Source organism: Platichthys flesus, chromosome 4, assembly GCF_949316205.1.
Source record: "Platichthys flesus chromosome 4, fPlaFle2.1, whole genome shotgun sequence".
In the NCBI taxonomy this organism is placed as follows: Eukaryota; Metazoa; Chordata; class Actinopteri; order Pleuronectiformes; family Pleuronectidae; genus Platichthys; species Platichthys flesus.
The window spans coordinates 12,490,499-12,772,441 of record NC_084948.1 but is presented as its reverse complement, the minus strand read 5'-3'; the positions used below and the strand labels follow the sequence as shown (position 1 = coordinate 12,772,441).

The window sequence follows — 281,943 nt, the reverse complement described above, 5'->3', positions numbered from 1 at the left end:
TTACTAAATTCCACAGTGATTTATCCAGCCATCTCAAGATGTCATGACAGGGTGTTACATGCTGTATTTGCAGCGAACGCCTCTTGCTTCTGTTTCTGATTCTGACCACAGAGAGTCCCCTCAGGGCTCATTCATATCCTCACAGGTTCATTCAGGACAGAAACTCCTGTTTTTTGGTCACTCACTCACTGTCAGCAGCTTGTCCTTCCCTTTCCTTCCTTGGCATCCTGCGTCCACTCACGCCGCCGCTCGTTCGAGAATTATTTCGACTTTATGGGACGAACTCGCCAACTTGAGGTTTCCGCTGACAGAGCGCAAAGCCGTCTCATCAGCTCGCAATTGGCTAATGAGCAATCCAGCACCTTTAAAACATAGAAGCACTCAGGGAATGATATAGGTTGTTAATAGGGAGTGGAGATTAATTAAAATTATAAGCTATTAGACTTCCCCCCTATGAGTTTCAAAGGCATATGCGCCCAGGGGAATGATTTCGTAAGAACACTTAGAGGTTGCTGGCAGGCACACATGTATCATACACCATGCATGCTTATGCACACACACACAAATGACACACTCACACACAGATACCTTTGAATCTCCTTTTACTGAAAGTGTAACTTGCCAAGTCTTTGATAAAAGTGAAATGTGGAAATATCTGCACCGCAACCCGGACAACAATTTCACACATGAACAGACTGAATCATATCAGTGGTAAAAACATCCATTGTTTTGTAGATACAACTTCACAACTCATTATACAGAGTAAGAGCATCATTGCAGTCCAATGTATTGCAATGCTGTGCCAGTAGCAGACATACTTGTAATCTTTCTCTAACTATATCTTCCATCCCTGCCCTATGTGTGTGTGTGTGTGTGTGTGTGTGTGTGTGTGTGTGTGTGTGTGTGTGTGAGTGTGTGTGTGTGTCTGTGTGTGTGTGTGTGTGTGTGTGTCTGAATGATCTGGCATTTGTCTTTTCATCCCTGAAGCGACATCTCAGTGCATAGATGTACTCTCGAGCAAACTTAATATCTAATACGTGTGTGGATAGGGGGGCAGAAGGCTTGCCTTGAGGCGGGAACTCTTACTACTAAATATAAAAGACCTGGTGTACATGGCCACTGTATAGGATTTAGTGGCATCTAGAGGTGAGGTTGCATATGGCGACTGGCTGAGTAACCATCCCCCGTTGCTTCCTTTCCAAGCGTTTTGGGGACCACCCGGTGGCCTTCAGGTAATGTAAAAACACCCAAAGGTCCTCTCTAGAGTAAGTGTGTTCGGTTTGTTTGCTCTGGGCTACTGTAGAAACATGGTGGTGTATTATATGGTGGGGTCTGTGGGAGAGGAAGTGCTCCACCTGTATGTGAGCTGCTCATTCTAAGGCATTGAAAACAGTGAATTTGGGAAACATCACCACTGAAAACATAATTATGAGTATTACGTTGATTCTAAAGGGAACCCCCTAAATCCTATGAAATGGTCCATTCATTCCCATCAGCGATAGACGTGTTGAAATTTCTGCCATGCCCTTGAGCAAAGCAGTTCCATAGCTGGCACGAAGACACTTTCAAATCAAAGAATGCTTAAGTACCATCGTCGTCGAGCTCAAGCCTTGATTTGGCATGAGATATTGATGTCTAGTTATATTAATACTTTAACGTGTGTTAACATGTATGCTCACCTGCTTACACGTGATTCACGTGTATATATTATCAGTAGCAGTTCGTGCCAAGATGCCGAACCTGGATGAGTCTGACTAGGACTCAGACTCTGGTAATAGGGACTCGGATCTGGTTCTTCATGGGTAACTTCATATAAACTGATCATTATGACCTAATAAACCTGTGATGTAGTTATAAGATGCAATGTCACTCAGATTGACAATCCGATTCATTTACCTGGCTTTTACTCCAGTTGTCCAGAAAATGTGCACAGATTTCATCGTTGATTCACCAGACTGACATGGCTGCCCACAGGCAGATCAATACATTCAACATAATCTAGTGCTAGCATGGCCCCAAGGCAGGAGTTGGACCGGAGATGCTAAGATGTGATGGACTGGAACGATAAAGAGGTGATTGAGTTTCACAACCACAGTCATTCACCAGTTGCCAGTTGTGGTGGAACTTGGGGGTTATTTTAAAATATTAAATAATGTGTTTTTGTTTTTGCTCTAGAAATTAAATTCCTTAAATAAACAATTTCTCATCTTGGCCTTTCACCACTCCAGAGAGTTCTGTGATGACTCTGCAGATGTTGGATGTATCGATGGGGAGGATGTGTCTACCAGAGGGTAGTGCACAGCTTAGTGGACTGATGTGACTTTGTGGACTGCACCTCAACACCAGCACCAGTTGACTTCTGAAGATTAGGATGTCCTGCTTCTTTGCATTTCATTCGGGGGAGAGGTTCCAGGAGTACAAACACAGGGACGTCCCTTTGGCTCTCCTGATTGGCTTCCTTTGGAAACATGGGGCCGACCTGAGGAACCGTGCTGCAGCTGTTCTATGAGCATTTGGTGACCAGAGTCCTTTTCCACACAGGACTGGTTCTTCTCACCAAGGTGAAGTGGTTCAGTTATGGGGCTGGACTCTGTGGATGTAGTCATGGAGAAGAGGCGGTTGTCTATACAGTGTTCTGCTGAGCCAAAGGGTTCAGTAACAAACTCCAGAGGTGTTCCAGTTGACACCATAGAGGGGGTTCATTCTTCCCTCGGCCATCAAGTACAGGTACATCAGTGCTCTGACGTTCAACCACTATTAAATTGCACTTTTCTCTCAGGTGCACTTTGTGTTAGTTTCTGGGTAAATTCTGATTCTGAACATTACCGCTTTTGTCCTATTGTTGATTCTGTAATTCCACCTCACACAATTTTGTTCACGTTTGCATTTGTCAATTCCTCAATTCACTCACTTGTGTATTTATTTTTGTTATTACAAATGATTTTACAAATACATTTACTTCTCTCTTTCCGGAATGTTAAACAGTTGTAGCAAAGCAATTTCCCTGCAGGGATCGCTAACGTTTTTCTGATTCTGATTATATTCAGGGTTTAATCTACATTTCTAATTCCTGGTCCACCTGCACAGAGCGAAGCACTGAATGATCTCATTATTGAAGGCATTTGTGGGCAGAGCTTAAAAGCCAATGAGGCAGCAGGGTGTTCTTGCTCTCTGCTCGTTTGCAAACAGCACCTCTTCCATGTTTTGTGCAGATTGTTGTGGAGGAGACACTAACAAGCTTGATAGATATCACAATTATATGAATGCCTCTATTGTAATGGTTAAAGGACTGTGTTAGCAAAATAACAACACTATTTACCCCCTGTGCTATCTAGGGAGATGCTTTTGGTTAATATCTGCCAGCTTTTGAGACAACCATCTTGGAAATGTTTGACACATCCCCACTAGAATGAAAGTGACGCTGGTTACGGTGAGTGGAATTGTTTTTGGAGTATATTAAAAAGATTGTATCAAAAAGATAATCAACAGTGGATACCTGTTTTTGCACAATTTGTGTGCTTGTCTCTTTTGTATTTTGGTGGAGCTGACCCTTTATAGTTTTTTTCTGAACAAAGGAATGAATGAAGATACTGATTGGAGCTACTGTGTCCCTGATTACCCATTGAGTTATCTTTCAATACTAAAAGTTATCCAATTTATGTATCATTGCTGTAATGTGTTATCAAAGACTTTGGATAAAACAAGGCTCATTGCAGAGACATGGGTTATACCCACTCCTCTCTCTCATACACACACACCCACTTGCACACTTGTTGTTTAATAGATTTTCTGGTTTGGATCCAACCGGGCTGATTTCCCAGAAATAGTGCGGTGCTATCCATAACTTTGTGTGTGTGTGTTTGTGTGTGCATTTCTATTTGTTTGTGTGTGCGTAACTGATAAAAGCCATACTTATTATATCAATAACAGATTTCTTCGGCTGGTTGGGCAAAATGAGAGATGGCGAGAAAGAGCAGAAAGAAAGAAAAGTGATAAAAGGAGAACGAGGAGGAGAAAGACAAAGAGTTAGAGTCATCTTGGGGAATGTAATACCAATTCTGGATGTAACATGAGGGCAAACAGAAATTGTGAAGAAAGAGGGATTTAAGACTTGATTTAGAGAAACAGATGGTGAAGTCAATCAGTCAGCCGTCATTTGATACATTTTATTCCACATGGAATCTCCGGGTCTGACGCTCTATTATACTCATGAAGACTGGGATGTTATAGACCCAGGAAACAGTGTCTGCATGTTGTCTGCTATTGCTTGTCCTTGCACACTTCTATTTGTGCGTGCCTGTGTTGGACACAGCATAAGCAGGTGGATGCTTGCATACATTGTGCAACTTTGGTTTTATTTCTGGTGAAAAATGAGTCACACGATCAGCTCACACACAAAGGTAATGAAAATTACCTCTGCACTGTATTTGATTAAAACTTAGGATTGTTTTTTAATTAAAAAATAAAACTTTATCTTGCTTTTAAAATGTAGAAACGGCTTGGTTCGAAATACCAATGCAGATGTTTGGCAGCAGGTTTAAGAGCCTAAAGTCAAAGGTGAACATGGGAAAGAGCTTGTGTCGCTTTTCTTCTTTTCTTTGCTCTATTCACATCTTCTTTTGTCCTCCCCGTCTCATTTCCTTCGCACCTCTTCATCCTTCGATCCTTTGGCTTAGTGTCAGATGAGAGAGGATTAGCTTTGGTAGAGGGAAGACATGACCATTGTTTTAGTGCGGGTGTGTGTGCTGTGGTATGTGTGCACTCGCTAACCTGGGAGCTATGACACAAATGCTGCGGTCACCTTTATTTCTTAAATCAACCAGTAAAGGTTTGAAATGAGTTTTAAAATGGACAGACAGTAGCTAATGAAGTTTTGTAGTTGCTATATTCTTACTTGATTTCGTATCTGTTTTAAAGGCCTCAGACACCTTTAGACACCTTTCTGGATGTAGTTTGAGGTACTAGTACCCCTAAGATGATAAATCAGTGGTTTAAAGTAAAAAAACAAAATTGCTGTAATGTGTATTTCCATGCCCTCTCTTCTGTCTCTCTCTGGAGCTGCAGACAGAACAGGCTGTTTTCGCCTGCCTCCTGAGCCCCTCCTCTGATTGGCTTACTGCACTTTGAGTGACATACGACCAGGCCTATCACCAGTCTCATTCTGGCGCATTTGACGATCTCTCAGGTAAACACAGCTGAAAGTCACATTATGTTTGTATAACGCTATAGAACACCAGCCACATATTCACAGTCAGTTACAACAGGATGTTTCTGAATGGTAGGTTACACAGTCCTCAAGTTTGTTCAAGTTTGAACAGGACAGTTGGTCAATGTAGGAGTAACGTCCCGAGTTACAGTACGGAGCTTCAGTCCCGAGTAACGAGTTACGTCGGCGTTACTCCGTACAGAGCCCAGTGACGCGGAACGTCAGAAGAAATAAAGCAGTAACGTTCTTAGGAGGAATGTGCACGGACACATTCTCTTCCTTACATCCGTCCACGCTGCAGTGTTTCTTCAGTGTTGTCAAGAAGGTTGCCGGTTCAAACCCCACTCTCTCCCATCTGCATGCCGAAGTAAGTCGCTTTGGATAAAAGCCAAATGACATGTAATGTTTGTTGTGGTTAGCCTGTGGTAGCTAACAAGCTGCTAGCTCAGCAACATGTCTGCTTGGTGTCGCGTTCGGTGTTTGGAGGGTTGAGGTGGAAGTGAAAGAGAGCAGGTGTGGTGGGTTTGGAGGCTGGACTGGTACCGGCTGGGTGGGGCTGAGAGACGAGTGGGACCCCATATGACTCCTACGGGGGAGGAAGTACGAAACAAGACATTTTAATAACATATTTCTTAGAATGGACTGAGTAAAAAAGTCTGTGGAGTGACTGGTTTCATACTTTGAGGTCCCTGCTGACCCCCTCCAAGTCACTGTGGATAGTAAAATCCCAGAAAATGTATTTCACACATTATTGTCCCTTTACCTTTGTATGTGGAGCAAAGCAGGTCTCGTTTCCACACAGTTTGGATTGGTGTCAGTAATGCCGTACTGACTTTACCCCCTAGTGTTCAGTATTGCATTTTTCTATGTGCAGCCAATGCTCCTTGACCAATATTTGGACAAAACCAGTTGCTCAAAGATTGCTGGTTAAGCATTGTTCACGTCAATTCGATTTGCATCAATATATCTATTAAAATGGATGTAAAAATTGAACTCTCCAACATATATATGACCACAAGTAATCTGAATGAAACAGCAACTTGGCTAATCAGTTTTATGCTAACTTCCATAGAGGACACGGTCTGTTTGTAATCCATTGCAGCTGGTGGACCAGCCGTAGATCTACAGGTGGAGTCCTGCTTGCTGTTCCTAAGTCAAGGTTGAAAACAAAAGGTGACCGTGCCATTTCCATCAGGGCCCCTCGGCTTTGGAATGGCCTACCTGAGGAGATAAAGATTACAGAGCCAGTTACTTCTTTAAAATCCCTTTTATAGACTTGCTGTCATGTGATACTGTGATTTTATCGTTTTCTTTTCACCTATGCATATTGTGCATGTAAATCCAATGCACTTTATGTATCTAAACTGTGTGTGTAACACATTGTGCAGGCAGATGGTCCGTTGTTGTTTTGATCGTTATTTTCTGCTGTGAATACTCTTTACTGTTACAGAACCGAAGTGACAAAAATCCAAGTTGACCATAGCAGCAGCTCTTCTCTTTGATGGAAGAAACAGCCACTTTCAAGCCTGCAGGGGGTGAATCACTCTTTGAGAGTAAATGCACACACTTTTGTGTGGAGTATATCTTTAAACTCTTCAAGCTGTTTCAGCTCCCAATTGAGCGATTGAGTTAACTGTCCTAAAACTGGCCATTTTTCCCACTAAATTGTCTCAATGCTTTTTTGATTTTCACTGTACTCTTGTGTTTGTATAACAGCAAGTTATAGTGCATGTCTGTTTGGTGGTTAAAATAACATAAATGTCACGCCTTCTTATATTTCCTGTATGTCTTCAATGTGTCGGTTCAGGAGAGTAACGGATTCCTCCAGGTTCCCACAGTAGTCTGCTGTTCTTGGTTACCCTCTGGGAATCTCTTAATGAGCTCAAAATGTGTGTGTTCCTACCCATGAGCATGTGTATGTGTGTGTGTGTGTGTGTGTGTGTCTGTCACAGGATGAACATCGAGGCATGTAGTTTATGTAAAGGATGTGCTTGCATTGTATGGAAGATGGAGAGTTGATTGTGTGGCAGTGGAGCATGTAGGTATGTATGTGGAGGTGTGTGACAGAATGTGTGTCTGTGTGTGTGTGTTCTGACATGCTCCAATCGGCCGTGTTGAGTAATTAGAGCTAGTGTAAGTCAAGGCTGAATTATGGAATCCTGTACTCCCAGCAGTTGCCTCGCTATCATCATGTGTGATTTATATTCATGGCTATAGTCACACATTACACAAACACATAGAAATACATTTTAATTTTATCAAAACTTGTTCGATGTGGTGGTGTCTGCCACTAAATTAATACCTGAAAGTTAACCTTTGTAATCAAAATCTCCAATTTATTTAAATTAAAATTAAAATACCATTGGGTTTGAGGAACATCTCATGAACAGACTTTAAAGTGTAAAAGTGCGAGTTCACCAAAGTGCGAGTTCACCAAAGTCACTCAGTGATCTTCAGCAAAATGGAGATTGTAGTTATATGAGTTATATGGACTCTTGGGGACACAATTTTAAAGTGGAAATAATCATTTTGATCTCGATAAACTTTTTTCCACTCTCCGTCCATGTTTAGTGAAGTACTGTATTTAGTCAAAACATTGCCAAATATTGAGATTGTAAGTAAACACAGATAATCTGTGGGTGGATGCATGCCCTCAAATACAAGCACATAAACATTGAAGAACCCCTTTCGTTTTGGTGTAAATGCAGATTCAAGATTTATTTCTATCACTTTCTTGAACAGAAATGAACCATTTAGACCACTTTCTTTTTTCCTTTGTATTTTCACATTCATTGATTGACCTTGGCAGGTTCATGTGTATGTACATAGACTCAGTCGTTATTTATTAATTAGACAATACACACACACACACACACACACACACAGCAATCATAGGCTCTGCAACATAAAAACAGACAACAGCAATGAACATGAAGCCATAACAAGCCCTCTAGACATTAATGAGCATGTGTACTAAAAATATCCACTCGACATATAAGGATAGACACACACACACACACACACCGACATTGACGACATTGTTGTGTTTGAATTAAGTACATGCACACTCAGCTTACATCAGAGCAGATAATGCTGTGCTCTCTCTCTCTCTCTCTCTCTCTCTTTCTTTCTCTCTCTCATTCTCTCACACACACACACACACACACACACACACACAGACACACACATACCATATACATGAAAAAACAAAATACGAAGCATACAGAATGGGCAGCGCTCCCCAACAGAGCTGATAAGACTTAATTGCCTTAGCTCCTTATTATCAAGCACACAGCAGAGTCGTAAAATGTGAAATTTAATCCTTTACAGCCATTACAAGAATATAAAACACTTTATTTAGTGTCTGAACATTAAAATAGTAGAATTAAGCACAGTCACAGTAGGATCAAACACACACACACACACACGCACACACACACAAACACACACTAACACCACACACACAAACACACACACATACACAAACACAACACCAGGATCTAAATACGATTTGTTGATACATTGAAAAGCGGTTTTTCCACTCATTTTGTTTAGCCTAAATGCTGTCCAGGGCTTCTGTTTGTTTTATAAACCTCAATCAATTATATTGTAATTGGACTATTTACTTCACCATCTCCACCAAGTGGTGTTATTTAAAAAAAAAACCCACAGAAATAGCTTGGATGCTGTAGTATGATAACACCACTTTGGTTTATGCAGGAAATACATGGAGATGGTGAAGTAAAAAAAAGTTCACTGAGTAAAAACTAACAAAGCATCTATACATCTGAATTATTTTGGTCCACTCATTGACAACAAGCAGGCAAGAATTGTAATGGTGTCAATATATCAAGCATAAATCAAGAACATTATACTTTCATATTCATACTCAAAGGCCATGATAGTACATAATGAACGGATGTCAATCAGTGCGTGAGTCTGACGTTTCTGTTAACAGATGTCAGCCCAATGTCATTTCAAATCGTGGTCTGTATATAGACGAAGCGTCTCCACTTCCTCCTACTATCCACAAATGAAGCTAGAATGTTCGTCATCAGAGATTGTGCAGAAGCAATCAGGGGATGGAGCCACGGCAACGACAAGGTCATGTCAATATGCTTGACTAATCGTGAGTCAGTCTCAACTGTCAATCATGATCATAGATGTTGAATGCACAAATTCTTAGTCACTTTGGATAAAAGCGACAGCTTTGTAATGTCATGATGCTTAAACCTGCAATGGAAACCAAAATGAATGTGTTGGGTTGGTACATCTACATCCATCAACATGGAGAAGGCAGGTGGCTATCGCTTTTGAGAAGCTGGAATGTCGTCCATCTTTATATACAGTCTATGATAAAACCAAATCGAGTTCAGCTAAGTTAAGAACCCGATGATATTTGGCCATATTGTTGTTTATTTATATGGACAGCGGCATACAGCATGGCCATCATTACTTATAATCAGTTGGCATCAGGTGGTTGTGGAGAAGCTGGTAGAGTTGGCGTTAGCAGCACGAGGGGCAGGCAGCGCTCACAGGTGCTGGTGTAATTGGGTTTATGAACAGCATGCTGACTAATGAATGGTCTCACTGCGGCAAAGAGACATGGTTGGTTGTTTTACATATGAACCAGGAGGTTAAAGACTTTTTTAATTATGAACACGAGTGAGCCAAAAAATAAATAAAATGAAATGATTTGAGGCAGCAGGCGGCATTTTGATGACAAAATGAATCATTTAGGAGTAAATTCAGAGTTGGAGGCCGAGTGCAGCAGCTGGATGCTTCAGTGAAAATCAGACAAGGATTTGGTTTGAAGATATCTCAGCCTGTAGTGTTTGGAAAGTGCTTCTGCAACATTTAAGGCATAACAATATCTGAAATTATTGCTATTACAGCGGAGATGGTGGAAAACATACAAAATAGGTTTTGAAAGCAGCACAGTGAGTTCTAATATTTGGCAAAACCAAACACTAAATCAGCCTTTTCTTTCCACATCCATTTAAATTTCATAAATTCCCGGAATAGTGCCTGGCCATTTGCACTGATTCATGGGGCACCAGAGGCTGTGGCACTGGAAACGTTCTTTTAGCACATTGAACACCCAGAGCTGCGGCCAAAAATGAAAAGAATTCAATGCGACCTGACAAAAAAAGTGCCTTCACTTGTTTCAGCTGCAGCGAAGACAATGTGGCCTCTCTGCCTCCTTCTGACAGACAATGTGATATTCAGACGTAAGGACACATTATTATAATTATATGTACCCTTTTGTGTTTTAAGGCACTTGATATCGCTGCTACATTAGAGAGTTATATCAAAGATAACTGGCCAGTTTACATGTCCGGCAGTATTAAGCTGAAGGAGGTATATATCCGTGACCCTTGAGGTTTTGTTCCATTACAAGTTTAAATTGTCTGTGCCAGTGTATCATCGTAAATAATATTTTCACACTTTGCATTAATCCGCTAAATAGCAAGAGGGTCTAACTCATATTGAAGTTGTAATGGATAGTCCAGCCAACTTCTACAACATATTAATGAATGGGACCATAGGTGTGTTAATGTAGGTGACTGGTGGGGCGGTGACTGCTCGGGTCAATCCATCAGAGTTTATATTTACAAATGAGTTTGTCTGTGCGTATCCCTGTGCAAGTATTTAGTAATTAGCCTGTACCGTATGTGTGTATGGTGTGTGTGTGTGTGTTTGGGTGCGTGCATGTGTGTATTTATTTATTTTTAGGGGGGGGGGGGGGGGGGGGGGGGGGCGTCCATTCCTGCACAAGAAATGGGCTTCAGAAATGTCAAGTAGCCTCAAACGGCCCATTAATCCCTGTGCTTCAGGGGTGCTGGTCTGCAGAGATATTCAGCATGTTACGTGACAGGATAGCCTGATGGACTCTCCCTCTCACACACGCACACACTGAGCTTGCTAAGACAAGGACATATATTCAGACAATGACTCTATCCTCTCTCTCTATATGGTCTCTCTGGTTCCACATAAAGCTGTATACAGTTTTGTTTATTCTTAATGTTTCTGGGGAGTCAGGATTATATGACGTGTGGTTCCCTGATGTATGAAACTCCAAAATCTTTCCAAGCCTGAAGGGCATTCAGTTCAGTCTAAACCTGTAGCTTTATACTTGACGGAAATGCGGCACTAAATGTCGAAACAGATTTGAATTCTTCATTTCGTCCTCGAACAATGTCAAACATTTCAAATGGAGGGAATATATGTGCTGCCATCATGACAAGGAGCTGTAATGACAGCGATTTTCTTCATATCCGTCCACAACTGCTTGAGCCATGAATGAGTATTGACATAATACAGTAGAAGTGCTGAGTTCCCTTTATTCATTTTTTCGCAGACAAAATCGATAAGTGATGAAGTGATGTTGAAGTTCCAGAGCAACAAAGAAAAAAAATAGCATAAAACTACAAGTGAGCCATTATTCTTATTGTATCTATTAAATGAAAAGTCTCAATAAATGTTGCAAAAGGTTAGGGATCGGATTACATTTTATTCATTGTGTGGAGAAAGAAATATTTGGCAGAGAGTGAGTGTACAGTGAGAACCCTTGATGTTAATCACCAGCCCCTGACAGCAGTGTGATTTTCTGTGCACCTTTTAAATCATTTTGCAGAGAGCAATGCAGTTTCTGTTGACTGCAATATTTCAGCTACATAAACTCAGTGGGAGCAGCTGAAATGTTTTTTTCATGTGGACCCAAACTAACTCCATCACCCACAGTGTGATTGCTTATTCAGTTCATTGTGCTTCATCGGCATTAAAGACCATATACACAAAGCACAACGCAATTATCAGCCCAGAAGACCGCCTTCGATGAAAGTTTTTGTTTTTGACCTTATTAACTCTCCATATGTTGTTTTTTTACATGGAAAGATATGAGCAAAATAAGAAGTTGCACAATGTCAACATATTTCCTTGAACCTACTATGCTCCAATGACAGTGTGAAAAACAGAAAACAGATCCAAAATCTCCCTGTTTCATGCATCACTTATCAAAGGAACCAAATTGTTTAGTCTGGCAAAAGACACCTGATACGAAATCTGCTACATATTTTGTGTCGACTTTCAGACCATTTTCATTTGGATGGCATTTTGCTTTCCCCCACACAATGTTGGCAGAACATTTGCATAAGGGCAACACAAACAAACACTAGGACTCACTATTAAGAGCTACTTCCGTGGCATAGATGGGGTGTTGGGTATAAGAAGTCTGATATCGAGGCCGGATCTCGACAACGGATTCAAACGCCACTAACCTCTTTCACCACCCACACAAGAATCACGTCAAACAGACAGAAAGAGTCGACAGCTGAGAGCCACAAAAGCACAGTTGAGTGCTCAAAACAATCGCCAGAGGCATTTGCCTGCAGCACACCATATGGCTGAGAGTCATGAAGATTGAAGGAGAGAACGGCTGATGTTGCAGCTTACATCTGCAAAGACGTGGCCCCAATTTGCATGCTGACACTGTGTCAACCGCTAAACCAACGAACATTAACAAATATAACATCGTATATGCACTTACCATTCTGATACACCCATTTTGGAACATAGCAGACTCCTCATCTGAGACTCAAACACGCGTGGATGGATCTACATTAGACGTCTTGATACGCGAAGCACGGCCATGAGTCAACCTTAACGAATATTAATCACATATTTACTTGTAAAAACCTTCACAGGAGAAGACTAACATGCATAACCCCTTCTTTCAGTCTTCATTATTCTGAAAAACCGATTCTTAAATAATATTTCAATCTTATGGAGCTCAGTGGAAACAGGTCAGTGACCTATTTTGCTTTTAGCCTTTTTCTTCAAACTCTATTCATCATGGGAAATTCTTCCCGCTGTGCCCAACTTCACATTCATGAACTTAGACTTTGAATTTTCACAGCAGGGAACTCCTCATGACCAATGATTCGCTATAATGACACAGTTTGTACCATGTTTTTGTCTGTGCTTGTTTTTTTTGCCAACTCAGGGGATCAAACCAATGATCCTCTTCTTACAGGCTTTCTTCTTCTTCTCCCACATTTAGGTCACACTGAATTTCATAGCAAAGATTATGCATAGTGGAGGGGTAGGTCAGCTTTTTCTTATACATCATCAACAACCTTGAGGTAAACAAACTTGCAGATGCAGGAGAATGTTCACCCTGGAAATATCTGGGATTCACTATCGCTTGAAAATGTTTTAAATTCAGGTTGAGCATGTCAGCTCCTCTCAGAGTGTGACGCTGTTCTGTGACACTCATCACACAGTCCTATGATGTGATTGTCATCAGCATTAAAACTGGTTTAACCTACATGAAGTAAACCATAGCACACCTGATGATATCATGAATGATGTGATATACTACAATACATATGTTGATGTTTGTTGGACCATCAATGCAGGGATACGTTGTTCAAATGTATTTGTACATTCAAAAAGGTTTTTTTTAAATGTAAATGTACTCAACATATCTCTGATTCTAACACAGAGTAAAAAAAAAATACACCACATTGAGCTATGGACAGATCCTAAGGCTATGACTGTTTGATCTCATCTTAAAACCTAAAGCTTCACGATAGTGCAGTACTGAGTTAAACAGAGACGGATCAAGGACTGACACTTTTGCTTTTATCTTTATGTTAATATACATGTCACAATTAGTCGCTTGTTATGCTTCCATGTCAGCAACTACCAGTAGGCATAGGCATTAGATGTTTGGGTCGTCCAAATGTCTGCCTGTCACATTCTTGTGAACACAATATCTCAAGAACACCTTTAGAAGATTTTAGCAAACTAGGTAAAAACGTCAAATTGTTCTCAAAGAACAACTGATTCGATTTTGGTTGTTGAGAGTCAAACGTCACTGTGGCCTTATAAACATGTTTTGGTTATCATGAACGCAACATCTCAAGAGCCCCTTGGGGGAATTTCTTCAAATTTGTAACAAACATTAATTTGGACTCAAGAATGAACTGATTTAATTTTAGTGGTTAAAGGTCAAGGGCACTGTGACCTCACACAACAATTGTTGTTATAGACTGACAGATTAATTTATTATAATTGTGGTAATCCTTGGCCTCTTGATCATGATACCTCAACTCTGCTTTTGGGGAACTTCATACATTTTTTACCATTTGTCACTTGGACTCAGAGATTAACATTTTAGATTTTAAGTGATAAGAAGTTAAATATCAAATTTATTTAATATGAATCTGGCAAAGAAATTAAATAGATGGACACTGCACTTGTTGTCAGAGGCGTATACAACTGCAGGGTGGTAATTCCAGTTATTCACTTTATTTTCATGATTTGTGCTATGGAAATTAAGCGTATCATTATTTAACCTTTATTGTTGTTTGATACTACTAGACAATTTAAAGTCCTCTTTCCATATGACCTGCTCCACACATTTCTAGAATGAGGAAACAGTCACAAATAGATGGAGAAAATTTTCGAGGAATAGTTCTGTCTCTCTGCGACCCCTACACTTAAAAAAAAACTGTACAACCCAAAAACCTTGTGCTTGAGGATTGACTCTCTTACTATATGTCATAGAGGAAAGTGTATCTTTCATTTCTGCTGAGGAAAGAGAGACAGCCATTATCAGCCGATTATTTCAATTTTATTAGTTCAATTAAAGTTCAAAGCAAGTGTAACTGCTTTATGGATAATTAAAGCTTGTTCTTTTTTTGCTTTTAGATTCAGCTATATTTTGTGCGCATTAATGTAAAAGAAACAAAAGTAGCTTTACCTTAAAGGGGATTTTGTGAGTTTAATGGAAACATTTAAAACAACAGGATTAATTGTTTTTTCTTTGGTTCAAGTTCAATTTCTGACCTGTGTCCTGCTTGGATTATTTACAAGCAAATTGTTTCATTTTATTCAATATGAGGGGCATTAAATAAATACTTTGTGATATCCTTTGTGCAAGCCGTCACACTCACAAAAGATGTATTGCTTTTCCAGTCCAAACTCAGACTGTTACAGCTATTTCACTCACTGCACCTTCAGGCGCTCAGAATGAAAGCACCCTTTTACATTCACTTAGTGCGTATTACATTTTACACTGTATTTTTCTTATTCTCACATTGAAAGCCTCAGGGTGCAGGATTTTTTCTACAAATTTTTCCTAAGAGGAGAATAAGTAGTCCTATCTCGCTGGTTTTCATTGTGCAGAGAAGATTGATATTTGTTACTGCCAGAGAGAAAGACAGAAAGTGAGTGGCAGGCATAGAGACACAGAACCAGGAGCGGGAAAACGACGAGTTATGTCTGAGTGAGCGGGAGAAGGAGGGAGTTATGCATATTTGAATGAAGTACAAACTCCGAGTATGAGCACCGGGTATATCTACATTGAGCTAAAGCGCACTGCTGACTCAGCTGCTATGATCAAACACTCTTCTCTTGCCTTGCATACACAGTTTCTCCATCTTGATCTCTTCTGTCTTTTCATCTGGCTCTCTCTCCCCCTCCACCCCTCTCTCGTTGGCTCCCTCTCCCTCCTTCCTATCCTCTCTATCCCTGTTTGTTTATGGATGCAGAGCTTACTATAGGACATGGGACTGCCTCCTCCAGAATTAAGATTTGTGTGCCGCAGGGCAGAAGTATTATGCTCCAACTCTAAAGGCCTCATGCACATATTTTGTGTGTTTTGATCCAATCAGAATTCAAGCACATCTATCAGCTAACAGTTGACTGTTTGGTAAGTGAAATATAATAAATGGAAGATTTAAAGCCCCTTGTTTTACTTTTACTTGACCTCAGTCTTTTCTCAGCCCTAAACAAAACTTTTTTCATCTTATCATCCAAAGTCAGTGGGTCCACCACTTTAATATACAGATTGAACTGTATTAATAACTCTTAAAATTATTGCAACGCCACTTTGCAGGTAGAACCCGTATGTCTTGGAAAGTTGCCATGTTAAAGAAAACGTTTCAACCAATAACATGGTTTCTCAATAATGATTTAAAGTAATGTCAAATCATGATCTGATTTGAATTGACTTGTTTAGCTGTGTTTAAGGATGTTTAGCCCCTGACTTTTGTTCACTTATTCCTTCTGTGCCACGCGATCACATCCTTATTCGAATGCACTTCATCGTGTACAACAGTGAGTGAATGCATCACCGTTAACACATCTCAACATTCACTGAGGATTCTGACAGTTCTCAGCACAGAACAATCTGTTGCCTGCTCAAGCTGTTTAGGTCATCCCTGTATAAACCCCGGACTGTGTTGTACAAGCAATGTTAATGGTTATTAGATCAACAACCATTTATCTGTGTGTTAATAATTCCTGTGAATCGCAGCTGAGCTCATAGATTCATCATTCATCTTCATCAGATCACTTTGAAGAATCTGTGTTGTGCTCTGGTCATCAACAGCCTTTGAATCTTGTGTCCATTAGTTAATGTTAGCATGCTACTATACGCTAAACCAAATACAGTCATTTCGGGCAGTTATAAGCACACTGATCTGGTAATACTGAATTTGAGAAGTTATTTCAAGGTATAAAATTGGGGTAAATTATCACCAATGACAACTGTGACTGACTCGCAATGGGTCTAGTGCATTATATTAGTGGGACCTCAATACCATAACTCCACATCATAATCACTGCCGCAAAACTAAGGTGAAGATGACATTTATATGCTTATGTTCCAAGGCAGAGCTTCTTGAATGACCATAGACTCTAAGTGGTGTCATGGCTCCTGAATGTCTCTTTCTGACTTTTCTATCTTTTTTTTACCTTTTCCATATTCCCACACAACATTTTAAACACAATATTTTCCTCTCCACAGCTTCCCTCTATTCTTCTTTACCTCCTCTGTCGACCTTTCTTTCCCCACATGTTGTTTCCTTCTGCCTTTTCCTATCTGCTTATATTCCTTCTTTCTCACAATCTACATCTCACCATCCTCCCCCCATTTCTCTACCTCCTCTCCCATTTTTACCCTCCATCCTTAGTGCCTTTCATGCTTCATCCCTCCATCGCTCTGTGCTCTGCCATCTCCCTCTTTCCTCTAATCATCTCAGTTTTTTTTTAAATGTCCCCGGCAGACAGCTCCTGTGCGGGTCCATTTAGTCACAGGCTTTTAATTAGGTGAAAGCAGATTAGGAAGGCCAGTCTCTATCCTGCTAATAGTGTGTGCACACACAGTCACAGTTACACACACACACACACGCACATGGCCACCTATCGACTGCACAAGCACATATTGTTTGTATTATTTATTCAGAAATGCAGTTTTATGTTTGTCTTGTTTTATGTGTACACACACATTTGTGAACATACATGAATGTGCTGGCCTGGCACCCAAGTACATTAGTGTGTTCGAAATGTGATTGCATTGTTTTCAAATATTTATTACAAACACAAACACACACACACACACAAACACACACACAAACAAATACTCACACACTCACACACTTGCATTTGTCAAACATGGGCCCCGGGGAACTCAGCATGTAGCTATTCTTATGGGAAACATTGTTAGCCAGAGTAATGTCAAGTAATTAATATTTAAGCCGCCTGCACATCCCTGTTAGTGTTGTGTTGTTGATGTTATGTTTGCTGGTGGTAGTGGCGTGTGTGTGTGCCGTGATGGTGCATATCAAAAACACTTTCAATGAGGTTGTCACTGAGTTTTTTTTAACGTGTTTGATTTAAGTGTCAATAAATGTTCCCTGTATATATAATATAAACTGCATAATCAATGCAAATACAGATGTTTTTTGTATCTTAGTGAGTGGTGGGTTGGATTCAGACTAACACCAGGCCAAACCCATCGAATCCCCAGACACATCTATTGAGTCACTGAGGAGCCTAAGAGGATTTATAACAAATTCTAAAGGATGGCGGTAAATCGGTGGGATAACTTATTCAGGACCACATTGTCCAGCAGGATAACAACAACAATTATTCCCATCTGGGTGTCATTCTCATGAGAAGGTTTATAGCAATCCTACTTGATCTGGTAAAAGGCCTGAAGTGAACAGAGTCATGACTCATAGTAAATGGTCTTTAATTAGTGTGTGGGAGGAACAAGGCCATTCACCGCTGCCTCCAGATCTGAATTGAATGATTTCTAACGCATGGCTCAAGTGTGAATTGGGTGCAAAACGTGCAATTACTTGTGATATTTGCAGTTCAGTTAAAAAAGAAAGGGAAGGCGATAAAATACCTTTCTTCCGGGCGCCAGAGTCTCTGCATGCCATGTAGAAAAGAATATGAATACAAATGCATTATTAGATGTATACTTTCCAGCAGATATGGTTGATCAAATCCACAGGCCCACTGTGCAGTTACCAAAACTGGAAATACATTTAATCCAACTTCTACCTGAAGGAGATTATCAGAGCTGACAAGGAAGTTCATTCTCCATCCAATCTACTACAGCATTTCAGTTACTGCAGATTAGAGATTAAACCTTATTTAGATTAGAGGAATTGTGTATTCCTTATGTGCGGCACCTGACAGAATATAAACATAGGTCTGCAGGGGGGAGATGTTTGTGTACGTGTGGTTGTGTGTGTGTGTGTGTGTGTGTGTGAGCTTTTTTAACAACCCTAGTTGATCATCAAACTCTTGTTATCGCCCAGTTTTCCAGCAGAGTTCATGTTATTGTTTGCACGGTCCAAATTAGAATGCAGGGAGCATATCGTGTCCTCTCTCTCTCTCTGAGTATATGTATTCAGTGCACACACACACACATTAAGTCCTTGCGCATTACTTGTATGTGTTATTCCTTCTAATGGCGATGTGAATAAACATGAATTTGTCTTCTGCTGTTTCCTGCCCAGCAGGCAGCTTCTGCGGTACGCGACGTCAACAGCTGTTCTTTCTGCTACACAACAACAAAGCCAGGCCCGTTCGTGACATGCACTTTTTGGGGGACGTTTTAGTTTTCCGCTCCGGATAAAATCATGTCGTGACTTTTTTCGGTTTTACAGACAATTACAAACTTCTTTTGAAAAGGTGGAGAATGTAATGCGAAGCAGGGCATGGCAGCGCGCCAGGAAAATCAGCGGATAATCTCAGTTTGAGTTGTTTTCAGGGTTTAACCTCCTCTCCCTTATCTCCACTAACCAGTTGTCTACAGCACTTACTTTTACCCAAGTTTACTTGAGTTGCACTTTACACATCTCCTATATAAATCAGCTTCTCTAACCTTTCCTTCTGTTGCGTGAAAACACCCCCACCCCCACACACACACACAAACGCACGCACACACACTTATCTCCAAGTGCGACATCAGAGCTGCTGTTTAACATAACAGAGGCTGTGAATCACACTGAGTGAGTGGATGGCATTTTAACAATACAGAGGTAACATCAGTTTTGCAGTTTGCTCATAGCGTGACGACCTTGTGATGCCAATAACAGCAGAAAAATGTGTCTCCTCTTTCAGCACTGAGCTGGACATGATTCGTGTTCCTCCATGTGATGTGTACTTAATATGGAGTCTAACACCTCACTTACATCAGACAGAAAAAACAGGATTGTTTGATTCTCTTCCACGTAAAATCGTTGGTAATCGTTAGTAATTGCAGTTTTTCTTTAATGTGTCATTGTCTTTACCTTGTTTATAGTTGTTAATAACATACTCTCTGTCCTTCTCTGCAGCAGCACATCAAACTCACCTGTCTCTCTCTGATGAAGTGGTTCCTCAGTGTCCGGCAGTGATGTGAAGGTAGTGTTAATTAGAGTCAGAGAGAAAGGGTCCCCGTTTGGTTGTAGGTTAGATTATCTGCTCTTTATTGAGTCCTGCACTTTTTGTCCAACATTCTGTGATTCCTAACACTGTCTGGCTTCTGGCTTGCAAGCGGCCTTGCTCCATGAGAGTGGGTGCAACTGCGTGGTGTTCCAGCAGCACTGGTCCTGGTCAATCTAAAGTATTTTTTTCTTTACTTGCACTTTGGCCACAGCCTTGAAGCCTTGCACAGTATCATGGCGTAGGAGGCCATTTGATGTATTTGTGTTTTGCACTTATTGAAATTCTGTGTGTTATTTTTGTTGCGCTGTATGACTCAACCTACTCTGCTTTTTCAGTTAAACTGGCTGAAAAATATGTATCAGCATGTTTGAAACACATGAAGAGAATCACATGCAGCACATGTGAAAAGCTTTTACCAAAATTCCAAAGCATTTTTTTCAATATCTGCCACCACTGATGCAATGGAGTCTGATGAAGAATTGTTGTTATTGTTACTTTTTCTTTTGTAAGTAGCTTGGTGGATCATTGCAGGCATTTGGAAATTTACAGAGGAGTCACTAAGCAATGACGAGTGACAGCCCAGAAAGTGGAGCTGACATACGACCGGCTGTGTAAAGGTTTCTGAGTGATGAAGAGAGCTGTCAGGCATCTGTTGTTCAACATTTAAATCAGTCTTAAATTCATCCTTGACATCAGTCTAGAGGTAGCATCTGCTGAGAATTTTTAATTTCCTTTTCCTTGTCTACTGAATGGAGTCATAAACCTAAAATTATTTTTACCTAACCAAAAGTTTTGGTCTGTTTTTTTTTTTTGCGTGGTCATTGTTGATGTGTGTGGTTAAGTAAGAGAAAAGCAGGTTATGGAGAAGCAACAGCAAATTATGTCTGTCAAAGAAACTCGTTAGGCAACGGTATTTTTCTAAGCTCAAGACACTTGGGCACCATTTTAACCATCTAAGAAAATTGCATTTTGTCCAAATCCACTTTTACCAGTTTAACCTGTTGAGATGTAAATAAAATAACACTCTAAAACCTAAGGTCTGTTTTAAAACAACCACTTGAAACTTAAAGGTTTTCTGAAGAGCTGACAGAATTGCCAACATTGCCAACAACTTGGATTTCTCTGAAGCAGATATAAACTAAATCTAATCCTGAAGCAGATATAAATTTAGCTTTAATTGTAAACTGTTCATTTCCCCTAAACATTGCCAGCATCTTAAAAAAAACAATAAAGCTGGTAAGCTCTTGTTCCTCCAAATCTTTTACCGTCTGAGTCTTGCAAAGAGCACTAATAAGCTAGTATATTGCCCAAGATGCATTTCACCTTTCCTCTAGAATCTCTGCAGATCACGATGGATTTTGTCACATCTTGAAAACGATGACTGAATGAGACGCACACCTCCTATCCAGCTCTACAGAGAGAAGCACCCAATCTTAAAGGAATCTACACACATACTGTCTAAATATGGATCTAAATTAGTTGATGAATTATTGGTGCGCTCTGAATTTAACATATAAATATAAATAAACACAATAAATAAGAGGGCCATCTCTTATTCCCTTTTAAAAGCCAGGTGAGCTCGCACCTTGTCAGATGGCTGAGGTTTATTAGGAGCGGATTTTGCTGAAAGAATTCGTCTTTGCAGAGAAACCAGTTTCACTTCACCCATGAGCGGACCATCTTTGCATGTGACGATCACGGTGTGTTGTACACCATTCTATGTTAGAGCACATTACTCTTTTGATTTTGCGCTGCTGAAATAAGCCGCTGGTTGCTCTGATGAGTGCGAATCCATTTGCTATTCAAACTACGAGAGCGCTGGTCAGGAAAATAACAACTGCATTGTTCTGAAAGCAGCAAAGACTCTTGTGTGTTGCGGCGGGTGAGAGATACGGCCCTTCATCTCTATCTCTTCATCAGCCATGACATTGCCTTCATCAGGCGTTTACCTTCAGCCTCAGTCAGCTGCTCTGTCGCTTTCAACAACCACACTCAGCTCATCACAACAAATATTGAAATGTTAGACTCTCAAGTTTCCACCTTGAGATCTGCTTTGCATTTGAAACTAATGCTGGAACCACCCCCCCCAAAAAAATATGAAAATACAAATGTCTCCAATAGTATCAGAAAATATTAAGGTGCATGTTTGCACAGGCAGTGTGTAGCTTCTCTTGGCAAAAAAACTGGAATTTGTTGTGAATAAAAGAGAAAGTGAGGATTGCCATCCTGTCTGTGAATGTCCGTCTTCTTGCCTTCCATTCCTCAAGAAGGTCGGCGTTGCTTTTGGAACAAGACGCCAGTCAAGGCCTTTTCGCTTAAGCTTTCTCAGACACCGCGGATCACCACAGACACATTCTCGTGCAGCTACACAAGTGTAAAGATCTCTGGAGGAGAGTCAGGGTGAAAGACACAGTTTGTGTGTCTGCTGAATCTCGTCTTGTGAATCTGTGATGACAGTCAGTTTGTGTGCGTGTGTGTGTCTCTGTTTGTGACAGACCGTGGGGTGTTCTGCTGCTATGCGTGTTAGCAGGCTCCGCTTTTTAACTGCGACTGACAAGCCTCCACCTTACACATGTTTATCTCTTCTGCATGTTTGTGTGTGCCACTCATCACAGTGACAGCCCCTGTGGATCAATACTCTACTTGCCAATCAAAGCCACACACACACACACACACACACACACACACACACACACAAGCTTTGCCTTGACTTTTATCTCTGGTGGCCGAGCTCTCAGCTGCTGATGTGGCTAATGCTAATAAGCGGCTACATTAGAAATAAGTCAGTCAAGGATAATGTGTCTATTGTCATTATTCAAGCCCAATAGGCCACATTAAGCAGTAGGGTAGTTTATTGCTTGCAGGATGCCCCATGTCTTCAACAAAATGAAACATTTATTTTTAACTTGTATATATATATAATTTAATTATATTTCTAAAGATAAATAATCAATTAATTTCACAATACAAACCTAACAATAATACAGCTTTTTAAAATGGAAAAATAGACAAATACCTAATTGCATGATGCTTTAACCTGATCAGGACCATTCTTTAATGATAATCCAATTAGATTGATGTATGTATGGTAATAGTTTTGACTAAGTGTTATATCTATCCTGTGTTTATTGTAGGCTCCCTCTTATTAATGAGAATGTCCATGTGTTTAAGCAGGTAAGTGGCAGGTGTGTGTACAGTGGAGAAACGATAGGAAATACAATTACCTTTGCTCATTGAGTGCAAGTTTGTGTGTGTGTGTGTTTGCTAATTAGTGTTTATAGTGTTGCTCCCCAGCCAATAAAACTAGAGCAGCAGTAAAACAACCTAATTGCCCTCGCAGACCCTTGAGATAGAGGGACAGAGGGTAAGAGGGGATGGAGAGAATGAACGAGGGATGGAGGAAAGAATGTATGTAACTGGGGCAGGTAGGACCTATGGAGAGATGCCTAGTACAAACCATTTTTTAACAAAAAAATAGATTAGAAACAACGTGCATTTTCTTTATTTGTTTTAATTTTGTATATATTTTTTTTTTTTTACTAAATGATGACATCACACATTTCGCTGTGATTTTCCTGCCTGATTCTATAGAGATTTAGGCTGAAGAGGTTAGAGTCTTCATCTTCCATCTGTCCTACACTGTTTACAGTCCAGCTAGTTTCTTATATAACAAGGGTCTAAGGTTACATTTTTTTTCACTTTTTATTGCTTTACGTCCAAGATACGTTTTGGCCAATCTCTTATAACATCTATCTACACGTGAATGCAGATAAATGAGAAAGCAGATAGCAGATGCTTTTCAGTCAATGTGCTCTGCATCTTCGTATATGAAACAGAATTAGTGACACGAAGCGAAACGGTGTGGAAATGAGGCGTTAGTTTAAGCATCATTGTTGGAGACTCTATCGACTCACCTATTTCTCTTTATATATTAATTGTGTGCGGCTTTTTGTAATTATCACCTTTCTTAAACCTCCGCATCATTCTCTTAGAGATTGCTGTTGAAATATTACATAGATTTCCTGCCTCTTTTGTGTATTCATGCATCACAGAATTACATCATTAATAGTCCAGGCACAGACGCTTTCACTGACTTAATTTAGCCTCGTTAACAACAACTGCAAGAAAAACACTTGCATGAGTGTGCATTTGTGTGAGAAAAGCATATATTAATATATATATATGTATGTTGGTTACACTGTGCAAAAATACCCCAAAAGTATGTTGATGCAAAAAAGAAAAAGATATGTGGCCATTCATGTGCGTGTATACATCTAGGCACAAATCCTATCTCATCTTGTATTTGAGTGTGTGTCAGGGAATGTACCCAGGCCTCCAAGGTTCCCCTTGTCATGCATTCTGAAATTTGCCCTGCAGCTGTTTCACTGAACAGCTGCTCTCTCCTCAAAGGCTGTCTCTCGTCTTCTGCTCCCATTCCTCCAAGACCCATCCCTCTGTTTCTGTCTGTTTCTCTTTTCTCCCTCCACATCTCTCTCAGTGTCGTTCGTTGCGTTTCATGCTCACGCACTTTCATCTTTCCCATACAATAATCTACATGGACTTGCACCTGGCCTCACCCCTCAGCCCTCATTACACCAGACAAACCTTAACGCACACTACACACCACAAGCTCCAGACTCCAGCTACTCGTCTATTCCCACAGAGATTTTGGCGTTTGTTCCCAAATAGTGTTTATTATTAACCAACTCCTTTTTTTTTTTAAACCTTCAGGTCCTGTTTAAAACCCACAGACGTGTGGGTGAAAATTGTATGAATGCTGAACAGCTTAGACTAAAGTCACAGATCTGATGCCTTTTGACACGACTTGAGAGAAAGACTTGAACACAAAGAACTTAAGTTGAGGACTTCTGAGAGTTATTTCAAATTTAAAATATCTCTAGATGACTTCATAAGCTGTACTTGACTAACATAAGCTACTGTAATTCTGTGGCTAAAATGATGAACGTTGTTGCAGGAACCTCCTGAAATCAGTTATTCGAGGACGTGATGTCTGCCATGCAAACCATGTGTGCCATAAATCACTCAATCAGTTTGTTTTTGCCTCCAGCAAAGACGGTGTGTTTTCACCCGTGTCTGTTGGTGTGTTTGTTTTTCATCAGCAGGATTATTCAGTGGATTTTCACGAAACTTAGTGGGAGGAAGGGATATGGGCCTAAAAAAAGAACCTATTCAAAGCGTGCGTTGGTAATCCTGGAGAAGCAAAAGGAGACTTGAAATCGATACAACCCAACATCTCCCATGCATCAGCCCAATCAAAGGCAATATGATGGCTATCGGCAAGTGAATTGGATTTCAACCAAAAAGATTATATATATATATATATATATATTGCCAACCCTGGTTTAAACTTTCATCTTTCACAACTTTCATCATTTCTGATTATTGCATGGATCTTGTGAAAAAAATCTGGCATATATAGGGAACCAATTTCTATGAGTGTATGCAATTTGGTGCAGCTTGATTGAATTGAAAGGCTGTTACATGTCCTCTTCTAGGCGAAGTGTAGTGCTACATTTCTCCTCTGGAATGAATTGCATTCTATAGATTAAAAAATTACCACTCTGCCGCTTTCCAGCTGCCAGTGATGACACAAAATAATGATCATCAATAAATACATCTGCTCACTGTTAGGAGACAATGAATGAGTTTTCCCACGGGGGGGATTTGAATTTGAGCAGATCTTAGGGCTCATGAGCCTAGTTACAGTTGCTAAGATGTGATAATTGAGCACAGCCATCTTTAAGTCTTAAGTTCATGTTGCATCCCTTAAAAGTTATTTATAAGTGTGATTATCTTTAATTCATAAGTTTAAAATCATCCAACTGTGGATTGGTCCTTCATCTCAATCGTTATTCCTCTCTTTCACCTCTTGTCTTTTTTCCCCCCACACCTCCACTACTCCTCCCGCCACTTTTCAATTAGAGCAGGAATAGGAGTGGAACACGACAATGAGGCCTTTTTCTCGGTGTCCTGGCCGAACAGGAGCGGGCTATTGAATACTGGATGAGAGCAGAGAGAAAAGAGAAAAGAGAAAAACTGGTGACCGACATATGATGGAAGGGAAAGTCTCGTCTCTCCTGTGCGGAGCAGAAACACTCCTATTGCTCATTCTCCACTCTTCCCTACATTTTTCATTTCATCTAACACTACATTCTGTCTCTCATCATTGCTGCCGACCTCTTAAATCTGCTTTACCTGTGAGTCTCTGATCTCACCACCCCCCACCCCCCCCCCCCCCCCTCCCCCCCGCCGGATGGGCTCTTTAGATTTAATGAGCCTATATTTAGCCTCGCTGGAAAAGGGGGAATGTTTCTGAGGCATTTCTCCTGTCACCTTGGACATTTTTACCCATCTTCCGTGCTCAACCTTCTCATCTTTATCTTGTATCACTCCTTCTATCGGCTTTTTCTTTCTTTCCAAGGGATTCATAATGACATATTAGATGCATTAGCAGAGGGAATGAGGGCCAAATGTGCCTGTATCAAAATAATAACCTGTTTTTTCCATTAAGGAACCTCTCCTCCTGCTCTCATATTTCTTGTTTCAACAATGTCGAGTGTGTGTCTCTGTGTGTTTGTGTGTGTGTGTGTGTGTGTGTGTGTGTGTGTGTGTGTGTGCGTGAATATTATCTGCTGCATGTGTAAAGTGCCAACATCCATATTTTAAATGTCCAGCAGAGATTTCACCAACCCTTAAAAAGGGAAAACCAGAGTGCATTGTGAGTAGAACTATTCTTCTTCAGGAAAGCATAAAAACTTGAAATTTCCTTAATTGAAGTGTCTGTGGGCAAAACTTTCTGGCAGCGGTCTGACTTCATTGCTCCCATCATATACCAAGTTCCTTTGGGCCGTTTATCTTTACGTTCTGCTGCAAAAGAAATCTACCTACTGGTACAAAAAAAGTAACCTAACCTAACGATTTCAAGCAGTACATGCACTCTCTGTTTATTACTTCAAATCTTAGTAGAAGGATGCAGTATGTGCAGGACAGAAGCCGTTCAAATTTGGTGCACATCTAAATAAATAGGTGGATCCAGGAAATTGAATTTGATTTTCTCTGCAGCATTTCCCTTATAATTCATGCAATATATGGCAGTAGGGGGGGTTGTACATGCACGTGCATGAACACAACTCTCATGGACAACAGATTTTGAATGACAGGTATGTATGGGTAAGTGCACAACTGCAGCTGCAACAATGAGGCCTGACTGTCTGCGTGGCTGGTAAAAACTTTATGGAGAAAATAGCTTGAGGGCATGAGAGCACATGACAAATGAGGCCGCACACAGCTTTTCAATGCATTAACTGAGCAAAACACCAAGTTAGAGATCTGGTACATTTACGTTAATTTTTGACGGGGTTCAATATGAAACTGTGGTGACAAATTAGAATATGTGGGGCCACCACAGTTAAAACAATTTATGGGAAACACTGCTTTGACATTGAGAGATAGGACATTAGGCCTGGAGGAGACCTATGCTGTTAGAGCCCCCTTATAGTTCTGTATGTGACAGATAACAGACTGATTTCTAAACTGAACGGGAACTCTGATTTCTTTAGTCTTCCCTGGAAGTGACTGCTGGTTAACACTTGATTAATGTAAGCAGTCATGTAGATGCTGATATTGGGTGTTTTCATTTTTTTCCTACTTGGCACATTGTGTAGATTGAGTGCTGGAAAATATTTTCAAGACAACTGTGCTCATACAAGGCACAAACAAAAGCCGTTTAGAACAAAGCCTGCAGTCACCCATGACAGAAAGTCACAACCCCATCATTTAAACTGTTGGCACTTAAGGTGGGCAGGTTCTGGCACAAACACGCAAATTTGTGCTGGGTGGAAACTGAAGTAAAATACAATAGCAGGAAACACACACACACAAACACGTGGACACGCACACACGCTCCTCTAGAACTGTGGAAAAAGAATGGTTTATGATGCATTAATGTTCAAGGAAGAACAAATGTGCTGAGGCAGGAAAAGACACAAATGACATACTGACACACAGACACAGAGACACACACACACACGCACAGAGCTTTTCACAGCCGTTATCCAGTGTTGGTGGGGGATCAGTTCTGTGCCATTAAACTTTAAGGAGAGGTTGCTGTCAGGGAACGGTTCTTTTATCACCTTTTTATACAACATGAACCTGTCCGCTTCACATCTGACTGTGTTCTCTCTCCTTCACAGCTTTTCTTCCCCACTCTTTCACTTTTGTCAGCTGTTTTACTTCTCCTGTCATCTGGAGTTCACCTCTGTCTCCCTCACCTCCTTAAGATATCTGGTCCTGACAACAAGAGGGCTGGCCTGTGAGATGACGTCTGTATGTTTAACCATTTCAGACATGCTCTCATATTTCTTTTTTCTCCAATGTCAAGTGTATGTCTCTGTGTGTTTGTGTGTGTATGCGTGTGTTTGTGTGTGTGTGTGTGAACATGATCACAGGTGATCAGGAAACAGGGAACTCCAGGAAATTCCTCGGGCATGGGCAGCCAGAGGAATGTGCACATATAACAAACACATTGACACGAACGGAAACCTTCACACATGCACACTGAAACATGTTTGCTGATTCACAGCCGGTTGACTTTCAGTAGGAACCGTTTATTTAATACAACACATTGCAGCATTTCTTTGTTTCCATCTTTTACCCAGAGTGTAGGAACATCCAAGCTCAAAGCCAAGTTAATCATGAAAGGAAAAAGAAAGGAAAGGTCTTTTTGAAAACAATTTATCGAAACCTTGTTATCATTGATTTCTAGTATGACAGAGTACAGCAGTGTTTTCAGTTTCAATGCATTTTTTGGTTTAACTAGGATTTTTCTCAAAGCTGCAAAAACTCTTGACCCAACATCCATAAAGAAATGAATGAACAATTGAACCCTACTCATTCTCATTATTTTCTCGTTATAAACTCTTTTAAATTTTGACTCTTATTGTCAAGAATGTTGTAGCAGTTTTGTTTCCCTCTCACCAATTTATCAACAACAAATCGATAAAGGAAACTTTGAATCATCAGAGAGTCAGACTGATGAACGGTAGTGAAAGATCAATCACTAAAATAATTCCAATGCCCATCTAACTGGACACAAGGCTAAAAGCCACTATCACAAATAACAATGCAACAATGAATCAGCCGCTCCATGACCTTGATTTGAATGACAAAGTCTTCATGTTCTGCGGTCAAAGGCTTTGCAGCGGTGCTGTGATCTCATGAAGATGAAATGACTGCGCTGACAGGTGTAACAAGAACCCTGCTGCAGTAACGGACACGAGGGGAAATGATGCATCGGGATAGTGAAGTGTGACGGTGGACTGGAGGGGAGGGGGCGGGCTGCTGAATTTACCTGCTGACTCCAAGAGAGGTAGAATATGGATGAGGCTGAAAAGAACAAATGGAGTGTGAGCAGGAGAGAGGGGGAGAGAGAGATACAGGGTGCTAGGAGCAGATGACAAGAAAGCAGGGGGAGGTAATGTACAGTAGGTGGCAAAAGGGAGATATATGGTCTGAGGAAGTTAATAACAGGCGTCGTGGTGCCACAACTCTGAGTGGGGGGGATCGCAGAATAGAGCAAGGAGGGGTGAAGAGGACAATGGCTTTTTAGAGTGACCTCCCATAAAACACGACCCCAAAGGTCGTCTGTGCAGGCAGCTTATTTCGTTTTATTGTTAAGTGATCTCGATTGGTCATGCGAGACGGCATCAGTCTTTTTCAGAAAATACTACATTTAAATGAAAGAGCCCTCTTGTGGCTGTGGTAATGACACAAATTTAGAGTATGAGGCTGGGGTCAACAAAATCCAAGACTCTAACACATGAGACTGATGTTTGTGTCTCGTTTCAAACAAGTAAATGTTGCTTCTCTTCACCATGACTGCTATTGTGCTGTAACCATGACAACAAAGTCTTCTAAACTTGAAAAGAAGAACTTAAATTATACCTAAGCAGTGATCTTTTCCTGAATCTAAAGCATCTGTATCAGAGGGTAGGGTAAGATATACCGTCATTGATCATTTTGATTTGTGTACTTGTATCTTTTCCCAGATTTATTCAAGAGTGCTAACACACCCACAAAAAGAGCAGGGACAATTTGATTTGTCAACAAAACACCTGCATTCTATTGGTTGGGGAATTTTCACATAGAAAATCCACGTTTAAAAGTAAAAATCCAAGTGCAGAGCAGAAAACCGAAAGCAAATCTTTCACACGCACAGAGAAGCAACGTGACTGCACGGAAAATGAAGCTGGAGCGCAGGGAATCCATCCAAGCAACAATAAATCTGAGTGCAAACGCACAGCTTGAACACAAGGAGAACAAATCTAAGCACAAGCAGGGGCAAGCGAAGGGTTTTGAGCAAACGCATTTCTCAACCGTAACATCAATAGGGTTATTGGTTTTAATCCCAGTTTGAGTTTGTAAGGTTTCCTTGCTCCCCCTATGTCTGTGTGGGTTTTCTGCACTCTGGCTTCCTCCCAGTCAGTAGATGGGGTTGGTTTAAATGGAGAATCTAAATTGACTATAGGTAAGTCTCTGTACGTTGGCAACCTGTTCAGAGTTTCCCCTGCCTCTTGCCCAATGTCAGCTGGGATTGGCTCCATGCAGCCCAGCATGGCCCTTTAAGGGTATTAAGCGGGATGGTTAATTGATTTAATTATTGGACTAATTTATCTTTTGCAGCCATATCTGGAAAAATGATTGGTGCAGTAGTATACATTTATCCAGTGTGTACAGTCAAGGCACGGAAGAGAACAAATATATACAGTGTAAATGAAAACCGGCAAATAAAAGCAACCAAAACCGGTCAAAATGGTAAATTGAACAAACTTCATCCTCCTCTTCTCAACTCCACAAAATATAAGCTCGAACACGACATACTCTCTTTTGACAAAGGCCTTTTGATTACATAAATGTTGCTGCTATTAATGATTATGAGTCGCTCGTTGGTAAGTAAATGGTGTGTGCCAAAGAGCAATGGGTGGGATCCGTATCCCAGGTACTGTGGGAGAAAACATGGCAGTGGTCCTGTGTGTTTAGGAGACGACGGTAATCACCAACAAATATGTAAATGGTGGTTTAAAAAAATCACTGCAGAGCTCAACAAATTGCTCAGAATACACGTTGGGTTTGGGAAGAGAGTGCCGGTAAGCAAGAGATGACAGAGGGAGGGAGTGAAGTGAGTGTAAGTGCGTGATGATTGGGGCCAAGAGTAGTTAGGGAGCAGCGTGGAGAAGATGAAAACGATATTCCCAAACCTACCCCTGCTGTCGCAGACTCTTGACAGCAAGAGTGAGGAGTGGGTGAGCAAAGAGTAGATTAGAGCATGGGGAGCATGAGAAGACAGTCGCAGGCACGTTCAAACAGAGTGTGAGGCATACAACATGTGACGGCACACATACTGTACGTTAGCTCACGTCAACCTCCGAGTGAGAGAGGGAAGAAAAAGGTGGCTAAGTGGAAAGGGAGATGCTGGCACCGAGGGAGGCAATTAGAGAGAGAAAATAAATATGGGACTGAAGCATCGAAAGTGACACAGTTGTAAAGAAGACAATCTGGAAATGAGGGGGGGCGGGTGATTTTTTGAGAGAACAAATAAAGTAGGTAGGTCATTGATCAGACAGCAAACAAGAGAATGAGTAAAAAATACCAGAAAATGGACTCCACTAAAAACAACAGCATAGACGATCTCGCTTTCACTCGGCACAAATTTATGTAACAAATCTTTGTTAAAATGTCTAAAACTGACCATTCCCGTCTTATATATTTTGTATATATATATATTTTTAATAGTGTTCAAATCCAGAGAAATCACCAACTTCTTTCAATGTAATGGGACGTCTCATTTTGATCTTTTTAAAATTGCATCATATACGATTAACCTGCTGTAACAAATGACATAGGCTGAACGATTGATTGCATCAAGTAGATTTGCTTGGACAATGTTGGTAGAGAATAACTGCATTGATTCCATGCTGCTTTAGGACATCATCAAACTACGTCTTTTGTTATCGTTCTTTATTGAAAGACCCCTACTTGCCTATTGGCTGACGTTACATACTTTATGTTCCACAAAATTAGAATAGAGATTTGTCCACGCTCTTATTGAGAGACATATTAAATCTGCGGGTTGAGGCACTGCCTCATTGGGACAGCAGCTCTACCAGGTGAGCTATACACTGCCCTGTGTGCTTGGCTGTTTTATACAGCAGGGGTTATATTCAAGTCGCAGCTGATTGGACAACACCTCTGACACACCCACCAAATGAGAGAATACGTACCACAATGCCTTTTGCACACTGGGACACGCTGTTATGAGCATTACCTCGAAACTGTAGCAAAATGTTCCAGTACATTCTGCAATTTGACTTCACTCACCCACACTTGGACAATATTTTACTCAGGGTTGTTAGATGGTGTACACCAGGGGGACAGATAGACTATTCCAAGGATGAGAGACTGACTGACATTTAGAGAAGAAGAACTGTACACACAAATACAACCCCTAGTGTACCCCATCTAACAACCCTGAGTAAAATATTGTCCAAGTGTGGGTGAGTGAAGTGCAATACTCGGTATTTGTATATATTTTACTCAGTTGCAATGAGCCATGATTAGTGCTAATTTTAAAGTATGGTTAGATGGTTCCTAGATCAAATCAACCTTGTCTTGAGTGGTTTTCTCCACCACTATGATTTATTGGAGAGATGTTGAAGCACATTAGATGCCTCTGATAAAGTGGCAGCACAGTGTGTGCTGTTAAAATGATGCAGCTTTGTGAGATGAAGAATTGTTTAGTTATGATGAAGGTTTGTTCTCCACAGTGCATCCTGGTTGCTTGTCATACTGCATGTGTCTCTCCAGTTTGATCTAACACCCTGCACTATAATGTGCATTTGTGTTTTTGTGTGTGTGGATCTGTGTGTTTATGTGCATAAGTGCTCCTCATTTCCCCATTATACACAGGTACAAGTGTTTGTGTTACTTTGTGTGTGTACATGCTCTGAGACCCGGCTGTGCATGCATGCATGTGTGTGTATGAAACTGTGTGTGTGTATCCTTCAGCCTGCTATATGGCCATCTCGCCTTAATCCTTGAGCCCCTCAGGGTTAAAGTCTTAGCGAGTGAGGGAAGAGAATGATGGAATGCCATAGAAGAAGGCTTTAGAAAGAGCTGCTGCAATAGAAAGAGTAAAAGAAGGGACATGACAGATAGACTATTCCAAGGATGAGAGACTGACTGACATTTAAAGAAGAAGAGTGAGGTGAGATGAACTGTACACACAAATAAATATAAAGCACCAAAAACATCACAAGGCATCAAGAATAGTTTCTCTGAATGTTTGTTTTCTTTGATTTAACACAGAATCAATTAAAGCCAGAAAGCAAATAAAAATGAAGAAGACTGGAATAGCACCTTCTGTAAATGTTCCTATATTCACAAAGACATGAGCAAAATGCGATGAAAAAAGACAAACCAAAGTGGGGTAAGACTTAACGCGAGGACAACAATGCCAAAGGCAAAACAAGGATAAATGAAAATTTTATTTTCAATAGGAAGAGATGGAATTGGGCACTGACAAAAGGAGGATGAGACAAGAGGCATCAAATAGAGTGGGTGCCAAAACTGTGAAGATCCCGTGAAAATAAAAAAGTGTATAAAGCACAAGAGGGAGATAAAAAGAAAATGAGAAAGATGAAAAGTAATTTACTGGTCATGCTTCTCGATGTTGATGCGTACACCCAGCAACCCGCAGAGTCAGAGGTGTAGGGAAATGATCAGGGGCCTGCAACAGGGTGTGTAAATGAACGGTAGCACAATTGGTTGAGCTGTGGGTATTTTGAGTTTCAAATGAAGCTCCCCTGAAAGATTATTTATTTTAACATGCAGGTCAAGTCAAAGGATTCATTTATCTTGTGCTCTCGGTTTCATTCATGCTCTGATTATCATCAATGAATATTCCAGGAACAAGAATGTTTGCAGCACATTGTTTATGCTCTTTGGCCTCGCTAATGAATAGCGAATGTGCGGCTGAAAACAGAGTGGACTGAATTCAGTTGTTTTACTCATAAAGTCACTGGCTAAGGTTAAGCATAACAAAGGCATTATTATGCACATTACAGCTAAAGTTAATACGTTTGACATAGGGTAATGCCATGTTAAACAGGAGATCAAGTTACAAAGACGGGGTTGATTTGGCTGAAGAGATTAGGTCTATTCTGTAAATTATAACACGGATGCTACATATGGTAATTTTTGTTTATGCACTAATGTTAGTTTAATTTAATTATTTTATTAAAAGGAACGCGATCACCGAGAACAGCTGCAGCAGAGAGCCTTCTGTCCTCGCATTAAATAGTGTCGGATTAGACTGAATGATTAGTAAAGACAAGTTGTTGTGGCTAAAAAGAAAGAAAGAACAGGAAATCACCAACACAGTTTGAATGAGAATGGAGCCAAGGGGAGATGGGTAAAAGGAGACATCCTCCTCTGAAAGCCAATTTTGAGATATTTAGATGTAGCTTTGAAAAATCTTCCATTTTTGTTACAGGTTAAAGATTTAGTATTTTCCTGCTGTGGCCATACATGCACAGCAGCACACAACTGTAACCTTATGTCATCTATTGCACTTCTCTTCACAGAGTTGTATTTGAATGGTGAAGTTTCATTTTATAAACAAAAAGCGTGATATGATTCTGTAATTTTGGTGTTTAAGTGATGGGACAACAATGGCAAGAGAAATGTTTTTCTCAGCATCCTGCAATTGCCTGCGCTGCTATTTGACAAAATGTTCCATACATGTTGTCCAACCGGATAATAGGGCTCCTCTTAAAGCCACTGTGTAAGTAATTCAAGCACTCATTGACAACATTGAAGACACAGGTAGTCCCAAACGAATGGAAAGTGTGAAGGTGCTTACACAGAGTCAAAGAAATGGAGAGATGAAGGAACGATGGGCTATGGAACATGGTGAGCAAGTTAATGGAAAATGCGTGAGTTCAAGGTGGTTGGAGAATAAAATCAAATGTTTCATCACAGGAGAAAGAAATATGGACGAATACATTTTGGAAGTTAAACCTTTAAAGAAGAGATCAAATTAAACTTTTCAGATGATACATAGAGAGGTAAGACTGATCATACAACTGCAAAGAAAAACAGTCAAGTTTGTTAGTTAACTGACAGATTGTTCTCTGTAACTGATCAGACTGACTGGTGTTATAGTCATTGTTCAAAATAAAGTCATCAGCAGCAGTGGAGGGGAAAAAAAGCACTTTGATTCAATTGCCACTCTACAGCTGAGGCACATCAAAATGTCCGCCGTGTATTTTCCCCGAGGCTAACAATACATTTGATTGCAGCGGTTGTGAAACCATCTGTAGTGTTGCATTGTAAACTACCTGATTCTCCTCCACAAAGCCAAAGCAGGCTTAATCCAAAGGTTCCAATAACATTGCAATTTTTTTTTTTTTTGCCAGTTGCCACAAGACTGTGAAAATAAAAGTTTAAATTTCATTTCACGCCTGCAGTGTGGCGACCGTGATTAATCTGGTCCTAACAGAGTGTTTAACACACAGAGTCCAAACACTCGCTGTTGCTGAATAATCAGTCACCGATGAGAAAGATGATGTTCTGCATGTTCCTCAGGAGGCTGCTCAAACATCTGCTCCGCCAACACGTTTATTAATTTGTCCTTCTAACACAATTAGAAATCTGTGTGGGAATGTGCCCACTGGATCAGCCAAATCTGATACCCGCTCTCATTCTCCCTCTAATATCTGAATCAGATTTGTCTTATCAGCCACTTTACATGAACTCACAAAAACAGGATCATTATTCATTACTCCACCGTTGCGCTGTGCTGATCTGCATCATCTGAGTCATCTGCATGTGGTGACCAATGTGGACAGTGACCAACAGTAATCCGGATTAGCTAAACTTCACTTTGGATACATGGCACCTACACAACGTTTATGTGTTAGCATTAAATTCAACTCTGCTAATCTGCCTTACGTTAAAACTGGGATAATAAAAACGATAAATGTTTTGTTAGATTTTCTCGAGGGGCTGTATGTGAGAACGCAAATGTTTAAGCCAGTTGCTTTTGAAATTGTCATGAATTTTTCCTGCCAGCCTCCTTGTAAAATGCCCTGAAAATGTCAGAGTGAGCCCATTTTGAGAATCTGCATTTCTAATAGAAACAAAACTGTAAAACACAAAAAGAATCCAAACAGGTCAAGATGAAAATTAGGTGCTCGATGAGATTCGAGAGAGCCTTTGACGTTAAGGGCCAACACCTTTGTCGATGTGCTGTAAATAAAAACATGTGATTTCTGCAGCACAATTTGTACGTCATGTCCAGCCTCCTGCCTTGTCTACCCAAGCGCCACCGCTCCTGATAATGCTCTGGACATTTTCTTGTTGTTGTGATTGTGTCTGACCCAAGTTCTTCTTATGAGACGGACAACAGAAAATATCTGGACATCATTTTATGGGCCTTTTCTGGCTGAGAAAAGGACAATAATGTAGTGGTATATGTAAAAGGCAAATGCATGAATGCAGCACCAGAGAACAATTAATATTAATCTCTTTGTTACTGGGAATAAAACAGTGTGAGCTCAGGTTGCGTGTGTGGCGGTGTGGATGTGTGTTGTGTGTGCGTGTGTGTGCATGCGTGCAGTGCCAGGCTGCTTGGGAAATAATTTCACCCGGGGGCTGTCTCTTCTGTGCAGTGAAGAGCTCTGAAAGCTCAATGACATTTCTGCCATGTTAACTGCATACAGCTATACACTGAGGGCTCCAGCGGGGGATACTCCTGACCACCTCATTGTAGATACAGAGCTTGGGGGTCTGCAGTAACGTCTCTTACACACACACACACACACACACACACACACACACACACACACACACACACACACACACACACACACACACACACACACACACACACACACACACACACACACAGTCCGACACACATCACTTACAGGACATACACCACTGTCGACACTTTTAAAGGCACACGGGAGAATGCCTCATTGTAAGCACAAACACCCAAAGCTCTAAACACACGTACACACAGGAAAGACGTAAACTAGCACACACGCACGGGACATACAAACAGACACAGTCGCTCTGCTGCCTCGTTTGGTGCTGCCACCGTAATTGAAGTCTTCCTCCTTTCAGTGGGTGGGAGCTGGTTTCCCCAGCACTGAATGCTGCTGCAGTCTGTTTGAACACCAGGCTGAAGTCAGCTTAATAGTTTCTCTGCTCCCATCTTCCTCTCCATCTTAGGCAGCGATCACCCTGACAAGCTGAACTGAGGGTAGTTCTGCCACTGCAACATTTTCCAAACTGTTTTTCCGGTGGTTGGAGAACTTAAACAGTGTCGGGAGTGCTACAGTCTGCAATGCAGCTTTTTGAAGGTTAACCCATTTCCTATAGACTTTCATGTTGTACAGCATAACGATCATTTGTAGGCAGGTGAATTCTTTTAACTGGAATTTACTGCTCACTTAGACATTTCAGACGGCTTCTTGCTTCTAACTCGTCTTGTGTTCCACTCTTCCTCTCACTCCCCACTCCTCTGCCTCTTGTCCTCATGAGTCTCCCTCTGTGCTGCGAGGTGAAATCTGAATGAGAGGGAATAAGCCCAGAGGAAATCCCATCAGAGATACTAAGGTCTTCGCTTTTATTAATTAGGTGAGATATTTATATTGGCATAAGCTGCGGGGAGGGAAAACATGGACAACTCTGTGTGTAGCTATGAGTATATACAATAACACAGACTGTCCACAACAAGCGCATAGAAATCTACAAAGTGTAGAGAACCAGAGAAAATGAAGTGGATAGAGGGAAAGAAAGAAAATACAGATAAAGAGGAAAAGGGCTTATGTGGCTTCAATTTAGATCTTGTCCTTGAGTATCTTGGGAAAAAGTTTGAAGCCTCTTCGTAGAGGACAACAACTGTCAGCTTGGTCTTGAGGCAGTTGCAATAATTCTGCATGGTGACCTTGAAGCTTTACATTGAAACTTCTCAAACCAATGCTACAGCACTGCTACAAATAAAAAATTGAGAAACAGGAAAATAAACTAGTTCAGTTCATGGATCATGCAAGGACTCACATAAAGGAAGAAGAATTCTTCATTTGTCCATGGAGATTTCACAGGAAATTAGATCTCTTAACAGTCTGTGTCTAGTGAACACAACAGTGTAAGTCTATCTTAGTGACGACAATCATACACCTAACCTTAACCTGACCCTAGAAGCAAGTCCTAACCCCAAAGCAGTCTACTGAGGATTAGGACCGTTCAACAGGTCCACACTTTGCGTAGGTCTGTGTCAGGACAAACCACAATGTCTTCACTCTCCCAGCTCATCCAAATCACTTATCTTAAACTTAACCATCCCTAAATGGGATCACTTAAGTATATTTAAAGACCGACCAAAATGTCCTCACTTTAGGATCAACTAAAACGTCCTGACTTTTCCGAAAATATCGGTCTATGCCAGGTCTATGTAAAGACAGACCAAAATGTCCACACTCCTTGAGATCCATGTAAGGACCAACTAAAATTTCCTGCCTTGCCCAAATGTCCATACTACATATTATCTAAGCTCAAGTACACACACACACACACACACACATCCATACCCACCAGGGGCAGTGGGCTGCCAAGTTGTAGCTCCTGGGGAGCAGATAGATTGTCAGTAATTGCGCTGCAGCCATGGACATTGAGGGAGGCAACCCAAGTGTGGTTCTCTAACCTCCAGGTCAAGCTTTTTCCAGTTTACAATTGGCAGTTATTGAGAATAAGTGAGACTAATCTATGATCATGAGTACACTACCCTACTCCAACCAGCTGTGCAAAGCTAAGAGGTTGGATCTTTCGTCATCTTCTTTTACAAGATTGTAAAAGAAGAATATTTGCCAGTGGGATAACAAATTTACTCATCACAGAGCGATACAATATTAAATGAGAGAGGTGTTCGTGGAGTCACATACAGGATCAAAGCAGATGGAAACATGTTGGTTGTGTTGGTTGAACAAGAAAAACCACAACTCAAATGAAAACAGAGGATGCACTGACTTGTAACAGGGGACTGAGGTTCAGAGCAGGACTCATCCACATGCTTTTACTTTCCACTGAACGCTGCCGCTCACACATACACACCAACACACTTACACGTCATGCCGGGTCGATTTGCGTTTTGGATGAATAGTCATTGGTGTGAAGCAGCTGTATCGACTGGCAGAAAAGCTTTTATTGATAAGACCATAAAAGACGCGGCATCTTAGTATTAATAACTCACCACAAAGCTCTCCTACGTATATAACACAGATATCATTAACTGTGGCACTGCTGTCACACTGGTAATGGCTATAATCAAGCTCCCTGCAGCAGTTAAAAGTTTGTTTGTGTGTGTGTGTGTGTGTGTGTGTGTGTGTGTGTGTACTCAGTTGGCTGATGAAGGAGTGTAGCGCAGCCCTTTGAGCCGTGTTTTGACAGAGAATGGATAAAGCAGGGATGCATGCATGAAAGGAAAGGCTAATTTCGCCTGATATGACAGCGGCTGACTTGAGTATAATTCTACATTACAGCCTGTAAGGTCTCATTATATCGGTTTTAACTACATGGCCAAACAGACAGGGTTATTTATGCTTGTCTGTATATGTAACTATACATATACTTGTGATAATAGGTCAAGGTTCATTTCTTTATAAGAAAAAATATACAAATTCCAATCATACTAGCTATATGATTTAATCATACACCTGTATGTGCTTTCAACCATATTGAGGTCATAAGCACATTTGTGTATTTCTTGCAGGCGGTTGTATACCTGTACACAGCTTCCAAGTGAAAACAAATGGACAAAGACAATTAATGAATCCAAGCTACCTGAAACAGTATCACATATGTCTGCCGTTGCAAAAATTTATAAGGGGCACATACTGCCTTCAAATGCTATTGTAAAGTACAATATGTATATTCAAAATATTAAACAAGACAAAGGACCCTATCTGATGAGCACTCCCTGCTCTTTTCCCGACTGGGAGCATTTTTATGGCTATTGAAACAATGTCAACCAGACACACACTTTATCCCATTCTTTGTCACTCGCTCAAATTTATTCTCTAACATGTAAATGTGCTCAGGAGTTTGCGACTGAAGATGGATTTTCGGTGGAAGCGCTTTTATGTGACCGCAGTTGTAGGATTAAATATGTAGGAATTACCTTCAAATACAAAGAACATTGTTAATGCATTAGTGCGCGCGTGTTTGAAATATATGACAATCTCTATGTTTAGCAGTGCAGACAGGGTGGCTCTGTATTTGCTGAGAGGTTCTCACGACAGTCTCACTGTGTTTCTGACTCTACACGGAACAGCCTGACTCTAACTGCGTCTTTCAAATTACAGAGAAGTACCAGATATGTGAGTGAGATAATGATAACTATATGTTTAAATCACGCTCAATAAAGGTTGAATCTGAAAATCTACATCCACTGTCCAGCATTATAACAAGTGAAGTATTATTATTATTATTACAAAGAGACAGATTCAGTGGGTGTGGATAGTGATGGTTTCTGGAGTGGATGATGTAGAAAAGTGTAATATTCTGAATATCTGAATTCGCCTTACTGTCACAATTTGAGCCATGAAGTTGAATTGAAAATTAACTAATATTGAAGTGTGAGTCCAAAGGTAAACAGCGATGCAGTAAAATCCAATACAATTAAGTAAATGGTGACCACTTCTTCAAACGTAAAGAAACAACATAAAAAATGCCTCCATTCTGCTCCTGTGGTGTCATCCAGTTGATCTCATCCTTTGGAGCCACGTTCACGTTCACACACTGCACACAAGCTTCCTTCCAAGGGTGAAGCGTGGGTTGTGTGTTAGCATCGTTACTTCCAGTAGTGGACATTTAGGCTAAAAACACCCACCCCTCCATCCTCATAGTAGTGAATAGATAAAGAGTGCATTTTCATTTTGCGGTGGACTATCCCTTTTACGTGTAAACTAATTTGAGCTGCCGATAAGCCTGGAAAGGAGCCATATAAATGTAGTCCATTCACCACTACTGAGATGCATTGTGTGAATGCTTTGGTGCTGAATCCTGCCTGCTACCTTGAAGTGTTCTTTCCTATTCTTTTGTTGGCGCATTGCATCAAATCTTGGCATGTCATTGCCACCTGCAGCCCAGTGGAATAGTGCAACACCATTGGCAGGACTGTCTATTGATCCAACTTGGAAAGTCACCAACATTCATTATCAAGAACATTTATTAAAGATGGTGATTCATTCACTCTCCCCCTCAATGCCAGGGAGGCAGCACAGCTCATGTACATTAACTACAGCAGTGGAGTTTCCCTCCGTGTTGACCCAGGTTAAGGACACACATCCCTGCATGGACTGCAGCACTGTTTTTGAATTTCAAACAAAACACAAGAGAGAAACTTGAAATTTTTTAAGCATATTTTTGAATATAGCTTCACTTCATATTTCAGCTCATACACGAATAGTTAGCAAGTCGTCCTTTTAGGCGTTTTGTCCTCTGAATGCTCTTTTAAGTCCAGTTAAGCTGGAAACAAAAACATGAAAACTAACCCTTGTCGTCATAAATAATAAACAAGCTTATCCCTTATCCACACAACTGTAAACACAAGGCACTGTTCTTCAAACTTACCATGCAGTTTTGGCCTGTGCATGAGTGTGGGTGCCTGCTAATATATGAGTAGTGGTGTGTGTACTGCTTGCTGCTGTGTGTTGTTTTACAAAGTAGCAGATGGGAGAGAAAAATAAATGTTTTATTACACTGACCTGCATATACTTCATGCAAATGCAAACATGGCCTCACGGTATAGAATACATGTATCTGTGTGTGACACATGAATTTGTATAAATCTGCCTCATAGAGCACATATACAAGGAATATATTTTTGTCTACTAAAAATGCATTAATGCCTCAATTTAGGTCCCGAAAAAGAGCACAAAATAAAGGAAAGAAAAAGTTTGAGAAAACTACTTTCTTTTTTTTTGTTTGAGAGATGGGTAATTTTTACCAGTCCATTGTAGTGGGGGAAATGGTTGCAGCTGGAGTAGGTGGTGAGGATTCTCTAGATTGGGTGAAATCTCTGTGGACTGTGGGGCTGAGGTGAAGATCCAAACAGGAAGTGAGGTGCAGGACATGTCAGATTACAGAGGCAAACTGGCTCATTCACTTGAAGCCCTGTGGACAAGAAGCATATAAAACTTAGAATTGATGTTTGTCAGCCGACTGAATGGTATGAGGTGGTCAGGAAGGGTCAGGGTTGAAACACTGCAGCAGGTTAAGACACAGACACATTGGGTATGAGAAGGACAGTGGTTGGTTGAGTGGTTCTTCAAATCAAAGCCTGTTTTTTTCCTCGACCGATTGCTTTGAGTTACCTGACAGCATATCCATAAAATCTGAATTAAAACTAGAAGTAGAGTGCATACCTTTCCCAAGGCCTGACGGTCTTAAATCCAGTCAAGCTGCACCAAAGTGCCCATACTCACAGATATCAGTCACTTAAATGTGCCAGTTTTTTTTCTTTTTATCAAGAGCCATGAATTATTCCCTGGGACATTGGTGAAAATGTTTTTTTAAAAAGCTTCATCACTCAATGTTAAAGGTAATGAAAGAAATCCCTGGATCTGCACCAAAATGTAATGGGGTTCTGCTTTAACCCATACTGCATCCTTCCTGTTGTTTTGTGTGATCTTAGCTCACAATCAAACATACAAACTATTCAAATAATGGAAATTAGCTGATCATGAGTCAGTGCAGAACTTCCTACCAAACCTGATTCTCTCATTTAGGTTTGAGAGCTTTATTATAATTATTGTCTCAGATTACTTTAAAATACTCTCCAAATTGCTCCACTTGTTTGAAACAAATCAATGTCTTCGTCAATAATTCAACACATTCGATGAGGGGAAACAGTTTTTGTACGAGGAGGTAAATTACAAACGTTTGATTAGTTTGAGATTCTGGTATCCACACACAACTACTGCATCTATACTGCTTCACTGGAGCTATAGCGTTTGCTGTTTGCGCCGGCTTAGCTGTTTCTTATCTAATCAACAGGAGGCAAAGGTCTGCTGACAAACAAAGCATATTCATTAAAAAAGGTTGATTTTGCAGGGGTGATGATACCCATCGGTTAACAGTTCACTGGTCTGCTTTTGTTTCTCTGACTCTCTCAAGTCACACCGCAGAACAATGACTGCGGAGAACAGATAGTGACAGAGATATGCATGTTGTACATAATGGAGGGTTACGCTTGTTATGAATGCATGTGTGTTGAAGTGCACATACAATACACAGTAACAACAGAGCAGAAGAACTGAGACCTGCGGGATATTAGATAAAAAAAAAAAAGCTCAATGTTTCAACTTATCTGGAGACATATTTAAATTGTGTGCGTGTGTGTGCGTGCATGTGTGCGTGTTCATGAATGATTGTGAAATGACAGTTTAGATATAAATAAAGTGGAAGTCACGCAGGTTAAGGCGGAACTAGACCAGGGGTCATTTATTATGCATGACACAACTGGACCACCTATGGAGAGAGAAGCCATAACACCACACATGAGATATTTCAAATGAGAAATATGGCAAACCAGTCGCAGATCAACGAAAAGGGACAGAAAAAGTCGAGTAAAACGTGATTAGTTGACGATTAAGAGATGATTCATGATAGTTCAGCCCTCCGATCTGTTGAAGAGCAGGTGGAGGTGGAAGAGCAGAGTGTGGAATTAAGACAACACATTTGTTCCATGGAACAACAGAGGATCCTTTCTCCCTCATGAGAGGATGTCAGGACACATTGTTATGTAATATCTTCTTTGTCAAAACCAAATTAATAAATTTTTCATCTGACAGGGGCTTACTGAGGAAACTGTTTTTCATAGCCAACACAAACTGGCATTCGCAAGCTGTTTGGTTTTGTTATCATGGTCCGGGCCTTGTGAACAGAAACTCCTCATTACGTGCCTTGGCTGCCGTCAAAGCAGCGGGCCACTAAATGCAAAACACAAACAAGGCTCAGCAGACAATTTCACTGGATGGCCACAGTGCAGCCATCAGAAGGAGGCTTTAATGACACAAGTGAGATAGCATCTGTCACTTCGCAGGGGAAGTAAACACTTGATTCTTTACAGAAGCAACTTTCTTTTTTGCGAAAGAGCAAGATATCCTCACACAAGCCCTGGGAAAGTGTCGGCCCTCAGCACAGTTAATGATGCATAATGCCCTGAATCACATCAATAATCAGTGATATACTCTTTCCATTAAAGTAACCTGAGTCTATCCTCTTTATCTCCCGAAAATGGACTGGTACCCGAGCCAAAATCCATCTCTGACATTAAGGGGAGGAACGGTGTCAGACGAGATGAGATTTGAGCAATTATAACGACACTTAGGCCACATTGATACGGGTTTGGAATGGTTTAGTGGTTTGTGTGATGGCAGAATAAATGAAGGCCCAATGTCAGCAGGCGATGTGTGTGTGTGGGAGAGCGATCTCACATCATTTGGGTTTGTTTACACACCATAACATGACAGCCCCTAATTGGATATGTGGACAATAGGCTGACAGCTGATAATAGGTGTTTGTTGCTGCAGATGCGTTAAGCTTTCTGACTTGGGCAATTATCTACCCCCACTCTGTCTCTCTGCTGTGTTACGCTGCCACACGGATGAATATGTCAGCATACGTGCAGTTCATCCACTGGGTTTCTTTGTACTCCAGGAGAACCATCCTTGTGCGCAGCCGAGTGAGAGTGTGATCATTGCAGATAACTCCGGCTTCTACGGAATGTAACATTTTTCGAGGTCAAATAAACTGTTCTTGATGAGAAACACAAGCATACTCACATGAGGTGTTATTTCTATCTGCAGCATCTGGGCTATCCAGAGGAGAGGAGGGGTCCCACGCACTGTGGGGTAATAATTTATTCATACCAGAGAAAGAGCATAAGAGCAAGTCTGAAATTATTACACTTAATGAATACAGTTTGCAGAAAAACAAGGAAATAAAGCCACACAATTTAAGCAATACATTTTTTGTTTTTCTGGGACAAAATGAGCTTCTTAAGCCCCTGGAGTTAAAAATAATGTGGCAAGAAAATTATGTGTTTCTTATTATATGAGTCAAAGTTCTATTTCAATTTGCTTTTATATTTACGTGATAGCTGCTTTTTAAATATAATATATATATGATATGTTTTGTTTGTCTTTTTAAAGTCAGTTTTTTTTTGTTTTTTTTTTATTGGCAAGATGCATTGATAAGTTATATCAGGGAAACTTCCAATTAATGTCATAGTGTTTCTGAGAAGCCCCACTTGAGCTCTGCAGCTACATTCACTCTCTTCTACAGATTTCAACAAACAACATGGAACTTCTATTTCACTCTCACGAATTCAGTGACAAAATTGTAACAAACTAATAAAAAAGTGACCCACGTTTTAGATGAACATGGCCCACATTTGTTTTAGGATATTTGATAAATATATTGCAATGACTTTGGCGATCCCCTTTTTATGTAATTTCATAATCAGGTCAAAATATTTTGTTTATAACTAAATTCCTAACTTGAAATCATATTTATTTCCCATTAGCCTTTAAAGAGATTAGTGCTAATAATATACAGATTTTATGCTATTACACAATGCAAAAAATTGTTAAAAATGATATTTGTTATCATCTGCATGTTAGCATTGTTACTATGAGCATGTTAGCATCTCGAAGGCATTTAGCGCAAAGCATCGCAAAAACAGAGGAGCAAGTGTGACTGTTGGTGCCAGTTTGTATAATAATGAAAATGTTTCCTCAAATTTTGTCAAGTAAATTACATGACAATATTCCTTTGCTGGTTTCACATGTCATGAAATAACCTTTTAATCAAGAATACAAACATAGAGGTCAGCTGTCCTTGGAATCAGGGTTTGATAATTTTAGTCAGCGTAATCCTCTGTCAGCTATTTAATGACAATCTACATTTTGATTAAATCTCTGTGTTTTATTTGGTCACAGACAAACATTCCTTAATTTGTGAATCTGTCATAGGAGAAATATTAAATTAAGATTCTAAAAGAATTTACCCTTTACCCACACCCCCTCCCCCCCACACACACACACACAGTGCACAAGACAACCATCTCAGTCTTAATTGAAAGATGTAATCTTGCAAATGGAAGCCATGAAACATTCAGTATGTGTGCATGTGTGTTTGTGTGTGTGTGTGTGTGTGTGTGTGTGTGTATGTATGTATGTATACTGTACATGTTAAAGCCTCAGGAGATTCACCCAGAGACAAAAAAAAAGAACATTGGTGCCCTCTCCTTATCCCCTCTCATCTTCTCCCTTCCCTTTACATGTTGGCTGTCTTCATTCTCTTCGTCTTTTCCCCTGTTTCTTGCTTCCCTTATCTGCCTCCTTATATCCGTCTTCACCTATCCTTCCCCAAATGTCTCAGCCCTCCATCCTGTCATATCCTACGACTGTCCCTTATAAATCCCCCATCCCTCCTGTCTCCTCTAACTCCAGCTCACTTCTTCCTCGTCTCTTAAAATCTTGTTTCTCATCTTTGTCCCCATCCTTCACATCCCTTGAACCCCTCTCATTCCACACAGTTGTCTACTCAATGACTATAATTTCTGCTCCTCCCATTCATTATTACCCTTAATTGGTACTGCGACTCTTAGTCCCAGCTCATGTTTATTTTAATGTCTGTTGGTATTCTTTTTTGTTATGCTAATTCCCCCACCTCGTATCATCTGACACTATCAACAATGTTTTGCAGGACAATATTAATTGTCTGACTGTGTGTGTTGCTCTTCAAAGGTGCATTATGTCTAAATAGTGATTTCCCCCTTTTCACCCATACAAAACTAATTATATCCTTCTGTGGCATGTGTTTTTTCAATGTTACTGTTTGTTCAAGTGAAATCCACTTGTAGCAGTACTGATTGCCTCTTCCGTAGTATGTCAATATGGCCATTGTGTTGGATTCTTTGTTGCTGTAACAATTCATATTTTATGTAAAATACATCTGTAAATGCAACACATGTATGATTTGATGTTTTAAAGTTGTATGTGTCTAAAACGCGTTATTGCTTAGAAGGTGCAAAATGATAGTAACAGGTCGTCAGGAACATTGAATGTCACCATGAGACACAAAGTCTGATCTTGTCAATTCTCCACCTTTATGGCCTTGTTGTGTTTAAACTCGAACTCTACAAAACTATGACTCACTTTCTCAGGGGAAAGGCTTTTGCAAAAGAGATAAGTGCATCTTAGAAACTTAGTGGTAGTTACCAAAGGCTGTTTATAAAGATGGAAATGCTTCTCCACTTCCTCCATCCATCCAGAAATATACGCAGTCTGCGCAGCAGTGATCAGCAGATGGAGCCACTGGTATTGATGTCCCGTAAAAAGGCAACATCAAACATCAAATAACTCATTAACATATCGTGAAATGAACACTTGAAAATACCTCAGTGTGAGGGAAGAACTTCCTAAAATGATGGAAACAATCTTTGATTTCTTTCTTTGGTTTGGTCCATGTCCCATCCAGTAATACTGAGGAGGCGGGGTCTTTCTAAAGAAAAGGTCATTCATGTGACTTGGGTAACTTTATATCTATGTATATCTTTGATATTGCTTCCACCACAGTACAGTTGTAAAATTTCAATTTTTCTACATTTTAGATTGACTTTCAAGAGGCAGCATACATTTAGTCTATTGTAGTGAATTCGTCTATGAACACTGGGTTGTATTTATTTTTTGTGACTGACTCTATGGAGGCTCATTTTGGAGGAGAAGTTGGAGCCTAAACCTCCGGTGTAAACGATTCCTACCTGTGTTCTAGTTCAGCCTTGAGAGTGAGGTGATGAGAAGAAAGAGCAGCAGGTGGCCTGATAGAAAAAGAGGAGGGCGAGTTTAAATGATAAACAGAGAAACACTGTTTCATTTATTCTAAAGACTAAAGCTTTGGTCCTCCACCTTCAGACCTCAGCCAATACTGTAGAGGCAATATAAAGTAATAGGTTTATTTGCACCACCTGCAGGCAACGAGTTTTGCAACAGCATTTTTTATTTGTATGTCTTTTGTTCTGTTCATCTTCTGTGTGTGTCTACTTTATTAAACTGCAAAAAAACAGTGAAGCATATTTTCTGCTGACTATTAGGAGGAGTTAATACTGTACGAATAGGGACAATTATTAATGGGATGAATACAAATATTATCTGGTGTCAGACAATATTACCAGCATTATGTCTCACTCGTCTGTTGGTAAGAAATCATAGTCACAAGCTGTGTTTCTCTAATTTAAAATTTCACGTTCAAAGTTACTGTGACATAATATCCAATTTTTATTGGTAAAACCATAAAGGGACACACAAGGAATACTTCACTGACAACAAAGTAACACAATGACACCATTATTGATGGTTGAAATGTTCAAATAATGAATGCAAACTGCAGTGAATATGTGAAACTGTCAAATGATTATTTAAAAACAACATTTCTGGCAGATGTATTCAAAAGGGTGTAAGGAATACAATTAAGCTTGAACTCACGCAATGTATCTATACAGTACATAGTGCTAACAAACACACAATCACATATTAAATCCTTGAACTCACACATATACACAAAGCAGTGCAGGGGTTTATACAGCGGGGTCTGTTCTGACCTACGTGGCCAAGACTGAATCCCTCCTTTGTGAGTTGTTCAATGACCCATGTGAGGGTGAATGAAGATGGTGGAAGAGGTTGAGGCTGTGATGGTATATTTGACTGAGAGTGTGTGTGGCCGTGGAGATGGTTGGTTGAAGAGTGTGCTCAAGTATAAATTACGTAGTGCGGGGCAGCTGACTCTGAAAAGGCGATGTACAGGGAACAGCAAAGAACATCAGTGAGCACACACAAGCACACATTATTCATCCATCCATCCATTATCTACACTGCTTATCTGCTGAGGGTTGCGAGGAGAACTGGGGCCACTGCACATGGACTCATGGATATTTTTGTTATGAAAGTTTAGGATCCAATGACTCTCAGGGCCTTTAAAAGTGTTTTTTGACCAACACTCAAACATTGAATGTGTTATAGACTATGACAGAAAGTACGGAAATCCTAAACCTTCTGGGAAAATTTGCTGTGCGTGTCCAGCACATTTTCTGTTTGACTGCTGGAGGTGAAAATTCCCTGTCTGATTGGAAACCCTGACTCTCGCCACTTTTCCAGTTGAAACATCAGTCAGCAAAGATAAATGTCCTGTCAGGCTCCGCTGCGCTCACTCCTGCTGACATCGGCTCCAAAGCTGGTCTCCAAGACTCACCCACAGGTACTGGCACCACCAAAAAAAGAAGACCTATCATTAATCCCCCTCGTTGTCTGTTCCACATCGTGAAACATGAGGGATGACTCAAATGAGGTGCAAGACACACCTTAACTGACCAGAGGGAAAGTAATGAAGATTCATGGGCTCAAGAGCTGAGGAGCAGATACAGTAGCGGACTCGCTTTGTGCCTAAAGGTGATTTAAGGTGCAGGATAAGGGCTAGATGACAACGCTGCAGCCACAGACACGTAAAGACGAAGCTTACCAAATGAAACATGGGAGCTCACAGAAACGTGTTCTAGAAGCAGACATCAGAGCCTTGTTCAGAGAGAGAGAGCCACTACCCAAAAGGTTACAAATTCACCTGAGGATGGCAGAAAACGGTATACCTCGGTAGGGGGCACTTCTATCCACACTTGGACTTCAATCCTGGTTATTATTTAAAATACAGCACGGCTGAGTGGACCACTGTCGAGCAGGACCCCCCCCAATTAGGCCTTAAAGGACCTGTGAGTAAGGCCACACTTATCAGTCAGTTCTTTGCCTGTTAGAGGGCAAACACAAGATGCTTTCACTCATGCACTTAATTCCACATCATCTCCTGATATGATCTGTAGGGGTTGTATGTGAGAACACAAATGTCCGAGGCAACCCTTTCTCATGCCAGCCCCCTGTTAAAAACACTGGATAGTGTCCAAATGAGCTCGTGTGAGAATGCCGATCATCCAGGCGATTCATCAACACAATTCAAAAGCTTTGGATCGATACGGGCAGAAGCTGGTGTCCATGTGCTAAAGACAAAAACACATGATCACTGCAACGAAATGTGTCTGTCACGTCCTTTTCTCCTGCATGTTGCACCAACTCTAGCTTGAGTCCGAACCCCATTCAGCAGATAATCTGGAGTTCATGTCTGAAAACAGGTTTAGTGTTAAAAGGTAGTTCTTTGATTGGCTTATTTAAATGAGATGTTCGTAAAAGGAATGTGACAGAATAAGACAGTTGAAACAAATGAGAGATGATGAGAGATGAGAGAAGAGCACGTATTACAGAGTCCATAGAAGACTGGGCGCATTGAGAGGGATGGGGAGGGAAGAGATAAACGAATTGAAGAAGCAGCTAAAATGTCACTTGAGAAATGTAATGTTGGTCCATGAAAAAAAAAAGTGTGACAGGGAATTTAAGGGCGAGATTCCTCTGAGGGGATGACGAAGAAAAACAATCTGATCGAGGGAGTAGAGAGAGCAAATGAAAAAAATAGCAGAGGAGCTATTAAGTAATGGCTAGATAGTAAGAGACTGGGAGGAGACAGTTGAGAGGATGGTCCAGACACACATAGAGAGAGAGAGAGAGAGAGAGAGAGAGAGAGAGAGAGAGAGAGAGAGAGAGAGAGAGAGAGAGAGAGAGAGAGAGAGAGAATAAAGGGAGTAAAAGTGTGTCCAGAAAGCGATGGGGAAGGGGCAGCGGGGGGGCAGTGGAGACAACCTCAGAGAGGGGTGCTCGTCTTCCGCTCAGCTGTGTGTCTTGGCCGGCTGTGAAAAGCCACTCTCTTCCTGTCAGCACAGGAAGCCCACAGGGCGCCATTGTGCCAGGCTCGCAGGGAGAGACGGGGACAGAGAGAGCGACGGGCAGAGGTTTGAATAATTTAGTGGAATTATTGAGTTTCTGAAGATTAGTTGCTGTTCAAATCACACGGGGTTTGCCTCGTACCACTTTATATTGCTGTGGTATATTTGCATGGAAAATATCAAGAACACTGGATTTATTCACAATGAAAATCGCAACAACCTCCCCTCAGGCATGGCAGTTGCTCCTAATCAAGCCGAGGCCTAAAACCTATAGCCCCCCCCCCCATTCCTATATTTACCAATAAATTGAATTAGGGTGCAATTCTCCGTTCCACAGACATTCTATTGTCTTCTCTCTGGTCACAATTGGCTCTAATGCCAGTCAGAGATTAGTTGTCTGCAGTGGTGATTGGTTCTCCTCCGGGGACAAGGCTTTTTTTAAGCTCTTTTAGTGAAATGAGAAAATCTTTCTGTTCATTTCACTTGTTTTTGTCAGTAATTGAGCGAATCACAGAAGAATTGGCTCAAATGGCAGTGCCCAGCTGTGTGTGTGTGTGTGTGTGTGTGCTGATAGAAAACCGTGAATCATCTCTCCTTGCTCATTCAAACGTTCACATGAATTAGTCCAAACTGCACATCAAACTGTTACAGTACATGACAGCTTATCTTGTGCCTCTTTATTGTTTTTTCTCTGCTCACTATTGTGCCCTCTTTACTCTTTCATTTATTTGTCCAGTAATAGGTTGCCATACTTCAATTTTAAATTGTTCCAGTCTGCAGGGAGGCTAGAGGGTTAATGATATAGGTTTGTTTTTTTTCAAGCAGTGAAAACAACAGTTCCATTATTCCAGCTTGTCCTGAGAGTGGCTGCTTCTGAGATCAGTTTCATACATTCTGGAGGCTCCGGTTGAGTATTTCCACTGTAAAGAGCCACGCTGCAGTGACCCCATTCAACTAACTGTCAGTGCACTCACACATACAGCGATGTGTCATCACACATGCATCGGTTTTGTTTGTTTGGAAAGAGAATAGGAGACAGACCGAGCAATAGAAAGATATAGTGTACTTTCACATCTGTTTATTTGTTGATATGTTTATGCATGTCCAGGGCTGTGTTTACATAACTGCACTCAAAAGGCTATTTATCAGCACTATAGCGCTTCTGGCCTGCTCCATTTTTATCTCACACGCCTTATCGTCCATATGAGGGGTATAGTTTGATATATGTTGCAGCAGTGACTGAAATTAGAGTAATTGGTAGGAATGTGTGAGATGGTGAAGGGGGAAGAGAAAAATAACAAGGATAAGAGAGTTAAAAAAAAGAGGGGAAGATGCCGAAAGGATATGTTTAAGAGAAAAATGTTTGCAAGAGAAATAAGCCACAGTCGCTGTTTCTGGACGCAACTCTTGAAAAAAGGAAGATGATAAGCAAGGAAGGAGAAAAGGGCTGAGATACAGGAAGAGAAGCAACGGATGAATTAAATATGTTTCTGCAAAGAACACTCATCAGAAATGGGGCACGGAGATCCAGGGATATCCCTGTGTCTTTTTCCAGCTCTCCCTTGCTTCTTCACTTTGTCCGGCTACAATGTATTGTACCATACCACTGGTTGACCTTTTAGTTAACATTGAATTCAGTCCTTCCACGATTTTGCCCTTAGATTCTGCAATTTCTTTCTCTTGTCCAAAATTTCTAGGAATTACTACCGTGGCATCACTGCAAATGCGGATGGGATCATTTTCACTCCACAGACCTACAACCAATCAGAGCGATGAAACATGTGAGGATGCACACAGCAAAAGACACCGTTCAAAAAAATACTGTGCAGTGCAGAAATTATTTGTTCAACAGCTCTTTCTCCTTTGCAGATATAATACATAGATTTGTTTTGTGTTGGCATCAGTAGTGAAATGTAGTCAATTAACGTAATTTGGAGCTTGCCGGAATTGTCCCATATCAGCGTTATTGCCCTAATTCATTTTTCCTGCTTCACACATCTTTCCTTTTCTCTTCTCCCCCCCCCCCCCCCCTCTTTCATCTTCTCCATTCTTGTTTCTCTCCTCGTTCCTCTCAACGTCTCAGCTCCCTGGTTTACTTTTCTCTCCATTATTATTGCTCCCTTTTTTTCCCACTCTGTTTTTCCCTCTTTTTCTCCCTCTTTGTCCTCAACTCTCTTCTTCCCCCTTTTAAGCCATCCTATTCTTTCATCTAATCGTTCTGTATTCCCCCTCTTACCGGCTCGTATTTTGTCTTCTCTGACCCATTCCAATTTCTCCTTCTACTTTCGTCTTTCATTTTTTGCCCTTTATCCCTTTACACATCCTAAACGCTTCCTCCATTTCCCATTTGCTCCGTTCATTACTCTGCCCATTTTTGACTTCGTCTTTCATCTTGTCTCCTTTCCTCACCTTTTATGAGCCCCTGCTACTACAACTCCACCCCCGACAGATGTCAGCATGGATCAATGATAAGGTAGCCATACTCTAACCCATTCAGCCTGATGCATTTATTTTACGGTAATGTTTTGCCATACGAATCACAACGTGTCTTTTTTACACATGGATGCTTATGTTGGAGCAAAACGCCTCAGGCACACTCCCTTAAACACCAAGTCTAACTATAGCTGCCTGCTACTTAAGGCTCAGGGCCCAATGTGTAGTGCATTAAGTAATGGACAGAGGGAGAAACGATGTTGTGGCATAGATTTTCAGTGCCGGGATTTTCCTGTCACTTGGTGTGATGGCGCCGATCTGTAGCCATTTATTCACAACAGAGTGTTATACCAAGCTGAACTACACAACATGTGTGAGAGTTTCCATCCTGAAACAAAGCATCTTGATGTCACGATAATTGAACAAATCTATGTTGTTACGTTGGAGATTATCTTAGAAATCAAAGCCAGCCGATGTTTCGGTCAGCTTGATGCTCCGTTGTCACCATTGTCTTTACAAATATGGAGTAGAGCATTACTGTGAACCAGCTTTGTATGAAATGTTGTGACCTAACTCCTTCATTAGTGTTTATGCATGTAGTAGAAGAAAGACATTGAATCGCTCAAGGTTGTTTACCAATTCCTTGTGAAAATTCCATGTGTTAACTGGAGGGGATGGCTATGGCTAAGAGGGTTGAGATGGTGGTCCACTAATCAGATGGTCGCTGGTTTGATCACCAGCCTCATGCAGTCGACATGAAGAAGGGTCCTAAGACAAGACTTTGAACCTCAAATAGCTCTGGACAGCTATGATTGAGAAGCTCAACATATATGTTGTACTGTTAGATAGTGTGTGTGTGTGTGTGTGTGTGAGAATGGGTGAATATTACTGAGTGGAATGCACTTGAGTGGTCATTAAATCTGGAAAAGTGTTATATAATTTGATCAATATGCAGGAAGCCTAACTAAGTAGGAAGCTGTGAGCGTTATGATAGATGGTTGTTATGGCTAAAATATTAAAATACATTTTTAATAAAGCGAGTTCAGGTTTAAACTGGTATATTGCATGCTGTTACATCTGCATACTCCATTTGCGTTATTTTTCTTTCACAAAATGATAAATGTGTTACAACAGACAGCTTTGCTTGTGCTTGCAGCACAAAACCAAAGATAATTAAAAAAACATCTCGTTGACCCTGTAAAAAATTATGTACAAACAGCTTTAACTTGTTACTGTAAAGTTGGATTTCTCCTCTGCATCCCTATTAATTCACTACCTCACATATTAAATCCATATAAAATCCACCCTGAGTTACCGCGGCGATGCTCCTCGATGTGTTTGAGTGGTGTTGACAGCCACACATACATGCCCTCCAACATACGATGTGTACACACCGACCACTCCATGTCACACCCCATTATCATCATGATCATTTATTAAATGTGGCTTCCACCAGAACAAGTGAGTAGAGGAGTGAGGGAACTCAGGGGAAGGAGGGATTGCTTTCTTAATTAAACGAGAGGGAAAAAAAAGAAAGAGAGGGAGCCCGGCGCCACAGGCCGGGCTCCTTTGAAGAAAAAAACATTTATCTCATTCACTACATTCCCCTGCTCCTTGTTTCTCCCTCTCCGAGCTGGCTTAGTTACTCTGTAGCAGGAGAACAGCAAACGCGTGCACGTACACACACACACACACACACCTGACACACACACACAGAGTAGTGCTCTGCAGCTCATTTTCTTGGTAGAGGTGTAACATAAGTGCTGTTTCTTTCCAGGTCACATTAACCGTTCTAAATTATATAACATTAAACATTCTTGTGCACCTGCCAATTTGGCTACATGGCAGTCTCTCTCTCTCTCTCTTTCTCACACACACACAGCCACACACACACCTTAATTATTTACCCGTTTAGGGGCAACACCGTAACTATTGTTTCAGGATGCAGTAGTGATGAATTAACTACTAATATCTCCAATGCATATATTCAAAATCCACCTTCAGCTTAACCTCCTGGAAGTTAACATTTTTGAGAGGTAGTGGGTCACCAAATGGCTAACCAAGAAACGGATGCAGCGACAGACTGGAAAGCTTTGGCTTCATCAAAGGCTGATAAATGGTGGTAAAGTAGAAGATCAATAAGACTGTATCACTAACTCTTATTCATTGAGCCCAAACTACAGAAACTAAGATCAAGGAATAGACATGATACATGTCTCAAATATGGATGTATACAGTGTTTGCTAGGTAGCATGTGCCACATGGTAGATGTTAAATGGAATGTATATATATGTAAAGTTTTTCTAATCTTATCGACCACTCAAACCATTTTACAGTACATTCAAGCATTCAAACACATATTCATATCACACAGTGCCGACACTGCCATCAGGGACAATTTGGACACTTAGGAACATCGGGACACTTTGCGGACTGGAGGAGCAGTGGATCTGGTCTCTACCTCCTGAGCTGAAGCTGCCCCCCATAAAATATTTTGCTCGTAGGAAGGGCCACACTTTAAACAATATGATAAGCTGTTGCATGATTTCAAAAAAGCCGCTCTTCTCAAACTGATAATTGTCTCGGGTGGGGTGATAGTAAACTGGTCTATAAATAACTCACCTGTTTGGAAACCGTGACCTTCTGCTCAAACGGAACTCAGGAGCGTTTTCAGCACCAATGGACTAAAACGCAGACTGTGTCCTCCGCCACACTGCCTGCAGGAAGCGGGTAAAGCGAGCGTCAGTGAACACAACCCTTCTGCAAAACCTAAAATGACAAAACGAAATAGATGACTCATGTTGTCCACTTAATAGTAGAATGTGGCAAGCCCCTGTCCAGGAGAGGTTGGAGTAAAACAATATTTAACTAACTGGACAGGCCATGGCACATAGCCCATCGATGTAAATACTGAGGCAGAAATGGGTGACAGAGCAAGTTCCCAAGGAAAACAACCCTAAACTCAACAGACTGATTCATTCAGATCTCAAACCAGTTGCCTCTGGCTGTCATCTCGCTAATGCTCCTTTCATGTGAGTAACACATTTCGCAGAACTCAGGGATTGACCAGCCGGACAGCATCATTGGCTGAGTCATTCCTGTCATGAGAACTTTCGTGTGTGTTCTCGTCAACCGACTCTGGCTACCTGATCTAAAAAAAGCACTTTTTCTTTTACCTGCAATGGTTGATTTTTATATCCTGCCTCCTGCCTCCTGCCTCCTGCCTCCTGCATGCTCTTGTTGAGAAAACCTCTGACCCAGACAGTCTCCTGCTGTGTTCTTCATATGTGAAAGCCAGGGAAATATCCAGGATTGTTCATGTCTGAAAATGGCCTGAGTAAGGATAAAAAAAAATTAATACAACTTTAAACACTTAAAGGTTACGGCATGGTTATGCAAAAGAAAAAAAAGAAAAAGAGGACAGTCAGATTTTAAAAGGTCAGGAAAGACCTGAGAAACTGATTTAGGAAATTGTAATGGTTCTTATATTTGAACTTTGGTGTCAAATTCGTGCAATGTCTCATCACCCATCAGCGCTGAAAATTAAACTTATCCGACTCAGTCATGGCACCGATCCGAGCCAGAGGCTGTTCAAACGGTCAGCCTCAGGTAGTGCTGGAAACTACAGTCATCCAGACAAAGCTCCTGGAGGAGCAGGTAAAAACTCCTGGAGCTGTGTGCTCTTCCGGATGGGCACACTCTGGCGCAGCAGTTGTAGCTGCTTCAGCCAGTACTTATCTTCTCCTCTCCCCCTGGCTTCCTCCGGTGTTCCCACAACATGTACAACGCAGAAACTTGAACACTTCAGCCAGTAGTCCTCCTCTCTTCCTGAGGAGAAGCGGCGGAGTGTTGGTGTGACCACAACATAAACCTAAACAGTAATGCCATCTTCGTTTGGTTCAGTTCTTAGGGATTCTTCTTAACTCGTAATATACTCTACTGTGTTTGGAATTTGCACATGTCCCTGAGAATTTTATAAAATGAAAATTGTATGAACTATTCAATCCTTTTAATAGTTACCATTATTTATTCATGGGTATAAATATCTTTACACACAGATTGAAAGAGCTCATTGCTCTGCGGATAAAGGTCGTGAAAGGTTAGCGACTTCTCCCACTGCTCACAGCCAGTACTCAGTCAGAGAGGGCAAGAGGTGGCTGCTGTGAGCTGGAGGAAATGAGGGACTAGAACGGAGGTAGAGATGGGGGTCGGGCTACTGTAATAAAAAGTATGGGATGGTCGGTGTGAGAAAGAAAAGAGGGTGAAACATGTAAACGTGAGGTCGTATTGGAGAAAAGGAAAAAGGGAGGTTAAATGGAAGTACAAATGGAGAGCAAGAGAGGGGGACCTGGGAAATGGAGAGACAGACATAACTAGAAAGAGGAAAAAAATGAAGAGAGAGTAGAGATGGGGGAGGTTAAGAGAGAGAGCGGATTTTACACAGTAGACCACTGACGGATGGTTGGCATTTAGCTTCCCACTACCTCCGGAAATAACTAATTAAGCATGGGCTGCTGTGCTTGTGTGTGTGTGTGTGTGTGTGTGTGTGTGTGTGTGTGTGTGTGTGTGTGAGGAGGCAGACGTGTTGGAGCAGGAGGACAGGGCTATGAACTGTGAAGGGAGAATATGTGATTTCATTTGAATCGCAAATGTGTCAAGCTTGTAATTCTATTAAATAATGTAATTTATTGGGTGAAACCACAGTTTTAGAATGCAGCTTGTGCTGTAGCTGTGCGCCTGTGTATTTTTGTTCAAATTTGAATTAATACCTGTAATATCTGTTTGTATTATAGCGTCTATTCCCCTGAAAATGTCAGCATTTGTTTCACTGAGAACATGAGAAGTGGCGAAGGTTCAAAGGGGGATGAATTAGGGCCAATTCGCTTGTGGAGAAAAACCATGCCGAATGTGCATTTTCCAAATGCTATACAATTCGTTGTTCACCTCTGTCCTGTCCGGTCGGGAGCACTCTCTTGGTTTATTTCCAAAGAAAAGAAGAAAAGACAAAGAACAAGTGCGCTTGCTTTGAAGAGAGATTGAGTAAGGTACACAATTTTGTACAACCTGTTTTTGAAGATACACAAATGGAGGCAAACTGTTGGAGAGAAATTCACAAATGTACTTGCCAAACAATAAGTGGCAACTCTTTGAGTTGGCATTTTTATCATTTTATCAACCTCCTGCTGGTCATCTGTGGTACTCAGAGCCTCAGGCTAGGTCCACTCTTTATATACAGTCAGCGTTGACAACAGAAGCCAAAGTAAAGGCGGTTTGGCGGTTGACAAACATCCTTATTGTGCATCACTGCCACCTACTGGAATGGAGTGTGGGATCAGGTATGTATGGGTGGAACGCCAGAGTTACTCGGACATTCATTTTAATATGAATTGAATTGTGGGCATGTACTGGATGTGTGACTGGAGCGAGTATGCAACTCTCAGTTGACACAGATTGTGGGAAGCATAGTCAACCCTTTAGGCTTGCACAGTGAAAACAAAGTAGATTTGGTTATTCGTTAATACATACTGTGCTTTATTTTACTATAGAGTGTGAATGAGGCTGTCAGTTTACAGTTTAATACACTAGGATTTTAGATAAAATCTGACAAGTTCAGCAATTGATGCCTGAAAGACTAGGGTATGATCAAAACCTGCACATACAGCAGTCAGCTTGAGCAGCCACACCTCATGTTAGCGCTCATCCCAAATTTTGGATGATTTCAAAATAGACACACACAGCGGTGGGTTTAACATTTGCTAAATGCTACTAGCTCCTGACACGAAAGCTTTAGTTTGATTACTTTTTCAATCCATTCTACATTTTATATTGTCAAACTATCCCTCTTCTGGAATAACTTTCCATGTGTTTCTTTGCGTCTTTACATTCAACCCACACATTTTCTCTAATGCCACGGAGTCTGAGAGCTGTGGGATTGCTTTCGTGGAAGTATTCCAACTCAGGTACAGCGGGCCAGAGGTACACTCCTGATCAAAATCTTAAGACCAGTTAAAAAATTGCATGAATTTGCATTTTGCACTGTTGAATCTTAGGAAGGTTCTAAGTAGAGTTTCAAAATGCAAAAAGAAGAAATGGGAACAAGAGCCCAAAAGTTGTGACCAGGCAATTTATTGAAAACAACAATTTAACTCAAATAGGCTGTTCATAAGCTGATCAAAAGTTTAAGACCCCAGCCTTTTTGATCAGGAGTGTATATAGCAATCCTTGCAAGTCACAAGATTATTTTTGAAGGGTATTTTAACATTTCCAGCTCTTTTCCCTCTGACATCCAAGCCAGACTCCGGCATTTCTTCTCATCTGACAGTAGCTCCAAGGATCAAGGCTTGTAGTTCAAACTAATGTGGGAATATTGCACTTTGGAATATTATTTATTCTTTTGATATCAATGCTGTGCATCACAATGCGATAGTGTGAGCCACAGCTGTACACAGCTATAAAAATGCAGCAACCAAGCAAAAGACCAAGTTAGAGATTTTTGTTTATCGGTATTGGTATGCATTGGTTCATTATGAAACTGTGGAGAACAAATCAGTATATGATGGGCTGCCACCGTCTAGATAATTAATGTGAAACACTGCAGTTAGAGTATAGCTTTCAGCAATATAGTGACAATACTTAAGATCACACTTTGTGCGGTCTGCACTGCAGCACTGTTTATTAGTTATATTCTAGAACACCTGCATCTGTTCTTCTTCCTTCCCTTCATTTGATGCATATCCATATTCCAGTCATTCGATAAAAAAAAGCAAAGAACTTATCAACACACCAGATTGTATATTAAGAAATGCCCTGTTGTTTTCTCAACAAATACATGAACTAAAGTGGTTGCTGTGTCAAAAGAGGCTTTCTGAGGCTCCGTGTCATAGACAGGAACAGCCCCTTGGCTAGATTAATACAGAACAGCTTATTGTTGCAAGTATTTGCATTGAACGTCATGTTTGTCAAGTTTGTAGAGTTTAACCACACGCTTTCCTCTGACATATATTTCTCCTCATCCATCTGGCATGTTCTTCTGTTTATCCTGTTGATCATATAGAGGTTTGCCAGTGAGTCGTCCCCAGACAAACTTGGTTAACAGATCCGACAGTGTTTTTTAATAATCTGGCAGTAATTGAACAGACTATCACCTTTTTCATTTCAACTTGAATAATGATGATGCAGTTGAGTTCCATCAGAAATATTGCCTGATTATTAGGTTGACCTTCAATCTGCCTCAAAAAAGGCAGATTATCCAAAATTTCGACAATGTTCAAACCCAGAGAAATCGTATTCAAAGTAACAGGAAGTTTCATTCTGGTTGTTCTTTCAATTTCTCATGTCCTCTTTACCCGTGGCTTTGCCTGTCACTGTTACAACCTCGGGGAAAATTACTCAAGATGAAGGAATAACATACTGCTTGCCAGTCAGCCAGTTGACTGTTTTTTTAGTGGCAGTATAGCTATTCGTAATGAATTACTATTATTCATTGCCATTTGCTCTGACTTCTCTCGTCAAACCTCTCCAGTAAAGCGCAAACAGTGATGGAGGTGAAAACAACAACTCCCATGATCTTGCACTGCTTTTATTATTGTTTCGAAAGGGAAACAATTATTTATAACCACGACTCCATGAAAATGAGAGAAAAGTATCTCAATGTCTCTGTTTCCATAAATTACTTTTCATAAACACAGTCTAGATGCTGAACATTGTTGTTGATGCATTTTGCACAGTTTATACCCACTTTGAAATGATTTATGTGTTTAAAAACACACCTTGCAGAATATTGTCTCCCAACAGAATGAAGAAAGTCATCCATACGTCCAGATCCAAGTACTGCAGTGAGTGTGGAAACTGCTTTATTTCATGAAACCTAGAGTTGCTGCTCTTCCTCAGCTCCTGCACAGTATTGTCCTGAAAGCTTGTTGCACGAAGATGTGGAGCCGAGTGGCCACGGACAAATATCGGCCAGCTCCTCTGTGCTGTCGATACTTCACATTTAGATGCTGTGCAGGTAAACCACAAACCAGCTTGAGTCCTTGGATCTTTCAGTAATGTAAAGGCCATTATCTTTACACAGTATTCTAGTGTTCTAGACGTCCACTTATAGCTGAAATTAGACACTGGAACAGAACATTTAGGAAAGAGAGATGGACATGGAGACAATAGAAGAGATTGAAATGAAGAGATGAAACGTTACACAGAACATAACACTTTTATACCAAATGGCAAAGTGACAAAGTGCTCTTGAGACAGAGAGAAAAAAACTGTCAGACACAAAGAAAAGAGGAGACAGGCTTTGCTACTAAACCCCACAAAGTGCTCCTCTAGTAGCTTGAGCTACTGGCAAATACTTCTCTAACATATTCACACACACACACACACATGCTGTAATCCTAAAAATAAGGCTGCAGCACCTCAAATACAGTCATAAAAACAGTCAATTTAGTTTTCTTGGAGATTAAACACATGTTTTAGACCTTTACTATACTATATATACTGCATATGTGTGTGTGTGTGTGTGTGTGTGTGTGATTGAGCGTCAAAACAGAACTCACCCCCGACAATTATATAATTTTCTGAAACAAACAAATGGTGGCAAACTGATGTAGCACAAATGGTTGTGTAACATTTTTTCTTGTTTATATTTGATACATTTTCACAAAATAAATCATCATTTATTTACGCTGTGACAATGTCATGAACAAATCGTTGCCATGCCAGACTTGGCACACACAAACACACACACTTACATGCTCTCTGCATCTCACTCACACACACAAACAAACACGCTCACTGTACATGTGGAGATGTGTGTGTAGGGCAGACATCATTTTCTGCTGAAAACAAAGCAAGTGTTTCATTATTCATGTTGATTAAGGAAACAGCTCTGTTTCTGTGTTCCACTAACAAGCCAAAACAAGAGGACAGGAAGAGAGGGAAAACGGCATTTGTCTTCATTCCCATCAGCGCGTTCGTAGACACAAGCACACACGCACTGTAGTGTTTGAGACGCACACAGCCACACTTAGCTAACTGCTTTCTATCCATGAATGACAAACTGTGGTTCATATTCAACAACGTTGCACCGAATTGCTTTGACTGTTCTTTTATCTTCATTATACAGTTTTTTTTTCAGCAAAACTGACTCATCAGAACGGAAGTCACCACACAAGTGGTCTCCACTGAGCCAGTTATGCGATTTTTAGAACCAAGTGGCTGCAACAGTGATGAATTAGATGTGTCACATTAAATTGGGTGAAAAAGGGCTACTCATACAAGTACAAATATGCCATTTGTTTTGTATTTCATATCAACTTGATGGAATAACTTTGTATTGGTATGTTTGACTTGGATATGAAATGTTTTTTCTGATGTTAGTATCTAAAAACTTACTTTAAATAACCACTGTTTCACTTCAAATCATGTTGTGGAACAATAACAGAAATCCTACTTTGTTTGAATGCGTTAATCTAAAAGCAAGTGCATTATCATTATTCCATATACAAAAACTTTATAAAAATGCAAATATTTTCTACTTGTGTACTGCATAGACTTAATAACAAACTAATGTGAGAATATGATACAGTATTATTGATAATTATTGTGGATGTGGAAGACAAAAACAAAAGGCGAAGATAAATTTATGTTTTGTGTATTTCTTACTGAATAAGTCTTCAGATGGTATTTTTAAGTAGCATATTGGTGAGAAAAAGGGTTTTTGAGAAAACCTTGTTGTTTGATCCAGTCACAATATGTAAATCATATTAGCAAGAAGCAGAACAGGGCATCGTTACAGATCATGGGAGCTTATAACTGACTGTCAAAGCACAATTCATTCATTTCCTGGACAATAAGAGACAAAAATAACCTTGAGATATCGGTGCGACTGCAACATCGCTGGCACGAAGGGAACGTGCAGCTTCCTGCCGTCTTACAGGCTGTTTTTGAACAGTTCCTCAATTGTGTTTCCCATGGTTAACTTGACCGCACATTTTAATGAGAGACACAACGCCAGCAGAAAGGAAGGGGTCCTTGGGTTCTTAACTGCAGTCGGGATTCTCCTGAAACATTGATCTGAGAAAAAGACATGCGCCCTCTCTCACCCAGCTGTACACATGAATATACATTCTGCATACTAACAGAACCCTATATATATATATATATATATATATATACAGCTCTACCCACACACATCCACGCACACAGATGATGCTTGTTAGGTTGAAAAAAAGACATTGGGACCACTTCCCTTCTTTTGAATATTCATGAGCACCTGCTTTCCACAAAACACTCATGAGATCAGCAACACAGCATTACCACAGGCATGTACCTCAGTTAAACTTCATACGTTCATCTGTATGTGTGTGTGGGCATCAGTTTTTCTAAGTTTTGTTCAAATAGAGACAATCATTTGAACCTGAAGCGAGGTAACACCCACCTGAAGAAAAGTGTTGTGGAGAGACTTATTTTTGTCATAGTCATGATATCCATATCCAGAGCCGTTTACTAGACCAGTTCTGTTTAAGCTACTTAAATGTCCAACCAGAGTGGAAGGAAAAAGTTGTGTTGACAAACTGCTATTTTATCTTGGGCATAGCCTTCAGCAGGTACATTTTTGCTCAAACCCAATTACACCACCAGTAAAGTGAAGGAGACAAGTCAAGGTTAACACTTTGTGTCTTCACTGGTATTGTCCAGACCTGTTCAGGGTGTACCCCACCTGTTGTCCAATGGGATGGGATTTCAACTGCAGGCTCTGCCTCATTATATAATAAGAAACCTCAATACTGAATTATAAATTAAAATTTTTTAACCTTTATTTAAGAAAACATACAAGTGTTGATACATTGTTTGCCAATATTGCAAACAACATGGCTGCCAAGTGAGCAATGCCCTCATGCGGTTTTAGCTTTTAGTGACATTATCGCTTCCGATGTTTACACTCCTGGTCATACTCATCAAGTTGTGGATGTTTTGCCCCAACAGTCATGAATTTCCAAATGCAGTTTATCTGTGTTCAGCAGCAGCAGCTCTGCCAGTGTCAGTTATCAGACCTCAGCTGCCATTTGGCCCATTTTAAGCTGCCGTTTGCTTACGAGGCATGTTTTCAGAAATCCCAAATTATTGGAAACGTCACTTGAAGGGGCCATTGCACATATTCGTTATTTTGCGTTCTTTTAGAAGGGGCTGTGTGTTAACCTTTACCTACAATGAAGATACCCTGTGATGCGAGATTAGGGCTTTCATCAAATATACAGAGGTGCACAACACAGGCATCCACTGACACTGGTGCCAACAAGTGACCAGCAGCCATGTGGTGAGGACATAACATGTGATCGGCGCACACACAGAACACTGATCATATCCAGCTGACACAAAAGCCTTGATGCGGACCCTCTCCCCCCCCCCCCCTTCAAATCCAATAATTTCTGTAAGGCCAATTCTCTGCAGGCGGATTCTCCTCACAGAAAAATCTCCCCTCTGTCTTGCTGTCACAACAAACACACAATCACACACAGACACACACACAATCACAAACACACATAGCTGCCTCGGGTTATTATTAAAGAGAGTTGTGTGTGTGTGTGAGTGTGGGTTTGTGTACAAGTGTGGGTTTATTTGTTGGTGTACGTGTGTTTGTGTATATTTTTGAGGTTGCTGTTTATGTGTGGGTTTGTCTGTGTGTTCTATCAATGTGAGAAGGAAGAGATTTTGATTTAAAATCAGGTCTTTTATTTTAATGGCTGCAGAGAAGGTCAGGCTAAATTAAAGGAAGCTGGAACCGTGAGGATTGAAAAGACGATTTAAGCGTTCAGTTTAATGTTAAAAAAGAAATAGAGGGGAAAAACCTTTGTGATATATTCATTAATTCTAATTCATACATTAGAACTGTACATCTAATTAGTCACGAATCATAGCAATCTTTAAATTATCAGAGAACTGTCATAAAATGAACGACACCTTCCTGGTTGAATAACAGCTCATGATTCAATTTACATTTGAAATTAGATTCTTGCATGAGTTCAATTTTAATGATCAGATACGGATTTCAGAAAAAACAATCTTTCAATAATCCTCACATGCTGAATCTACTTGTTCTCCTCGTGCCTGCGTGGGTCTCCAGCTTCCTCCCCAGGCCCAAAGACAAGCAGAGGAGATGGAGGCTGATTGGAGGTAGGGTTCTGCAATCTTTTTTACTCTGGGAGATAGTTCAACAAAAAAAGAGCTACTCATTTGTTATAATATTTGTAACATTTAGTCGCATGGCTCATTTCCATCCAAACCAGCTGAATACGCTTCTTTTGTTTGACAAAGAGATTACATATTTGTATCCAACATCAAGGAGAGGCGGTGATCTAGTGGCAGAAACTTGGACTATGGGCAGAAAAGGTCTCTGGTTCGTCTCTGAAGACAAAAAGACGAACCTGGGTTGATCTGTCCAAAAATCCAAGATGATTCTCCCTGCCCTTTCTAGTGCCCCTGAGCAAGGCACCTTACTCCCCCAACATCTGCTCCCCGGGTGCCGTACATGGTCGCTCACTGCTCTGTGTGTCCTGCACCAGATGGATTAAAAGTAGAGATTACATTTCCCTACAATTGCATGAGTGTGCCTGTGCATGTGTTTGGGATAAATCAATGTATCTTAATAGATTCAACGGGATGAACATGTATTTTTCTGTATGCATTTCCTTACATTTAAGTATGAAGCCCACACTAATGAATTAATTTCTTCTGATTTAGTTATTTTACTTTATTTCCATCTGTCCACATATCACTGTATCCCACCGTGTCCCGTCATCATCTGTAGTTCACATGCATGTGGTTTGTACTGTCCTTTCCCCAGTTAGTGACCAGATTGGCACTGCATGGAGTCAACAAGGGATCTGCAGGAGTGTATCCACTCTTGTTCACGCTTCTGGTCTCATTCAAATGTCATCTGCCTGTCTTGTTCTAAACTTAGATTTAATGACATTCATGTCAGAAAATGCTGCTTCACAAAGGTATGTACACCCGAACCAAGCAGATACTTTCAGAGCTGCTTGATGAAGGAGCTTAAAGTTTTCTGGCTCTACTAAGATCCAGAAAGGCTGTGGATGCTGTTGAGATTTGAGCTGGATATCATTTTGGAGGCGAATAACCTCCATCTCCACCGAATTGACACAGAACAGTTCAACCATTCGTCCTGAAATCTCCCTTATGTCCACATTCATGAAAGTGTCAACAATAGATGTCACACAGGGCTCATGTATCTGTCTGCAAAATCCTGCCTGAACTTGGACAGTAGGTCTCGATACTTGAGTTTGTTTAAAACGTTGGCTGCCCTTGCATGGTTTTCCAACATCTTTGATACTGAGGGTATGTGCAGAAACCTTCTGTTTTTCACTTGCCGAATGAGAAATGACAGTTCTGCTTTGAACGCCTTGACAGCCCTGATCAATCACATATGTTTTCATCTTTACCTTTTAACTGTAGGTTCAAGTGATTCAGTTTCTCAGTCACATCTCTCAGGGACTCAAGATCAAGCAGCATTACAGCATCAGACGACAGGGTGATATCCTGATCACATGATTCCACGAAAGCCTTGGTTGCACCGAGCAAGGAAAGAATGCAATATAGTATCTTGCCCCTGCTTAGCCACCTGATTTCAGTTTTTCCTTTCTCAGCAGAAGATTCCTCCAGGAACAACTTGAAGCCCCTGTGTCGACTGGAATTGATCATCTTAACAACAGGTATCATGACATATGGCAAATCCCATCACCTTTGCGCACTTAGCCTGTGAATGATAAAGAATTTCTGAAAATCCTGGTGCTGTTTGCAGTGGGCGACAAATCCTGAGTGACGTCCTGTCAGAGCTGGTGCTTTGTCAGTTGTTACAGACACCAGCTTTTCCACGAGGTAGTCCTCCTCTACATTATAAATATCAATACCTCTGGGTGTAGTTTTCAGTGGAAGGAAGGTTAAAAACTCTTCTTTACTGGAAAAGTCAACCAACACCATCCGAACAAAGACTGCTGGCTGCTTGTTCGCTGCAGTCAACCGACTTGTCACTGGATTGAAAACCATTTTCACCTGTCAATGACCTGTTCTAGCTGTTTTACTTTATTCCCCGGACAATGCTGACACTCTCCTTGCCACAGTGGCAGATAATCATTTTGTGTCAGAGGAGCGAGGGATGTGTGTGAGTTTGTTTGGATACAAATATAAACTGGTTTACCCAGTGACTTTGTGTTATCAAATTCATGAGCTATCCTTCGAACCTTTGGCAAAATACTCAGAGACGCTCCAAGATCTACTGGAAGTTTGCGAGCAATATGTTGGAGACCCCCCCCTCGAAAGAAGTTGGGAGGGGTTGTTTGTGTCTGTATGTTGGTCCTAGATTGAGAGGGTTAGGGTTATGGTGATGGCCTTTTTATCCATAAAGGATAATTGGTATGGATGGAATGATGGATGGATGGATCAGATGCTCAAATAGACCCACATTTTTTCCAGCATTTATAAATGTATACTGACACTCTTGAATGACATTTACTGAACAGTGGCAAAAAGGCATCCAGTTTCAAAACAATTTTAGTTATACTTGGATCCGGTTCCTTCAGAAATATTACAGCCATTACTAACTTTAACTTTCCTCAGTTGTTTCAATAATTGTTTCAAATATTTGATTATTTTCATATCTGAGATATCAACTGATTACATATCTTGCAAGTTTTCTTCATCAGGCAGTAGTCTGTTTCTATTCGTTTCAGTGTATCTGATTCAAAAACAGGTAGGAGCAACTTATGCTTAATATAACCACAGTTACTTTAAGGCTTGAATCTATATCTTATCTACAATTTGATGGTGTCAACAGTAAAAAAGCTAGCATATCCACAGCGCCTGTCTTACATCTGTGGTGCATGAACCCTAACCCTACGCAACTAGCCAAATGTCCTTGTCCAATGGTTGTTTTCCATTATTGCTGAAGTGGTTAAAACAAAATAATGAACGCACTAGTCAGCATATATTCATGAATGCAACTTCCAGTGAAGATAGTTTAAATAAGCATCAGCTTGCATCTTCATTTAGAAAAGATTGATAAATGCACATCAGTTCTACATTAAAGTGCCAATTTTAACCTCTGTCAATAGTCAATTATGAAACTGTAAAAAAATGTTATTGATTAACTGATACTAAAGGTAAAAAGAGAAGAGATTTAATCCGAGAGGGGGAGAGAAAAGCCAGAGATGGGTGGATCCTCACACGAGAGGGGAGGAAAAGAGATCGCGAGATCAAGGCAGAGGTTTGTGACCGCTGCATTAGCCTCTGTGCTCGTCTCCTTCCAGTGCCATTAGCATATCATTAGAAAGCATCTGAACTCACAGATGTTGGACTCTTAGCCTGGCAGGCTTGCTGAGAAGCCGACACACACGCACACAGGCTCGCCGCAATTCTAGCACGCTCTCAGTGTGCGCATGCAAACACACACAGACACTCGCTGTGTGAATTCCCAGATGTTTTATTTTGGCCCATGGCAGGATCAGAGGAGAGGAGAATGGAGCTGGCACAGATCTGAATAAGAGAACTGGCTGAGAGATGCACAGAGAGATTCTGCATCAAGCATGTTAAAGTGCAATTTATTAAAAGATGCGTCTGCAACCGCCACACATGCCAAAGTCTGTCCACTTATATTTTCCTGTTTGCATAAATCCAAGCGCTCGTGTTTAGATCTGTGTTCAAGTGCATTGGTAGGCCTACATTGGCATCAGCGCACATTTGAGTGTCAGTGTGCATATGTGAAACACGTTCATATTATCGAGCCAGTCTACAGCCATCTGCCAGCCTGTGGGGTCGTTGCTGTCTATGATCTGTCAAACAGTTTGCATTTAGTCTGCAGTGCCAGAACCTGGGCAGACCATTTAGACGAGGTGTGTGGAGACGCAGGGCCGGCGCACAAGAGGCTAATCATTACCTGACAGGAACCCGGGGATGGCGTTTTTAATGGTTTGGCAAGAGGCCCGGCTAAGTCATCTGCCTGTCGGCATCTCCACGGGGTTTATCAAAGACAAAGCAATAAGAACAAAATTGTTGACACAGATTGTGTAAAGTCATAAGAAAATACTTGTCCTCTTCATAAAGTACGTTGACAAAAAAATGCCAGAGTAACTTACTTATTAATACAAGAGTGAAAGCAGTGAATTCTCGGATTTGTTGTAGAAGTTTTGAAATTTCATCTGTGAACAGAAGAATGTTGGAAATGAGACGTGCTCTGGGCAAAATGTAAAGGTCATTTCCTAACACAGTTTTATTTATGGATAAAATATACTCAAAAGTGATTTTGGTAGATTGATTGGACAGTGCTACCACATAAACCTATATTTTTAATATTATACAGACAACGTAGTGATTGGCAGTAAAGACCTCTCACTAGCATTAGAAGTTGAGTGCAGGTTGCTGAATGTGTACTGCTGTACTTTGAAATTGTTCATCGTCATTGACTGAGCTCGTTGTACAAACATATGTCATAAGCGATTGTACAGATACAATCGATGCATATTTACAGCAAACAACACGCTTTTACGATGAAGGGCATTGGGAGCATTCAGTGGGATTCAACAAAAAAAGATATCTCTATGCCTTTACTTGAAAAAGAAAAAAGTTGGCTACAAAATCTACTCCTCATCCACTATATCAATTCCTATAAACTGATAAATGTTTCCATTCCATACAATTTAATATGCATTTTCAAATCCTATGTGATTTTACAGTTTGTTAGGTAATATAATCCTATGAAATTTTACAGAAAACAACACTAAGCATTGTATTCATTGTCAGCTTGGTCGCCTAAATGACTACATCGTATATTACCCCCCCAACACCTCGGTTTAGTGTAGAGATTTAGATCAGGGTTAAAACAAAAAGGTCAGAACAATTGTAATCCGTCAGGAGAATCCACTCGACCAGAGTGGGAACTGAATGTTTAAATACTATTTAAGCATCTTTAGTAAGAACATAGTTTTTATTTAATACAAGACACAATGACAGTCTTAATGAAATTTAAAGCGTATTTTCAAAACAACAATGAGCACAACCTCACTGGCTTAAATTGTGAATTACTATCTACCTCGCAAAAGCGGCTTCTCAGCCTGACGTTAATTCTCGCCACTAGTCATATGGATGCAGCACACTGTCACTGTGTCACTGAATCAAAACCATAATACCATTTATTAACAAGTCACTGTTTATCGGCACTGTGGGCTGTGGTGTGACAGGTGCGGGAGACTGAGTGGAGCCTGTGAGCGTTACGCGCACACTCATTCAGTCAATCATCCCTGCGTTCTATGAAGACCTTCAAAGATCGTCGAAGGTTTGAGGAACTGAATTTATATTGCTCCAGCCTCGCACTGCTAAGAACCAGCAGCAAAGAATATTCAATGACACTTGGTCACCCTTTTATTTGAGCTGAAATGTTTAATGGTCAGACACACAGGGGCCATCAACGTCCACGAAAGTTGCAGAATAATTCAAATTGTTTGCAACAAGGAGAGACATGGATTTGTATAACAATGAGAAGAACAACACCCATGACTCTGTTGCATGCCCACTGCCTTCTGTTCATTACTGCTGGAATATTCCGTCCGTCCTTTCAGCGACAAAATCAAACTGGAGCAGCTGAACGGTTCCTGGCGCATGATACAAATGCACTGTTCACCATTGACCTGCATTGATCCTCAGTTTACTTAGAGTAATGCGATGAGTCCCCAGTTGCAACCTCACAACGTAAAACCATCAATTGATTTGTATCTGCTAATGTTCTTTTTGTCTGTTTCCAATAAGATACAAGATGGCTGCTGGGGTTATGGGGAAGGAGAGGGAAAGATAGGATTGGCTGTTGAGGGTATGGCAAAAAAAAGAGATGTACTTTGAAGATACAAGGAGAAATGCAATGTTGCCTGATGCAGTGGGCTAAGTTGGACGGAAATAATGACTGGGGGGGCAGGAAAGACATGGACTGGTGGATACTGATACTGTGCTAATGACACGCAGAAGGAAACGCAGGAGGGTTGAAGAAAGGATGCTAAGTGGAGGGGGGGTACAGTTAGGAGCAGCAATCCTAGAGCGCACGGCTGAGGTGGAGGATTGAGCTGTATAGGAGGAGGAGGAGGAGGAGAATGGGGAAGGAGGAGGTGATGGCGAGAAGGACATTTAGATTGATGAGTCATCACACGCAGGGGATGGATAAAGAAAAAGAGAAGAATGGATGGATGAATACCGAGAGATGAAAGTGGAGGGGGAGGAGGGCTTCTCTTGTAACCTTTCAGGCAGGAGTGATGACTCTAGTTGCCAGGATGAGAACTGGCATCGACACAACAACACATCTGCAGCGCAATCTGTAATGACTTGTAAGACATGGGATGGATAGATGGATGGATGGATGGTTAGATAGATAGACAGACAGACAGACAGACAGACAGACAGACAGACAGACAGACAGACAGACAGACAGACAGACAGACATTGAAACAGACAGACAGACAGACAGACAGACAGATAGATGGGCGGACGGAGGGGTGATAGATATATGGATGGATGCATGAAAGGATAAGTGGATGGATCGATGGATGGCTGGGTAGATTGTTTATTTTCTTTGTCTTTTTACCCCTCTGCGTCTTTTTACATATTCTTATATACTTATATATTTATTTATTTTTTTGTTTTTTATTTATATATATTTTTGTACTATCCACTCCAGCAGCACAAGAACACTTTCCTACTGGACACTGACACAATCATTGCATTCTGTACCATAGGGTCAGACCCATTCCTGTATCTGTAATATGTTCTCCCTATGTATTTTTATAATTTGTGTATGTATGTCGGTGAGGTGTATAAGTGTATAAGCTACTGGATGACCTAACCTTCCTCGGGATTAATAAAGTATCCATCTATCAATCTGTCTATCTTTTTTTGAAAATCACTTGACCCTTTATCTCATCTCCACGGTCTCAGGCTGTTGATGAAAGATTCAGGCAGTAACAGTGATGTTAGATTGAATAACAGTGCTGACTGTAAGAGTGAAGTTGATGTATTGTTGGTCACAGCACAATGCAACAACACACATTCATAATGCCATGGATAGATTCACAGGCACAAAATGTGTGATCTCCAATTCCTTGAAATCTGATTCTTAAGTCTTAAAATGTAAAGAAAATTTTACAAAAAGTACAAATAAACTAAAGCTCTCTTTGGGTTTATTGGGTTATATCTTACCACTTGTTGACTCAAAATAAGTTAACTTATTGGGTAACAGAGTCTCAACCATGCTCATATTCATTATCTTGGATTATGTTAGCATGTTAATTGCTAATTAGCATGTGATTAGTGGGTTGTCTGGTAATGGCAGGGCTTGCAGTTCAATAGAAAGTAAATGCTAGAGTATCAATTGGAAAATTCGAGCCTCAAATGCTCTTGTTTGTGTGTGTGTGTGTGTGTGTGTGTGTGTGTGTGTGTGTGTGTTTGTGTGTGTGTGCGAGAGATAAAGAGAGAGAGTGAGAGAGAGTGAATGAGTGAATGTAGTGTAAACGCAGTTTATTTTCCCAGCACAAGCAATGACAAAACAAACACAAAGTAAGAGGATGGATGATTAGAAAAATTATTTATTTGCATGTATGTAGTCACAAAAACAGTGTTAACAGATTAAACATTTGACCTGATGGGGCCAAGTCGAAAAAGTCTGAGGTTCACAATTCCTCTTGAGTGAAACATGAACGTCTGTAGAACATATCATGACAATCCAAGTTACTGACAGCCTGATCAATATCAGCATTGGATTACCTTCCATCAGAGCTTGTGAGTTTGGTCTGGAGTCATACGAAAATCATTTCTGGTTCGAGGCATCAATAACCAAGATTTGTTTCCAATTCCTGACTGAGGTGAAACATGCTGGAGCTGTTTGAGTCATGATCTGACCAGTTTTGGCCAAGTCTTAAAGGCAGTCTAGATGCAGGCAATGGGCAAAATAGACCCATGTCATGTTTCAATTCTGACCAGAGGAGATTTGGCTTTAGTGCGTTCCTGCTGCAGTGCCATCTGGACTATAATCTTCTTCTGATTAGAGACATTTTGCACCATGTAATTGTTCAACAGAGATAATTGGACAGTTTGTTGGTATCATCAAGAAAGATCCAAAAGAGAGGGGGAGATTTCCTCTTTAATATCACTTCTTTTCACTCAATATGGTTTGAGTGAGAGTAGAAAACATCAGACTGTCAATGACCACATTCCTTTAGGACTCTGCCGATGGGTCTTTATTGCCAGGGTGGTATATTGAATGTGAACCAAGTAATTGACTTTGGTCGATTCAGCAGACAAAGAGAATGCCGGGAACAATGGCTATATGGATACATTGATTAACATATATTGAATATAGATCTATTGATCAAAGTTGCTGTGAGATATTGGAAGACAAACAATATTTCTTTATGGTAGCATTATCCATGCGCAATCAGCAGAACGAAAAGGATTGTGTGTTTGTGTGTGTGTGTGTGTGTGTGTGTTGGTTGTTACTTGCACAATTTCCTGGATCTATCATTTCCTTCCTCACAATCCTTAACTTTGGAAAAATCCTTGCAAGGACAAATATGGATTCAATTTGTACTTTTTTTTTTCAAAAGACATCCTGTGATGGATTATCCTCAATATACACTCAAGGTTGGTTCATTCCATCAGCTGGGCTTCACAAACTAATAATCTGGTAGTTTTATAATTTTCAATTGAACTGATTAGTTTGCTGTGATGGTTTCGTCTACAGCTGGGTTTACTCTGGAGCTGCATTATGGAAACATAAAAAGGTGGAAGATCCTATTACAAACCTGGTGGAAGGTCGAGGATAAGTTCCACTATCATGATCATCTTCCTTTGAGGTCTACTAAAATACTATATATTAATTTTCTTCGTTCTTATAAGGTGCCTGTAGCTCAAGAGGGTTGTCTGATAGCCAGAAAGCCGTCGGTTTAAACCCTGTCTTCCTCATTCTGAATACCAAAGTGTCCTTGGGCAAGATCCTGAACCCAAAGATTCCCCAGATGGCTGCTCGGGTAGTGTGAGTGAAGTAGGATCATTTTAACTGAACAATTTTGAAAATTGACCCTCTAAACCAGTGGTTCTCAACCTTTTTTCAGTGACGTACCCCCTTCGAAGAAAAAATTCTAAAGAGTACCCCCTAACCAGCGCAAAGCCTTTTTGGTTGAAAGAAAGATGTAATGTGATTTATTAAGCCTTGTAACTAGACACATTCAAATTTAAAACTCCATCAATGTCCATAACATTGCTCATTTGTAGTGGTCTCTCTTGAACTATTTCGAAATAAAAAGATATAAAAATAACTAAAGACTTTTATTATTATCTCAATATAAATAAAGATTTGTGCACCTCAATATAATTATCAACTTAAAGTGACCTCTTTTGGAAACATAATAAAGATATGTTCTCAAACTGAACTCATGAACTTAAATATAGTTTTAAATAAAAGATTAGCTCAAAACATATTTTTTTAATATTTATCATCTTAAAATATCTTCTTTAACGATCGAAAAGAATACTGACAGGTAGCTTGTTTCTGTTTGCTTCGGGGAGGCTTTTTGCATTGTGTCTTGAGATGACCTGAATTCAGAGAGTTTCCTCTTAAAAAACTCATGTTGGCTTACCAACATGACTTTCATGCTTTGTCTGGAGATACCGCTGAAGATGTGGTGGCTTAATGCCACTGTTGGCTAATCTCTCCCCACAGAAAAAAACAAAAAGTGTAAATAACCCAATCTAACCCTAACCCTAATATTGTTGAAGCGTCTTTCTGTTATTTTATTGTGAAATATTTGCTCGCTTTAAAGTCATACAATTTCATTCCGCTTTTGTATTACATGCTTTTATTTTGAAAGGGTACCGGTAGAGACGCGGACTTATTGTTATGAATCATTAACTTCACAACGGAAAACTTTTCCATTTTAGCGCCCCTCCGAAGAGGCACTAGCTCTCACGATGTTGTTTAGGGAAGGCTCTCTGCTCTGGTTTCGCCTTCTTTGGTACTTGTCCCTCTGTGTTTCAGCAGCATTGTTGCTGCACTTCAACTCGACTGTTGAAGTTTTCAAGGCAGGTGATGACAGGTAATGACAGGTGGCTTGTGCCAGGTTGGGTCAAACCATCGGTATGGGGGAGACTCAGATTTTTTAGGATAACTAAATTGAAAAGCCTACTGAATATAAAATTTAGTTCATGAACTTACACTTATATTTTATTGAATATTTGTTAAATAACTATTTTTCAAGGATTTTTTAATGGATGCTAATTTTAAATATATTAAAAAAAAATCTCAAGTACCCCCTGGAGTACCTTCAAGTACCCCCAGGGGTACGCGTACCCCCATTTGAGAATCACTGCTCTAAACATTTGGTCTCGAAGGACTACGATGGGATATAGCATATATTCACTTGGGTAAACATTGTTTAAATATTGTGATGCTTGCTATTGGATAATTGATTAGATTAGATTAGAAAACTTTATTTATCCCAACATGGGCAATTTCGTTCACAGTTTCCAGTCTCACATAATAGATTACTTAATAAATACAATAAATAGCAATAGGAGGTAGACAAAAACATATATCAAAGGCAGTCCAACACACACATTTAATTGTTTCATGATTATGTATATATACTGCTGATGCAGGACAATTCTGGGTGAGATATACTGTATCCCTTTAAAGATGCCCTTGGACACCTAACAAGTTGAGTTGAGGAAACTCATCCCGTGGGGAGATCTCAGAAAAAGTGCTGTGTGAGTTCCATCATGGAGGCAGAGCAATAATGAATTAACATAACTGTTGTGTACAAGTAATTGCTTTTAATTAAGTTCATTCTGAACTCCCTGTAATGCTGTTTAAATCTTATTTTGTAATTTCGATTATTTTTTGGCTGAGTGGCATGAGACTAAGTTTAAATACACTGACCTGCCAGTCACGGTTAGTGGTTTTATTGCTCTGGCTGATCTGTATATACCTATCTACTGTTTGTTGCGCGTACTAATTAAGCTTGTGTAGTTCTCTTGAGAATGAAAAGTGTAACTGTACAACCCACAGCACCATGATAAAACCCACTCAGTAAAAACCTCAGGTCCCAAGTTGGGCTGTATGAGACAGAAAACCTCAGAGCCAACACACAGTACAAAGTAATTTTCACATTCAGCGACTGTTCATTAATAAGTAAGAGAGCAGAGTCAATGAACTCCCCTTATGAGACATTTTGTTTCAAAAATCTGCATTTGCAGTAATTGTGAGCCAGAAATAAACTGCAATGAATCAGCATTAACAGAACAAACACTCAAACAATTGATGGTGATGATGGGTTACCTGGTCTGCTCTGACAAATTCAGGAAAATGACTGTAGATGAGCTGGCTGTTTTTTTTAAGCTCTAACCAGCGGAACCTCTCATCAAGTTCCTACTGTGAGTTATGGTGTATAATTAATCAGGGATGAGGCTTTTAAACATGCGTATGTGACAAGACCGGAATAACTCAGGCTGTGTTGCTGCTGGTTTAGTCTTTTATCATTTCTTTCTCCTGTTTGCAACATCATGAGTATAAAGAATCACAGTTCTACCATGCATTAAATAGTGAGGAAGCCTGGGCTCTGTAATAACAGCACGATGGCATAGGGACGACCATACTTTATTTCCTTGATAATCAGAAGCTGTCCCACTTTTCAATTCAGCCAATCAAGGTTGTAAAGTGTGTACCCATGGTTCAGTCTATAGGAGGCGTTAGTGCTTCACATGATTACGCCCCTGCCAAGGAGGTTGTGTTTTTCGTCTATGTTTGTTCCCCCGTTAGCAAAGTTACGCAAAAAACAATTTCCATGAAATTTTGTGGAGTGGGGGGGCGTGACCCATAGAAGAACCCTATACATTTTAGATTCAGAATGTTTTTTTTCCCCCTTCCTTTAACATTGTGAGCATTTTTCAACACTTTCCTTCATTCTCAGTGAGTAATGGATCTTGATGAAAATCAGGCATGTTTAGGGGACTGATATTTGGGAGCACATCACAATAATAAAATCTAGAAGTCGTAAATTTAAATTCCCAAGGGGCCTAAGTTGAGGAATACATTCTAATGTGTGACATTCTAGTTATTCATATGCGGATAATTATTAACCCAAAGAAATATCTTTAAAACTATTGACTTGCCTAAATTAGTATTTTAAAAGTAAAATCTCAGAAACTAAAAACCACAATATGCACTGTAAGCTTTTGATATTCCTGCACACATATTATTCTCCCATGGTGGCTGGTTAGACGCCACCATCTGCAAAGAGGATTTTGCCAATTAGCACATGTTCAAACTAGAGGCAAGTTCGGAATCAGTGAGATCTCCTGGTGTGGTGTTTGTTTGGAGCTGTACCTGCAGATTGCGCTCACTCTGTGTAACACGGCAAGAGAACAGGGAGGACATGTTCCCCTCTTCCTCCTGCAGCCTGCATGGAACAGTGGGATTTCAGCACCATGGACAGAGCCCGTCAGTCTGCAGACAGCAAGGAGTTGAAAGGTGCTGCGTTGGATTGGTGCATTTAAAGTTCAACTGAAAAAGGCTGCAAAGATTAATAAATTAGTAACTGATTATTAAATTAATTGCTTGCTTATTAAATGTTAATATTTTCTGGTTGTGATGGGAACATCTTTGGTTCCTGGACAACACAGGACATTTGAGGACATTTTGGGGGTTTGAGAAACACATTTGATTACAGAATTTTCTGACACTCTATCGACCAATCAATAACTTGATTAATCCAGAAAATAATCAACAAATGAATCGATAATTAAACATATTAATTGATTGCAGCCCTAATTTCAACACAGCCTTTAAGTATCCCCTTTAAGTACCATGGTCTATTTAACCAACATGTTCACGCTGATCAATTCAACCAAGCCCATGAAAGCGGATCTATCTATAGCCACGGGGCATCAATAACTATAAGACACGCTCTTTGGTTGGCTGTATTATCTGCTTGGTTCATAAACAGAACTTCAACATGGAATTGGAGGCCATCCCTGGGTGTGATGTGATCTCCTTCTAAGTGGTTTAATGAACACCCAGTCTGTATAGCAAACAAAATGCTGTGTGAAATGTAAGAAACGTTGAACTCGCCTCCAGCCTTATTTGATTTATGCTCTGCAGTCGACCGGGAAAACCCCTCAGAGATGGACAGAGCGCATCTTTCACTGGGACAACCGTGAAGCATCCCTTTCGTTTTGCCATCTGGAGAAATGAGACTGTGCTCTGCACCGTGTAACTGCTCGATCCCAGACCGTCTGTCAGTTTTATACCGACCTGCTACCGGGCAGGATAAGATAAAAATCCCCTGCGACCGGGATACAACATAATGAACTCTAGTCCAGTCCATTTTCACAATTTTATGCTCCCGTTTAAAACCGTTAATTCCTGGCTTTGTGCTGTGCAGTTATGGCACTGTACTTGTGCTATCTGTTGTTTTTTTCCCCGTGGCCAGACGTTTGTGCTCACGAGGTCGTGACGTTGGAATAACGACGGTTTTAGCGGTTCCCCAGGGCGCCATCAGCGTCCTGCAGCTGTACACGGCTCGAGGTTGTACCCTCTGTGTCAGCTGGCCTGCATGATGCTGCTGCGGCTGCTGCTGCTGCTGTGGTGGGACAGTCAGAGTCAGGTTTGGCTGCACAGTGGACCCAGGCGTCAGAGTGGATCATGTTTATAATGCAATCAGCTGGGATCGCAGGCAGGACATCTCTCTTTCTCACTTAACTCTGCCTCAGCATTCAAGACACAACCCACCTGGAGTCCCTGAAACACTCTCACGTCCCTGCTGTCTCTCTGCCCTGTGCGCAGACACGTGGATTTATGTTGCGATGTGGGGGTGTGGGCAGGAACACGGTTTGGTTCCAAGTGCCTCGCGGAGACCAGCACTGAGTAGCGCGCAAAGACGCACGCACACTCGCTCAGACTCCCCCCTTTTAAAAAATGTTTTTACGCACAAGTCGATCAAGCCATATCGATAAGGCTACAGCTATGCATTTAGTATTAGAGCAAGTTGAAGACGGCAGAGAGGGAGGGGAGATCGAGAGGAGAGACAGTACGGACCATCTCGTAGAGGGATGGAGAGAGAGAGCGAGCGAGAGAGGGATGGTGTATGTATGAGAAAGAGAGAGTAAGAGAGAGAGAGAGAGAGAGAGAGAGAGAGAGACGGGTGCGCGCATGTCCAGTTCCTGCATGCAGACTCTTCTCCCAGCTCGCCAATCATTCTAGCGAGTGTCCCCCCCTCTCCTCGTCTCTACATGTGCAGCGGGCGCGCAGCTCTCCTCTCCTGAGCGGACACTGCAGGGGGAACAGAAAACGAACGAACCCCACTATGGAATAGGAATACTTCCGGACAACACGAGGGGGAAGACAACCTCTCTGTCACCTTTCTTCTTTATTCCCTTTTCCCCCCGTCTGACACATTTTTCCCTCCGTCTCTCTCTCTTTCGCACCCTCTCCCGCTTCGTCTCCCTCGATGTCTCTCAACAGTTTCTGAAAGGGATTGGAGGAAAGAAAGAAAGAAAAGAAACATGTGGATTACATTTTTTGCTTGGCACTTTCTCGGGGTGTTTTCCGCCCTATGGGGGCTGGCGACGGGGGCTTTCCCCAGCTCAGTGCAGATAGGTGAGTTGGGAGGTTTTGCTGGTTTTTACGCACGGAGACTCACATCTGACACACTGCGCCTTTTATTAGTGGGGTTTAGTTGCTGTGGGAAGGGGGGAGTGCACCGGGACCCTTTAGTAACCAAAACACAAAAAAATGCCACTGTCAAGAAATGCATGCAGGTTTTATGTGACATAAAACACGGGATTATAGACCATTGCTCCCCTCGCTCCATCCTCATACCCTGTCTTTAGCCATCTGGTTCTGTGTCTCAGATGTGTTGCACCTCTGCTGTGACTCATAACGATTATAAATGCACTCAAACTCTTTTACTCCATCCATTCTGTATTACATAGATGCCTTTATTTTAAAGGTTGTTGCGTTCATGAATGTTTAAGCAAGCTTTGTTCCCCTTCTAGTCTTCTTTTCTTCACTGTTTAGACACTGCAGTACTCTTGCTCTCTCCCTCTCTCCCCCTCCGTCTAACTCATTTCCTCCGTCACTCCCTCTCTTTCTGTATCGCTCTCTCTCTCCCTCTCTCCCCCTTTCTATCTCTCTCCCTCATGTCAGTGCAGAAAAATCCTGTTGTTTGTGGTTCATAAAGTTAGAACAATTCAAAATCAGCATCATCAGTGGTTTGCTCAGTGCATACAGACCACACATGAATGGGATCTCTCTCTCTCTCTCTCTCTCTCCCTCTCTCTTCCTCTGTCTCTCTCTTTCTATATATATATGTCTCTTTCTCTCTGTCTAATGTACACACACACATACACTCCTGCAAGCATGTGTGAGTGTGTGTGTGATAATGAATGCACTGCATCACTCTGTGCGGGGGGCAGCTAGGAGGTCCTATAATGAGATTCAGCTCCTTGACTCTGTCTCCCTACAGCTGCCAATAAACTTAATACGCTAAATATTTTCTGCTTGGCACACACACACACACAAACACACACTACACATGCTCAGTGTTTCCGAAGCATGCATGTGTGCATGAAGAGTGTGCAAATGCATTCAAATAAAAATCCACACATATTTGCTATGCATACAGCTGCAAATATGCCTCTACGTGCACGTACACCATGTGACTACACACTATTACATTTAAGCATGCCTACATATGTGCACGCGGGGAACATGTATGCATGCACATACATAATGTACTGTATGTGGTCACGCAGAAGAAAACATCCATCCACGCTTCCCGTCTTGCCAACTGACCGACCCCCATATAACGCTTAAATGTACTTGATCACTCACTTGGCTCCACAGCAGTTCACTTGAGGAGTCATTTGCATATCTCTGCATTGCACACAAGTCTAATATCAGTGGAGGCACAAGCAGTTGCCTTTTTGTCTATGTGTGCGCGTAGGAGAAAGAGAGTAATAGAGGCAGACACTGACACAGACGACGTTGTTTGGGAAATTTATTTGAACGACTGGTGCAATACCGAGTCATGATGGGACACAGGCATGGCCGTGAATGTGTGTGCGCGCTAATGTGAAAATCCAACCCTAAAACAAAAACATGTTTTACTGCAATCCAGGTTCGTACCTGTAAACATGAGAATTTGCTTTTAACTAATCAGTAAGTGCAAGACATGCTCTGCACATCACCCACACATATGCAACATATGTCTGTGTGTACATGTGCGTGTGCTCAGTGTCTGCCCTCTGTGAGGTGCATAGAGATGTTTCAGAGAGACACACATTAAGCAAGGAGGAACTCTGCATGAATGAGACACCTGCAGACAGACAGGTGAGTGTAGGTATTGACGAATGCTTCAGTCAATATGTCCTGCCCCCTAACCCTAGCCCGGTTGTCTTTTGTCCCCTCCCTCACTTTCGCCTCTCTCTTGACGCAACGCCAAGACTTCCCAGTCTGCAGGGGGATCCAGCAGAGTCTGATTCACTTCAACTTAAGTCACATCAGACATCCTTTCACTTCCGTCCTAAGTACTACAGGGAGTAATGTGGAAGTGGGTTGTTAGCGTTACAAACAAACATTGTTCTTTTTCACATACATCGCTTTTTCACTCCAAAGTTCCTTTCAGTTAATGAAAGAGCTTTTCTAGTGGTGATGACCACTCAAAGATCTTTTCAGTAGAGTTTTGCCCATTCACACACACATTCATACAGAGCATCTATCATACATCAAACTGCTGAGACAATATGTAGTTCAGTATCTTGCCAAAAGACTATTCTGCTCGCAGGATGGAATTGAACTGCCAACCCTCTGGTTCCCCACCTGAGCCACAGACAACTATGCCAATTGCCTCAATTCATTCAGCATGTTCTTTTTCTATTTGGCATTTTCTGCTACTGATGTCAGCTCCAACAACATTGAAATCCTTGATCAGGCCTGAGATGATTCCAAAATGTGTGAAAGCGTTTCTCAAACTGTGGCAGTGATCTGACATTCTTTACCAAGGACACCAGATCTCTCTCCTTTTCTTTCAGGTTTAACCTCTCCTAACCTCATCCTCTTAAAACCTCTAACTTCACCTTCACAATGTCTTATCATCTCTTTTCACCCCTCTCATTCTTATTCTGTCAGATGGACCATATTGATGTATGTTCTCATTTTTAAAGGCCAACTGACACTTAGCACTCACCTCCCTCTCCCTTTCTTTTTTTTTACGGCCCAGCTTTACTCCTTTATTTAGCTGACACTTTGTGATCTGGCCTTCCTCCTCTGATTTCTTTTATATTCTCCCCTACTCATTATCTCTTTGAGTGCCTTCCTGTCGGCTTAGTTGTTTCTCTTCTCTTCTCTCTCTCTCTCCATCTCTGTCTTTTTCTTCAGTTTCATCAGTGAAATGCACAGTGTGGGTATCTGCAAATGTGTCTCCTATCATGTTTATATGCGTGTGTGTGTGTGTGAGTGTGTGAGTGTGTGTGTGTGTGTGTGTGTGTGTGTGTGTGTGTGTGTGTGTGTGAGTGAGAGTGAGGATGTGCTGAAAGACAAATTACCTTTTGTGACAAAGCTAATGAAGATCTTGGCATTCTTCTCTCCCTCCCCCTCCTCTGTTTTCCTCTGCCCTCCCTCCCAATCTGTCTTTCTCTCCCCGCATTACTCTTCTTCCCTTCTGTCCGTCTCTCCATCTCTCGCCACGCTCCCACCCCACCCCTCTCTGCCCTACAATAACTCACTTCCTCTCCTCTCCTCTCCGTCATGCTCCTCTCCTCCTTGCCCCCTCTCTCTTTGTCCCTCTCACCAGGCGGGTTGTTCATTAGGAATACTGATCAGGAGTATACAGCGTTCCGACTTGCTATCTTCCTTCACAACACCAGCCCGAACGCTACGGAAGCGCCCTTTAACCTGGTCCCGCATGTCGACAACATAGAGACCGCCAACAGCTTCGCCGTCACCAACGCATGTAAGTTTTCGAAGTGAGAATTAAACGAATGTGTACCTCTTTCTTTCTCTCTACCTCTGTGGGACTACCTCTCCATATTTGTTTCTTGGTCTCTATCTGTCCTACTCTCACAACGCCGCTGGATAAGGATTGGTCTAATGAGGAATCCAAGTTATTTAAGTGATAAGATTACAATTTCATTATCTCTGTCACGCACATTGCAGCAGCTGAGTTTTCTGTGGTGGACTGTCATGTCGCTGTAATGTGCAGGCGATGTCACTGATTAAGTTTGCCAACAATTATGGCCCCACATTGTTTTTTATTCATACTTTTTGCCCGTCCATATGTTATTCTCATTTATTTCCACATAGCGCCATCCATCCCATCTGCAAAAAAAGATAATGTGGCCCATCACGAAATGCTGCAGCTTATTACAACTATAAAATTAGTCTCGGAAACTGTTGCAGGCGGCGATGAAAATGAGTCCTTTGTGTTCAGAGTGGAGGGGAACAGTTGGTACTGATTGATCTTTACAAACTGTTGATCTTTTGAAGGATGTCTGTCCCCGCCTGCTGTCTGGGGCTCGAGATCCAATCCTTCACATGCCCTCTCGATCCGGAGGCCTGCGTCAGGGACTGTTTGTACTAGCAAGTCAGTGTTTACAAGGCTGCTGTGGGAAGCCAAGAGATTAAGTGTGTTAAGTTTGAAAAATATCAGAATAAACGAAAAAATTATATTATGAGATAATAATCCATCCATGCGTCATCTTTACCACTTAACCTTTCAAGGGTTGCGGGGAGAGCTGGAGCCAATCCCAGCTGCCATTGGGTGAGAGGACTGGACAGGTCGCCAGTGTATCACAGGTCCAACATACAAATAACCATTCCCACTCACACGGTCAATACAGAGTCCCCAACATAACTATTACCAGCCTGCATATCTTTGGACAGTGGAAGGAAGTTAGAGCACCTGGAGAAAACCCACACAGACACAAGGAGAACATGCAATTTCACAGAAGGACCGCGGTAGAACCAAGATTAGATACGGGAACCCTCTTAGGGCGACAGTGCTGAAAAACGCACCACCCTTCCGCCTGAGATGATAATATTTATCACATTATATATGAATTCCTGTTAAATAATGAATGTTAGTGATGTCATAGAAAACCGCATCGGGTTACTCATGATGCCTCAAAAACATTTTACGGACTAGAATGGCACATACAAGAGAGTATTGGTCTGCCATGGCCCAACAGTCCTCTTAAATCGAATCCAGCCGCACCAAATTGCACACACTCATGAATATCAATTCCCTTAATATGCCTGATACTGTCATCACGATTCATGAATTATTCCCTGCCCTGGGAAATCATTGAGATTGTAAAACAAAGGTCCATCTCGCTGTGACAAAACATCAGTCCCCATTGTTCATGCTCCAAGTTTCAAGTTTTTTTCGTGCATCCGGCTTAGAGACAAACAGCAATAACAACAACATGTCCTTGGTGGAGGTCAACTAGTTGGAGGAGTTGAACTAGTTGAGAAGTTTTTGGCCCATTCTGACATTTTCAATTTGAATACTTAGTTTTAACTTGCTTTGAAACATTGTAAAACAGATATTGTTCTGTTTTGTGTTAGAATATTTATGAATGAAAGAATAACAACTAACAACCATGACAGGCCGGAAATGTTATGCTTATTTAATATTCTTTCTCAGGGCTCTGTGCTTTCAACTCATCTCACAATGTTTTCCATAGTAACACACATGGCTGGTGGAAGCAGGCTACGCTAACTCTATTCTAACAGTCTGGGGGTTTGTGTGCCACTTGGGGGCCACTTGCAGCATCACTCGTTGAAAGCTGCAAACTTTACTGAAAATGATCATCTGATCATATTGTGTAATCACAAACAAGATAATCCATTATTCTTTTATCTTCCAGGACTGTTGCATGTTCAGTTTCTTGCCTTTTAATCCCAGTCCAACAGTTATTTGTAACTGTCTGTGTCTTCACGTGACAGAAGAGAATTGATTATTTGTTTTCTGACATCCCCTGAGTGACACTGGTGAAAGCCACTATAATCTGAATGCCTTAAAAGTGCTTAGCTGTGTGTGTGTGTGTGTGTGTGTGTGTGTGTGTGTGTGATGTGTGTGTGTGTGGGGGTGTGCTCCTGAGTGTTTTCCCCATTTTGTTTATGTATGTGGTTGGCAACAATCTCTGCAGGAAGCCCTGTGCGTAACTCTCTTGCTCATCTGCTTCCTGGTGAGAGAAGTGCTGCATGAGGGGAGATGATTGATCGCTGTGTGGTGGCAGAGACAACAGGTGCTCGTCTGCCAGACAGCGATGCCATTCTGTGGAAAACTGACTTTAGTGAGAAGTATTGTTTCCTTTAAACTGGCACAAAGAGCTTTAAACTGAAAATTAAATAATGGCAATGTCAAAAGGATAATTACAAAGATTTAATTGCTTTATTTTATGGGTTAGGCTTATCTGGAAATCATGTTAATTACAGCCCTACCCTCAAGTTTAAAAAAGGTTATAGACTGTCAAACACATATACACCTCAGAAACAATTGTATTTGCCTATTTTCGATGTAATGCATGGTGACTGAAAACAGTTCTGTGGCCACTGATGTATCTATTTGGTTACATTCATAGATTTGTCAGAGATATACAGTTAAGTGTGTGTACAGACTTGATTAGTTTGATCCAGATAAAAGCAGCTGTAGACGTTCACAAACTGGGCAACACAAGTGAAAGAGACCTCTCCTTCCTGTGTGTGCACTACCCATGGGAGGGAGATCAAGGTCATATCTGTGAGGGGGTTATGTTGATTACAGAAAATGGCGTGAGAACATGAAAATCTGTTTGTCCTTTGCTTGAACAAAATGCCAAGTTGTTCAGTGGTTCCCATTATTGTAGGGTGTGTGTGTGCCAAAGGGCTTTTTGTTCTGCACTGACAAGCTGAATATCAGTTTGTATTGTATCGCATCATTTTGTGTTATCGTGTCCTTCAGACCATACGAGGGCACCGCACCTCCTCTTCGGCACTGTCATATGGTTGGTCTTACTTTCTCCTATCTTGCTTCTGTGAAAGTGATTATACTCTGAGGTTTTACCTCCATATCCCATCAAACTTTAACAGCTCAATGTCAATGTCAAGTACAGAGCGGGTACAGGATCAATACAGTATATCACAACGGTGCAGTCCTTCTCCTCATGGTATAGTATCGGCGTGTTAGACAGGATACTTCAATTTCCTCCAAGTTGTAAAGGAAAGCGGACACAAGTCGCTCTACTGTCAAACAAGGCTACTGAAAAGAACAGGAAACGGTTCCCCTCAAAGGGCCTCGAAGTCCACAAGACTTTAAAAAAATCACTTGGCTGTTGATTTGTGTTGTTTACGTATCATTCAAATGAATTTAGGAATCTTACATCCCTGGCAGGCCAGGTTAGAGGGTTTTAATGCAGCCAAATGCAAGTCACAAACAATCATAACTCAAATCAAACAGCGTAGTGATATTTCCGTGTTTGTTGGCTCCCACCCACTGCACTGTCGGGGCCACATGACTGAACCTTCAATGGTTGGAGTTAATAGTTCGTCCGCCTCCTCCCACTCAAAAAGAAACCGTCCGTGCTGCATCTATGTCTGTTTCCCGTTGATCGGTGTGAGGGAAGGTTTTACGTCAGGTGGCTTTTTTATAACATCAGGGGACGGGGATGGATTTTCCCTGGCGATGAGGGAGGGGCTGTGCCGAGGGGAAAAGATGAGACACAATCATTTCTGTGGGTAAAAAACAATCCAGCAGGTGTTTTATAATCATGCGCCCACACCTTTGGCTGAATGATATATGTTACGATGGGCGACAGAAACTTTGCCCTCTCTTTCTTCTCTCAGCCTTATTTCTATTACAGCCTATCCACTTCAACCGCAGGGACCTGTCAGGGGTTTAGTTGGAAATGAATCATGCTTTACCATGTGCAAGATATCTTAATTTTTTTTACGGTGCAGCCATAAAAACACTTGGCAGGTCTTGGATTTTAAGATTTAGGCACATGTTGCAGAATTAGGATGTGACACTGTGTGTGAGGAATATATTTTCTTAATCTACTGGGAAGGAAAGATGCAGAAAGGACACGGTCAGCAATCATTTGTGAGTGTCAGCAAATCACATTAAAGGCAAACTTCAACATTGACTGTGTTTACGTGCCTACCAGTATCCCAGTTATGAGGCTTATCCTGGTTTTATCCTCTTAACATCATTTATTTTAACTGTGTGCCGATTCTTGTAAATACTCAAGAATCAATGCACCGAATGTGGATGAAATATAAAGACAATTTATCCCTGTTGGAGTAAAGTTTGCTCAAAGCCAAAGTGACTTGTATGTTTGAGGAAATTAGATATCCTGTTTTAAATTGTATTCATGACCCAGTGTTAAAGATTTATGTCTTCAATTGAAACACATGAGGGCTCAGAGCCAAAGGTGAGTGACGTCAGAGAGCACTGAGAGACTAATAGGTTGTTGGCTCACGTTGAAATCAGTCCAAACTACTGTAAATTATCTAAGTGAAGTCATAGCTACGCACACACACACACACACACACACACACACACACACACACACACACACACACACACACACACACACACACACACACACACACACACAGAGTTACCGGACCACATGAGAGGTATTGTGAAAATGAAGCTCTTCCATGTGAACCTCCTGCTCTCTCTCTGCAGGAGACTATATCTTTCTCCAATTCTCGGTCTTTCACACGCTCCCGTGTCGCCCTCATCTCCACGGACTCTGCCTCCATCCTCTGCTCTCCTCTCCTTTGTCATATTTTACTGTCCGTCTTCTCCTCACACGCGTGGTGAATGGATCTCTAAATTAATCCCTGATTCTTGCTCCGGGCGCTGAGCAACGCTCCGAATTAGAATAGGGAATTCTGCCTCTGACCTTGGCCAGTTCCTCTCTATTCTAGTATTCAGGAAGCGTGAACAGATCATAAAAATCCCTGGTCCCATTTGCTTTTTCCTATTCACTGAGGAATACAACCTTTTTCTCTCCCAGGGTCACACATCCATAAATCCGCTGCCACTGTCTTTCTTCCTTTGTTGCTTCCTGTGTGCACGTGGATACCCCTGTGTCTTTATGTTTTGTGGTATATAGATATCTGCGTGCTGTAGCTGTGTGTATGTCTGTGTATGTGTGTGTGACTGTTTGATGTACCTCTGCCAGAGAAGCACAGTATTCCATTGGGCTCACGACTGTTACTCTATTCAGCGGCTCATAGAAAATAAGGCACATGAATCCGCACCATCAAAAGATGCAGTGAATGTGTGTGCGCGTTTGTGCGTCTGTTTGTGCGTGTGTGCATGTGCAGTGACATTTATGTCCATGCATGTGTCACTGAGGTGCATGGGTGATGAGTGTGATGAAGAAAGTGATATGGGGAATAAGGGACAGAGAATAAAGAAATGGAGAGAAAAGCCATTCAAACAAAGAGGTGGTTTGTGGTGCCAGAACTGAGAGACAGGAGGAGGAGGAAGAGGAGGAGGAGGAGGAGGAGGAGAAGAAGGAGGAGGATGTGCTATGGCTGAGGATGAAATATTCATTTACTTTTTAAAACCTCACTAAAAAGAGAAAAATGTTTGATAACCTTAAAATACTTCAATTGGCAACACACACATTTTTCAATTGTGTAAAAAAAGGTTTTAGTTGGGTAAACCTATTTACTTTTTGTTATTTAGTTATTTTTGAGATTTGATTATTTGTTCAGTGTAAAACAAATGATAAATTCTATTCTATTGTGGACTGTACTGCACAGCCGTGCCTGTAATAATGATGATGTGTGGTGTGGTAGTTTAGAAGCTTGATTATTGCAGTGATGCATAACCTCACTTGTCATCTAGAGGTAGAATAGATTGTGCCTATAGTGAATCATTCACAAATCTATACCGTTTATGTATTATTGACTGGCACAGATTGCATCTAGATGGAGGCTGCACCTGATTATCTGACTGAGTGAAGCTGTTGGAGTTTAATCCTCTGGAGCTTTCAGTCTTTTCTTGTCCTTCTGTAGTTTGGAGTTAAGGGCGATAAATCAACTTGGAGATGTTTTGGAGATTAAGATTCTGAATACATTTTTGACCCAGTTGTGGACGACCCAACCGTCAGGTATTAGAGAATGTTATTACACATTTCCCCTTTGAGAAGTTTCCACATAGCTCTGTGTTGGTTTGCGGGTCAACTGAACGTGTATCTATTTCCCGTGGTCACCTCCCTGATCTCTGACATGTTACTCCCTTCTTGTTTATTTTGGTTCCGACTTTGGCTCCATTTGTGGATTTGGACACTTTGAAGTACAGGAAGACAGGAAGTTTGCCTAATAAGTCTTTAGCGAGGCGGCTTTTTTATTTAATTCAGTTGTTCATAGTCAAACTGTTTTTCTCACAGAGATTTAACCAATGTGAGAGAATTTATTATTACATCCATTCACATTCATTCATGTGATAATATAATCGACATTAACAATTTGCTTTAACTAACCGATATTGCTCAAGGTGCATATTCCACAAAACTGGGTGGCGTCTCTGTCCATCTGTAAAATAACTGCATTCTGTGCGTTGAACACAAGGGGGCAGAGTCCTTGTGTGAAACAGAACTACGGGAAACACAAAAAAAGACGTGTGTCGTAGTGAAGCCTTAGACTCTCAGATGAATTGTCGTACAATTACTTCCAGTTGCATCACAGTTCTTGCACCAATAGATCAACTGGTCATTTACACACTGAACCATAAAAAATTTGAGTTTGTCGACATTATCGTTTACTACAGCTCTGTTGTCTTGTTTGTGTTGTGTTGTCTTTTCAGGGGATTCTTCATCTTTTGAAGTCTCTTATCACTTTGCTGCGTGCTAAAGATGCCAAGTAGAAAACTCACAACTCTTTATTTCTGCGTCGACAAGTAAATGGAGGCCACTGTGGTGATTTAGTTGTTAATTAAAAAAGGTGTTAATGACTCTAAAGACACTCAAACATGAACGCACACACACAGACACAAACACATTTTCACATCCTCCCTACATGTCCACTCTTTGAGCTTTGATCAAATAGATTGGTTTTACACCCTGCTACAAATCTGTAGTACCCACCCACCCACACACAAACACATATACAATTAATTTGACATCCCTCCCTCTCTCTCTCTCTGTACATTAATTTGCCAACCTGTCCGTATATATTTCCGACTTCCCCTCCGTGCAGCATTCCTCTGTACCTATTCCGAGGCCACTACTTTCATTAAGCTCAGTCATCTTGTAGATGGTTTGAGACGCTCGATAATATCACTGTACCGCCATCTTTATCGCTGACGTTTTGCGTGGTCATATTTCTTTTTAATGGCCACACTGGGGGAAACAGAATGAAATGACATCTGAAACCGTGGCAAAGGAACGGAGATTTGCATCGCGGCGAGCCCTCGTTTCTTCATGTTACCTTCCTGCTGAAAGTGCTGGGTGACACCCCTTGGCCCTCGAGGCATTTCTTGCAATCAAGACGCAATGGGGGTTTATTTTCAGAGGAATAGAGAGTTCATACTGGATTGATTTCAAACTCTTCCTGTTCACAGATACCTTCACTGGAGCCTTGTTTTCTGTCACCAGGTAGTGATAACACTGCGTTTTGATCGCTTTATTATATGTTAAAATTCAGTGGTGAATTTTTTTCACCTGAAACACATGTGGTAAAGAGCAACAGTACACACAGAGAAGCACTGCAGCGCGGTAGATAGATCTCTATGCACACCGCATCTCACATCGTGTCGTGTATCCTGCGCCCGCAATCTGCAGAGATGGCAGCTCCACTGATGAAGAGGTTCAAAGCGGCCTCTTGAATTAAACGGCTCTTATTTCACCCAGTCAATTTAACCACTTCAACACTAGCAGTTTTACAAAGTATCTGGACTCGACTTCGCAGCAGTGTCGTTGTTTCACTTGTGGGAGTTCGTCTGACGTCCTAGTTGTCAGAGCTGCACAGACAGGACGAACAATACGCAGCAGTGTTCATTTTGGCAGCTATTTTTGATTTAGTCTTAGTTTTAGTCTTTTGACGAAAAATGCATTTTAGTTTTAGTCACATTTAATAGCCACATTAAACTCCTTTTCTATAAAAACATATAGCTGCAACCTAATAGCTCAAAAATATATATTTAGTTTTAAATGTGAAAACAAAAAGGGAGAGCAGGTCAGACTGGAGCCGGACACAGAAACTGAACATCGGTACAAACCAACTGCAGCTTCTGCTCTGATCAAGAAGCTGCAGCGCTGATCTCTGAGCAGCTGAGACCAGAGAAACTCTGTGTTTTCACTGTTTCCATAGTTAAGAAGCAGTCAGTCACTGAGAGGCTGCTCCACGAGAACGCGCTCTGCTTTCACTGTGTCTCTCTGAGCGAGTGCGCAGGGCGGGGGGTGGAGCTACGGACCGGGGCACTATCTGGGGCGCGCACACACACAGACACACACACACACACTCACTCGCCCGCTCCTTATATTTCATGACGGCCTGATACGATGATGTTTTAAAAATGATTGTGACTTAGTCAACCACCAACATTTTCGTCTCGTCTCGTCTCGTTAACGAAAATTAAAATAGATTTCGTCATAGTTTTATTTTCAAAGATTCGTTTTCGTTACGTCTTCGTCTCGTCTTCGTCATGGAAAAAAGGTCGTTAACGAATATATTTCGTCATCGTCTTCGTCAACGAAATTAACGCTGATACGCAGAGGATGAACGGAAAATGCTGTAAGTTAGGAAGTTAGCTTCATCAGTTAGTCCGACTTTCTCAAATGCACACACACACACACACACACACACACACACACACACACACACACACACACACACACTTTTAAAGCTTGAGGACTGTAAATGAATGTGTTGGCTTCACTACAGCCACCGCACCTCTAGTTTCCCAAGAATGTTTTTTTTCCTCCTAAACGTCCTTTAAACATCTTAGAATTGAATTGTAAAGACTGATAAAGCTTTTGCTTTCAGATCGTTCTCATAATCAGTTGAATGCATTGTGTGGTAGTACTGTGGCAGAGTAAAGCTGTAGTAGGGAAACCCATCTGTATTGGCAGTGAAGGATTTGTTTCTGCAGAGAGATATCTGGACGTTGTCATGAAATATTCAAGTTACTCACGGATTGTGTTTCAGCAGTACTGAAACCCTTCACCTGAAGGCCAAGTGTTCACAAACGCAACCCGCAACTACTAGGACCAATGAAAAAACCCAGGACTCTATTTAACTATAGCAAACATGCTTACCATACAACACAGAGGTGGTGTGTTGATTTTCTTTACTAGCTTCAGTTCAGGAATAATCTCTATAAACAGATTCTGCCTGTGAATATCTAGATTGACCAATCACTTTTGAGCAGGCTTCGGTTTCCCTGCTTTTCTGGTTGGAGAGGAAAAAGGGCAGAACACATTTAGTGAAATGCATCAGCTTTCACCTTTTTAATTCACCTCTATTCGTAGGCAATCAGCTTTTAATATAGATAAGCCAAAATGTCTGTGTAAGGCGAACGGAAGACTTGACCTGGCTACCGGCTGTCGACACCGGAAGCCCCAAAACATTGTCTGTTCCAAAGATTGAGTCTTAATTAACGCTAATTGAACTTTAGCTTAATATGTGGCCTTAGTGGTTGAGTGTCTCACCACAGTATTCGTTTCCCCCTCTTGTTTTTATTTTCCTTTAATCACGAGCGACGAGCGACTTGCTGTATCCAGAGCGTGAACGTGTGTATTACTGCTCGTGTGGAGTCCTGTAAACGCTCCCTGAAGAATCGCTCTGTTGGGTCGTTTCATTCTAGCCTCAGCGGTAATGACCACACATCAAGCAATACTGTTAGACCATGTCCAAATGAATAGGTTCGCTCCAGGTAATCTGACTTAATTTAGTGGTGTGATAAAACCGACTGATTCTCAGTGCGTCTCGCTTCTTTCATTAAAATCTCCACTGCCGCCAGGGAGTTAAACTGACATCACTGCACTAGTGATGGTGAGAGTTTTTTTTTTGTAATGACAGGAAGTCATTTTTGCGTTCACAGCTAATGCAGATGGCTGCGATGCTTTGGCAGGATTAGACTATTGTATTTAATAATATTTGTCGACAGCATTTTTGTTTTTTATTAATGATTGTGTGACCTTTTTCAACAATATGTGAGACCGAGTCGTTGCTGAGCGTACACAGCATGTTTTATTCTTTAAACATGGTGCTATACTTACAGTGGGATACTCCACACTTAAATGTGCTTTTTGAACTGTGAACTAATTGTAAAAAAATAACATATTTTGACGAAATATATTAATGTTGGTTTTAGTATCACATTGAATACCACATTTATTAAAATATAAATCTACATCTACATACAATAAAACAATTTCGTTACATTAATATGAATTTAACATCCCAAATATGTTTCTACTGCAGATATCAGCTAGCAATATTTGTTCATAAACCTTCAATGCACAAAAACCATCACTTGTTACAGTGACTCCAATGAAGCCATTCAGAGACTCATGCTGATACTAAAACTGCACTGAACGTCATTCATTTATTCTTTTTTATGATTCTGCAGTTCCTTGAGGCGAGAGGAGACAGAGTCTTTTCACAGGTTTTATAGACGACCTACGCCTGAAGCAGAGTTAAATCCTCCCACAGCCTGCTGGGGTGCTTTGTCTGGTTCAAAGAGAAAATGCTCTTATTAACCGGCTGTGGTCAAACAGGACGATTTTTTTTCAATCTACATATGAATCTCAGGTCAGGCTGCCTCCGCTACATCTATTTGTTCAAGCCTCAATACTAATGAAGAGTGAATGATATCATTAGTGCTACATCTCAGTGAATACCACTGTTCCCTCAAGGTAATGCAACTTCACTTGGATAAAAAGGCAGACTGTGTGTCTTTAACACACCAACTGACCCACACCTACACACTTGTACGCACACAAACCCCCGCACATAAGAGGCTCTGTCTGTCTAATGTGTTTCATTAAGAACTCGATTTCCCCACTGGGTATGATCGCTGCGCCGTAAACAGAAGAAGAAGAAAAAAAAAAGGTCTGTTTCCTCCGTGTTTGTTTTTCACGCTCTGGAGTTTGGGAGATGAAAAGCATGAGAAGAGATGACAGTGGATTTTAAGTGTTACGCATCGCCGTGGCAAAACACAGGGATGCTTCTAGTGAATGGGGCGCTGTTCGCAGTAATTGTCTGCGGCGTCTTTTTGTTGTTCCTCACTGTCTCGGCTTAGCTACCGTTGTGTTCATGTCCTGATCAAAGCGTTTTCCACTTGCTCGACTTTTTTCTCTTTCATTCCCCCGCTCTTTGCTTTTTTTACACCCAGAAGCACATGCATGCACTTGCACATAATCACAAACACAATATTGCGCTTTGCTGTTGTCTCACTTGTCTGCCCAGCGCTTTCTGAATTATATATGTGAAAAAAGCAGTTTTCTGCTTTGTACTTGACATTTCTTCTTAGGGTTAGTTTTTTTTTATAATGTGACCAATTATAATGGTCACCACGCTCTCTGTCTCTCTCCCTCCCTCTCTCTCTCCCTCCCTCTCTCCCTCTCTCTCTCTCTGTCTTTCACTATAATATGGAGACACACACACACACACAAAATCTCATCCCTATATCCTCGTATGTGTACGTATCCATGGATTTATGATGTGGATGAAAGGAAGGGCATTAGTTAATATTGATGAGTGCTGCCACTCAGTCTTTCTCACAGAGGCTCACTTAGAGATGAGAGGTGTGACCTTTACACACACACAAACACAAACACCATCACATACACACACTCAAACACACAAACACACAAACACAACCAAACTGACAATTGCAAACAAAAATACACCAAAACCACCCACGCAGGTTCAGGTCATCCGTTGCTGAATTATTATCACAATAATTAATCTATTCCCACTTCCCACTTCTGTATGTGTGTGTGTCTTTCAAACCTTAAAGCCTGTGTTGGCCTTGCACCAATTCAATTTTCATGGCCCATTGGTATTCATTGTGTTGGATTCCTATGTAACAAAGAAGTAATTCATCACACTTACAAATGGGAAGAGACAGAGCAGGAAGTAAAGCAGCTACTAAACAGATCGCGGCTGTAAGAGGCCTCATATGACAAGAGAGAAACACTCATTAAGAAGAAGGAAGGTATTCATGAATGTATTCTTACCTGTGTCTATGTCTGTGTGTGTGCGCGCATGTACGTGTGTGTGTCTGTGTATGTGTGTGTGTGAATGAGAGAGTGAGAGAGAGAGAGAGTGTGTTTCTGTGTTTCGAAAGTCCCATCACGGTTTGCCCACTCACATTCTGGCTCATCTTGCTGAGGTAGTGGAGTGCATCAAATAACACACACGTACACAAAGACACACACACATGCACATACACACACGCACCTAAATCGATCTGGCTCTTCAGACAGACAGTGATGGATGGGCAATCCCTTGCTTCTATTTTTACCTCTGACACTCTGTGTGTGCGTGTGTGTGTGTGTGTGTGTGTCTGCCTTTTCATCTTCACAAGTATAGAGACCTGAAGAAAATCCCTTTATGACGTCTGTGCCAGGGGGATATTTGCAATAGTCTGTGTTCCATGACTAGTGTGTGTTTTACACACCCAGCAGGCTTTTCCTGGCTGAGCCACGTCTCTCTTGTTCGGCCTCATGACTCTCGTACATCTGAGACAGCAGTGAGACACGGCACCGCTCGCTGCCTCACGAGGAGGTTCCTGAGTGTCTTACTCTTTTTTTCTCTAAACTCCCGTGATCAAACAGGAACACGTCGAAGCCCAACACTGTGACGGGTGACAGAAGGCTGGGTCCTGCTTCAGAAGCGTGTGGCTCTTGGTGCTTGGATATGCAGAGTTAACGTTCCACAGTGTGTCTCGTTGGGATTTCTCTTCAACATAAGAGCGTCGGCAAGGCATGTACGTTTTCCTGAGGGTTGCCTGAAACATGAACACAAAACCATTGGTTGTGAAGGGGCCTAACAATTTCACATACTTACTGAATATACTGTATGGTCGCTTTGTAAAATATCAAGCATTATTTTTGATTTAAACTTAAACAATGGACAACATTAAATCTACTTTAATACTTCGATGCATCAGTTGTTTTAAAACAATAAGGTATAAAGAATGTATCACTAAGAGTGCACTCTCATGGATAAAAGATCATTTTTATAATCATTTTGCTTATTTTCATTTGTGGGATTTTATACTGTGTTTTTACTACTTGTGGTATTAGTGTTATGGAGATTCAGTGCAACGTGATATAGACTGTTGATATATGCAAGAAAACTAAATTAACAAAACTTATTGTCCCATAAAGAATATCTGATCCTCATCTACAGCTACGTTCAGGAGCCAGTAGCTGCACAGCTGATGTGTGAGTTCAGCGAAGTTGAGAATGAGGTTGAATTTTGTTTTGGTGTCCTGTGTATAAGGACTTCAGTGATGTTCTGGTTTAAGTAAAATTTCCTCCAAGTGTGCTGATGTTTGGGGCGAATGATTTTGAAAGACTTGATTTGTGCTTCAAGAAGGGAAGTTTAGTTTTTTTTGCAGATTTTATTTGCGAGGCTCCGGCAAAAAAGGCTGAATATATTACTGAAGACCGATCTGTAAAATAATTGATGGACTGCTGCAACTTTATGGTTGTTTTTCGTTTAAACCCCTGAGGATTGGGCTCTGTGTGCAAGTCAAAAAAAAGTAAAGTTAAGGGAAGTTGCTGAAAACTTCTTCCACCAGTATGGTCACCCTGCTCATGATGCTTACATCTTAAATTCTCCAGCTCCTTCTTTTAATGCTGAGAATTGTAATTCCGAAACTTACCATAAGCCAGTCACAGTGAATAAAGTTTCTCTACAACGGGATTGAGGACAATAATATAAAATAAACTGAAGTGTCATGCACTCACACTCAATTAAGAACAGGAGAATAACCCTTATGATATTGAAAGTAGTTTGGTCAAGCTGTGTGTGTCGAGCACGGTTGGTCTGTGCGATAACCCCAGTGACACTGGGGAAATGTAAACTAGCTGAGCAGCCACATTACCTCTTGGCAGTGCAGACTGAGTTCAGAACAAGGTCAAAATCTTCCCATCTGGGGTCTTTTTAGTTGGAGGAGTCACCCAAGGGGGCGTGCTAAATGGGATCACCAACTGCCCGCAGGACTCAACTGCTGTTGTTTGTTTTTTCCCTTCTCCCTCTGAATTCCTCAAGGTAGAGGGCACTGCTCACTGGCCGCTCCACATTAATCTGCTGCCTCTCTGATTATCTAAAATATAACAAGGAGAGGAATTTGTATGTCTAGGATTCTGTCTCTGTTTGTAGCCTGATTCTGTTTATAGCCTGTGTCCATCCATCCATCTGTCTGCTGTCCATTAAATTGGTTTTAATTCAAGAAGCTGAGCACCATTCATTAACAGCTATTATTGTCTGTGTCGATTGGGCAGCTTGAGGGAGACACACTGCCCCCAAGCAGTGAAACTGTGATAGTTTCACTCACGTTGTTTGGGAAAATTGTGATTAAACATATGCTCCACAATCTTTCCTTTAACACATCTTCTTTCTTGAAATATTCTGACTTTGTTCCCGACATATTCTGAATTTATTCTTGTAAAATTATTATTATTTTTACTCATAATTATGTATTCATGGGTTTTATTTATGATTTTCTGTTTTGTCATGCATTGATGGCTGGCTGTACAATTTGCCCCTCGGGTATAATAAAGATTTCCTGACCAGTTAACATGGCTGACATTTCAACTTTCTTTCCCCATATGTAAAAACTTTTCTCGTAACAAAATCTCTTTTTTTCTGGAAATATTATTTTTAAGTTTGTTTGTTTGTTGCTTTCTTTCTTTCTTTCCCTTGGATAAATCTAGATGATTATCATCCCAGACAGCTTCTTTTGGTGTTTGTAAGGCAGTAGGTGAGGGTAGACGGCAGAAGATTTGGGTCAGGGATGTGTTTGGTCTCTGCTTGAGAGGGAGGGAGGGTTGTGATACAGAGAGAAAGAAGAAAAGAAAGATAACAGCTCATGGCGCTGTGTGTGTGTGTGTGTCAGTGTGTGTGTGTGTGTGTGTGTATAGTTGTATCTATCTTCTCAGTGAAAAGCAGACAATGTTTACCTGCTGTGTGATGTAACACACGGTTTTGTGCATGCTTCTCAGCAGTATATGTATATGCATGATATGATAATTGTGTTTGTGAGTCATGAAAAGGAGCATTAACCACACCTCTCAGCTCTGAGTTGGTATAGTACACTGTGTTTTATCATGGCAGTGATACAGACTTTGAATTACTGGGACTCATGCACATACACGTTAACTCTCACTCATTCATATAAGTATAGACACACACACAGACACACACACACATAGCTATCTTTGCTCTTTCCCCCACAGGCTCTAGTCCTCACACACATACTCAAACAAAGACACAAAGACACACACACACACACACAAACACACACAATCACACACATGGTCATACGCTCAAGGGGATGATGGGTGACAGTACAGATGGCATACTGGAGTAATATTCTCCATATGGGAAGGTAATTTCATCAGAGCAGTCTTGTGGGGAGAAGGAGAGAGGGAGATTAGATCTGCAGAGGGAGAGAGAGAGGCTTCATTTCTGCAGTACATGGCCACAGGATCATTCAGGACTTAATTTAGTAATTTAAGATAACTGCTCTTTATTTTATAGCAAGAAAATGGTAGTAAATTAAGTTATAAAAATAAAGCTAACACAGCTCTAGGTATCCATTTAGCAATGTTTAATCTGTATGATATTCATATCTTGCTGCATAATGACATGTAGCAAATATCTTTTAAATAACAGACGCAGAAACATGTTTTGAAGTTGTTCATCAAGGTCAAAGCCTTAAACAAGAAACAAGAAACAAGAAAATAATATGAATTCTATACATACAGTGCTCTCAAAGTCAAACAATGACTTTCATAGGGATTAGTTGACTGTTGTTGAGAGAGCACAAGAGATGAAACAATGCACATTTAAGCTTTGTCTCCACTGCTGCAGATATTTCTTGGAACAGTTGGTTTCCCCTCTGTTTAAAAAAAATCACTGTCCACACGACCTTCATTGGACAAAATATCTCTTTCCAGACAAGAACCCAAATACGACTAAAAAGGCTCTAGCAAGAATGCCGGGCCAGTAGGTGGCGTCTACATCATTGAGTCTCAAGTACCAGAGAGGTGGCGCAACGATGCTAAATATAGCTGCAAACTTCTAATCAGACCTAGCAGTGCCAGAACATAGAGAAACCGGAATAAAGCTGCCATTGTTTTTGGCTGTTCCTGGCACGTGCTTAAGCATTAGTGGGCATGTGTAAAGTTAGGTGTGACACCATCGTTTCCCATATGCTCCCTTTTATATAATCTACACTTTGGATGGCGTTTGTAAAAATCTCTGTTTTGGGGATTTAAATTGCCGTTAGCGTGTGGATGAGAGGCCTAAACGCAAAATACCTGCATTAGTCTGGACAGGGCGTTAAATGCACACATACAAATAATACACAAATAAAAAGCCTATTCAGAGAGCTACGGTGTGATCATGGCTTGGAGGTGAGAAGGCGCTGCTCCTTCCTCTAGCCTGTAGACCAGCTGCAGAGTCTTGAGCTGGAGGGGAGCTGCAGCCGGGAGAACGTTAACAATCTACGACTGATGACCTCAGACAGGGTGGTGGCTCACGGGTTACACACAGTCACAAATACCTGCGAGAACACAGGTGCCTTCCTGAGCATGTGCCTCTTTAAGGTTGATTTCAGAGTCAGCACCATGGAGAGCTCCTCCACTGGACCGTTCTATTCGGTCAGGCTCACAGGAACTCCGCTAAAGCAACTGAGCCAACGATAGACTGTGTTGTCCCAGTGGAAGGTTTGCTTCAGATATCACAGTGTCTGCACTAATAAAAACAAACAAATACATTCATCAAACTTTCATCTACACAGATAAAATGTAAAAATAGTGAATAGTGCAATACAAAGCAATGATGGATGGAATTGTAAACATATTTCAGCTAAGGTGGTATTTGGGGCTTTGATAGACAGCCGGCAAAGGAGTGTTTCTAACCTTGGTGCCTGCGGGGGGGGGGGGGGGGGGGGGGTGCAACCCTGGTCTGTCTTTCTGACGGGAGGAGCATGACACGACAAAGGTCTTCTATTCTATTCTGTTTCTAAGGAGGGGTATTATCAAATTTAACATCTTCCCAAGGTTTTGGTTCACAGGTTTTGTTATAAGGTATTATTATATGGCAGTGTCTCCACATATTTTCTGTGCGACAAAAACAATTTTATTTTGAGAACTGTCGGGTTATACCTCCTCTTTGAGCTTACCAGATAAAGATTATTTTGTGATATTTTTTATTATGTGGCTGTTGGATATATTGTAATTACTTTGAGGATCTTTTACTGAAAGCCGAGCCACTCTGCTGCTTCTCCCACTAAATATATCAGGAAATATCTCTCTGTAGTTCTGTGTGTCCCTCGATTTTCTCAAACAACCGCTCTGCTGATTAACTTTAGACTTGGCGTCTGGATCACTAACGACCCATGAAAGCGCAGCATCATCTGTGAAGGACTCAAATCACCGTTATTTTGCCTCTTATTTTCACAACATAAATTGGTGTTCTTGATTGGCTGCATGGTGTTTCAGTTTGGAAATGAAAACATTTGTGTGTTTGACTGGTATGTTTCTTTTAAAACCACTGAACTTAGATTTTCACCTCAATATCAGCGCGAATAAATTTGCTGAAGAAAGCAAGACATTTCGTCAATCATCTTAAATGCATTTGTTGTTTGTTACAAATCTATCTTGCAGTGTGTGTACTCACTCGACACATAGCTTTATAGTCTCCTTTTTAAAAAGGCATAAAACATTCGATAAGGAATGTGCAAACCCTCTTCTACATGTCAGATAGTAATAGAGACACTGAGTGTCATTACTCTGCATACTCGTCCAAATCACTTCCACTTTTGTAGAAACAACTCAAAAAGACTGGAGGCTATAGATTGTCGGATCTTTTTATAGAGCAAATCTATTTTTCATGAGAAGACTTCCGCATTTCGAGCTCCAAAGACCTTTTGAGTGTTTGCCTGCTGTGGATGTTACATACAGAACAATACTGCCAACTGAGAGGCAATGAGGGGGCGCAGTCACTGAATACACACATGACACTAACTGCACATTAAGCTGGGACACATGTCCTTCGTTTTTTAGTGTAACATGATGGGATTTTTTTCCCCTCTCGGGCAGATTATAGGCGGCAAACTCCCGCAATAACCGAACCTCCTTTGTTTTAGCTCATCCGACCGTCCATCTAGACGCGTGTCATGTCCTGCACACGTCTTTGTACATTTTTCTCCATATTTCATGTTGTGTGTTCAATTATGTGCCCTCTTTGTTTGAGGCTATCTGCATACAAACAGCTTAGCCTGAAGAAAGCGAGAGACTAAGTCATTATCGAACACGGCTTCTGCAAGCCTGATGTGCAGATTAGGCTCTGAATGTGTGTCCGCACATGTGTGATGATGTGTGTATATTGTCGAAGCCCAGTGGTGTGTGTAAATAGCATGGTTTCGGCTATAGGCGAATTACTGAGTCTGACCTATCTCAGTGCATGAATGTTTCATGGAAACACTTTGTATCTGCTAGAAATTAACAATTAATTATTTGAGCACTGCAATTGAGACGCAGAAAGATATGAGCACTTTATTACAAAATGGGGAAAAATCGTTGTTGATGCTGGTTTGTTTGTTTATCTGTTAATATGTTATGCATAACAGACATGTTACTTGTTGCTGTGTAATTAGGACAAAGCCCTTGTTTCCAGACTAAAACAATCTTTATGTCATACATAAACGCCAGAGTTTCAAAATGCCTTACCTGAAATACCAAGATAGTTTTTCCTTCAATCGGGGGGGGGGGGGTTGGAAGCGGATGTTTTGATGAGACCAGGAGGTTCTGTTGCCAGTAAAAGGTCATAGGAATAAATACACACCGGGAGGTGCAGCAAAAGAGATAGTTCCAGACTAGCTCATCCACACGGCTCCAATACACATTTCTTTGTTCAATTATTGCTTCCTATGAGTAAAGTCTGGTGGATGTCAGAATAATGGTGTCCATGTAAACAAGTCTATGGTCTTGACTTTAGAAACTGTGAGTATATCTACTTTTTGGTTTGTGTAGCCCTTGTAAAAATGCAGAGCCGCAGCACTTAGGACAAGTGTCTTTGTTCTCTCAACTCACTTTAAGTTTATGAACACTGAAGAGGCTGCTCCGATCGATATCTGCATTACTGTCATTCACTGTGAATTTCATCATTGTCTGTGTCTTTGTTCATATCCATTATGTCAGGAGCTCATAGAATGTATCCTTTTTTGTTATCATGACTAAAGCTAGCTTTTTCAAACATTATATAGCCTTTTTTCAGTACTTTTTATGTAGACTTGTAACATTTCTCATCGCTGTGATGCCATTTTCTGTCCATTCTATCCTACTTTATTTTAAAGGTTTCAGCCATGATCAGTTGAAAACACATTTTTTACTTAGAACTTTTGCGTTCACTCCTAACATGTTTTGCATTATCTTGTAATACTTTTGTGTGACCTCACTATGAAACTATGATAACATAGTTGAAACACTTTTTCAGGCTTGATCATTACCAAACTCAATCAGCACTTAAAGAAACACACAATTGAAAAAGACATAGCAGGGGAACAGATGCTTAAAAAAGTGAACTTCAGCAGCTCTTTAGTGCGATTCTCAGTGAAGAAGTGAATTGTTGCACATTAATGTAGAGATCTTATATACTGGAAGTAAAAATATACACACATTTTTTTCTCTACAAGAATTAAGCCAGGAATTCCCTTATCTTTAATCATGTAGCTGCACTACTTAATCCATTGGAGACCGCACTGCACAACCTCTTCTACATTTAATCTTCATCCAGTAAACAGCTTCAATGGAGCACTGCAGATCGAGTCAGTGCCTTGTTCAGGGGCACCTCAGCAGTATCGATGTGGAGAGAATTAAAAACACCATCTATTTCTTTTGCCTACAGCCACACTCGCACCAGTCATCCTCCGTGCTGGGTTTAGTTTGACATTCAAACATGTTTTGCATGGTTAATTCTCTTGAGCTGCTGCAGCCTTTTAAATGACTGTTCTGTAATAACATCCTCGGGTTGGCAGTGTGTTGTGGTGGGGAAGGTTTGACCGTCGCGCCGCAACTCGGCTTGTTGAATTCTCTGGATGAGAGGCCTCGGTAAAAAGTGGTCTAAAATATGAATTGTGATATTTTGTAAATGAAAAGAGAACTGAAGAGCGTGCAGCAACCTTTAGAGACATTGGGAGCCAATTCATTATTCCTTCACCGAGAAAGGGCAAGATAAAAATTGCACACACAAAACCAAAGACAACTTACAAAATAGATTGGAATCTCAGTCGTGGTTTAGAGGTCAGTTTAAATACTTATGTGGGATGTTAAAGTTTTGTAAATATTTCTGCAGAAAGCTGAAGATCAAAGTTTGTCCTTTATGTGCAGTCCTGTCCAGTACAAGGCTGAGACGCACCATAACCCTTAGAACCATGACCACCACATGCCTCCAGACCCCATAGAGCTTGAGTGTTTCATTATGACATTTGTTGTTGTGTTTGCAGTGTTCCACTGATGCTGTGAATTATTAGTAGGTGCATCTGAGGTTGTGAGGGTCTGTTGCAGTGGAAGAAGGGAAACTAACAGGCACAAATCAATGGTGATTTAGATATTAATGATAATGATAATAGGAGCGTGTGTGTGGTCCAGGTATTATTGACATTGTGGGGACCTTAATCTGTCTTCATAGTGTGGACAAAAACCAAGTCCCTATAACGCCAATCATTACTTTTTAAGGTGAACTTATATTTAAAGGTTAGGTTAAGTTTAGTTGTTGGCAAGTAGTAATTCTGTTTAAGGTTAGAACAAGCCTCCAGGAAATCAATGTAAGTTCATGTTAAGGCCTTTTAAGTCCTGAAGACACGACTGTGTGTATGTGTGTGTGTGTGTTCCTGCATGTGTGTGTTTAACTTTCATCTGCAGAGGTTGACTGTGCTTGAGGACACGGACTGCTCACTGTGCTGCTTCCCCACAGTCTCTGTGTGTATGTGTGTGTGTGTGTGTGTGTGTGTGTGTGTGTGTACCCAGGGGGATGAAGTGTACTTACACTCAGAGGAAAAAGAGGGGGAAAGGTTCTGTTCTCTAACACAGTCCCATGTCTCGTCACTGCTTCCTGTCTCATTTAACTTTTTTTGAATTCAGGTGCTTTAATCCCTGTGAGCCAAAATGGTTTCTAAACATTCCAGGGATATGAATCGAGCAGAAGACATATCTGGCAGTGTTGCCTTTGATAATTTGATTCTGGTTTATTGCTGATTACATCATGCTAATCACTCAGTGTGTCTAGTTTATAAAGTGCAAACCAATTAAAAATCAGGGCAATCACAATGTTTGGCAAATAGACAAGTGCCCTGTAAAATACCAATACTAAACAATATTGAAACCAATGATCTTTGGTTTTTCCCTCATGCCTTCTCACAGCTCACTGCAGTATGAGCATGTATTCATTAAAGGTAAAAAGAAAAGCTGTATATTATAATAATAGATAAACATGTTCCATTTGAATTAGTTACAAGTGAGCAATGGTAATTCAGGGCCTGTAGAAGAGTAATCCCCATACGTGATGATCATGGCACATTACTTCGCGAAATCTAAGTCTCTCTCCAGCAGGGATGTGGCAGACTGACACAAATAAAAACACCAAATAAATACTTATTACTTTCCAGATAACGGCCCCATTATCCCAACCAGGCCTAGGTTGCCTGGTTGACCTTCTGAAACATGAGGTTCTATTTATACAATGTAAGCTCATGATATAAAGCACAAGTGCAATTAATCGCCAAATCCATGTTTGCTAGTTTGACAGCGGGAAAAAAAGGTCGCTGCAGGCTTTTACCTTGTCTCATGATGGTTAATTAAGAAAATGTGTTCTCTTAATTAATCATTTTGGGAATAACATTAAATAAACCAATTGATTGATATGATGAGGGTTGAGCTGCCTGGTAGTCAGAGGAAAGGTTTTCCTGCAGAGGACACACACCATCTGCGTATACGTTAGGTAGGTCTGTATCAAAAGCTTCACAGTGATCCATAAAATAACAGGCTTTTGTTGAGCAATGGTTTTACTCAGAATAGCAATGCACTAACATACAACTGAGCACAACTCGTTTTAAGACGCTGAGATGGGTGTAAGTGCGTTTCACCAGGTGTAAGATAGAACCCAAGTTGTTTCAACATAGATCTGACCCAAAAATGATAATGGTGACGTGCACTCCTCTAGTTCCTAAAATGTTTTTTGAGATAGAAAGTGTCTGACCGTCGCTCTCCTCTAAACAAGAAAGTATCACTAGTGTGTTCTCTATCATTTCGTGGGAGAAAACTTTGCTGTTCCACTTAACTGGTACATTCATTCATCTCATGTTTACCAGACTCGTCAACCTGAAATATGATCAAGCAGGCTAATTGCTGAACATCAACTCTCCACCCTATAATTCAACACATTACCCAACATTATTCAGCGATAACTTTTTAATTAGCGTCATCTGTTGTGCTATGCAACATTTTTAAACCACTTTCCCAAATTGTTCTCTGGAGTTCACTTGAGTCCCGCACAGCTTCATTAGCATTGTCATAACCAGACGAGTTTTGTTCACTCGTTGTCTTTAATGATTAATGTTGTGTTTGTGGATTCCCAAACCTTCTGTCTAAGACAAGCTGTGTTTACCCAGACTGGGAGCACACACACTAACACTAGCCAGAGTCAGATGATGTAATGAGTTTGTCAGTGGATACATACAAACCTGTGCACATAATTTCAGCCTATCCCTAATGGTGCTATATATTTGTATGTCTTATTATATCTCATTGTAACTGTGAATGTACCTGCTATTTAGCTTTGTTTGCTATAGAGCAGAGGTTTCCGACCTTTTAGCCCTCGACTCCCGTATAACTGTGCCGGGGACATACGACCCCATTATTCCAAAGGATATTGGTTTGAATGAGTTTGCAAGCAATCATCTAACTGCAACCTTTACTGTGGAGCTGTAAAAATAAAAGTCTTTAGAAGACTGATGATTATTTGCATGACTTTATTTTCAGTCTAACTAGTCTGTTATGTTAAATATGATAATGATTATAGTTTTTTGAATAATTTGTTATCTCTTTATTATGTCTCCCAACCCCCCATGGGGAACCCAATACCTCGTTTGGAAACCACTCCTATAGAGCAGTTGGTGAAAGTGTTAAGATGGTGCCAACTCTGTACAGTATAAACTGCACATGTACATTATTATGTTCATACTATATCTCCCATTTCGTCATTTCGCTTGTAAAGTAAAAACATTCATGTGAAACTTGTGTCTACGTAAAGGACTATATTTTTCTCTCATACATTTGAGTAAGAAAACATGAATGAGAACAAGTGGAATTGATCCAGATTCATAGAAAGACAGTGATGTTAAACTGAAGGTTAGAGAAGCAGAGTCAGCTGAGGAGCAACAGTCCAGAGTCAGTGTGTGGGAGCAGGAGGCTCATCATTGAATAAATACAAACAAATAAGATTTGGTTCTTTTAATTAAATAGCTGCCTATGAGACTCTCAGGGCCTGTGTCCACCAAGCACCTTTTCTTTTTTTAATGCCAGCAGCAACACTCAAGATGCTCGGGGTAAGTGCGAGTCACGGCTCCTACTGTTGCTATGCGACGATGTGAGACTTCTGGAAGCACAGACCTCTTTGGGTTAAAATTGTTTTTTTTTTAACTTTAATCACACTTGCACATTGGGAAAAAAAATATGCTCAGCTCTTAGCACTTTGAGAAGCATCTTTTTTTTTCATTGCAAACAAGGAGGAAATGAGGCCAGTGAGGACGGATTCAAAAGATGGGCTGAATTGTGAAGCAAACCTCACACATCAAGAAATTACATTTTCTAAAAATATGGCGTAGATGTTTGGACAGTGAAGCCGTTTATACTGCACCTTTTACATTTCATAAAGACCAGATGCAGTATAGCATTATGCGGTAATAGAAACATTTATGTTACTCGAGCATCAGAGACTATGCAAATCTATGTACAAGTCTGATACCTGGACTTTCAAGTAGATTTGTCTCAAACAGATTATACTGCAATTGTCTTTTCCAGGAAATCCCTTCTGCACTGTGATGTAAAGCCACTACTTGGTACTCTTTTTTTTGAGTGGCGAGGAAGAAGTGATCTCCGGTAGTGTAGCATTAGCCAGAGCTAACTAAAAGATCAGCAATCTGTCAATATTTCACGCTGGCAGTAAAACTGTGACATGCACCATATGGGAAACTTCTGTTTCAAGCTAGTTAAAGGAAGTAATTGTTGTGCATTCATTTATTTATTTGTGCTCTTTTTCAGATATGACTGTCAAACTATGTAATAAAAGGCTTTCATGTTTTCAAAGGGTTTAACCTGTGCCAGGTAGAACAACAATGATCGCAATCATCACTTCTATAAAGGGTTATCAACATACAGCTGTTGAAATGGTATAAAAATCGGTATCAGGGAGAGGAAACTGGTATCGGAACATCTCTTTTTTTGATTTTCTGGTGGCCTGAAAATTGGAAACGCACTTTTCTACCAGATAAAGTGTTAAACAGTTTGTCTCTCAGTCCTCTGCAGATGGCAGTAAAGTTGCGGTGTAATACCTGACAATCAGAAACAATCTGTGGTTCAGTGACTTCAGCTAAATGACACTTCGACACAAGGACACCAGGAGGTCAAATCACCAATCACAGTATGTTTTATTGTATTGTTTCTGTGGTCTGAGAAATCAGTTGAAATTTAATTGAGCTGAAAAAAACAAACAAGTAGAATTTAAAAAGAGATGCACTAATTAGCAGATAGAGGAAAAAGGAAGGATGGAGAAGACAGAGGAGACAAGCGGGAGAGTGAGATGGATGGACTGAAAGAAGGATGAGGAACAGCGAGGTGAGGAGTGAGACAGCAGGAGAAATGGGTGGTGGGGTGTCATTTCCTCTGTTAAATTACTGCTCTGTTTATCTTGGGAGCACATTCAATCACTGCAGAGCTGCTGAGCTGGAAGGGAACACACACACACACACAACCACAAACACACACTAGGACAGGAACCATATTTATTACTTTTTAGGACATTCCATCTTGTAATATTCTTTCCTTCATCGTAGATGTGAGGATGGAAAGGGATACACGTACACACACAGTCGCCCAGACTTGAAGGACTAAGTTTTTGCTCCGATGTTTGAACGACGAGGACATATGTCTCTCTCTCTCTCTCTCTCTCCCTCTCTTTCGCTCTCTATCTTTCTATTTCTCCCTTCTCTACCTTTTCTCTGACCATACAATATTTTATAATCAAAGAGACAAGGTCAGAAATAAAACGAAAAAGAGAGTGACAGAGCCATTTAGTGGTTTCACTGTAGGAGAAGGTTAAACAGAATTTTCTCAGACAGATTTGACTTTCTGTTGTACTGTCTGCATCATTATGAATCAGTCGGTAGCCAAACTTTGCTCAGAAGTACTGCAAAAAGTACAAAATAAATCAAGGTTGGAGAGACAACTGTGCGATCCAACAATTCCTGTGCCGACAATGAAAATCAGACAGAAAACCTTCATTGTTTCTGAGTTACTTCTCTTACTTGCTGCTTCCTGAGCTCTACAACTGAGCTATTGTTTTCTCCGGGGAAAACACCAGATGCAACACTACCTCTGACATGGGACACTATTCCAAATCCTCACTGCTGCATTCAATGTTCTAAATTAGTAGGAATTTGGCCCAAATTGCAGCTAATGTTTCCAGACAGCTGCACCAGTTGAAACAGTAAATGCTCATAAATGAACTTTTTTCCTGTTCAGGTGACTAACACACCTCTAGCTGCTGCAGGAATTAGAACTGATGTCCATCTTGAGGAATAACACACAAGGTCCCGACAGACATAAACTTTTAAAATGATATTCAGGTTCAGGACTTGCTTTTTCAGGTTAGTTGGGCTATCTACTGGATGTTTATGATGCATGTGACTGTAATCAGGGAGAGCATCGTGCTTGGGTCAGATTCGGACACAAAACAGAATGCCTAACTGGTTCAAGTAAATCTTCTCCTTCTTTTTAAGGTCTTGGTTCATCAAATACGTATTGTCCATTCTAAATTATCCTCATTTTGTATCAATCAGGTTTAAACACTGACTCTGAATCTTTTGTCTGTCACTAAAGTTTTTGGAACAGGTTGTTTGGAACAGTGTTCCTTGTAGCATATTCAAACTGAACCTCTGACATCCTGTAGTAGATCCTACGGACTAAGAAGCAATCAGACCACTTCCAGAACTCCTTGATGAGAAGATTCAATTCTCTCTGCTCCTGATGGCTTCTCGGGTTTTGATGGACCCAATGTTTTTCTTTTTCTTTTTGAAGGAACCACAAAATCATCCTCCCTGCTTGACTCCAATATATCTCCCACAACAAATTTCAGAGCGGATTTTTATTCATATTTTTATTGAATGACAGATTTAAAAAATATATATGGACTTGATGTGCTTAAGATATTTATATCATCTGGTGCTGAGTAACATCTTTATGCTCCCAGCCCTCCTGCTACATGCCTGTGTTTGTCTGATGTTTCTGACATGGCCTACAGTTAGTAATCTGTGGAATCCTAGTACAGAGCACTTACCATGTTTAGGTGCAGCAATCTCAGAGGCATCCGTTTCAAAAAGGCCTGTGCGCAAAGCAAACCATGTCGAGCAAAATGGCTCTATGCACCTGGGGCTGTCGGGCCCGAGTGTGGAATTGACAAGTGGGGAATATTTGAAGGGTTATGCACGGCTACAAAACTGCAATGAAAATAAAAGGCACATCACAAGAGAGGAATGCATGCCAAGTGTGCCCTACCAGAGGAAAAGTAGGGTTCTCTGTTTGAAGGCAGATGAAAGCACGGTACTTACATACAGTATGAGTCAAGTATAGTGAGCGAATTTCTCCTCCTCTCCTCGCCTTCTTCTCTTCTCCTCCTTCCCCCCCTGTCTGGTGTGATGAATGGTTCTGATATTGGCCGTGTGTGCCTTTCTTTTCTTGCTCTGTGTGTGTATGTGTGTGTGTGAGGGTGTGAGTGTGGGTGTGTGTGTGATGAATGACTGTGTTCCTACCGGACAGGCCCGCAGGGCTTAGCTACTGTTAGTAGTGCTTAAAGATGACTGGAGTAAAAAGGCTCTCTGTCACATCTTTCTCTTTTTCTCGCTCTCTCCCCTTCTCTCTCTTTCTGCCTCTCGCTCTCTCTCACACACACGCATGCTCACACACACACACAGATTAGCCCTGTTTAAAGGGCTGTGTCCTGGGGGTATGCAGCAGAGCACTATGACAGGTGACATGTAGTTTCCCTCTATCGCTCTTATCTATTCCCTCCCTCTCTTCCTCCATCTATCTTTTATCTCTGTGGCTGCAGACCTCATTTGAGAGGCAATGCAGCACATTGTCGATATAATATATGCTGCTTCCAACGTGTGTGTGTGTGTGTGTTTGTGTGTGTGTGTATGTTTGAGTGCATGTTTAACTGGTATATCATGTTGTGAGCAGATATACTTTGAGCCACATATTTGCCGCGAGCCTTTTTGTGCCAGGTTCAGAATTACAAGATTTATAAGACGCCTCAGTGAACACAGGTCCTCAGGACATTTTTAATAATGTTGCGATGATAACAAGCCTTGTTTTATTCCTAGAAAGGCCATGAGAGTTAGAACGTTGGGATGTTTATAGTAACTGCAGCTTGAGTGTTTTTCTTCCATGATGATGACACATTGATTTACTGGAACAGGCCTAACAGACCTAAATGAATATTTACATAACAATGCCATTGAAAACCTCTGTCAGCAAACTTATAATTCAAGGATCCAGATCAGGGACACTCCATCCATTCGGATTTAAGTGAGTTGTAGATACAGCAGAAAACACTGCTGTTTAATAGTCTGTAGCTTTTTTGGTGCATTGTGTTGAAAATATCAAGGAACAAAAGGGACTTAGTATTTGTATTCCTTCGTAATCTGACAGACATGCAGTCTGTCTATTGGAGGTGCTGTATTAGAGCTGTAGTCAAAGGCGTTTCTTCTTGTGGTTAATTAGTTGAGATCATCTGAAAATCTTATCAAGGCTGTTTGTGCTTAGTATGCAATAGATTGATTTAGCCCTTCACTCAGATCAAGGCTTATGGGACCACCACTGGTTATAGTCATTCATATACTGAAATCAGTGGCATTCATACGGCCCCTTTCTAAAAATAAAATATCCCATGTATTTACTGTCGCTGACTGTAGAGAGATAACGTTACATTCGGAGAGTTATTCTCTCTTATGGGGAAATGGTAGTTATTCTGGGACTTTTTACATAGGTCCTCAATTTAACTGGTTAAAACGTGCAAGCATTTTTATACATATGTCTTTCACACATCCCATTCACAATGGGGCAGTGTCTTGCCCAATTGGTGGACAGAAATTAAAACATCAGCAATCAACCTGCCAATAAGCGGATGACCTGCAGGACTTCTTGTGCTGCCCACACATTCACTACAAATCCAGGAAATCCAGAGAAAGTCTTGACTTCAGCAGTTTTGTGGTTAGTAACTTTTTTTGCCTCTTTGTAAAAGCAGTGACTGAGCCCAACTCTTGTGACCGTGTGCGATTGTCTGTGGAGGATGAGCCTGATGTTCCAACTAATGTGCTGAGCTAAGAGATATGAACTACATACGCTAATGAGACGTCACCGCGCTGTGTTCATTTTCCCAATATCTTTACAGAAAAGAGAATTGCTGATTGGCCGTGTGCATGGCTCATTGGACTGAGAGGATGCTAGCTACAACCAACGTCAATGTTCAATCGCTTTTCCATGTAATTCGCTCTCCCCCCATCTTCTCGTCATACTCCATTTTGACTGTTGATTAATGCAGAGACATGCCACAAACTTAATAATCGGACGTGATATTTGAAGCTTGAGATTTCCCTAATGTGCAGGCCTTCACACCACATCACAACAGGTTATTCAAATTATATAGAGAAATCCCAAAGTGCCTATTTAGGAAATGTCAGTTTCACAGTCTTGCCACCAATTTGGTATTTACAAAGCAATGGGCTTTTTTCCTTTTTTCAAAAACATGACTTTCACTTAAATGATATTAGGCAGAAGTCATGAATGTTTTAAATTATCAGTCTCACTGCTCATACAAGCAGAAAATAAAAGCCAATGGATTCTACATCCATTCCTTTATGAACATACAAACAATGTGCCTAAGCACAAATGGAAGTGGTTATTTCATGTGAGATGCAAGTCTTTGGACTGCAAGAAAACAAGTTTCCATTCCACTTATACATTGTCTAAGAAGTAAGGAATTGTTGCTCCTGTGGAAATATGTCTTTGACCGGGAGAAGTGCTTCTTTATAGTTGTCAGGGTGAACAGTGGGAGAATTGAACACAACACTCTGAAAGCAGAGAATGGGGTTTAAATCATGTAAAGTCATGCTGGCAAATACAGCCCTTTGTGTAAGGTTATAAAAATATCAGCAAAATTTGTTTCATGATAATCTCAATCTTGCACCTTTTCCAGATTCGTGTGCAGCATTGCATATAATTGAAAGAGAGATTTGTTTTTGTTGCTTTATAGTGTATAAACACATCGACAAGACAGATTGGAAAGCACATTTTATCAATTTTATATGACTGTAGGAAAATATTTAAATATAAATTTAATAAAATATGGAAGTCATAATGGGTTCATCAATCACTACAGGAGAATCACTCAAAGGAAAGAAGTAGATTAGCTGTCAAAGAATATTGCAATGCCATTAGTTATCGTTGAAATTCCTTGTTTATTTCACCGTGTATCTGTTACTAAAGGCCGATTCATGCTTCTAGCCTACGCCTACGCACAGGGCCACGCTGTTGGGAGCATTCATAGTTTTGCGTAGGTTGGTGCGGTGCCAAAATTCGAGGGGTCCTAGAGTTTCTATGCTACTGTGTTGAGTATCTTACGGTTTCTGCTCCACTTATTTAGAAGTTCTCTGGCATTTCTGTTTACTTCAGAATGGCGAGTGTTATCGTGTTGGAGTTGGAGCTGATAGATGTTGAACAGCAAGTATTTTTTCTTAAAGAATTGCTATGAAGAAAAGAGAGACAGCGGAAAAGATGGTCTGTATGACCATTAAACCAAGTGAGGATAAGTAGGAGATTCAACAAATACTGTCTGCAGGAAATGCAGTGCTACCAAGTGAACCAATCACAGCTTGAACGCGTAGTTACATTTTGGGGGGCGTTAACGTCAGGGTACGCCGTAGGGTTCTTTGTAGGGTACATATATATGCATCAGCGTGAATTAAAACTATTGGAATTGGTAGAGTAGATCGCAGTCGCGGCTATAATGCAATCATATAGGGCAACTGCGACAGTTCACCAACAAAAGGGATAAATTGTAATTGTAGGTGTTTGCTAAGAGTCAGTTAACAATAGACGTCTCGCTCAACACCTCCTCTGCTTATTACCTCATTCTCTCTCCATGTTAGAGCTTCAATTGGTAAGAGCTTGCTGTACGTATACTCCTGCTTTAACAGGTAGAGATGGCTATCACAGTGAAATGCTTCATCGTCCACATCAGAAATATATTCCAACATAGTAGTTACTTTCAGTCAAAATCTCCTCTTCAACTCTTTATTTCTTCCTCACATTTCCATCCCCTTCGTCCTGCAAGAAATCTCACGAGACTTGAGAGTTAAACATCTCGTTGAGCGAGACATGTTACGTTTCCAGACTCTTAGCAAAGATCCAGAATAACAATTTGAGCCTTTTATTGGTGAAAAAATATATATTTTATGGGCATTTAATTGACTGTCGCAGTTGCCCTGTAAGATTAAACTGTTGCTCCTGCCTCCATGTCATGCATGGCTGCCAGCGGAGGTTATCTACTAAATGGATTCCATAAGTTATTGTACACCAATTTTTATCAAAATAGGGCCCAAGTAAAAATTAGAGATTACATTTTTCATTTATATAATTTTAAACTGTAAAAATAAATTTGTTAAAATCATCCTCAAATGGGAAATACGTTGTAGTCGATTGCCAGTGAGGTTTTACTTGCTTGACTGGAGTTCAGAAGATAGGAAGCCTTATTAGCATATTCACTAACTGCAACCCCCACCCACCTCTTGGGCACCTGCCCTCATTTTACCCAATCACTTTTTCTTAGACGCTCTATTCATTCAGCCTGAGGGACAGGGCCTGGAGGAGCAGAGAAGAAGAACAGGTGCAGAGTAGTGGAAAGATGTAATCAAAGAGAATAAACAAGTGACCGTGGAATGTGGCAGTCTCACCCAGGAGCCTTTCCTCCTTCCGTCCCTCACCTTTGACCTCATATTCAGCCCTATATTCCCCACCAAAAAAAGATATATATCCTGGATGGCCTTTAAGACAGATCTGTGCAGTTCGATACTAAATAAGTGTATTTGCTGTTTTCATCTCCAGACACATACAAACACACACACATACACACACACACACACACATAGAGATGTTAGAGCATTTGTGGACTAATTTCCAGCCTTTGATGACTTGCTGGGTGGAAATTCCCAACCTTCTCATTCTGCTTCTTTGTGAAGATCTACTTCCAGTAACTGATTGCTCCTGCCCGTGGTCTCTGCATTGTCTTGCTGGCAGAAGTGAGCTCTCCCTCTCGTCAATGTCAGAGCCCCCTGGTGGGTTTTGGAACCGTTCTCATCCTTTCTTGCTCTTTCTCTCGCTGTCCTGGTCATTTTTTCTCTCTTCCTTCCCGCAGAACAACCTAGGCTCCCCGTCTCTCTGCAGGAGCCGGTTTTGTGAAAGAATAGAACACAGCAAAGCGCACAATACCTGACCACTCTCGATAATCGGTGGCCTGTTGATGACGCTATTGCGGCTCAGTTACCTTGTTAACCTCGAGCTAGTGGAGAGGATCAGATATGAAATCCATAAGGTGGCTGAACTCCCTTGCCAGACTATCGATTGTTAAGCTGTATCTTTTATCTTGTCCTCATAATGCTGCTGATGAGCACACTTGAGGGCTGGTGCCAGCAGTAACACCTCACCAATTAAACACTGCATGCTGGCATTTTAGATATTTTAAATGCATCCCATTAAACCGGAAGGAAGCCAATTACAACACCCATTGGTGTTTATATAACAAGTATATTTCTTTTGGAAAGAAACAGTGTAATTCTCCAAATGTCATTTATGGATGTTGTTTTGGCTGAAAACAGCTCAAACAGCTCCAGTGTATTCTTCTTATTCCGGCTCATATTCTTGTGAAACAGCAACCATGCTCTTTGAATGAATATTGATCTCGAGGCTTATAGCTTGTCACCGTAAAATTGTCTCTGAAGATGGATGACGAGTTATTATCTGGGTTAAAAATAATTGTATTTATTTATCTGGGAATGGCTGTATTGTAGGGGCATGTGTACAAGTGTTTCAGATCGTAGTTGATAATATTTCTTCTCTTCCCTTTGAGTTGCCGGTGATATTTTCTTGCTTTCAAGTTGCCCCATTGTTCCTTAATCCATGTTATGGCGTAGGGGAACAAATATGAAATCCATACTGTGACTGTTGTCTCTGCCAAATACAATTGATCTCCTGACTTTGTATTGTCCTTATAATGCTCCTGTGTACTTGTACAAAGGTGCTATTGTCAGTGTAAAACTATTGTTTCCCACTTTAACAAAAGGACACTCATATTGATGTGTTTTTTCTGTAAAACACAGTCACAGTTTCAACCAGAAATGTAGCGACAGGCTCCTCACACATTGTTATAAATGATTCAAGCCAGAACAGGAAACTGCATTTGCTGTATTTTTGGGGAGCTGCTCATATGTGTCCTTAAATTGCATTTGTTCTAAGATAATCTACAAAACAAAAGACTTTCAATCATTTTCTTTGGCTTGTTGTCAGTCTTTAGCTAGTACTTCACCTTGGATAGGAGTGTTCTCTTTGCTTTTCACAATGAAGTCTAGACATGATCTTTTGTTTCTACTATGCCTCTGGTCTGGAGAGCTGAGAGCGGCTATCAGACACTAGAGAGAATAGGTAGTACTCAGCGATCAAGTGCCATCCACCTATAGTGAGAGCTATGCCTCTGAAATGACTGCACAAAGAGAGCTCCCCATTCTTCTCCAATGAATGTTCAACTTACTAACGCTGCCCAGAAACCCAGTGGCATTCAGAGACATTTTAAGGGCAGTGGCTCCATTAACCCCCCCCCCCCCCCTTCTCCCACACCAAAACTTTAAGGAAAGATCCTAATCATTGTTTTGTTTGGTTAACTCGCTCACAACTTCTCTCTGCCTTTGTCAACTCCTTGCGGAGGACAGTGTGGGTGTGAACAATTTGCAACACCTCTGTGGCTAAATGCTTCCGCTAATCAAAGTAGGCAATTATCTGTCTAAGTGCATTCTGGCAGCAATTAAACTTGCAAAGAATTATCAGCTGACTCTAGAGCTCTTCATTGCCTTTTGGAAAAACTGTCTGTTAGCTTGAATCAATGTAGTGTTTACTGCTATATTTTTGTTAAGTAGCCAAAGTAGCGTTGCAGTTTTCTTCGAAATTTGTGTACTAAAGTGCCCCCCTCCTAGTCCTTCTGTAGCAGTAGTATTTGTGCAGGAGGTTTTCAATATATCCCCTTTTGCTGTTGCGTGAGACACTTGTATTTAGTTTTGTTAAATTTTAGACATAAAACAAATAGCTGTTGTGTTTTTTGCAATCTAAGCCTCATATTTTGCCTATCACTAGCTAGCTTAGCTATGAATGGTTTCCAATTTTTATTGATGTTTCCGAGTTGGGCTTTTACTATTGTTGTCAATCATGTCTGAAATACACCATAAAAGTTGTGTTGTGTTAAGTTGAGGACTTAACGATGTGTGCTAGCATGCTCCAGTGCCTTCGTCACTCCAGGGAGCCTCATTGGAATCCATCTGTTGCTGTTGTTTGGTTGGCTCGCATGTGTTTGCTTTGTACAAGAGCAAATGGCTTCTCCTGCTTTCTTGAGATCAGGAAAATCTGTTTTTCTATAGACATTGGTCAAACTTTAAAGAGAATGGGACATGTACTCTGGAGTTATGTATGTCACACTCAAAACAAAATATTGTCAATGGAGATATGATGAAAATTCACCCGGCGCTGTCACTTTTGTTCTCATTTCTTTAAGAGTGGATTTGGAAGAGCATTTTAGGAGGGGTGGGATAACACTTCTCTAAGAACTGAGTTACTCTTTATGAGATTCACAGCTAGAGAGAATATACTTCTGTGAGAAAATAAACCTGAGGATCTTTATTTTGTATTTATTATTTTGAATAACTTTGCTTTTCTGTAAGCATGCTGTAATGTTTGTGTTTGATTCTGTTCAAATAGCCTAACAACGTTATCGCCTGCTTTTCACACTCTTGATCTGTGTCAAAAATACTTTGAGAATGTTAGAATTGGCCAAAATATGTATTATTTTTCAGCCAAATGGCGATGGAGTGCAAAATGATCAACATTCAGCACTGTGTATTTTGTGTCTGTTTGCTTCCTATACACTGTGGTATAAAGCTAAGCATCCCACGCATTAGGAATAGTACATTCTGGGAGACTCATATAAATCTAAGAATATACAGCTTACACTTATTATTTCTGTAGTTGGTTTTCAAGAAGCCCTGAAAGAGTCCCTACTCAGAACCAGTCTAAACCAATCAAATATAGTCAATATTCCACCCCCACCATTTTATCTGATATTTATCATTACATTTATTTTGACAAATACAATTATTTTACCTGTAAGCCTTATAGAAGGTTAGCATATTAAGAAGCAAAACACATCGCCATAACAGTACCCCAAACCGGAATATAGAGATGGTCTTGGAAAATAAACACATTTGATTTAAGAGTCCATTCTGCAGTGAGCTGAAGAATAAACTGAAGGGGAGCCAACAAGCCTATATTATTTTAATATATATGGTCCATGTTTACATGAATTTTATTATGAAATAGCCATCTGACTAAAATGCCTAATAATGTCGATCATAAAGCATATTAATGGCTTTTACCCTCCTTCAATCTTGGCCTGTGCTACACTGTAGGTCACCCTGAGCAATAACAGGAAAAATATACAGAAAGTCTGAACATTGGTGTGTGTGTGGGTGTGTCTGTAGGTTGTTAATTGTGCTTGTTTTGTGTGTTCGGAATGTGTGACAACATCTGTATCTGTAAATATGCAACCTTTTATGTTGTGCTGCTGTTTTGTACAATGAAATCAGGAGCAAGTTTATCGCTGAGCATCTGTTCTTGCTGTCAAATGAAAACAACACCAGAGAAGCAATTAAACAACTAAGAAATGAGTCTGTAAAGTAAAGCATTGTGTTACTACCCCATTATGCAAGTTTGACATAAATCTCAATTTGAAAATAAAGGGGGGTCGGGGATGTGTAAGAGGGCTTTCCAGAGGAATATGAAGTGAATCAGCGAGCGGCAGGGGCTGCTGCAGAGGGAGATGCATTAAGGATGCAGACTGGACATGCTGTGTGGAGTAATGCAGATAAAGACGGGCTGTCTGAGAAAGATTTATGACGAAGTCTGTGCAAAGACAGAGCAGCTTGACAGACAGGGCGACCAATTAACAGCCCGGAAAAAAAGACACAAACCTGTACACAAAACAATCAAACATATGGAGATGCTGAGAGAACAAGCGAGAGGAGGTCGTTGAAGGGTAGAGGATGTCCCTGGAGATCTATTGTGTCCGATGCTTTCACTGTGGCGTTTCTGCACCATGCCGCCGGTCCACTCCTCTCATTAAAGCTTTATGAAGCAAGCTTAGCGCACGTTTATTACAATGACGCCACTGCCTGGCAAATTCCAGCCTTGCGGCGGTGAAGGCGGCGGAGGGTGTTGGGAAGAAACAAGCCCGTCGAGAGGTGCATCAGACAGAGAAACAAGGGAGATGAACAAGCAAGAGAGGCAAATGCAGGATCATAAGGCAGAGATAGAAAATAAGGGAATTAGGGAGTGAAGAGGCGGGGGACAGGGGGAGGCAGCGCAGAAAGAACCAGCGGATAAATGAAGAACAAGTCGTACATCGAGATTTTTGTTATGTGCTCTGGGCCCGTGTACTGCTGCAGATGGCTGTTTAAAAATAGAATGGTTGGGGATTAAGGCTGTCAATATTTCCTTTAGTTGTGATGGAGGCCCAGGAGGTGGGTGAGAAATACAATTTGCAGACAGTGATGTCACAAACTGCATCTAGGCCAGAAGTTTTTGTTTAAAAAGTTAAAAGAATACGTCAAAGTCAAAAGTTGGCATTGGAGCAGCACATTAGACTGTTCTCCGGAATGTCAGTTCACATGTGTAATGCTTTTTGCTTCATTCTATTTCCGCTCTGTTCCCCAGAACAGCTGATCCTGCAAACACAACTTAATTTAAATCAAGTGAATTGCATTTTCCATGACACTGTTGTCAAAGAAATTCAATTGTATGTTGATTTTCTTTTTGTCCTTAGACTGTTTAATGACATAATTTCTCTCCGCCAAGAGGCTTCTTTTCTTCTGCAGTAAGCTGCCATCGTGAATAAATGCCAAGTATAATTATCCCTGCGTGCTCCCCTGTTTGCTATAAGTGTCGTCATTTCCCTGTTATTTTGATTTCAGATAAACGTTCGCCTCTCACCTTCTAAATTATAATGTCAGCTCCAATGATGCAGTGTAAACCTCTCTGTGCATGCTGGAGTTTTCTGGTGTCTCAGTTGAATATAGCACCTGTCATTAAGTAGTTTATCACACGCAGTCTCATCTTAATAACCATCTCTCCATCTTGTTGTGCTGGTTTATTCTCTGAAGTGTCCAATAAAAGCGGGAAAAGCCATAAAAAAAAAGTATCTCTGAGGACACTAAGTACGTTGACTTTGAGGACACCGTGACTCAGCTCCTTCTGAATGACGCATGCTAAGTGCATAGTATGCTAGTACTCTGAATTGAAGACATTTAGCTCCTGTCATAATCAGAGACTAAATCCCTGCCTTATCGCTTCCTGGGTGCAGAGGCCTCGACTTTGTTTAATTGCCACAAGCCGAACCGTCAAAAGCTGCATCTCCCTCAGTGTTTAGACCCGCGGAGGCTTATAGCTGACAATGGAATTACTCCGAGTCCCAGGAGGACGGAGAGAGGGAGGATTGAGGAAAAGGAGGCAGTCGTAGCGGAGGAGACGCAGAAATGTTGGGATGCTGGGAGCAGAGAGAGTCAGGATGGATGCAGAGTCTTCCCCTGAAAACGAGAAGCAAAAGAGAGAAAATGGCCTGAAATGACGTGATTCACAAGAGAGAGGGAGAAAGAGAGAAAAGTGTAAGCTGTGATTCCCAGGCTGTTGCCCAAAGCAATGTCGGTCTTGACGGTTACGCCAGTGTGAGATATAACATGTGGGCCGGACGGTGAACTATGACGCAGGAGAGGAATCACGCTCAAAACATGCCTGGCGGAAAGAATCTCGCTGAAAGGATGAATGGAAGGGTGGGAATAAAAGGATGAAAGAGCATGGAGGCTTACAAAGAGATGCTGTGAAAAGGAAAATGTCCTTTGCTTAAGTCTTGGAAAGTTTTGTGCACATTTTGGTTGATTTACCAGTTTGTTTCCCCCTTTTACTTGTGTTCAGACACATTTTGGGTGGACCAGTGCAGATAAATGTCAAACCAGAGCAGCCGACAATTTTTTGTAGAAGCAGGATAGTGCAGGACGTCAGTGCCTCTCTGTCATGGATGAAAGCTTCAGGGTGTTTGAAGACTGAGGTGCAATGTTGCTGTGGAAAATGACCGGAGCTCGCAACTCAGTCAAGGGTTTTTTATCTTTTTGTGTGTGTGGGTGCGTGCGTGTGTATGTGTGTGTGTCCATGCATAGACAAATCTTAAGGATGTTAAACTTTAAGCAGATGGGGATATTTGACTGTAATTTCCTTCACAGCTGTATAAGCAGCCGTGCCAGTTTTGGCCAGTGGGAATGATTTTATGCTACTAAGAAAAATTTGAATTGCTTGCCGTGGGCTTGTAGTATAGTTCTCCCGTAGACTGTGTATAAAGATGGACGACACGTCTGCACTTCCTCCCACTATCTAGAAAAGCTGAAATGTTGCAGTTTGAAACGCTGCCTTCTTGCAGCCTGAGTCTCACTGTGGTGATCTGGAGATGGAGCCGCAGTATCCTGATACACTCTTTTGACCAATCGCGAGTCTGTCTCGGCTGTCAATCTTGGCTTTACACCCGGTTATTGTATCCTTGTATAACTATTTAAAACCACCTGTACTGAACAAAATTGCATTGAACAAACATCAGTGTGATTAAAGCTACATAAAATGACAGACGCCATTTAAATTAGTGACGTGTATTTTGGATTTATTCTGGTCCATTTCCCTTCCACTAACATGGAGGAGGAGGCTTCAAGACCTATAATGCAGCCTACCACCAGGTGGCGATTGAGACACTTTGGCTTCACTTTTGTGGTGCTGTCCTGTCATCATGTCATGCATGCAAATGTGTGGGCTCATGCTTCATAGCTACATATGAGTTGGTGGCGAAAGTCATTTATCATATTGTTTCGGACAAAATATTAGTTTTTCATTATAATTGATAATGTTAAAGCTGTGACATGGCGGAGCTGTGATTCATTTCAAGTGGTTGATATGTTTAATCAGATTCCACAGATAAGAGGAGTCACTTACCAATACAATGCAAAGCTTTGAAAAACATTAGATGTCTGTTTCTGATTGCCTTCAATTTAATCTCTTTTTTTTTCCCTTCTTCCATCCTGATCCCTCTATCCCCAACACCATCTCTCCTCTTCCCCACATCAGTCTGTTCCCAGTATTCAAGGGGGGTGTTTGCCATCTTCGGCCTTTACGACAAGCGCTCGGTGAACACTCTGACGTCGTTCTGTGGGGCCCTGCACATCAGCCTGGTGACACCCAGCTTCCCCACCGAAGGAGAGGCCCAGTTCACCCTGCAGCTCCGGCCGTCCATCAGAGGGGCTTTGCTCTCACTGCTGGACCACTACGACTGGAACCGCTTTGTCTTCCTCTACGACACAGACAGAGGTAAATTCATATTTTATCAAAGAGCTGCGGGTACAGAATGAAATGCCGAAGAATTTGACTGCTTTGCACCCAAGGCTAGGCTTATAAAGATCCAGTGAATCCAACTGGGGCTGGTTGGTCCTTATTATGATGTAAAAGTTCAAAATTAAAAAAATATGTTATGCTGCCTTTCCGCATGAGAAGAGATACGTCCATTTAAAACGATGAAGCTGTCACGGCCCATAAACTTTGCAGCATCGTTAATGATTGCGTATATGCAAGCAATACATCAACTGGAGGTCAGCATTGAGTCAAGAGTGTCAAACAACAACATACATGAACATAGGAAAGGAGGACGCGATAAATTGTTATATGATGTGTTATATGAGACAATATATGATGGTTCTGCTCCTTTTTGTCTGTTCCATCCATATCCATTAGCTTTCGGAAGCCGGAGCAAATACAGACAAAATAAACGCAGAACACAAGGCTCTGTTCATTTTCCATATACTTATCTAATGTTGAGCCTAAATGAGCCTTTAATCTGTGAGTTCTGTGACAGAGGGTAAGAAATGCATGAGCGGAAAAGTTTAACTAACTAACTAAGACCTGGCCTTCAATTATCTGTTTCCTACCCCATTTCTCTTCCTTGTTGGCTGTTATTTAGGGTATTGCAGTCGACTGTCATTGTTATCGAACTGTTAAATAGAGTAAAAGTGCAGCAGCATTGTGTTGTGATGGCGCTGCCAGAGATTCAAGAGCTCTGCTGTGATAACAAGAGCTAACTGGGTAGATCTGCTGTCTTCAATCCCTGGGCCTAAATTCAAAACTTTATTAGATGATTAAAATAGATTTCCCAATTAGTCTGGTTCAAAACACTTTCTTTGCATGAAGAGTTAATTTGGGCTCGTTGAGAAAGGGCACGTGGAGAAAAATATTAGAATATCATCGAGTTGTGATCATCTTGTTAAAAGTCGGTTTCCCAGGGATTGTTTTAGCCTTGATTTATCTCCCAAATGAAGCCTTGCTTTCCCACGTATTAAAACACAAAGGCAAGAGCTGCACGAGTTCCTGGTGGAAAGATACGGCTGCAAAAACAAAGGTGTAATTTTGAACTTTTTTGTAAGAATCTTGGGCTCGGCCTCAACTCATATAGTTTTAACCTGCCTTTCATTTAACCATCCCACGTACCATGTGAGGCAGGCACAGCTGACAGTCTCAGCCTCTAACTGCTGTCATGGAATTCTTGGCACGTTTTCTCTCTCTCTTAGTTTCTCCATCCCTCCAGCCCGCCCCATCCCTCTCTCTCTGTATCTCTCTCTGCCACGCACATATGCAGACACACAAACAGAGTCTAATTCCCAGCCACAGGGAGAGACACACAGGTCAAACATGACGCAGCGTCCCCAGACCACAGAATAGTGGCGTGTCCGGGAATCTGTGAGCAGCACAGTGTGTGTGTGTGTTTGTGTGTGTGTGTGTGTGTTTGTGTGTGTATTTCAGTGTGCTTTGTCTGTGCCTCTGCCAGCCTCCCTCTGGTCCAGGTTGTCTGGGTTAGTACCCAGGGGGGAGATGAGGGAGCAGGAGAAGGAGAGAGGGGGAGCAAGGGAGACAGGTTAGGTGAGCAGAGCTGGTGGAACTGCCAAAAGGAGAGGAAGTAAAGACAGCATGTGAAACGAAGGGAGGAGGAGACAAGCAAGGTGGAGGGGGGATGAGACGAGAAAAGGAGATCGGAAAGGTTGATGGGAGGCAGTGAAGGGGGAGAAAGGGGGAAATTACAGAAAGGAGGAGAAAGAGGACAGAGAGGATCACAAACCTCTAGGGATATACAGTCGTGTATAGCAGAGAGAGGAAGAAGATTGAGAAAAAAGGAGGGAAAAGAAAAAGGAGAAGGCAAATGGAGCGAAGGATGGATGCATAGAGTTTGGGCTGTGCTCACCCGTGACTTGGCCGAGGCAGGGCCCTTCATTATAGGCTCCCATCAGGCCCCGCTGCCGGTAATGTGGTGGAAAATGGGCAGAAACGTTGTGATCTGTTTTATGCTCTCTGCTCTGCTGTGCTCCACACACACACACACACACACAAACACACACACATATACGTATCCAGATGTGCATAAATTCACATCCAGTAGATAAATGTATGTGCGTGCCTGAATGAATGTAAGCACAGATGTTACAAACAAATCACATAAACAGCTCCCTGGCAAGTTCAACGGTTGACACAAATACAGTCATTTAAACTTGTGTGTTTTATCACTGGTAAGACTGGGAAGGTAAAAACACAATCACACAACACAAAGAATAACAGGCTCCAATTTTTTACTACGTCAAGACTCAATAAAACACACATATACTTCCACACCATGATTGCTGAGGCTTCAGATGTGCTCTTTGCTTCAACTCAACCAGTAAAAAACTCCCACACAAAAATAGAAAACACAGGGTAACATTTTGTAGTGTGTGTAGTGTGTGTGAGAGAGAGATATTGTGTTGTTGTACACGTGTGTCACTGTGTTCTATGCAGACGTTTGCTCTGTTGATCTGTCAGTTTCTCTTCACGTGGATGGGACTTTGGGTGAATTGTGACATTTAAAGTCGTTTTTATCCAATTCGCATACTATCTCATGGCGTATGTTTCGGATTACCATCGTTATTGAGATTAAAAAAATACACTGTGTGCCAATACTATGAATTAATAATGCTGTAATATTGAGATATGTTTCATTGTCATATCTTCTCCCGTGATTTGACCTATAAATCCTCACTGGCCCAATATAGCCTTCACCTAGTACAGCTAACTCTTTCTTTCTCTTTTTTTCTTCCTTTCTTCTCTGTTGTCTAGGTTATGCAATACTGCAGGCAATTATGGAGAGAGCAGGGCAGAACGGATGGCAGGTCAGGACACACACAAACACGTGCATTTTTGGTAACAGACCAAACAAACACAAAAAATCGCTCAGAATCTCCTGCAGCATACATATGCAATTGACCCAAACCACACACGCTGCATACACAATATTCCATTTTGTTTTTTGTGGTTGCCTTGCTCGCTTGTCCGTATTCCTAAATGCTGTTTGCATGTATATATACATGCAATAAATATACATATATTCATACATGTATTTTCACTCAGGTGAGCGCAATCTGCGTGGAGAGTTTCAATGAGGCAGCGTATCGCCGGCTCCTCGAGGACCTGGATCGACGTCAAGAGAGAAAATACGTCATCGATCTGGAGCCTGAGAGACTCCAGAACATCCTAGAACAGGTAATGGTTTAAAAATATTAACCAAACTGGGTTAGCACACAACGATAACCACACAACTGCAATTCCAATTTCCATGTCACAACATTTTTGGATCTGTTATACTTTCACTTAAGGAGCATTTTACAATGTTGTAGTGGTACTTCCACCACTTATATCAACAATGCTGATCAATCAAACAAATAAAAGACAACATTGAAATTAATTAAAAGCAAAACCATAAGAATATGTAATATAATCAGAGTTTTTTCTAAATCTTTGGTGCATAAAAACACCTCAATCAAAATGAAGATGCTCAAACTGATTGACATTTAAATCAGGTACAGATGATTAGTCTCATTAACTGATCAGAGCCGGAAACGTCAAGCTTCCTCCACGAGGTTGTAGCAAAAAAAACCTCCCCACTTCTTCTTATTGATACGAAAATGTTAGTGTTTCTTATTCTTATTAAATAATAAATAAAAAAATGGAATATCAATATTTTCCCATAGTATTTTAACCATAACTTCATGAATGTTCAAAAGGAATCAGCTGGGAGTTGTAGCTCCTCAAAAGATTCACAAAAAGGCAGCGTTGCATGAAAGCGTTCAGAGACTGTCTGTACTGTTCACTCAAAAAGACCCAGAGAAGAAGGTGTGGCGCACTGGAGGCGAGCCTGCAGCAGGAGCTGGGAGCAGGAGGAAGAGATTCAAAAGCAACTGGAGGAGATCAAGAATTTACCGAAACGCATCGGCTATCATCAGCTTCTGAATGGGTCCGCATTCATAGTGGCCAAAATGACCTAAAACAATAAAAGGAGTTGCTGTTTGGGCTCGGACTGTAAACAGTGCACAGTGAATGGAAGGTGGAGACTTGGTCCAGATATCTGTTGTCTGCATCTAAAGCCTCAAAATATTGGCTGTTAATTCTTTGTCCAACGATCGCCAGTGGGCTGCAACCACACAGTTACACATCATTACCACCTTAGACCACAGTCCGCAGAACAGGCTGTGGCTAGTAATGAACATGAGAGAACATTTTGTAGCATTTAGAGTCAGCATTATATCACTAATTGTTGTAGTAGAGCATTGGTTTGTATTTTCCACTATGTTACTGGTGCGTGTCTGCCTGCTGTCGGCTCCGGTCAGCGAGCTGCAACACAAGTCCTGATGCTTTCTGACATCTGGAAAGAAAACAACATTTGAGATTTCCCCTGCAGTTGTGCAATGAAAAAAAATGTGGCTTCCCCAGCAGCCACATCAGTGTGTTATTGCAGTAAACACACCATACTGTCCACTTCAGATTTTGAGCCCGTATGAACACACACACGCAAACACACACACACACAGCATATGCACACACTCTGACAATCTATGCTTGTCTAAGTTCATTAGATTATCTGTCTTTTTTTTATGGTTACGCCTCAAGCTCTGACAGGTGCTGCAGATGTGTGTGTATGTGTGTGTGTGTGCCCTTTGACTCAGGTTTCAGAGTGACATCCCATTGGTTCTGCCACCTGTCATAACATCTGATCCTGTGTGCACATCGGACAAACTCAATGTCACATACATTTACACAGATGCAAGAAAATACGTACACACACACATGTCCAAGCTTCTTCATCGTGAGGACGTTCATTGATTTGATTAATCCCTAAGGATCTCACACTCACCTCAACGATCACAACTTCTTAACCCAACTTTGAACCTACTTCGTAACATAACAGCGGTTTGAATTTGGGGACTGGTCAAAACATCCTCAGTGTCCCAATGTCTAAAACTCAATCTGGTCCTCACAATGCTGGCACATACAAGCACACGCACACTATGTACCCTGACCTTTACACTGTGTTTTTCTCTTATTGGACAAAACGTCATAACTTTCACCTTAAGTCTGAAAATTAAGCGTAACCTGATAGACATGCAGACAAACACTCACAAAAACATGCTAAACATGCAATCATAAAACCCTAATACCACTCATACACATATTAGTACATGCTACAAGCTAGAGACAAACAAGCAGGACACTCACACAAACACAGAAGATTCTGCAGTACATTCACATTCAGCTACACAATCCCACATCAGCAGCAGCATCCTAGACACAGACTGACAGACTGTTTTTTAATTGGCTTCCGTGGTGACTGAACAGACAGACGGACACACACGCACATCCACGCACACACACACACACACACAAGTGTATACTGAGAGGCGTACAGGCACAAACACACACTCCCATCACAGTGGCCTCTGCTGTGCTGGCATTGGCTAGTGTTCCTGCTCTGAGACAGACAGTGCTCTGTTTGTCTCGCCCTGCCAGCTGCGATCTGAGCGCATTGGTGTGTGCGTGCATCTGTCTGTATCGGTAGAAAGCTGTTGATATGTGTGGGTGGAGGAAAGAAAAATCCAACGTGAGGAAGTTATTGATTCGGTTTATGCACCACGTTAATACTCGCCATATTTCACTCTATCCCAACTGTGCGGATAAAATGATGAAACCAATAACATCACACGTTTCAGTTTGACTTCACACAAGACCGATAGGCCGTAATAATTGTGCTTTACAGGGAGCAATGTATTGACAGTGCATGAAGTGGAACAGAAAAGGTGTTAAGGTCAATTCAGTGTTAAGTGACTTCGCGGACTCTTTTATCTTTAAGTTATATGAGATTCACCACATACTCATAAGGCTTTAGTGGCAAGGGTTAAAGGGAAACATGAAAATTTATTTTTCTATTACCTACAATAATTGCTAATACAAAAGTGTAGATATTATAATTCTCAATTTGTATCAGACATTGATTGGTTTGTAGCCTGGCATCTGACATTGGAATGTTGTCAGTTTGCCAACTTTACCGATCAAAGAGAAAATATTAACTGATTCATTTCATTTTATTTTGTCGCCACTGGTAAATAAATCTATTGTGACTCCCAGCTAAATTAGCATGCTCTTCATTCAAACATATCAATAGTAGGTGAAGACTTCCAGCATCCCTCTGAGCCGTTTTCCATCTTTCTCTTCTTCTATTGTTTAACGCTGTATCAACTTCCGGCAATTGGTCTGAAAGTGAAGCACTTTAGATACACCAAGACACAAATGCTTATGAGTCAGAATGGTCCCAACAACCGATGAGGTCACTGCAGGCTCATCTCTACCTCTTCTTTTAATCATAATAACCACATTCACAAAAGCAAGGGAGCCACAGATCGATGCAAATCTCCTTCTGCCCTTGGCATCTCCTACCTTGGACCCTAAAAACTTTAAAAAGCCAATTAATTGATCATGAATCCTGAATCTCCCTGGTTTGTTAAACTACACGCTTGTCGTTGAACTGAACACCATATATCTCTCCCTGTGTTTCTTCCAGGCTGTCAGCGTGGGGAAACATGTGAAAGGTTACCATTACATCGTAGCAAACCTGGTAAGAACCCTAAATGCCGTTGCTGTCAGCTGATATTTTGTGATGTGTTTGTGACTGTGCTTTAACATGAATTCCGACAGCAATTGTTTGAATCTACAACAGGCTGGTAAACATTATAAATGTGAAGCTTTAAACCAGCTAGAATCTGCCATGATACAAAGTCAAGACCCTACTTACCCCTGCTTCAACAGTGGATTTGTCCTAAAGCTGTAAATTGTTCTTAAGCTCTTAGCAGAACAAACAAGCCATCTTGGCAAGCTCCATGTTTTTAATATTCCCACCAAATTGCAACTTTCCCATTGACGTCAAAATGTGCATATTACCATTAGTCTCTTATTGACAGATTCTCAGCTGTAGGACACCATGAAGCCATGTCAGTAGATGAAGTATTGCTACAACCTTAATCCCTGAAATCTGTTGAACAGCAGGTCGCTCAGGGACTGTGAAAAAAGGGACCACCGCGCTCAGGCCAATCTACGCAGGCTCTCAGAGCTTTTAGCAATTAGCATCCATCAACCCAGGATAACCCTCACATGTCTTTACTCCCTGCCTGCCTCTGTCTCTGGCCATTTCCCAAATGGATCCCACTTCCCGACTACTTCACTGTGAAGTGTTGCACTGCATGGAGTCACACTCACAGCTGTGCAAGTCACTCCATATTAAGTAGGGTTATAAATAATCAGGTAAACTGTAACAATATGTGGAGTATGATAACGTCAGCAAAGGGGCACAAGCTCACACATTTCCACTTTTCACCGTCAGATGTTGAAGGATTTTACTTTGTATTTTCTTTCTTTCTTCCTTTCTTTCTTTGTGTGTCTCTCTCTCTTTCCTTCTTTCTCAGGGCTTTAAGGACATATCTCTGGAGAGGTTCATGCATGGCGGGGCGAACGTGACTGGTTTCCAGCTGGTGGACTTTGGCAGGCCTATGGTCATTAAATTGATGCAGCGCTGGAACAAACTGGATCAGAGGGAGTACCCTGGATCTGACAGCCCACCTAAGGTGAGAACGCATCCTTACAATTAGCGATTGTCATTTGGAATAGCAGTGGTTGCAATATGGACAAGGGTGCACACACATACACTCATATTTAGTTTTGGTGACAGGTCTTCTACTCTATATTCCCTCTTCTTTTACCAAATTCAGTGTTTTCTTTCGTTCTCCGTGTCTCTTCCTCTGTCACTATTGTGTGCTTCTATTTACCCTCTTTGACTCTGACCTTCTTCTCTGTATCCGTATTTGTCCCTCGTTCCTCCCTCAGCGCACCTCTATTGACTGGCTGCTGATCTGCAGCCAAGCGCAGTTGATTTGGGAATGTATTACATGGAAATATGTCCAGTCCAACGTCCGATTAAAAATGCATCACAATGCAGCTTTTTGTCCCTTGCTCTCTTGACTCATGCCCACGTGCATGCAGATATTTTCAGGAGATACACACGACATGGCCAACTAAAAATGATAAGGTCATATTCCATCATTACAGGTGTGACATTTGTCACCCAGGGACCTGTGTTAATGGACCAATCATTATCGTCGGATTCACCTGATGAATTCTCATTAGCAGATGTCAATTGTCCTGTAACATTTACACAATGCTCTTAAATGATGTCGCATTTTGAGAGTGGACACCCAGTGGACACATTTAGATACACATCTCAAGTCAAACACCTGTGAGTATTTACTTCTTTCACAACAGTAAATATATTTGATAAACTGTATTCAAACATTATTTCCTTATTGCAACCCCACAAGGTTGAGCTTTCCCTTGTGCTTTTGCAAACAAGGAAACAATGGTGAATGATTTAACACAATGACGGGAAACCAGATACCACCAGTGACAACAGCTGCCTCCAAACTGCTGTAGGCTAATTGGTGCTGTGTAAAAACTGAGCTCAGTTAGCCCTGGGCCATCTCATAGCCTGAGGCCAAGTAGAACTAATAATGTGGATCGTGAAAAGAATGGACTTGTCCCTCTTTGCATCGGAGACTGGATTTTGAGCTGTAGCTGCTTTTAGCCATCAATCAAAACTTCTTCAACCAGTGATTCTAGACTGTTGTGGATTGAAATGAGCTCTTGTGTGCCTGGAGAAATAGTTTTATGTAATGAAAATGATCAGTGACCTGGCAAAGTAGTATGTGAACTTCATCGAAATTCAATCTCGATGCTGGTGATCACAAAGATCTTCTCCAAGTGACAGCAGGTTTTTTCAACTATATCCATTTCACTTTCTACACATTCCCTCTGATTCAATTGGTTGATGTTTTTTTTAGCATACTTAATACATAATCGGGCATCTGTAATCACTAATTGCCCATGTAAAAATAATTTAATGGTTGCCAGTCAACATTGCAAAGCTCATTTTATAAGTTAGAAATCCATGTCCAGATAAGCCTTAAGCTACTGTCTTAATATTTAGTTTCAATTTCTCGCCTTATTTGTCATGAAAAATAAGGAAATAACTTTTTGGGTATGTCATTACTCTGCCTCAGCTATGTTCCATGACACAGTGTATTGTGAGATTATTTATACAGCACTGCAAAAATCATTTTGAACTTCACATATGTATATAGCACTTGACCATACCCCTCTTTTGACTTCCTTTCATTTTCCTAGTGTCATATGAATAACAAAAAGTCCATATTGTCATAATGCAGAATTCCTACATGATTTGAAATTACACAAGTCTAAAGACGTGCTAACCGCAATGTGAGGCAGTTCTTAGGTACAGTGATCCTTTGAGCTTACATCCCCATGCTAACATGCTCAAATGACAGCGCGACCATGCTCAAATGACAGCTCTAACATACTAACGTTTAGTTGAAATAAGTGCAACTGAGGCTCTTGGGAATGTAATTCAATTTGCAGGTTAGGTTTTGTTCATAATTACATTTTAGGGCCAATTCAAACATTGATCTGATAATGATAATAGAAGAAAAGTCAGGAGAAAATCTTCTCATGATGATTCATCCGATAAAAGTGATCATGCCTACAGTGTGAAGTATGAAAAGAGGAAATCTGTTTAGACTTGGTGTATTTGAGTTGATCTTGGAGATTTGAGCTGATCCTAGAAATGTTTTCAAATCCAACACTTTTTTCTATGAGTTCCAAAGTGTTCCTGTCTCCCCCCAGACGGAGACAGAAAACTGTGTGATGGTTGGCTCCGTATTCCTGTTGTTTTCTCCTCGATTTGAATTCAATAGATATCATCTGTCAGTCGCTCGCCTAAAGGCTTCTTTAGTTTCAAAAGGGAGAGATGAGAGGAGGATGACATGGTTGCGCAGCCATCCAAAACACGCCTTGTGGGATATAAATCAGGGGGTGTGAGTGTGAGAGGGAACTACCTGCGGAGGCATGGAGAGTATCAGCAGAGTTTCTCAGCTGACTTCCCTCTTTCTTTCCATTTTAATCTCGCCACTTGTTTCTGCGGCGATGTGAAGGCGGCCCGCTGTGTGTTTGACTGCCTCTGTCTGTGTGGGGCTGTGTGTGGGGGATGGGTGGGGGTGCTGCTGCTGAGTGTCTGGTGGTGCTCCCCGCTGTGCCGTGTCTTCCCGATAATGAATTTGTCAAACAATCCGTCAGGTTCAACACCACTTTCAAGGGTTTAATTAAGGATCAAGGACTGATGGTCTCATAGCCTTTTCTTTTATTGATCCTCAGTCTGTCTGTCACATTTCAAATTCTTAATTTTTTGTGATTTACTCAGAATCACTTCTGATGTGCTGCATTCATAAACCCGTCTTTGAGATAATGGGTCCCTGGGCGCAGACATGTTAGAAGCCACTACAGCCACAAAGAAACTCTGTCCATGGTCGTTCCTTTATTTGTTGTCATTTTGCAGTTTCAAACAGAGGCACTGCCCATTGTCTGGCAGGCTTGTGCAGCCATTGTGGCAAATGAGGTAGAGTGGGTTGTCCACTCGCCAGAGGGTTTGGTGTTCGATCACTGTCTTTTGCCAATGTGTCCTTGGGCAAGACACTGAACTCCATATTGCCCCTGACAGCTGTTGTATCAGTGTCTGATTGATGTGTGATAGACTGATGATAGATAGAACTGCGTATCGATGCTTATATGAATGTGTGTGCGAATGGGCGACTGTGCCTTGTAGAGTCAAGCTGGTAAAAATTTCAAAAGATGGAGAACAACTCCCCTCGAATTAAAAAAGAAAATCTTCTTAGAAATTATACATAGATCTTGTAAAAAAGAAAAAAATAATACAGATCAAAATACCAGTAATATACAAACATTCAGCAGTAGAATGTGAATATGAAATAAAATGTAACACTCAAGGCCGTAAATTGAATAATTATGTAACAAAAATATAATTTTTTATTTTTGAAGATCACAACTTTAAATTTATTTAATGACAGTAATTTCCTGTATTTTTATTTTATCTATTTTTTGGCATATCATTCAATAAACAAAAACTGTTTGTCAGGATAAGACCAAATGTAATCATGCTTATAAATCCTGTAATGACTCCTAATGTTATCATATGTGGGAACTCTCTGATGAAGTGGAGTTTTTCAACAATATTTTACCATTTTAATGGATGTCGGACTTTGCCCACAGACTGGATTTAAAAGAAATAACCTGTCTAAAAGTGACACATTTACTGGGATGTTACATTTTCACAAGCTGCCTGCTCCACCTTCACCGGTGTTAACTGTGGAAGTCAAATAAAAGACAGAGCGGTGACTGATTAGGGCTCAGGTCAGCATGGCTAATGTGGAGTTAGGGTGGTCTGACAGCTGCTGCGGTAGTAGAGCTATTTTAACTGGTTCTTCCATAGGTTCACAGTATAGCTGGTGAATCAGCATCTTTATCAAACATTGTATCTAAGCTGATGAAGCCCTGTAGCTACCTACATTGAGCACATCAGTTGGACGATTTTTTTTAAATGACACTGACCACAAACACATCATACTTCACAATGTCTTTTGGATTCCAAGACTGTTAAAAATTCCTTCTATTAATGTAATCATTTCTGATCATTCTGACTAAAAGCTTATTTTCAGTGTATAATTTAAAGGTTTATGTTTGTAAACCTCAGCTCGGGAATATTCCTGTGCAAAGTTTGGATCCCATAAAATTTTCACAGGACAATTTTTAATGCTTCTCTCACATTTTAAATATTTTGCACAACCTGAGAACTACCAGTTTGAGGGGATTCATTTCTGATAAACCATGGACTTGGATTTACAAAGGATTTATTTATTTGCCCGTCACCAATGTTTCAAAAAATCGTCAAAATGGTAAAATGTTCTCTTCCCTCTCTCTGTCTTCTCTTCTGTTCTTCAGTATACCTCGTCTCTAACGTACGATGGCGTTCTTGTGATGGCCGAGGCCTTCCGCACCCTGCGCCGTCAGAAAATTGATATCAGTCGCCGTGGCAATGCCGGTGACTGCCTGGCCAATCCAGCTGCTCCATGGAACCAAGGAATAGATATGGAGCGAGCTCTCAAACAGGTTGGCTTGAGTGTGTTGTGTTAAAGTTTAGCATGGATGGCTTGGAAGTTACACACACACAAACACACACACACTGCAGTGTAGCAAGGTGAGCAGTTTGTGTCTCAAAGCACGAAATCAACCACTGCAGTAAAGTGGTTCTTGCTTTAGATTCCTTATGATTTTTAATCATCAATTTGAATTTAAGCTACATGATTTCCTTGGACATCTTAACATCTTATTTCAGAGAGAGAAACCCACATGATGTTTAACCAGTGATGTGTTAGTAAGAATTACAGCAGGTTACAGGAACCGGTTGGAAAAAACAGAAGCCTGACATGAATGTAAAAAAATAAATATGCCACAACATGTGAATGAGAGGTCAGAATATATTTAACACCGATCACTGTATCAAGCACATTTATATTGTTATGATGAGTTATGAGGTCTCACTGGGACAATGCTTATATACTAAAGAGGTTAAAGTTCACCTTGTTCACTATCTTGGTTTATCATGTTAGCATGCCAACATTTGCTAATTACTGCAGCCGAGGCCAATGGAAATGTCATCAGATTTGTTGTATTAGGTTAAGTTAAAAAAATTGTACGTTCATAATATATATAATATGTGAGCTGATGATGGAGCTTGATGAAAATGTGAAGTTTATGGTGCTCCCACACACTACATGTATACTTGTGGGGACATTGCATTGACGTGGAATCTTTTGGACTTGGACTTGGAACAATAACAATTACCAATAAGCTCTGCAGCTACACTGCAAAGACCAAACCAAATTGAGACGGCCTACTCTACTGAGGATTGTCTTTGCGCCACCAGCTTGTCACAATGCAATGATGAGGGTCACATTTTATAATAGTCTCTTTTTGAAAAGTAGCTTGTCGCCAGCACCCAATGAATCGTGGGATAAGATGGCCTGAGAAGAATCCTCCCATTGGATCCTTCATGGTAGGACGCGTTTCTTGGCTGCATTTGGAGGAGCCGTTGAAATTGGACAAACTGGTCGCGCCACTGTGACGCCATCGGTCCTCAAATGCAGCCTCTGAAAGATGCAACCCCTGACCTGGGAGACTAACTCTAACTTTAACTTAGTTATGAATGTAAGACTCTTGTTTTGTCCCCTTGTGGAGAAGAGAATAATTTTTTCCTGACTAATGACTTTTATTATTAGAACTACTACAGCTGACATTCTCACAGGACTATCCATATTCATATCCTTGATGCTACTTCAAGTAAAAGATTAGAACATTTGTTGATACTTTCTGCAGTAGCCATTTATTGTGTATTTCTGCACCCCTTACTATGACTGTTGTTATAAATCTAGGTGCGCATTCAGGGCCTGACAGGGAACATTCAGTTCGATCACTATGGCCGGAGGGTGAACTACACCATGGACGTGTTTGAATTAAAGAGCAACGGACCTCGCAAGGTGAGCACTCCGCATGGATAGGAATCCATATTAATGATCCTTTGAATTTGTGAGTCTAACGCCATCAAAAAAATATATGACTGTCAGCCTATGTAAGACAATTTTGTGATTTACTTTTAACCTCCTCTGACAGAACATACTCGAGACTGACTGTTACTGTGAAATGATGATTTCTGCAATTTTGTGTGTTCGGTTGGTTTATCCCTCATGATGGTTATTTAATTTTTTTAAATGGATGCATTTACTGCCCAATTATCCCCATAATTTCCAACAAATAGCTGTGTTAGTGACGCATAAATATCGGTCAATAACACCAATTGAGCCGTCGCAGCGTATGTTTTAGTAGCTCTTTGAGGAAGACTGGTGCAACATAAAATACTGCAGTGACGTCAATAAGAAAAGTTTCAACATCATCCCTCTTCATAATTGGAAAAAGTATGGAGCTAAATCTCTTGTTTAAAGTGCTCATAATCTGTCTTTACTGGGAAAAAAGTATACATGTAGCACCTATAATGAAGACATAACATCATGTTCCAGCTTCTCAAGTGTTCCTTTGACAGCAATGTGCGCTTATTGAAAGTTCTTGGCTTACACTCAATATCACTCAATATCCTCTACAGTTCCAATGGGAAATTTGCTGGAGTGAGCGAGTTCTGTTGAAACTTTTTTTAATGTTTCTATTCCTTTCTTTCCATCTGACTCAGGTTATTTTTTCTTATATCTCTTTTATTAGTTTTGTATCCTCTTGATATTGATTTATTGTCAGAGTCCCAGGGTCATGTGAAGATGATTACATCGAGGAGATTCAAAGTATAATGATGAAATATTAACAGAATAAGTCCTAATTGAGAAAAAATGCATGATCGAAATCAATTAGAGTTGAACAAGGAAAATAATTATAAATCGAGAATAGAGATTAAATTTGTAATTTAATTAGAAAAATCTCATAGATTTACAAGACTAAAGAAATAAAACAAATTCTTGGGTACAACCAGGAAGGAGGATGATTGTGTAATTATTGTAATATTGTGACTTTATTCCTGTAATTTTACAACTTTTCATGATATTACAACTTTATTCTTTTTAAATTATGACGTTTTTTTTATAATGGCCTGAATACTCTGTTCTACTGTAAAGTCTGATTGATTGAATTTTATTTTTTCTTATCACTCTTATTAACATGCTTCACTTCCTTTTCCCCTCTTGTTTCTCTCAGATCGGCTACTGGAACGACATAGACAAACTTGTGTTGGTCCAGAGTGAAAACACCTTGTCCAATGACAGCTCAGCGATGGTGAACCGCACCCTGGTCGTTTCCACAATCATGGTAAAGTACCTTCTGACTGCTTTTGTCTCTGTTTGGTTGTTACTGTTAAAGAGACGTTTCACCCAAATCTCTGTTTCTCCATTTAATTCCAATAAATCACTCTGATGAAAATCTAGGGTTAATTTGCCTCGAAGGCCTCACAGGATATATATTCAGTGTCAGAAATTATAGGAGTGTAAAAAAGGCAGTCTGAATTTGAAAAATCAGGTTGGTACTTGATGAGCTGTACAAGTTGAAGGGAGCTCTCAGAGCACACCCAGGAGGGAGTGGCGCTTATCCAGCTGGAAGATTGCACTAATGTCTCATTAGAAGGCAAAACTAAAACTGACCTCAGATCACCATTTAGAAGTGACCTCAGTGCAGTCCCCTCTAATGGCTTCCCCATAGACACCGGTCTGCGGCCCAGTAATTATTCCTCCTTCCTCAAATAAGGATACAAGAAGGCTAATCGCTGGATTTGTGCACATCCTCTGCTTACATTTTATTTCACGCCACCCATCTGCAGCCTTTTTATGGCGGCCTTCCTGTAAATGTGATCAGTCTAATTCAATTGGGCATGCAAAGTGATGCAAGTGAAAGCAACTCAAAAGACTAATTTGAGCCCAGAGATAAAAAAAAAAAAAAAAGCCACAGATGCTTGAGCTTCAGCAGCTCAGCATTTTGTTTCGAGGCACATTGATTCATCCAGCAAACACATAAGTGCGACCAAAATATCTAGTGGTGCTCCCTTCGGTGACGAGACATGAACAAATATCTGAAAGATTGTTCAAAGACTTTGCTGTGGTCATAAATCAATATACTTGAGCGCCCCTAGTGGCTAGACATGGTCAGGTCAGCACAGGGAGGAAGCATCGAGCCAGACCCAAGACAGGCAAATAAAAACAATGTCTTTTAAATTTATTATTTTGTGACAAAAACCTCTTTTGAATAGATGGACATTGAGTCAATATACAATACCTTTTAGAACAAACGTATTTGCGGCTATTTTTTGTGTTATATTAATTTTGTGCGAAACAATCTGACTTCGCTGTTGAAATATTTCGAAGTTTGTTCCTTCCCTGTTGCTCCCCTCCCATGTCCGTACGTCTGTCATCTGACTTTTTTCCAACGCTGCTATGCTGTCTCTCTCTCTCTTTGTCTCTCTCTCTCTTTGTCTCTCACCATGTCTTGCTGTCTGTCTTTAATTCCACCCATCTCTTCAATCCCCTGCCCGCTCATCTCCCTGTTTCCCCCCTCCACCTGCACATTTCTCTGTGGATGGTGACCTCAGCAGGCCTTGGCTAATGTTAGCTCAGCCGCCTCCTCCTCTTTGCAGCCTCTGATGATGAGGAAGCCTCTGCTGCGACACTGACGCCGGGGTCTGCAGACAGAGCAGAGCAACAGACTGAAAGGCAGACTCACCTGAGTCGTAAACCCTCGGGAAAGACAGAGGACAGACAGTGATAGGCTGATTGTCTCTCAAGCGCAGAACAAGGACACTCTGTGCTCTGTGTCTGTTTTCTTTTTCTTTCTCTCATAACTGCATTTCGTTTTTTCTTGATGTATATTTTATTCTGTTTAGAAGTGGTTTGCCATGTATTAAAACAGAATGACACTGGCACTGGGATGCCTTCCTCTCTGCGCTCATGTCTTCAGCTCATAACTAAAGCACAGCTGGACGAGAGCTCTGCGTGGGATGCTGTGGCAAAATCACCGGACCACTGGACGTCCCTGTTCATTCTTATTTTACTCTTTCTGAGGACACCGCAATCACCACACTAGTCTCTGTTACTGTTCAGAACACCTACAGGAGAAATGACCTCACCAACATTTATTTTCTGTCTTCTGGTCACTCCTGCAGCCCTCACTTTACTGCTCTCCCCTCCATCTTTATCTTTCTGCTCTGTCACCCTGTAAATTTGCTCCATCCAGTCTACTCGGTCAACATTTTCTCTACACTGTGTTTCAGCTTCTCTAAGAGGTTTTCTAAATGCAAACATCTGGATGGAAGGGTGTAATTGAAGAAGTTATTTTCATTTGTTAAACATTAGTGCCATCACTCATAAACATAATGACAGCCTGCATCAGGAGGATTTGAATTTTGACAATAAAATGACACAATTTAACACTGACATTGTCATTTTATTTTATAAACATTAAAGGTATCAAAGTAAAGTTACGTTCCAAAACCCTCCTGACATACACATGGATGTGACAGTTTTACCCAAATGTAGGTTGTTCATGCAGGCAGGCCCTTAAGCCTTCATTCAATAAGTCACTTACACATGTACAGCACATTACACACACATGCACACTCACACAAGTGAAGCCAGTTTGAGCAAAGTGCATCGACAGGAATTTGTTGTTAAGCCCTTGGACATTTACATTTACTAACGTACACTTGCTGGTCTTGTTAACGCTCAACAAAGCCCCCCCGAGGATTTCACAATCTTTTGTTTATTTTACTCTGGTCTTAGTTTGCTGCCTCTTAAAAATGCTCCTTTATTATTGTGTTTAATTGGCTTAGGTAATATTAAATTAAACCTATAGGCCTTAGTTCAATCAGTTGGATTAGTCTTTAAACTTGCCCCCCTGGTGTGTTTATAAACGAAAGGTCAATGTTTATCCTCCTCAAAGCTCTTCACGAGGATCAGGACAAAAGGTTCAGATGTGATACAGGAATGTGAGAATTTAGTCGATCCAGACTTGATACCAACATCCGTCCTGAGAGATCTGATCAAAACTGATCAGCTGAGTAGACCCTTCTTCACAATGATCGTAAACTACAGGCCTGACATATGAATGTAGGAACAAAGATATGACACAAATGTGAATGAAAGATCAGAATATTATTAACAGTATATCAAGTGTGAATTACTGTAACAAAAAAAACGAAGAAAATATGAAGAGCAATTAAATCATAAGAATAAAACTGTTAGTGAAGCTCTTTCAAGTGATATGAGATATTGTGGCCTTAGATGCATTTGTATTTAAACATCAAAAAGAAAGAGGCCACATGTTTCCACCAGACAACCTTCAAATGTTGGTGTGTGATTGACACTTCAACTTCCTGTGGCCAATAACGGAGTAGCTGTACACACTTCAGAGTGTAAATATCTTATCTTATTGTCCAAATTGCACAATCCTTTTATTGAGCTTACAAAATATTGCACAATCTCTTTTTTAGTGTTAATAATATTTTGTTGAATTTTTTTTTATTTCTGCTTGCAGAAAACCTACCACAGTAAATTCTTTGTATGTGTAAACCTATTTGGCCAAAAACCCTGATTTTTATTTAACACAGATTATTGTAGATGCTGGTTTACTGGTTGATCAATTGAGCGGGTGCTGACTCTGTCAAATCATTGGCTAAACTGGCAACCAGGTGCGATTTTGGTCCGCTGGTTCGTTACCTGGTTTGCTGACTTGCTCAGCTGCTAACTGGCCTCTTACAGGCTTTGTGTCTGTGTAGCTGGATGTAATTGGCAGGTTGACTCAGTGACTAGCAGACTGTGCAGTGAACTGCCTGACTGACTTGTTGTCTGACTGACCTTTATGGCTGAGTAGGCCACGCGTGTGACTGGATGGAATGACGTACTGTAATTTGCAGTAATTAGCGAATGAATGAAGTGATTGACCGACTAAAACATGGCCGTGACTAACCGACTGCCTGGCGGGCCTCTGCGGCCATCTCGAAGAATGCCTGTAGGCTGATTAAATGTCTTGGTGGCTGGGGAACTCGTCCTGTGATGGTCTGGCTTTTTAAACGCTAGACCGATTGAGTGATGGCAGCCTGAACCAATGACTGGACAGTGAGGTGACTGCCCAGTTGGAGGCCTGTCCTTTTTTCACTTGCTCCCTTATTGGCTTACATAGCAAGTCCTGTCTGCCTCTTTGGCTCCAGTGTGAAGTGTTTCATGTCTTATCAGCTCCAACCATTTGCTTCTACAAAGCGGTTTTCCCTCTTCCACCCACCCATTTCCCCTCTTTTCAGCCCCTCTCTCCCTTTCTCTCCATTTTAAGTTCTCTCCTTCCCTTTATCTCTCCTTCTCACCCTCCCTTTTTACTGTTTCTATCTACTTTTCAGCCTGGAGCTATCTCTTACTGTATTCTGAACTGCTCCTTCAGTGTTCTTCCATAGTTTCACACTGCCAAACCGCCATGCATCCATCTTGTCAGTCGATTTTCCAGCTTTTGTCTTTACCTTTCCTTACCTTTCTTTTCCTGTCAACTGCCTGATCTTTGCTCCTATTTTCTCTCCCCTGTTCACCTTCCATTTGTCTGCAATGCCCAGACTCATGATTCATGATTCTCATGATGCTTTCTTTACCAGCAGTAGCAACAGGCACTATCATCCAGTTCACACAGACACACACCCACACACACAGACACACACACACACAAACACACACACATGCACATAAGCACTATATTGGCATTACTACCACCACACTGAGACAAATGTGTCTGGGGCAAACTGATAACACACCTTAAGGAGCTCTAAGGGGAAACCGTGCCACTGTTGGCTGAGTTCCCATTGGTATGTGTGTGTTTGTGTGTGTGTGTTTATTTGCTTACATAATACTAAATTAACTCAACAAAGCAGGCGGCTCGGATTTCAAACACTTGACCTTATAAGACGATAAACCAGAGGGTAATTTAATGGAAGAGGAGGAGGGAGTGGAGTTGGCTAGATTGTCCTTGTTAAAAGAAATTAAGGAAATTATTCCCCGTGAGAATTAGTGCTTCAAGATGAAAAATTAAGTTACAAAAAACGCACTTACAATTTTTAATGGCATAGTCCCTGATATGACAACCTCCCACTGTAGGATTCTATCAAGTAGTCAGAAGGTGTGGAGGTAAATAATCAATACACAACAGCTGTTTGTGCTTCTGAGCAGGAGCTTGACAAAATGTCATCATCGGGGTTCATGAGTGATCATCTAAAGGAATCATTCAGCAGTTTAGTTATTCACATTCTTGCCAAGGGTTTAATGAGCAGATCAATACCAATGTCACATCTGCCTATTTAGTAAGAGGCCATCAGTTGGTAAGCTTAGCTCTGCCAGAAGACTGGAAACAGGCGGGCTCCGACCAAAGGCAAACAAATATCTTTTATTTTGTATTATTGTATAAGCTAAATATACAGCAAACCTATCTTAATATGAATAAGGGATATCATGCAGACTTATTGCACATCCTCACAATGGTGAAAAGATGCTCCATACAAAAGTTTAGATTAATCATCTATGAAACCAAATCAGAGAAACGCCCAAATCAGATAGTTAGGAGCTCAGGGCTGTCTCTCGTATAAGATAGAAGCAAAGACTTTAGATGCTTGTCTGTTTAGACTGATTCATGCTGCCTTCATGTACAAAAAGAGATGTGTCCTTTTCAATCGATGTGATTGACACTACCATACCTCTATGAGTCCTTTACGTTGGCATGGTTGTTGAGCAAAACATCCAGTAGAGGGCAGTGCAGAGTTTCTGACATCAACAAACATCGCGACAGTGAAAGAGGTTGTGATTAATGAACCTCTGAAATAAATGGTAAAAGCGATCCAACTCACTTGCGAAGTATCCCTTCTGGACATTCAGCCACTGTGGAGATATCTTCCCTGTGTCCTGCGATCGTGTTGCTTGAACGGTTGGATACACTGCCCCCCCATGATTTCCAGTGGTACTGCTCCATTTTGTCCGACTGTATGGACACAGAGCGCCGTGTGTTTGCGAATACGTATCAAACATTGAGCATAAATGACCCCTTAGTCTCAAGGTGACAGGACTCCAGTCTTTGAGTGATACACTAAGATAAACATCTCAGAGACAAATCTCAGAGAAATATTGATGCACCCTATATTATGTATTGTGTATTTTAAAAGGTAAAGTATTTTTTGAATTCATTTACAGTGAATGAGATGCTTGACTAAAGTGCTGACTTCTCTATCAATCTTATGGGTTGGTAAAAATGTCTGTACAAAGTTGGATTAAAGTCTTTGTTTAAAATGGCACCAGATTCCGGAATTTCTATTTCATTGGATCCAAAACCCGCCTGCACTGTATTTGAATCAGTTTCAGTAATTGTAATATTGTTCATTTGGTTACAGTGCTTTCTTTTTGTAATCTAAGAGTTTTAATTAACTTTTATTTTGTGGCAGGTTTCTGTATAACCTTCGATTGTGTCTAAATGGAGTTTTTTGCATATAAGCATGCACCAGATATTACAGGCAGCTTGGTGTTATTCATCTGAAGCAATGCACCAAATGATCTCTGCCATAAATTAAGCCTTCAGGCATGTTTCCACACACAATGTAATGTCACATTTCTATCAATAATACGTGTTGTGTCCCTCAGCAGCTCATTCCACACCGGGTTGGGAACTACCAAGTTTATGATGGCAAAAAATAACACATGATGATTTAAAAAACGAAAGAGGTGTATATGTACAAGTTTGAGGTTACAACTCATTCCATCTGTATTGTACTTTAAGGCTATTATTATTAAAATCTGAATGTCTTTAGTGTGTATCTCTGCTACAGAGAAGTCTTGGCGGCTTTGTTAACAGAGTGAATTAACTTGAAACTGTTTTGCTGTTCATTAACACTATGATTCATGTTGAGTCAATGTAACGAGCCCCCAGGGACCTGCTAATGTCTCTGATAATGACATTTTAGAGGAAATGCTCTAAAGTAAAAACATTCTTTTTTTTTTGCATTTGGTGACGATAATGATGATGATTGTTCTGTGCAGCATAAATTAAGTTACCAGTATTTGTTTGTTTATTTTGTTGTATTTTTTTTTAACACAACTTATGATGACTGAATAATGTGCACATTTGCATGCTTTTTTTGTTTTGAAATGTGTTTCTTTCACATGTAAATGTATGATTTTGTCTGCACTTAACAAATACATGTTTTACCACTGCTGGGATTGCGTACTAACAATTACAAATGTTTGACTATAGCTAATAAACCATTTAAATGAGGAAAAGTACATTTATTGAAAAATATATGTATATCATATCATATATCACCATGTACATCAGGTATAATGTTTACCATGCTCACGTCTTAGCTCGTCAGAATGCTGAAAGATGAGCTTTTTTTTAATCATGAAAGTAAAAGTACTTTAGTAGCAGCTTCTTGTAGTAAAAGAACATCTATGTGATTAAATCATCTTACATCTCGGTACATGTAAATCTGTCGAATAATCATGTAGATGTTGAATAAAACTCTCCTCATTTATTTGATAGTCATACACGAGTAGGAAGGAAATTGTTTTACTTGAAGATCTTTGTTTACTACGGAAAATAGATAAATTCCTAAATCCAGCTTCCCTCTGTAGGTCTTGTTTGTATTGATCACATTCCATTGTATGGCTTTTTAGTCCGTCTGCCTGTCTCTGCCAATCGACACATGCTTTCAGTGTTATTCACTTTGGTGGAGTGTTACCGTGACCCCTGTGAGAGCAACGTTAATACTCACCTGACACCTTTTGAGCCTTGAAAAAATCCTCTTTGTTTCCACTGTCCACTTTCAAATGTGAAGCAATTTCCCTGCATGAAGAATTCAATACAAAATATGTTATCGCTTTTATTGTGTTTCATGATCTTCATAAACAGTTTCATAGCTGGGGAGGGTTTGATGATATAAATAAAGCCTGCTTGATTAATTAGATGAGATTAGTCTTTGATTAAAAAGGGTTTGAAAGCATCTTAATGGGCTCGGTTTCAGTTGGATTACAGGGTGAGCAGCCTCAGGCATAATACCATAACTCACTGCGGCGGATGGATACGCTGTCACTCAAATCCCTTTCTCCTTTTCTTCCTGCTGCTTTAATGTGTGGGCATGATTCTCTGTCATCACGAACATGCTTGTGTCTTTGTGTGTCATCATTTATACACTCACCATTTCACTCGACGGCAGTAATGCCTTTCTTTGCTTTCATCCCACGCACAGATATCGTTCCAAATCATTCCACCTCTTGCCACACGTTACCATAGCAGTCGTCCTCCTTACATTTTCTCTCATGCTTTTCCCTCTCTCTCTTGTGCATCTTTCTCTTTTCAGCATTAGTGGTGAGTCAGGTGAAGGTCCCAGTGGAGCCTTCACCAGTCAGACAAAGGCATTGGCCCTGGAAGTCAGAAATACAGGATATCAAACTAAATCTACCCGATTTTATAAACTGTCCAACTGTTTCTATCAAGTTTAGGTGTTTTTTGTGTTTCCTTGACAAGATAATTCACCTGAAAGACACCTATCTCCTCTAACAGCTTAAAACATTTGAAACGTAATGCATAATGTGTGACTTTTAAATTATCCCCTGATAATGTACATGTGTATTTTGGAGTTTTTATATTTATTGTTTCATTTCCCCTTATTTTCTCTTGAATTCCATCTGCAAGGAACTGAGCTCCTCTCGGTATAATAAAAAAAAAGAAATATAAGTTTCTTTTGAAAATGTATACACTTATATTTTTTCATTGCAAGTTGTTTTCTTTGAATAATTGCGGTCATGTTCCTCCAAACAGAAATGTCTCTCTCCCCTTATGCTGCTTTTGTAGGAGGGTCCCTACGTGATGCTGAAGAAGAACTGGGAGCTTTACGAAGGCAACGACCAGTTCGAGGGATACTGCGTGGACTTGGCTTCTGAGATCGCCAAACACATCGGAATCAAATACAAGATCCAGATCGTACCAGACGGGAAATACGGAGCCAGAGATCCGGAGACGAAGATATGGAACGGCATGGTTGGGGAGCTTGTGTATGGGGTAAGTTTGGGTGGAAAACATTTGGACTTATATTGTATATACTATTCTATAAATGTGTCTCTCACTCAAATGTCACTCTTTCATTATTCATATAATGCCAGACTACTTATATTAGTTATATCAGGAGCTCTCAGATCCCAATAAGATGCCTTCAAATTCCTTATTAATTTATTTGAATTCAACTCAGCCTCAGTTTATTTATAGTGCACATCAACCAAAGAGTCCCTGGCAGACTTTACAGAATAATGTTCATTACAAACACTGTACACAACTTACGAACCCCTCATGTCTCAGTTCACACGCAGACAGAATTCCAAACCCATGGTTAAGAATGTCACTGGACACCAATATTCCAACATTAACCTGATAACGACAATAGTCTGAATAAGACTCTTATACAGAATTTCCTGATTACCTTAACCTGAATAAGATCATACTTGGAATAATGTATTCTGACCTTAGTCGCATTATGCAGACATATACGATTACTCACAATATGCCTTTGGTTTGCTCTTGTAACATAAAACATTTAGATTGATTTTACAAATTAAAACAACAATAACTGAATGTATGTTATAAGTTGTCATTGAGCATTAATTAGTTGAATGTTCTTCAGCTCAATTAGATTATTTTTCTTCTATTAAGTCTTATTTACGTCCTTGATTTGTTAAACCCATTTGTTTGTAAATGTTGTTACCACCACACCTGCAAATGGATCAAATATGTAGTTAAATGAGCAGGCCTACTATATGGGCAGTTGTGGACCAACGGGTTGAGAGGGTTGTCCACTAAACAAAACATCAGCAGTTTGATTCTCAGTTCCTGGGCTAACAGTGAATGAATGATGTGTGCCTGAAAAAGCACTGCGTATAGAACAGTTGTATGAATATGTGCAAATAGTTGAATGTGCCATGTGCTTAAAGCCCTTTGAGTGGCCGATAAGACTGAAAAAGCTCAGTACATATAATTTAATGTAGTGTAAGAGAGGGTAATTGCTTCAAATGACAAATCACTGTTATGCTCTGCTTTACACACACGTCACACATTTCTGGACAAAATTATCAGATAGACTCAAAATATTGCACTTAGACCATAAACCTATCTGGAGCTCTGCGTCTCCTTAGCTCCTACGGCAATCTCCTTCTGAGTGGCTCTGTCTAGACGCCTACTCTTTATTTCTTTAGAATTTGGCGAGCTGGCTAATTATGCCGCCGTTGACGCACCATGCACAGATTTTACATCACTGTCTCGATGAAAACTCTATCAACGTGCAGAGGACAGTGTCAGTCGGCGTTTAGCGGGAAGCTGAAAACGGAGACGCTGCTGCAGAACAGACCGAAGCGACAGAATCAATTAGCCACCAGAATGTGTGTAGTGGAAGGTGACACAGCAGAACCGCTGCATTGACTAATCAGGTTGGATTTGTTCCAAACACCCGCAGCCCTTTGCAGCGACTCCTCTGCCACAGTCAGGAGATCTCTGCATGTTATCCTCTGCATCTCTTCACAGTCGCTTTTATGTATTTGCCCCTTTCTCTCTGCTTATCTTTGTGGCTTTCTTGTCCCTCGCCTTCAAGTTGAGAAACATTCGCCTCTCGCTTTGCAACTCAAATTTATTTCATCCATGTCTCTCGTGCATTGTGGATTATTTTCCCATATATTCCTCTGCCCTCTCCGTCCCTTTTTCTTTTCCATATCTCTACTGATTTCCTTGTCATTGTTATGTAGTTTATCCTCCTTGCATCTTCACTTGTACTGGAGGATGTTATTTTATATGCTGTTTGTGCCCTTCTCTTTAACCGATAACACTGCAGACGCTGTTTAGACACAATTAGCTACTCAGAAACAGATACTCAGTCTGCTGGATGAATAATGCTTTGGACTTGCAGATTTTTGCTGGTGTGTGCGCACACATGCAAATGCTGACTGATTGATATTCAGGCCGTGTACTATTACGTATGAACTACTTCCCTGTCATTCTACTGGTTTTCACTGTTGCTTTGCTCTCTCTTTCAACAAGTCCAAATATCAATAATCCCCCCCTTGTTCTCTCACCCCCATGCACCAATCCGCTTTCTTTGCCTCCCGTCTTTCTTCCCCTCTGTCGCTCCCGCTTTAAACTCCACTCATCCCATGGTGATCCTGTCTACTATAGCTGCCCTTTTGTGTTTCAATTTCCTCCTCCATCCTTTATCTTTCTACCCAGACTCTCACCTTGTTCAGAAAAGATAGAGTTCACAGACAGTTCCCGCTCACCTGTTTTACATGAAGTTGCTGCAAATTTACTGCACTTAAAATAATGTGCATACTTTCCTCCCTTTTTGTTTTTTGCAGAAAGCAGAAATCGCTGTGGCCCCGCTGACCATCACTCTGGTGAGAGAAGAAGTGATTGATTTCTCGAAGCCTTTCATGTCTCTGGGTATATCCATCATGATCAAGAAGCCCCAAAAGTCCAAACCGGGTGTTTTCTCCTTCCTGGACCCGCTGGCCTACGAGATCTGGATGTGCATAGTGTTCGCATACATTGGAGTCAGTGTTGTGCTGTTTTTGGTGAGTGATCATTCAAACCTAAAGTCCGAGGTGGAGCTGGGTTGTGGGATTGTGACATGTGGAAGAAGTTTGTTATTGAAAGCTTGTCTTTCCCTGGAATTCCAAAAGTGTTTTTCAAATGCGGTGCTGGGAGGCGGAGCTAAGACAGTCCTTAACCCCCTAATGCGCCCATATATATTGTGAAATTAAAATATCCCAAACGGTTGACTCTTTGTAAGCATTGTCCCTGCAAGGTCCAAGACGGTTTGAAACACTAGATGGCATTATTAGCAATATTCAACCCATAAATGTAAATGTATTTATAGATTTAGTTATAAATATGATTTAAAACCAGGAACTTATATATTTCCTCAAGTAGAAGACATATAATATAGGTCAGTGATTTTCAACCAGTGTGCCGCGGCACACTAGTGTGCCGTGAGAGATCGTCAGGAGTGCCGTGGGAAATTATCTAATATCTAGTGTTGCACCGAAGTATCGGCCGAACATCGGTAGCGGCCGATATTCGCCTCGTTTACCGACATCTGCACATCGGTAATAAACTTGACTTTTACCAATATCATTGGTATTTGTGGTTAAACCGTTGGGCAAGTGCCGTGGCTGGGGGAGCAGTCGCCCCGTCGCCCTCCTCTCCACTCCGCCGGAGGCTCGGCGTGCGGCACGCCTCAACGTTTTTTGGGCGGGGGAGGTCCTCTTCCGCGGTGCCTCACGGCGTCAGTGGTTGGAGGGGACCGGGTACGGCGGCGGCGACTCTGGACGCGTGTCGGGCCCTTCTCGCGGATCACCTCAGCTACGGCGCCCGCTGGGGGAACCTTCCGTTCGGGCGGGGTGCCTCGGCTGGCGCCTAGCAGCTGAATCCGACTGTTTAATTAAAACAAAGCATCGCGAAGGCCCACGTTGGGTATTGACGCAATGTGATTTCTGCCCAGTGCTCTGAATGTCAAAGTCGGCGGGAGTAACTATTGGCACTCAAAACAGGTCAATCTGTTTTAGACAGGGTTAAAAGGTCTGTCTTAAATGATCCTTGTGGTATTTTGACAAAAATATGTTACAGACATTTCATTAAGACCCCAAGGAACCATATCAACTGTGATAAACTGGGTATAATATGTCTCCGTTAAATACGGTTTAGTTAAATCAAAGATTGTTTCATAAATCTGATTCAATTTGTGCTCATTAAAAGATAAGAGTAATAAAGGGCTGAAATAATTTTAAATAGTGCTTTTTTATACATTTTGAAACTATATTACTAACTATATGTATTATATGTACTGTGTTAGGCCATAGAGTGTCATTTTGTGTATTTTTGGTTGGTGGTTAGCCCCAGCATTCTGTAAATGTAAAAAATGTGCCGCGGCTCAAAAAAGGTTGAAAATCACTGATATAGGTTACAACTCAGAAAACACATTTAAATGTACAGTTTCACTTTAACGTCCAGGGTAAACAATAATGCAGAGCCACGGAACTACATCATGAGAACATTTCTGAGACTCTTCTGGTGCTATAATAACATAGTGGTGATAAATCTTGATCTGATAAAACACTGCCTGTATGTTGGAAATAGTAAAATCCTCCAATTAGGCATTTAAAGCAGTTAACATCTTTCAAGCATGGTTGCATTGTCTTGCTTCTCCCCATCCAACAGGGAGTGTCGGTATATTCAAGATTCAAACATTACTTATCTACAGCAGTAACAGGAAATTTACCCTCTGTGGGTTTCTTTGCATTATTAAACCTTCACGATTATTGCTGCGATAATGTCTCCCAGTGTTCATATATATATACATATTTCAATCAGCTTTCTATACACCTGCAGACTGCAGCTTTTTTACTCTTATAGACTTCTAAATGGTCCGAATCATTTTATTTAAATGTTCTTTTCCATCCCAGGTGAGTCGCTTCAGTCCGTACGAATGGCATGCAGAGGAACCAGAGGAGGGTGCCACCGAGCAGGGCCCCACGGACCAGCCTCCCAACGAGTTCGGCATCTTCAACTCCCTGTGGTTCTCACTGGGAGCGTTCATGCAACAGGGCTGCGACATCTCACCACGGTGAGGGGAGGGAAATGGAGTGTGTGAGACGAACAGAGAGCATTTGTGAATGTGTGTCCGACAGACAGAATGAAAGTGTGTGAGTCAGTCGGCAGGATGTGTTCATAAGAGTGTGTGGGCTGGGAATAGCCTGTGTGTGTGTGCGTGTCCCACTGTCTGCAGTGCTGTAGTATGAGGCTTTTGTGATTCAGACCGTTAACAATGTGAATCACCTCTTTTAGCACTTTGATAGTTTTCACTGAACTGGACTGATACTCCAACACACTGTGTTACAGAACATTAAGATGTCATGGAGATGCACACGCACACAAAAACAAAAGTGATGGTGCACACCATTCAGCAGTCATGTCCGTATGGATGTGCAATGCTGGGAGACTTAGCAGTTTTCTAGGTGTATATGAATTTTTAAAGCACCACAGAAGAGGCAGAGTCCAGCTGTATTTTTAGAATATTTAAAGAAATATGGCATTTTATTATTGATAAGCCGAGAATGCAGTTTAGTGAAATATTCATGGACATCATCCTCAAGACCTTTAGGGAGCAAATCTAAGGAGAGAAGGAGCAGTGAGGGAGAGCGTCAGACCAGACCACAGGAGAGATGGAGTGATAGATGATGAGCTGAAAGAAGGAAGGGTGAAGTGTCAGGTTGCAGCTGAATACCCCTCATCTCACCCTCCCCTTCCAAACATGAAAAATAACCTGTGGTGGCCTTCAGCTGTCATAAAAACTCAAAAGGTGTCTAGTTTGTCCAGTCTGGGCTACTGTAAAAAAGATGGTGGCCTCCGTAGAGAGGACCCGCTCCATGTAAATATAAAGTAATTGAATATAAAAGGTCTATTCAAGCTAAGAGAAAACACTTCATACAATTTAGATTAAACACACTCGTGAAAAGATCACTAGGATCATTTATATTCAATTTCTGCCAGTAGAGCCCTTTCATCTAAATCGTACACACTGGACCTTTAAGGGAATGTCTCCAGAGTTGGTAAAAAAGGTCAGTTCGACTCAAGGATGAACCGTTTACTTTTTATTGGTCAAGGTCATGACCTGACAAAAACACGTAGTTGACCTTGTGAATGCAACATTTTAGGAACACCAAGATGAAATCTCTTCAAATATGGCACAAACATTCAGTTGGACTCACGGATACAATTTTTACAAGGTGGGGGTCAAAGGTCAAGGTCAGTCTGACCTTGCAAAACCCTTTTTCTGCCTCTGGAAAGTAGTGTAAGAACACCTCAAGTGATTCCTTTCAACTTCGGGTTTTTATGTAGGATTTTGGTGAGCAGCAATATAGTGCACAGTCATGTGATCATTTGCCTTTACATCATGCTTCAACGTGTAATGAAAATGATCTCAGTGTAAACAGAAGCTTCAGACACCAAGAAAAGAACGCTCAAGAGAAGAACTCAACTTGTGCATCACCTGCCCAAGCTTGACTTTGTTCCTCCCCCTGTTTCGCTCCTCTGCCTCTCTCTTTCGCTCTTTCGCTCCTTCGCTCTTTCACTCTCTCTCGTCCTCTCTCCTCCCAACACCTGTCGTCTCTCACTCCTCCCCACTTTAGTGTGACTGACAGGCCAATTCTAGCCCCAACTCACAGAATGGGAGAACACGCTCACCAGCTGCACACAGCCGCACTCACGCCAACACACAGGACGAGCAACATAAAAACACTGACACTGCTCACACACACAAACACACACACACACACACGCACACACACACACACACACGTAAACAGACAACAATGCAACACCCACATGCAGGCCCTGTTACAGATGTGTGCGCATAAGCTACAGCTGTCACAGAGATAATGTGATACTTAACATGAAGCCGGTGTTCGTCATATAAATCACCATACCCTGTCGCTTCCACTACAGCACAACTCCTCCACAGGCCAGGATTACTACAGTCATAAACACCAGATTATATTCTTACAACGGGAAATCTGTCACTTATAGACTCTGCTTGTTCATCCTGTTTTGTTTGCTGGAGCTCTCACACAAGAGAAGCAGTTTCAGCGTAAACTTGAGTCTGAGATATTGTCCCAGAGGCAGCTCAAAAAAAAGTGATAAAAACAACACAGTAATAACTTATCATGTAGATTTAAAGACTGGTGTATTTAGTGGTGCTGCTTTGTGGACGGTATGACCAGGGAGTGAATAAATGGAGACAATTTTTTTGAAACAAGGAATTAAAAGCACTGGTGTGTGCGGAACAGAAAAAAAGATAAAACTTAGTCATTGACTCGAGGACACAAATTAAATCCAGAACATTGCAATCCAATTTCTTTTAAATAAAAGTGTTGTGAGGAGTCGGTAAACACGTCTTATTTTTACACTCATGTGTGAAAATGATTGACAATTTCTTGCTAATGCAGTTTAGGCCATAACAAGCAGCAGAGCACGGGACAGTAAAAGGTTTAGTTGGCTTGAAACAAACTTATTTTAGGCAGCTATGGTAGAGTGGGTCGTTGGAAGGTCAGTGGTTCGATTTCCGCCTCATCTGGTCCACAAGTTGAATTGTCCTTGAGCAAGACAGTGAACCCTAAAAGTATACCTGACAGCTGTGTGAGTGAAGGACAATTCTCTAGGTTTTATATGTATGTGTGTGTGTGTGTGTATGTGTATATGAATGAAAGTATATGTGAATGCTTGACATGATCTGGTATGTAAAGCACTTTGAGTAGTTGTGACGACTAGAAATACATGCAGTCCATTCTATTTAAAGCAATTAGCATTTCGGTCTGACTTTGACTTTAAACATCTGGATGCTCTATGCAGGATGCTTTAAACAATGAGATTGTCAGATTATAGTTCATATTCATCAAATACCAAGTTATTCATCATTGTCCTAGCTCCACTTTCTGAAACAAATGTAAAAAAACACATTAGTGTTACACACGCTGCTCTTTGCACCACTATTTAATCTGTCACACTCTGATCACGATATAACCCCTCACTGCTGGTGTCGCTGCATCATCGCTGCATCATCATCATGCTGCTGAGGTTTGTATCTCACCTCACCTCCACTCCAGCCCTGACCTGCAGCCACTGATTGTAAAGAAAGGAGGTTTAATGTGTGATTGCCCCTCTCTGTGTGCTGCAGGGAATGATGACGCTCATCTGACTTGCCCAGACATCAAACATTCACTGTAACTTGTACTCACACAAAACCCCTTCAAAACTGGTTGAGGGCGATACCTAAGTAGTGATGCAAGCCATGATTATGTAAAAGGGAGAGGTGTGAAACTAAAAATAGGTAATGATCAAAGAGTTAACTAGCTCATTAAATCCATTGATGAAGAAATGAAATAAGCCTGCAGACCAGAGTTTCTGCCGTGACAAATCAGGTGATGGATGAGCCTCCGCTGTTCGGCCATGTTCTGCAGTAACACTATCACGTCCTTGGGGAAAAGGACACGTGTCATGCATATCATCACGTCCGATCGCCTTCCCTTCACTAGAGATCACATTTCCTTTGATAAACTGCTCTTTTGTTCACCTTAGCAAGGAGGCAAAGTCATGATGCTAATGCAAACCATTGGAAATATATTCAACTATACATTTTATATATTCAATAACACAACTTATCAAATCACAAGTCTCGATCCCGCTGCCCATGCATCCCCTTCAAGTTTCCTCCGATCAGAATTATTCATATTTACATGAAAAAAATACACAATAACCTGTTCACTCATTCACTTTCTCAGTCTAGCCTCTTTGTAGTAGCTGCACACCAACATCTACAAACAACACACTGAACTAATTACTCATAAAGGAGAATAGATAATAGAACGGGAGAACATTTCTTTCTAGTGTCTCTACTTGCCCAGAGATTCACTTTAGTCCGTTGGGTCCCAATTACCGAGCAGAACTCTCCTCTGTTCAGTGTGCCGATGTAGGAAAGTAAAGGCATGTGCTCTTTTACATGGAAATCAGAGTCTTTTATTTATGTTTTATCACATTAGACCTGTGATAGACTGGGGACGTTAATTCATATCTACAATTCTACAACTCGTCAACCTGTGTTGAGGTTGACTTTGTACTGTGAAAGTAGGAATATAAAGAAGGAGCCAGTCTTCACCAGAAGAGATTTTCTTCTACCCTTTCCGACTATGGATTATGTTTATTTCAAAATGTGTCTGTGTGCGTATGGTTTGCTGTCAGCATTGTTGGCTTTTCCAAAATCTCCTCTTTCATTATCTGTCATCTCAGTCTGTCTTTCACATGCATGAGCAGCAGACGTCCTGTCCAAGTGTCAACACTTGTTTGACTTCATACACTAAATGTGCGTGTCTGTGTGAGAGTGTGAGTTTGAGAGAGACTGTGTTTCTTATGTATTGTGTATTGAGCTGGGATAGTAGGTCCATTGGTATTCAGTGTGGGTTCCTCTCTCCCTGCTGCAGTCATCTCTGCAGTCTGAGAGACACAGTGTACCACACACTCCTCCTCAACTCTCTAACGCATCTATCTATCTATCTATCTATCTATCTATCTATCTATCTATCTATCTATCTATCTATCTATCTCTCTATCTATCTATCTATCTATCTATCTATCTATCTATCTATCTATCTATCTATCTATCTATCTATCTATCTATCTATCTATCTATCTGTCTGTCTCTCTATCTGTCCTCCTATCTATCTGTCTGTCTTTTTCTAGTTCCTTTATTTTCAACATGATGTCATTTCCCGCTACTTTGCAGTGTAAAAGAATGGACATTTCCACAAGCAGCAGTTACAGTGTACATCTTGCCCATTCCACACGTACATTTTCTTTCCCCAAGACACACACAGTACATGCACTGTCTCGTGCAAACCCCCCGCCACGTGTTTCCGTCACCTTTTCAGTCAAGCAGAAGGTAATGGCAGAGAGCAAACACATTCATACACACACACATGGATTGTCAGTGACCTTGGAGTGGCACTTTGCACCACCCACCTGTCATCTTTTCATCCCAACCATTTGGCTTTCTAAGATCGCCGATTGACCTGGTCACCGCCCAGAGGGAGGGCGGGGACATAAAGTGACGGACACTTGGGGCGACAGGGCTTGAATTTTTATATAACTGTCTGTGAATAGGTGGCAGAGACAAGTGACAGTGTGTGCGGGGAGAAAAGTCCAAGAGCAATCAGGAGAGATAGAGAGAGAGAGGTAAACCTGATCACCAGAGAACATCCCAGGGGGGGTTGGATCCGTCTCTGTCAATAAGCATCTGAAATTTCAGCTCTCTGCTCTTTTCTCATCCACTTTCTCGCTCTGTTGTGTGTGTGTGTGTGTGTGTGTGTGTGTGTGTGTGTGTGTGTGTGTGTGTGTGTGTGTGTGTGTGTGTGTGTGTGTCTGTGTGTGTGTGTGTTGTGAGTGTCATGTGTAAGTATTGAGTAAAGGGCCGTGGGTGTGTTTAATAGTTAATGGCAGCCACAGATCCAGCTAATGGCATGACCAACTAACACTGAAGCTCCCTGACTAATTAATGATTACTGCCAAGGTCACTTATTAGAACCCAGTGAATCCTGTTTTTATGAACTTTACAAGTTATATGTTTTCTCGTATATATAAATCCCTTGACCAACCTTCTCTCTGTTCCCCTCTCTCTTGATGTCTTGTAGCTTTTCTGCACGACTCTTTTTGATTACACCTTTCATTATCCGCCCGCTGCACCTAATCTTTAACCTGATTCCCCCTCATGTGTGTCCGTTTGCCTTCACCCCCTTTGTTCCGCCTCCGTTTACTGTAGAGCCCCTCTGACGGTTTCAATCAATCACTCGATTCACTTTATTTCTCACCTTTGGTGCGTGAAAGAGAGCGAGGAAGATAAAAGCATTTTCGCCGCCCTTCATTGTGTCCCAATCAAACATTCATGTCTAACTTTCACCAAACATCAGAAACTAGCCGACAATCTCTACGTCTGTTAACATGTCCGTCACCAGCACTTGTCAGAACACATCTTGCTCCCTGATCAGAAAGCAATGCAGCAAAGTGTTGCATTTCCCTGTTGGCATGTCATAGCCAACAGGGAAATGAGTTTTTAACATGCCCCTGATTTACATAATCAACTGCAGAGCATGACATCCTCCATGTCTGGTGTGTTCGAAGTCGTTTGAAAACAGAATTACATTATTTCTCATGGATAACAGAAAACTTGATGGACGACAAGATAGGTTGACTTTCTTCTCCGTTTACAGTTATCGCTACTTGTACATAGAACTGCTTTAGAATTTCTGGGATTATTTCCAAACCGAATGAAACAGCCTTGTCATTCACTCACAGTGACGTGTTGAACCCAATGCTATAGCTTACATGGTAACACTATGGCATTCTACCACAGGGATATTCAATTACAATTCAGAGAGGTCCGCATACAGAAAGGTTTAAGTAAAAGTAAAAGTTAAGGACATTATAATGTCTAACTAGAGTTATGATTCAGTGAAATATGTATTGAAATATGAAACCTAGAAAAATCTGTGTGTGATCAATAACTGACTGTCAAACCAAAGAAAGTACAGTGCAATGATGCATTAACAATATTTATTGTTTTCACATTCAACTTGAGGGATTGTTAATAAGTACTATAGTAAAATCTTAAAATAAAGTGCTTGATTTTAGAGAACATTTTCAAATAAAGTTGCCCATTATTTGTATTTCAAATTTTCGTTGAACAATCTTAAACAGTTTTCGGACAAGTTCAACATTTGTTATCTCAATAATTAACAGATTTAACACCTGCTTTATTTTCCTCTTATAACCCCCCTTTCCTTAATTGTCATGAAAAAGAGAAAAAGAGAACACAAAAGTGTCAAGACATGTGAAAGGAGTCACATGTAAAAATCTAGACGCATTCTTTAGCTCAGAGCTGTGTGTGCGTGTGGGCGTGTGCATGTGTGTGTGTAGTTTGTGCTTGTGACACTAGGAAAGAGGAACAGCATGCCATTAATCTTTCACACAGAGGATTGCAAAGGCAATCTGTTGGCTATCATAGATGATACATGACCTGCTATAGAAGGACTCTCCTGTTGCATACCAACACACACACACACACACACACACACACACACACACACCCCATACAACTACAAGCACAGGCTGCACTGCCTCAAACACACATGCACACTCCCACAGGCATTAAAATCAAGGACGTCACTTCAGAAACTCATCCACGCACACCAAATAGCATGTGTGATGTGAGATGTGCAACAGCAAAATATATGTGCACATACGCACACAATCATGCACATGCATGCCTCCATGCTGCTCTCACGCATGGGCTCGCTTGAATCAAACATGCTCCATCGGCCTCGGTTAACATGTTCCCTGACTTCGCTGCAAGGCCAAACACCTACGTCTCATATTTTCATTCACACACACACACACACTCACACAGACACACACAAATGAAGGACTGCACATTCAGAAGTAGACATGCTGTCATCATGTTGTCCTCAACAAATCCATCTTCCTGCTCTATAGTCGTCTTTCATGCGTCTGACACGCACAGGAGCTTTTTAACTGCTCAGTCTTAGATAAAAAGCTCCAATCAGCCACATACAATATGATCTCCCCTAATGAGCACATCAGCTTTTATTCACACCACGATTTATTCAGTCAGGATTCGTTTCTGCTCTGAAATCCTTACGTGAACTCAGATTGAAACATGTAGTTTTGTGTCTTTTTACTCTACATTCATGTTGCAAGCATTTTGAGGTACAAGTTATGTTGTCCTAATTGTTTTGTTTTTAAAATGCACTGTGTCCCTTAAGCTGCTATAGGTATATGACCTAATCAGTCATGCGTCACGCTAGAAACATACATAAACTGTGTTTGCTTTTCATATGAAGTATTTTATTGTGTTCATCCTTTGCACTTAATCAGGTTCGTTCAATGAACTCCAAATTCTGACTCATCTCTACTAATTCAGGGGCCACTACTATTACATTCAACAGTTAGAAAATTCAGTGAGATCCACTCCCACAGAGTGCTTCCTCTCATTGCATCAATCCAAACGGGAAATCCAAAAACAAAAATGACTGTTCCATGCTGTGGTCATCCTTCTGGTGCCTCCCACACCTTAAGACTTGCATTATAAATAGTTGTATTCAGCTATAAGGGCATTTTAAAATATGTATTGCTGTACAATATTTACCGGTGATCAATGAAGGTTTGTTTAATATAACTACAACTATAATCAATCAATCATTTATCTAATTTTATTTGTAGATATTCACATATATTCACAAATCACAGTTTCACACAATTTATGCAAAGTGTGAAATCCTCTGTTCTTAACCCTGGAGAAGGGTGAGGGGAAATCTGCCAATACTGTACTGTACTGTACAATACTTTTAACAGTGGAGAAAAACTTGGAAACCTCAGGCAGAGTCACAGTCCCAGGACAGGCAGGAGTGAAACTGAGACATATATGACTGTTCTTTACCATACTATTCCCGCTTAACTGTGTTTATTAGCTAGTAAATAAATTGTTGTTTTATATTGTTTATGACTACGGAAAAAAGAGGCGTTAAAGTGTTTCAACTCTCATCACTGAACTAAGAAACAGGGATGGTCCCCAGACTCTGCACTGTAGCTGCCTAATGCTCCTATAGGGTTTTAAAGGGTCAAATACACAAGACAGATTCAGACAGACAGACAGACTCACTTCAGTGATCAATAAGCTGATCAACATGTTACAGACATTTTAAGTGACACTCCTTCACTGTAATGTACACAAATAACTGCATCTGCTCAGCAGTTTGGTCCACTGCTCTCGTCTCTCCATCTCTTTCTTAATCTTCCTCTGTTCTGTCCACTCACATCCCACTCTCACTCCATCAGGTCAGATTAAAATGCTGCCACAACCTGTTTACCAACTAACCAATCAGCACACCCCTCTAGAACCTGTGAAAAAGAGTTTCGCAATATGACGATCTTTAAATTCTTCCTCCTCTAATTCCTCTTCTTCCTTGTCCCCCATTGTAATTAGAACCTTAACAAATCTATAATTAAATGAATGGTTTTAATCCATCAATCCATCACAAACTTTCAAACGGTGGAAAACAATGTATTGCACTGTCTCCTAATAAGTATAAAACTTCACCTCTGCATCCATCACAGTATATGGCCAGTTTCATTAGTTCAGGTAAACAGATCAATACAAGGACAAACGCTATCAATTCATATTTAGGTGTGTGTGTTTGTGTGTGTGTCTGTGTCGGTGTGTGAGAGAGAGGGAGGATTAAGAGGTGTTACTGGCTTTTGAAGAGCAACAGAATGAGGAGTTGCTCCAAAGGGCAACAATTTATGCGGAGTCAGGCATCGCTGCACCTCTCTCTCTCTCTCTCTCTCTCTCTCTCTCTCTCTCTCTCTCTCTCTCTCTCTCTCTCTCTCTCTCTCAAGTTACTCACGTATCACTTCTTTCACAGCCAAGTGGACATATCACCGAACCAGCTTCCTGTCCGAAAAACATTTATGCCTGATTTTTTTCTGAATGAAAGGAGTCACATGTAGAGACTAAAATGTCACTCAGTAGCATCCTTTCTACCTCCATCAAGGCCAAACAGTCCCCGGATGAGACCACATTTAAATTCACTAGATCCAGAACCCCACCCAAAATTGAATGGGTTCTCTCCTGACCAATAGTCCATCATTTTACCAAGTTTCATGGTAATCCATCTTTTACAAAAAATCCAACAAACAAATGGACAGGCCTGAAACGAAAAGGTCCTTAGCTACCAATTGATACTTATCACATGGTTCTCCAGTTTACTTGTCTGAGCATCTTTTAGCTTATCATTTTCTCTGTCTCGCACTGTTACTGTCTTGGTTCAATCTCATAGCCCTCACAGCATCAACAATCACCATGGAATCCCCCGTTACACCACCACCAGCCCAACAGCCCCATTTAGTGGCTAAATAGACTGATATTTGCCTCAGGCCCTGGTGGAGGCAAAAAATCAAAATAAAAGACAAGAAATGAGAAAGTGAATTTCAGAGTAAAGTTTGCCAGGTAGCCAGAAACTAAATACAGATTATTTTTGTAAGACTGTAGAAGATAGAAAGAGCAGGCTTTACTGCAAAAACATGCATCCAACCCTCTCCCATCAGCCCTTGTGTCTTCTTCTTATTCTTCTTCTTCAACTTATTGTTTTAATTTTAACACCCTACTTTTTATTATCATGTCTTTATTATTTTCATATTTCTCTACCTGCCTTTGATATTTCTCAGCTCCTGTTAATATTGTCTTGCTCTCTATGTGGATGGGGGTGAGTGAATGGGTGGGGGAATTGTTTGTATTGCTTTTTTATGTAAAGCCCTTTGTGTTACATTCTTTTTAAGAGAAATGTTTTACAACTATAGTAAATACTAAACCTTGAAGATGACAAAATGTCAGTGTTGTTTTTCCAGCTCGTGTCTGTTTCTCTCAAGTAGCCACAGAATGTATTAATCTTTGACTTTTGGCACCTAGAGTGGAAAATTAAGTAAAATGAAATATTTCCAAAAAGAAGATTTTTATGAGGAACATGACCAACACATATTTATTTATATAGACTCTTTTACATTTTAATACTACTAAAGTCAAAGGAGGAGCTGTTAGCTTATGTTTGGCCCGATATCCCTCTTCGCAGTCTTTCTCCTCTTCTAAAACCTGGTTGTTTTATGTCGCTCTTTGTGTCCATTAGAATTTCATGGCCTTTTATTGACTGCGGCACTTAGGAAAAGAAAACTTAACATTTTGCCACCTTCTCCAATCATCCACTCCTTTTCCTCTAATGTGCTCAATGTTGCTCGCTCTTTTCCCTTTTACTCAGTGAAAACAAGTTCATGTAAACAGAAAGAATTGCCACTTACTCTGCTGCTACGGCTCACAATTGGTAGATAAAGAGAGTAAACACTTCGAAAAAAGGGAAAGAGAGATTGAGGTTGGAGGAGCGTCCTGATTACAATCTGTTTCATGCTATTGTGGGGGCTGAATTGGTTGTTGAAAGACAATTGCTATGGCAGAGCTGTCGTTTTCACAGTCATACACACAGTGGTGTGGACAATGCTTTGTGAAACTACAGTGTATTGTGCTGCATATCTCTGATTCAGGAACTAACCGCAATTGTATTTTCTCCCCTCTGTTTTTTCCCCCTGCTGTGTTTCCTCGATTTTCTTTTCATCCCCGTAATCTTCACTCTCATCTTTGCCTTCATTCTCTACTGCTAATTTCTCCTCTGCATTTCCTTCCCTCCTAAATCTTGTCATCTCCACCTCTGACTCCCCTCTTCGCTCTGTCTTCTCTCCAGGTCTCTGTCTGGACGGATCGTTGGAGGCGTGTGGTGGTTCTTCACCCTCATCATCATCTCCTCCTACACAGCCAACCTGGCAGCCTTCCTCACCGTGGAGAGGATGGTCTCACCCATAGAAAGTGCAGAGGATTTGGCCAAACAGACAGAGATAGCCTACGGGACACTGGACTCAGGCTCCACCAAGGAGTTCTTCAGGGTATGGACCCATCATATTCTGCTCATTTACCTGATTCCTCTCGAGATTAAAGGCTTTCACTAAGTCAAGTGAATTTGCTCAGGCTGAAAAAGCAGAAAGTCTCCAAACCTGTTGGTGTCTTTGGCTGTTTTCAAACATATAAATGTCATGGTGCATAATGATTTTGCCAGAGAATGCTTCTTCCGTGTCTTCACCTTTTTCATAATTGCATTATTATCCATGCATTGAATAATATTAGTAAATAAATTGTTGTTGCCATTAAGATGAAGCAGATATAAAGGGAGATGCTGTCTCCTCTATTCAAGCCAGTAAAAAGGCATTCAGCTCAGACTCTGGGTGAGACTTTGTCCAGGTGGGAGGTGAGGATTGAATGAATGACAGGACATTTGAAAATAATGCAAAGTTTAAAAGTCTGCCGTTGACTTCTTTTGATGACTCTATGAGAGTTTACAATAAGATAATATTGAGCAGTATACCGATTTGTAGGGAGGACCCTTCTGGGATTGTATTGCTTTTGATGCCAATTCTCCATACTAGATCAACAGTTGTTTACCATAAACCATTTAGTCTCACTACGGCCCTGCAAATAATAATAACTATAACAATAATGCTAACCTATATTGCACACTTAAAAAACTTTTACAAGGTGCTTTACAAGTATCACATTATTTTATAGTCAAATAGTAGGAAAAAATGAAAAATCTTATTGAAGTTAACACAGCAATACAGCAAAGAAACAAAAAATAAAAAGCCTTTCAGTTGTGAAAAATTAGTCAAAACTAGATATAATAAAACATCATAAAAATAATAAAATAGAGTATATGCTCAGAACTAATAACAAATAAAGAGGAGTTTGCCTGATGGATCTCCTTGCAGAGATTGTGCCCTAAAGTGGGAGCCCTGACAGTAAAGGACCACTTGCCTCTGGTCACATAAGGTTTCAAAAGGTCTGAAATGAACTCAGGTGCAATTCCAGGACTGTCTGTGAAAGTCGGCAATAAAATCTTAAAATCAATTCAATGATTTACTGGAGGTTAAATAAAGCAATCATGATCATGACAGAAAGTGTAGAGCAGTGAAGTAGTGGTGGTCTACAGAGATGCAGCAGAACACAGCCACTACAGGGGGATGTCAACAATTAAGTGTCGAGCAGGAAATTATGGTAGAGTGGATGAAAGTGGTCCAGCGGAGACCTGGAATGACTTCACCCAGTGACCTCTTCACCCATGTGGATTGCAATTACATAAGTTACCAATAACAAACAGACACACACACACACACACACACACACACACACACACACACAGGAAAGCACAGTGCTGATGAAGACAGAATTTTCTGCAGACACCGGCAAAACACCAGTATCATTACTTGCCCGCCGACAAATCTGCTCCGCCACATAGTCATGCTTTGAAGGAATATTCAGAATCAATTGTTTGCCCATGCATCCTGTGTGTATATTTACCAATTTACAGTTATGCTTTGTGAACACGGGCGCGCTTCTGTGTGCGTATCCTGGGACGTGTGTGTGGGGGGGGGGGGGGGTGCAGAGGGGAGAGGAGGGAGGTTATAGCAGACAGTTTGTGCTTCTGTGAGCGGCTCTGGCATCATCAACATAGCGAGCGGGCTGAAATCTGCGGAGGGTGAAAAAGCAATTTACTCTCCCTCAGCTGAGAGGGCTTCGCCACCGCCATTAATTATCTTTGTGTGTATGTGAGGATGCAAGCATTTATGTATGCACATTTAGCCACGTATGCAACGTGTGTTTGCCTTTGCGCATGTGAGTGTCTTCAGCTCACACAAGTTCATGATGTGGAAGGTGACTTGCAGCATCCGTTTCCTCCTTCACAGCCTCACTCATTTCTAAAGAATCTGGAGATTGTCACACATCCGTCCCTACGAGGCCAGATGCTGCTTGATGTGCTTTATGTTCGCACAGCCGTGGTCATCTATCTCACTCTCACGCAGGCACACATACACAGGAGGATACATACACAGAATGCACAAAGCAACACTCAAACAAGCATGCATATTTTGAAGGATGTACAAAAAAAGAAGAAAATATGAGGTGATGGATGGATGGATGGATTCGATCAATGAGAATGTTGTTGAGGTTGCGATTGAAGAAGAGGATGGGTGAGGAGGGTTTTGATGACGGACAGAAATGGAAAACGAGAAAGAAAGGACAGAGTGAGATGGGCCTGATGGTCCTCTTAGATATGAGTTACAATTTTATGGGATAGGTGTCCGTCACGCTCGAGCGACACACATGCACACACACCCCGTCCCTGGGTGCTGGTATCAGTCGCTGAGGCCATGGCTTGTCGCTCGCAGAGAGACAGAATAACACTTTATCACCAGGAGAGAAGGGGAAACAGGACGCTTGTGGAGGATGACATTTTTGACTCCTCCACTTGTTATTTTCACTCTTGAGTACACACACACACATACACAAACACACACAGACACACATACGCACATTGTCGCTCATCACTTTCAGGGACATTACATACTTGCATCCGTTTTGGAGATTTACCTGAACCAAACTAACCTTTACAGCCGACAACAACAACATGTATGTGTCCCCAATTGGACAATCCATCCCCAATTAAAGATAGGGTAAGCAATTCTGGGGAATGGCCGTTGGTATTTAAAAAAAAAAAAATATATATATATATATATATAAAACAGCCCTGTCTTCACTGCTCCTTCAAAGGCTCACCCCCCACATCTCAGAAAGTTGGAATTAGTCGCCACATATATTAGCAAATGGGATGACACAATACTGACCAAATGTCAACAACAGAAAATGAAGGTTAACGTTTCCATTAGCAAAGAGTAGCCATGACATTGGTAAACAGCTGTGGTGGTGTTTGTTATCTGAGGCCACTTATTCATGTCGTCGTCAGGCAGAGGAATCATCACATTATCTCATTTGAGATGTTACAGGTGATGTTTCCACATGTTTTATTCATAAATCCCTCCAGAAAGAGGATTAGTTTACCATCAGTGTATACCGTTAAGGTCTGTTCCCATAGAAATGGCTGTTTCTGGTTCAGAGACCTCCCTTTAGCTCCCACTGCCCCTTCACCCTAAACGTGCTGCTGGCGCACCGTGAGAGGATTTGATCCGATTTTGACCAAAAGTCTATTGGATTAAAATTGCTTACCCCAGCTTTAACTCAAGGGGACACGAACACGCACAAACACCTCAGTTCACTCACTCACATGTAAACAAAATGTATTACTGACGATGTATTTCAGTTACATATTAAATATCCATGTAACTTTATTACATAAGTTCCATGTATAGGGTTGCATTAATGAAGTGTTTTCTCTCATGTTGAGTTAGTGTATAAATCATATAACTTGACTGATTTCCCTTAATATATTCTGTGTTTAATTTGTATGTTTATTTAACATTATTTAATCAAATCATTCTCAAGTAATTGTTATTGAAATACATAAAGTCACCGCTTTAGGCACATTTCTTTTTTTGAGTGCGCACATAGTGACACATTTCGTGGTATCCACACAATATAACACAATCTACATGCAAAACAGATTGTCCTCTGGAGAACAGGTGACCAAATTAACAACTGCACACACATTGTTCCAGTCATTGGCAAATTTAAAGTGAAGGCAAACTTAGTGCTGCATTTTAAATGTGGTTATAAATGCCAGTATATGCCTGAGGATCAAAATGGAGGATGGACGACAGAACCCCTCCATCAGCGCTGTAATTTTAAAAAGCCTCAGCAGTTTGCTCTTCATCATGAAGATCCGGTACTGGTCTGTTGATTCTATCCACAGAAAGAAAACAAGTGTCTAATCAGTAAGCAGCCTTAAGTGCCATTGTCATTGTGTCAACATAATGAATAGGCCGCTTTGTTTTCATCTCCTCCTATTTGTCTCAGCAGAGATGATTTGAATAATCAAATCTGTGGTTAGAGAAGCTGCTGTGGGAACCAGTGAGGTGCGAATGTCCATCCATAATTCTATAAACAGAATGGATGCGTCAACAATAACAGGCCAGACCTAGTTGTGTATTATTCCTAGGGTCAGCAAATCCCATCAAAAAAGCCCCAAATGCCCTAGCTTATTTCTTAACATTTTAAAATGCCCCTTCCCTGTCTTTGGCCTTCAGCCCTGCAAGCTAATTTCTTCAAAATGAAGACACCAAGCAGGCAACATATATAAATGTCTGGCTTCTAAGCTCTGTACTTAAACAGCTGGAGTTTTAATTTATTCACTCATGAATAGATACTTGATTTGGCTGGACTTGTCAGTAGCGGATTGATCCATGTTTAGATCTTGCGCATTCACAGCAGCAGGATGGTGCAGGGAACCCAGGGGCACAGTGGATGTGTTCAGGGAAATGAGTTGATAAAAGAATGCTCCTGTCACAGATGAATAATATAATTGGCTAGATATAGAGATAGTTGATTATCATGCTATATGATTAGTGTGATTGTTTCTAACACACTCACATATGTTATATTGTTATAACATAATTTTTCATTCATATAAAATTGTAATATGAATTTATACCTGTACGTATTTATAACATTTATACTATATTAAGTGCAAAATTACAGCCAATTATTAATTTGCATACTCATAATCATTGTGTATTGTGTAGTCATTGTAAATTGTGTTCCATACCTTGTTATTCCAAATATTCCCACCTGCAGTGAAGGTGTATATTGGGAACATATTATACTTATTTTTATAAAATTTTCTTTTAAATTGTCATTATGTATCAGCGATTCTTTATCTTATCTTGTATGCGAGCAAATGAGGCCAATTCATTCCAAATTAACGCCCCCCCTCTCTCCTCTCCACCCTCTGCCACCCCAGAGGTCCAAAATAGCCGTATACGAGAAGATGTGGTCGTACATGAAATCCGCCGAGCCGACCGTCTTCACCAAGACCACGGCAGAGGGCGTGGCGAGGGTCCGCAAATCCAAGGGGAAGTACGCCTTCCTCCTGGAGTCCACCATGAACGAGTACACGGAGCAGCGCAAGCCCTGCGACACCATGAAAGTCGGGGGCAACCTGGACTCCAAAGGATATGGCATTGCCACACCGAAAGGCTCACAGTTAAGGTGGGTGGAATAGTGTAACAATAGGCGACAGTAACAAAGCTGATGCTGTTGCCGCTATTGCTGCGATATTCCACCTACCCTGCTGTGCCTTTAATACTGCACCTAGATTAACCTGTCACTGCTGTCAGGTGAAAACATCTCGTGTTCAATTTGAGAATTTGAGAATTTGGGTTTTGATATTTGACAACAATTAAGCGCTTGAGGCTAAACTAAACTGATTAAATGAGAAAATACAATTTGTTTTAATTCGTCGGATGATTTCACCCTTCAGCAGCGACTTCCAGAGACAAATGTGTTTAGTAGTTGATGTAGATTATGTTTTACATCATGTCATCTTCCCCTTTTATTTCATTAGCTTTCTCTTTCTGGCTCTCTTTTCCTTTCCGACTCCATCTTTTCTCCTGTTAATTTAGGGCCAGTTAGCTCCATCCCTGTGTCCTTGTCAGTGTCATGTGTCCACCCCTACGTGCTCGTACCCATCCTCTCTCCCCTGTAGCTCTATCAATCACTCTCTCTCTCTCCACAGGACCAACCCACAGGTAACTCTGTCCATTTGCCTGTTGTCTCGTCCCTTTGTTCCTCTCATCCTCAGAAATGTTAGTCATGATGGTGATAATGATGATGATGATACTGATTAGTGTGATGATGATGATAATAGTGATGATAGTGATGATGACTATTATAGGGGAGATTTATTAAATGAATACGGCTGCAAGGAGGGGCAGAACCTCAGACTGCTGCCACTACATCCAAGGCCACGAGGAGGAATTTATAAACGGAGCAGGAAACTAAAAGTAAGAGATGGGAAGAATAGGGGCCTGGACGATGGGGGGACTAGGAAGTAATCAGATTACAGGATCCCAAACCAAAAATACTCACAAATGAAAAAGGATCATGCTACATTTTTTGTTACATTTGTTGGTAATTGAGTAAAACCAAATTAAAACCCAAATCAAGGAATAAAAGTACACACAGTGCGCGTGTGTCTTAAGAAAGAGAGTGGAAGGTGGAGGAAACAAACGAGAAAGTAAATAATGGCACTAAAGTTGGTCCTTATATTTATATTTTCTTTCAGCAGACACTTGTTTATCTGCCTTGTTAACAGTAACAGTGCCTATAGGTTGCACAAAGGTATATTAAGTGAAAATAATTAATTTATCAAGTGCCTGTGACAACGGCGCTCGAGACTTTGTCTTCTCAGTGGGACAGGTGCCTGCCGAGCTATAAGAATTGGGTAAATTCGGTAAAGCCGGACCACTTGCTCTCTCTTCCCTGCCCCCACCTCTCGCTGCCTCATGAAAGGCAAAACAAACCAAAAAAGCAAATCAGCATCACATCCTGTTCCTATAACTTCCCCCTGTGTGTGGTGCAAACACGCCCCTCGCAACCACAGTCACCTTAGTGTATCCCTTGTTCCTTACTTTCAAAAAAGAAAAGGGGGTTTTCCGTTCAAGGGGGAAAAGTGACAGACAGCGGGTGGATAGGTCCCTTTTAAGCCCCTCGCCCCCCAGAACACATTTCTTGGACTATCCACGGTTGTCTCTGGCTTCTCTCAATCAGTGGAAACCTGGTCTCTACCACGCGTGTGGCTGGAAGTGTGCACGTCAGGTGAGCCTGCCTCTCCTATCACCGCTCTAATCATGATGCTAATTTACCTTTGTGATGTTGATGAGAAGGATGAATACCCTGAGGATTGAAATGAGCGTTAGGAATGTATTGTTTTGACCTTTATGATGACTCGAAGATATGTTTGAACTGCTTTCATGCATACACCTCTTATGTTGATGAGATTAGTCATGGCCTGTAGCTTAGATCACCCCAGAGAACACTCTTTCTCTCTCTCTCTCTCTAAATCTCTTGATGAGCTTTACTCAGAGAGCTAAACCTGCAGTGTGCCTTTTAATTTATTGTTTTACCTTCCTAATTTCCTAAAAAGAATCCTGACCTGATGACCTTTCTGTGACGAGCGTGTCTTACATGCAAGCACATCACACAGGACTTCCAAATACACCTGGCATGGCACAGACAAAGGTGCAGATTAACAAACAAGCAGGCAGCGACAGCAGTGACCTTTTCGTAGAGATTAGCCGGCCTGATTACACTATCTCACACACAAAAGAGTTGTCAGCAGAGGGTGGGAGCAGAATAATAATAAAAAACGATAGTCACTGGTAGCTGTAAAAACAAGCAGAGATGTGGCAAGAGAAAGAGGCATGGGACAAAATGAATTTATTTAGGACATCCTTGGAATATAATGAAAAATTCATTCAGCTCCTGCAGCCACGTTTTGTGGAAGTTCTCGATGGATTATAGTAAAGGAGCGGGCTACTTATCGAGGCATTCAGGAGACACATGCAGGAGATGTGCAGTGGTGAAAAAAGTGGCAGATTTACAGTGAACATCAAAGCGGTTGGTGAATATCACATCACCAAAATATATTGCTGGCAAGCACAGAGTTTGATTCTAAATGGCACAAGGAACAGCATGAGGACAGCTTCCTTTGAGTTGAATTTAACCAGAAAAATGCATCTAAATATCCATATTTTAACCGCACATAGAAATATATGAAAAAGTTTAAGTGGGATTTAAATATTTGCAAGTAAGTTATTTTAATAATTTCCTTAAAATAACGAAATAATGTTACATGTACACAAGCGGCAGTATTGCCCCAAAATTGGCCCTGTGTCCTGCGTCCTGTTTTGGAGGTCAATCCCCCTCAGGGGTGTGAGCAGGACGGCTGTAGGGAACTAGAGCTTCACGATCTCACTGAAACCCCCCCCCCACACACACACACACACACAGACATGTACAGAGAGCAGGAAGGGGCCAGAGCACCAACAGCAGGCTGCAGAGACCTGGTTAACACAATTCATAGCAGCAATCTGACAGTCGCTGTGAGCATCCTCTGCTCGTTCCACCCGGCAAAGACAGGGCAGAGGTAGATAGAGAAAACCAACGTGAGATGAACAGAAGTAGATGTGAAAACAAAAAAGTATCTGAAGTAGAGAGTCAAAAGAGAAAGAGTAAAAGATAATGTTGTCTGGGGTGCATCCTTCCCCACTTACCCACCTTTGTCCATTCGACCCCTCTGATTTCTCCTCCCTCTGCTCCCCCACCCCCTCCCTCCTTCCTCCTGGCTGTGGTCCCCACATCCATCTTGTCTGTCCCTCCATCCTCCACTCTGACCAAACTATTTTCCCTCCTTTTTTACTTAAAGAAATGCGGTCAACCTGGCCGTGCTAAAGCTCAACGAGCAGGGCCTGTTGGACAAATTGAAAAACAAGTGGTGGTATGACAAAGGAGAATGTGGCAGCGGGGGAGGGGATTCCAAGGTTAGCCCTCTCTGTCTGCCAACCCCACCACTCGGGGGACGGGGGCCGTCGCGGGCTGCCCAGCCGGTGAACGGCCTCCGTGGGAGAGTAGCGCACGCATCTGCCCTGGCAAAGAGTCAGGAAGTGACACCCTAAAATCTCCTAAGACACCCTGCGGCTCCAGGAATAGGCACAGTGTTGCATATGTTGTCAGGGGTGTATGCCTTTTTTACATAAGAGGTTCAGACTCAGTGACAAAGGTACAACACTGTGCTTTTTGAGACACAGAATAAGTGAATATTATTTCCAGGTAAAGAAAAGTTTTAAAACATACAACAATGTTCTGCTGGCTGTGTCGTTTACAGACCCAAAGTTAAACCAAACCACCTTTAAAAACAAAATCTATTTACACCCTTAATAAAATTTTATATTGAATTAGCAGAGAAATGTAACATGTCCTCTGTGCAGAAGAGGGTCTGCCAAGATAAATCAATCACTCTTCATAATAATCATTTTCAATTGTGTTTGGCGAAGATCTGGTAGCGTCCCTCTGAGAAGACAGAGTGCCAGGTAATGGGGCAACAGTTCAGTGATGGATTCGTGTCAAAAGGAAACAGAGCAGTTACTGCCAAAACTGGAATATTTGCCCCCTAGTGGCAGCTCTGGGGAGAGAAGAGAGAAGATGCGAGTCTGGAGTAAAATAGCTGAATGAAAGAAAGACTTCACATTGATCCTCATCGTTTCTTCAGGAGAAACTCATCTGCTCGAGTAGATGGCTTAAAAAACAAAAACAGGTTATAAAACGTTTAATGGAGAATGAGACCAAAGTGAAATCATTGCTCTAAGACTTTTGTAGACTCTTTGATGAATAATTGATTGAGGCAGAAAGATGTTACGAGGTTAAGTTTGCTACATCTACTGTTCATTTGTAGAGTTGCAACGGTTCCTTTCAGGGTTTTTTCTTCTGTTCACTTTCCTTTGTTGTATTTAAAGAATCAAAGATTCACTCTGCTCCTTTTAAGATTAGGTCCTGAGTATATTCGTATTAACACATGTGTGTTTTTGGCAAAGCTGTAATTCAACTTGTTCAAAATCTATATCCCACTTATTTTATTTTATTTTGATTTCTCAATACATCCAGCAATCTACAACCATGCTAACAGCTGCGTGAAGATCATCGCAAGCGAACATGCTGATGTTTGGCAGACCATTTATGCTAATTTCACCTAGCATGTCCTATTTAGCACAAAACAGAAGATTGAAATTGTTTTGGACGTATTGGACAAATTTGAATTCTGACCAGTTGTTGCCGTTAAAGGAAAAGTTTGGGTTTGTCTGTTTGCATCTTTAGGTTGACTTTGTATATAATGTAAGCGAAAGATTTGCTTTGCATTTAGTGCGAACGCACCATAAGATAGGAACTCTCTCTCCCAGTTGTAGCACGGAGCTAGCCTGATGCCAATAGTCCTGGTTAAGCAGTACTTGGCTCTGTTCAGTGCAGGACCAGCTGGGGCAGTATGGGTGTGTTACCTGACGTGACAAAGGTGGGTCCCACTCATATGTCTGTAGCTCGCCTTAGCTCCTCGCTCCCCCCAGCCCCTCCTCAACGAGCCTACACACATGTACTCAGTGGGATCCATGCTAGGTCACTTGATTTGAGCAAAAAATGTTTTAATGTGACTGAGCTGTGCAATGCAAATGTGAATTACCCTAATAACATAAAATAACATGACCTATGATGTTATTTATGTTATTTTTACACGCGAAGAACCCCGGTAAACCTTGCAGTATTGAAACTGAGCGAAGCAGGCGTCTTAGACAAACTGAAAAACAAATGGTGGTATGACAAGGGAGAGTGTGGACCCAAGGACTCTGGAAGTAAGGTCAGTCTCACGCTGCTGCGGCCCACAGATCGCTAGTCTGAAACTCTCATCCTGAATACGCTCCAGATTACTGCAACTACTGTCTTAGTACTGGCTTAGCCTGAAACACATGTGCTCCAAAGTAGACTTTTTTCTATTTTAATGGTGGACCACATTTATCGAAATTTGCATCAGAATAAAACCAGTTTCTTGTTCAGTCTCTGTAGCAATCTGTGGCAATCCCATCCCCATTACAGTCAGTCCTCATTAGGACTCTTAAGGCAATTTTCACTCACATGTTTTTGTTTTGATTACGCTAGCTCATTTTTGGTCGACTGTAACTCATCCACCAGACGAGAATACCATTGTGTCTGTAGTCATTTGTTGGCAATATTGACTATTACCAATATATCTTGTTTGAAATTACACAGGATTACGTTATATTAATTTATTTCCATAACTTAAAGTATTGCTTTATTTTACGGGTAAATATTTATTTCACAAAATCCAATGTTATTTTGTGCAAGAAACCTATTATTTGATACTAATTATCGCTCAAATATTACATATGTGCACTTGCTCTTAAATATTTAGGCCAGTTTAAATTAATCACCAGTGTATGAAGACCTGAGTGCACATGAGGTCGACTTAACATTCAAGAAAACTGGACTTTTGTCCACAGGTTAGGAAACAATTTAACGAAGTTGAGCCGGTTAGCTGCATATAAGCTCGACACAACTTCCTCACTTATAAGTTCAATAACTGACTCTAGTTTCCCTGTGATTAGAACCAAATGATAACGTTCTTGTCAGTTTCTTACAAAAATATTTGGAAATGACAGACCTCTGAAATAAAGCATTACCATATTTTATATTGGCTTTTCTGCTAATACATACACTTCTCATTTCAATAGAAGACAGGAAGATTTTACAATGTAGAACATGGGAGTTGCAGTTTAGAGCTGGCGACCGGAGCCTTTAAATCTCATTTAAACCACAGAGAAATGTCATCACCGCTCAAATTAAAGCCTGCTCTGTCATATAATCAAAGTGATTGACACAATTTTTTTACTTAATTGTTAAATTATTGCTGAATAAAGCTGTTGTTGTGTTGCAGTAGAAATGTAGATTGTTCGTAGTAATGATTGTGCCAGATTTGTAATATATGTGTGTAGTAGTTGTGGTGCTGACAATAGTAAAGTTGTAGAAGTAGAATATAATAATATTTAGTCATATTTCATAATAACATAATAATGTAAAGTAATACATTTAGAATAGTACTGCAGTGACAATTTAATACTGGAATTTGTGTCTGATTATTTTAATTTCTCTGACAATTTCTATTTCTTTGTCTCTTTCTGCTTTTTCCTGGCTCTTTACTCATGGCCCCCTCCCTTCTCTTACATTTTACATCTTTCATTCTCATTCTTCGCTGTCATTCTTCTACCTTTATTCAATTTTTCAAAATTTTTACTCCACCTCTTCTCCTTGGCCCCACTAACCCGTTTCTCATCGGAACTAACCCCACCTCTTGCCTTCACCCGACACTCGCTCGTCAACTCCACCATTACTCGGCCTGAACTTGACCCTCCCCTCCTCCCCCGATACGACACCCACTTCCTCCCGCACTACGACTCCCTCTCTCCAGGACAAGTCGTCCCAGGCTCTCAGCCTGTCCAACGTGGCCGGGGTCTTCTACATCCTTGTGGGCGGCCTTGGCCTGGCCATGCTGGTGGCCCTGGTCGAGTTCTGCTACAAGTCTCGGGCTGAAGCCAAGCGCATGAAGGTGGACCTTAGCCCCCCCCACTGCCCCAGCCCCTCCCCCAGCACCCAGAATCTAGCCACTTATAGGGAGGGGTACAACGTGTACGGCTCCGAGGGGGTCAAGATATAGGGGTAGGATTTAGCGGCTCCCATATATAGGTGGGGTTATGGTGGTGTTGATCATGGTGGTGGTGTTGTAGATTATTGTATTGTCCATGTGGAGGCTGTCGCAGCAGCTCCAGTGTCGTTCTTCATGTGGTGATGAGACGGGGTCAAGCATTGTGGAACCAATTTAGCTTTTTATTTTTTATTTTGCTTCTTTTGTTTCATATATTGGCCAAATATTTTCTCTTATCATTTGTTATGTTTCATTCTTTAGCAGCTCGCCCCGAGCAAGAATGGGGTTAGATGTGTGTGACTACAGTTTTGGTTCCATCGTCTTTGGCTGCAGATCATGATGAGGATGATGAGGATGATGCTCTTTGCAGGGGACTTGCTTAGACACCTGCATTGTAATTTAGCTATCAACAAACTCTTGATCAAGCAGGGATGTACAACTCCAGCCTCAGTATTTTTTTATATGTATGTGTACAGGGCTTCAAATTAGAATTCCTATCTAAATAATTTTTTATAATCAATAAATCAGAATTTTCTCTCCTTATTAGGTCACGAAATATCATAAAATAGTGACAATGCCCATTGTTGTCTTCAGAAGCTTGAAAGGAAAGTTTTGCGTAACTAGTTTTATCTGGCTGACAGTGTTAAAACCTCTAAATACCCCATTAGCAATTATAAAAGTAGGAACAAGATCATGTGCTCATTCACGTGCTTGGTCATTTGCTGGAAATAGTTTGTATTGATGGCAACAACTTTATAATGGGCTGGTATGGATAACAGCGCTAAATTAAAAACAGCATTCACTTTAACAAATGTGTTCATCCTAATACCTCAAAACTGTAAGTCTAAATTTTCATGAATTCTAATGCTTCAGTATTTTCTTGGCTCAACTATTATAATTTTTTTAGAGTCTTCTCACCCTGCTCTCATAAAGGTTTGTTAGCGTGGAGTTCCTCATTAAAATCTATGACTGCTTCCAGCTACAAATTAATTAGCTAACACATGGACACCAGTCATTGTGGATTTGGGTCTGGCCAAGTTATTTTTTGCCCATAATGTGATAGATATCTCAGGAAGAAAAACACTTCAAGACATTTTATACGATGTCTAGACTTTCAACGCAATTTCCAAAAACTAGACAGAACTTGTGAGGTGAAGAAAATACCCTGTGTGTTCAGGTTGAGACTGGATTATTGTCAGCTCAAGTTTCTGCTGCACAACAGTTTCTTGAAATACTGGTTTAATCTTGACTATTCAGGTGACATTTGCCCCATAGCAGTTTTTTATTCCTTTTTATTGTTGTCTGTAGATAATAGTCGATCTTCAATCCCATATTGGGATAGTGTACTAATCTATAATTCATCACACCAGCTTATCAAAATGTGTGGTGGTTTAATTTGGAATACCCGAGATGTTTGCATTTACAAGCTTTTTATTTTTTTATTTCAAAAGTAACATTTTCGACTTGAAAGGAGGACGAGAAGAAAGGTGGAGAGAAAAGAGAGAGAGATCACACATATTTGTTTTATTGTCTTATTTAAGCTCAGTCTGAATGGTTGCTATAATGAAAATGATAAAACTTACACTTATAGATGTGTTATTAATGGTAGCACCTCAGTCGTCATTAACAACAACACAAATTATAATAATGATTTACTATATAAATGTGAGTTTAATGTTCAACAGTGAAAATACATAAAACATGAATTGCTGCTGAGACGACCTGTCCGAGGCCTGGTGGCTTGTTTCCTGTATTCGTCATCCATACAGTTGGAGTTGTGCACCCCTGCTCTAGAGCCTCCAAACAGGCCTTTTGACTCACTCCAGCCCCGACATCTTCAAAACAGCCCAGTTCCTTAGTGTTAACGCAGAGGAATAATTGATGAAACACTTCATATAGAATGGCTACTTAGTGATTTCGTTGTAAAAAAACATGAGACACGTTTATCGATGTACATGGGCCGTTAACCCCCCCCAAAAAAAAGGAACAGTGGATTTCATTTGGATGATCTGCTGAGCAAACCGCTCCAAGGCCTTATACAGTCCTCTTTGATTATCACCTTGAGATAATTAGCCGGATCAATACGGGGGAGTAAAAATAAGGACAGCTAAATGTGGTGCACTAACTATCGGCAATTACCAGTTTGAAGGTAACGGTACCCAATTTAAAATAACTAACTAATAAACCACTGTGGGAGTGGAAGCGTTTTGGACTGAAATAAGAAGCAATAACACGGACCTCTATCCTCAGGAACCGAATTTAATTCTGACTTGCTTCATCTCAAGATACAATAATATCGTCCGAACATCTAAAACAATAAAGGTTCCAGAAGAAATGGTCTGAGATGTTTCTTACATTTTTCTATTTAGTTTGGAACCGAGCTGTACATCAAAATGACAGTACTCAGTGAAAGCGGAGGGGAAACTCGTGTTTCAGTTTCTGGCAGCGAGTCACCTGTTCAAATTGCTGAAAAACAGTCAAACATGAAAATTCTTTAGACATTTTTTTGATTTTTTTCCCCCCAAAAAAAACAGTTTAAAAAAAAAAAAATTATAAATCAAAGATGAAAGCAAAAAATGTCTTCTTTTACAAAGTCTGTAGATGCTAACGTTGATTGTGTAAAACCCTGTAAAGTTCTGACAGGTGATTTTTCATTTGAATTTGTGCACACAAGATAATTACCCGCGTGCACAAGATATTCATTTGTGCACGCTAAATATTGTCTCGTTCAAGTTAATATCAATGAATTAACTTGAGCGCACAAGATATTGACCTTTGCATTAATCAACATCTTGTGCGCACAAGTTATGTAACTGAAAAGGAATATAGGCCTCAAACAACTTCAGATGCACAGTGATGCAGAGAAATCAGCCAATCAAGTTTTATTTTCACCTTGCAATGTCATATAACAGGAGACATGCACTCGTCATCAGCAGGAATCACCTGCTGCAGATATACATAAACTTGATCCCAGAAGGTAGTTATCTTGTGCGAACACGATAAAAAAAGTGACATCTGTCGGGACTTTAGGGGTTTCATAAAAACTTGAGAGACTTTTAAAGTAGTGTCCGTGGTGTGAGGGTCTCGTCCAACAGCAGCGACTGAACAGCCATCACAGTAGCCCGTCTGTGTGAAGTGTCACCCTACTCTGAGCAGTATAGTCCGTCACTCCCTCTCTATAAATCGGACACCTGGAAAGCAAACTCACCCCTTCCTGTTTTCCTCTTTCCAAAGTCCTCACCTTCCAAAATCCCAACCTTTCAAATCCTCACCTCAATCTGTGATCACTCAAACCCAGAACCCAGTGATGCATGGCCACCTATGAAATGCAGATGTCTACAACCTGAGCCCGCTTGTCCACGTTGTCCATGTTTGTTGATTGTTGCCTGCTTTTGCATTTACCTTTCTGTAGGACTGTGCTAATGTTTTGACAGTGTGTTAGCCTTGGTAATATTTGAATGTTTATATGTTTGGGGATGCATTCACGCCATGCACTCCCCTAATCAACAGTAGGTGCTAGTAAAGCAGTAACAGATGCAGTATTGCACCGACAAAAAAGACTTCCAGCCGGTAAACATAAGTGTGTCTCAATCCAGGGGCAGCATCATTTGGTGGACACGCTCCATGGTCGTGTCTGAGTCTGAGTGTTCAATGATCGACATCAGAGCTTGTGGGAATTTTCAGCTCCATCCTGTTGCAATGGAGCTGAAAATTGGACACATCGAGAAAGTAGAAACGTGTACCTGTAGCTGTTTAAAGAGATGACATCTAGTTGCATTGCACAGCCATTACCTTTTAAAAAAAAAACTGTTTGTCACCCAAGGCCAATGCATTCTGGGATAGGTCGGGCCGGAAAGGGTCCACCGTTAGGAGACTTTGATTCTCCGGGATGAAAGGACGAACTCGAAGGTGCATTTGAAAGAGCCTTCGAAATGGGCTGTCCCATTTCGAAGGCTCTTTCCCATGTGACACAATTGATTTTCATATGCAGCCTCTGAAGGATGAAGCTCCTGAATTGAGACTCCGCTTCCATAGAAAATACATTCAACACATTACATGAGAATCACTGCACGGAAATAACAAGAAAACTCCACTACAACCCACATGACCTTTAGTTACAAAACATCTTTGCATATTCTAATACTCAATTTGTTAGTTATTAACAGTTGAATGGGGAAAATCGAACTTTTCAAAGAACCGTCTTAACTGGCTGAATGCACCCTCAGACTTTTCTAGTTGTTGAGGTAATTGTGTGTTTGTAACGGCACATGCATGTAGAAGTGTTTTTGTTGCATGTGCAGAGGACTCCGTTTTTACACGAGTTGAATTCACTGCCCAATTACTGCCAACGGCATGTTTTTTTTTTTAAACGAGCTCTCCACTCTGCCATCTCCATCCCTCCTCCGTCCTCTCCTCCTTTCTCCCTCATGTAGCTGTCATTTTCCGAAGCCATGCGGAACAAGGCCCGTCTATCCATCACAGGAAGTGTGGGGGAGAATGGCCGCGTCCTGACGCCAGACTGCCCCAAAGCCGTGCATGCTGGCCACGCCTCCTTCCGACACCACGGCCTTGCAGTGGTCTCCTCCGGACTGCCCTGAAAACCAAAAACACCTGTTGTGCCTTAACGACACACACACACACAAACACACACACAGTGACTTCGACAAGGACACACACGGGCATACAGTACAATCTCTCACATCCTAACATATCACATATAACACACACACACATAAAGCTACCGAAGCTCAAATACACAGAACACACAGCTTTACACACTTGAATACACAAACACACATTGCTCATCATCATCACACTTTCCTGTTGCCATTGACTTATTTTACAAGAGACAAGTGAAATACTACTGTGTATTGAACAGCGGAGGAAAAAAGAAGAAAACAAAGGACAAGTGACTATCCCACTTGCCTGCAGCGTTCATTCTTTTTTTCCTTTGTGTTTGGGAGGATACCATCCTGATATCAACGAATCAGCAGGAGAGCCAGCAAAGACATAATATAGATACAAATATGAGCTGTGAACATGACGACCGAACTGATCATGATGATGATCGTGGTAAAGATGATGACGGTGACGAGAACAAAAGACAACCAAACAACTCTGCTCCTGCTCCGTCTTCATTGGACACCGCTGGCCTATTAGGCCACACCCCTTGAAAACGCCTTACTGAGACTACAAACCTTGTTTTCATCGTCGTCGTCGCCATCATGGTCGCCAATCATCTTATCTTGCCTGCAAAGACTGAGTGCCAGGTATTATCACCCTTAGAAGACCAGAAAACTGTAAAGCTTGAACGTTCGGACTGTGCAAACCCCACTTTGCCATGGACTGTTCCAACTGAATGAAAATGCTTTCTTACCACACATCTACCATGATTCTCTCGTCCCAAAGCAGCGAGATAATCAGCCGACATAGAACAGAAGTAACCTCGACACGCGTACGTTTGGCTGAATCTCGGCCAATCAATTCACAGGGGTTTGTAAAAGAAGAAAAAAATGAAGAAATAAACATTAGTAATTAATGAAGTCATCAACCGCATTATCATGACAGTAGAAATGATAAATAGTGATGATGAGGTTCAAGCTGTATATTCAGTGGTGGAAAGGAGAAATGTGGGAGGATCTAAAATGGCCACCTAACAAATTGCGTCTCAACAGAAGCACTGGGCGCTTGTAGAAGTCTGAACGATTGGGGGGAAATGGAATGATGTTTAAAACATGTGGAATAAAAACATTCAAGTTCAGCCTCCGTGAAAAATTCATCCAAATAGAAAAAGAAAAAAGGCAAATCAGCTCATTGCTCTGTGCACGCTCGCCAACAGAGCGTTGTCCCAACCAGGATGACTGGTCTTCGCTGGTGCACCTCATTTAAACTGAACTATATGGATCCATAGGTACAAATTCCTATTTCTCTAAAAGTACAGACACTGATGAACAGTTTGGTTGCCATTTAAGATCCTCCGTGTTTTCCAGTGGCCGGGGGGGGGGAAGGTTCTGTATCAGAGAGCTTGCTTTTTAAAACTGTTGTAAATAACTGCGTAGCAAAACAGAACTCACATGTCTTTTTTAAATCATCTTAGATAACAATTCATTGCAATAATGAATATAAGAAGAAAATGCCACTACTTGTAATTAAGATACAAATCTTTTTTTATAAATCTACATATTATATATAATACAAATACATATATATATCTATAGAGAGCTATAGAAAACATTGATCACTGATTGTCAGAGGCTGTGGCCTACATTCTGTTATATGGCTCTTTTTTCTTTTTTTTTTGATAACCTGAGAATATGAATATGCCACAGTGTGTGTGTCCTACTCAACATTGAATGTCCATCTGGTACTCACACGGACACACACACACCCACTAACACGTAGAAACGCACGCACACCGCTGCATACACAGGGTCAACTCCGAGTGATCACTACAGCACCATGAGGGGGTTGGATGATTTTGTTTTTGCCTGTTTGTCTGTTCGGTTATTCACTTCTTTTTCATTGTCTAACAGTGTTTTTTATCCCTGAATATCTTTGTTGGATGATACAGTTTGTACTCACCAGTATTCAACACTGAAGTCCGTACAAAGAGACACAGGCCTCACGAGAGGATGGGCCTCTGTCGATTTCTGCACTGTAGGTAAAAAAGGCTGTCTGACACTTTAAAAGCGTAGCATTTGCGTTGCATTGCATTACACCTGAGTGCTTTTTGTTGTTTGTCTTCTCGCCAAATGTGAGTCAGGTCCAGTTTGAAAGCCAGGGTTCAGGAGGTTTGCACTTTGTTGATTCATCGTGCCAGACATGAGCAATCAATCGAATATACATTTTTACAACCTGTAAGGCAGCCTTCAAATCTACTTACTGTCGACCTTAGGAATAAGAACATTTACATGATGCCTGCGTAGGAACTGTGTCTCTTGTCCGTGGGGAGGAAACATTACGTTTTCTGTCCGGTCCTTGTTTTTCCTTTTCCTTAGGTCCCAACTTTCAAATATTACTTATTTAGTGTCCTGTTCCTCTCTCCCTCGGCTTTCATCTCCCTTCCTGTCCCACCGCGAGAAATAACCCTTTGTGCAAATGATTTATGCCCGGATACAAATTATAATAATGGGCTAGAAATGAACAGTACAACTCAAGAGACTAGTTGACAATCTGAGTTTCATTGCATAACACATGCGTCGTGCATCAAATGTACTCAAGTCAGACTAAGCAGATAAAAGCATAAATAATAATAAGGTTATAAGTATTTCAAACGGCATATTCAATCTTTATGTCTGAAGCAAACATGATGGACAGTTTCCACACTTTCACCTGTTCTCAGCGCAGAGTATAAGTGCAGCAACACTGCAGCACATCCAGCTTGAGAGAAATAGTGGGTTTCTGTAATTGGAACATTTGTGAGAGACAGCGAACCCTGATCACTAGACCAGACACACAGGCAGTTTAACAGTACATGACACGGTTGTGTTTTTTTTTTCTTTGCCACCTCCAGCACATAAGATTTCATTCATTGACAGCAAGAAGCTGACTGCTGGCTTTAACACTGTTCATTTCTTCCTTTATTTCTCTCTTTCCATTTTGTTTCTTTTTCTAGTAAAACATCGATGCTTAACCTGTGTGTGAATCTGTGTGGTCATTTATGAGTCCAGTGCTGCCTCCGGGCTGTGTGCCGTGTTTACAGACAAATTCCTGAAAGGTTTTCCGGGGGTTTTGTTTTATTTATTACCACAATGTGTGCATAAAAGGGCAAGATGTCTGGCACCCGTTGATGGCGCTGGACAAACATTATATGAAATAGTGTCAACCTCATGATGGCGCTAGAGGACTCTGAGGATGATCAACATCAACAGCTCACATCCTCTGGGGACGATGAACATCCAATCCCTTCATTATTTCATAATTCGTCAGGGCCAAGGTGATGAACTGACATTGTAATCCCCAGAGCTTCTCCACCAACATGGCCAGAAAATATTTCAGTAATCAATAATCTCTTGTTTTCACAATATTTGCACCCATCATGGTTTTAAAAAAAAATAAAATCATTACAACACAGCCCCTGTGGAGGATTGATCAGGAGAATCAATTCAAACCACAGCCACAATGGGAATCGATTACTTCTTGGCTTTGAAATATCTTCAAGGACAGTCGACTTCTTCAGCTTCTCCAGAGTTTCTTATCGGCAGCTCTGTGTCTGTGAGGAATCTCTGCTCTCCTGTAGATCAGCAGCAGCAGGGTTAAAGATTCCCTGCTGTGTTTTTACTTTTTGGGATCCTTTTTTCAATCCATGGAGACCTAACACTCCTAATGCAGAGCCATCACTGACAAGCATTTCCCATTATTCCCCATCTCACTCCCACTCCCACCCACTTACATCCCATGCTGGGCTATTACTGACAAGTATTTCCCATTTACCCAAAGATGAAGCAAAATAACAATTTTGAGGCGGTTTTGCCCCTTATGACCTTACACCTTCGCTTGCAAATGCACATGTACACACACACACACACACACACACACACACATACACTTTCAATCTGTCTCTGTTATTGTCACTGCAAATTGTGATAACGGCCTTTCCAGCTTTTTATTTTGTTGGCTCATTTCCTCTCTTCTCACTCGTTCTCTGTATTTCCTTCTCTTAGCACTGATCTTTTCTGCCTCTCCTCATTCCCCCTCCCTTCTCACTCTCTACCAGTCTCATCATCCTCCCTCGTCCCATCTCTCTGCATCCCTCTCTCATGGGAATCAATCTCAGACCCGGATTTCTCATTGACCATCTTCCTGTTCTGTCTTTTATGATCCCAGAGAAAACAACACTCACGTCACACAAGCAGCTCATCTCATATGCTGTTTTGTTGTGTTGTTGCTTCTGGTACAGTTCTCAATGTAATACAAAAAAACACAGCTGAGAATTGCGGTACACAATTAATCTTTTCATTTCAGATTGAAGAGTGAATCAAATGGAACTAATAACCAGTTGTTAAAAACCAGGATAGATTTCAGAATGATTAATGTCAATATTTTCTTTCACAGTGAAAAATGGTTACTGCTTCTCCACTGACCCTCAGGCTCAGGTCAAGTACGTGTCACCTTCACGTTCCTGAGAAAAATCAAGAGAGGAAGAAATATTTTAGCACTTTCTTAAATGCACATTGAGTAAGTCTTCTGAAGCAGGGTGTAAAAAGCAGCGTATCCCCAGTGTGTCTCTAAAAAATGTCCGTCAAACAGTTTTAATCCATTAGTGCATTGATGTTTTTGTGCCACTCAGATGACATACAACTAAATGTGCAACATATGCTTATGTTAACAAGGTACATTTAATAATCACCACTGATGATCCTGATGAATGCAGACCTATCACATCTGAACATGCATGAACAAAACAAAACAATTTTTTTTTTTTTATAATTGTGTTGTTTGCTTTTGTTGTTGCACTTTTGCCTTTGGATCTGATGACAAGGATTGTAGTCTCTGTACAAATATAAACCATTTTATATTTTGTATTGATATAATAATAATTATAATAACACATAATAGTGCTTTCAACAATGCTCATAGTCACTTTAAATAGTATCAAAAAGAAGAAAACCTGTGGTAAAATTTTAATTGTTCAGAATTCTGCAGCTCGTCTGCTCAGAACGACCTGTGGGATTCATTAACTGCTTTCAGAGCTCAGACAGGTGGGTCTACTGGATATCAGGGATATTAGACACCTTGGATCCTTGGGCACAGACCATTAAACTACCAGCAGTCAGATCTTCGAGTAATGGGCAACCAGATTGTAGCTTTTATCATCACCCCCTGTGGAACAGTCTGCCAGAGGACCTGAAGGCCTCTCAGTCTGTGGACAGAGTTTTAGCCCGGTATATTCTATCCCTCCTCTGATGGGTTCAAGTTATATCATATACTGCATTACTGTAATAGAAAGGATGTGGATTTGAATATAATAACTCATGCAGTATTATATATGTTCTATTTGACACACATGTATAGTGAGTCCATGTTCCCACAACAATTTAATGGATTTTATTGGCATATCTAAATCCAGGTTGAAAAAAAGACACGTTTTTACATGTGGTTCTATAGAGGCAGACAGAAAAAGTAACCATCAGATGGAAAAGTAGACTCCTCTTCCTGACTCTGTATTTGTGTGGAAGCTCAGGTGATTTCATATTTTGAAAAGGTCTCACTTGTCTTTAGATGTCTCTATGTCAGCTCAAACACGCTGGCTTCAGTTTCTTGTATTTGAGAGTTTGTGGCCCCAGTTTGACAGTTTTTAAATTTAAAAAGTCAGATCAGATTTGCAGAAATCCCCAAAGGTCGACTCTTTGTGCAGTTTATCAGTGTTACAATCTAAGAGTGATTTTTTACATTTTTCTCTTTCTCCTTATATGTTCTTGATTTGATGGTCTGGCAAATCATATCGGTTTCCTGCAGACCATCAATACAGCAGAGAGAACATGAACTGAAATCTTATTCGTAATCTCTTTTGCCATCATTCTTCAGATACAATGCGGAGAACAGAAAGGCAAGACAGGGACCACGGAAGCAGCACTTTAGGGCTTGAATGTGAAATTCAGATTTTATTCTCCTCTGATCATCACAAAGATTATCTGGAAGTCACATTTATTTGACTTTAGAAAGATCATTTATAAACTCAGTAACATGGGAGAAAAAAAGTTGTATAAATACATATACATGCTGATCAGGGATGGAACCATGTAGTAAATTGAATGAAAAGAAAATAATAAAATTGGTATGCCACTCAGGTCACGAGTTCTTTAAAAAGACTAACTGGGACAACGTGTAAAAAGAATATTTTGTCACGACATAAACAACAGAATACAGTTTGTATTAGCCAGTAAAAGTACAATATATGTTTATGACACAACAAAACTTTTAAGTAAGCAATTCTCATCTTTAATGTCCCACCATGCAAAGTAAACATCCTGCAGCTGCTCACCACAGCTCTTCAGGCTCTTTTCCAAGTCCGTATATACTCATGTCAAAAGCATCAAACCTCAATATGCCTTTTTCCCAGAAGAGATTTCCAAACATGTTACATACAGTAAGTAGGAAAAGCACCGGTGTAAATAATACAATTATTAACTGTCACAAAGTCTTAAAACTGGCGGACAAAGTAAACTGTTCCCAAGTAAATGATCCTTCAAAACAAGAACTTGACAGAAATACATAAAAAGCAATAAAGTACTCAGTGTACAAGTAAACAGTGCTGGGATCTAATTTATATGGTCGACTCGGGCACCAATACAGTAGATACATTTAACATCCAGATCCCTTTCTTTCATATAATAAATACCATTTAAAACATTCCTACACTAGAAATGTTGTACTGCAAATCTATAACCAGCATTTCATGTTTTACACAGTACATTCTGTGCATCAGTGTATCTGGATGGGCCACTGAACATCTGCTCAAACTTGGTTGAGATGCTGATCTAATAAGCAGCTGCGTGTGCCAGACAAATCCATCTTTCCTGTCCCGTCGCCCCTTTAATGAAGACATCATAAGGCACTGCTTCATTGTGATGGTCATAAATAAACCAGCCCTGCATCTCGGTCTTCTCCTCGGCCAAACTCTAAACGGCACTAATCATTAAAGTGGCGCACACCATCTTTAAGGATATATGTGTGTAGGGCTCATTAAGGAGCAGTCGCTGATGCAACTGCTGCGTTATTGTCAGTATTGTTCAGTTTCATCCTCCACTTTCTCTCCCATCAGTCTTTTCATCAGTGGCTCTGATGATCTTTGTGCAGCTGCATTCTTTCTTTCTCCACCTGGAGGCGTTCTCTCTCTATCTGCAGTCTGCCCGCCTCGAATTTGAAGAACTGCAGTCTCTCTTTCTCCAGTTGCAGTCTCTCCTTCTCCAGTTTGAGCCTCTCCACGTCCAGATCCACCACTGTCCTCCACACTTTGCCTTCCCGCTCTCTCTCCCTCTGTCCTTCATGAGCGCAGGATAAGGAAGGCGTGGAGGAGGAGGGCGGGCCTTGCTGTGGCGGCAGGTTAAAAGAGGAGTCGGCGGGCTCTGACCTGCTGAGGAGCAAAAGCCTCAGCCGCTCCCTCTCCACCTGCAGCCTCTCTCTCTCCAGCTGCACTCGTTCCCGGTCCACATCCGTCTGACGAAGTCGCTCCTTCTCCACCGCCAGCCGCTCTTTCTCCACACCCAGGCGTTCCATTTCCACGGCCAGCCGTTGCTTCTCCAGCTCCAGCCGCTGCTTCTCAACAGCCGCCATGAACCCTGCACCCATGTTTTCATGACTGGTGAGACCTCCCAGTGCATGAGGTGGCATCCCCATGAGGGCGGCGGCCAGGGGCAGGTCCCTGTTGGTGGTGGAGATCGGGACCTTGGAAGAGCTGAGTGTGCCTAGGACGTTGTGGGAATAGGCATCGCCGACTTGCCCTTCGCCACGTGACTCAATGTCGCTGAGGAGGGAGGGAATGTCATCTTCATCTAATTCTCCTTCTCCATCTCCCACATCACCATCACCATCCAGCTAGAGAAGGAGAGAGGGACACCATTAAAGGGACAGCTAATTTTATATGTTGAGTTTAACTCATGAGTCAAGTGTTGAAAAAATCATCTTGGAGGCACAGGTGTTTAATCCTGTGATAGAAAAAAAGAGGTGATCACATTATGGGAAATGTAGGCATGACCCACACAAGCAATTGTTATCATACTATATTGTTTCAGACCCCAAAACAATGCGAAACGGACTGATCTGGCAATATCAGCCTGTTGTCCTGACCATAGACTGTTCATTAAGATGGATGACGCATCTCCACTTCCTCCCTCTTTACAAATACAAAGATAAAATATCCAGAATTCGGGGGCTGCCTTTGACATAACTTGGTGTATGCACGATAGTGATTGTGGATAGAGCCGTGGTATCGAGGTCCTGCTGATACACACGCTCGACCAATCACCAGTCAGTCTCATTTGTCGATGATGATGTTTCACATTGCTCCTATTGCATCAAACAAAGAGTTAAAAACCCATTTATCCAAATAATTATCCTTTAGTTTGATATTTGTCCGTCCTCTAACATGGACGAGGCGAGGTTTACAAGCTATACTCTAGCCACCCACCAGGAAGCGATAGAGATGAATTGGCTTGACCCTCGGGGAGCTGTGTGCCATCCATGTTTATAAACAGTCTCAAGCTTTGACAAACAAAAATACCTCTAATACTACTGAGCATTGTCCGTCTGAGGATATGAATCATTTTAATAGGTTATAATAGAAAAGATTGTAAATCGAAAGTGAGAAAATAAAAGGACAAAAGGACAAATCAAGAGCCACTTGAGCGACATGTGTTGCATAATCACTGTGATATATTAAACATAACTACCTCTGCTGATGAGGACATTCATTAAGCTAATTAACACATTAGCAAAGACTTGCATGTAGATACCGGCTACTTAGCTCTTCACTAAAGGAGAGGCTTTAACAAGAGCTCCGTATCTAAAAAGGCATGAAGGTGTTTGAGAAAAATCATTTTGTCCTCATTTACATGGAAATCGATTTAGTGCACTCTAATCAGAATAAATAAGATACAGAAGGATCTGTGGTGTAAGGCCAAACCTTCTGTTTTGTGTTGCTACAGTAAATACACACACACACACACACACACACACACAGGCATTATGATGCTGCAGTCATGTTTCTTACTCTGTATTCACTGACATCATCCTCCATCTTCATGTCCGGCGGTGCCATCATGGCCTGACCGCTCGGCTCGCTGAGACCCACCAGCTCCGGCCAGTCGCAGTGGCAGTCCTTTGGAAAGCCAGAAAGGTCCAGCAGCTGGTCGCACCCCGACCCCAGAGAGGCGGCCTCATGCTCGGGGGAGGACTGATCGTACTCTGTCTTCAGGGCCAGAGACGAGGAGGAGGAGGAGGAGAGACAGAGCTCTGCCTGAAGCTGCTTCCTCTTCATCAGGGCGCGGCAATCCAGGTAACGTCGCTTCACCTGCAATGCGAGGTGTGGGAGTAAAAGAACCGAAAGTCAAGAGATAAGAAAGGAGGAGTAAGTATCTAAAGATGGGATTTGAACACAGAAAGAAACACACCTCAGCAGCAGTTCGCAGCTCCCCCTCCCCAAGTGAATTGACTCCTCGAGCCACTTCCTCCCATGCCTGTCTCTTCAGCTCATTAATGGCTGTGTTCTGTTCAAACAGAGAGAAGAGAAACAAGAATGTAATGATGGTGGTGAAGTGTGGTGATGAAGGATTAAGTTGCTGTGGGACTGTAGTGTAGAGTGAGAAACACTGGCTCCTTAAAAAATAATGAAAAAGACAAATGTGCTTAATGTAAAACACGGGGCATTTTATATTTGAAAAGGGAACTGCATTATGTTGGATATGCTACTTCCTAATTTTATTTAGGTATTTAGGTTGTACTGCAGCTTTACTTATCGGCCAATGTATGCGTTGATATCTGTTAATATTGACCAATATATGGACCTGGTCTAGCTTTACTCTTATATATGTATACTATTATATTATATTATGTTCCTTTTCGGATTGGACTTCAGCTTACTGTATCAAAACCCCCTCAGACATATATCGTGACTGCTGTTCATATTATACCTCTGCAGTTTTTGTTTCAGTAGCTAGTTCAAATACTTGCTACTGGAATAGGACAGGAACTAATTTGGCTATGAGGAAACACATCCCAGAAAATCCACACCTGCTGTCTGGAGAACAGCACTTCCCTCCTCTTGTGGATCTCCCTGATGAGAGTCTGTGTTTCTCTCACACTGTAGTTGCTCTTCCTCTTCCTCTTCAGATGTTTCACCTGCAGGAAATCCAGCTTGGCAGCAGGGAAGGGGACAGACACCCCTGGAAATGTAGGGAGGAGAACAGAGAGACGATGAGGGCTAACTGGGTTAGAGAAAATAGAGATAGAGTGGAGAGGAAGTGTATCAGAAGAGGGAGGGGGGAAATGGGCCACAAAGAGAGATAGGTCAGAGGTCAGAGTAAATGAGGGATCACTCTCAGATGGAGAGAATCTGCCATTTCTGTTGTAAAGGTGTGTCCATGTTTAACAGTGACACGTCCTTTCAAAAGCACATTGTTGATCAGGGTTAATTACCCTGTGGCTCCATCAGTCCCTGTTTCTTTGGGATAACAATCCCAGCTGTGACATTAGAGGTCGACTCTCTGTATCGACATGTTAAACTAGGAGCCTTGGAAATACAAAGCTGCAGATGCCTCCCCAAAGTAAAAAGTGACAATCCTCTCCGTTTTTCGAGGGGGGGCAGAAACTACCTTTGCAGTCCTGCTGGGAGTTAGTGTACTCATACAGAGAATTAAAAACGTGAGAAATAAGGATAAAACCACAGATGAACGATATCCTGATCCTGGCAAAACATCCATCCATTAGGAGCAGAAGTAGTCTAATTACAACATAGATAAACATACCTGTACAAAGTAAATAAGTGGAAAAGTGTTGACATACGATTTGTTTCAGTTATAGTGGAAACTTAATTTGAGATGGATCACTGATGCCACAGAGATGAGGAATATGTTTTAATAATGTAATAATGTATTCATCTCAATAGTATAAACACAAATGCAGATCTGAAGGTTGTATGTAAATATGATAAATTAGCAGGTGTTGCAGCAAAGAGATATTACTGATGTACCATTTTTCTCTGCATCACATTATAGCAACACAGTTGTTACATTTCCAGTACAACAGCCAAAGATTTAACAATGTCTTATATAATATAGACTATTTCATAGAACACACTGTGTTATATTACATTCAGTGTACACCGATACATTAATTGCCAGTATATTTGGATAATTGATCCACGTTTTTAATTCATTTACATGCAGACTCAATAACTGCATATGCAATCTGGGCTTCTAGGTTGTGTCCAAATGTATCTTCCTAATATCTCTGATTAAACGTGTTTTTTACGACTGGTGTTGCACTGTGAGATTGTTGTTTCTCAGCGGACGAACACAACACGTTTTCTACTCCAGGATCAGAAATGAAACCTGTGGTGTGTTGTCTATCCTCCCACCACCTGCAATGAAGCCATAGCTTTGATTTACAGAGAAAACAACTCACCTTGAGCACACAGATGAACCGAAATCAAAACAAAACCGGAGAATAGCAATTTTCATGCTGCTTTCACGGACACAACAAAACAAATCGAAATTCCCATCGCTCTAGTTGTACAAGCGGTAAAACGCAACTTCAATAAAGACTTAAGCTGCTTGACTCCTGCATTCTAAAGTTTCATTTTTCTATTTAATTCAGTCTATTACTACCTTTGAATATTGATTCCCATAGGAAGGTTGGGTATGAAAAGTCACTGGGGAATGCAAGTTGCTAACTTTATAGTAGCCCTACTGGGGTATGAAAAGTTTAACGTTTTCGGATAACAAAATAAATGATTTAAACAACTATCAAATGTCTCAGTTGTGTTTTCAGTGCAGTGTATCTTCAGAAATCCTCACTACTTTAACGCGAATTTGTTTTTTTCCCAATATTCCTGAGCGCGTATGAAGGCATCGTCAGTCAACTGCTCCTATTGGCCAATCCTCCACCGCGCCCACTTATGACGTCATTGGATCTCGTTGGGCACTTCCTTGTTTGTGTTCTGTCACTTTTTTTTATGAACAGTCTTTGTTTGTCACATGTAAAAAAGGAGTTTAGACTTAATGAATGGTGACTCGTCTCTTCTCCGCCGCTTAGTCGCCTCCAGGTGAAACCCTGAATCATTCACAGGCTTTTAAAAACTCCTAGATGCTAATGCACGATGCTAACGCTAGCCGCCGGTGAAGTCGGAGCGGAGTCCTGAGGCGATGGGGTCTGTCCGCTGGGCTTTCCGCTGCGGGTCGTGGACTCCGAGCCGGGGCGAGTGGCTGCTGGCGGCCCGCTGCGTCCAGAGAGAGGAGAAGGACAGGATCGGACAGTTCGTATTCACCAAGGATGCGAAGTCAGCCATGGTGAGTCCCATTGTGAACTTCATCTGTAAACTTTCTGTCTCCACTGATTCTTGCCTTTCCCATTTTTGATGTAAATTTTACTAAAATAAATATATTATTAGTAGTGTTATTTACAGGTGCAGTGTGTACGATTTAGGTTAAAGGGATCTATTTGCAGACATTTAATATAAAATAACCCTAGTTATGTTTTTACTGGTGTGTAATGATGTAAATTGAACAGATTGTTGTTTTCAGTACACTTGTTAAAGTTAAAGTAGCTTTATTGTCAATTTCTTAACATGCTCAGAACATCCAAGGAATCGATACGTTTCCCACTCTCCCACAGTGAGACATATAAAGTGCACAGGCACAACAGATAACACAAGACATTTCCTAATACTAAGTAAACATACAGCATTTTTTAAGTACAGCAGCATAAGGTTCTCTAAAAGTGTAAACGTAGTGATTAAAGTGATAAAGTGCAAACAGTACAAGAGACAGTTTGTTGCAGAAGTAAACATATTGAATTTTTTAAGTACAGCAGCATAAGGTTCCCTAAAATGTAAACGTAGTGATTTAAGTGATAAAGTGCATCAGTACAAGAGACAGTTTGCACTTTATCACTTAAATCACTACGTTAACACTTTTAGAGAATTTGAATAGGCCCTTTATAATTGAAATACTTTATATTTACAGGGAGTGGGTCCTCTCTACCGAGGCTGCCATGTTTTTTACAGTAGCCCAGACTGGACAAACTAAACACCATTGGACTTTTTATGACAACCGAAGGCTACCATCATGTTTGGAAGGGGAGGGAGAGCTGAGGGGGTTCAGCTTGAACTTCACCACTAGATGTCACTAAATTCTACACACTGAACCTTTAATTTGACTTATTTCAGGCCCTTATTATTATTATTACCATTATTGTTCTGTTCAGTTTTCCATATAATATTGAAACTAATTTGTATGCAGGATCAAGCCATCCCTTTACTTTTCATTTATCTCTAGGTTTCTTCCGCTTTATATCTCCGGTTACAGTGTGTTAATATATGATGCAAATAAATATTTAGTTTGTTCGCGTGGATTTGTGTTTGTGCTCTGTTCTTTCATGGTTTCGTGTTTATTTGTGTTTAATGTCGCGATCTTGCTTATGTCATGTATGATGTCTGTTTGTTACTAACTCTGTCTCCGCTTCCCCTCACCACATTATGAAATCTGTGACTCATTCTCCCTCTGTGTGTGTGGTTGTCTGTTGTCAGGCTGGCAGGTTGTTGCTCCGGAGGTTTGTCTGTGAGAGGATGGGGGTCCCCTGGTCACAGATCAGACTGGAGAGATCTCCCAGAGGGAAGCCTTACCTGGCAGCACCGCTGAAGGTTCATCAAAGTTAAATCCTCATATTCCTTTGAAACACCTCCTGATCATGTCTCTTCTATTTGACTGAAACAGTAACTGAACTGTAGGAATGGTTAAAGGTCTGAATGGTCTTTATAACGTTTTCCTAATTCGGATGAGCTCTCAAAGCTTGTTACATTAGAGTTTTGCCATATACTCATTGACGCCCACATTCATACATCGCATGTATGTGCAGCACACATTACTCAGCAATTCAAATGTCATTCCAACACATGTAATGGGGGGGACCTGGCATTGAACTGCCATCCGTCTGATTAGTGGACGACTGTCTCCACCTTCCTGAGCCACAGCCATCTCAGGAAGGAAGATATGTTTATTTTGTATGTATGTAACCATATTATTCACACTAACATATCTTAAACCCACTGAACTAGCTATTTTATGTTCTTGCTCAGCACTATAATAGATGTCCTTTCTTCCTGTCTGAACTCCAGGTCAGTTCAGATTCAGGTGGTGTCTGGAGTTTCAACCTCTCCCACCAGGGAGACTACGCCGTGCTCGCTGCCGATCAGGGGGTGCAGGTGGGAGTGGATATCATGAAGACCACCATGCCAGGTAAATAAATACAGTGGTTAGCAGTTTTGTTTTTGCGGGTACATCTGCTTATATTTCATAACAAAATATTTTGTGTGAATCTACAAAGGCAAAAAAACGTTGTATTTTCCCCAGACACTGAGAATCACATTGACCTCAAAATTAGTTAGGTGATTTTCTCCTTAGATCTGAATGAGGCCAAAACTCTTATTGATATTTCAGGATTTACTAATATTTGAGAGATAGCTCTTAGATTTTGCTAAATAAATTTCACTTCATGTCTGTTGTTTTTCTACAGAGACGTTCTTCATCTAAATTAATTCCATAAGCAGAAATCTATTAGAAATAACAATGAGGTCACCTATGGAAACAAAATAGAGACAACGCCTGACAATGAAATAGAACACTACATAAACACTATCTCTCTGTTGCTGGCATTGTGTCTATTTTGCTAGTGTAATTCCCAACTTGACCACAAAGGTTCACTGTTGTATTATGGATGGAAGCTGTTTGGCCAAGGCAGATTGTGTGTACAACTGCTAGGAAGTGTGTGTGTCTGTGTGCGTGCATATGTGTGTACAGTCTATGGTGTGGATAGGTTGGTGGTGGGTGTTAAACATACTTAGCATATGTTTTTTTTATTCTTAAGAACACTTGTGTTTAGAAACTGACGCTTTCTTCCAGCTTCTCACCACATTTCTCTTCTGCCCCCCCTTCCCTGCCTCCAGGTAGCAAGTCTGTGCCGGAGTTTTTCCGCATCATGACTCGTCAGTTTACACCGTATGAGTGGGGCATCATCCAATCAGCTGGCTCGGAGCACCAGCAACTCGCCGCGGTCTACCGCCACTGGGTAACCATGGCAACCACACTACCTTGTTGTCACATTGCATGGCTGCTGGGCCCTGCGGGCGGTGTTTTTGTTGTTTCCTTTGTGTCTGTGTGTCAATTAATAAATCAATCAATCGATCACATTTGATTCGTACAGCCCGTATTCACAAATCACAATTTGTCTCATAGGGCTTAACAAATCTCTCTGCATTTCATCCTTAAAGACACAAAATTACGCACGCACACACACACACACACACACACACAGATGGACAGCGACAGCATTGGTGGTGCTAAGTAAAGATGTTGTGAGATTGAGAGGGTGGCACAGAGACGTCAAGCTCCAATATCATCACCACCCTGTTGACTAATGGCAGAGCTCGATGGTTGCCATAGCGATTATCCTTGTAATACTGTTATTGTGGCTCATTGGCTGTGGAGCAGGGCTGGTTTTGGTTGGACACACACAAAGTCCCCATTTTGTATACACACACACACACAAGGATATTCATGTATGCATCGTTTCCCATCTGTTGTGGTTTTAGTCTGAGATTGTCCGATTTTTGGACTTAACTTAACAACAACAACACACACTCACCAACACACAATGAAGCAGAAGCCCTCAAATAGAATGTCCTTCTCAGCTCTATCATATCCCTTTGTATTTCTGCATGGGCCTGTGCTGATTTGCTGCGTCTCACTAATCACGTTTGCACCGTCTCCACCAAGGCCCTGAAGGAGAGCTTCATCAAAGCCATCGGCACAGGTCTCGGCTTGGACCTGCAGAGGGTGGAGTTTCACCTGTCCTCTGAACCGCTCACACAGAGCCAGCCGCTACGTCAGACCAAGATGCATCTGGATGGGGAGGAAAAGGAGGACTGGATATTCGAAGTGAGTCTGTATGACGAGTGCAATTTGACACATAAACTCCCCAGATTCCTAAACAGCTCGACGTTGTCTTTGTTGCGCATGTTATGACAAATGACAAACTGAAAACCGAGTAAAGGCTGATGCAATGGTTTAGTCACTACATTTCATAAAAAGTGTGGGCATGCCAGAGAGAAACAGCCACATGTCTGTGCTGCAAGCAGTCTGCTGCGTTTCCTCATACGGATCAGGTGCCAGATTTCAAAAGGCATTCTGCCAAGCTGTTATATTTTATTTGTGTTGTCTATTTGTGTCCTAGCTTGTTTCAAATGCAGTGGGCTCTCCACATTTTTGATATTTGTTTGGATTGTTTGTTCAGTAGTGTTTAAAATAGGCTCTGAATTCTTCCAAATGTTCACTTTCTTAAGCACAAGACAAACCATGGACGAGAAGGCCTCTAAGTGAGGTGTAGAAATCTGAATAATGACAACTGGGCAACTCCATCTTCTGAGGACAATCATGCAATACAGACATTCTAAGGCTAAAAACGATTGTGTTTTAGATTAAAAAAATGGCATTTACAAATAATAGCTTGTGTCGTACACATGAAAGAAGTTGGATCATGGTGAATTGCACAGGTGATAGCAAAGAGAACAGGAACGCTTCTAATTCGTTATCCATGTTGGGTTCCACACTCGTAGCTGAGGCTGCTGCTGGTTGTTATCTGTTGGAAAAGGTCATGTGATAGCAACCTGACAAATCAGCAAGTGCTACATCATGACTGAAAAAAGGCAGTGGCAGCGTGGAGTCCCCGCTGCTCGGCTCCACAGTGGCTGTCCCCTGGAGATCATGTGCGAAGTGAATCACAGGTGGCCCTACAGAGAAGCACACACCAGAGATTGCTCTAGGGGGCCTCTCGAGTGGCCCTTCACCCGTCCTAGCACCACCAGGAGAGATTAGAGGAGTGCACCTCCCTGTCAGAGCAAAAGAATCATTGTGTTGCCATCACTCCTCTCCCCGTCTACTCCCCATTTCATCTCCAATATCTCCTCCACTTTCTTCTCCCTCTTCAGTCTCTCCCTTCCTTTAACTGTACCTGCCTCCTCTCCCCTTTCCACCCTGTGCTCTTTCTCCCTTCCCCCCCTCCTCTCCCTCCACCTCTCACTCCTCTCCTCCATGTCCAGTGTCATAGGGATTAGCAAGTGACTGCTAAAAGGTTACCACTGGTTTGAAAAGGCTGATCCACTCCTCTTTCCTCTCGTGGACGTCTAATGCGTTTTTTGTGTCCGTGTTTTCACACCAGGGACAAACAGCTCAGTTGCATCGATCACAGTTTGATGGTAATGTGTCCTTGTTTTAACTATAAATTGTCAGGGGAAAAAAGAAGTGACAGCAAAATGCTGTACAGTATGTAGGATGTGTAAAGGGTGCAAATGATGGAGAGATGCAGGTTGTTGGGAATGGAGTGGAGAGAGAGAAGTAGCTGAAAAACTCCCACACTATCTCACTGTACAGCTGCTCTATTTTGTATTAGGGCCCGAGCACCGAATGGTGAGAAGCCCTATTGAAAGTGTAATTTAATATGACATTTCGGTTTAAAGGCCTCCTTCAGATGGCTGAACGAGCAGATAGATTTCCTATTTTTTTCATTGGAGATCCACAAAAAACAATAGGCCAAACTTATAGAATGAAAAACATTGATAAAATGATAAAATAAACAGGTATTTGATACATTAGGTGGTCAAACAGCATAATGTAATTCTGACAACCGAATATTTTCCGTTGTTGTAAATCAGTTAGTTGCAGCCCTTTATCCTAATTAATCTGAATTATTTGACATAAGAGATTAACTCCAGCTTCTTTCACTAAAACAGAATGACACTCAGGAGGGCACATACCTCCACCAAGGCCTAGTCTCTTTAAATTCAGTCAAGCTGCAGCAGATTGCACACACGCATAAAAATCAGTCCCCCGAATATTTCGGATTTCAAAACAAAATTAAAAAACATAAATAATTTCCTGTATAATGGTGAAGATGTTTAAAAATGAAAAAGAAAGCTATGTTAAAGAATGTAAAAAAAAATCATGGAACTGCCCTTTTGTCCCTTTTTGTGTAATCCTGCTGACAAACAAGCAAACAAACAAACGGACCGTAGCAAAATCATAAACTAACACTACAATGGCACTCAGTCGAGCACATACCTCAAAAAAGACTCAACAGTCGTTTTTCATCAAGATCCTTTAATAATTCTTTGAGAAAAGAAGAAAGTGTCTTGGATTTAAAGGGTTCTACCCTACACCCTTCCACCAGGTTTCATGGTAATCAGCTCAGTTGTTTCTGTGTAGTCCCCCTCAAAAAGAAACAAACAGGGGTTGGCAATATCAACCTTATTGATGCATATCATCAATGAAATATCTGGCAATATTTTCCAAAAGATGAGAGTACAAAATTACATGTCGCTTGCATACGCATTAACAAAATGTCAGATTTTACATTCAAGTATCATAATACAAAGACACCTGCACCCGACTGCAGCAACAACACGTACTGGAGAACAGTAACACATAGTTATTTGTGATCAGTGAATGATTGCAGTGACCTCGACGGGTCAAATGAAGAACCGATTTCTCTGATTTTACTCATCAACAAACAGACACACACTCAGGTCTGAGGTTGACCAGAGACGTGAGACGACCTCACGTCCTCTTGCACGCTGCCTGCTGATTGGCTGCTTCAGAGAGCAGCTATGAGACTAATTACTTCCTGTTGACCTGTGGTGATGTTCCCACCAGAGGATTTTAGACACAGATGCTGAAGAACATAATAAACTGGACACACACACATACACTTATATTCAAAACACCATATATACAGTATATATATAAAAATATATATATAATATAGTATAAACACCAATACATGATGATACAAATCTATTTGAATGCATTTCATAGTGACTTTTCTCTACCTACTTTCTACAAACACACACAGACATTGAAAACAGTATTTCTTTCTGAATTAAAGGCAGAATACGTCCTTTTAACCAAAACAAAACTCCATTTGTATTTGAATGTGGACGTTACAGAGTACAACCATTGTCTGTATACAAAGATGGAGGACAAAAAAGTACGGCCAAAGTTTCACGATTGACACCTGCTGGCTGGCTGCAGTATAGGTCATAAACCCTTCCTCCTCCATGGTAGTGGAAGGAACATGATCCAAAATAAAAAGTAAAATAAGCTCTTCTTAAAGATGGTTACTGTCACTTCTGGGAGTTCGTTTCACTGCCAGCAACTGCTTAATCTTATTGTTGTGCATTTGACAATAAAAATCTTGAATCTTGAATCTTCTAATCCACAGGTTTTTTCTCTGAAGTGACGTGCGACCAGTCAACACAGCGGTTTCTAACTGCACCTTCACTCACTCTTCTTAGAAATGGTGTTAACAGCTTCAGCATGTAGATATCCACATGGCTGTCTTCAAGATATTACGCATGCATCTGATAAGGACGCGCAGATGCAGTGTTTGTCATACCTTGTGTGTTTGCACTGAATTTGAATGAGGTTAAAGGGGATTTTTCTATTCAGTGTGATATGCCAGGTATACACTGTATTCATACGTGTGTGCGTGTGTGTGATTCTGCAGGAGAGCTTGCTGGATGTTGACCATCATGTTGCTGTTGCACTCGGACCAACAGACAGACCAGACTCTCCAGTAAGCACACGTTAACATGATGTTAACAGGTTCATTATTTGAAGTCAAGGTGGCTTTTTCATTTTGTCAGGAATTAGTAAGAAAGTGTCAAATCTGTCAATTTCCATGAAATTTAAAGGCCAAGCTACACAACACTAAAACAATTATTAGGTTATTACAATGTATTGTATAATTGTAAATTTAGAACTTTTTCTTGTAATTTTCAGACTTTATGTATATAATAATACATCTTCACTCCTATAAAATATTATACAACTTTATTCTTCCCATATTTCATGTTTAGTCGCCCTTTAAACTAAACAGACTTTATAATAGTATGATCGAAAACACTGTTTCTTCTATTTTCCCCTCAGCCTCATCCTTCACCTCTCCCTCCTCCAACCACATTTACGCTGCTGTCGTTCAGTGACCTCACTGCCTCCGCCTCACCTCTGACGGAGGAAGACCCCACATACTGGGACAGCTTCAGGACAAAGGCTGAGGGTCCACAGAGACAGAGAGAGACCCACACGTCCAGACAAGCTGCTGTCTCAGACTGACACTGAAGCTGCTTCTTCATTCAACATGAGTCCAGTCTAGTTTATTTATAAGGCAGAAAACTCACAGGTTTGACTCGGACTCAGAAGACAGCTCTGAATTTCATTAGCTGTGCTCATTATTGATTGGTGCATGCCCCAACAGCTCTTTTCATAGATTGAAACACAGTAAGAATTAAAAAGGGTCATTTTTTATTCCTGTTGTGGGTTAAGGAAACATTAATATTCACTTTGATATCTGTGTGACGACCAAAGTTACTGTTATTAATTCTAAATATTATGCCTCTGGGCTTTTAACAGCCACAGGTCGGAGGCATTTTGTTTTTGGTTTGTCCGTCAGTCCCATTCCCATGAACACAATATTTCAAGAATCCCTTGAGGGAATTTCCTCAAATCTGGTACAAATATTCACTTGGACTCAAGGATTGATCTGGTTTTGGTGGTCAAAGATGCAAAGGTCATGGTGGCCTCACCAAGTATATTTATGGTTTTCTTGAACAAGATCAGCTTAAGGAAATGTACAAAAGTTAATTTTGGCTCAAAGATTGACCGATAAGAATGTGGTGGCTGGAGGTCAAAGGTCAAGGGTCACAGTGACCTCATGTTACTGTGAATGTGACATATTAGGACTGCCTCTAGGGAACTTTATTACATCTGACACTTTATTACATCTGACACTTGGACCCACTGATAATCTTTCAGTGGTCAAAGGTCACTTCGGCCTTAAAATAACATTTTTTGTTTGTTTTTGTCCCCTTAAATGACTTATCTTTTGATTCAACTTTTGATCAGTTATTACTTGGACTCAAAGACAAAGAACATATGAATTCAGTGTGGTAACTGCAGTAGTTGGCGGAGGTAATATTCAAATTTGATTCTTAAATGTTTGATTTTTATTTCAGTCCTCTCACTCGTAAGGCTTTCATGTGTTCATACCCATAGAGCTGGACAATCATTCAATAGCAGCGTGCAGTGGTGTTTCAGATCATATATATATGTGTGTGTTTGTGTGTGTGTGTGAGAGACAGACAGACGCTTGAGTCTGTTTTTAACATCAACCTTATTGCATTCATTTTCAGCTAGTTGACCATCTTCTCTCTCTCTCTCTCTCTCTCTCTCTCTCTCTCTCTCTCTCTCTCTCTCTCTCTCTCTCTCTCTCTCTCTCTCTCGCTCTCACTCTCTCTGAGTCTGCACATGTCTTTCTTTTCTGCATCACATTACTAATATCATAACCTATAATCATGAGCCTTCTCACCCTCACACAGAAATAAATAACTGCCTATAATTGGAAAAGTTAAGAGGTTGAGTTTGTGATACTACACCTCTACTTCCTGGGATGAGCACGTAAACACATGGAGTGGATCCAAGATCAATGCGTTTTCCCACTGCCATAAATTTGAAATTCTGGAGGCATAATCACAATTAAAGAAATGAGAATGGAGACACCAGAAATATACAAAAGTTTAAAAACAATTTTATTTGAACTGCAGGCAGCATTTTATACAGGCTGACCAGAAGTCTGAATAATGAAGCCAAACAGACACATTGACATGAACCTGCTGTGACAAGCTGATGTTCACAACTGCTGCTCACCGTCACGTCAGAGTATCTATCAGGTTTAGTGTTTGTTTGATCGATCTTTTTTTTGTACCCCCCCTTTTATTTTCACGCCGCAGATTGAAGCATTCGAGTGCAATAGAGGGGAATTGTTGGTATTGATGAAATGGAAACCTGCTGCCCAGATGGCCTCCATGCAGGGTCTTTGTACAGCCAGCGTGTCGGAGTCAGTCAGTCAAGTGTGTATAGGTCAGCGTGTACATGTGCATCTACTGTGAATGAAAGAAAGGAGCTTGTAAACACACACACACAGTCATTGCCTCCAGCTGGAGTGAATTATTTTGCCTCCTCACCGTCTTAAATCTTCTGTTTTCCGCAGCGCTGCAGGAGCAGCGGGGTCAGACCGGAGTCACAGGCTTTCCTCAGAGAGACAGAGGAAATTTTACGTCCCCTCAAGTTTACTGCTGTTGTTTTTTCCATATGCTTTGGGCATTGCACTGAAAGTTTAGTTTGAGGTGAGACATGAGAGGCAGCTCCGCCTGCTGTTAAGGGCGAAGATTGGAGTAGGAAAACATTTTGTCTATTGTTTAACATTAGGCTTTCACTGGCTCATTAAAAACATTTGATTCAGTTTCAAGGCTCATTCAATGTTTTTGAGCTTCTTATAAAAAAGAGGGGATGGAACGCTTGGTTATATTGTGACCTTGGTTTTCTGAGTGAAAAGACTCCAACTCCTGCATATGTGATATGTGAAGAGAAAACAATATAGAACTTGAAGCTCTAAGGTTGAAACTTGTATGTGATTGGCCAGTGATCCTAATCCCAGAACATTCTAACCCTGTCAAATATCATCTGGGTTTATTATTACTTCTATAATATTCATTATTAAAAAGTGTGTGTGACCTACAGGATGCTCACAAGCTAATTAGCGTTGGCCACTGTATTATAGTTAATAATGTTAGGGCTGGCTAAGCTCATTAGTTAACATACAAATGCTAAATATGCAAAATGCATTTAATTTACACTGAATTCCACTAATTTCCATTTTCTATTTTTGATATGGAAGTAATCCAAAAGTATTCAGAGAAGATCAAATTTGTTAATTCAAATAATAATATCACAATTGTAAGTCATCACATTTCTAAGTAATCAGAGCCAACCCTGTTCACAGCAGTCACGGCCCCTCATCCACAAGTTTGTATTGAGAAAGGAGAGAATTTCGTTCCTTAGTGTGATTTACATTCTGTCCATCTGTTTTCCCCACAGCAGCGTCTGTTAAGGAATTCCTTTAAACATCAGCTTGCTGTTTTTTTTAACGTCATCAGTCATCACTTTGTTTGTTTTTCCCTGCTCTGAACATGCTGTGTGCAGCCCTACGTGTGATTAGAAAGTCATGCCACATTTGACACAATCAAAGCTTACACGCACACTGACACACACAGGGTAGATATGTAATACTTACACAACCTAATCAGATATATTAACATGTTTACACTTGTTGGCTTGTTCTGATTACCGGGGCCTTGTGTGGCTGTCTGCTTAAATAACAATATGGCATTGGGGGTAAACACAGTGATGTGTCAGAAACAGGAAAGTAAGGAAATTACATGAACAGTGTATAACTCTGGTATCACTAAGCACCCAGGCTCCTTACATTTGGTAATAAACAATATAAGGCATTAGCACCGGAAAGGGAGCGAAGCCTCCTCCAGTCTCGATTAGAGAAGGCAAACATTCCACTATCCCTTGTTATAATGTAACACAACTGTGTGTTTGCTTTTGAAATTACACTTTTTAGATTATTTTAGTTTAGTGTCTCTAATCCTCCCGTCAAATGCCTGTTTGACATCAGTTAGCTGGTTAATCTGATGTTGTAGGTGCAGCAGGGTATCACACGTATTCTTGGTAGCCCAGATTATTAGTGCACAGTCTATGTAATGACATTACATGCAGCTGAAAGATCAGGCATGACACAACTGATGCATATTTTAGATCACAGTAGATTACAGGGATTCATTGCTGCATTAATCCCCTGTAGATAAGCTGGAGTTTATTACCCTTCACAATCAAATTTGAAGGACAATATATTTTATACTTTATTTTTAATGACAGGATGTATTACTACACACTGCAACACAACTGCACGTCTTAAATTTAAACTTAACACACGTAAGTAAAGCATCTGTAGAGTGTCTGGCATTGAAGATAATTTGAGTTTGTCCTTTGTTTTCAAATTCAATAACCAACCAAAAGCTATTTTTGTATGTTACCAAACCAGAAAATGGAAATGTTTGACAGATTAAATTAACCATGCATCTGCTCAGTCTTCATGAATTGTAAACAAGCTACCAACGTTGTTTGTATTTGTTCAGTTGGAAGTGAGTTTGGCTGTATGTGCTCCACACAGCTGCAGGTAATCTGCTGACTGTAAGACCTGCATAATGCACAACCAAACCTAATAATCCTGATTCTTTCCATAATCCTCAACTCAAACCACGAATCAGATCCTTCCATACTACTCATCTTACACGCACACTGTTTCTCACCCTTCTCCTCCATGTGCAAAACAAGCAGCCGCAAGACACACAAGCACACATTCGCACAACTTAATCACAACCGCTGTCGCTACCCTATTTTCCATATGTAACTGGGGCACCTACATCCAGCCAGCTGTATTAATGCAGACCAGTGTGTGTGTGTGTGTGTGTGTGTGTGTGTGTGTGTGTGTGTGTGTGTGTGTGTGTGTGTGTGTGTGTGTGTGTGTGTGTGTGTGTGTGTGTGTGTGTGTGTGTGTGTGTGTGTGTGTGTGTGTGTGTGTGTGTGTGTGTGTGTGTGTGTGTGTGTGTGTGTGTGTGTGTGTGTGTGTGTGTGTGTGTGTTCCCAGCCATCTGCACAAATGCAATCTAGTGCTGCAGGCAGAACTCTAGCATCAGTCACAAGGGGGCCGATGCTACAGAGAGCGGGGTTGGGCGTGAGGGCAGCAGGAGAGTTACTGCAGTTCTCTTGTAGAGAAACGGGGAAAGAAAGAAAAAGTAGTGATGAAGAGGAAACGGGGGAAGGAAGGCTCTGGAGTAAAACCAAAAACGAGTGAGGTAAAGAGAATTACACAAGGTCACAATGGAAAGAGTTAAGAAGTAAAATATCCCCCAGACAAAAAGGAAAGTTGGGGTCTTGAGAGTTAAGATTACATGAATTAAGACCAAAAGGTAACTAATGTCACTTAAAAGAAAGCATCGACTTTTGTGGTGGTACAAACTGTGCACAGCAGCAGCTGAAGTCAACTGAGTTATTGGGTTATATATGTTTTTAAATCTTGACACCATGTTTATAACCGATGCGTGTAAATGAAGGGTACATAGGAAAACCTCTGTAAATGGTCAGGTATACTGCCTCCACTGGTAGCTACCATTTATATATTCAATTTTGAATTAAACATGTTTTGCTTGTGCGATCTTTCCTATATTTTTGAGCATGTGACAAGAATTTCATTGCCAGCAATAATTAGTTTATCTAGCACACTTTATAATATGAATGTTTTCTTCATGTGGTCCAGTCAGTTAGCACTGCTTCCTTACAACATGAGGGCTCTCAGTTTGAATCCCGAGCCTTTCTGCGTGGAGTTTGAATTTTGAGTTTTCTCCGCGTCCAATGACCTGCAGATGAGTGTTTGGTTAATTGGAGACTAATTTCTCTGTGGGGGTGAAGCATTCTTTGTCTCTGTATGTTGGAGAGGCGGTGGTCTAGTGGCAGGTATTTGGACTATGGGCAGAGAAGGTCTCTGGTTCATCTCTGGTTCGACTCCACGGAGAGACAACAAAAGAAGAACCTGGATTAATCTGTCCAAAAATCCAAGAGGATTCTCCCTACCCTGTCTAGTGCCCCTGAGCAAGGCACCTTACTCTCCCAACATCTGCTCCCCGAGCGCCGTACATGGTCGCTCACTGCTCTGTGTGTCCTTCACCAGATGGGTCAAAAGCAGAGATTAAATTTCCCTACCTGCATGAGTGTGCCTTTGCATGTCTGTGCATGTGTTTGGGACTAATAAATGCATCTTAATCTTGGCCCTGTGATGTACTGGTGACCAGTCCATTGTGTAACCTGCCTCTTACCCAATGTCAACTGTGATTGGCTTGCCTCCCCCAAGCAACCCTTAAATGATAGGCAGCAGATATACTGAAAGGATATTTTTTCCACATTGTTCACCTAAAGTGATGGATTATCCTCGTCTAAACAGCACCATGTCCTTGTAAAATGTTTTAATTGGATTTTGAATAAATAATAGGAGCATGCGTCTTCCTGCAGGTTAGCCGAAACATGCAAAACAACACACGGGAGAAGCTTCTGACTGTGACAAACACTGTCCATGATCAGATTAAAAATATCTATGTTAATAATTGGTAAAAGACAAGAATTCTGCAAATTGTAGATTTATTTATCATCCCTGGTGATGTCGTTAAGTGGCCAGTGCCCTAGCTGGCTTGCTCTCAGAGATAAAACAGCTTGTTCTCAGCAGCTTCATGGGGATGTAAAATAGTTCACAAACAAAACAACACATCAAACCACAAAGCTCCAGTGTCCTGATATTGTTTGTTTTATAGCCCATCTGGTCAGTTCTTGTTACAACCAAGGTCTTGTCAGCCTTGAAAGTGTTCAAGTCAACTGCTTGCATTTAGTTATCAGCTCATTGAATAAGATTACATAGTCTCATTCTTTGTAACCACAAAAGGTTGAAAAATTATCAAAACATTCATAAATTCCCAACAGTTTTCTGATCAGCATGTGGATAAATGCACGTACACACTCACAGAACACTATCATTCTCATACACAGACTCAGTGAGGAGTGTTGTTGGATTGTTGTTGCAGCTGAGGAAGACGAATAGATCAAGCTCACAAAGGTCAAACGTCAAACAGGCCAGGGGAATGTTTGCTGCTATCTGTATTTAAACTCTATGCGTGCTTGTATGTGTATAAGCATTGGTGTCCATGATATCAGACTACATACTACAATCTGCACAGCATATATTTATAATCTCCATGTGTAAATGCATGTGTATACGCCTGAGCCTTTAAAAAAGGAGCTCAGAAGACGAGATGAAGAGGATGAAACCAGGAGATTAGGGAGAAGTCACATTCCAATCCAATGTCTTCACTTTAATCTGCTTATGATTTATGAATCTTGTGTTGTTTTTCTTGCAGGGTAAATTTATGTTGCAATCAAACTATCCATGACAGAAAATGAATATCCAAGAAAAACGCATAACACTGTTTTTCGGTGTTAAAAAGAATCCATTAATCTTTTTGGAAGAGGGTTTGAATTTTAAAGAGCTGTTTCCTTTGAACTCATATTGACATATTTTTTAACTGTTTGTTATGGAAGAAGCAAGCAGTTTTCATACTTCACTTGCACTTGTGTGACACACAGTATTTACTGTGCAGGTTTAGGAAAAGGAAGCATGGAACTTCTCTGAAGATGGATTATTTTATACATAAATTAGGACTGAGGGATGGGGGGCACTAAAATTGCAATTTATCTAGAGGGTAGTCTCAAGGTAGTTCTCTATGAATTCGGTGAATTTATACCTTCGTCTAGACAAAAAGGCTAACTAAAAAATGTTCATACAGGGAGAGTAACACATTAGCATTCTGCTATTGCATGCTGATCGGTCAAGGATTATAACTGATTACAACTGGAAATGTTCCTCGATGGTAGTCGTATGGGACATAAACCTCAAGTCTGAGGAAAGTGAAGGAAGTTAAACGTTTTTTAAAAGAAGACCAGGAGGTTCTTCAGGTTTGACAGTCAAATGTAAATCAGGCTAATGAGTCATGGCTGACATATTTTACTGGTATTGAAAAGCTGCAAATCGAATCTAATGGAACTATACTGTTTCCAAGCCATATATCAAAAACAGAGAAAATTGCCCTTTTTTCCCCTTGAATGTTACATTTCGCAGCGACAGCATTCATTCTTGACTACCCCACAAGCGCCCTTTTACCAGCCTGGACTTTGTGAGAGTATAATTTCTCCTTATATTAGAAATGATCTGGTTGCTGTCAGAAGCCTAGGGGTGGCCCCACACTACATAGAAGTGAAAGTAAAGCAGTTTTGGGAATAACATCTACACCAGCTTCACAAATCCACACTAAATAACTAGTTGCTGAGGTTTAGCCACAAAACGTAAGGTGTCATACAGACATTTTCTAAAACCATTGTCTCAGAAGGAAGTTAGTGAAGCCAAAGAAAAATAAAGTTTGGCTGCACGTCTCCTTGATGGACATGTTTCTTTGCTCAACCTAGAGATGTCTGTTCCACCTCAGCATGACCACTTTGCCGTCGGATAGACCTGCTTCAAACCATTGATGCAGAAACTCCCAGGTGTCACGAGACAGAGCTGGAGCTGTCTCGTTGCACCAACATCTTTCCACAGTCAGTTGTCTGAAGACTGACATGTCTGGATTGGAAAAAAAACGTGTGCTAGATTCTCCTTGGAACAGTAAGCGAAACTGTGCCGCTATTTTTGGAGGAAACTTGATAACCTAAAAATGACCAAATTGATGGCAATACTCATTCTTTATTAATCTTCACCATCACATAATTTAGAGCTACCTTTATGATTTCTCTTGAACCAATGGGATACATACATGGGGGACTTATTTTTCATGCTGGATGATAACAGCCTCCACACAAACATCAGACATTGTTGAGCATGGCAGCCATCAAAAAGTGAAGGGAGACCAGATCAAGAAATCGTTTCCCTCCTCCACCTTAGCCTAATGAGAAATTACTTTAAAATCAAAGGATGATATTACCTCCCGGTAAAAAAAATGGCTATGTTGAAACGCTTTGACCCTGCTTATGTCCACAATGCTTCAGCTATATGGCCCCCACTCTGACTTCCAAGCACTTATGGATACACTCAGCAAACACCGCAACTTGATTAAAGTGAAACACAGGGGAACCTTTTAGACACTGCAATCTACAAAGGACCGGACTTTGAAAGAACAGGAAAGCAACACATAAAATTGTACTTAAAACTCAAAGACACAAATGCTCTGCCACATAAACAGAGCTTTAACCCGAAGCATGTCTTTGGAGGGATAATAAAATCCTAATTACTGAGATTTTACAGGATTTGTTTGAGAAGGGAAGATCCCCGACAGAGAAAACACTCTATCTGACAATAAGACAGAGGGGATTATCCTGGAGTTTTCCTCAGATGTCTACGAAGACACACAAATTATGAGAACACCAAGAGAGGAGCAACAGATCATTCTTTTGATCTCAGTTTACTCTATGACCCTATAACTCTCAAAAAGAATTTCCAAAACATTCTGGCAAACACTACACTTCAAGGGCCAAACTGAAGCCACTAATGATGGGCATGGAAATGCCAAGGGACCCCAAAGTAGCTAAGAACTGTACTAGAGGATCAGTAAACCCACTACCACAATACACCCCCATGACACACTCATATTCACTTTACTTAATCCAGTGTAGAACTGGACTCTCCCAGTGCTAACAGGGCTAACACCCGCCTGGTTCAACGCTTTCAAAAACATGGACTCAACAATATGATCCAGAGGCATGGCATGGCTCAGAAGACCGGACTCCAGGTTCGCTAATGGATATGACGAAATCCACCATGGGGGCATAGCATAACTAAACCTGGACCAATAAAAAAGGGAACTTTATACTCAAAGATATATACATGGTTAATGATGCTCTTGTTTATGCTGACTTCAATGCACTGTTATTTTAATACTTAAAACCTAACCAGGACCTGAGACACGTAGTTTCAGGTCCTGGCCCCATTAGGACCGCCCTTTGGTCCCCATGAGGCCCCCTGTCCTGTCAGGAACAGTATTTATGTTTGAGAAATTTCAAAAGAGGTAACAAAAACAGCAAATACACAAACACACACACACAAACACACATCCATACACAGTGAAATATACTGTCAGACCTTCACTGTTGGCAAAATTGATTTCCCCAATTCATTGAGTGTCTTGTGTCCTGCACAAACAGACAGCAGGTGCCAGTCCCTCCTCTAATCAGCTGCATGTTTGCAGTAATAATGGGTTTCTCTTATAATGTATGCTACGTGATTAGATTACAGAGCAATCTGATTGGTCGAAATTAGTATCTAATGAGAGCGTGGTAATGAAGTTACAGGATGTTCCAGGAAGTTGGGAGGCTTCTGAGGGCATATCCTTGAATAACACACAACAATACACACACGCACACAGTTACACACAGTTTGTTTCCTCAGCTGCTCATTTGCATCCAGCTGTACAGCACTGGACTGATTTCAAAGTTTAACACACACACACACACACACACAGAGAGAGAGAGAGAGAGAGAGAGAGAGAGAGACAGAGAGAGACAGAGAGAGAACCATGTATAATATCTTGTTTTAGTCTTACAAAAACAGCTTTTTTAATGACCTAGCCTGCAAACTAACATTAACACTAATATTAACTGACCTTCATATTAAAGTAAACATGTCTGTGCAAAATGTATTGAATTGCAGTCAGCAGCCAGACTTAGTCCAAAGGTAACTAAATTCACCAAGAATTTTAGCAGTTTAACATGTTGGATATAATTCCTGAAATCTGTGCAAAAAAATAAATATTTAAAATCTCTATTTGATTTTCTGAGGGGACTGAGGTGCTATTGTTTTTTTTCTGTGAATTTATCAGTGAGAGCATATTATAAAAAATAAATAATTGCTGTGAATTCTTGTTATTTTGTTGTTTCCTTGCACATATAGTAAAGTTAGTCATGAACTTCAACCAGTGGTCAGCTTGGGTTTTAATCTTTCAGCTCCAAAACAAACAAAAACAATGCAGCCCTCTTACAAAGTATAATATAAATTCCAGGCTGTCTAGGGCAGTGGAAATTTTGTTTGCTGCAACACTGGTGCTAATGCTGTGTTTTCTAGTAATCCTGTAGGTAAAAACACTGTCCCAGAGAAATTATGCACTGATCACGGAGATTAACAAGGATTTCACATATCAGCCGCCGCAGAGACATCTCGGAAAATATATATGTTCATGTTCCAGCTGGAGAAAGAGGCATCACTTTGCTCGTCCTGTCAGAGATTAAATGTCCACACAGCTTTTATAGTATAAAAAGGCACACATAGGGAGGGTGAGAATCTGCGGTTGCTCCACCAGCTCTCACAGACAGACACTTGTAAATACACACTAAAAAACCCACGTGCAGATTCAAGCAAAGGGCAGCCTACTCACACGGCCTTGTGAGGTTGCCTCTATGATCTTTTAATTTGCATGGATCCACACTAATCCCCAATCCTGCTCATCTCTTTTCCACTCTGGTGACCCTGGTGGAAAAAATAAAAGCAAGGCAGGATGTGTGGGTTATTGCTTGTTTGTGATAAAGTCGTCTGAGGTTTCAGTTTGTCCGTCATCACCGAAACTCCAGGGGAAATTATTTTGAACCTATGTCTCTTATATTTTTTCACAATGCAATTTTAATGCAATTTAACCCATAACGCATACAAATAAAATAAAGAATCGCCAATATTGTACCCATAGTGTGTATCACTGTCTGTATAAGTTTCTAGTATAATTTAAAATAAAGCTGTGCTTTCATGCATTTAATACTTCAAACCCTGTACAAATTCAATATCATTGTAAGCTATTAAAAAATAAAATCTGTTATTACCATTAAAGTTGGGTATCATGTTGGATTTTTTCGATACCCGTGTTTACTTCATACTTCTAAAACGGATCTGGTCTGAATTGTCTCATGGGCGTCCACAGCTGATGTTTTTTTCACAGGTTCAAGCAAGTCATTTACTATCGAATGAATCCTTTCATATTCAGGGGCTTCTTTAAGTTTGTCATGTTCCTCCCTTTATTCTAAATTGTTTTCATCTATTTGCTCCGTGTCACGTGTGTGGGAATCATTAAGTGTAAAAAAACAGACCCATTTCCTCCCCCATAGCATTTTGTTGATGTGTTGACTCGAGTTTGAGGTAGTTCCTAGCTAACTGTAGGCTTATGTGACATGCTTCCAGAGCCATGTAGAGAGTGTGCTGCAAACAGAGTTTGGTGCTACGTTAACCAGATGTGAGATAATGTTTATGATGCCTTTATGAGGCATTTATTCAAGTACATAGTTCAGGCAACAAAATCAGCTTTGTGATTTGGTCCAGTGGGTAACAGCTGTGTAGGAACTGATATCCAATCTCAATTAACATCAGCGCTTTAACAGAGGCTTTGGAGGAGAAAATAAACCATGGACATTTTCTGAAACGTCTAACTGGAATTAAAATGGAGTGGGAAAAAGAAATATGGAAAAGGCGGCAATGCAATTATACAGAAGGTTACAGGAAAGGCTGTTGAGTGAGAGACGTGGCTGTAGGAGGAAAGAGGGCAGAGTGATGTGAAAGAGATGAAAGAGGAAAACAAGTGAGAGGGCAGCGGTGATTCATTATTGAAGACCACACCCCTCTGGGTTGCACAAAATACACACAGACACAAAGATGCAGATTTACACATGCAAGGTGGTGTAGTGTGTGTGTGGTGACACGCCCCGTCAGCCACAGTGACTGACAGTTTATCACTAAACAAAAACCACGAGGAAGATGAAGGTCACTCCTTTCTTCATATATCTTCATCAACATGTCCACAGGCAACAAGTAGCCCGTATATTAATCTGATCAAGGTCACAAGACCAAGACATCAAACCTTCTTTAGTTGATCTTTCTCCTCTTCCTATTTGATCAGTTCATTCATTTTCTCTTGAACTGCAGCTCTCACTCGTTTGGTTTCTTGTGAATTTTATATTGGCCCCTATTTTGTCTTCATTAGGGGTAAAAAAAGAAAAAAGAAAGTGAATTCATTGAAACACGTGAACAATCCAAAGGTACTGTTACTGGAAAAGTATTTTTAGTTCCAGAGAATGTCTGTGTTTGATTTCTTTAAAGCCGTTTTCACACGTGAAGTCCAGAGGACGTCTGCAGAATTGGTTCTCAACTTTCAGATTTTTGCCTTTCACACAAGAACGACACAGAAGATTCTCAGCTCAGACACGTTCACAGCAACACAGAAATCCAGGGGGGTTTTCAGGGAAGGGGTGGAACTCTCACTGCACTCAACTCAGGATAGAACAGTAACATACAAGCTAACAAGCTAACATAGCCAGCCAGTAGAGCCAACGCAATTATCCATGTATGAGCATGGTGTATCAAATCCCAATGAATCGATTGGCTTACTTGCTAAGCCTTTATGGAAATGTGTTTACCTGGCTTCAGATGCAGTGGGTTCGACTTCAGCACAGGACATAGCTAAGAAGTAAAAGTTACAAAAGTCTGTCCTGCGACCTTTAACCTCTTTCAGTTCTCACAAACGACTCCAGGCACGACTCCAGGCAGCGCTGTATGTTTGTACACATCAAAAAACGAAATGATTTTGAAACTGGTATTTCAAGGTTCCAAACTGTTGTTTTCCAACAAAAGCATATAAAATGTTAGCATAGTTAGTCAAGGAGGACTTTGGTGGACCTGTGCCACTGCATTATCATTGTAGCTATGTCATTCTCACTGCAGAAATTCTTCTGCTAAAACTCAAAGACAAGCATCCACACCCTCCCTGCTGTCTCCACACAAATCAGACAGCATCTCCTCTACAGATGCATCCATGAATAATGACTGCATAATTCATTTTGATGCGGAGTGGTCTGACACACACACATACATGCACCCTTATCCCACACCACCCTCATAACTCCATGTTCAACTGTTAAACTGTCAGCACCTCCATGACTCAGCCCCCTTCATTTGGCTAATATGACAGGCTCAGTGTGTAAATTACATGACCTTTGTTCATTCATCCATATCATTTGTTTTCATTTGCACGTTAGCTGGTGCGATGTTATGCCGCTCGCAGCCCTGTGCACGTAGGATGGTCCATGTGAAATATTCAAACCCTCCCATGTGCCAATTACTGTAATGCAAGTATATTTACATATATGGAGTGGGTGAGGGGGTAAAAGATAAAGGGAGGATGGATGGATGGATGGATGGATGGATGGGGAGTTGGAGGGTCTGAGGAATGAGGAGAGGATGGGATACATCTGAAGAAGGCTGGGTGAAATAAACGGCATCACTGACATTTTCACGATTTTTTTGATTGTTAAATTCAAAATACCAGCTTGTTATCATAGTTTACGTGGCAACCAGTTTAATTTTGCACCTCGCATGCAGGCTGTAAATCAAAAACACAGTTATTTAGCGTTGGTCAGATTGGTTCTCTGACCAACGCATTGGTTTTCAGAGAACCAATCATCCGGTAGTTTCAGTGAAACTACCCAATAATAGAATAGATTTGGACCAAATGAAATGATTTGCTGGTTTATATACCTCTCTGTCACTAATCCACCTGCCTGCTCCCCGTGTTCTCACTGGGCATGACCTGTGTCCAGCTTGAGAGACATAACCTGCTTCAAGACATGCTCTTCAATCTCTGGACATTGTCCGGACGGGCTATATGTGCGACCAAGACCCATTTTTCCTCCCAGAATGTTGGAAGGATGCTCTGCAGAATTCATTGCAAAGAAAAACACGTAATCTCTGTAGCAGAATCAATATTTTACATCCGACCCTCTGCAGGCTGTGCCTCCCGTTACCTGAGTGGTCTGTGTTTTTGTGGACATCTCTGAGTGGAGAATCTCCTGCTGCGTTATTCCTGTGTGAAAGGAAAGCTGAAGAGAAGGTGTGGAAAAAGGCTGTACACTGCTAAGCTAGAGATGATAGGCTGGTTAGCAAATGGGCCACGGAAAAGTCAGGAAGTGCGCTTGGACATTGATATGGCGTCTGTATAATTGAAAAGAATATCTCCCAACTGCGAAAATATGCGTGAAACCATCTTAAGTCACAACGCGAAAACTTTGGGGTGACGCCATCACTTATAAACCAAAGTTAAATCGGTATTGGTTGTAGCCTGCTCTTAATTGCTTCTCCAGGCTTACCAACTTTAGCTTTAAGATGTATCCTAAGTACTGATTTAAAGGTTCAGTGTGTATAAGTTAGTGCTGAAGTTACATGTTGCAGCTAAATACACCTTACCTCACCCTTCCCTTCAAAACACGAAGGATAACCTTTTATAACCTTCAGGTGCCATAAAAACTCAAAAGGTGTGGTGTGTCCAGTCTGGGCCACTGTAAAAAACATGGCGGCCTCTGCAGAGAGGATGTAATATAAAGAATTGAAATATAAAGCGCTCATTCTAGGGTAAAGAAAACAACAAGTCATACAATTGAGGTGAAACGCAGGAGTGAAAACATCAATAGGATTATTTTAGATATTTTAATTTCTGCCAGATCCCTTTCACCAAAATCCTACACACTGCACCTTTAATGAGGAATTTCAACCTCTTCTGTTAATCCTTGGTTTTGGAAGCAGGAGAACTGTGTTGCAGGGAGAAATGTGGAATAACTAAACAATGAAAATGCTCTTTGAAGAGGAGGGAGTCAAATCATTTTGTGAGCAGGCAGGGAAATGATCTCCACAGTATAATCTTTGTATATGCAAGACTGGCCTCAAAAACCTGTTTCGACTCTGCCATCAGGGATTTCTCACATTTCGACTCTTTGACACATGACAGGTGTAAGTCCCAAAAAATGAATGATGGCTGGATTCAGTGTAGCTGCTGTCCTGTCCTGAGTCCTGGAGATGAGCATGTTGGCTGGCTGTCACACTGTCTGACTGAGACACCTGAACAGAACAGAGCGACAACTAATGTCATAAGTAGCTATGATCAGTCGAAATGTCGTCTGTCAAAAGGTTTATAATTACTTAGTAGTCATTCAAGTTTAATTAACGTAGTAGCTGACAGAACTAATCTAAAATCAAACCCTTTATGATTGAAAGGTTGCGTTTTGGAGCAGCTCCTCATTCCTTGTAATAGGTTTGTTGATTCAAGTTATGACTATTTGACACTACCCGACTGGATAAACCTGGTTAACTTGCCCAAAAAGCATGAGGTTTATTCCATTCTCAGTGTGGAGCTCAGCAGCACTAATGCGATACTTGCTCCTGTGTGTATTGGCAAACATTTCCAAACAGTTACAGGGTTCAGTGGCTCATCTCACTGCAAACCCCTGAAGCTGAGGAATGAAAGCATATGCAAAACCCCACATGAAGTGAAGAAGCTGAAGGGAGACAATGAGAACACCCACACAGACAAAGATTAAGGAAATGTTGCCAGGTCCAACAAATTAGGATTTGTTCGGATTCATCCTGCCTAATGATCAGGATCCATCTGGCACATTCTGCCCCTGCGTTCCATTAATCCAAGCCACACTGGAATGGAACCTGTAAATGTACCTGAATAAACTATTGATAACATTCGCTGAACAAATGGCATTTTAAATCTAGCTTTTATTTTAATGCACCTGACTCGTGAAACAAAATACAGCACACCCTTGGGTCCCCTTCTACCCTTTAGACATTTTTGAAATTTGATTTTAAACCTTCCAGCTCCCTGCTGCAATTGTTTTCTATAACTGTATTTTATTTCACCCTTTAGTTTTTCCATTTAATGTAATCCAAGACCAAATGTCTTTGTCTTTTGTTTTTACTTTTATCACACACACACACACACACACACACACACACACACACACACACACACACACACACACACACACACACACACACACACACACACACACACACACACACACACACACACACACACACACACACACACACACACACATTCATGTTTAAACAAATGTTAAAATGCATGTATGAACAGGAACAGCCAGAGTCTTTCTTCCTTATTAAAGATACTTGTGTTTTTTTTATTTACATCATGTAAGACAGAAGATGTTCCCTTAATATCAGTCAGAAACTAACAGCTGTCATTCAGCCTCTTCCTCATACAAACCTGATGCTAACAGCAGCGCTCGTGTCCAGGGTCAAATCTGCACATCTGCAATGTGGTATCATATCTCAGTACAAAACAATGACCAGATTTTTGACACGTGACGTCAGAAAGAGAAATGATGATCGCTTTCACAAATATTTTGTAGAGCTGAAGAACAAATGTCACAGAAGCTACTGCTCAATAATCAATAATGTTTGTTCCTGCTATTAAAATGAGGCTAATGTCAGAGTAACTGGGACCAGTCCCACTTCACTGTGTGTCAGTGGGGATGAGCTGGATCTTGGCATCAAGACACTTTATAATAATGTCCTGCAGAAAACACATGATAAGGAACTTTTTTCTTCAATTAAAATGACAGTGTCATGCTCATTAAGATAAAGAAAATCATAAGAATTGTGATGTAGAATAAAAAATATTACAATAGTGTCAATGAAAAATCCCTAAATTGATTTGGATTATTAAAAAAAAGGACTTTACTCAAGGGTAGGAAGGTTTGTGTGTCATTGGGATGTCGGGATCACCAGCCTTACTTGAGATGGCACAGACACTGACACAATGTACTGGCTGCAAAATGAGACAAAGCAGTGGAAAATGTATTCTCAAGTAATCTCAAATCATTTTGTGAATTATACCAAAGAAATAAAGCATATAATTTTATTACAGTTTTCATTTTTCAGATTTAATATATTAAATACAGGTACAGTAGGCCATAATTCTACGTTTGTATATTGCGAAACTCAATATACTCTCAGACTCTATGTAAAGATGGACGACACGAAACGTCACTGCTTCTTTCCACTATCCATTAATAAAAAAAATTATCCTGGTTACTAGCCCATTTTGAGCCAAAGTCTGCACAGTAACAATTGACTGATGGCGTCAATCATGACATCTCATACTGATTTTCAATTTGAGAGCAGGACTTATTGATTTCACCTTCAGATTTTGCAATGCTTTCACTAAAAACTCAAAAATAAATTCCAAGCGTACAAGAAAAATATCGAAGAGCAGAGCAGAAATCCAGGAGCAGACGTTTCCCGCTCGCACAGATTCAGTGCGAGCACGGGGAGCTGGATCTGCAGTGCAGGAAATCTAAGAACAAGCAGGATATATTTGAGTTCAAGCACAGGGGTTTGAGTGAGAGTGTTACAAAATCTGTACGTGAAAAAGTCCTGTTCTCAAAGAGAGAGATTACAATAAATAAAGATTAAAGAAAAAAAACTATAGTTTTTATAGCATCAAAAAACAATGACCATGACTAACGTGTCCCATCCGCCAACATGGAGGAGGCAGGATTTATGCAGCCAGCTTTAAGGCAGCAGCTGTTGTGTCGTCCATCTTTATTAAGTCTATGGTTCTTATAGCGTTTGACACAAACACACAGAGTTTGCATGGCTTTGTCTATATCGACACTGGCCCCGCCCACACTCAAGACAGGCTTACGACAACGTTTGTGTTTGACAAAGTTTTCGACAGCAGAGCTTGGTTGTATTGCCACTGTGACTGCGCTGTGTGCCTGTGTATGAATAACAGTTCAGACTGCAGTGTAATGGTCCATGACTGACAACACTGCAGAGAACCAGTAACTGCAACACCTCCGCATCAGCATATACGTGAAAGCTTTGACCAAATGTCTAATCTTACGCCAGGAATTTGACACACTTGGAGACATGAGCATTGGACACAAGTTGAGTGGGCGTAACGCTGCTGTACCATCCTTTATTTAGCCTAGATGCAGAAATCAGACACCAGCTGAAGTTGAGTGTAAATGACACCTGCACTAGATTTATGCTACAGCAGATTTATTACGTACACATTAACGCATGTATGCTGTGTAGAATGGTACCAGGGTGACAGCTGGAGAGCACACTCTATATGGGAAATCATCCCTCGGAAAAAAGACCAACCGCGCAGGCTCAACTGTCAAATACACTTAAGTCTGCTTCACCTACTCTACTGTGTTAGGACCTTCAGGAAATTCTGCCCTTTCTGTCGGATTGGAAGAAAACAGTAGTGCCCATGCTCCATTTATCCCACTGTATATTTAACATGTTTTACAATTGTTTGAGAAAAATGTTGATTTAATTCAAGCCTTTTAATGGCAGCCAAATATAGCAACGATGGCTATCACTGTTCACACTGTGGTCACGATTGACCATCATTATCTTGCACGTACTCATCATTCTTCAATAATCTTGTATAATAACTATTCTTTTCTTCAGAATGTGGATATGAGGCTCTGTTGCTGTGCATCTTCCACAATAATGTCCAATTGCTACCTACCGTGTATTTCTGGTTTAATCCACATTAATAAGGGACAATTATTCTATTACCTTATGATCAGCTACTTTTGGTGTCACAGGTTGGTGATGCAAATTCAGTTTCTCTATATTAGCACAAAAAGTATCAATGTGACTGAACGTTTTGGTCACAGGAACTTGTCTCTGTTGCTGCAAAGGATTCAAATGTGGACAAAATGATGCTGCTTTCATCACATGGAGCCTCCACTAAAAATAATCTAGTGATTACATTTTTGAGTTGCCACTTGTCTTTAAAGGTTATATGTACAAGTTTTTAAATATCGCAGCAAACATCTATGTAAAGACCTTCAGGTTTGTGAAGCCAGATGGCCTCAGCTCTGATCCGCAGTGAAGTAAACACGACAACTGGGTGTACACAAAAATTGTCATCCTTTTTCTGCACCACAACATTTTTCACAGAAGTCACTGGCCCAAAAGTATGCCTCCTGCAGCTACACCTTATTTTAAAATGGTTGTGAATAGGTTATGCAAATGAGACATGGACGATCCATTTTCAGTTTCCTCGGTAGCTAGCAGGATGTCTTTTTCAGGCTTCTGGACTCGTGTTTAGCTGTTGCTTTCCACGAGCTTCGCACCACTCACAAAGCATTTTCTTTTTTTTCTGAGATGATGACAGATTCAATCCCTTGACTTAAAATGTCAAGGTTGGCCCACAAAACGATATAACCTGGTTAAGATGTATTGCACACATTTGATTTCTGGCACAATTCCTGATAAATTTAGGCTAAAGACTGACTGGATTTATCTTCAGGTGCATTTATTGACTTGTCCATTGTTAATTCTATAATGCATAGTTTACTTTAAGCCATAGGAAACAACTAAATACTGGATTTGACTTATTTTTGTTTATGGGATTATGAGTAAGTATGCGTACATGAAAAAATATTCTCAAAAATATATTTGTTTTCTTGGTTAGCAAAACCGTCTGTTTTCATCGCTAGCAAGATCTTCAAAGATGTAATGTAAAATTAAAAGGGGTTTGATGCTACCGTTTGATGCTATCTGATAATTAAATCGAATTCTTCTGATCTAATCCATAGTGAACCAACTGCTGGTTCTATGAGGGAGTATTCGGGCCATATCGAAGAATCAGAAATGAGAAAATAATGTAGTTATACACCGGAAAATAAAGAAATAACATTATGAGAATATAGTTGTAATATTACAAGGGAAATAAAGTCCTAATACGAAGTCAGTCAATTTTTTATATTACAAGTCATAACATTATGAGAGTAAAGCCTAAATTTCCATCTATTTATCTCTCTTACAACATTATCCTCAAAATAGTATCACTTCATCCTCGTAATATAACAACTATACTGTAAAATTACACATTTAGATTTCTCGTTATATAACAACTTTATTCTCATAATATCATTGCTCGATTCTCAAAAAATCTGATTTTCTTAATTTTTAAGTGATGATTATACTTCCTCACAATGGCAGATCATTTTGACAATTTCCTCCTATATTTGCAAATTGTAGTGCTGGTGTCAGTCTCAGTTCACGGACGCAATGCTCTTTAGGGTGTGAAATGTTCAGCTGTTGATGGGTTTTAGTTTTTGTGTCAGAAGTAAATTACCTGTCTGATGTTTTCCTGCTATGATGTGTTAAGCTAGCAAACAATGATCATTTTGCCACCTCGGATCAGTGGGTTGACAAAGTGTTTCACTACTGAAATGTTTCAAACAGGCAGTGGGAACCGAACCTTTACTGAAGAAGCTGCTGATGTGATCTAAGAATTCAACTGGCACATTACATGATATATTTTAGAGGCTCAGCAACCAGCAAGTAATTTGGCAAAATGTAGTCAAATGGCAAAGTGTTCTTCATGTTTCACACTCTCAAAAACAAAAAACGAATGTTTTTCTGCTATTTTAAACAATTATTTTAATTAATTAAATATTTATCAATCTATTATGATTTAGTCATCAACAACAAGTTAGATTTAGGTTATGTTCAAAACTCTCTGTGTACCTCTTTTGATGATATAAACATTTCATTAAACATTTAAAAATGTAATATAACTTTCTGTCAGCCTGTAAACTGCTCATTCGAACTCTGGTATTGAAATTTGATTTGTACTTCACGTTTGAAGCAATGTAATGCAAGTTAAATAAAATATTTACCCAAGTGGGCAATTCGGTACAATATTCAAAGACAACTTTAACCCTTAAAAAACTTGATTTTGTTGGCCAGTGTGTCGGATACTAAGCTACGCTGAAGTAATTGAAAAAACCTGTGATTTCCATTTTGATTAAGTCATCTTCAATCTACCAATAAACCAGTAGACTTGAATCCTGTTATACTTGCAAGGGGCTGGTATATGCTTTTTCTCTATCCATGTGGTAAAAGACAATGCAATAAAAAAAGATCATATGTGTAAATGTGAGCCGTGTCAAGCGTGCATACTGTGACTACATGTACAAGTTAGTATAGTTCTGTATTATTAGTACTATATTGTGTTTATTATTGATTTATCTGGACTAAAACCAATGGATCGAATTTCAAATATTTGATCACTTTGAGGAGCGCTTGATTTATGTTGCTACTCAATAATAGTAACGATGACTGTGTCAAAATAAAGTGCACAGCTTGTTGGGATTCCTGGTAGGTTGCTGGGATAAGGTACCAGTGACTTGCAAGATCAAGTGTATAAATGTGGCTCATAAATTTTGGCACGTAACATTCACTCATACAAAACCATGACTCTCCTGTGTAGCTAATCACACTTAGATGCGCTCTCTGGGAACCGCAAAATATTTGAAGCGCTCCGTCTTCTTTTTTCCGTTTCAAATATTTCAAATGAATCCATATTGTTTTTGTCCTGATTTGAGCAATAAAAAGGCACTGAGCTGGGAATAATTTTCAGTCCTAAACATATTACCTGCAATGAAATGGCTGGGTCATTGTTGGTTACAGTTAGCTGTGGGTTAGAAGCAGAAAAGGCTCTCAAGATCAGCATTAGTTGTTTTGTGTGTTTTTTTGGCATTGATCCTTTAATGACCCCTTTTCAAATCTATGTCCTTAAACATGCCTCTCGTTAGTCTCTCTCTCCGCCACTGGTCTGAGGTTAGCGGATGGGTGTAACAAGTAGCAGATGTTAGGAGCATGATTAGTAAAGCATGACATGATTTAGGGACAGTTGGAAGGCGAGTAAGGGGAGCTGTAGTGTTCGTCAGCAGTGGTCATCCTCATACAAGAAGCCATGTTGTTAACTACCATAAGTCCAAAAACAACTTCGTTCCTCAGCGTCCGCTTTGTTCCAACATTAATGATTGCAACACTCATCATGTAAATGGTCTCTCTCCAGGTTTTTCCCAAGGTTTAGATCCAAGTAATGGTAGCATTTAGGAGAGAGGACCACTTGAGAGAGCTGGACACCACATATGAAGCTGAGGAATCCAGCTGGACACCAAGTTTTATTTTAAGGTTTCTCCAATAATCAGTACACCTCCCTGGGGAAGGCTCCAGGTTGCTGCGACTCAAGTCTTTTGAACCATGTCTCCCTCTCACAGGGGGATATGAGGGCATGTTTTTTAAGTTCACACAGGCCATCCCACAAGCCTTAATCCAAGTCTTTATGTAATGCATATTGCATATCCAAAGATCCGAGCGATCGATCTGCTGCATGTACCGCATGTCCAAATCCAGCCTCTCGCATACTGAATACCTGCGCATCCCAGTCTGTGTACGAGGCCTACAAACTTGTTTCTCTTAGAAACATGGTCCCGATACTATAGGAGACTTTCCTCATAGAGGCTGGGGGAGCAGAGCGGGAGCTGGTCAGTGATGCATGGCTGTGAGACGTCCCTGCCTCCAGGAAGTAACACATCCCTGGGATGTCTTTGGGGAAATTATCAGGGAGCTCCGACCGTGAGCGAGGGATGAACGAAAAGGAACGGTCATCCTTCAGCAACCTGGAGAGGAGAGGAGAGGAGAGGAGAGGAGAGGAGAGGAGAGGAGAGGAGAGGAGAGGAGAGGAGAGGAGAGGATACATTAAAAGAAAACATGTATACATAATGATATTGTGTATACTATAAGACAACAGGAGGATGTATGTCTGCTGGTACTTACTGGTAAGTCGTGGGACTAACATTGATACACCTCGGGTGGCTCCCCGATTCAAACTTGCTGGCAAGTGTCACATTGTTCCCAAACAGGCAGTAACGTGGCATTCTAACCCCGACCACACCTGCCAGCACTGAGCCTGTGTGGATACCTATCCTCAGCTGTAGGAGATACAGGAGGGGGAAGAAGTTGGTGGGAGAAGATTGTGGAGAAATAAAAAGAAAGAGGTAGAACGAGGTAGATGGGTCAGAGCAATAATGAAATAAGCACAATTAAAAAAGTACAGAAGAAAATATTATTTTATTCATATGTTTGAAAATACTGCCCTTGACCTGGAAATAGAAGATATGCAGTTCCTGTTGTTAGTGTGGCTTCACTACCTTAACTAGGACCAGGAACTAACAATAAGTGATTTGAAGATTTGAATGGGAATTTATATATCTAAGCTTAATACGCCCCTCCTTACTGATCAGCAGATGCTTCAAAGATGCTTCCATTGTTAAAGACAATCCTTTGTTGAAGTCCTGATCTTTTCTCACTGTTAGTCAATGTCAGCAAACTCTTGTTCAGTGCATGAATTGAATCCCTCCTGTCATCTAAGATAACTAACCTTTGCCACAACAACACAACTGACTCTGTTGTGAATAATAATGTATTAGATCATCTCTCTGAAATGAACTGATGACATTCTCCTGCAGCACAAAGGCTATTTTGTTCTGAACCAACCTATTGATCTCATCCACTAGTCATCACATATGCATATACACCACACACATGCTAACACACAATTGTGCATTCACAACAGCCAGTGGCCCCCAGTAGATTTCTAGGGCTCCACTTGTGCATCCCATCGCCTCGGCAACCAACGCCACTGTCGGCATGCCAGCACAGTACGAGGTAGTCATGGCAACAACATGCGATGGGGGTAGTGAGGTAGAAAGAGCTGAGACGGATGGACGGACAGAGAGGAAGACAATGGAGACAGAGAGAGAGAGAGATTAAACGTATATTTTGAGGGTAACTGTAAAACCTAGACATCATTGGAAGAGAGAGAGAAACCGCTAGAGACAGAAAGCGAGGGCGCACGAGCTGGTAGGTGCACCACTGTGACCTATTTTTAGCTAAACTGCTTCCAGATGGCCGTGCACTTGTCTGTCTCCACAACAGACAACCACTCACAGACACACAAACAAGTCTGTATCCAGCGCCCACTCTCCTCTTTTATTTCTTGGTCTCAAAACGCAGACACGGTAGCAACTCATACGCTCTTCCCCTCCTCTTTCGCTGTGAGTCAGCATCCACAGCACATGGTGCTCTGCAAGCCAATGAGCAAATGGTGCGGCAACAAATCAGAGTCCAGCCTCCGGCCAAACTGACGGGCAGATGAGGAGACGGAGATAGAAAGAGGCAGAGAGGGGGAAGTTGTTATAGAGTCATTGTTGTTTCGATCACTCAGGTACCAGTTTATTAGGTACACCCAGTCCTGCAAACAACCATACTGCTGCAAAGTTCAGTTGTTGTTTGACATACATTACATTACATTTCATTTAGCTGACACTTATATCCAAAGCAACTTATAATAAGTGCATTCAACCATGAGGGTACAAACAACCAATACAACAAGAATCAAGAAAGTAACATTTTCTTCAAGAAAGCCAAACTACTAAGTGCTCTAGGTAAGTGTCATTTAAAAAAAGCATTACTTTAAAAAAAAAATTCAAGGTATAGTCGGAAGAGATGTGTCTTTAGTTTGCGGCGGAAGATGTATAGACTTTCTTCTATCCTGATGTCATTGGGGAGGTCATTCCACCATTAAGGAGCCATGACAGCAAAGACTCGTGATATTTTGGAATATTTAGCTCGCAGTGAGGGAGCAACAAGCCGATTGGCTGATGCAGAGTGGAATGTACAGGCTGGGGTGTAAGGTTTGACCATGTCCTGGATGCAGCACGGTACACTAGTACTTACTAGAGTTTTGAAACGGATGCGGGCAGCCACTGGTAACCAGTGAAGAGAGCGGAGGAGCGGAGTAGCGTGAGTGAATTTAGGTAGGTTAAAGTTTACAAGCTTTAAACACAAACATTCCAGTGAGCAAAATCTGAGTTAGCGTAACTGATTTAGCATTAAACTGCTAGCTTGATTACATCCAGTACATTTAACTTACAGTCCTAAACAAATGTCTCCAACACATGAATCGATAGTTGAAAACTATGAAAACAGACCAACTTGTGGCTAGACAGTGGTGGAATGGTAATCTTGGCTGTTGTCTAATGGTTGCTCATAAACTATGTTATGTGAACCATGTCCTTGAAGCTATCTATTGTCTTTTCAGTTGCTGATCAACTGTGAAAGGATCTGCGAGAGTCAAACGTTTATATGACTTATAAAGCAGTACAATATTATTCTGCATTTGAGCTTCCCAACCTAAGCGGATAATCAGAGGATAATGGCCATGTGTGAATATGGTCTGTTAAAATAGGATTTGTTCCAGGGCTAATGGATACAGTTCATACATAAAATTAAAATACAATAATCTGATTAATCAGTTGTGAAAATTATAGTTACAGTGCTAAAAGTATTGCAGAACATTTATCGACACCATGCTACAAGACAGAAAGTGCAGCAGTAACACACATGCAAAGAATGATCAATGTTTGGTTTCTGTATGTGTTTCTCTCTTGACATTTCACTCCTCTGTATATTTATCTCTCTGTCCCTGGATCTCTCTCTGTCCCTGGATCTCTCTCTCTCTCTCTCTCTCTCTCTCTCTCTCTCTCTCTCTCACGTTTCTCCCTTGCTAAACATTTTCCCTCAGCTCTCTATCACAGCTCTCATACTGGTTTGTATAACTGGAGTTGAGTGCACTCACTGAACAGAATTTATCATGCTGTAGTGTTGAATAACCCTATAACTCTCCTTCATACCGACATGAAGAGACGATAGATAAGAAAAGAGGAGAGGAGGGCAAAACAGAGTGCAATATGTGAAACTGCAGAGTGAAATGAAAGGGGTGAATTTAGGCTGCAGAGGAAAGTGTGGAGGTGTGGGACAGATAAAGAGGGGAAGAAGAACGAGAGAGGGAGAGAAAGGGGAAGAGCAAGAGAGCAGGCCAAAAATGCTTGGCAAGGCGTATCTATTTTGAGACAAATGGACAATGTTAGGAGCACAGCAGTACACAGAACAGTGTCCTGTCTGTTATTCAGCAGCTATCTGTCTTAGCTGCTCTCTCTCTCTCTCTCTCACACGTACACGCTTTGCTCCAGCCAAGTCATTCTTTAAGTTTATTATTAAACAAGTCAAAAGCAAATGATCGCAGCGGTAACAAAATCTATAAATGTTTTTTCTCAATCTCCAGTTCCATTAAAGACCAAAAGCAACAATATTTCCCTGTGTTCAAGAGTTGCTCGAACAGAAGGGCACGGTCCACCAACGGCTATTTCTTTTTCCTTGGAGTTGTCCACAGGAAGAAAGATATAGAACACCAGTCCTGTCATAGGACCAAATCGGAAAAAAGCACGACAACAATGATACTGATCTAATGGTCTTCCTCCCTTGCTATGCTACAATTGTTGTTTATGTTTCACTGAGCCAGATACAAAATACAACTTATTCTAGGTCATGATGTTGACTCATATTAAGGGCATTGATTTCCATGTATAAGACCCACAACAATACCAAGTCAGCCCAAAGACAGATGGTGACCTTGAGAGAGCCTGGATAGAGAACAGACATAAATAAATCATATCCTGTGTTCCCTTTTCGTTCTAATGAATTTACATGAGAGGTTTAAACCCACTTCCCTGGATTGTGCAGCTTTCCTTCCCTCGCTGAAGTCACACACCACTCACTTGGCTTTTGAGTTGATATTTATGTAATATCAACTATGACTCTGTAAGTCCACAAAGTAATAACACGCATATCTGTCTGTCTGTATGTGACTCATATGTCTTTAGAAGTCTGTATGGAAGTCTGTTCCACACTTGGCATGTGTCGGATTTGGTGCTATTTGGACACATGATACATTCAATATAAATATGGTACACTTTGAACTAACAGGTGAACAGCTCTTTGTGCAGAAGCTCTGGCGTGACTTTAGGGAGCTCGGGACTAAGCCCTGTCTTTACTTGCTAAAGCTCAATTGCTGCAGGTCACTTTTACAGTTTCAGAAAGAAAGCTGCAACCAGCATCACCATAGGCCATGCAAACAGCCCATTCCATACTGGCAGGTTTACAACAGGCATTGCACTAGCATTGTTAGATGCAGTTAAAAACCTGTTATGGTAAATATATTTCTTGACAATAGATTTTAGCAGTTGTACCTGCTGAAGGTGGATCAACACTCACAGCACCGGCTGCTGAGCATGTGGTGAAAAACAGACAGTTCCAACATTACATAACTGCTTCGAGTGTCCCATTGAGAACATGCAAAAAAGAAACCATGAGAGTAAAAGAAATAGAGCAGAAGGAACGTGTTATATTGCATATTGTGCAGTGCTATGGTTAAATACAGCAAATTCAACCGCGTTGGTTGAATGGCACACAAACAATAATAACACCAAAATAACAAAGCCCTCCTTCTTGTTTTTCTAAAATTTAAATCTTAATCAATGTGTTGATTGTTTCTAATCCCTAAATACTATTGATCAGGTTCAAGTAGCTGCCCCACAACACAAAGTTAGAACTGCAAAAGCTAAAAATTAAATATCTTCCTGTCAATTCAGATGTCCTACTAAGATATCACTCATGTTCCTCACTCATATCAGCCCATCCATCCATCATCCGAAATATGTCAATCACAACACAAAACCAGCCCGACAATAACATATTCTGTTGTCACTATGGCATATCGCCATGACGCAACCTGTAGTGCTGTAACCTTGACTGTCACTGTGCATTCTGAGAACGTCAATAATGTGCAAATCACAACTATATACACAAATATATTCTGAACCGGTATAACCACAGAGTCGGGACAGACATAAGCATGCAGACGCACATGTGCATGTTTTAGAAAACGCAGTATAAAATGATGTCACCTTACAAGTGAGCATCTAACACCTTAACACCAGTTTTAGTTAATCTTCATTGCTTTGTAGCAGGAACTGGTTATACAACTTTATGTTGACAATCAACAATATAGAAAAGGTAATGAAATCACAGAAAACAGCAGTAGGGGGTCAGCTTATTCCTGTAAAAGCAGAGTGGTGTTGGGAACATAGGGATTGGACTTTTTCTTGTTATTGATTCCTTTAAAAGCTGAAACTGCGTCATTTCTTATCTAGACATGTATGGCTCTTGTGTTCCTGCATTTTCCTTTCAGTGATCGTAAAGAGGAACCAAGCCAGGCGTCCTCATGCCAATTTAATGTGTCATGTACGGATGAGGGAAAACTCACCTTGATGGGTTTCCCGTCGGGTGTCAGCACTTCCTCGGAAAGTTCCATCATCTTCAGGGCCATGTGTGCGATTGGTTTGGCATGACTGTCGACCTTCTTGTGAAGTCCTACTGCTACACAGTACGCGTCACCTATTGTCTCGATCTGCGTCAGAAATGGAGGAGGAGGGGAAGACACCGAAATGAAAAACAACTTAAACACCATATCCACTTAGCAGTAGATATAAAGAGCAGCCCTTCATTTCTGTTGTAATATAACAACTACAGTATCTGACTTTCTCTCTCTTGTATGTTGAGGCATTAAGGTCACCTTGAAGAGACACAATTCTAAGATTTTATAGTCATAATATTAGAAAAATTAAGTTATAATATTATCATAAAAGTGATTTGGAATAATTTAGTTTTAATATTGCAAGAAAATTCTTAATTTTACGAGATTTAAGTCATAATGTTAGAGGAGGACTATAAGAAGATGGGTGCCTGCGTTAAAATGAGGAATGATTTTGTATTATTAAGTTTTACTTTAGTTTAGGTTCCACACATAACTTAATCATTTTGTTCATCAGCAACACATTATCTAAAGTACCAGGACTTTGAAAAGAATGTATCTATTCTGACAAAATAACCACTCAGACAGAGGAAATGTTTGACAGTGGTCATCTGTACATCGTTGGTTTTATAATTTCACACTGAGATTGGAAAGATACAGGATATAGATGCAGTGGGAATAGCCTGGGTTCAATTTGTTGCTTATTTTTAAAAAAACTATATTCTCGTATATCGAATAAAAACTGTTTTAACATACTGAGCGCCAGTAATCACCAAAGAGAGCCAGTTAAACCTTTACAAGACAGTATAAAAGGCATGAGCAGTAGGTTTAGTTTATCTTATTTTGTTTCTGATAAACCTTGAACGACATTTAAAGGATAAGACCAGTGCTCTTCCATATTTTTCTTATTGTCAACAAATGTCATGAAAAGGTCAAAGCCAGCGATGTGCAATATTAGTCCATCCCTCAATATTTTATGACTCCCTTACCCTGTCTGCGGCTCTCTATCCTCAGCCCATTAGTTCCTACTAAAAGCATCAATCTTTAAAAATGGCTTTCAATTCACTGTTTAATTGAAATAAAAATACTGTAGAAAAATGTTAATAATGTCCTGAAACAGCCTGCTTTGTACTTTACATCAAATATCTCCCAAACAGGAGTTCATAGTGGATTTTTTGGGAACTATTTTTAGGAGCAGATTAATACATATTTAATAAGTTCACAGCAGCAGACCTACTTATAAAAAACGATGCCTATGTTAATTCTAATCTGTGAGTTTAAATGGACAATTAGGCCAAATTTGAAAAGATTCTCTTCAGGTGTTCTTTAGTGTTCACTAATCAAAACAGAGAAGGGTAAGGTCACTTAACTTGACATTTGACTACTAAAATCTTATCAGTTAATCTTTGAGTGCATATGAATGTTTGTACCAAATTTTAAGAAATTCCCTCAGGGTGTTTCTGAGATATGGCTTTCACGAATCAATCTGGAGCGTTCTTTATCAGCTGAAGTACATAGAAACTTATCAGTGGCTTTTTTGTAGTTCCAATGTGAAACAATCTCAGTTGAGAATTTAACCAGCAATGTGATGATTCCAAAATAGAAAAGGATTAATATGGGTGACTTATTAAATAGATACATCACCCCCGCAAGGTGAATGATTTTTTGCAATTTTATTACACTTAATCCGTTGTCTACAGCAACAAGGTCAGATATTACTACTTATTACAACTAATAAAGCAATAGTAAGACACAACATGACCTTAGATTTATATCATCGTGAAGACGAGTCATTCCCAGTCCCTGGTTGGGCTTAAAAAAACAGAGACTGCAGTGGTGGCAAGTACCTTTCCAAATGAAGTAAAAACCATCTACTTAAAGCTAAAAGAGCAAGTGGTAATAAAGCCAACAATGAGTGCCACTTTCAGGGATGTGTTGCTGTGTTTCCAGCTGAACGAGTGAGCTTAATGTCAGGACAGCATGAAGACAGAAGAGCAAATGGCAGAGGGGGAGAAAAGAAAACTAGGAGACAAACTGCTCTGGTTTAAAGGCTCGCCACCGGCTAAATTGCTTCGACAGTTACCATGACACTGGGAACATATGGGTTCCACCATCAACGAGGCGACCATATGCGGAGGGAAGATGGAGGCTCAGTCTTGTTCTTGCTCTCTCTTTTACATACACAAACATACACAGCACACACTTGTCCTTTGCTACACACACAACCCCCTAACATATTATTCAATCCGTCTGCTGTCCTCTCTGTAGCTTTCTCCCTTTTTCGAGACAGCTGACAAATTTCTAGGGGATAAGACGGAGGAAACATGGAAAGAGTAAAACTGAAGAGAAGAACTGACTCTATGACATTGGTTGTAGAGGACAAGGGTAAAGAGAGGGAACAGCAGCCGACCACAGCGATGAGTGTAACTAGGGCCCAGAGCCACACTGTCACATGGACAATATTGACACATCTTTGTTCAACTCCCACAGACTGGCCATTAATCAAATACATTTTCCACAACACAAGCACGCACACACAAACACGCACACACAGACAGGACACACACATAGTGTGCACACACACAGTGCACACACACACAGTGACACTTTAAAGAACACAAGAAACCAAGGCTCTACTTTTCGGGGAAACTGTCACTTCCTGGGAAACAATTACTATTTGATGATGCGCCCTCCGTGTCCACATAATCCCTTAAATGTTTTAAGTAATTCCTCTGACCCTCCTTTTGAAACAACCTGCCTTCCTCCCTGATATCCCATTGTGTCACGGTCACAGTATTAATGCATCCCACAAAGCAGACGCGTGAATCTCTCCGTCTACTGACCTTATAAACATCCAGAATGCCGCATTGGTAGTCGAAGCGCGTGTAAAGCTCGTTCAGCATGGAGATGACCTGCATGGGCGTGCACTGGGCGCACACGGCAGTAAAGCCCACGATGTCCGAGAACAGCATGGTGACATCATCGAATTTGCGAGCGGGCACCGGCTGACCCTGCCACAGTTTCTGTGCCACGTCACCTGGAAATATGGAGTAAAGCAGATCCACGGTTCTCCTCTTCTCCTCCTCCAGCGCCAGGTGAGTTCTTTCTAATGTGGCCTAGTGGAGGAGAGAGGAAAAGAGGGAGATGAAGAGGTTTGGTTTTGCTTCGATGGAGGCACTGATGAAAACATTGTTAGCATGTGGGAGTACTGCACCTGGGGCCTGATGACATGGCTAAATATATATCATGATTAAAAACATTATATCAGTTATAAGCAAATATATATGTCAGTCTAGGTAAATCATTCAAAACTAGAATATAACTCAGTAGAGTGCCCACCTCTGCCAAGCCACAACAGTTCTCTTATATTCAATCAAGCTGCATCAAATTGCACACCCTAATATAAGTCTCCCATATATTTCTTAAATCAAGATCCATGAATTATTGCCTGAGAAATCAGGGAAAACGTAAAAAAGAAACGCCCTATGTCGCAAAGTAAAAAAAAGTTCCCTGGATCTGCCCATTTGGATCCACAACTTGATTTTTGGGGTTATTTATTTATGAACCCATCCTGCCACCAAGTTTCACTCAGTTGTATTTGCGCAAACCTGCTGTCAGTCAAACAAACTAAAAAACAAGTGGAGAGATAACACAATCTCATTGGCAGTCAAAACTTGTGTTATACCTCTAAACCTGATTGAGCAATGGATTAACTATATGTTGACATATGTTGAACCTTTTTTATAATGCTATTAAAGAAAGAATAGGTTTTATTTTGATTGTGTATCCTTGTATACATATTTGTGGCGAGCTTCTTGATGCAAACTCGGGGCCATACCATTGTTCAAGCGGCATGTCGACTAAGAAATTGCTATAAATAACAGCGGCCTGGGGGAGTAGCTGCAGCGAGCGAGTGATGTAGTAAGCACATGCACAGGATGGATGGGTCAAGACTCAGTGACTTGCTCAAGGGTACTTTGAAAGCCAATTATAAGAGCGAGTCCCAGGAGCCTCCATCTTCCAGCCACAATGGATTTGAGCAGGCTACACTGAGGTTCAACCTGTCATTACAGCTGATGCACCGGATTTACAATCAGTGTGTGGTCTCAAACATAATAGAGAACTCAAAACATGGCTGCAAAATGTGGAGAATATTTTCGCTATGTCTATTATTGTAATTTGTCATTTAGATTGTTGGTCAATAGTGAAGAACTGTAGACAGTAATAGAAAATGACTGTCAAGTATTTTAGTCTGCTGTTAAACTATTTAACGTGACCAAAGCCGCAAGTTGGAGATGCAGGAGGAGGACGCTGGGGTCCCTAGTGTATGTTGTGGCCTGTTGATAACTGGTTAAGTGCTGATTAAATCACTTAAACCAAACCTCAAATCCTGTCATCAGTTCTACGTGTGCCATGACAGTCAGTTAGGTGGATTTTTCAAAATAAGGGGCCATTAAGGGGCCACAATTAACACACGTAGGGGCCAATTACATATATAATTATACATCCTTATTGAACATATTTTCCATTTAATTATCAGTTTCGTTCAAGCACATTTTGTACTTCAACAAAACTACGATTTTTTTTATTTACAAAATGTAATTTTTATTGTTATTATTGTTAGTAAGTGACTTGTGTATAATAAAATACTACTGACAGTCGAGGTTCAGTGCCCCCTGGTCCCACCCCTGGATTCCCCCCTGTACATAGTAGATGTATGTAAAACCATTCTCTAAGGCTAAGAGACATTTTCCAAAAAAACAGCATATAATCCAACGTGGGCAAGTGCAACATCCAAATCATTGTTATTTTTCAATATTTTTAAGCGAAAACGAAATGACCAATCTCCCTAAAATGACTCATCACAGTCGCAATATCTGCCCAAATAATCACATTAAAATGTATCTCTAATTTTCATTTATTTTTTTGTTCAAATCGTTCATATGCTGGTCAAACTGTTCCAGCAAAACTGCATGCATGCATTGCTCACATAATTGTCTCATAAAAAACAAAATGATGAGCCCATTTTTCAACAATGGTATTTTTCTGTAAATACTCGAAGACCCAGGTTTAAGAAGTAAACCATTCCACCTTAAGTTTGTCCATTCTCTTCTTCAGTCCATCCTGGGCTTTAGCCTGCTCCCCAACCAGGATAACGTCCCGTGTGGCATCATGGATGGGGATGTCTGACAGATAGAGGCCCCTGCCCATCAGCTCCTCCAGCTTATCAACACGCGGCGAGCCCAGAAACATCAGCGAGCTGGACTCCGGCACGTGGATCATCTGACCCTTCAGTTCCATGACCTGGCAGGGAGAGAAATCACATGGGATTAAGAAGGTGAATTCAGAAAGTCAGGCTTTTCTATGAGTTTTTCTTGAATAAGTTTTACACAATTATCCTGGGTTTATGCAGAAATACACAAACTCATACTTAGTTTGAGTTTGCGTAGATTTAGAAGGGGGACGGGCGGTCCCCCTTCTAAATCTGCCTATTTTCTTGTCCTGTGTTATTCATTGTCATAAGTGAGTCCTCCTAAAACAGTTCTACAATACTCTGTCACTTGTCATTGTTTGTGTGCTGGACGTTGTGTGCAGAGCTTTTCATAAGCAGTGCGTGGTGCAGGGTGAAGTTCTAATGCTTGCGTTCATCCTACCTGGTCTATCTACAGTGAAGATCTTATAGTCAATGTTTGTCATGAAATGAATCTGAATTTGCTTTATTAGTTTTATACAACCAGAGGTAATTTTCATTATAACATACTCAAGAGAGTATTATTCTGGAGATTTTAGAAGAGATAGGGATGCACAGAAAAGAAAATAAAGCATCATCCATCTATCATCTATTAATCTTTCAAGGTCGCACTGGAGCTGGAAGAAATCCAGCTGACATTGGAACGAGAGGCAGGATAAACCCCGGACAGGTTGCCGGTCCATCACACAGCTGACACACAGACACAAACAAACAATAATTTACCCAGTTTGATGAGCCAATTAACCTAACCTGTCTGCCTGGCTTCGGACTGTGGAGGAAGCCGGAGAAAAATACACACAGGCACAGACGGAACATGCTGACCCATATAGACGGACTGTAAAAACTGGGTAAACTGGTGACCTAGAAATCTAGGAGACAATCCTGTCATTGTCGTAATCACTGGGTTGACTCACACAGGCCATGTCCTTGAATGACCTATAATGATACATGTAATTTTGTTTCAAGATTATATATTTGAGTGGGTGTAGGATGAATTAAGATGCAAACCTGATGGGGAAGTACAGATATCACTATCAGATGTGCGACATGTGTTCTTAAATAAACATGAACGAGACAGCATTTCCACAAACAGCACTGTCTCCAACAGTACCGGAAAGATATGACGAAGAATTCGTTTCACATGGTTGCACCTGCACATAATGACAATGTGCAGGACCTGCTTAACAGAGGTGTAATGAGCACAAACTGAACGGACTGCCTTGTCATTCTCGTATGCAGAAGAGAAACAGTGAAATGGTCTTGGGAGGGGAATTATCCAAGGAAATGTTGGGAAAAGACATAACTGCCCTTTTAAATATGACTTTTAGCTGTTTCATTGTGCTAACCACCTCTGCTTGGGGCTCTGTGGATACACCGCTCTTCTTCTTCTCCCACCATCATTAGCGTCTCTCCCTCCTTGCTCCTTCCTTTGCTCTCCTCTCCCTTCTCTCCATCTCCACCTGTCTTACATGGCTGCCTGTCTCTTCCCCTCTCCGCGCTCCTCCTCTCTCTGTCTCCCCCATTCCTTCTCCATAGTGTCAGATAGATTATTCCGCCAGTGAGCACACAGCAGCCCTGTTTTATTTATAGCACAAGGCTCTCCTATGTCTGCATAATACATACAGTCTGCACACAGAGGTCTACACACACACACACACACAGTGTTTCCCTTACGCAGAATACATCCAACAGGGAAACACACACACACTGCCTTTGACACTGTCATTCGTGTGTGTGTGTGTGTGTGTGTGTGTTTGTGTGTGTGTTTGTGTGTGTGTGGTGTGTGTTTGTGGTGTGTGCGTGTGTGTGTGTGTTACTAAAGAAATATGTATAAATATATGCATACATGGAAACATCCAGTATACAATATGCACATAAGCTTCATAACAACACAGGGTCAGAGTTCAAAACGCTTTTATCCCCTGGAACACAACTTGGTGTGATGAGTACAAACTACTATTTGACAGACACATTGATTCAGCTAGCAGGTACAGTTACCTATTGTAAAAGCACATGCCTACTGTGTGACATCTGCACATTGTGTGGCAAATATATAAATGAATGAGGATATATATTTAAATGGGCACAGGTCTCCTCACTGTGCAGGATATACATGCATGTATCTGCAGTAGAAGAATGTGAGCTTACTACCATCCATCTCCATGGAGACAGTAAAATCAGGGAAGCCAGGAGCCAGATGCAAATTAATAACCGTCCTTGTAGAAATGTACTATTCTCGGTTCCTGCTGGGTCTTTAAATGTCTTTATATCTCAACGTCACACTCTTTGGAACCAGAAAACAAAGTATTTGAGAAGGTTGCTCTTGAAATGATGAGCTCAAATGTCACAGTCATCTCCAACAAGAAAAAAAAGGGAAACGTTGCCTTTAAACAGGCAGGAAAGCTTCTTACATCGAGATCTGGAATTAACTCCTATACCGTCATAATAATCAATCAATCAATCAGACTTTGTTTATATCTTAGAGCACTCTTCATCCAATCGAATGTTACACAAGGTGCTTCACATAAAAACCCCCACACACCTCCCATCCATGAGACCTCATCAGCCCCAACCGACCAGCGTGCATTGGTCGCTTTACCTGTGCAATGAAACGTCTCCATCAGAAGAAACACGAGCAAGCCCAGCCGCCAATGCACAACTCCCCAAAATACCAACCAGGAAACAATACAGTCAGAATTTAAAAAAGGACTAAGATTTAATTGGCAAGCTAAAAAAATAAGAGTGAACAAAGAAAAAGAAATAGAAAAATATGTATAAAAGAGAATGAAATAATTAAATCTGAAAAGAGACAGATAGAAATGATGTAAACAAGCACGTAATAAACAGGAAATAGCCTTTGATATCTACTTCAGCTACAATACTTGGCACATGTTACTGTAGGTGCACACTAGTTGGATCAGCCAACCTGAAACCGAAGGTAAAAGAAAGGTCACTAATCTAGGAAGTCCAGACTTTCCTGTGAGCACTGTAATGTCTCAAATGAGGACAGGACACCTCATCAAACCGTCCTGCATCTCGTCTTACGGTCGTGCTGTTTTGTTTTACTGTGTCTCAATGTGTCTCTGCTGCAAAACGATCTAACTGTTAGCTTTTTGATCATGAACAGTCGGTCTCACCAACATCTCACCATTTCTGAGTTTGTTTCTCTGTCACTCTCATTTTCCTGTCACAAACCCTTTCTCTATCTCACACTCATACACACACACACATACACCGATGCACAGATACAAACCACACATGGACACACACACACACACACACACACACACACATCCCTGGAGACAGTTGTGTTGGCCTAGTTGTGTGTCTCTGTTTAACTCAGCGCTCTTCTCTCCTGCCCGCATCTCTGTCACCACAGCAGAGAGGAGGTGAGTGAACAAAGTGAAAAAGGAAACAGAGTGGTGAAGGGAAAAAAAAGAGTGACACAGAAGACGTGAGGACGAAGAAGAAAAATAGTAGCACTGGAGACGTGATGAAAGCCTGTCGAGGGAGTAGGAACATCATAAAACACGTGCTGAAAGAAAACTTGATAAAAGACTTGACTGTACTTTAGGGAGGCAGAATGTAGAGAAACTAAGAGCAGATAAAAACACAACAATATGCTTTGCCCTAGTCCAGTGCACTGTGGTGATTACTCTTTGTAGCAGGTTGTTACACGTTTACGCCAAGCTTTTGTTCAAGGTCGCTGGATTGTCATCACGAGGAGGTGAAAAAAAATGTCAGGGTAGCTCTGTGCCTGAAATCTTCACAGACAAATTTCTTGTTCGAGTGTTATATAACGGGACATCAGCACAGTTTTTAATGGAGCGCTTGTGCAGCAAAAGTAAAAAAATATAAGATCTTCCATGTTCTTCAAAACAAGTTTCTTTCAGCTAGATGCATACATTAACAAATACTGATTTAGACCCAACTACTACTATTCACATGTAGAACAAGACCAAATATATCAATGCCTTTTTTTCTCCATCAAATTACTATGGAAGCTGTGTAATAATCAAATCTATCATAAGTATTATTGATTGCTGTCCTGAATCTTCATGACTTGCCCTTCAGTATTGCCTTGAATTCCCCTTTAGGTCACTCTCTATGCATATTTGTGTTTGTTTTCTCTTCATGTATGCTTGACATTTGTGTACATGCATGCAAGTTTATATAAATGTTTTCGTACCTTGTAATCATGAGGGCTGAGCATTACGCGCCGTGTGCTGCACATTTGACACATGACGGATGTATTACATGTACAGATTCAGGTTATTACCGCAATGGGCAACAGGGAGCTGAAGTAGGATGAACAGGAGTGAGGGGAGGGGAAGGGAGGAAAAAAGGCTGAAAGGGCCAGAGATGGAAATAGAGGCAGAGGGTTACGAGAGAGAGAGAGACACACATGAAGAGACAGAGATGCACTGGATGTACGAGTGAAAGAGAGGAGGAGAGGAGGAGAGGAGGATAGCGGAAGGTGGAAGGTGGAACGGACAGCTAATAGATTGTCGTTTGTGAGCAGACTCGGGCATGTCAACAGGCTCTCATTTGCATGAACAAGCACTGAGCAGCAAAGAGTCAATGAGTCAGCCTCTCTCATCCTTCTCTCTCTCTCCCTCTCACACACACACACACACACACGCACACACACATAAATCCACAAAAAGCTGCAACACACTTATCTTGTGAGACCCCGGCTGTATTGTGCGGCACTTTCACAGTACATCCCACTCTCACAGAAAAACATGTGCACGAGCACAGGCGCTCTAACTCACACAACACAGGGACACTGGCTGCTTTAGTTTAAAGAGTCTGCAGGAGGTTAAAAAAGCTGATTTCACATTTAAATACACTGTAAATGTAAAAGTAAAAGTTACTAGGACTGTCTGAGTCACACATAAACTCTTCAGTTCTTTCACACACTGGAACATCAGTCATGTAGTTTTATGATTTCTTTAGAAAAAAAAACTCACAAAGACATAAGTTATAATCAATTTAAAGCCTTGTATTTGTCTTCTTAGAAAAGCATTAACACTGATTTCGTAGACTTTATATAAAGATATTCAAAGCATCTCCATTTATATCATCCATACAAGTTCCATTGTACAAAAATATATTCGAAATATCCCTTCTACTGTTCCAGCCATCTTGCCCTTTTGACATCTTTTGGAGCTGCTGTCAATCATAACATTTCACTCTGTTTTTATAGCATCAAATAACTCATTTAAACCAACCTTGCTGGAAACATTGCACTGAAACAAGCAACAGTGTGTAAGAACATCATAAAAAGACAGACACCATCTTTGAGAAACATTTGTTTGACGTGTACTTTGACTGTTTAGTCTGGTCCACTTACATGGAGGAGGCGGGATTTATGAGATTTTATCTGGCTTCACTTTCTAGGAGTTGTCATGTCGTCCATCTTTATCGTCAGTCTATGGCCTTGATGTACTAAAGTCATTCAATTAGAATATTAATTTTAGACTTAACAGATATGGAAAAACGGCTCTGAGGCCAGAATTGGGAAATTAATTGAGAAATGACAAATATGCCAACTATGCCCAAGTATTTAATCAAAATTGATGAAGCAACATCCCAAATATTAGCAGTAATGGATGGTCAACATAATGTGTCTGATTTCCGATTTCTTCCAATGTGTGATTAAGGTCCCTCCAATAACTTGTTGTGGCTTAAAGAAGAAGAACTTGAAAATCCAACCACCTTAGAATCTAATAATGAAGATGGTAACTAACTGTACTAAATAACACAAGCAGACCTTTGTGAGATGGCATAAATCATCCATCCAATGTGAGAGTATATTAAATAAGAACAGTATGAACCCAAGATATTTCCAACTAAAACCAAGTTGATTTGTTGTGCTGTTTCTTCTTTATTACTTATTTTTCTCCACTCATACATTTTCCTCCGCCCTGGCTTCTAAATGTATCCAGTGTAGACAGAGGTGCAGAGGGCAGTGATTTTCAAAGCCTTCTCCGGTGAACAAACAAACCGCCAGGGCACTGATTTATCTAGAAACAGATCAAACGTGGGGCTAATGTCAAGATTCTCTTTGTACTCCGACACGCAGGTGCACACATGCAGATACATAAACCTCTACAAACACAATACTGTAGCTTTTGTTTTAACAGCAGATGTGACACAGCAGATTTTCGTATCCTGTTGGTTCCTAAACCAAGATATATTTGTTGGCTGTCAAAAATCTTCCTTGTCCTCTATCTCCATTTTTAACTGGCCTGCGACATGAGGCGAAAATGAGAAAAAAAGCAGGATTAAAATTTCCATCCATCTGTTATTTATACAGCTTCTCATTTCTCAGGTAGCAGGGGGAGCTGGAGCCAATCTCAATCTCAATTTTCTGACAACCAATAAAAAACAACAGCTCTTAGCTTCAAATTCATATATAAATCCAATATCTACCTTCCAACTGGTAAATTAAGTAAGTGGTTCTGCACTGGCTTTACAACTCAGCGCTTAGGCACATCATGATGATACTATTTTTTCTTGTTTCAAAACTCCTGCATTATAATGTGTGTCAAAATCAAAACCGGCTCCACTTCTGACAGAGACACAGCAAGTCTAGGTGAGGAGGATTTACATGAAGTATATAGGAGACTGTAGAGTGAGGGGAAATGAGATGATGCACAGGTTGGAGGAGAGCTTCTGACAGTGCACCCTGTGAAAACGCCCCTATGTGCTGACCCCCGGCACTCACACTAAGCAGAGGGACAGAGAGGGAGGCCGTTTGACCTTCTCAGTAGGTCTATGGATGTCTCTCGCACAGCTCATGTCCCTGGGCAAAGACAGGAAAGCAGTCAAACTGAAACTCCACTACAGGCCACTCACACGCACACACACAGTGCAGCACAGGGGAATGTGGCCTCTTTACCTTGGCATGTCGCCTTCTCTCGTTGCCCTTTCTAGTGAAAATGTCAGCCTGTCCCTCCTTTTCTCTCTGTCCTTTTTCCGCCTCTCTGCCCAGGTGACAGAAGATTCATACGGCAAAAAGAAAGAAAAATAGAGTCCGCCCACCACCGCTCCGCAAACACACACTGCAACGCAAATCCTTCAAGTGTCTAGCAGAGAGTGTTTGGTGCTCGGAGGCAGTGTCTAACTTTAACCTCAGCAAAGCCAGGACCGATCACTGGTGACACACGGAACAGGGAATAGAATGGGAAGCTGCCCTGATTCAGTGGGCAGTAAATGGAACGGATGAGATAGACAGATGATTATGAGGCCACTGTACAGAACCAAACCACAGACACGTCGGGTAACCTTGAGCTGAAAACAGCTGTGACTGAAACTCCCACTCATTTAGCATAGAACAAGTTTGAAACATTATAAATGGTATATCAAAACTAGCACAAAAGCTATGGCCACGTAGGTCCAGTGTTTTCATCAGTGAGGCAGCAGTAATGCAATCAGAATGATAGGTAGGCTGTGTTTAGAGCATAGACTGTTTTAGAGATGGACGACTTGACAACTCCCCAAAAAGTGAAGAAAGAGTGTCTTGATTGCCCCTGAATCTGCAGTTGTAAACAAATTCCTTTTCCCCCTGTAATATCCAGGTCAGTGTGCTTCCTCCATCACTCTGTATACATTAGTCATCATGAGCGAAGAAGACAACACTTAAAGTTTGAACAATGGACCTATTTTTGTGTGTGACTTGAGCTCAAGATGCATGTGGCTCTATCACACGTACACAAACACAGGGACACACAGTCCTGCACCGCAGCCGGACTGATCAATTTCTCCTCTGTCAGTTCTATTTAGCGTCAGGCTGCTTGGTGCTGTCACTGACAGCCTGCCGAGACCATCCGATCAATACATAACTGGCTACAGCACACAACTCCGATTGTTTCATTGTTTTGGGCAAATTGGAACCAGTTCAAATCTCACGCCTGCAAAACATCACCGGCCTGTGGTTGTGATGTAACATGTAGTGGAATGAATTGTCTTTCTTTTTTTACATTCAAGATGTGACACACGCATATTATCAATGGGCAACAACATTGCTATACCTGCGGTAAAGCAAATATCTGATATTTTCAACTTAATCATACTCTGGTCTTGTCCAGTCCTCTGTATTCTTGTGTTCATGACAAATGTCTTCATAGTTTAGTTTGTGCATGCCCACTGTTGCTTTGTGTAGAGAGCATGTTTTGTTTGTTAGCACTGCAAGGCTGAACCACTGCACCAAATTACTGCAATACAGACGTCTGCCTCACCCAATATATTTACCTGGAACACAATGTTCTACTCTGCTGTTAGGCAGATGCTTGATATAGACTTTATCGCCACCGAATGCCCCGGCATGCTTGTTTGAGCGTTTGTCGTAGTTTTATTTTTCTCATCTGGACTGAGACATTCAGTAAAACGAGGGTCATGTGGAAAGATAATTTTTGTTTTAACAGAGTGGAAGTTATCCGTTAGAAAAAACAGCCGCAGCTGTACAGACAAGGCATCAGACACTATACATCCTCTCTGGGATAACCCTGTGGAAACTTACTGCTACTACTAAGTATCTTCAGTGAAGCTAAAGGTTGATATTAGCATATAATATGATGCAGGTCCAGAGTGTCACTGTTGTACACAGAATAAGAAAAATACAAAACAGATCACCAAGAGCAGTCCTCTCAATATTGGGCGATATGCCATAAATATAAAATTCTTTGTTAGAACCATGCTTTAAATAAACCATATTTTTAATAAACCATGTTATTCATTGACTACCAGCCATTTCACCCACTGCAACAGTATTACTCTTTCATGTGTTATCATTTTAAGGCGTTCTGGGTGGACAGTGGAGACAGCAGAGCTCTGTGGTGGCATGTCTGGATTTCAGTTTACCATGCATTTATCCAGCCATGAATACATAATACATCAGAACTTCTTGTAAGATGACCGTATTGCTTCAGATACCCCCTCCCCCCCACATCAGGGGGCGTGCGCCCAGCCATTGCTTTGCCTTTTCAAAACCATCAATTTTGATTTCCAAAATGGTTGAACTGCCAGTTGTACAAACCACTTCTTGCATTGTATAACTGTCCCTGCAATAATATTCTTTAGTATATGGTAAAAAAGCATGATCTGTACAGTGTCATCTGTTATGTGTGACCTCTTTACCTTCTCCTTGGTACCAGTCTGTGAGGCGTCAGGCCTGGTGCGGATGGTAAACGGGGAGGCAAGCCTCAGCAGGATGCCCTGGAACGAAGGCTCCATCTTGGGCGAAACAATCTCAAAACATTCCCTGAAGGAGAGGTTCCGGTGAGGCTCTATGCGAGCCTGTCGCCTCAGTCCTTCTCCAAGCTGCAGTAGCTCCATGCGAGGCCCCAGGATGAGGTGGAACGGAAAGGCACGGCAGAACGTGGCCATGGCGATGCGCAGGTCGCTGGGGTTGGTGGAAAGAGAGAGGGGAGGCCTGCTCACTGAAGCAGCATTGGGGAGGGAGGACAGGGAAGGAGGGCGTGTCTCTTGGATTTGGAAGGACAGACACACAGTGGGGACAGAGGTTGAAAAAGGGGAGGGAGGGGACGGAGACGAGGTGGGTGAGGCAGTGGGGGACGCAGTTGGAGTCGGGGTTGTAGAGTCGCCGTCCGGGTGCTCTGTATCTTCATTGGGTAATAAAGGAGTTAGTGGTGGCACTTCCTCCACCTCAACCTCTGAATAAAAGATCCGCCTGGCGACTGCTCTGATCAACCCTGGCATGACCAATCCAACAACAGGAGCTGGGTTGAAACAGTGAAGTAGCAACACCTTTCCCTGTCCATCTCCTCGCTCTACAGCGTTGTCCAACTTTCTTCTCCCTTTCTCCTCCTCATGGGGATCCTTGCACTGGAAGGAGGGGCTCTCCGATGAGGCCCGACGTCCTGTGGAGGTTCGAATATGTTCTAAAATGGCGTCAAAGCCGTTGAAGAAATCCTGGAGGTTACCACCTACAGCCCGTAGCACTCGTTCATTTTCCTCAAAGCAGAGGCTGAAGAACTCCTCACCAAAATGTTCCCGCAGCTCACAGAATGGTAATCCTGGGAAAGGGAGGATGTAAAACATGAATGTTTGCAATGCAGAAACCATAACCTCTGCAACAAGGTCTGTTTAAGCTTTTAAATGCAGCAAAACATAATTTCAACATATTAACCACAGAAAAGCAATGCAATCAAACATCAAAGCTGTGCAACAATAATGAATACATTTTAATTAGATGAAATAATCATATGAATGAATTACAAAGTAAAAATAGGATTAAATTATTAAAATATATATTATTTATAAATACAAACAAACAACAAGAAAATATAAATACCAAAATGTGCTAAAATATGAACATTTTTGGAAGCACTAATGAAGACATCACAACTGGTCTGTTCCTAGCTGAACTCACTCAGGGTAGTTTAACATGGTGCATCTACTTATTCCAGAAATCTCTGTCCATCTGTATGTTGCTCATCTGCGTCGAGAATCACTGATCTTATCAGCTTCACACTTGGCCTGTGTATTGTTAAGGGCCCAAGGTCGGAGTGCAATGTTGAGTGTGGTGCGTTTTGGACATACAATATGTTTAATATTAATACAATTTGACTAGGTCTGTAACAGCGGCGGCTGGGACTCATCAACGTAAGTAACCACTGTAGATCAAAACAACAGCGCATTCACAACAACTAGTTCGGGCTTCAGCGTACGGAGTCGAGCTTCACCAAACAGGCAAACAGCTCTGGGGAAGCTTCATGGTTCTGCGGATTGATTCCACCAGCAGGTCTTTCCACAGCTCAATCACTGCAGGTCACTTTGACAGTTAGCTACAACCAGTATTAACATAGGCCAAGCAAACAGATAATTCCGTAAAGGCAGGTGAAGAACAGCCTCTACACTGGTAGTATTTATAGCGGCTTACACCCATTTCAGAGTGGTAAGATAGGAGCCGGGCTGATGTAGCGTTTTGTTTTGTTTGTCAAGCTTTAAATTTAGCATTGGGAACTGTAATGTTCATCTGTGGTCAAAAAGTGGCTAAAAGGCATTTGCTCAACATTCGGGGCAAATAAGGACCTTCGACAGGAGCTCAGAGCTGAACTGCTGTTGTTTGAACTGAATGGATTATGTTGAGCTTTCATAGGCACAGATGCCTTCTTCGGCGCTAACGCTTCCTGGACGCCCCTCTGGGGTTGTATTTCTAGCACATCGAACTGGGAGGAGATCCCTGGGTGGATCCTGCACATGCTGTAGGGATTATATATGCCATCAGGGTTCCCGTGCAGGAAGAGCTGGAAGATGAGGCTGGGCGAGAGGGATGTCTGAGCTGCTTGGCTAGCCTGCCAGCATGAGTAGCACCCAGATAAGCAGCATAAAGTGGATGGATGAATGGATAAAACTACTTCCCAACTCCCAGTTGCTACTTGTGTAACAAGCTGCAAAAACATGCACTATAATAACACATTGAATGGCCTGCACAGCGCAAATCTGCTTTACATTTTGATTTACTTGAACATGGACCTAAGGTTTTTCAATCACAACTAAGAGCGGGGAAGGGAAAGAGATGGAGACAGGAAAGGGTGATCTGAAGGCAAAGGCAGGAGACCAAGAGTGGAAAGCTGAAAAGGAGAGTGACGGAGCTGGATCGGAAGATAAATTAATACAGGTAATGCAGTGGAGGTAGCTCTGCACAACAAGACAGGACAGAGGATGAGGTCTAGGAAGAGGTAAAATGTTTTAGATAGAGGCAGGAAGAGATGTGAGCTGGTACAGAGGGAGCACTGGGTGACTCACCAGGACAATCTGTGTGAATGTGTGTGATACGTTTTTTTCATGAAAAGCCACAGAGACAGTAGAAGCCTCCAGTGTGAGTCATGCTGGGTGCGTGTGTTTTTGCATGTGTAAATAGTTGTATACTTGTGGCTGCATGCGCACTACCTAGGACCTTTTTTTTCATCAAAAGTGTGTACAGTGTGTGTTTTAGAGGTGAAGCCTTTGGGGGATGGTTTTGGGTGGATGTGTGAAGAGTTCACACCGTAGACTGTACGTAAAGATGGACATGAATCTTCACTTCCTCCCACTACCCAGAAATAAAGCCAAAATACGCTGCCATCTTGCACCAATGATGTCACTTGAGACTGTGCAGTAGCGATAGGGGGATGGTCCCACAAATCAATCATAAATCTGTTTCAGCCGCCAATTGTGATGTTTCACCCCTTTTTTATAGAATTAAATAATTAATTTAAACCAAACTCACAAGCAAAATATAACAATTGAAAACACATCAGTTTGATAAGGACTACTTTAAATGACAGAAATCATCTTCGAGAAAAAAATATATGATAGTGTACTTTTTAGTTTCGTCCATGTCCCATTGTCTAACATGGTGGAGATGGGATTTATAACCCATATTGCATTCAGCCACTAGGTGGTGATAAAGACACTTTGGCTTCATTTCTGGGGACCTGTTATTTTGTCCATCTTCCTAGACAGTAAATGGCTCACACATACAAATGTGAACACAGAAGGACTTGCAAACAGCTTTCTTTTGTCTTGGTAGCAAATTAAAATAACACAATAGTATACAATCGACCTTAAAAACAAAGAGATATACAAAGAGATAAATATACAGACACAAACACGAAAACCAAATCAACTCATAAACATAGAAGACCACACAGCAATGTGCATGAATCCCCTTCTCTCTCCTCTCCCCTAATACATACACACATCTTGTTATGCTTAAAATTCTTACCCAGTATGGTGGCCATGTACTGTAGGATTTGTAAGACATCTTCCTCTGAACCCGAGTTTTCTAGAAACGGGCACTTCTCCTCTTTCTTCTCTCGTCGCCGCTCTTCACTGCAGACCTCCTGACACCTGCAAAAGACACAAATCAAAAGATTCACATGCTGGACGAGCCATGATTAGCCAATGAGATCACTAAGTCGATCACATCCCCAAAGAGACACATTTACAATGCCGGAGGCCACAGGACGGAACTGAATTATGTGTGCTAATGTATCATCTGTATATATACAAATCTTTTCACTATATGTGCTTCATGGACATTGTTAGAACAAGGTGTGCCTGGTTCAGAGTTGTGGTCGTGTGTGTGTATGTGTGTGTGTGTCCTGTGGGACTTAAAAAGAGAGGAAGAAGACAGGCAGGCAGCGAAAATACGGGGTAGTAGAGACAGTGAATGCCTCACAGAGACTGATCTGATTTGTGTGGATTTATTCCCAAATGTAAATGTAATCTACCTTAACATTTCTGGTGTGTGTGTGAGAGAGAGAGAGAGAGAGAGAGAGAGAGAGAGAGTGTGCGTGTGTGTGGGTGGGTGCATGAGTGACAGATATGACAGACAGGCACACAGACAGACAGAGAAGTGAGGAGAAATAGACGCAGAGGGGAGAAAATGAGTGATGGGACGCCGGGACAGGTAGACAGCGGGTGGAGTAGCTGAGTGTGGAGAATGACAAAAGAGGACGTGAGTCAAAAAAAGAGCCAGCGAGAGACACAGACAGCAACAGTCTTACCTGATCTCTTGTTGTCTGTAGAATTGTAGAGTTCTCTGCAGAGCCTCCTGAACCATCGGCGTCTGTAAGAAAAAGTCAATGCATGAGAGTAAGTGTGAGTGTTTGTGTGCGTTTACATCACAAATGTAATTATCTGCCTTAAAACATCCGTATTGTACATATTATTACAATTCCTACTGATAAATGTGTGTGTTTATGTGTGTGTGTGTGTTTGTGTGTGTGTGTCTCCACAGCTGGTGTGATTTGCGTTTGTCACTGACAGCCTAAGCTTGAGAGGGCGGGACCAATGTGATTATCTGTGATGCAGCTCAAATGCCGGACTGTAGTGACAATACTAGAACATAGAGTGCCAGCTGGAGAGGTCATTCTGAGGCCGCCGCCCATTCGGCACTGATACAGTCATTTGTTAGCGTGGCCTGTGTTAATGCTGTTTTCTGTATGAAACTGTACAAAAATAAACTGCAGTAATTGAGCTACAGCAAGTAAAGAAGCTGGAGCTGAACTACCCCTGTGCACAAAGAGCTGTTCGCCTGTTCATTCAAAGTTCAATGAAGCTCGACTGAGAATCGAGAGAAATGGAGAATCAGCTGCTGCTGCCGTCAACGCGCCTGTTGCTGTGAATGTCACATTGTTGTGATTGACAACATCAACATTGTTCGCCTATTAATTTAGAGTTTATTAATATTTATTGTATTGCGAGTCCAAATTGCAGACAGACAGATAGACAGATAGACTGAGATTTCAGAAATATGCCAGTGGTATGAGTAAGTATGGCACAGTTTCATTGAGTGTCGCGTCCCTGTAGGTCATTTGATCGTGCCCATAACTCATCACAGAAAGTGAAAGCACCCGTACTTGTTGTGTATCTGAGGACATAGAGGAGGACATGTTCAACTTGGTACGCAGGCTGCCTGTTAAGGCACAGTGCCACGCCCCACTGCCGCACAGACGGCAAGGTGATGTTTGCCAGTTCATTCAAAGTGTATTAATATTGAAGATATGTGTCCTGATCACACCAAATTTCTGCATTTAGTAGATAGTATGTTCATCGATTATTCTCGACAACACTGGAAATCACTCCTATTAACACAGAAACACCTGTAGCTACAGCGGCAGCCACACTTCAACTTAGCATCAACAGGAGTAAGATGGGCACAAGCAACTGTGTAGATCTGATAGCTGGGAAATACTCAGTGGACTATTCAGACTATTTGTGAGAAAAAAACTCTCAGTTCCCCACTGACACATGGGTGTGAGGGTCCACAGTATACAGTGGAGTGGAGAAGCTGTTTTCTCATGACAGTCCACCTCGGCATCCTTGATTCAGCTACTCATTTACCACAGAGCTTTCACAGTGTGTGCACACAGGATTCGTCAGCAGGACCAGGCACACAGGCACAATACTGTTATCACACACACACATGTGCAAACACACTGTACCGATACATCATCATTAGTCTGCATTGTTACAATCGTTGGCATGTTTACTGTGCACACAACTTCGTACCCCGTCACACACATTAATCTCACTCAGTCACACAACAATCGCGCTGAGACGGAAGGATTTGCTCGGCCACGATTCTCTGGTTGTCGGGATATGGTGAGTTTTTAAAGCACAAATTCAACGCTGAGAACAACAGAGTCATTTTAAATGAAGCGCACATAGACACAGTGCAGTGGAGAAGTTCTCCAAATTTCCATTCGTGTATACTAGCATGGTCTATCATAACAAGAGCAGAGGAGAAACCTGAGGGCAGAAGTTTCACGTGTGCACAGAACCAACGTGAGCCAGGGCAGGAACAGAACAAGAGTTAATATCAGAGCATAATTCACTCGAGAGCTAAAAGAGGCCAAAAGATGCAGTACAGATGCTGAACTGACGTTGTTTTTATTGTAAAAGTAACTCATAACTTTTTGAAGTTTCTCTGAGGTTTAGCAAGTTAGCCGCACATTTCGATGTGAATTAAACCGACATGCTTGTACATAACTGCATCGGCTACTTGCTTGCTGTGTTAGCTTGTTGGCTTTTATGCTATTGTCGACATGGCTCTTTGGCTTCTGAGGGGCTCCTGCTTCTTCTCCATCAACTTGTGAACAAATGAGTGTGTGTACACTTTTGAGCACTGGGAGGCTCAGACCGCAACTGGTTATTACAACTTAGTTTTATGCATCCCACCTGTAGGGGGAGTATAGTCTAAAGAGAATCTTGCATTCCAACAAAGACATTTCCAATGTGTACAACTGCATTACAATGACCAATCTGTGTATCCAGCAAGGTGGATCGAGCATTTATTGTATATATTATTATAGAGTAATCATACCACACTTGTGTCACACTTGGCATATTTGTGGCCAACACTCTGTGGTCTTTTGATCAGTATCATGGGTCAGTAAGCTAATGGCGACCTTCCATGTAACTGGGAGTGGGAGAGAAAGTGAATGAACACATGCAAGTGTGTGTGGGTTGTTGGTTCTGGGTCAGAGTGGTCAGGGTGAAGACAACCACAGAGAGAGCATGCTCTGTTCTCTCTGTCATGGTCCATTGCAGTCAACAACAGGCACTGGCACTGCACGCAGCCGCTATGTGCGTCTGTGCATCCGTGCATGAGTGCGTGTGTGAGCGAAGCTAGATTGATTTCTGCATGTTCCTACTTATGGCAGCAATTAATATTTTTGATGGCACCACCACTGTTAACCCACATTTACTCTCATATACATGTACCCTTTTCATGTCCCTGTGACCACAGCACGTCACCATAATGGCCCTTACATATTTAGTTATTTTCCAAGCCTCTACTTATGTCCAGCTGATATCTGTAACTGCATGTAAATGTGCTGTCATGCGGACGGAGACACACATCCACAATCCTACCCATATGTAAAATTTAGGATGTCACAAGTGAGTGTGATACAGCCCTGTCTCTAAGTGTCCCCCTTACCCTATTATTCAGTCGCTCTATCAAAGATCAGGCTGAGTATAAGAGCTGCAGCGGAGGACTGAAGTTGGCTCTCGCTGACCCTGTCCAATATACACTTACTTCAGATTTTAAGCTGTGCTGTTGAATTTCATTATTTTTGCAAGGTTGTGCATGGGCAGCAAAGACACTGACACACTCTCCTCTATCGATTTCTCTTCAACATCTTTTTCCCCCAGGAACGAGATCGCAGGGTCTGAGCATTCGCAGTTTGGAGAAACCTATTCCCACAACTTTCAGTGGTCTATTGAACACAGCAGTTCACTTATAATGTGGGGGAGCAAACATAAATACTGTGAACCTGGAACAAACATGAGATCCAGATTCTTAGATCAGAAGCAAATTTAAGGACAAATAACCTTTCTTTGTTAATGACTTACCTCCCCCAAGGAGGTTCTATTTCCACTATGGTCCTTGTGATGTAAATTACGTCCACTAAGATGTCTGCGGACAGCCCAAAATGGGTGAGCATGCTGACTGTTTTCAGTGACTGCTAATGCCCCGGGTAAAATATATACAACTATTGAAAATTAATGGAAATGGTGATGGGATCAGGTCTTCATGCATTGAGCTCCAGACCAAAGCAGACCCAAATTTGTTCATGAACGGAACCGTGGGCATGTGACCAGAACAAGTACACAACTTTCAGCGGCAATGTTTAAAGGCTCATACACTCTACAGCTTGAGACAGTAACATTGATGACACTGAAATGTTCACATTGTTCTGTTTGAGTTGGATGTGTACGTTGGCAGTTTCTAGCTAAAATCTTAACCATAACTTGCCGACCAGGAAAATGTTGAATGTAGTGAGTGGGTTTTAGAGACCCCTAGTGGTCAAACATTTAGGTACCAACAACGACCAATCATGAGTCAGTCGCCGCAGTCAATCATGACATTTTACCCTGTTATTGTAGAATCAAATAACTAAGCAGCCTACTTTGACTTTTTGACTTGATCCATGTCCCATGCACTAACGGGGAGGAGGGGTGATTAATGACCTATACTGCAGCCAGCCACCAGGTAGCGATCAAGAGGCTTTAGCTTCACTTTTGGGTAGCAGTCATTACGTCCATCTTTATGAGACTATCTACCTATCTAGAATTTTTTTTGTATTAACCAGAGAATTAATCACTTTAAAAACATTTACTGCTAGTTCTTGTAACACTGCAAGTGTCTATGTATGTATGTTTCTGTTTGTCTGTTTTTACCTTGATATTACTGAACATATCCTTGGTATAAGGGACCATATTATTATTTTGTCTTCTTTATGATTTCCCTTCGTCGGTCAGATCTTTGGTATCTTGATTAAATAGTCACATAACGTCAGAGCTGGGAAACATTCTTTTCTGACGATTTGACATTTTATAACTTTAGGATTTACTCAATAAAGGCAAAAGTTCCTGATGCAGTTTTGCATTTTACAATTTATACAAAAGTGGAATATGATGATTATCATAATATGCTGTTGACCTGTCTCCTTATGAAAACGAATATGATATATATTATTAAGCCATGGTCATAGTGGTGAGTCTTGTATTTTGTTACACTTACTGCTAATTTGCATTCAGCTTAATATCTCTTGACTATGTATCTTCATAGTTATGATCATAGGATGACCAAAAGTGAAAACCCCCATCTGGTGTGACATCTCTGTTTTGTCCACATATTGAACATCTGTCTGTCTAGTGTCTGTACATATTAGAGCTGAGCAGCCACACAGCAGGGGCCACATTACAGGAGATGCAATCAAATCCAAACAATGCAACAGCAAATGCCCTAATCACACGCCATCTATCACAATTGGGCTCAGTTCTAATAGCTGCTTCATTACATTACAGCCTGTAATACAAGTGAGACGTGGATAAAACAGAAACACACACACACACACAGATACAGGCTGCCTCACTCCCCACACCATTACATAAACACAGACAAGGCATGGGAATCTCTTTCTATATGTGTATCTCTCATCCTAACAACAACATTTTAATGGCATAATGTGCCAGATGATTGAAGCTATCAGGAGCTGGGGTGTTTTTATAGGCAGCACACTACATCCATGTGGGAAAAGATAAACTGGGATTTCGAAGAATCAAACAGTGGTTTGACTGCTCTCTTTCCCGATGCTGGGTTCCCTCTGAACTCTGGAGCCTCAGGCTAACCCTAACCCTGGTCATATTGAGGATCTTCTGATCTTCAGACCAAGTCCCTAATGTCCTGCTCTGAACAAACAAACCAGACCCAAACCATTTAACAGATTTTAGAAGAATGATGCACAACTTTGTGGAAGATAATAGACTGTTTTATAGGTGAAGGATATTATCATAAATGTCACCAGACACTGTAAAGTCCTGGATAATAGCAGAGAGGGTTGCTCTATTATGTAATAGCAATAACTTACGTTATGTATACGCCTATTTAATGACAGCCTATCTTGGGGGCACAGTGAGCTGCAGGCCTACCGTGGGTGAGGTCAGCCGGCGGAGGCTCTCCCCCAGCGAGTCCAAGTTCACCCGTCTCCTCCTGGTCACCCTCTTGTGCGGCCCGCCGGGTCCCAGCTGCTGCTCCTCGCCCGCCGGGCACGCCGGCCTCTCGGCGAGGCTGCGGCCGTTCCAGATCACCGCTCTGGGGGCAGAGTGGAAGGAGGAGAAGGGGCAGCCGCGGCTCTCCTCCCCCGGCTCTGGACCGCCGTCCCCCGCGTCCCCGCCGGGGCTCTCGAGCCCGCAGTCCGAGCCCACCGAGCTGCTGAACGACTCGGAGGAGATCTTGCGCGACGACGAGGACATGGTGATAGCGAGGAAGAGGAGGAGGAGGTTGGTGAAGATGATGACAGGGGCAGCGTTGAGGACGATGATGATGATGATGATGCTCCAGCCGGTTCCGTACCACGTCCACCTCTACTCCGGGGAGTCATCAGATTTTGGGGGGGTGGGGTGAGGATGGGAGGGTTATGGCCATAAGATTATGTATGCATAATATGTGCGTGTGTATGTGTGTGCGCGGGCGCGTGCGTGCGTGCAGGCGCGTGGGATAATGTCCGGGTCAGGTCTGTCTGTGACTATGTGCGCATATGAGACGCGTCTGTCTGCGCGTGAGACTCACTATTCAGAGGGGAAGAGAGCGGGGAGGTTGGGGGGGTCGACAGAGAACTGGAGCACTGACGGCACGCAAACATTTATGTAAGGGGGGGGGGGGTCGCCTCTTTAAAACAAATTTTAAAAAACTCCTCCTCCTTCACTCCCCAAAACCAATCCAGCCGACTCCCCGGGAGACAGCCCGACTCACCCTGGACCCCTACAAGAAGATGTGACAGATAAACGGGCTGGAAGTCTTCTGCAGCTGATGCGTCTTCAGGTGGTGGAGCAGACACAACATGATGGTCCTCACTGGTAATTCCGACACATGTTAGTCATCCCGGCCTCCTCCGAAGAAGGTTGCGTCTCCCTCATTTATTCTGTTTCCACCGGAGAGGAAATCCTCTGAAGTCATGTCAGGCAGATGTGTCCGCTTCTCCTCCAGCGCTGCTCTCCGTCCCCTCCTCCTCTTCTCCGCGATCCTCGTCCTCTCTGCTCCGGTGTGTGGGTTTGTGTGTGTGTGTGTGTGTGTGTGTGTGTGTGTGTGTGTGTGTGTGTGTGCGTGTGTGCGTGTCCGCCGATGAGCTGTCCTGTCTCCGCACAGCGCTCAGCTTTATTGTCGTCTCGTCTCCTTTTCGTTTCTGAGGGTCGTCGTCCCCTCCCGCGGGCCTGTGTGCTGCTGCTGAGAGATGGCGCGTGAGAGTGGAGGTGCGCGAGATGACAGGAGATAGAGAGAGAGATAGGGTGAGGGGGGGGGGGTGGAGAGAGAGAGAGAGAGAGAGAGAGAGAGAGACGGAGGGTGGGGGGAGAGAGAGAGAGAGGTCTGCGAGCTCGCACTGTGACGTGCGCAACGGCGCGCTGTGCTGCTTTGTATTTAGACAAAACAATCTGACAAAGAACAGATGAAAGATAGATAGATAGATAGATAGATAGATAGATAGATAGATAGATAGATAGATAGATAGATAGATAGATAGATAGATAGATAGATAGATAGAGACTACACATAGTTCTTTCTATCTATCCAACCATGCATCCAATAGTGGTTGGGGTTAGGCTTGAATTGGTCATGGTTAAGGCGAAGGAGGAGGGTTTGGTTAGAATGTCTGCAATGAATGGAAGTCCTAACAAGGAGACCTGTGCAGACCCGTGCGTCTGGGTTTGTGTGTGTGTTTGTGTGTTCTATTGTAACATTTCAGTCCCCTTTTTTGTGTAGAAATTCCCAGACACAATGATGAAGACATGAACCTGCGCTCCTCAGGGGCCTCATAGAGTCTCTCATTCACAGGACACCGTGGAGACCTTTTGTTTCTTTCAGGTTTGTTTCAAAAGTGCGATTGGAAACAAAATAAATCAAATTACCGATGTTTGGTGAAAATTTTAAGTAAATATATTTATATGTTTTTACGCAGTGTCGTTCACAGAAGGGCCATGTTGGCAGGTAGTTCATCAAAAGCAATCAAGCAACATCTGACGCTCATCAAGATACAGTCATGGCCAATGAGCCAAGTTCACAGCACTGGGCCAAATGTGTTCAACATGGGTATACAAGGACAAATATGGCTGCACAGGCAGATAATGGAGCTGGCAACATGGTGCACCGCTGCTGTCTCTCATCAGAGAGCAGGACTATGCTTGTGTCTGGCACTAATCACGGCCATGACCTTGACCTTGATTGGCAGAGGCTGTCTGTTCATTAAGGGCCCCAAAGGGACAAGCAGAGAGACACTCAAACAGCCATGATGCATCATGCAAGGGCGTGCACGTGCATGGGCCACCACACACACACACACACACACACATTGCAGTGTAATTTCCTGGAGGTGCCTACTAATTCATTTGACTTTGTGGAGCAGCATGACCCCAATACACTGCATAGAATTCCACTCACACACCCACACTCTATCTCTCTCTCTCTCTCTCTCTCTCTCACTAACACACACTCTGACACACACACAGTCTCCATCTCGCTTCCCTTATCAGCTCGCTTGCTCTTAGCGATCAGTCGGCCATCCATCAGTAATAATGTGGGCATTTAATAAAACCAACACTACAGTGGAATAAATCATGTTTGAGAGGAGATAAGGCCACTGACAGAGGGACGGCCGTGAGCTCGCAGCCTGCAGACAGGGAAACAGACCGACTACTGTCAGGAAATTAGAGAAAGCCCGATAGGAAGGATGATGCACCCCCCCATCCCCCCATCACACGTGAATCCTGCAGGTATCGAAACATGGATGACATCAAATTCACTTTATCTCAAAATAACATTAACTGTTCTTATCCTGTTCTGTGCTTCTGAAATGGATGGAGCCATTATGTAGTGGGAACTTTAAAGGAGTGGTTGGTGAGTTGTTACTGAAACAAATTTGTATCATTAATGTTTGAAATCCTCAATCAATAAATATGATAAGAAAAGACACATTGACGAAAATATTGCACATGAGATGAAATCAGTTGAAATAAAATCAATAGGCTGTCACACACGTTGTTTTGTTTTAGCTTCGATGAGAGGGCCATTAGGACATTTAGATTATATTACAACAATATGATGTATATTTCCTATAATGAGTCTGAAAGGTGTGTGCACTTATTGTTGCCTTTTGTTTTCATAACATAAAAAGGCGTTATGCCCTGCTGCATAGACAGTATATAAAGATGTACGACATGAGAGCGAAAGTGGAGCAAAAGTATCTAGATCGCCCCCTTGTGTCTGACTGAGCTAGTCGGATATAAACCTTTCCTCCTTCATAATAAATATGAATTATAAAACAATTAAAAATCTTTTTAATTGTAGTAGTTCTCAAAGGTAGTTCTCATTTCATGGATATGGTTTCAATATCCAAATGCATCAGATGGGGATATTTGCATCCTGGATATTTTGCCTTCATTTCTGGGAGGAAGAGGAGGCGTGTCGTCCATCCTCATATACAGTCTAGGCATTGTCTTAATATAAATTTAAATATAAGCAAGCCATCGAGGAATTGTCTCTTATTCTTGATGGTATCCTTAAATATTAGGCAATACATTTTAAAGTACTGCAGTAAGTTGGCCCATAAAAAAGCAAAGAGAGGAGAGGGAGGAAGTAACCAGCGTGTACTTCAGACAGATTTACGGTGTAATTTCAGGTACGACTCTTTGATATTTAGGTGAACTCTAAAAGCCTGGAACTCACAACAGATATTTCACGTAAAAGCAGGCAAACAGGACAAAACACCATATATAGACAAAACCCTCCAGCCACACCGAAAGGAGTTTACGGCATCGAAACCCCAAACACACGTGTAGCTGGTTGAAGGCAGCGAGATAAGAAGAGGTTCAGCTCCGTCACACGGTAACCAGTCATAACCAGGTGCCTTTACACACACACACACATTGAGCTGTTCATTGCTGTGCACGGTCATTAGAGATACTAAATCTTTTCGAGATACACACAATTTTCTTGTGTGTGTGTGTAAAGTTTTTAAGGAGGCCCTCAGCTTGGATTTTGTGATTAATGACGTCTCTGCGTTATCACCTCATCTTTCTGTCTCCTGCCCGTGAATCATGCACAATGAGGACTGTGTGAGAGAATGTGAGGGAATTGGAAAAAAGAAGAAATAAGGGACCCTGAGGCAGAGAAGGCGAATCAATGAATGAATGAAACCAAGCTACAGAGGAGGAAACAGCATCGTGTGAGAGGTGGCGAAATCCCTCCAGAGAAATACATGTATGTGTGTGTGTTTAAGTGTGTGTGTGTGTGTGAGGTAGAGGCAGAGAGGAACAAGAAATGGCCGCCCCCATCATAAATCTGTCCCCAGCCAATCTAATTGGCCATAACCATATATTACTCCACGCCACTCTGCTGCTATTAACCATGAACCTGGGCCTCTCTGTCACTTGCACAATATAAATTGCACGGTGCACGGTCCCAGGGAGCAGCTTCTAAAGATCATAAATAAATCTCCCCTTAATTTAAACCATACGGCTACAAATGATCAAATGGGCTAATGGCGCTCTACATCTACATCGCATCTTCAACACTAACAAGTAAATCTATAAACAAGGAAGTCATGGAGGGCTAAAGGGCTAAAGTCCGAAGTAAAAAAAACAAAATGTTATTTTCTAATGTCAAAGAACGTTCCAGGCCACGACTACTTGATAACTAAATGAGTAAAATAATGTGTCTGATAGAAAATGATATTACTACATAGTACAATTATTTAGTAGCTTTGTCAAATTACTGTACGATGTGTTGGACCAGATCACAGAACAATGATCTAACTGTGACAACACAAATACCTGTACTCATCATTTGATTGAATGTCATTTAGCTGTGTTATTCTGAGGCATGTCCCTTTCTCTCTGTGACCAAACACACGTAACAGTGCAGCACACACCAACATGAAACGTGACTCAAACAGATTGGAGAGGCGGTGGTCTAGTGGCAGAAACTTGGACTATGGGCAGAGAAGGTCTCTGGTTCGTCTCTGGTTCGACTCCACGGAGAGACAACAAAAGACGAACCTGGATTGATCTGTCCATAAATCCAAGAGTCTCCCTACCCTGTCTAGTGCCCCTGAGCAAGGCACCTTATTCCCCCAACGTCTGCTCCCTGAGCGCTGTACATGGTCGCTCACTGCTCTGTGTGTCCTGCACCAGATGGGTCAAAAGCAGAAGTTAAATTTCCCTACCTGCATGAGTGTGCCTGTGCATGTCTGTGCATGTGTTTGGGACTAATAAATGCATCTTAATCTTAATCTTCAGCACTAACCGGCGGCACCGATGCACCACATGGAGTCTGAGATGAATCCTGGAAATAAGGTGAGCCTCTGAAGTGACGAGCTAATCAAAGAGCCAATAGCACGACTGAAAAAACACAGATGGGGTCTCACACCGGGACAAGGTGGCTGATTGCCCATGGGAGGAAGTGTATGTGCAGCAGGCCGAGCCGGGGGGGTGAGGGCTGCGATGCTGCGGGGTGTGCATGTGTACACACTCGCCCCGGTTTGACTGAGATGACACTGAAACCTCTTAAAATGAAGTGACAGCTGCAGCAGATCAGGAGGCCACAGAGTAAGAAATTAAATCCCTGGACTGGAGAACAGCAGTGGAGAAAAGCGAGGCGTGGAAAATAGAGGGTGGAAGCGCTCGACTCCACAATTCAGACGGCCACTAACATATCAAAGTGAGTTTTTGTTGTTTCCTATGTTGGAAAAGTGAAGACCACAAAGACACACAACACTGTCTTGCACCCACAATGATCCTCTTGCACAGTGTAGTTTTTACAGCAGTGGTGGTTCGGAAGCCACAAAAAAAAAAAATCCCCCTGACCCAACAAATTGTATATCACTCATTAAGAATGATTGAGGGAAAGTAATTAATGAAAAATTTTTAAAACTGAGTTTTATCGTCAAACTTTTTGTGTTTATTTTGCTGTGTGAATCATATTAATGCAGCATGGTGTCAATCTTGACCCTGCCCCAAGTTTGAGAATCAGTTTTACAGGAAAGGTGCAGATACAGAGACATTATCCCTTTTCTTTCTTCAGACATTTCATTTATGCCCATTTTTGGAATATAAATACTGTTTTTGGTGCCTTAAAGAATTACTTGTAAATCAGCATGGGATGTCTACTTGTGTTTAGTTGATTTCTGAAAAAGTTCTGACTCAAACTATGAAAAAAAAGTCTTAATTGACAATGAAATTCTTTCAATAACTTGAAACACAAACTAGTGTTTAAATATGTTGTAATACTACATGATGGGGGGGGGGATAAGATTTTTGTCTCGAAAAGCTTTTGGAAACATGTTTATAAGTAATCACTTCTTCCGTGTTTATGTAACACACAAATGACAGCTACTGCATAAATCAGATGACTTGTTTTTTATTTAAGAAAAAGGTTCGAACAATAAAACATTTAAAATTGTATTGACGCCTGCACAGTTTGTGGGACTGTGAGTTTGTCGTCTTCCCAAGTCAAATCCAACATGCACACTCGTCTGTCTGTGTTCAGTTAGCTCTCAGTCTTGGTGCAGTCGAACGGTTTCCACCACTGTGCAAACTGCAGCACTTTTTTCCTCTGATCGTCAAAGTTCTCTCTGATCAACTTCCTCCAACGCCGCGGCTCCAGGTCCATCATACCTCCGACCACTTCCTGCGAGGGGAGGAGAGATGAATGTTTTTTGAAATATTGCAGTGACAATTTGCTTGAACTGATTAGTTATAGTAGAAAAACAATCAAATATCAAAATTCTAACAATGTTCATATGAAGCAACTTTGACCTGACAGTAGTTGCTTTACCGTAAGCATGACTAACGATTTATTAACATTGTATTGTCAGTTATCAACAAACATCTTCTTAAATCTCTGTTGTCATGAAGTGACTGAGTTAATGTAAAGTGAGGTGAGATCTTCCTCGATCTTTGTAGGATTGATTTGGGGCTGCGACCCACTGTCACACATGTGGTTTAATGAAGTTACTGGAACTAAATAATAATGACTTCTTCCTGCTAAGAGATACAAAAAACAATATGAAACTGTACGAGAAGCAACAGCCTTAATTCACAAACTGACCTTGCCAAAGTAATGAGGGAACTTCTGTTCATTTTCTATCACATGAGCAAATCCTCCCTGGAGTCCAAAGTCTACGGCAAAGTAGGGCAGACCTCGAGGAACCTAGCAACACACACACACAAAATTGAAAACTTTAGAAAGAACGAGAAAATACAAGAGCGGAGTAGAGTGAGGAAAAACAAGAAATGAGAAAAGAATAACCAAAGAAAAATGATCAACGACAGATTGGTAAAAAGACGGTGAAAAAAAGGGAACATACGGCTTGGCGGACGTCTTTTGAAGAGAGGTCGACAACCTTCTTGTTCATGGCCCATTCCTCATCACACTCCATTATGGCTTTCTGGGGACACACAGAAAACATTTATAATTCTACATGTATTTGATTTTCCTGCCTTACACTGTAACCTATGCCTTCATCCCATAAATGTGCTCCATCACACCAATGAAACAACAAACCTTAAAATATATGGGTGCCATATCACCCAGCTCTCTGGGCAGTGGGATGCACTCGAGGACCATGTGTTGTCTTCTGCGTGGGTTCATGTGTGTTTCCATGAACACACAGTCCTGCTCCTGGGATTCAAACATACGGACCAAAGTACGCCGGAACAGCTGGGGACAGCAAAGCAGCAGGAAACTCGTATTAAGTTTAATTCATTGAAAAAGTGAAATAAGACTTTCGTTTATGAACCACTGCTGTACAGCAACAGTCATAGAAGTTGTTATTTTGCCAAACTACAAGGGAACACTGATTGGCAGACCTGCATTTCCGACCAGACATCCTCGTCCAATCCGGTGGCAGAGCAGTGATGCTGGAGGGGACAGATGAGACAGTGGCCCTCCGTCATCGACACTCCCGCAGGAAGGCTCAGGTACGCCTGCACACAAGTCACAAACTCATTCTGTTCATATAGCATATGAAATAACAAATATATATTTTTTTGGGCACCTAAAATTAACACCTGCAATAATAATTCAACTAACATGACAACTATTTGTCAGACATCATATCTTTATCTTATAATTGTGGACGTAATGTATTTGAATTGGACTGCTAATCTATACTGTGGCATGAGTTGCACAAGCCTATTAATGGAATTTCATCATGTTTCATCTAAAGTATGTGTTGTTTTCTTTACTCTAGATGGCCCCTTTATACTTAAACACTTTATATTTACATTGGGAGCGGATCCTGTCTACGGAGTTCGCCATGTTGATTTTACAATAGTCCAAACTGGACAAACTAAACCCTTTTTGAGTTTTTATGTCAAGTGTAGGCTTCCACAGGTTCTCCTTCATGTTTGAAAGGGGAGGATAAGGAGATGGGTATTCAGCTGCAACATGCAAATTCACCACTAGATGTCACTAAATTCTAGATACGGAACCTTTAAGTGAACGACAGCTCACTTGACTGCAGTAATTAAATCTACGCGTTTCATTATCAACATAATCGTTTTCTGTTGTGATGTGTTTATTTTGTCGTGTTGTCATTTCTGTTTTTTGTAGTCAAGTTGTAGCTTTTGTAGTTGAGTTGTCACTTTTGCATTAGTTCTGGCTTATGCAGTTGTATTATGGAGGTTGAAGTTGCGTTGAAGATTTCGCATAAATTTGTTCTGTTTCTTTCTGCACGTGTGTGACACGTCTCTGCCACCGTAGATCTGAATAAACGATGCACTGAAAGACAAAAGCTTTGGGAAATAATGAATAAAGCTCATTCGTCCCTTCTGAAAGGAGCCCCACATTCACAATGCCTTACCTTGCTGCCTATTGCCACTATGAGGTGCTTCTGGAGCTCTTGGCTGCTGAAGCAGTGGTGACATTTCTCCAGAGAGGCGACCATCCTCCTACTCTCCCCGATGGCTCTGCTCCTCATCCTCTCCTCCTCCGTCCCCTCGCCCTCCCGCTGCGCTGCACTCGACACAAACATGTCATCCAGCGTGTAGTTGTCGCCGTCTGTCTTCCCCATCATCTGGGGAGACGAGTGGAGCACAATTGTTGGCGATGGAGGCAATGGGCGAGACAGACGAGATAGAAGGGAGAAGTGGATGAGGAGATGGAGATGTAGGGAAGAAGAGAGAGAGAGAGTGAGCACAGCAGTTGACGGGCATGTGATTGTTATTGACCAAACCTGGTGTGTTTTCTCTATCCAATCAAAAGTGTGGGAAGAACATGCTACAGTATAAATAATCACACTCTTTGTGGGATATTATGGTAATTAAGAGACATGCTTGATGAAAGGGAGACGGAATTTAAAAATTTCTACGCTGGCACTTCTTAAAAAGTGGGAAAGTGATCGTTAGAAAAATTCTGTAGAGATGCTAACTGTGCTATGAAAGTGGCTGCTAAGTGGTTTATGTAGTTGCTGACGCAATACTACCATCTGTGCCATTTCCACTGATTATTTTGTGAGTGTTTGTGTGCGTGCGCACACACGCAATGTGCCTGAACTGGACTCTACATGTAGGTTGGTCTCGATGTGTTAACGGTGTGTGGCAGGACGCTGCGTACGTATCTAGTGTATCTACGCCTGAGCATTGTCACCATGGCGACCGGGTAACAGGTTGAAATCTGTGCGCGTGTGAGAGAGAGCAAGAGGCCGGCCTGGATGAAGTGGTGTGTGTGTGGGCATGACTTGCCATGTACGAGAGAGTGAAAATTGGATTAGTTTAGTGGCAGTGTGGGAGGGAGGGTGTGCACGTGTGTGTGTGTTTGTGTTTGTACATGTGTGTGTTGGAGCACATAGGTGTCCAGGAGTGTACCGTTTTTTTGCACACACACATTAAGTCACATGACACACACACTAATTGGCTGTAATATGGTAATAAATCAATATACATGCCGTCAGTCTTAATATTCACTGCTCATGGTCGTTTCTTGACATAAGTGTCAGCTAATGATCAATGGACACATTCCTGATCGCATTTAAATAATAGATTTTGAATTCTGCTGTAGCAGGGAGCTGGAAGAGATTTACATACTGCATTGCTGGCATACTACTGATTTATTAATACAAATACACAGCATGAAATCTGCAGATCTGTCACTGACCAGTGGATACAACTTCCAGCTGCTAAACACAAAACGGTACAGATACGGTACAGGTTTTTTTAACTTAGCTTCTGAAGGACCATTGAATTTGTTTTGGTCATGAGTTTAATTCCCCAGAAGCTCTTAAAGGTCCTGTATGTAAGATCTACGTGAAAGGGATTCGTTTGTTTAACTAGTGTGTTTCATCTAAATTGTAAGAATTGTTGTTTTCTTTACCCTAAAATGGGAGCTTTATATTAAATTACCACCGCCATGTTTTTTTAAAGTAGTACAGACTGGACAAACTAAACATCTTTTGAGTTTTTATGAAAAGTGAAGGTTACTAAAGGTTCTCTTTCATGTTTGGAAGGGGAGGCTGATGGGAGGGGTATTCAGCTGCAATATGCAACTTCACCACTAGATATCACTAAATTCTACACAGTGAACTTTAAAACACTTTTAACAGAAGCCTTGTGATTCATTTAAGAGCAAATTTGTGTGCAAAGGCTTGTGCAGCTTCCATGTATGAACCTGTTCAGTGATGATCATCTGCTCTATGTTTTTAAATTGATGATTAGAGGTAGTATTTATAGAAGCTCTGCCATGGTAACTAAAGATGTATTTTTAGTGTCACTCTTTGTTGGTGCAGCACGCATGTGTGCAAGTGTAATGAGTGAGTTTGTTTTTATATATACATTCTTCTCACTGACATAATCTTTTTTTTCAAACTCTGCTGGGTGTCATTCCTAATGTCTGTTGCTTGTAATACATTTTCAACTTTACAACAATCTGTAGCCATCACAAACTACTGTAGTAATTATTAGAAACATTTGCAGCGGAACATAGTGGACGACTGTCATTATTTGGTTATTCTCATTAACATAAGATAAGAGAAATCTTTATCTTATCCTTTATCCAGCTCTAATTCTTAAGATAAGAGCTGCAGGGGGCAACAAAATATCTGAGTGCAGATTAAATCTAAGCACAAGCTGGACACATGTTCCATGTTTAGTAAAAGCAGCTGCAACAACTTGACAGAAGTCAGAATTCAAGCCAACCTCCTCTGACATACTTAAGTTTGTACGCTGGTACGAACAGTTCTGTCCTGCACTCAGAATAACTGATCTGTGCCCTAATACCACAAGTTTTTTTTATGGTCAGATACATGATGGATCACACTTTTCCTTCTGGAAATTATTAGTATCCAATCGGTGTGCAGCGATGCCAACTGGTAAAACCATTGTCTTCTTACCTTAGCAGCCATGCGGGAGTAGAGGGCGTTCTGATCCTGTGCTGAGCTCATCTTCTCCCTTCTCACCATCTCCTTCAGACCAACATTGTCATCATCCTGGAAGTAGCGCACACGCTCCCCATCAGCATGGGTCTCGATCTGAGGAGAGAGGTACAGAGAGAGGAATGTGAACCAATGGAAGAAGGGACAGACAAGTGAACAGGAAAACTCATTGGAAATTGGGTAAAAAAAAAAGACGTAAAATCTAGTGGAAAGTGAGAGAAGAGAGGAAGAACCTGAAACAAATCTGAACTGGATGATTAAAAGTAAAATTATCATTATCCTTGAATTTGTAGATTTTGGGGGTGAGAGGTGGTGATAAAACATCCATAAAGCGCGTGGCTGAGTCTGAACTGCTGGGATCATTCCGGACTGTTGTCAGTCTTTTTTTATGGAGGGGAAAAAGACTGACAACATACAGAGGGACTCTGACAGAAATGGACAGAGCAGCGACAGACTGATCCAGAGGAAACAGAAGGCGAGACAAACAGTTAGGGAGACATTTATTATGGAGGTGGTCCGGATATGAATGCTACAAACATTTAAACTCAGAGTCAGTTGAAGTCGCTGCTCTTGTTACACTCAATGTTACACACATTGAAAACTAAGATTTCCCCCCCTACTTTCCTACCACACCCCCTCTCGCTCTCTTTACCGATTTCTTTTTCCGCCGTCCTCCATGGGGCTCCTGAGGTCCGGAGGGAGCATTGACTGGCCAGGCCCGACCCGAATGATCCGTTCTAAACAGCAGGACCTCCTCGTCTTCAATGGAGCGACCTGGGACCTGGAGAGAGAAAACACAGTCGGGTCAAGACCAGAAGGCTGAAAGACTTGTTTCTAGTGTGTTTTTTACACCAGACATACCCACAAAAAGAATGCCTGATATCATCCAATGTCTCCAACAAATGTCAGATCAGAAATGCTGCATTTGCCGAGCTGGCCTGTAACAGCTTGGATGACTTCACCACTAAGCACAGGTTTTAATTCCCTCTCAAAGGGCCCTGAGGCCCAAACCTTATTAAGTCCAAAACACATAAAACTGAGTGTTTTAATTAGTCTTGTAACTCACTCTGTATTGGACTATCTTGTCAGTCACTGGGTGGACTGAATGGCTGACTGTGATCTCAACAAAAGCCAACTGGCAATGTTCTGATTTAGCCTGAAAACCAAGGCCTCAAGGATGGAGGAAGTATTTGCTTTTTTACTTATAGTGTTGAAAACACTGGGTATTATATGGGATAAATTTGTTAACATGAAATATTGTATTAAAACACAGTTAGATTTACATTTATGCTTCCCAAGTATGATTAGCTACTTGGATTACATCAAAGTCATTGGGAGTATTTATGAATTACAGTGGTGAATTACAGTGGTGCGTTTTTCTTTGGAAATCTTTGCATTATTGAACATTATCTAGTTAGGTAGACAAAAGGTGAAGAGAAGCTCAGTTCACTTGGTGAAAATGAAGCACAAAAGATTTTTTTTCTTTCTGGTCTTGTTATGAGGAGCTGAAATCTGAGCTGCGCTAAAGTTAGAATAACACAGTATCTCATCATTTTATGAAGCCCTCTTAATACTGAATACATCTTTTGGAGGAAAAACAACCTAACTGCAGCCACTGACTGATTAGACGGCCTAAAAACAGACTGGACTTACTGACAAACAGAGACAGACAAGACACAAGATGAAGGTTGAAGAAGCAGAGGTAGAGAAACAGTCAAAACAGAAAGTGAGAAGAATACTTCTTTGCTCCATCGCCTTGGTCGGGTCACCTGAGGCTCGACACTATGTGAGCTAGACATGCATCAGGAGTAAGAACACTGAACAGTGACGATTAGCCAAAAGTCGTCCACAACGAGGCAAACTGGAAGGATCCCGAACGAGTGCAAATCAACAGCACTCCGTCTTTAAGAGAGCCGAAGTACCTCTCAGCTGATAAGTGCACTAAAACCTACGAATTATGACAAATTCTCTGAAAGCTTTTGGAGGATCTCATGCTAGTATTTAAATTTGACAGGACAGCCTTACTGGGGATGCATTTGGCCAAACCTACAAATTATGATATCAGGTTACATAAATAATCACAGCCTGCTTCCTGTATGAAGATGTCTTGAGTTTCATGTCGGAAGTACGCTGCCGTTTATCTGAGAATATATGTTTATATGAGTCTGTGTGTATGTAGCCAGAAGAAAAGCCAGTAAGTGGAGAAAAAGTATTGATGTGATGTCAGGGCACAGCCAATGGTCCGTGTTGATGGCTTGTACTACAAACACAGATGTATGGTGGAGACACAAACTACTTCCTTTGACAGCAATCAGATTTAAATTCCTCTTCATCTGATGACGAGTTTGTTGAGACGCTTTTCCTGCTTCCTATATGGTGTGAGGTGGATGTTGCAGAAACCAACTGTATGTATGTGTATAAATGTATTTTCATAGTTTTGTGGGGAAAAAAAACGAAAAACTATCATTGTGAAGACACTGTAGCAGGTTCTCACAGGTTGAAAGGGTTTTTTTTGTTAGACGATGGAACAGAACAAAGAAGCAGCCAGCAGATAAATGGCACAAGATTCAGTGTGTGGTTGTGTGTCTTATCATGAGTATGCATGCTGTTTATGCTTATACCCAATTTAGTCGTGTGCATATTTGGGAATTAATGTGAAAATCTGCAGTAACGTGTATGAAGTGTGTTTCTGTGTGTTTCCGGGGGGGGGGGGGATAAATAAAGGGGAAACAACACTGCGTAGATAAGCACAAGGGTAAAAACGTATTTAGATAAGAAAAGCACATATTAGGGGAAACGGAGAGAGGAAAACAGTTACCAATTAAAAAAGTTCTTCCATCTTTCTTGACCTGAGAAGACTGCTTTATTTGTAGAGTTAAACTGTGGGTCTAAAGAAAAACTTGCTTTACCGAACATAAAACTAATGTAGTCTAATTCAACAGCCTGCAACAACTCCTGCCTTCACTGAAGTTAATCATCAGTTTATGTAAACGCTGTTCAGGGGGGATGTTAAACCTAATCATAATTTTGAAGACAATACTTTGAAATGTTTTAAAGTATATTTTGTTATACTGTGAAATGTGTCATTTTTTTTGTCTTTCCTCCGGATCACTTGTAAATTAGTTAGACAACGACTGTTAACTTACTGGATACCATCTACTAACCTGGTTTGATGCAGCCGTGTCCAGTAGCTTCTTTCGGGCGGCGTGGTCGTCTTTGACTTTCCGTGCTGCCTCCAGTTGTGATTTCAGCTTCTCAACCAGGGTCTGCACCACAAACAATTATGTATTTGACAAATAAAACACATTTTAAAGCCATTAAGCGAATAAAATCAGATTAAGGTATATTGATGACCAATATTAGACTGGTAATCTGCAATATGTATTTTTTTTGCCGAGTATTTATACACACACACACACACACACACACACACACACACACACACACACACACACACACACACACACACACACACACACACACACACACACACACACACACACACACACACACACACACACACACACACACACACACACACACACACACACACACACACACACACACACACACAGACAGACAGACAGACAGACAGACAGACAGACAGAGAGATTGCTTTGTCGTGTAGGGAGATGCTGGCTGTCAGGTTGAAAGCACTTATAGGTGTGAGTGTGTGAATATCTTAGTGTGTGTGGAAGTGTGTCTGTTTGACAGTCAGCCCTTTGACACTCTCTATAAGAGATCCCAATAGCACTCTTAGCATTGACAAGTGAAGACAGTGGGGGCGTTAAGTGCACCGATCAATAAACACTATAAATTATTATCCCATGATGTGCTGTTAAACCTATGCAAAGACTGGGAGGAAAGGTGTTGAAAAATAAAATCAACTGTAAAGTTTATTTAATACCAGTCCACCAAACACATTTAGTTTATCGACTATAAATATCAGTGAGTAAAGCTCAATGAAAACTGAGGCTTGAAGGGCCTTTTTTAAATCAAAACAGTGTGACGATCACACGGTTTTGCTTACAGTGTTGCCTTAATCAGCAACGGCTCTTGAATCACATGTTCTTTCCTAGTTCACATCTTTATCTGTGTCTTTCAATGTATACGGATACTCTTTTTTTCATCCTGAGATTTTAAGCAGTTATACAACAATAAATTACTCACTGTTTTGCCCCTAATCTCTGCCTTCACCAACTCGCTTGCCAGTCTGTTCATCTCTTCCTCTGACAGCAGAGGAATCTCCTCCTCTTCTTCCTCACTTTCACTCTCAATCCTGGGACAAAGAAAAACAATGTGAAGGGTAGAACGACACAAAAGGTAGTAAAGGAAATTGAAAAATGAGAGAAGACCAAACAGTTCCTAGAGATACCATTGCCACGAGTCCTCTAGCTCAGAACTTCTTCAACTCTTTCTCCCACAACTCAGCCTCTGAACAACAGGATTTAGTGACTTCATTATCCTCCCTGGCAATAACCCTAAATCCAAAACCGGGAAACTTATGTGGGAAGTTTATTTTTGTATAACCTTGTAGTTGTTTGTTTCCGAGCTCTCACAGTGTTTATCTGTTTTGATTCATTTGAGTCTTTGTGCCCCCTACAGATCATTATAGCTTTGTCTGTGAGAATCTGAACTGCAGCGTTCTAGTCTATTACACTCCTCATAGCCTCATTTCATTCTGCTACCCCACTTCAAGACTCACTTCATGCTGCAGGGGTTCCATGTGCTAGTTTACCCAAACAACTTAGCCTAATGAGGCACAGCACTGCACTAAGGAGGCTTGAGGACGCAGCGATCCTCTGACATCTGGCCCACGACACTGCTATATGTTGGATGGCCACGTTTCTGATGCAATCGTTTGACTTGGATCCAAAGAAGGAAGGCGAGAATGAGAGGGAGAGGGAAAAGGAGGAGTAGAGGAAGATCAATAAGATCGAACTAGGAAGAAGAAGGAAAACATAGAAAGAAGAAGGGTGACAACCACTTTTATAATCGATTTTAACAGATTAAATCAAATAGTTGTTAAACCCCCAGAGAATACAAAACTAACGTATTAACATTAATTATTTATGAAAAATGTATTCCCTTTCCATTAGCTTTGTATTTGACAAACTGCAGTAACTTCAACTGTTATAGAATTCAAAAAAACAAAATCGTCTTTTCCTAGAAAACGCTGTGGTTTAATTGTAGCCTTTTAAGAATGGTTTGAAGAGTTAAAAGGCAGCTGACGAATGGTTTGAAGAGTTTGTTTTAGCATTTAAAAAAAGCTACAACTGATGCCATGAAGAGAATAATTTGTAATGTCCATCAAAACACAGCTACATCTGGAACACTCAGTCCATTACTCAGCTTTAAATGTCACAGAAGCTATTTTGAAGGTAGCAAAGGTTTTAAAAGATTAAAAACCTTGATGTCTTCACAGCAGCTTTGTCACCGCATGGACCAGCCTGAGGAGGGGTTACAGCTTTCTCAACAATCCTCTCTTTCTCCTGCTGTGGTTTTTCCGAGCGGTCAGATTCTGGGGCCAGTTTGCTGTTCTTCCTCCAGGGTGGAACGCCAGCGTTAGGCGGACCAGAGTCTTCATCATCGGAGCTGGGTTTCAGGAAGCCTGTGGAGGGCCGAGTCGGGCGAGGGCGCTCTGGGGCTGGACAGCAAAGACATCACAAAGCATGTTAAAGCTTCCAAGAGGCTTATTATGTCAAACTACAGGTGTTGTGTTTGTCTCTGCTAAATTTGACCCCGAGGTATCGGATAAGGCCTCGACGTCAACCCACCTTCAACACTGTCATCGTCTTCGGAGGGTTTGTGGAACCGACCTTTAAGTGAACCAGAGAGAGAGCTTTGACTCCTGGACGAAGATGATGATGAGGAAGCACTGGTTTGATCTTTTTCTCTATTTCTTTCCCTATCTACATCCCTCTCTCTGTCTCTTCTTCCATCTCTCACCCTCTCTCTGTCTCTATCCCTGTTTCTATCCTTCTCTATGTACCTGTCTCCATCTCGACCTCGCTCCTCCCCTCCCCCTCGAATTCCTCCCCTCTCGCTCTCCCCCTCCTCTCCTCTCGCTCGGTATCGCTCTCGGTCTCGAGGTGATGAGTCCCTTTGTCTTTCGTTTTTTCTCCACCGGCCTTCATCTTCTGCATCTCCCTCGTTTCTCCTCCATCTGTCACGGATGTCATTCTCTCGTTTCCTCCACCCGTCTCTTGCTGGGCCTTCTCTGTCTCCTCCTCCCTTCTTTTCATATGCAGCTTCCTCAGCTTCGGCAAGTCTCTGCTGAAAGTCTTCCATTGACTGGGGGAAGGAAAAACCCAACACATATCAAAATACTTTCCCAGGTTTTTGCAGCTCAGAAAACGTGATCTCACAAACTCCTCTCCGGCGGAGTTTTAACTTCATTGTGGCAGAAGAAGCCACGTCCCATTTACCCAGGAATATAAATATGAATTCTGCAGGTTATTATTATGATAAGTTCTACGTGTAAGTGATTAGCATAGAGCAAGCCATAGTGCATTGATCTGGAGAGCGTCAAATAATCTTAATATTTACATCACTTTTGATTTCATTATTTATGTTGTCAAAGTTGTCAACTGAGGACAAAAATGAAGATACTGTTGAAACTATCAAAACAAGTCACATTGTACGTGTGTGTGTGTGTGTGTGTGTGTGTGTGAACTTGCATTGTCTGACCACAAATGTATTTTAATATCAATTAAAGAATTAAGACAAACATTATTCACACTATTTTCTGTGAAATTTGTGAACAAATCCTTTACTATCGAGTGCATGTACCCCGACATTGTGAGTCAGAGTAAATGGTAATCAATATTAAAAACAACCCATCGAAATCTCCATTTAGAAAAAATTCAACAGTGTGTAACATCCTGATCTGGATAACCATATATGCTGGCTAAACTGTGGCTGCCAGTGTGTGAACCACTTCCAGTGTGCAATCAGTTCTCACCCCATATCTCTCAGCCACCACATCGTTGACGCTGCGCTGCTCCCTCTCTGCCTGCTCCCTCATCCTCTGGTAGCTCTTCCTCAGCCAGCCCAGACCTCCATCATTGACAACTGAGCCTGAAGGAACAGAAGGAAAAAAAATAGAAACACATGCTGATACTATGTTTGCTCCATTTAACTAATTCTGAGCCCCAGAGTGAGGCAGTCATATTTTCAACATTGTCATTAACTTGTGACTAACGACTTAAAAGATGATAAAACGGTATAAAATCAAGTTATGTTGATTATACCACTTCACTACAGAGTAATCATAAGAGACATGCAGAAATTAAATAAGACATTAAAAAAATCTTCTGGATCCATGTTGCTTGATGTATGGAGCTGAGAGAGAAATATTGAATCACATGGAAAATAAAGTTTTTTTCCACAACAACATCAACCAACATATTTTGAGAGATTAAAAATGACGAATGTATTGAACAAAACCAACACCAAGGATGTGAGTGTGTTTGAGGTGACTGTTTAATCATCTGCTTGTTATATATATTATTTAGGGTAGAATTCATAAATAAAAGCAGTGACCAATGAAAATGTACAACAAGTGACGGACTATGATGAGTTAGGAGAGTATTGATGAAGTTTTTAAACTGGAGGCAATCAAACAAAAGATGAAATACTCTTGATGTAATTTTGATCTCCTTTCAATATGGAAAAGTTATCCAATGTATAAAATATAACTTATTTTTTTGCACCACCTCAACTTCAACTGTTTATCACCTGCTTAACTCCTGGAGCATTTCCCCTGATTGTTAAACCACAAAGTTTGTCCAACTTTTGTTTCTTAACTAAACAAAGCATCTTATGTATAAAATATATATTGAGACAGAAACCAGCCAGTACCCCCTGCAACACCATAATTACAACAACACAATTGGACAACACTTCCATCTGGCTCTGATGCTGTGTATGTGAGAGAGGTTTGCGTCAGCATATTCTGCTTTGCTGTTAAAGCAAATCTTCCAACAGAGAGAGGCCATGCTTTGGGAACTGTAATTACTATGTAAAGATAAAAGACACAGGCACACATACCTGCATGTGCCTGTCAGCTTGGCGCTGCTTATTCTCTGTCTCTCTTTGTGACTATGGATGCAAGAGCCTTTAGCTGCTCTGCACCACGACTCTGCCACCGGGACTCTATTGGACAGTGCAAATCACAAAGATTGTATTTGTTAGGCAGCAGTGCCTATTGACCAGATTTTAATCTTGGTTTTTTCTCGTGTTACACATGTTTTACTGAGAGATGTTGGTGTCCCCAAATCTGTTTTTAATGTTTGGTTTACTAGCACTATTCATGCGCTTATTTTTGATGCATTTAGTCCTTTACCTTTTTTTCCCTTTGATCAAGAAATATATTGAGAACTCTCAGTGAAAAGACACATATCTCTACCTGTTCTAAAATATATTTTAGCTTGGGCTTGAATGTTAGTGAGAATAACATTATAAAGACAATCTGGTGAAAACTATTCTGAGGTGTTGAGACCACATATGTCTGTGGAATATTTTACATGGCTGGAAAAATGTGTTGACAGGGAGTTGTGATCTCAAATGACAATCACCTTTCTTTAAAGCAGTACCAGCCTTCTCCCCTGGGGGCAGCCCAGTTCCTCCATTCTTCCAGTATGGATTTAGCTCAAGTTTGTGTATGCCAGCCTGAAGGAACCACAAACACAAACTAGAATCATTTCTGTACATTAAAAAAACTTAACTTGGAAGCAAATGATAAACATTCAGACAACCCTATGCAGCAAAATGAAACTAAATAAAGACACAATATGCATCAGAGACACATGACAACAAAAACCAGAGGAGACAGATATTAAAAAGTGGAGAACAAACAGACCTGTTCAATGGCCTGAGCTTTTGCCTTCTCCTCCTCTTTCTGCCGTTCTTTCTCAGCCCTCTTCTCTGCTGTGGATGTGGTCTTCATCGCCAAGAAGTCAAAGGTCATCCATTCGTCTCTCTGTAGGACAGTGAGGAGGCTTAAACAAGGTTCAAAGATGGGATAACAAATCCAACCCCATTAAAAATAAAAGTAAATATAAAGAGAAAGAAAATTGATAGATACAATTTGGGGTGAAACCTAACATTGTTCATATCATTATCCAGTATCTGGGCAAAATGCTACCTGAACATTCTGGGATGGGCTGAGGGCGATCTCTGAAGGTTTGGACTCATCGGGAACCTGCCAGGCTTTAGCAGATTGTATCTGAGGCTGAGCCTCAACCCAATCCTCCCCAGAGACCTAACAGAGACAGGGAGGGGAAAGTGTAGGTGAGATATAGATGATGAAGAAAAGAGAAAGTATAGATTATCATATAAAATAAACAAAGGGCCAGACCAAAAGCTAAATCTTAAAAACTACAATCTCTATAAAATGAAAAAGTTTTCTTTTATCAAATTTAACTAGATTTAGCTTCAATTTAAGACCTTCTTTAAAAGGTATCCTGCAGAGGGAAATCTAATTAATGTACCTCTGAGCTGTCACTGGAGCCATCTCCGGCTCCTACTGTCTTCTTCTCCTTCTTGGCCTTCTTCTCCTTCTTCTTTTTAGATTTCTTCTCTTTCTTCTTCTTCTTGGTCTTCAAACTGCCCTCCTGTAGGGGATTCAGATTCCATGAATTTCATTTATATTGCTATTGTTTTTCACTGAGACATAAATCATATAGCAATTATGATTCAGCTCCATGTTTTTCTCATGTCTCAATAATGGCAGAATAACTATGAATGTCTTAAGTATGATTGAAGACATCTGAGTGTTTGAGAATCATTATCATGAAGGTCTTCTTTGTCCTCTGGATAATTGCTTCAATATACTGTAAATCATAATGGCACTGAATGTGTAGATTAATGATAAAATACTATTATAAAATACTGTCACTATAAAAGTGTGGAACTCTAACTTAATGCTTGTGACAGTAACACAGTTGCCACTGTTTTCAGATGTAATAAAGTTATTGGTTGCTAAACATACTCTTTTGATTGTATGCACAAATAAATGTGAAGAAAACCGTTCCATCTTACGTGCTCTATCTCCTGCAGCCTCTGGTTGACATCAGGCAGCATCCAAGTGTCTTCCCCCCTCAGCCTCTTCAGCTCTTTCTTCCTCACTTCTCTCTCATACTTCTGCTTGGCCTGGGTGATGGGAAAGAAATAAGAAAATCAGTGAAACAGTTGAAAGTAAGGGGACACAAGCATTTGCATTTTCATGCGGAGAGAAGAATGTCAGAAGCACAGCCCGTTTGCTCAGTGGGGGAAATCCTCCAACGTGATCACACAACATTTGTCTGAGGTATCGTTTCAGGACACTATTCTTTCCTACAGAATAGGCATTTTTCCTCTGTGGGCATAAGGTCATGTCATCCACAGGAACACCGCCAGTTTCCAGAGCTTCACAACCATCATTATGTCTGCTTTGCCTCTCGTTCTCTTAAGTTTTTATGAACTATTTCTCCATATACCCAGGCTCAAACAAGTAGGGACGGTTAAATGCTTTATCAACATTGTCAAAATCAGAAGAAAGATTGAAACTCTTTCACTCATCTCCTCATTTCTCATCCTCTGTTGAGCGAAACATGTGCAGTTTCCCTATGAGATTACATCAGAGCCACTGCTGACGTGTTTCAGCTTCTGGCGTAGGTAAGTTTTAATTAGTATCATCAACATTTAAAGGGCCCAGGTTGAAAAATACTGTTATTTCCCATTTTATATGTCAGGTGGCGCTGAGATTGCACAGGGGCCAATAGTATTTCCACCAGTGGTTAACCAGCTTATGGCTCTCAAATATCGTCTCGCCTGCACATTGAAATATGTACACAAACAAATCAGAGAACAACTCAAATTAAAAGGACACAGGGACTAGCCAGTGCTTATGGAGAACTGTGTGGAGCTTCACATTTATCTTTGAGATGCAATGGCAGTGACACTAAGCTCATTAAGAGCGGATTGCCCTTCAGACCAGGACACAATAAAGCAGACCCGGCTGCACTCTTTGCTTTGGCCGCTTCATGCACAGGTGATCCGGGCCGCCAATGTCTAAACAGCTGTTAATCTCCAGGAGATGCTTGGTCTGTGTGTGGGACAGAAGTGTAAACAAAGCTGCACAGCTGAAGGGATAACGCACAGGTAGAAAAGCGTGTGCGTACATGGCGTGTTTACAACAAGCTTATCTGTGAGGTGGACACAGTTTAGAGCTGCGGCCAGGACATAGAGCCAGGAGAAACAGTTGCAGGTCTCCTATCTGCATTGCTCACTGTTTGTCCTGCTGGATCTATGCCCACACACACTCAGAATACACACAGACGCTCTGAGATTCAGAGAAAGTCATTAACATCAAGGCCGAGAACACAAATGTGAAAATATGCTGTTACGACGCTAAAAAACCCCGTACGTCACGTTATTGCTACATGCTAGCCTAGTTAGCATGTTGGCTTTCCTTCGGTCCGGTCCTCACTGCCGCCATAACCAACACCAGAGAAACCAAACCCAGGTTCACACATAGAGCGGTCGTTTCCCCGTGTCTCGGTTCGTACCTGTTCTGTCACCTCTCGCCGGGCCTGTCGTTTTTTCTCCTTTCTTTCCTCGATGCTGCTTGTGCTCTCGAAGCTGGCTCCGAACGCTGCCATGACACTGCCGTCAAGTGTTTTTTGTTATAGGTCGCAAATCGGTGCCGTTTACGTGAACTGTTGCTTTGTGGCTATTGTCGTCCAGTAAAGATAATTCCGCACGAGACGTCTCCAGCAAATATAAATGTAAACAAACCAACGCTTCTGAGGTGAAACATATTATTGTACAACAGGAAAATAAAATACAAGTATAGTATTTGGATATAGGTTCATAAATCCAAATATCATAACCAATCCATCTATGATGATCAAATCGTTATATTAAAAATGTCAGAACTGTCTTAAACAGTCTGCCTCAGGTGTTTGTTTGTTAATTCAACCAAGGGGGTTATTTGTTAAGGCCCGGCAATGGCAGGCATTGACAGACAGTGAGGCCCTATTGAAATTGTAAGGAATATTATTATTCAGGCAAATGAATTGGCTTTTTTAGGGATTTAACATGCTCAAATTCTTACCAAAGAAATTCTTTTGCAGAAAATTAGAAAGTGGATACAATTTACGTTTCCTGGAAGAATTTTCAATAGGCGTTGCTAAAAGGCTCCCCAAGACCCCCGGACATGTTTAAATTCTGAACTAGTTCATAGTTCAGTTCATTTCATAGTTTTAAGGTGCAAAGTGAGAATGAAAGACTTAACTTGTTAAAGAAAACCTTATCCATCACTACCTCTTGCCTTTACTGTCAGAAACTTTATCAGACAGTGTGTAAAAATTCCTCAGATAATAATAAGGTGCATAGGATCTCGGATGTAGTTGCTGGGTCTGTGTCTCTGCTTTCTCTTGCCATCTGTATATGAGACAGAGCTGTTGTGTTGCAGGTATGGCCTGCCCCTTTAAGGATAGATTGTAGTTTGTGACGTAGTGCACCTGGGTATTGTGGGAAAAAACACAGGTGTACTATATATATATCTATATAACGAGAAGTGACCTATAGGTGATGCGAGTGTTGCTCCTGCTGTATATCCGAGAAATAAAGTGGCAGCATTCCAAGTAAAGAAACATGTCCTCCTCCTTATTCACGGAGCGGTCCGGACGGCTGGTTACCGGCCAGACAGCGAACCAAGATAACCAGTGACAGGAGCGGCTCCTGGTACAGACGACATAGGAGACTGATTTATCATGACGTGACACATGCAATGTAACACAATACATTAACGTCACACCATCATCCTCTAACCCCGGGGACTCACCGGAGATAGAATCTTCGCGAAAAGCGGTCCGCCTCCTTTCCTCGCCCATGTTCAATACTTGGGCTATTCGCAACGGCAGCGTACTATTGCCGGGAAGAACCAGGAAGCGCCACGGCCACTCGCACAAAGCACCTAATCTCCTGTTGGGGGGGTGGTGGCTACAGGCTTGCGTAGGTCAGTCACCTGTGAAGACCAGCATCATTTACCCATGAACTGAAATGCTGGTGATGATGAAAAATTGAATATAAAATTTAATATAAAAAAGTTAAATTAAGTTAAGTTAAGTTAAGTTAAGTTAAGTTAAGTTAAGTTAAATTAAATTAAATTAAATTAAATTAAATTAAATACAAAAAAAATTAATTTAATTTAATATAAAAAAACTTGAAAAAAAATGCGTGCGCACATCATGCGCAGAAAACCACTGCGCACATCCTGCACAGAAGCCCATTGCGCACATCCTGCGCAGAACCGAACTGCGCACATCCTGCGCAGAGGCCCATTGCGCAGGAAATGCGCGCGCAGGTTTTTTTTTTGTGTTTTTTTAATTAAATTTTTTTGTGTTTTTATATTTAGCTAATTTAAATTTACATAGTGTAAGATATTTTGCAATTAATAGGAGAAATCCTGCAAATTTTAAGAGTTCAGTATATTGCCAGAATGAAAACGGGAAAGAGTGGGATTTAAAACCGGTCCTTTGTGTTGCCAAACGAGCACTTTACCGCCTAGGCCAGATCACCTGCTGATTTTAGAGATGAACTAAGTGCAATAATAAGATGAACAAATTATCGTCTGTGGTTCGTGTCATTTTATGTTGCCATTGATAAACACTTTACTACATATATTTGACAGCCTTACTTAAAAGTTACTTTTATATTTTTGGCTTTTAGATACTGGATGATTTAACATGCTTTAAAAACCTATTGTTAGAGAATAACCCAGTAGTTTGCAACCTTGTCTTCTGACGCCTCCATGTGATGTCCTGAGGCTGCCCCCTCCTGGCTGCTGGGTTACTCTGCTGCTCTTGTTTGGTTTGTGCAGCTTGTGAATAACTAAAGTTGTCCATAAAATAAAATCTTTAATATCCTTCAAGGGCAATTTGATGTACAACCAGCAATCAGAGCACGACAAAAATAAACCAATATATACAATGTAAATAAAACACAATTTAAAAACCCTATAGACTAAATAGCAAGGGAAAATGAGCTTTTAATAAATTAATTGATAAGTCGACCAACAGAAAATTACCTGTCAACCATTTGGATATTCTGGAAACATTTAATTCTACTTTTAATTTCCTGTTGTGCTTCTAATAATTATTAATGTTGGGGACATTTCCTTGAAAAATGGGTGGAAGTTTTATTACCTCTGCTAAGGAGGTTGTGTTCACCTCTGATTTGTCAGTCAACAGGTTTATGTAATAAACTACTGGACCAATAACCACACAACTTGGTAGAAGGAAGCTGCATGGATTAGAGATTAATCTATACGGCTCTGTTGCGCTCTACTGAATGCCAGTCTAGTGAATGAATCTGGAATCTTCTCTCATAAAACTTTAACCTCCCATAGGGTTTGTAGTGTGAAGCTAATGGGAGTTTTATAAAGATGTGATCTTATTTTTTACTTCATTATCGGGAATAATGACTTACTGATAGAACTATACATTTGATACTTTATTGATGTTTATAGATTTTTTATTGATTTCTTTTATTTTCTAAAATAAATACATATTAGCACCATTGAAGAACTCCTCTATATTGGACCAAGCCCTATTCTTGAAAAACAACTCCAGACCAAATGTTGAAACAACATGACTGACTTTATGACGTTACAGCTCACCCTGTAATTACCCCCCGTTCAACAAAGCACATCTCACATATCAGGAATCCATCAGGGAGAGAGAAGATACACATTATTTTCAGTATAAATGTCTCCTGACTCATGATAGCTGAAGAATATAAATGTCTTTTATTCTGTCGAATCAATGGGCTCCCCCTGGGAGAGGCACATCTTTAAATTTTAATTATCTCCCAAATGCCAGGCACAAATCTGCAGACAGGCAGAGTAACACTTCTGCACACTCACACTGACACATACACTATTGTGCGTGATACTACAAAAGAAGTCTCTCACACGTACACAATGTCTGCTTCACCTTAATCAATAAACCACTGTCAATAACAACCACCAAACTGTCTCCTGTCTGAGAGTGTGTGTGTGTGTGTGTGTGTTGTGGTCACAGATAATGGAGGAGCCACTGGGGTAATTTACCAGGAGCCGCTGGCCCATTACCGAACCTGCCACAGAGGAACCGTAACTAATTACCAGACTCCACTCCACAGTCATCGATACCCCATTATCCCACAGTTCACTCTGTCTACACAGCTATCTGGTAAATACTTGTAAACAGGATGTAGCATGAGCATGTGTGATGAAGTCATTGTTCAGTGTTACCTTTACAAATAAATAACTCTACAAACTCTTCCTATGTCAGAGGGTCACTTGTGCCTCCAGGTTTGAAGTTGAGCTTGAAGTTGGTTATAAAACTGTGTTTAGGGCAGCAGCTTCATGTTTCAAGATCAAGGAGTTGGACAAAAAGAATGCGAGTTGCAACACTAGAACGGAACTCAGTAGAACACACACCTTCATCAAGGTCCAACATGTCACTTAAATCCAATCAAGCTGCACCAAATTGTTCGAACTCGTATATCACTACCCTAAATGTGACTAATCTTTTAAATCAAGATTTGCCCCAGGTCAAATCTGATGGCCCTTGAAGTTCCTCTGTCCTCTCATCAGTGTTTCTTTAATAAATGAATCACTTAATAACAATAAACATGACAATTTAAGAATTTTTTTAGGTTCATAACGGAACAGTTTTCAAAAATATATTCATGATGTGTGATTTTGCTCAAAGCTATAAAGGTAAAAGTACACAAGGAATGACTTTAATGAGCACCTTACTGAATCAGGAATTGTGCATGGATGTTTGACATGTAATTGGCCACTCTGTGTATTGTGGTCTCTTCATGGCCCCTAACTTAGGAAATTCTCAATCTGTTGAAGCAAATAAATTGCAGAAGAAGAATACAACGATGACAACATTATATTAAACCCTTGCATTTATTTTAAAGCACTTTCCTCCTAATTCTTCTTGTTACAATTAAAACATGAGTTTTAACAATTTATTTATTCATGTGGTTCATTGTAGAGTTCATGTATTGTTAAATGATGAAAGTGTCTCCCTCAGGCTTTCTCTAATATAACGCACCAGTTGCCCTGATCGTGGTAGCTGCTCTGCACCTTGACTCCAGCCACATGAGCGCACATCTGCTCAAGCTCCCCCTGCTGAAAAACGTGGTAATAACGGTGGAAGACGGGTGCTGGGCCGCTCTCGGACTCAGGCTTCAGAGGTGAACTGGATGTCTGTGTGGTGGCACCACTAGGTTCAGAGTCAGGGGCGTGAGTGGCATCGCTGGTGTCAGGACCCGATCCAGAGGACATGTTGGGGTCAGAACCTGGGCTTGGTGCACTGTTAGAGTCCGATTTGGGCTTGGAACTCAAACTTGAGGGTGAACAAAAGTCACCTGGAGTCTTTCTGGACGTCTCCTTCCTTTTGTTTTGCTTCCCATCCTTTTTGGATTCTTCCTCCCCTCGTTTCTTCCCCTCTTTCAGATGCCAGGGAACCAAAAGATCCTGGGTGTTGAAGGCGGTGCGGTTGGTGTGAACACTTAGTTTGCCATCAGTCACTTTGCTAACATCTTGCATGCTGTCAACAGATCTGTCACTGTCTTCTACACAAGGCTCCTGTCTGTCTTCTGCTGTGCTGTTGACTGGGCTGAGGTTCCCCGGTTGCCCTATGTTCTGACCTTTGAGGTACTTTGACCTCTGCTTGTTGTGCTCTTGTTCGAAAGCCCAAACGTAGATGAGCGCTCGGCCTCCAGGCTTCAGAAGTCTCACCAGCTCCCTCACTGCTGCCAGCCGACGTTCCTACAACACAAACTTTTTCAATCAGCCGGGAAACTGAAAACTCCAGAGACTCAAATGTGGGTTTGCATTTCCACTGTAAATTTAAATTTCAAGGTAAATCTGTCTATTTTATTTTTAGAATTTAAGTTACCAACTACCAGTAGATGTTAGCAGGTGTTAGCGGCAACCATCAGATGTTAGGAGCATAACTTCAGTTGTGTGCCTTGGCTAAATTCACTAGATCAAGATTTTTGTTTGTATCTGCTCCAAACTCCTGACACCCACAAATATCAGCCACCTAAACATCAGATTTCTTTCTCAAGACCAATAAATTAATCTATTAGAAAACAAAATGTTTGTAGCCTGGATTGTATTATGCACTCTCTGTATTCCTTTCTAGTTTTAAAGTAGATCATTGAGGACAAAACCTTTTATGGAGCAGGAATGAAAGATAAAATTGAGCTCAAACCTGTGTTGTGTTCCTAAAATCACCCAAGAGATGTTTGACAGTTTATTATGGTGCGTTTCTCACTGGATAAGTAACAAATTGATTTATACAGAGATGGAAGTGTCCCCTGTTGTTTGTGCGTTCATGTGCTGCATGTACCTGTGTGGAAAAGTGGTGGATGACGGCGATGGAGATGCAGGCATCACAGGAGGCAGTTCTCAGGGGGACACTGAGAGCGTCAGATACAAACGCCTGGAAACCTCTCTCTGCACAGATCTGGACCAGGGCACTGCTGCGGTCAGAGCCAACCTGAACAGACACAAAACATGAGGAAATATGAAAAAGAGAGACTCAAATGTGGGGAAAGCACGTAGAGAACAGTGGTAGGTAGATGGACTGGAAGACAGAAAACCAGCAAGGGGAAATAAAAAGGACTGATGGGATTATTTGAATAATATTCAGCACATCTTGTCTAAAGGAGAAGTTCAATCAGGCTTCATGAGTCATGTGATCTCTTCCCGAATGAGACAGAGGTGATAATAAACAGACAGTGAGCAACACTGCACACATGCTCAATCTGTTAGTGATATGCAAACACATAAAAAAAATTAAAAAGGTTGAAACCCTTTTCATTTCAATTAACACTGGGAAGGTTAAACAGTGTTAATCTGCAACGAGAGACAGAACGAGAGGGGTAGGTGGCGAGGTGAGATGTTAAGAGCAACGAGAATAAATCTGATCGGGAACAGAAAGAACCAAGAAGAATCCGCTCAGAAAGTCAACGTGTGACCTGAACACAGTGTTCTCAGGGGGGATTTATCACAGTTACAGTCTGAGTCAGGATAAGCTGCTTACATGCACCTCCAAATCCCAAACATTAATATCCCAGTGTGAACACAACATTTAGGGTATCACCATGGAAACAGAGACAACTCACGATGACAACAAGCAGAGATGAGGGGAGCAGCAACAAGGATCGTTATATTCTGAGGTACAATATATTATTTATCTCGGTTAAATGTAGAGACAACGTAAAACAAACTAGCTACTGACCAATTATAAATACTAAAGCAGTTCCTGTTGTAAAGCTCCCTGTGTTGAATGGGCTGTGTGCCTTTCGTGTGGTGATGCTGGCTGCAGCTTTGTTTCTCCAAACTGTTGAAGTGATTTGCAGTAATTGAGCCACAGCAGGACTCAGTCCACAGAACCACGAAGCTGCACAAAGAGCTGCTCACCTGTTTATTCAGAGTTTGTTAAGACTGAAC

At 41.1% G+C, this 281,943-nt stretch overlaps 7 protein-coding genes and 1 long non-coding RNA gene across 9 annotated transcripts in view; 3 read left to right on the top strand and 5 right to left on the bottom strand.

Annotated features, from left to right (window-relative positions):
- Positions 1-41,234: 41,234 nt before the first annotated feature.
- On the bottom strand, positions 41,235-47,772 carry LOC133952311 (uncharacterized). The gene is made up of 3 exons (XR_009920532.1): positions 47,314-47,772; positions 44,872-44,933; positions 41,235-42,199 (listed from the first exon to the last, which is right to left on the bottom strand). It is a non-coding gene; the product is annotated as an uncharacterized LOC133952311 (long non-coding RNA).
- Positions 47,773-79,722: 31,950 nt separating this feature from the next.
- On the top strand, positions 79,723-139,128 carry LOC133952143 (glutamate receptor 4-like). Its single transcript, XM_062386458.1, has 11 exons — positions 79,723-80,037; positions 83,234-83,392; positions 122,436-122,675; positions 125,499-125,551; positions 125,790-125,921; positions 129,271-129,324; positions 130,169-130,327; positions 134,625-134,792; positions 136,115-136,219; positions 137,436-137,546; positions 138,862-139,128. The coding sequence occupies exons 1-11, from the start codon at positions 79,944-79,946 to the stop codon at positions 138,895-138,897; spliced, it is 1,311 nt and encodes a 436-aa protein (XP_062242442.1). The 5' UTR covers positions 79,723-79,943; the 3' UTR covers positions 138,898-139,128.
- A 35,072-nt stretch (positions 139,129-174,200) lies between these two features.
- LOC133952144 (glutamate receptor 4-like) lies at positions 174,201-182,162 on the top strand. The gene is made up of 2 exons (XM_062386459.1): positions 174,201-174,445; positions 178,975-182,162. The coding sequence occupies exons 1-2, from the start codon at positions 174,386-174,388 to the stop codon at positions 179,137-179,139; spliced, it is 225 nt and encodes a 74-aa protein (XP_062242443.1). The 5' UTR covers positions 174,201-174,385; the 3' UTR covers positions 179,140-182,162.
- Positions 182,163-185,171: 3,009 nt separating this feature from the next.
- msantd4 (Myb/SANT-like DNA-binding domain containing 4 with coiled-coils) lies at positions 185,172-190,712 on the bottom strand (the record flags this gene model as incomplete). The annotated part of the gene is made up of 5 exons (XM_062386780.1): positions 185,172-187,078; positions 188,253-188,552; positions 188,653-188,748; positions 189,272-189,423; positions 190,664-190,712. Coding segments are annotated over 5 exons (1,362 nt in total), but the record flags the coding sequence as incomplete, so codon positions are not given.
- Positions 190,713-191,177: 465 nt separating this feature from the next.
- On the top strand, positions 191,178-204,424 carry aasdhppt (aminoadipate-semialdehyde dehydrogenase-phosphopantetheinyl transferase). The gene is made up of 7 exons (XM_062385592.1): positions 191,178-191,547; positions 192,786-192,899; positions 193,374-193,494; positions 194,202-194,323; positions 195,031-195,192; positions 198,815-198,883; positions 199,237-204,424. Exons 1-7 carry the CDS (start codon positions 191,404-191,406, stop codon positions 199,420-199,422), a joined length of 918 nt encoding a protein of 305 aa, XP_062241576.1. The 5' UTR covers positions 191,178-191,403; the 3' UTR covers positions 199,423-204,424.
- Positions 204,425-215,604: 11,180 nt separating this feature from the next.
- On the bottom strand, positions 215,605-252,601 carry gucy1a2 (guanylate cyclase 1, soluble, alpha 2). Its single transcript, XM_062386655.1, has 9 exons — positions 251,944-252,601; positions 246,507-246,568; positions 245,723-245,847; positions 242,128-243,026; positions 232,824-233,036; positions 230,576-230,848; positions 227,685-227,828; positions 222,296-222,450; positions 215,605-222,138 (listed from the first exon to the last, which is right to left on the bottom strand). The coding sequence occupies exons 1-9, from the start codon at positions 252,265-252,267 to the stop codon at positions 221,919-221,921; spliced, it is 2,415 nt and encodes an 804-aa protein (XP_062242639.1). The 5' UTR covers positions 252,268-252,601; the 3' UTR covers positions 215,605-221,918.
- Positions 252,602-258,405: 5,804 nt separating this feature from the next.
- cwf19l2 (CWF19 like cell cycle control factor 2) lies at positions 258,406-275,137 on the bottom strand. The gene is made up of 19 exons (XM_062386153.1): positions 274,985-275,137; positions 273,477-273,587; positions 272,927-273,049; positions 272,581-272,697; positions 272,296-272,415; positions 272,012-272,105; positions 270,397-270,512; positions 269,210-269,726; positions 268,842-269,079; positions 267,603-267,711; positions 266,597-266,698; positions 264,085-264,213; positions 263,391-263,528; positions 260,868-261,080; positions 259,873-259,989; positions 259,568-259,723; positions 259,371-259,451; positions 259,112-259,213; positions 258,406-258,691 (listed from the first exon to the last, which is right to left on the bottom strand). The coding sequence occupies exons 1-19, from the start codon at positions 275,075-275,077 to the stop codon at positions 258,551-258,553; spliced, it is 2,817 nt and encodes a 938-aa protein (XP_062242137.1). The 5' UTR covers positions 275,078-275,137; the 3' UTR covers positions 258,406-258,550.
- A 4,210-nt stretch (positions 275,138-279,347) lies between these two features.
- alkbh8 (alkB homolog 8, tRNA methyltransferase) overlaps positions 279,348-281,943 on the bottom strand; it is a 9,372-nt gene continuing 6,776 nt past the window's right edge. For both annotated transcript variants that reach the window (XM_062386610.1, XM_062386611.1), the window contains exons 11-12: positions 280,838-280,987; positions 279,348-280,251 (exon numbers count right to left, since the gene is read on the bottom strand). In XM_062386610.1, the coding sequence (XP_062242594.1) occupies positions 279,508-280,251; positions 280,838-280,987 (894 nt within the window). In that variant the 3' untranslated portion in view covers positions 279,348-279,507. The remainder of the gene's footprint in view (positions 280,252-280,837; positions 280,988-281,943) is intronic.

Excerpts from the sequence above, each read along its gene's own strand:
- gucy1a2 (XM_062386655.1), bottom strand. The coding sequence starts at position 252,267 with ATGTCCTCGTCGTCGCGCAAGATCTCCTCCGAGTCGTTCAGCAGCTCG. Across the intron at positions 243,027-245,722 it reads GTACATGGCCACCATACTGG|GATTACCATTCTGTGAGCTG; the intron begins GTAAGAATTTTA and ends TCCCTTTCCCAG. Across the intron at positions 222,451-227,684 it reads CCGACGGGAAACCCATCAAG|CTGAGGATAGGTATCCACAC; the intron begins GTGAGTTTTCCC and ends TATCTCCTACAG.
- LOC133952143 (XM_062386458.1), top strand. The coding sequence starts at position 79,944 with ATGTGGATTACATTTTTTGCTTGGCACTTTCTCGGGGTGTTTTCCGCC. Across the intron at positions 83,393-122,435 it reads CTTCGCCGTCACCAACGCAT|TCTGTTCCCAGTATTCAAGG; the intron begins GTAAGTTTTCGA and ends TCCCCACATCAG. Across the intron at positions 137,547-138,861 it reads TGGTCGTTTCCACAATCATG|CCTCTGATGATGAGGAAGCC; the intron begins GTAAAGTACCTT and ends TCCTCTTTGCAG.
- aasdhppt (XM_062385592.1), top strand. The coding sequence starts at position 191,404 with ATGGGGTCTGTCCGCTGGGCTTTCCGCTGCGGGTCGTGGACTCCGAGC. Across the intron at positions 194,324-195,030 it reads CCGCGGTCTACCGCCACTGG|GCCCTGAAGGAGAGCTTCAT; the intron begins GTAACCATGGCA and ends GTCTCCACCAAG. Across the intron at positions 195,193-198,814 it reads AGGAGGACTGGATATTCGAA|GAGAGCTTGCTGGATGTTGA; the intron begins GTGAGTCTGTAT and ends GTGATTCTGCAG.
- cwf19l2 (XM_062386153.1), bottom strand. The coding sequence starts at position 275,077 with ATGGCAGCGTTCGGAGCCAGCTTCGAGAGCACAAGCAGCATCGAGGAA. Across the intron at positions 259,214-259,370 it reads CAAAAGACGTCCGCCAAGCC|GTTCCTCGAGGTCTGCCCTA; the intron begins GTATGTTCCCTT and ends GTGTGTTGCTAG. Across the intron at positions 258,692-259,111 it reads TCCCTCATTACTTTGGCAAG|GAAGTGGTCGGAGGTATGAT; the intron begins GTCAGTTTGTGA and ends CTCCCCTCGCAG.
- LOC133952144 (XM_062386459.1), top strand. The coding sequence starts at position 174,386 with ATGCTGGTGGCCCTGGTCGAGTTCTGCTACAAGTCTCGGGCTGAAGCC. Across the intron at positions 174,446-178,974 it reads CTGAAGCCAAGCGCATGAAG|CTGTCATTTTCCGAAGCCAT; the intron begins GTGGACCTTAGC and ends TCCCTCATGTAG.